At 43.9% G+C, this 288,358-nt stretch overlaps 1 protein-coding gene across 6 annotated transcripts; it reads left to right on the forward strand.

The window, feature by feature from the left end:
* The first annotated feature begins 78,602 nt into the window (after window positions 1-78,602).
* LDLRAD3 (low density lipoprotein receptor class A domain containing 3) lies at window positions 78,603-242,914 on the forward strand. 6 transcript variants are annotated; one of them, XM_048485613.1, is made up of 6 exons: window positions 78,603-78,976; window positions 132,124-132,270; window positions 166,673-166,798; window positions 181,579-181,710; window positions 235,709-236,054; window positions 238,132-242,914. In XM_048485613.1, exons 1-6 carry the CDS (start codon window positions 78,943-78,945, stop codon window positions 238,373-238,375), a joined length of 1,029 nt encoding a protein of 342 aa, XP_048341570.1. In that variant the 5' UTR covers window positions 78,603-78,942; the 3' UTR covers window positions 238,376-242,914. The 6 variants fall into 6 exon arrangements, with proteins under 6 accessions (XP_048341570.1, XP_048341569.1, XP_048341568.1 ...); XM_048485612.1 differs by having other exon boundaries at window positions 78,612-78,976; window positions 238,129-242,914; XM_048485611.1 differs by having other exon boundaries at window positions 78,613-78,976; window positions 181,576-181,710.
* Window positions 242,915-288,358: the final 45,444 nt, after the last annotated feature.

Raw genomic sequence — 288,358 nt, forward strand, 5'->3', positions numbered from 1 at the left:
TAGCGAGGCACACAATTAAACCAATGCAGGCTGTACAATAACACTCAACCATCCTCCCGGCAGCCAGCTCCAGAGGGCTGATGACCGCAATGGGCAAAACATCATACTTCAGATTAGATACAACTTCTTGCAGCTCCACGTACTCTGTATAGATCAATTGGGAATTATCAGAAGATTAAAACAACACATATTATGTACATTCTCACAACCTTGGTGATGTGTAACAATAAGTAATCAATAGCTGACACACGCGATTGTCTAGAATTAGAAGCAGTGAAGTTCCTGCTTTCGGAGCCAAGGCGTCCAGAGCAATGGAGGTAAATTGATAGGCCATGAGGCACTGTGAGCCAGCCAATGTAGTGTTACAGGAAACAAGTCCGGGGGCTCCCACAAGGGAAGTTGCGAGGGACAGGCTCCAGCCTTGGAGAGCTGAACCCAGCGTCGTTTGACAGGAGGGATCGAAGGCAAGCCCGAATGTGGCGATCCGGGCTCCTGAGGTGGAGCCTGGGGTAGCAGAGAGTCTGAAGCAGACAGACAGCGGAAATGCAGCAATAACAAATAACATAACTTCAAAAACTAGGGCATGCAATAGAATTTAAACAACAAAACATGGCTAAGCTTGATACATAGGCTGGATGATGGAAGCGGAAGGAAGGCAACCAGTGGTTGCATAATTGTCAATGCATGGCTCTTGCTGTTTGACTACCAAAGCTACGTGGCGATGACGTTAGAGTCCATGGATTTCTCAGGCGTAGGAGCTACTGATAGTCTTTAGCATTGCAGGTTCAGTGATTCTCACGAGCAAAGGTTGTGAGAAGTGTTCCAACAATTATTCCAAGCTGAAAACAGCGGAGAGTTCCAAGGGTTAATCTATTAGGAATGTTCCTGGCTGCAATTCCAAAGTTTTCAGCAGAGTATTGAAGGGAGAGAATAAGCGTGTAGATGAGGAGCAGCATTACAGCGTCAACCTTTGAGCCATAGCTGGCCGAATGGCAGCCTGGGTTGCAGATCTCCGTGGAAGAAGAATGGGTGTACTGGTTCCAGAGGTCCCTCCATCTTAGCCCAGGCTGGAGGGTGATCGGGCTCTCTCTCAACAGAGGCTTGGCCCGGGGTCGGATCCTCCAGGGAGGCCCAGCTCCATCTCGGAATGGGGCTGGCCTGGCATGTGAGCTGGACTCCTGTATAGAAGAGAAAAAAAACAAGCGGCACTTTTAAGGGTTTTGCGTGCTGGCTGAGTTAATTCGTTCTTATAGATGACAATGGAAAGCCGAGCCCTGAGTGGTGGGCTTAATTTTGATAGAGAATAGAGAAAGTACTTTGGATATGGTCTGCTTTGGATGAGACCTTGATTGGGTCAATAGGGGGGGAACTACTCCTTTTTTCGTTGTTTTGGCCAAGCTTTGGGTTAGAGCAGTTGGCCCATTCCGACAACGATCACTTGCAACATTCAAAGGCGTTAAGAGAGATACAAGGCAGGGAATTGCCGAAGGCTTAGGAGAAGAGGTCATATCCAGGTCGGATGTTTGTTTAATAAAACAATCCCAATCACCGTCTAAGGTGTGGGTTTTAAAGCAACGAAGACAATTCACAATTATAGTCATATCGTAATATAGCGTCTATAGGAAAGATATAGGAAGATGCAAAACAGTTCCTGGGCTTGAGGTTTGATCACAGGAACAAATTGAGAGGGTTTGCAAAAGACTTGCCCTATCAGATCCTAGATCTAGAGGTGGGAGTCGCGTCAGCCCATTAGAAAGAGGGAGGTGTGTGCAGAAAGGAGGCAGGGGGGGGGGAAGGGTTTGGAAGTCAGCTCTACCTTCCCCTCCAGTAAGGGGACTTTGGATGGTTTGAGCTCGCTTCCTACCTTCACAGCGGAGGCTGTGTAAGATAGGTGTGGCTGAGAGACCCCCACCCAGCACTGTGACTAGCCAGGGAGCCCTCAGCAGAGAATGTGGGAGCATGAAAATGATTTTGGCTTCATATGTAAACTTATACGCCAATGTGGCAGTGTAGGCTCAGATGAATGAAGGAAAAGGTTCTCAAGGAGAGGTTTGAAGAAAAGTTTTGAAGGTTTAAACTAAGATGGAGAGGCGGCTTGAAGCAGGTCCATCGGTATCCTAGAGAACACCTTCGAGCTGTGTCCCGTTTAAAGGCGGATGCTGTAATGAGAGGCATTGGCACACATAATCAGAAGGAGAAAAACTTTAATTGAAGCACAAGAGCATAGCTTAGAAGCAATGGAAAAATCCCTATGAGGGGAAAACTTTAGGGGTCTCTTGAAGGGGCAGAACCTGGGACATACATAGGCATACAGAGCACATATAAAGTAGCGAGGAGGATTACCCAACTCTGATTTGAGATTTTGCTCTCTCTGAGGTGCTGGCGATTTACTGCCACTGGGAGCTTTGAGCTTAGGGCTTTGCACAGGCTCAGAGGCTATGAGATCTGGTTTGAACCTTACAGCTGGAGAGAGGGGCCAAGGGGCTTCTTCTTCTGCAGAAGGACTTTTGGCTTAAGGCCATTAGTGCGAGCATCTTCCCCTTTCCATGCCTCATTGTCCTGTGGATTGGCTATGGGGCATTCTGAGGAGGGAGCTCAAAGCAGCCCAGTCCCTCTTCCGTCCAGCATTCCCTTTCTGCTGCAATTCAGTGACTGTGGACTCTGCAGAGATTTTTTGAAATCACGTGCCATTCTGGGGCACTGGCCCGAGGCATGGTGACTTTGGAAGTAGAAGGGGCTAGCAGAGCAGGAAGTATAGGCGTGGGGGGGAGCTGAGCAACTTGAGACTTAGATTAGACTCAAGTGAGAGCATAGAGGCAGGGTGTTCGGTGAACTTGGCAGTTTCTGCAGGATGTTTGTCCATACTTGGATGTGGATGGCTCCCCTGGTGCATGGGGTGGGCCGACCCCTGGGATGATGAACAACCCCTGTTCAGCCCAGTGAGAGCTTTTAGCAAGACCAGCCTAATGGTCTCCGTGGGGATGGGATCACTATACTGAGCTGGAGCAGCGAAGATCTCATGGGGGGAGCTCGGGAAGGGTTTGAGGTGCTTGGATCTTGGTTCGGGCTGGGAGATGCCGAGGCTGAGCCTCCCAGCGGGCATTAGAGGCGCCCGGCCCTAGACTTTCCTGGGGTCTTCGCCCTCTGGGGAGAGACCCTCCTCCGTCAGGGTTGTAGGCCCCCCAGCGGGCAGCCTACAATTCCTCCGGAGAAATGTCCTGGCTTGCCCATAATTGAAACACCTCGTCTCGGGGGGCTGCCTCATGGCAGCGGAGAGGGCGACTAGAAGGCTTCGCTGGCTTGATGGGCGAAAGACCGATATCCCTGGCAAGCTTTGAGCAACCAGCCAGCTGGGGGTTCCTTCCTAGGCCTGTGATAAGCTTTGTGGCACTCCAGCGGAGGCGTTCTCCTGGCAAAGCGCTTAAGGAGTTAGCCCTGGAGCCTCCTCGTTGTCAACCTGCCTCTTGATGGGCCTCCTGGAGCCTGTTCACAAACTCAGCATAGGGCTCTTGAGGCTTCTGCCGGGTGCTAGAAAAACTTTGGGTTGGCTGTCCGGCATTGGGGACTTTCAAAAGCGCCTTGTAAGAGGCATTCAGAAGGCGACCCGTAAGAGGTGGCCACCGGCAGGACGATCTGATTGTTAGGGTTACTGAAGGCATCAAAGCCGTAAAGCTGAGCCCGGCTGTGTAGAGCGCCTTGGTGGCTGCCCTGCTAAAGCATTGCCGTGGAACTACCTCTCCCAGATCACAAATTGTGCAGGGCTCAGGAGCATGCGGAAGGTGGTCTTCAGTCATCGGAACCATTAAGTGATTCCTCGCGACCGCCTCTAGCATGCCTCTCACATAGGGGCTGGTGACTCCTACGTCCCGCGCCGCTTTGCGGAGCTCAGTGAGGATGTTATAGCTTAAAGGGCGGTTTTCGACAACCCGCCCGAATGGCGCCACCCTCCCCTCAGTATCTGTGAAGTGGGCCGGGCACAATGCAAGAATCTACGGCATCGTCTTCCGTCCAAGGGTTTCTTTCTTCTGCAGATGCGTGGCTAATACGTTCGCGAGTTTTGAAACCAGCGCCATTACGTGGGCGCTGTGACGGAGGTGCAGTGGCTTCGAGGAAAATGAAGGCGGAGGTGGGGAGGCGGCTGAGCAGCAGAGAGTTTGGAGTGGGTGAAGAATGAGGGGGCAGAAGGAGGGACAGGCGTCCAATTTAGTGGATAGAAAATTCCGGGGTTGAAATTGAAGGTGAAAGATCGAAGGAGAGTGACCTACAGCAAGGGAGCCATAGGTCTGCAGGCTGATGGCGACAAAACATTGTCTCCACGTCAGTAGCAGCGACATCGGTAGCGAGGCTCTAATGCGAAGAATGCGCCCGATGTTTTCCCAGTCCTTAAGATTCCAATGTCCCCTCTGGGTACCATGGACACTGAGCTTCAATCTCCTCAACCAATTTGCGCCAGCTCCAACTTCTCTTCACGGGGACCTGCCGCATTTCGTTAGCAGCTTTCAGTGCGTCCAGCATTGCTTGTCATAAGCCCTGCTTTTGCAAGCTCCCATACTCACCGGTGTTCCGCCGGACGAGAGAGTGTCTAGGGCCCAGCGTGTCTGGATCGCCGATCCAGAGGACAGGCGATACGAAGCGGTGGTCCCTGGATGCGCCCGATCCAGCGGACTTCGATTATCAGCTGGCCCTTCCCAAGCGACGGTGAGCAGGGTGGAGGTTCGAGGATTCCCGGGTTTCGGCACCAGCTTGTAGTCAACCCACTTGGGGTATTACAGCTAAGGAATAGGCCGAGGAGCGGAGGAGGTTTCCATCTGGTGGAGAGCCGTCAGCTTAACAGGAAGCTGGGTTTTACGCGTGATCCCTGACAACTCTCCCTGTGCTGGTCTCGCGACCTTTTATTAGGGTTTCATTGTGGGCGTGTAAAGGAGGTGGGTAGGGAGATGAGCGGGAGACCGGGAGACCTGGAGATCATCATGTGATGCATGATCTCACCTGGCTACGTGCGGAGAGGAGCGTAAGCGTCTGAGCCTAATCCTCACCTGGGGGCAAGACCATTGTCCCTGCGCCCGGTGACTGAGCCAGACAGTTCATGACCCGTGACTCATAGGGGGATGAGGAGTGGGGGTGCGGTGCGACCAGCAAGGCCGTAGGTCCATTGGCGTCCCAACGTTCTACCACGGTGCTGCTGGGTCAGCAGTGCATCACTACAATGGCTATCTCCACAATGCCTCTAAACAAGTTAATAAGTGTGGGGTCAGAGGTGTTTCCTCAGCATTTTGCCAAGATTCCTTTCCCCATTAAAGGTACAGGATCATCCTTCAATACATCTGGTCACCCAACTGACATGTGCATTCTTATCCTGTATGACACCAAAAGACAATGCCCTTCAGCTATACTCATTTGTTTGGTATGATAAGTCTTCATACAGATTACTAATATTGAGCAAACTATGTTGGTATTGATACATTAAGCTGTGCCCTTGTAAGCAGACTGTGCCTCTTACAGTTCATTATACCAGTAATGATCAGTGGAGATCACTGTGCATATCAACCATATTGTTTAATCTTTTCCTGTCACAGCCAGTCAATTATTTCAGTCTGAAATCCTGATGTGAGAGTAGATGAACTGTAGAGCCTAATGCAAGGATCTTATTTTTCAAATGTTCTAAAAAATCACAGAAAATTGCAAAGTCCTACTGGGGGCATGCCACCCACTCAAATGAGTGCATTGAATGGCCATTGAGCAGATCCTCCATGGAAATGTATGACATCAGGGTAATGTGACTGTTTACCACTATATCTGCTTGTGCTATACCACTTGTGTGATTGACTTGTCAGGATTCATGCTTCTGTCTGTGCCAAGCTCTTCGCTCAAACCACATTCTCAACCAACTCATTTGGTTGTGTGATACAGCTTTTACTCATTATTAGACTGAGGGTAACTGCCCCATCAGATTGATACTTCTTTTTAGTTCCTTTTTCATAAAATCATAGAGTTGGAAGAGACCACAAGGGCCATCAAGTCCAACCTCCTGCAATGCAGGAACACATAAGCAAAGCACTCCTGACAGATGGCCATCCAGCCTCTGTTTAAAAACCTCCAAAGAAGGAGACTCCACCCCACTCCAAGGAAGTTCATTCCACTGTCGAACAGCCCTTACTGTCAGGAAGTTTTTCCTGATGTTTAGGTGGAATCTCTTTTCCTTCACCTTGAACTCATTACTCCTGATCCTAGTCTCTGGAGCCGCAGAAAACAAGCTTGCTGCCTCACCAATATGACATCCCTTCAAATATCTATCATGTCACCTCCTAACCTTCTCTTCACCAAACTAAACATACCCAGCTCCCTAAGTCTCTCCTCGTAGTGCATGGATTCCAGACCTTTCACTATTTTGGTTGCCCTCCTCTGCCTTTTTCTTACCTATTCCAGTGCTGTTTCCTGTGCACTTGCATGTAATCCTTGATTTTTCTTTGCTTGGCAAAGAGCATTGCACATGAGGATTGTGTTTGTAGACTTGCACCTGTAGATCTGTACCTGATTGGGAGGAAGAATAAACTGATTTAACTCTGATAAAATGAACTTAACTACCGAATTTCCATCAGACATTTGCCACTTAGGCTTGTTGGCCATGCTTTTGGCCTGCTTCTGTAAAATACTAGCCTATAACTTCTTGGCCCGAGTAACAGGCTGGCAGCAAAGCTTTACACTGTGTAGAGATAATTAATTCCAGTTGATTATGATGCCAAGGAGATATTTTCCATCAATGTCTTTTGGCTATTTTCTCTTGCTGCAATGTCTTACTTCTGTTGCAGGACTATTCCTTCCCTTGTGCTAGGGCTCTGGAGTTAGCTGATGCCATTGTAATTACTCAAATGTAATCTTTCTTGACATCTGAAGTGTCTGCATCATGACAAAGAGAAATGCTAACCTTCACAGTTCAGTGATGAAGTGGGAACCTAAGTTTGCATGGAGTTTGTTGTTTGGAGCCCAATAACAGAAAGGCTGCAAAGTATGGATTTTTAAAAGAAAATTAAGGCCTTGGTGTCGAGAATAGATTGCATTCTGATGATACCCATTGCAGCCTGCGCCCATTACAGCCATTCAAAACCATTCAGGTCAAGCTTTTGTTTTGCCCACCCTCTTCCAACCAAAGCAATGCCAAATTCCCTCTATGAGTAGCTTGCTTTCATATATTGCACAAGTTGCATTTCTTTGATTTCCACACATGGCTGTGATGTGTTTGTTTTCGATGGTTTCCTCTAGGTATCCCTTTTGAGAAGTTCAGAATTGGAACTGGATCCTGGTAAACTGTGGAGACAAAGCTATGTGGAAGCCTGCTGGTTTTATCTGTTTACTAGAAGGGCAGATGTTGATTCTATAAATAAATATCTTCATGGAGCACTGAGTATGTTCAGTACATGCTTACTATTAATAAAGCTACACAACAACTAATAACTAAGGCTGATAGTTATGCTGACAATTCCTTGTTATGCATTAATGCCATTCCATTCAGAAACTGCACTATAAAACAAACTGCACTATAAAACAACAAAAAAAGAGCAAACCTCAATCTTGTATCTTTCCCTAGACTCGCCATTTGCAATCTGAACTCTCTCTCTGTTGATTTATGTGCAGTGGAGTTAGGAAAGCTCCACAAGGCAAGCAAATCTTCGGAACAGAGCTGAGACCATTAGTGGTCAAGGTGCTCATTTGTGAAGTGAGAAGACCTTGGTTTGAATTATACCTTTGGCAAACTATCTCTGTTAGTCTCTTGCCTTGAAAACCTCCTGGCTTGCCATAATTCGGCTGTGACTTTACGGCACTTTACACATGCCCATTAACTTGCAGCCAGCCTTAGTTTTCCATTTTCAAACTCATCAATATGCTACCCTGGAGTCCCTGGAGAACAGGTGGTATAGAAATGTAACAAATAAATAATGTACTTTCATTTTTAACACTTAAAAGCATAATATAACACAAGTTTTGTCATGATCATTACAGCATGACAGATTCAGTAACCAAAACTATAATTGACCCAATTTTGCTCTTTTTTTATCAAGTTGAATATGGAAATGGTACATACTGAAAATAAGGCAAGTGAGACTAAGGAACGAAACTGATGATAAAATGTTTAGTGCTTTATGAAGTACTTATTCACTGCCAGTATTAGCAGAATAGTCAGCCTCATGGTGTATTTAACTCTTGCAAAGCAAAGCTTCTAATAAGAGTGTGCTACAGATCAATAAACCTTTCATTGTTTTCCCCTCCCTGATTCATGTGGTCCCATCCTTGCCATCATGATGTCTGTTCAGCTGGAAACTGTTGTGATCACCCACTCTCATTCAGCATTTTCTGTGATCCAAGCAGTAATGTGTGTTCATCTGTCCTTCCCTACTTATATCAATGTCACCTCGCTCGCTTTAATATTCCAGGGCAAAATTCTGCTTCTAAGCATTTTAGATGTCATATATTCTCCTTTGAACACCTGTATAGTATACAGGCATTTTTCTGTCAGCATGACAAACAGCTTTGCAAAGGCTTATCAGCAGTCATAGAGCAATTCCCCAACTCCTTCCAATTTCTGTGTCCTATTTGCTCAGCCCAACATATTTATTACTAGTTTCAGTCTTGCATGATCAACCTATCTAATGTGCTGTGCTGCTGTGCAGTGCAAAGCAGTAGGGAGAACTCAATAAAGGCAAGTCAAGACTGCCAAGCTATTCCTTGGGGGGGTGGGGGGTTTGAAGAGGGAAACATTGCATTCAGAGGTTTGTTCCCCAGAAATATATTAACAATATGCCTGCTGATATTTCTTACTAAGGAGCAAGTCGAAGATTTCTTGGCAGTGAATTCTGAGAGGTTTTCATTATTTACAAGGGGAGATGGTTCCCTTAACACCTACAACCAAGTGTGTCAGCTCAAAGTAATCATTTGTTTTGCTTTGTTGTGAAGAAGATGCCAATTTAAACAGGAATAAAGGGATGAGTGCCAAATCTCCCTCCCCCAAACCTTCAAAGAAGACCAAAAAAAGTAAATTTTCATATGCAGATTGGACCTTCTAGCTAAGCCCCTCATGCTGTGAGGGGTAAAAAGGTAGGTGTCATTGCTGGACTTAGAGCCAAACTCTTCAAAGGAAAGGCATACAGAACTGGTTTGACAGTGCTCATTGAAATGTGGCTCAGTGGGGCTCTCCTGCATGAAGGAAGAGGTTGTTTGAAACCTGCCCTCAGAATCAGTGGAAAAGCAACCTGGAACAAATTGTCAATGTGATGGAAAATGTTTGTGACCCTTCATGTGTAACAATTGGTTTGGTTTATGGTTTGATTCTTTTGAAGTTATTTGCTTTACAATCACCCTACATCATAACACACAAACACATGAAGCTGCCACGTCAGGCAATTGGTCTATCAAGGGCAATACTGCCTGTTCTGACTGGCAGTCTTCAGGGTCTTAGACTGAGGTTTTTCATAGTATCTACTAGCTGATCCTTTTAAACTGGAGATGCCAGAAACTGTACTTGGAACTTTTTGCATGCAAAGCAGAAGCTCTCATGTCAGGGAATTCTGACCAAGGGGAAGATGGGGCTCATCAGCAAGGAATGGACCAAACATTGACATAGAGATTGTCATTTAAGTTTATTATGCACCAACACAAGGAGAGAGCCTATCCCACTGGAAGGGCAGACAAATAAGAACATAAGAACATAAGAACAAACCAGCTGGATCAGACCAGAGTCCATCTAGTCCAGCTCTCCGCTACTCGCAGTGGCCCACCAGGTGCCTTGGGAAGCTCACATGTAGGATGTGAACGCAATGGCCTGCTGCAGCTGTTGCTCCCGATTACCTGGTCTGTTGAGGCATTTGCAATCTCAGATCAAGGAGGATCAAGATTGGTAGCCATAAATTGACTTCTCCTCCATAAATCTGTCCAAGCCCCTTTTAAAGCTATCCAGGTTAGTGGCCATCACCACCTCCTGTGGCAGCATAATCCAAACACCAATCACACGTTGCGTGAAGAAGTGTTTCCTTTTATTAGTTCTAATTCTTCCCCCCCAGCATTTTCAATGAATGCCCCCTGGTTCTAGTATTGTGAGAAAGAAAGAAAAATGTCTCTCTGGCAACATTTTCTACCCCATGCATAATTTTATAGACTTCAATCATATCCCCCCTCAGCCGCCTCCTCTCCAAACTAAAGAGTCCCAAACGCTGCAGCCTCTCCTCATAGGGAAGGTGCTCCAGTCCTTCAATCATCCTTGTTGCCCTTCTCTGCACTTTTTCTATCTCCTCAATATCCTTTTTGAGATGTGGCGACCAGAACTGGACACAGTACTCCAAGTGCGGTCGCACCACTGCTTTATATAAGGGCATGACAATCTTTGCAGTTTTATTATCAATTCCTTTTCTAATGATCCCCAGCATAGAGTTTGCCTTTTTTACAGCTGCCATGCATTGAGTTGACATTCCCATGGAACTATCAACTAAGACGCCTAAATCCCTTTCCTGGTCTGTGACTGATAGCACTGACCCCGTAGCGTGTATGTGAAGTTTGGATTCTTTGCCCCTATGTGCATCACTTTACATTTTGCTACATTGAACTGCATTTGCCATTTCTTAGCCCACTCACCTAATTTATCAAGGTCCGCTTGGAGCTCTTCGCAATCCTTATTATGAATAAACAGGAATGCCAAGGTTTTATAGTCAGACACAAAAAACTATGCAATTACACAAAAAACCTTACAAAATGTGCTGATGAGGATAGTTGGCAGATGCTGTTTTCTTTATCTGCTTAGCCTCTAGGCCTTTTTGGTTTATTTACTCATGAACTTAGAAATTAATGTGACCTGTTCATTATTAAGTTTGATCTTACAGAAATAGTAAACAGTGTTTAGCAGCATAAGCAGAATTATAACTGACTGTGTGGCTATGCATAAAGTTCACTATAGTCAGGGACCATTTAATGGCTTCAGTTGATTCACTCAAGTCTGGCCCCTTCCGCACACGCAAAATAATGTGTTTTCAAACCACTTTCCGCACAGCTTCAAAGAGCACTGAAAGCAGTTTGAAAGTGCATTATTCTACATGTGCGGAATGAGCCTCTGCTTCTCAGGCCTATTTTCTTATTTCCCTCCTATTTTCTTATTTTGCCTCCTTATTTCCCTATTTCCCATGATGCATCTTGTCTATTCCTGTTCTTGCCATCAGTTAGGTTATTTACCAATGACAAGACACTAGTATCTGCAGCATCCAATATTAGGGTAGCAGACTATACAACTTTTGGATCCTCCAAATAATAATTCCATAATTTATTTTAAAAGAGGAACATTTGCAACTATGTAGCAGATCTAGGCAATGAAATGTCATATGAGAGAGATTCTGCTGATATGGTAGATTTATGAGGTATTAATCATAAAACACTCCCACTTTCTTACATATTGGCCATGCCGATTACAAAAGATATTTTGAAGACTTAAGGCTGATCCTTGTGCTACAGACATTGTGTGATTGTTGCTTTCCCATTATTCCAGTCCATATTACTTTAATAAATATGAATGTAGAAACCATTCAGAAGAAGCAGGATCACATACCAAACTTACATCAGAGTCAGATTAGTGGACAGGCAGTAATGTAATTCTTAAGACATCAACTCAACTCTCTGCTAAGATTTCCACAATCTTATGCTACCACAGTAGTAACTTTGAATGGAGCCATAGAGAAACAACAAACTGTGCAATTTCTAGTATGAATTTCTAGTATGAATTTCTAGTAACCTGGGCTTAGTAACCAATCTGCTAGTTACATTTTTTGTGTCCACAGCAAGGCCATGGTGTCATGGCATAGTACATACCTGCAACAAAGAAAACAAGCTCATAGTTCAACTTACCTCCACATTAAGACTCAAATACAGCAAAAGATGCATACAGCAAGTCTTGTATCAGATCTAGGCAATTGGTTCCTTTCTCAGTTGGTCAAATGAAACAATGTTGATACCTACCTTGTTGAAGATATGGGGCGTTAGAACCCTACACACATGACTTGGAGATGTAGGGTAATTTATAGGTGTTGGAAGACATCAAGCAAAGACTTCAGTGTACGGTAGACATAAATTGTGAATTTTCCTTTGGTATTTGGTTATTTTCCAGTTCAGTGGTTCCCAAATAAAATACATATGCATGGCTTGGATTCAATATGCAACCTTAGTTGCTAAGAGACTACTTTTATGGGCTTGGAAATCCAACTGTCTTCCTAATATTGATGACTGGATAGTGGAACTGCTAGAATTTGCATCCCCAAAACATCTAACATTTATGCAAAGGAATGTTACACACACACACACACACACACACACACACACACACGAGTGCTTTAATGTCTGCTATGGTACCTGCAACTTCTTGCTGCTTGCCCCGTTGACACCATCCTCTTATTATTACCACTCCCCATCATCATCTGTCTTTTTTATTCTTCTTACTTAGTTGTAGTGATTTATGGAGGAGAAGTCGATCTATGGCTACCAATCTTGATCCTCCTTGATCTGAAATTGCAAATGCCTTAGCAGACCAGGTGCTCGGGAGCAGCAGCAGCAGAAGGCCATTGCTTTCACATCCTGCATGTGAGCTCCTAAAGGTATCTGGTGGACCACTGCAAGTAGCAGAGTGCTGGACTAGATGGACTCTGGTCTGATCCAGCAGGCTCTTTCTTATGTTCTTATGTAGTAAGACTGAAGACCAGTCTGGGAATTTGCAGAACAATAAGAATCTCATACCAATTTAGGATCTTCTCTTCCTGATAAAGTTTATAGTTCCCAGATCATGTGTATCATTTTCTAAATTTCACTCATTTATAATAGTGCATTATGTCTCATATTTTGGCTAATTATAAATATTGCAAATTATAAAAATGATAATGGAAAGCATGTTGTTGCCACAACTTTAAAATGCTCTCAAAGCAAATATGTTTTGAAGCCCTTATCCTTGTAGTGGTGACCTTTTGATGTTATCACCATCTATATTGATATTGATATTCCTTAATCATGAACACTAGTGCAGTAGAAAGAGAAAAATTGTAGTGGCGCCATCAAGAAAATTATGAAAAGCTAGGTTTTTTCAGTGTTCACAATATGATGAGTAGCAACCATGACTGCCATCTCAGAACTGATGGGAAGGGAGAGGATGAGAAGCCAAACACTCAGGCTGTCACCTTGCTATTTGGTACCCCCTAGAAACCTGAGAGCCAGAGATAAGAAAAACCTGACATGTCAACACATTAGCAAAGAGCTTTGCTTTTTTCCTTGGGGGAGTGTGCTCCACTCCATGAGACCACCAACCTTTCCTCTGTGAAGCAGTTGGGAGTGACCTTGACAGGGTGGAAATGGCATCCCACTTAGGCAAAGTGCTGCTGATAAATGTTATCTCCCTTCATTTCTTATAAATATTGCCAAGAGGTGCGGAATGTCAGGCTAACAGGATCAGCTTTACTCTTGAGATAGTGAAAGCTTTATGCAGGGATACTGTCTAATTCATTCTAACTCAACACTCCTGGTTGAAGTGCATTTTTCCTATGATAAACATGCCTTAACATGCCTGGAGCATGATTATCAGTTCAATTCCTTGCAGAATTACACCAGTTGAATTCAGTGAAAATCAATCGACAAGTTGGAGTAAATCTGCAAAGGACTACCCTGTAAGAATAATGCTTAGCTTTCATTAAGTCCAAGTCTATTTGAAGTAAATTGGAGTAGCTGTGCATAGGAGTGCAATGAGAGAATGTTTGTGAACGTTCAAAGCACTTCACATATACTGTGTCAGTAATCCCTACAACAAATCAGCATTATAATTTCTACTGCAAATGTGTATGAGGCTGAAAGGGGAAAAGAAGAATTTTGCCCAAGGCAACACAAGGAACCCATGGTTGAGTGGTTTTCAGGTAGGGCAGTCCTCTGGCCTCAATAGTCCAGGTGGCTAAGAAGCCAGTTGCAAGAATCTTCTGCATTCTCAACACCTAATTCAAAAGCAAAAGAATACCATTAGAAACAAAGGTTGCAGTAGTACAATCCTCAGGATTGCCTCTGCACAAGCAGGGGGGCTGCTGATGCGCCTATGGTACCACTAGTCCATTCACAAATGGAGTGCTACTGAACTGGTGCTTGCCAAGTGACCACTGCCTTGTACCTTACAGCCATGGCCTTTTTCCATTCTCCTACCTTCTCCCATACTCTCTAGTTTACCTCCTGTGCTCTCTGCTACACATTCCTTTTTTCTTTTGGACAGACCAGCTATGAAAATATACTATACCCAAGTCAATCCTGGCTAATAATACTGTTCAACTCAGCTACAGAATGCTGCAGACCACTTGAGGTGGTGTGTACATCACTGCAGTTTTACAAGGAAAAACCCCACAATTTTTTATTCAAGTACGAAGAAGCAGAATGTGCAGACACAACCTTAGGGTACAGTTTATAGGTTGGGTTTTGGCAAGACATTTTAAGGTGTGCTAAGGAAACCACACCTTCATCCTGAAGCAGCAGCTTAGACTTTGAAAGACAGGAAAGATATAATCAGTGAGTGATTTTTATGGTTTCATATGATTACGATTACTTTTCTAGACAGCAGAATCTCTGGAATTCCCCTAATTCATAGCAATAAAATAGCTTCTAGTGTTCCAGCTTCTTGGTGACTCTGATTCCATCAAAGCCCTCAAGTCTGGGTGATTTATTTTTTTATACTATGTATTTTCCTGTTGCTTCTCTAACTTCTTTTCTTAAATAAGTTTTTAGCTTTGGCAAGTGGATAATCAATCTTTTCAAAAGATCTGTGTGTCTTATTTTAAATCTCTCTATGTGAATATTGGAATAAATTACAAATGTTTCCAGTACAGAAATGTTGTAGTTTTGATACATGAGAGAGACAGAAACTTTGTATTTTTAAGGAGGATGCTCTGGTAGACAGTAGAGTCAGAATTCTATTAGATGCATCCAGTGGTGGGATTCAAATAATTTAACAACCCGTTCCAATTGAACAGGGAGAAGCGGCACCAGCCAGCGGGGCCACCCCCTCCCCACTCAACCTCCATCAGTAGTAGCCCTGGCCACCGCTGATGGAGGTTGAGGTGGGAGGTGGCAGCAGCCTTGCCGCCAGCAGCTGCAACCCCCCCCCCCCCGCTCAACCTCCATCAGTGGTGCCCCTGCTGCCTCATCTTTGGAGGCAGCAGGGCCACTGCTGATGAAGGTTGAGGAGGGAGTGGCAGTAGCCAGCGGCAAGTCGTGGGCCTGCCAACTGCTGCAGCCCTCCCTCCTTGCTCAACTTCCATCAGCGGTGGCCCTGGCCACTGCCGATGGAGGTTGAGGCAGGAGGCAACAGCAGCCAGAGGGCCTACCCATGACTTACAGGCTGCTGCAGCCCCCCCTGGCTCAACCTCCATTGGCGGCGGCTCTGCTTCAACTCGGGAGGAGAGCCAAGCTGGAGCCCTCTGCTCTGCTCTCTACCCCGCCCTGGACTCCAAGGCAGGGAAGGGGGACCAAGGGGGCTTTTAACAACCAGTTCTCTCAAACCGGGCCGAACCAGCTGAATTCCACCACTGGATGCACCTCTCCTCTCTCCAACAACAACAGCAGCAATCCATGTACAGGAGGACAGATGAATTCACCTGCTATGCTCATTCTGATAGGTTTTTTTTATGATGACAAAGTGGAATATTTCATAAATAATAGCTGCAGTAGTCAAATACATTGCTGAGACTGCCATTACAAGAGAATGAACAAATTAGCAAGTTCAGAAGCCAATTCAAGAATGCAGTGATTCATTTAAAAATGGATTCAATTCTTTGTGATATTCCAGTAACTTCTTCATGTTTATTCCTTAAATAGATATTCTTTTAAAATGTTTTATTAGGAACTGACTTTTTTCAATGCATGTATTAGTTAGTAACCTTTTCTGCATTGTAAATGAAAAGTAATTCATTAATCTTAAATATAGATATGTTTTTTCTTCAAGATAGATTTTTCTTCAAGAATGTACTTTATATTATTGTTTATTCTTGTGTATTACTAATGTATCTTCTTAAATGTTCTCAATAAAGATTTTTTAAAATTGTGGAGGAGGGCATATCTTATTTACTACTTCCTCTCCACAACTTTGATTGCTCGCAGGGTCTGACTCCGCTTCTCCCCATGTTGGCTTTGCTCTGGCTTCTCTTCCCTTTTCCTGCGTCCCTCTTCCAGTCCTGGCTCCTGTATATTTTCTTCCCCCACCCCTTCTCTCCCTCCCTCCCTACTGCTGGGTATCCTGACCTTGCTGGCTCTACTTCCCTCTACCTTGACTTCCTTATCCTTCTTTTTCTCATTTTGTATATGGTGATGTACAGGTTAGGTTCCACCTCTCCTTAAGAGCAGCCAATGTGAACTGAAAGAATGTTAGGGAGAGACAGCTGGAAAACAGCAGTTAAGAACAGCAGGCGGGAGTTGGCAGCTAGAGAGTTGAGTAGGAAAAGAAGGATGTCTGACTAAGTGAAACTGTGGAGAACAGCTGAAAATAGTCCATTTTTAACCAAAAGGCCCAAACTGCAGGAATGGGGAAAAGTTCAAAAGTATCTTCTACCTTACTTTCTTCAGTGTAATATTAATACCATAAATAAAAGTTAACTTCTTATTTTGTTTAACCTAAAGGGAAGCATGCCTAAAGGAAAGAAATGTACACACAATTTAATATCTCAGTCAGTATATTTGTGTGACTGTGTGTCTGTGTGTCTGTAAAATATAATATGAGTAAGTGGTGGCAGCATGTGAATGGAACAGCATTTGAGTCACAACCCCTGTAACTGTGATAGAGGATTGTTATTAAAAGGGTCTGGGCCACCCTGTCTGTGACTGTCTCTCTGAGTGAGAGAGAAGACCTAAGGAGTGAAATGATCATAGTTGTCTATATATTTTAAAAGAGACAAGAAGGGTGGTGAGTATGACGGCCTGACTGAACATGTAACTCAGAACCTGTGAGAGACAGAAGTTTTAGAAGGTGGTAGGCAGTAGGCACTCTGTGGAGAAGAGCAGAAGTATATATAGAGCCCATCCTTGGCTAGCTGATATAAGGATCAATTCTAGAGCCCATAATGTTGAATGGGCAGTCTGAATCATTGTCACCATCTTAAAACTGTAAAACCCCTGGAGGTTATAAATCTTTCCATAGTCCTGTCAATGAGGGAATATAATGAGCGTTCTAACCCTCTGTGAAGAGTGAGGGGAGGACTCATCTGAAAGATCCCTGGAGAGGATTTTCCTTTGTCAGCTTTTAAAAGGCTGTTAGATTAATCACTCATAAAATATCATTTAGGCTACAATCGTTTAGCTAAAGATGTGGTCTTTGGAATTTCCTATTTTGGTCTTTTGCTTTTACCACAGAAAAGGGCAAAGAAGTCCAAGATTTATATACCTGGTTTTTATTGTACATACTTTGAAGAGAAAACACAATTGATGGCTTTCCTTGCCAAGTATTCAGTTACCGAGTTTTACCGACCTTTTGAAAGGTCATAACCACTGACTGGACCTCAGACTTTCTCAAATCACGTTTACACTATAAAATGTGAACTTCATTTTAGTTTCTTTGAATTAATATGAAAACTGTTTTCCTGTCTGGAAGGATGCTTCATAAAGCAATATCAAAAGAGTTGCCTACAGTCTATGTCAGAATTAATATTGCTTTCCTAAACTCTCACATGTGTTATTCTTGTACTTAGATACACCCTGAATATTTGTTACTGATCATTTCCATAGTACTTGCTTTACAATCCTAATTCTCACTACCTTTACAACAGCAGTGGGCCAGTGTAATGCAGTGGGCCAGTGTAATGCAGAGTTTGGGGTTTGTGCTACAAACAAAGTAAAATAAAATAAAGGGCTGTCAAGATGCAGCCAACCTATGACAGTCTCATGGGGTTTGCAAGGCAAGAGGTCAACAGAAATGTTTTGCCATGGTTTGCCATTGCCCACCTCTAACTAGAGACTCTGAACTTCCTTGGTGGTCCCCCATCCAAGGCTCGTTCCGCATATGCAGAATAATGCACTTTCAAACTGCTTTTAGTGCTCTTTGAAGCTGTGCAGAATAGCAAAATCCGCTTGCAAACAGTTGTGAAAGTGGTTTGAAAACACATTATTTTGCACGTGCGGAAGGGGCCCAAGTAATAATCAGGGCTGACGCTGCTAATCTGGGATCTGACAAGATCAGGCTAACTTAAGCCATCTGATTGATTGATTGATTGATTGTTTATGTGAAATCATGTACATACATCAGAGCAGTAAACTCAAGGCACCATAGTGCCCACTGGTGTGTTTCCAAGTACTTTGCTCCTTAGGTGCAAAATATGATGAAATGAACAAAAAAGACACTTGGGGATGCTTCATTCCAGATTACTGACTTTCAAAGGACTGAACTCACCCTAGGCAGTAACCCAACAGATATGCTTCCTTGCTGACTGTTATATTTCTGGGCTTGGCTACTTTTCCTTGAAACCACACAGGGAGCAAAACCTTCCCTCATTAAACATCATCCCTTCCCCAAAAGCAAAAATACTATGTGCAGTTCTAATCGCTGTATCTCAAAAAGGACATTCCAGTGCTAGAAAAAGTACAGAAGAGGGCAACTAAGATGATCAGTGGATTGAAGCACCTTTTAATGAGGAAAGAGTCTAAGACTTTTTGTTTAGAAAAGAAGCAACTAAGAGAAGCACTGTAGAGGTTTGCAAAATTCTGCACAGAGTAGAGAGAATGATCACATATCTGAATGATCAGATATATTATGATCAGACATTTTTCTCCCTCTTCCGAAATACTACATCTTGAGGGCATCAAATGTTGATGGACAGTAGATTCAGGACAGACAAAATAAAATACTTTATTCACTGAATAGATGTGAAATTTGCTGCCAAGGTTGTAATGATGGCCATAGGCAGTGGTAGGATTCAAACACTTTAACAACCAGTTCCGAAAGGACTCAGTGGTGAGTTTACAACCATTCTCTGAACTAGACAAAAAATTAGCTACCAGTGCGAATAGGCAGAATCCCACCACTGGCCATAGGCATAGAAAACTTTAAAAGAAGATTCGACAGATTTGTGGAGGATAGGTCTATCAGTGGTTCCTAACCATGAAGATTAATGGGAACGTTCCATTCAGAGGCAGTAAATGTATGAATAGCAGTGCCAGGAGACAATATCAGGGGAAGGCCTTAGCTTCTATCCCCTGTTATTGGCCCTTTGGAGGAACTGGTTGGCGACTATGTGAAACAGAATGCTGGACCAGATTACAACCTCTCTGATTCAGCAAGCCTCTTCTTCTTATGTTATTATGGCTCTAGTACAAATATTTGAAGCACTTTTCAAAGCTGCGACCCAAGGAAAAGAATCAGATCATCAAACAATTATGCACAACTCTTTTAAAAAAAAAACACCTCTGAAGACTTTTTTATTCATGTCAAAGACACAAGGACACTTGCCAAATTTGTACACAGCTGTGATCTGTTTCCTGTTTAGAGATGATTCCAAAAGAAAAGGAATTCAGCCAGTGCTTATGTTTACAGTAGGATCTATTCTGTGTTCACTACACAGGTGTCCCAACACTTGGACTACAAAGCAAAAAGCATAACCTACTTTCTGCTTTAATTCTTTATATTAAAAGCTTTCACATATGATAAGAGCAAGGCCCACCTGTTTCCCATAGCCCTTAAACATTTCCCTTTCCCTGCATTGTTTAAAAGCAATTTAAGAATCTTATCTGTGGCACCTGCTCCTTGTTATAGAGAAGCTTTCACACATACAAAATCCTAACAAACCAAATGCAACTTCCTTGGCCCTTGGCTGCTTCCTGTTCTAAATGTGAAGCCCTTACATACAGAACTACAAGAGTTAATTACATTAAATGCAGGAATGTTACTGGGTGTGATTTTTTAGAAGGAAAGGCTCTTGCTCCTTTATTCAAAGCAGAGAATCTTTCCAGGTATATCTTGTCTCAGAGGACAAAAAGAACTGTATCTGCCTTTGTCAGAGTACATTCCCAACATTTCTTGATATTCTTTGGAGTAAGGAAGATGATCACTACAGTCATCATGAAAATATTCTAGCTGCAAGTTCTTGAGCATGAATATTCATAATGTTATATTCATTTTTCCTAATATATAACAAAAACAGACAATACAACTGTAATTGCTTTTTGCATATATTTTATTTACTGTAATATTTATATCTGTTAGGTCTCAACCCTTGAATCGATAAACGGACTCTGGATTGTTGACCAGCAGCATTTATTAGAAGGTAATTTAGAAGTCATTTCAGGCGAACCGGGCTTTTGCTATCCCCTTTATTCAGAAACAGTCTCCCCTCCCATTTTCTCAAATAATGTGAGAAAGAGTTATTTCAGAGCCTAAGCGCCCCAACGTCAGCAACAGATAGAAATAAAGCCACCTGGACTCCTACCCCCACAGAGCAACAGAAACATCCCAGTTCCCCATGGGAATAGAAAATGTTAGGGATAAGCCTAGTTATCTACCAAGTGTATGAAACCATAAAAGAAAGATCAAGGAAAGAATGTCCCATTACAGCGGTGGTAACATATAGCAGTCTAGGTACATATATCTAGCAGCAGTTACATTGACAGGAATGCATCTCAGTCACAGGAATGCATCTCAATGTAGCAACTACATTGAGTTAGGAATGCATCTCAAATCAACTAGGTGCCATCTCTGACAATATCCTACCTGTCTGTTGAAAAATAAATACTCACAGTGAAATAGAACCTTAAAACCCATACAATAGAGTTAAACAGATTTTACTAAACACTGAAAATGTTTTCAGTTGCCTCTAAAAGAAACTGTCTATGGGCAGCAAGAAATGGAGCAAGTTCCCAAGAGTTTGGTAGCTGTCAAAAAAAACACCCCTTCATGCAGATTTCTCACAGACAATTTTTCTGATGGGGGGGATCCTGTAATAATGCTTCTTTGACTGATCTCAGAGTGCAAGCTGGTATATGGGGGAACTCAGAAAGTCCACAGGTTCCTTGGACTCAAGCTGTTCAGTATGTTCATGGATGCTATGTGAAATGGGTCAATTCCGCAAAAGGAATTAAAGCATCTTGCAGACATTTGAAAAGGAACCATTTGGCTTTCTCCTCCCGTACAGCATGGAAGAAATAAAGCATTGCCAGTCAAAACAGTTCTTTTTCCTGCCTCTCCCCCATCCCATCCCCATCCCACTTCAGCTCTTATTTTCACCATTTTGTTCTGTAGAGATTCTTGATGCTTGCCTCCATTTCCTGAAGGCTTCCCCATGGAGATTTCTTCTGCTAGCAGCTCATCCACTTGTTATTTCCATTCAAAAAGTACATGAACAAAGTTAGTTTTTCCTGGTCATCCTGCGCACATGTCTTCCTTCCTTCCTTCCTTCCTTCCTTCCTTCCTTCCTTCCTTCCTTCCTTCCTTCCTTCCTTCCTTCCTTCCTTCCTTCCTTCCTTCCTTCCTTCCTTCCTTCCTTCCTTCCTTCCTTCCTTCCTTCCTTCCTTCCTTCCTTCCTTCCTTCCTTCCTTCCTTCCTTCCTTCCTTGTTTTTGTTTTGAGGGTGGTATCTTTGTAGCTTTGACATGCTATGAGAATCACAGCTGCTTGGAGGGCTGGTCTACCTCCCATTAAGAAGCAATGGGTAGACCTCTGTGGAGGAGAAGTCTAGCCATTACTTTCAATCATGGGTAGACCAGTCTTCCGAGAGCAGGTATACCCATGACTGAAAGCAATGGGTAGACCTTGCCTACTGAGATTGCCCCATTCATTTTAATGGAAGCAGTAGATCAGACTCTGAATATCTGTGCCTGGACAGATCTCCACTCTTCTAATCCCTAGCCCAAGAGCTCCACAGGCATATTAAAGTGCATGCAAGGCTCTTAACTGCATGCAAAAATGTGATTTCCCTCTTATTGCTCCAGCCTTTTAGGTTAGCTGATTTGTTCCTGGTGTAGATATCTTATCATAGTGCTCAATACCCAACTTCCCAGCCATTTCCTGGGAGCCATTCAAGAAAAATAAGTGCCTTCATTTGATGTCCCTAAAGAAGGACATAATTCCAACCCATTAAAAATGGTAAACTGTTTGATTGGCACCTGGTTTTGTTTTAATGATGGGGATAGGATTGGTTTTGATGGCTTTAAAATGTTATTTTGTCATGTGCATTTTAATTTTCCATTTGCCTTGGGGTCCTTATAAGGACTAAAAGCTTAAATATAATATTTTGCAAAATAAAACAAACAAACAAATAAATAATTGTCCGATAGGGACTTGTCTCTTATTTTTTGCGGGAAAGATTTCCTGCCTAAGACATCCACTCACTGGGTGGCCCTGGACAAGCTTTGTTCTCAGCTGCAGATCCTCTTCTTAAATCTATTACCTGATGTTGTTTTAAGAGTAGACAAAAGATGATGGTAACTTAAATAATAGTTGTCTGGGTCAAAAACATTGCTGGAATTGCTGCTTTTTCTAAAAACTATGATGCACTGGTAACTGGGAGAAGGACAATCAAAGACTCTAAAAAGACTAGCAAATCCGCTTCTCAGCAAAGATATTGGCATCTTCTGATTTACACAGCCAGCAAAAACCAAAGAACAGTACTGTGTTTTCTGGCTTAATGATCAAAATGAAAGATAAGAAAGGCTCTTTCATCTTTGCTGAAAAGATTAACATCAATGCAGGGAGATTAGGTCACTGCAGAGCAGGAGATTAAGTTTGTGAACTTTCCCATTACCAGTTTCTTCTGCCAGGCAACCCCTACAAGCCTTCAGTATCATCCTTTGCCAAGTGCTGATCTCAGATTCACCCGCTGTTTTAATACTGAGGGGTGTGAGAAAGAAAGTAGTAACTGCATAACTTCACTGAACTTCGTCTCTGGAGTTTCTGGGCTTTTCCAACACACAAGATTGTTCATCCATATGGCTTTGCTTACCTCAATCACTTATAAACAAAAATGAAAACCACAATTATTAGTTTACACTCAGTTTTTCCCTTTTTCAATGTTGTCTCAGTTTCCTAGCAACAACAATAAGACCAGGCACAGCACTATCCAGTGAACACATCCATGAAAAAACTCTTTCCTCTCCTCTAATATCACGTGAATTGGCAGAGAAGGCTTGGGGTTGACTTTTGGCAAGGCTGACACAGTATCTGAGCCCTTCATTGCATACCTCTGTGTTTGAAGGATCTGGTGGACTGGATGCCACTCCTGGATCATGCAACCTGAGATGTGTCATAATAACATAATGTTGCATGTCCAAATATGCAGCGTAAGGCTCCTTTAAACCATTCAGATCTACTTCAGTCAGTTCAGGATCTGCTTTGCCTAATTCTCTACAAGTGAAATTCTGATTTTCCATACACCTTTAAGAGGTTTTGCAAAGAAGAGTTAATCTCTCCAACCTGTTGTATTAAAACTGATTATAGCAACTATTGCTATGGATCAAAAACACATTCTTTTCCATGCTTCATAATCAGGCAAGGGTTCTCAAATATAGAAAGGCTATGGCTCTTTGCCATTTTTTCTCTTGTACTTATGGTTTCATTCAGAGGCTCTGTGTAGTGCCCTTAGTTACCTGAGAAATGTTTGTGTTACTTGGAAAGCTGGTTTTCTTGGCCACAGATGCCTTTTGGTGCTTGCTGTGGACACAAGGTTTTTCCCCCTACCATAAACCACACCGAAGGGAGCTGAGGCACAATTAGAGTTTCTTTTTCATATGGATAAAAGGAAAGCTCTGCCTTTAGTCAGCTCTAAACCTGGGAAAGACATCCCCAAAGTGGCCAGTATGTGCAGTACAAGCAACCAGCAAATGCACCAGATGGAGAGCCAGAGAGATGTGACACTGAAGAGTATGCTGACAAGCTCTGAGTTCATATAGTGTTCATTCATACCACAGTGCACTTGAGCAGCTGGTATTGAGACAGATAAGAAACAGACCAACTTTTTCATTTAGCAACAGGCTTGTGTGCATTAGTAATTTTCCACATGTCACTGATGCTATGACACACTTGCATTTGTACACCTGATGTGCATTGACATCAGTTATTAGTTACCTGTGGAAGGCCTTGTTTTTTTATGTGCACTCCCTTCCTGTAGAAATGTACATTTGTGCTATAGTCAGCAGAGATTTGTTTTCTTTTAACTCAGGGAAAGAATGCACTCCTTAGAGACAACAGTTAACACCATCACTCCCTAAGTGAAGCCCAGATGCCACAGAAAAATCTTACACATGGATACAGAATGTGTTTCTAATAGGGGAGTGTTGAAGGAAGCCAGTAACCATACAGCGAACAATGCAAGTCAGTGACACATCAGATCAAAGCAATTTAGTTTGCAGTTCAAGAACAGACTAAGTTCTTTCTCAAGCTCTAGTTCTCATGTATGTAAGTTGTGGCCTGGGTTCACCTGGATTCCTAAATGCTGGGTGTCCAGTACAGATCACAATTGTGACTTCAATGTGATAGAGAAGGAATATCCATATTGTATTTTCCTGATCTGAAATGGTTCAGCAGGGAAACTTATGTGTGCACTCACAGATTTCAGATTAGGTATATGACTGAGGTTGCCAACCTCCAGGTGGGATATGGAGTTCTCTCAGAATTACAACTGCAAGAATTACAACTTCAGACTTGCGAGCAGTTCCTTTGCATGAAATGTCAGCTTCAGAGGGCACATTCTGTGGTACAGAATCAATTCCCCACCCAGGACTTGGAAGAGTTGTTTTAAAAAGGTTCCCTTACTCAGTACTGGTGAGTACTCACAAAAAAGCACTGCATACGGAAAGATAACCTGCCACAAACAGCTGATTGCTATGCAGGACAAAGGGTGAGAGCCCTAGTTCCAACCTATATATTTCTTACTGTGTGTAACCTAGTTTCTGGTCTATACTATCTCAGACTGTAGGCTGCACTTCACATGAATTTTTGTCCATAACACCCTGTTGCAGTGGGGTATCTCCCACCACCCCTGTACCCACAGGCTGGAATGTTCTGTAATTCTTCTGAAATTCACTTATTCTGATCTTCTTGTTGATCAGTTTTACTGTGTTTAATCTTCTATACACAACTATACATAACCTTATTGTCCCACCCCATATCTCATTAATGTAAATATATCACTGAATCAGCTTAAGGAACTGAGGGGATCCCCCTTTTTGCTCTCTGTTGTGTTTGATCTCAGAGATTATTACACTAGAGGCTTTTTGATGTTCAACCACAGAATATTAGACTTTTATTAAACTCCTCATGGGGACAGGAGAAATTTGGTGAGAAGGAGAGAAGCAGACATATAAGAATATTAAGGTGTTCTTAACAGTACAACTCAAATGATATTGGGCTGTTTGATAAGATGTCAGTTTATTACTGATTTCTAAATTATTTAAAATAAGATAGACTTGCTGGTTGTTATACAGCTATGACTCAGACTTGTACACAGAGGTTCATGTGGAAAATCTTGTGCCCAAAATCTAGAAGGAATAGACCACGGGTCAGCAACTTTTAACACCCAAAGAGCCATTTGGACCCGTTTTCCATGGAAAACACTTGGAGCTGCAAATACTTTTTGACATCTAAAATGAAGATAACACTGTATATATTTTCTTGCAGGGAGAAGTTCCCTTCTTTGGGGCCCATTTTTACCCATCAAAGGAAAAAAAGGGGGGGGGGTTAAAAAGCCTGTTGTTTTATACATGATTCAAATGACCAGCAATGCGTTTCACACATTTCTCTTTTCTTGTGTTGAAAGACACGGATTATGCCGCCCCCCCAAAAGAACCCCCTCAAATTCCGCTTGGATGGTGGATCAAAATTGGTGCCTTTAATGGGGTTTTCTACTTCCGGGGTGTGTGTGTGTGAACTTCTGCCATGGAGGATGGACTCGACAGCTTTTGGAGTGTCCAGCTGCTGATTGAGTGCCCCTTTACCCTCCTGTATATTGGGCCATACCATCTATAGGCCCCATTCTTTTTCTCCCCTTCTGGGAGAGTCTAATAGGAATTGTTGCGGGCATTGTCGTTGTATTATTTGCTGCATTTTAATCTTAACTTATTTAAAATCTGTTATGTAATTATAATTTCCTGTTGTTTACCGCCCAGAGCCCTTCGGGGGTTGGGTGGTATACAAGATTAATAAATGAATAAATAAATGATATTCCTCACTGAGCATGGCCCCCACAGCTTCTGAGAATCTACCCCCAAATGTCCTGGGATTTGGCAACCCGTGACAACAATGGCTGGGGATGATCCTGGCATTCCTCCCTTCCACGATCTACTAGCTTACCCTCCACTGGCTTACTCTGAAGTAAATCTTCCAAGATCCACATGCAAGGCTTTCCCCATGTGCTCCTGCCCTCCTTGGCAATGCAGAAGCAAACAATTCCCACCCATCCCCGCCTCCCCATCAAACAGCCCCGAGTGCAACCTTGCACGGCTGCAGGTAATAACTCCTTTAAAACCTGATGTTGTCTTATTCACCTGGACTCAGCCACGCTGCCATCTGCCAGGAAAGCCCCTGGAGCTCAGTGGGGCTGCTGGGGGGTCTGCAACCCCTGACCCTCCATTCAAGGGGGGGTGGACTGAGGTTAGGATTGCGCTGAAAATCTGCGCTCCTGCAACTCCCTCCCATTTCTCACCTTTCGCTGCTCATCTGTTCAAGAGGATACACCAGCGGTGCTCTACCCCCACCCCACTCTGTCATCACCGGCATCAGCCAACCAGGCAGCTGGGACAGGGAAGCCGGAAGTGGCTTGGGATAGCCATCTCAGGCTGTGCCTCTCTAGGAATGGGGATTCTTTCCCATTAATCCTTAGAGCAACTCTCTGAAGGAGGCTGAGAGGACCCAAGCCACGTGGAGCCACAGTTCAAGGACAAAAGAGCCACATGTGGCTCCAGAGCCACAGGTTGCAGACCCCTGGAATAGACTACTCACCCAACTTCCTTTTAACCTTCAGACTTCACCAAACTGTTGACTCACTTCAGACTTTTTGAAGTAAATTGTCATCACTAGGAATGGGAATAGCAAAATTATAAGCAGGGGTTGGATGATCAAAATGGCAAAGCTCCCACTTAATTTTTTTTTAATTTAAAAAACTAAGTTCATTTATATTCCTCCTTTTTCTCCAGTGGGGACTCAGAGCAGCTTACATAGTTTTCCTCTCCTTCATTTTATTCTCACACAAACCCTGTGAGGTAGGTCAGGCAGAGTGTGTGTAACTGGCCCAAGGTCAGCCAACACCTTTTCACAACAGAGGGGTGATTTGAACCTAGGTCACCCAGATCCCAGTCCAACACTCTAATAAGTACGCCATGCTGGCTCTCCTAGAAAAAAAAGAATGTTCACATTTGTGTACATGTATGGCAATATAACAGGGTCTTTCAGCCCTTACTCAGCTTGCTGCATCCTGCCTTTCAGACATCAGAATCTGGTGTTTCTGTTTTATAATGTATTTTCAATTGTGTCGCTCTGCATTGGAGTAAAAGATAAAATTTTCCTCTTAAAATTAAAACAGGAACCAACTTGCAAATGACTGCATAACATTTAATTAACTCTCTCGTGTTCCGTTAATAGTGACCATCCCATTGTTATGCTCTGTAAACAGATGTGTGAGTTTGGGGAGTTATACATATGAGAGACCACGGAAAAACACCATCATTCTTATAGTCCTTCAGTTTATAATTGCTCCATGTCACTACCTATTCTAATTACAAGTGTTAACTTACTGGGAAAGTTCTCAGTGGGTGGCTGGCCTAGAGGTCTGGTGGCCTTTGCGAACAAGTTGAACTGAGCTTTGCCATTGGGCCTGCTGGCTTGAATGTGGCCATAGTTATTGATAATGGTCACAGGCTTGCCTGTTATCGCTACTGCTGGCTGTGTCTCAGCTGAGAAGTTCCTGAAGTATTGGCAGAGCCATTCCTTTCAACTGGCTCCTCCTGGGTCATTTCAGCCTCCCAATGAAAAATTCTGAGTCCCTATCAGAAGTGTTTAGATATCCAAAAGCAAAATATTCAAGCACAACTTTTAAAACAGCATTTCTTGTACTTAGCAAAAAAGAAACAGAAACCTCAATTTCCATAATCTGTTCTATGGCTAATAATATGATATATATGAAGATATGAATCTGGGCAAAGGTTAATCATATCAAGCAAATCTGTTTTCCCCTTAGTATTTAAGGACAAATCAATGATTCCAACTTAACCTTGTTTTAGCAAGGAATTTTCCATGTGACTTATTATTTAAATAAATGAACTAAGGAAAACTGTACTCCACATTATTAATGAAGTTATGCCAAATGACAAACTGATGACAAATGGGGATCCTCTAGTTGTTTACCCCGATTGCTTATTTTTATTAATGACTTGGATGAGAGAATAATGAAGATATTAATCAGATTTGGAAAAAGGGTGGAGAATGAAGGGGATATATACTTTGGGCAACTAGCATTATTACAAACAAGAAACATTTAAGGACTTGTAGGCAGTGGTGGGATTCTAAAACTCCAACCATCGGTTGGGACGTCGTGGGAGTGCTGACGCAAGGCCAGGCTTCATGGCTGGGCATTGCAGGGTGCCACAGTGGCTGGGTGCCAGTGGTTTTGCCCCTTCACAGTGCCCCAGGAAGGGCAAATCCACTGGTATAAGTCTGCTCAGCCTCCAGAGAGGGATCTAGCCCCCTCTGGATTGGGCTGTGAGTTGCATAGTATGTGTGTATCAAGTAATTCTCATGTTACATTGAACACGTATACAGTTGACTGTGTGGTACAAAGTACACATTTATGTAGGCACTGGTCCACAGTTTTGTTTGTAAAGTGAACACATATTGGTTCTTCTTTACAGATATATGCACATAGATGCAGAATGTATGGTCATTCACTGTAACATGAAAAGAATTACAGTTAGACCAGGGCTTATTATGAAGAGTGTTTAAGGCATTAGGCAGTAATGTTTAACTGAATATAGTTCTGATTAAAGATTGAAAGCTATTTTGGTCAATGCAATAAGTAAGCATCCTTTCTTTACAAGAGGTTCTGATGCTTAGAGAATCCTGCCTTAGGGCTGAGGGCTGACCTTGATGTCTCTGGTTTCTTTTAACCCAAGATCTTACAAGTCAATGAGTGGGAAGATATGGCTGTGATGTGCCAAATATATATATGGGGCTCTTTATTATTCCTACAGTTATCCGTGCCCGCAGTGATGTTAAGTGTATCTTTCCCTCTGTTTGTGAGGCCAGTATGAGCTCCTGATTCTTACAGCTTACTGCACAGCTCTTCCTGTCCCATACTGTTTATGTTATGGGGTTGCAAAAGACTTTCACTGCAGAGCCAGCAGTGAACTGTGAGAGCCCAGGAAAAAAAAAGCCCTTGAAACTATTAATTGGGAAAGCATTGAAATAAAGTTTCCCTTTATTATTTCAACTCATAAAATACCAGAAGGGATCCTGTTTATTTTTCTTAGCTTTAATTTAATAGATTATTTGTACTTTAATAAGATGTTGCCAAAAATGCATTTTAAAATGACTTTGCCTATCCATGTATAAAAAACATTTTAGCAAAGCTGAGAACCCTGTATATGTTGCCCCTGCTGCTTTGCCTTGTGGATGCCTCTCAGCCCCATGTAGCTTGTGGCTGTGATTGCTGCTGAGGTACTCATAACAACATAATGGGATGGCAACAATCAACATAGTTATAGCAATAGATTGAATGTTAGGGCATTGATGGAATTTAATTATATCTTGTAACTGAACTAACACTCTGGATTCTCCAGGGTTTAACTTGATTACAGGAGTTTTAGATGCCATTAAGAACAATGTTGGAATCAGTTTTAACTCTTCTCTTGACATGGCTTATATATTAACAATAGCATTACAAAATCCACTCTTGGATTTTGATATTTGCCACAAACTTGAGTTCCTGTCATTAACCCAGTGTTTTGGCTGAAGATTCTCACTGTTTACATGCAGAACAAAAGTGCACACGAGGTTTAGGTATTCCTCACTGAGTTACAACATCTGAGGAAGTTTTCCTAATTTTGCAAGATCTACACAGGCAATATACAGTTATTGAGAGAGAATCTAACTGTTATTTTTGTTCCCTGCAAGTACATTCATTGACAGGAAATCCTGTTTTCCCACAAAACCTAGTATTGTTTGATGTTTAGAGTATTGAACTTTGATCTGAGAGACCTTAGATTTAAATCCACCTGCTGCCATGAAACTGTCTGGGTAACCCTGAGCCAGTTGCTTTCCCTCAGTCTGACCTACCTCATAGGATTGTTGTGAGAAGAAAATGTGGGAGAAATTATGTATATCACCCTGAGCTCCTTGTAGGAAGGACAAGATAAAAAAAATCTAGTAAATAATCATACTTTTTGCTTGCTGTACTTCCAGCTCAAGTCACTGACCTCATCATCCCTCAGCACACACCAAATCTAAATGTGGGTAACAGTCAAACTTGACCATTAAATGTGTTGTGAGGTAATCTAGCCTCCTCTGTGTGGGGCTTCATAGTAGTACATGTATATTGCACTATGTCAGTGCATTATCTTCCTTTCAGCCTCTACAATGCATGCCCCCTATCCATCCATTACGATGATGGTTATTTGTACAGTCATTTTGGCCAAACTACATATGTTCTTTGGTGAGTCTGACCCAGGTTCCCCAAATATAACCTGCCTCCCCATAAGCCATACATCAGCTGATTTTTAAAAAAGCAACATGAGCCAGTTCAGCTTGGAACTGTGAGGGAAGGAAGGGCTCTTGTCTTCCGTCCTCATCATTTACCTGAGTTGAGCTTCAGAAGGGAGTTATTTGCATAACTCTGGATTGCATGTAGAGTATTCTGAGCATAAGAAGCTCTGAAATTATGGAAATAGCTACCTCCCGGGGCTGTTTTGGCTTGGGAGAATGGGAAAATGGGAAGGGAGAATCTCTTCCTGCCCTTGGCTGCAGTTGATCGCCAAATTGGGTTTCTGTTGGTTTAAAAAATTTCTAGCTGCTACTGTGTGGGGAAAATGAGTTGCATAAGGGAAACCTGCACCTGACTCTCCCAAAAATTGTGTAGTGTAATATAACCAAATATTTCTCTTTCAGTCTTCTGGGATTTCTGTTGTTTGCTACCCCGATCTGTTACGAGGAAGGAGATGAGATAGAGAGAAACAAAGGAGCCTTGAGGTAAAAGGCAAATAATTACATTGTACTTTGTACACCATCAAATCAAGGCAGATATCTCTGGTCCCTGCTGAAAGCACTAAAGACAGCTTAGGATAAGGAGCCAGTCATTGTGTTCCTAGAATATTCAAACAAATGCAAATTCTTCGGCCTTATATTGAAAATAGTTGATCTCTATATAGAAAGCAAGAGTTAATATGATCTTGATCGATTTCAGCCTTGTAGTTCTGTTAATTGCAGTTTGCATCAAAGACCCTACAAAGTGCAAGGCTGGCCAGAGAACTCCCACATCTGTCAGTGAAGTCAAAAGCCACAACTTTTATACATTCTACTTACTTCTGGTTTCCTTGGCAATTGATCCATAAACACTGTGATACATTTGGGCACTGTTCTTCCACATGTCTGCCCTCCCAATGCATTTTCACGGTTGTGGAGTCAGTTCATTTTCTTCTACACATACCTTAAATATGAGGATTTCAGGGGAGGGTGCTGTTGTCATTGGTGGCATCATCGGTGGCATCACAGCACTCTCCCTTTTATTTTTGATGCATGCTTATATCAATATACTTTCGCAAAGATAGGTCAAGCAGGTTTTTGAATTCGCAACTTGTTTTTAAACAGTAAATCTCAATCCCTTTCTCTTGTGGGGTGAAGATTTGTCTTTTTCATTATTTCTCTAGGAAAAAAAGTTCTAGAGTCTTACTTAAAACAAAAGAAGAAGAAGAAAGCTGGGAATCGACTTTTGGAATTGACTTTTAGAACCTGACTGATCTGTCCTTAAAGCAGCATATTGATGTTGATGTGTTGGTGTTTTAGTGCTGTTTTCATAAATTAAAAATTTAGCCATTTGTCTTCAGAGCAGGGGCAGAAGAGAAGGAATGGTTTGATGATATCAATTCAATCATTGAGAAGTAGGCTGGAGGTACCGGGAGTGGACAGGAGAAAGAAAACTGACATCAACATTATACACAAAGAAAAAGGTGATTCAAAATCAGCTTTCAGAAAAAGATTGTGGTAAAAGTGGTTTCAAAAGAAACAGGGAAAAAAATTAAGTAAAAGCTTAAGGCACAAAAAAAATACATCTGGAAATCAAGGATAAACTGATACAGTTTGAGACCAGAACTGATAACAAAAATTAATGCTTAAAGCTCACAGTCAAAGTAAAAGAGAAAAATCTTCAAACTATATAGAACTTTATATGCAGAATTAATGTTTATATATATTACATTCAGATTTGAAAACACCTTTCCAGTTGTATTGGACTGACTGTTTGTCAGACTATAAATATTTTAATCTACCAAATGCTTTATTGTGTTTGCCTTCAAAACAACAAGGTTAGAGAGTTTTTTTACTGATTCCCATGCTGATTCTGTTTTTGTCTTCCAACAAAAGTGCAAGATCAGCACTCTGCCTTGTAGGAAATCCCGGTTATCTCACTGTTGCACATCTGTAAAAAGGAAGATTCTGTTGAAGACTGACTGTGCTACAGGATTACATGTATGGACTCACTGACATATTGAATGTCTTTGGAGACTGATGGTGAAATTCTGTTCAGAAGTACTGCAGTCTCAGCCCATTGAAATCAATTGACTTAACTGGAATAAGAAGAGCTAAAAAGTTGGTGCCCTACTTTTCTTAGGCCGTTTCCGCACGGCCAAAAGCAGCGACGCGATGACGTCGCAAATTGCGACGCATCCCAAAAAAAGCGTTCACACAGACAGGCGGAGCTGCGGGCGTCCGCAGCCCCGCAGAAATGTGACGGTTCGCACGGAAGCGCTGCGGAAGCGGAGTCTCGCGACGTTGCGCCTGCGCACTTGCGAAGCCGTGCAGGCCCGACGCCATTTGTGACGACAGCTCCGTGGCGGCTGTTCGCACGAGTGCGGCGTCGATGCGTCACATGGGGAAAAAGAGTGGTTTTAAGCGTTTTCTGCATACACCGTCTTCGCGCCGGTTTAGCGTTTTCGCGACGGCGCGACTGCGCACCTCCGCCGCTGCGCGTGCGAACGCTCTCGCTCTGACGCTTCTTTTTCCGTTGCGACGACGTCATATTTTGCCCGTGCGGAAACGGCCTTAATCTTCAAGGAGTTTCAAGGCAGCTTACAACTGTCTTTTGTTTCCTGCCCTACACAGACACCTTGTGAGGTAGTTGGGGCTGAAAGAGTCCTAAGAGAACTGTGCTAGCCCAAGGTCATCCAGCAGGCTTCATGTGTAGGAGTGGGGAAACAAGCCCAGTTCACCAGATTAGAGTCCATCACTTATGTGGAGGGGTGAGAAATCAAACACAGTTCTCCAGATTAGTCTGCTGCTCTTAACTACTACACCATGGTGAATTGGACTGCCCTCAGAGTCATTAGGTGTCTGATGTGAGGGGAGGTATTTATCCAGGAGTTTCTTACATGTTTTGATATACTTTTGAATTTTGATCAGATTAGATTTAGATATAAACAAGTGGGAACTCATAAAAACTTGCAAGAGGCATCTTATTTCCCCTTTCTCACACACTATTTCCTCATCCCTTTTTCTGAAAGTATCCATAGTTTTCCCTATTCCTGCTTCCTTCTCTCCTTAAAATTGCCAGATCCAGTTTGGGAAATTCTCGGAAATTTGGAGGTGGAGCCTTGAGAGTGTAATGCCATACAATTCACTCCCCAAAGCAGTCATTTCCCCCAGGGAACTGATCTCTGTCATCTGGAGAGCAATTGTAATTTTGGGAGGACTCCAGACCCCCATGTGGAGGTTGGCAACCCTAGTTCCCATTGAGAAAATAGCTGCTTTGAAGTACGCAATCTATGGCACGTTGGATCTTTGAGGTCTCTCCTCTATCCAAACCCCACCCTCTCCTAGGATCCACCCCCAGTTGTTTCCAGTCTCCAGTTTTCCTAACTTGCTCATGTGGAGATATGTAGGGTCCAGGCTGTGAGGGCTTGGTACATCAGTACCTGACCTTGAATTGGGCCTGGTACTGAGTAGGCAGCCAATGAAGTTCCCCCAGAACAAGTATTATATGATGACTTCCTGAGATACTAACACTGTGTGAAAGGGTACCAACCTGATAGACCAAAAATTAATGTGAATCCATTAGCCAGTAACATCTAACTGAACCATCAATGTAAAGAACCTTTCATAACATCTAGGCAACAAAAGAAATGTATAAATCCTGAATTAAGAACTGTGCTTGTGTCAAACACTGAAGATTGTACATAGTTATCTCTTGCCTGATTTCCATCCATTTGAAATATCTCCTGATTCCATTTAGTTTGTTCAATAAATTTTCTTATGCTTGTTGAATTTGCCTCAGTTCTCTGGTGCCTTGAAAAAGAGGATTTGGCATAAGAGAAAAACAGACTCACTGTCTGGTGTTCTTAAGGCTGGGCTTTAAAAACCTCATTTTCTACCATCAAAACAGCTCGTTCATGGAAAAGCCAACCAAACCTGCCCAGCATAGTTAGGAGACCGCCTGAGCATGCCGTATATCGTTAGGAGAGTGGAGGGACTTGTCATAAGTGGCCTCACCACTGCCTCTTTCAGTCCCTCAGGGAAGGTCCCTTCACTTAGGGGCAGATTGATGATGTTCTGTAGGGAACCCTCACCATATCACCACTGGCTTTCACCAGCCGGCATGGGTCCAAGAATCATGTGTTGGGTTTCACAGCCCTCAGGATTCTGTCCTCTTTACCTTGAGAGAGTCAATTGAAGAGGTCCAATAAAGGACTGGAAAATGGCCAAGGGGCCTCTTGCACAGTTATTGCTTTTAAGCTGGCAGGGAGGTCCTGGTGGAATATTGGTTGGTATACATAAATTAGCAGAGTTTAGCAGATACCAATAAAGACCCAATTACTAGTGAGTTGCTTAGTATAAAGGTTTACTAGTTAAAAAGGTAGGGCAACATGGAGATTAAACAATAAATACAATACTGTATTGTTACATATTTACAGTAGTCTCAGCACATGGCAAGAACTGACATTGAATAAAACAAAGAAAGCAAGTTAACTGTATAACTTCAGGTGTACGTGCTCACAAACATGTAAGCAATGGCTATCAAACAAGCAATTAGCTATCAAAATAGCTAATCAATAGGTCAGCTCATTAGAAGAATTGAAGAAGAGTTGGATTTATATCCCCCCTTTCTCTCCTGTAAGGAGACTCATAAGAACATAAGAACATAAGAACAAGCCAGCTGGATTAGACCAGAGTCCATCTAGTCCAGCTCTCTGCTACTCGCAGTGGCCCACCAGGTGCCTTTGGGAGCTCACATGCAGGAGGTGAAAGCAATGGCCTTCTGTGGCTGTTGCTCCCGAGCACCTGGTCTGTTAAGGCATTTGCAATCTCAGATCAAACAGGATCAAGATTGGTAGTCATAAATCGACTTCTCCTCCATAAATCTGTCCAAGCCCCTTTTAAAACTATCCAGGTTAGTGGCCATCACCACCTCCTGTGGCAGCATATTCCAAACACCAATCACACGTTGCGTGAAGAAGTGTTTCCTTTTATTAGTCCTAATTCTTCCCCCCAGCATTTTCAATGGATGCCCCCTGGTTCTAGTATTGTGAGAAAGAGAGAAAAACTTCTCTCTGTCAACATTTTCTACCCCATGCATAATTTTATAGACTTCAATCATGTCCCCCCTCAACTGTCTCCTCTCCAAACTAAAGAGTCCCAAACGCTGCAGCCTCTCCTCATAGGGAAGGTGCTCCAGTCCCTCAATCATCCTTGTTGCCCTTCTCTGCACTTTTTCTATCTCCTCAATATCCTTTTTGAGATGCGGCGACCAGAACTGGACACAGTACTCCAAGTGCGGTCACACCACTGCTTTATATAAGGGCATGACAATCTTTGCAGTTTTATTATCAATTCCTTTTCTAATGATCCCCAGCATAGAGTTTGCCTTTTTCACAGCTGCCATGCATTGAGTTGACATTCCCATGGAACTATCAACTAAGACGCCCAAATCCCTTTCCTGCTCTGTGACTGATAGCACTGACCCTTGTAGCTTGTATGTGAAGTTTGGATTTTTTGCCCCTATGTGCATCACTTTGCATTTTGCTACATTGAACTGCATTTGCCATTTCTTAGCCCACTCACCTAATTTATCAAGGTCCGCTTGGAGCTCTTCGCAATCCTTTGTGGTTGTCACCACCCTACATAATTAGGTATCATCTGCAAACTTGGCCACCACACTACCCACCCCTACTTCCAGGTCATTTATGAATAGGTTAAAGAGCACTGGTCCCAAAACGGATCCTTGGGGGACACCACTCCCGACATCTCTCCATTGTGAGAACTTCCCATTTACACCCACTCTTTGCTTCCTGTTTCTCAACCAGTTTTTAATCCATAGGAGGACTTCCCCTCTTTTTCTTTGATTGCTGAGTTTTCTCAATAGTCTCTGGTGAGGAACTTTGTCAAAAGCCTTTTGGAAATCCACTGGTTCCCCCTTATCCACATGCCTGTTTACACCCTCAAAGAACTCTAGTAAGTTTGTAAGACAGGATTTGCCTCTGCAAAAACCATATTGACTCTTTCTCAGCAGGTCTTTCTTTTCTACATGTTTTATAATTTTATCTTTAATGATAGATTCTACTAATTTACCAGGAACAGATGTCAAACTGACTGGCCTGTAATTTCCCGGGTCTCCCCTAGATCCTTTCTTAAAAATTGGTGTGACATTGGCCATCTTCCAGTCTTCAGGGATAGAGCCAGATTTCAGGGATAAGTTGCATATTAAAGTGAGAAGATCAGCAATTTCATGCTTGAGATCTTTAAGAACTCTTGGATGAATGCAATCTGGGCCAGGGGATTTGGTAGCATTTAGTTTATCAATGGCTGCCAGAACTTCTTCCTTGTCTACCACTATCTTTGCCGGTTCCTCGGATTCGCCTCCCAAGAAGCATGGTTCAGGTGCAGGAATGTTCCTCACCTCCTCTTGGGTGAAGACAGATGCAAAGAATTCATTCAGCTTCTCTGCAATCTCCCTGTCATCTTTTAGCACACCCTTTGTTCCTTTGTCATCTAACGGGCCTACCGCTTCCCTAGCTGGCTCCCTACTTTTGATGTACTTGAAGAACTGTTTGTTGCTGGTCTTGATGTTCGCAGCCATGCGTTCCTCATAATCCTTTTTTTGCCTCCCTTACAGCTAACTTGCTTCTCTTTTGCCACCATTTGTGTTCCCTCTCATATTCTTCATCAGTCAAACCGGACTTCCATTTTCTAAAAGACATTTTCTTTTTTCTGATAATTCCCTCAACCTCTCTTGTTAACCATGGTGGCTTTCTTTTGGACTGGGTGCTGCCTTTCCTAACCTGCGGAACACATTCCAGCTGAGCTTTTAAGACTGTGTTTTTAAATAACCTTTAAGCATCTTGGACAGTTTTGACTCTCTTTGACTCAAAGGGTCTTTGTGATGGAATTGTACTGTAAATCCAGCAGCATCACACATACATGTTAAAAGGGTCTTTGATCGCCGGATGGAGAAACCAAAAGGCCATGGAAATTTACCCAGGACAGGAAGATGCCAAAATAAGGCACTTCAAAAGCTTTGGGTAACCGCATGGCAGTGAAAGTAGTTTTCTTGGAGACTAGAGAACAAAGACCAGGACACACTATCATGGGCTAAGCTAAGAGAAGCACTTCTTGGCGGGAGGTCCCAACAGAACCTAAGAATGTATTCAGCTGAGCAATCTCTGTAACTGCATTTATGTTTTATTTCTTTTATTTCTGTTTTTTAATAAATCTTTGAGAACTCAGCTGGTCTGGAGTCATTGGAGGGAAAGGGACCCAGGATTGGGGCAAGATAGCGTGGCTCTCCCAAGCTTGATCCTTTCCCTTCCCCCCTCACAGCAAACACCCTGTGAGGTAGGTGGGGTTGAGAGAGCTCTGAAGAACTGTGACTAGCCCAAAGTCTCCCAACTGGCACTTGTTGGAGTGCACAAGCTAATGTAGTTCACCAGATAAGCTTCCACAGCTCAAATGGCAGAGCAGAGAATCAAACCCAGTCCTCCAGATTAGCGTGCACCTCCTCTTAAGTACTACACCGAACTGGCTGTCAATTAGAATGTGACCTCAGCATCCTGTTTACTCACAAATAGATAGTGAACACTTTCTTGCCTGGTTGTGACAGACACTTGCAAATACCAACATGGAATGATAACATCTTACCTGCAAAAAAGTTCACAAAAACCTAACTGATAAGAGACAGATTACTACAACTTTGGGGTCTCTTGGACAAGGTCATTAATTACCAAATTACCCTGAATAACTGAGCTGGGTGTAAGCTTGCAGATGTGATTGTTGTGCAGTATTCTCTCTTTGTGGTCTTCACCGCCATCTGATAAGCTTTCACAAGCATCCTATAACATGTTCTTACCACTTGGTCATGAGTTCTTCACAAAATTCGCTCTAGCCATCTTAGTTCCTGTTTCTTCCTCCTCATCTCTGGGATAAACCCAGTGGTGGGATTCAGCAGCTTCGCACCACTTCGACAGAACCAGTTGTTAAAATTGTGCTTGTAAACAACCAGTTGTTCAATTATTTGAATCCAACCACCGGAGCCGGTTGTTCAATTATTTGAATCCCACCACTGGATACACCACAGAGCCAGTTTGGAATGGGAATGAAGAGAGCATTGGGGTATGATCACAACAATGGCTTCAGAGAGCCAGCTATGCCAGTCCTTTATCAGTGCATCCAATGTGTTGCTGGAAGTCATTAGATCTTGCAGAGCATTCTGGAATCCAATGAGATCCATAAGTCTCCATGAGCATAAATCAGCTCACTACCTATACGAGGAGGACTTGGAATGCTTAGATGAGCTTTCAGGGCAAGGTAGTCAAACCATGGCACTTGAATTATATTAATTGAAGCCACCTCCACCCCCACTCCAAAAAGCAAATCCAGCTTGACACATAAATTAGAACACTGGATAAATTATCTTCTTGTGTTTACAAGCTGGGGCAAATAAATCTCATCATCCCACAGGGAGGCTTCCCCAGAATTCACATGGTGATGCAACCTGAAAAGAAATATCAGTCATCAAAAAGGAATTATTTTGTCTACTGCAAGTAGCAGTCTGGCCCCCAGCTCATCCAGAAGATGCAAATGAACTGAAGGGAGAGAGAGAGTGCGCACAGAGCTCATGCTCCTCAGATCCTTCTAGGTAATCTGTCTTGACAGATACAACATCCTGTCCCCAAACCATTCTAAATGTTTATACTAGAAGTGTGGGAATTCAACAGAGAGGGAGGAGTAATGTGGCCCAGAGAGAAGAAAAGCCAATACAATGAACACCTGGTATTGTGCTAATTGATCTGTTGATTGATAGACTGGTAAATTGGTGAATTTATCATCCACAGTAGAAACAAGCATTTGGATTCCTATTATTCTTTTCATTGCATGCACATACATGTTACACATAGGGAATGCATTTGTTTGATGGTGAGGGGAACATTACAAAGCCAAAGGAATTTTTAAAAGATCTGGTATCATGCCTCATCCTCTGAAATGTTTCTCACAAACAATGCCAAAGAGATTTGGCGCAAAAGGCAATGACTTACAAAAGCAGGGAGGGAGTGTGTGCCTGTTACTCAGGTGGACCTTAGTATAGGTACTTATATCAAAAAGAAGCCAGAAAAGATGGCATAGATTCATTTTTCCTAGCCTATTTTTCACATGCACATCCTGGGTCACCTATCAGAATCAAATAACCCCTGTATGCTAATGCCTACATTGATAATATTTTCTGACTTTGGTTTGTAGCTGTGAAATGCTTGGCCAATGTGAGTATAAAAATAGACCAGCAAGCCTGGAGAAAAAAAATAATGAAAGCATCCATCAGGCCCAGCTTTAAGTCATAGGAAAATATATAAGCCACACCAGGACTGAAAAAAAGATTTCATATTGTTTTGACTGGTGTGAAATACCACTGCAAAGCCATCCTGGAAATCCAGATACTGCAAAAAAAACCAGCCCAATCCTCAAAGTATCTTGGTGGCACAAAGCCAAATGAAATGAGTGGAGTTTGCAAGGAACAGTTTGAGGATTGCAGCTGGCTTATAAGAGGCAATGCCGTTTATTTTTTTGGAGGCAGCCAAATCGTTTGAGATGGCTTTGCCAATGTTCATGTAAATCCCTCTGCTTGCTTCTTTTGTTCTTGTTTCAGGTCAAGGGCGTGTTCTGTATTAATATCTTTCCTTGTTATTTTCCAGGTGCCTTCCCTGATAGCCTTCTGCTGTTTCCCATAGGGACATTCTTAATCTCAAGCCCTGGAATCAAATCCATGTGGAGGTGACTGCCAAATGTAAATCTCAGCTGCTTTGGAAAGTTTTATCAATATAACTATCAATCAGAGAAAGTTTTCAGATCATGTGAACCATAGCAATTAAATGTGTTAATGAAGTCTGACAGTCACATTAGAGCACCCCCTTCTCTAAAAAAGATTGCCTGAATGCAACACACCCTCAGAAATAGTTTCTTCTTAGATTAGTTTGATTTGCCTTCCTCCTAACTCCTTGTTGAACACTTAACTGGAACATAGAGCCATGATCTGGCTCAGGGCAAGAAAATACCCCGAAGTTTTTTTGCTCCATTTCATTCTCAGTACATCTAGATAGAATAGACTAACAATACAATGGCATTTAGAATAACCAGAATCATTAGACATTCTGAACAAAACCAGGACATCCCTTGGGATTTAAAAACATGAGTTTACAAGGACATAGTAGCAATGTGGAGCTCAAATACAAGAACCATTTTCTAACTTTCCTTGCATGTTGCCTGCAATATAATACAAAGAATGGAGTAATAAATAATCACTGTTTCTATATGGTCACTCATGTACATTTGGCCAAATTCATGACCATTCGTTAAAATACGTCTCTGAAAACTCATCATAGACATAATTTATTCTATTCTGCTGTCTGCATACTAACTGAAAACCTTCAGAGATACACAGATATAGTAGTAAACATGGGAAGCCATTTTTAATTAGGATAAGAAAAACACAGGAAGAAATTTGTTTATTTATTTATTTACATTATTTATAGTCTGCTTTTCTCCCTGGGACTCAAGTTTGATGACATCATGTAAGTCAGTGCAATAAATAGGATGAAAAGACATCAGAAAAACAGTGTAATAGGAGTAGGACTGCGGAACTCTGAAACAAGGCATAAACATGTCATTGTAGCCAACCTGATTGGTGGTAGTGCGGCAGGGGAGAGAATGGTCTTTCTCCTGGAATGCTGCCCTGTCAGACCAGGCAGAACAGTGCCCTGAACGTAGGAGTCTGTTTGAATTCAGAAACTCCATCTTGGGACTGTGTCTAAACTTGTGGGCAAGAATGCCTAAAGGACACCCCCCCCCCCCGCGACTTCATGCCTGGCACATATGCAGGAAACAGCGTTTGAATGTGAACAACAGCACACCTGGGCGAAACCAGTTCTATTTTGTCTATATTTGTTAACATTTCCTCTGACTCATCCTCCTTGTGACCATCTATGTTGCAACACCCATTAATGGTCATTACCTGTTTATTGTCCAACAGCCAGCAAAACTCATCAAGATAATGGGTCAGCCATCAGGTCAATGGTCTGATACTCATTATATCATCTGAAACAGCAGGAAAAATCCTTTGTAAAAGGATTTCCTTGGCCTCAAGGCATGTTTTTCCCTATAAAAGCCCACCCCAGGCTTTTTTCACTGGATCAGGTGTTCAGTATTATCACACACCACACCACCATGGTGCTCGATAATATTGTTCCATCAGCGCTGATCATCCAGAGCCTAGTACTGGGCATTAGGTCTCTGTCCCCTGGACGTCCACTCCAAGAGTGGTAAATATAATCTTAGATTTCCCATCCCTTCTCTCTCTATATATCAAAAACTTGTCTTTCACCTCTAAATTACATCCTAGGAAACCTTGTATGTATGTGTTTTTACCCCCAGTAATTGAGTGATTGTGAATGAGATTTTATTTTATTCTATTCTATTATTTTCTCAATAAACCATTAAAAAGAATTTATTTTCTCTGTTGGTTTCTTATAAAGAGCTGAAACCCGTATACCCAGGCAATATATTGATCAAGTTACCCAATTCTCCTTAAGCCACACTAAGTGACCTTGTACTCTGCTAATTTCCCCAACCAAAGAGGGTCATTGCATCCCACCATTTTGGGTAACAACATGTCCAACAACGCAAGGAGTAGTAATAGTAGAACTATTATACAGTGACAGCAAGGGGAGGGGGGAATACAGAAACAGATAATATATAGTAGCAGTATAGTCTACAGTCTCATTGTCTCTACTGAAACATTTTCCTGAACCATTCTGTTATAGAGCAGCCCTATTCCGTTTATAAAAATGTCCTTCTGAACAGTTCTATTTTACATAGTTTGCAGAAAGCCAAAAGTGGAAGAGTTTTCCTGACCTGCTCTGGGGGGCCATTCAATAGGATGGGGACCATTACAAAGAATGATGTTGTTAACCTTGCCCATTTGCAGGGTGGTGGTACCTGTTCAGATGAGAAACGTTGTCATGGTAAGGCATAGGAGGAGAGGCAATCCTGCAGATATGAGAGCCTAAGGCCATATGTGATGGTGAGCATCCTTGAACTAAATTCTCTAATGGGCAGCTGGTACTCTTCTTTCATTTACTCTTCTTTCATTTATATAATTGAATTACTCTTCCTTCATTTATATAAAAGTCAAAAATATTTGGTGCCTGAGAGGCTTTTTGAAGTAAAACTTAAAATACTTTTATTTTTCTCCTTTAAAGGAAGTATATGGGTAATGTTAGTAAAGTGCCATAATATGAATGTGGCTTTTAACAGAACAACAGGAATCAGGAACTTATTTTTCAAGTTCCAGATATATCTAAGGTGGTTATGGGCAGGAGTGGCGTAGTGGTTAAGAGCAGGTGCATTCTAATCTGCAGGAACCGGGTTTGATTCCCCGCTCTGCCGCTTGAGCTATGGAAGCTTATCTGGGGGATTCAGATTAGCCTGTGCACTCCCACACATGCCAGCTGGGTGACCTTGGGCTAGTCACAGCTTTTTGGAGCTCTCTCAGCCCCACCTACCTCACAGGGTGTTTGTTGAGTGGAGTGAAGGGCAAGGAGATTGTAAGCCCCTTTGAGTCTCCTACAGGAGAAAAAGGGGGGATATAAATCCAAACTCTTCTCTTCTTCATTCTCAAAACAGTAGTTCTTTAGTTTGAGCAGTTAGGAACATCTACGTATCCTTTTCTGGAGTGTGTCTCCTGCCTGTGAATACTGAAATCCTCAGATAGGGGGCACACTCACCCCAACAAAGGTGTTGTTGTTTTTTTTGCAGAATTAGAAGACCACCTAGGTCTGCAAAAAAAAATCTGGGAAAAAACAAGGGGTTTAAATGCTCCCCAAAACTAAACAAAGCATTCTGCGTGCATGCACAGATAACACTCCTACCATTGGCAGCTGCTAGCAACCCCACTGACACAGAGGCAGTGGCTCCAGCAGAGGCATACCTAGGCAAACTGGAGCCCTGAGAAAAACCTGAGTTTGATGCCTCCCCATGGGTGGCCACCCTCCCACCATGACCAAACAATGATTTTTTCCACCAGGTCGTTTCAAAGTCACCATCACATTATAGAACATTCCCCAACTCACAAATCTGAACACAGCAAGGGGCCATGCCACACAGCAGAAATAATTTTTGGAAAACATTTTCAACATGCTTTCAAAATATTTTATTACTGCTATGAAAACATTCTATGGTGTTGTATCCATTCCACCCATGGGGGAAACAGCATCACTTTCAATGTTATTTAAACTAGGGACCCCAGATTCTCCTTTTAAGGTGGATTTAAAAGGAGAATCTGGGCTCCCTAGTTTAAACAAGTGATGCTGGAATCCACCCCCAAACAGCATCATTTTCAATTGTATTTAAACTAGGGAGCCCAGATTCTCCTTTTAAATCCACCTTAAAGGGAGAATCTGGGGTCCCCAGTTTAAACAACCTTGAAAGTGATGCTATTTTGGGGTAGATTCTCCCCCACCCTGAAACAGCATCCCTTTCAATGTTAAAACTGGGGACCTCAGATTCTCCATGCCAAAGCAACTTGAACTACAAAGACTCTGGCACAAACCAGTAAAGGTGGTCCCAGTGGTGATTGGCACACTGGGTGTAGTGCCTAAAAACCTTGAACGGCACTTAAAAACAATCGGAGCTGACAAAATCACCATATGTCAGTTGCAAAAGGCCACCCTACTCGGCTCTGCATGCATTATTATTCGATACATCACACAGTCCTAGATGCTTGGGAAGTGTCCGACGTGTGATGTAATACAAAATCCAGCATATTGATCTTGTTTGCTGTGTATAACTGTTTTTGTATCAATAAAATAATAATAATAATAATAACAACAACAACAACAACAACAATAACAACAACAACAACAACAATAATAATCAATCATCATCATCATCCCCGGAGCCCCTCGGGGATAGGGCGGTATAAAAATCTAATAAATAAATAAATAAATAAATAAAATTATCATCATCCAGCTGGCCTCCACAAGGGCCAAGGCTTTTACAGCCCTGGCCCCTACCTGGTGGAACAGGCTCCCAGGTGAGATCAGGGCCCTGCGGGACATACAGAGTTTCCGCAGGGCTTGTAAAACGGACCTGTCCGGCCAGGCATTTGGCCAGCCGGGATAACATCACACTTCTGTGACAAATATCTGGCCTCTATGGGTGCAAGAATGGGGAAGGGGAAACAATTTTAATCGCCATCTGAATTTTTATAATTTATATATGGTTTTAACTGAAATGAATGTGGAATGGATTTTAACTGTTTTTATATAATTGATGGACACCGGTATAGAAGTTTAATAATAATAATAATAATAATAATAATAATAATAATAATAATAATAATAATAATAATAATAATAATGATACGCCAGACATCACCATGATCGGGGACAAGAAAGTGACCATCATCGACATAGCAGTCCCCGGTGACAGCAGGGTCATTGAAAAAGAATACGAGAAGGTCACTAGATACCGCGATTTGAAAATCGAGCTTCAGCGTCTATGGCACAAACCAGCTGAGGTCGTCCCAGTGGTAATCGGCATGCTGGGCGCCATCCCAAAAACACTAGGGCAGCACTTGAAACATCTTCGAATTGACAAAATTAACATCTGTCAAATTCAGAAGGCAGCCCTGCTGAGAGGTGCACAAATACTACGCCGATACATTACAACTTCCTAGGCTTCTGGGTGAAGCTCGAATTGTAATGAAGGCCAACAACCAGCTAAAGATCTGGCAGCTGTGAAATCTACAATAATAATAGTAACAACAACAACAACAACAACAACAACAACAACCTTTATTAGGCATTGAGAGAATAAAAGAAAGAAAGAAAACAAGCATTGGCAGGAAGGAAGTGGATTTTAAAAGAGAATCTGGGGAAATTTAGGGGGTGCCTGTTGTCTGGGGTCCAATTATTAAGATAGCAGCACCAAAATTTCAGAGTATCTTCGTGAGACCCTACTGATGATACCACCCAGGTTTGGTGAAGTTTGGTTCAGGGGATCCAAAGTTATGGACCCTCAAAAGTGTAGCCCCCATCTCCTATTAGTTCCCATTGGAAACAATGGGGGATGGGGGCACTCCCTTTGGGAGTCCATAACTTTGGACTCCCTAAACCAAACCTCACCAAACCTTGGTCATATCATCAGGAGAGTCTCCAAAAAAATCCTGGAAATTTTGGTGCTTCTAGCCTAAAATCTGTGCCCTACAGGCCAAAACCAGAAAAAACACTGAAAATACAAAATCCCCCACAAACGAACCTGCAATTTTGTCACCCACCCTCTTTGCCCAATGGGAGGAATGCCTCTGGGCTCCAGTCCAATGGGGATGCTGATAGCCCCTAGAGATAAGGCAGGAGGGGCTGCATCAGCAGACACACCCAGTGTGGACTTGCCAGCTGAGATCAAGTTCAGCCATGGAGGGATGGGATCTCTCCCACAAGTTTCACAAACCCCCACTCGTATACACAATATCTCAGTTTTCTTCTTTGTACTGGTCTGGGATCACTCTTTTCACTAGAGCTATTTCCTGTTAAATGCCTAGGGATCACACTCTCAACACTGGAGCTATTTCCCTTTATAGCTTGCTATGGATCCTTTCTGATCCTAGTCCAAAGTGTGTTCTTCTCAGTCCAAAGGAGAAACCTCTACAGACTGCTCACTCCACTGACTTGAACACTGTCTGTATCTCCAGGATAACTTTCTGTACTCCTAGGTAGAATGAAAATCTAGAAAGAAGTAATCTTATATGGATTAATCCATGTTTTGGAGCATGGTACACCCCCCTTCAAATTCTTCTCCTGAATATGAGTGCTCTGCTTAATTTTGCTTTGATTCTTTTTAATTTGAAACTGACCTCATTAAAAACGTATCTTTCCAATGTGTATGTGTGTGTTGAGGGGAGGGGAGTAAAAACACACTTTGAGAACTTCAGATGGAACTCACCATACTGAAAATAACTAACATTGGTAGGAAGTTAGATCAGCTTCCTTTTGTCTAAATATGGTTAACAGACCTGGTAGAACTCTCCTGCACTGTAATTTTTCCCTTCTTAGTTCCTGTCAGCCATAACAAAGATGAGCTATAAAATCCATATAGCTACTACAGTCCAAGATAGTCATACTCAGCTGAAGCATCTCTCTCTTAATCACCCTCCAGTGATCTTTTGCTTGCAATTACTTTTTTATTAACAAATAGTATTTCATATGATTGATATAGAAAAGGAATGGGATGTTCTGAGGGCATCCTGAAATATTTGTTTTTATTATTGATGTACTATTAGAGCATCTGTCAGTATGGGAGCTGTATTTACTTTTCCCATAAGAGTGAGTGGCTCCCATTGATTTGTCATCATTTCATCATTACTTATACCATTTCTATTGCTATATTAGGTACCATACAGGCATTAAAAGACAGACCTACAATTCTGTGAAACACAACAGGGGAATAAGGAAAGAAGAGGGGTAATACGTACCAAGTATCAACCCAGAGTAGCAGAAATGATGAAGAATAAAGAGTAAAAAGAGGCATTTTCAATAAATAAAGGAAGAAAAGAAGCCATAGGAATAGTGCAAAATAGCAAGGAGGAAAAAGAATATATTTGTGAAATAGTGCATGAGGATTCCACTTTGGAAAGACAGTGTGCATCTGAAAAGCCCAGGGAATGTGAGAAAACAGAGATAAAAGGCAGCAAGGTCTGAGTCCCCAGAGGCACTTGAAAAGGAATAGGAGAAGCTGAAAAAATACAGAAGAATGAGAGGATAGAGGTGGCTGGGTCAGGAGTTGCTTCCATCAACTGTCTTCCCAATTGCAGCTGCTGAATGGAAGGAGAGAGGGTCAGTACAGGGAAAGAGCCAGCACTGTTCTCATTATTTGAGATGGAGTGAATTGGTATGAGAACTGACTTGGGACTCACACATCTGCAGCAGAGGGGTTATATCAAATGTCCCTACCATATTAATCACTGGCCACCTCGCTTCTATCGGACATACCTTTCATGGACGCTGTAAATAAGGCTTCGACGACAACGATTCAGACGTTTCTAAAGAAACATCAACCTCCTATTCACGGTTGAACAGCTGTGTGTGCTTTTGAACTTGGCATTTCTACTATTACATCAGTGATTAAAATGAGGCTGGAAAAGACATACAGTCAGCACCTGAGAGCATCCGAAACATGGCCTCCTGATGGAATTGTTTGTTTAAAGTGTGTCTTACAGTAAGACGTGACATGCAGAAAGGTATTTTGTTAGACTCATATTATGGGAAAGGAGAAAATCTTTCCAAGGCTGTACACCTCTCCAGTAATAAAAGCTGGTCACTTCGTCCGCAATAGAAGGCAAGACCGTTAACCAGATATTTCAATAGAATGGATAGATGTCCCAGCATACCAAACTGATACATCTACGTTCCTGGAACGTGTATATCGAACAAATGCCACTTTGCATGAGAGACACTCTTCATGTCAGACAATTTCCTTATTCACAGTTTATCAGAAGTGAGATCTTGGAGAAGGTGGTGACAAGCAGCAAAGTGCAGGCTTCACACTCTCAGCAAATTTGCAGCCTTTCAAAACGGGCTGTGTGAGGAGATTGGCAAGAGATGGAAAAGGAGATTGCTGTTCTCAGGGGTGTTTTCAGGAAAGGCAGAGAATCGCTAAAGAGTGGGAGACAGGGCAAAGGGAATGTGTAGTGGCAGTGTGCATAATTAATCCGCAACGACAATGGCTGTCTCAAAGCTCTGCATTAGGCGCGGCGAATGGTGACGTTTCGGACCAGATCCTGCCTGCTGGTGACCAACGAAGCTCAAATGCCTGCCAGTTAGGCTCACATCCTGTTTGCCTATGGTGATCAGGCAGCTAATTCATGGGTAGGCTGTTCAGATTTTTGCAACATGTTTTAATCTATTTGCAGGAACTGGCTACCTAGAGCCACTAGAAGCTGACTGCTCTGGCTGATGAGAGATTGGCTAAGAACCAGCTTCTGGTCTCCTGCTGAGGAAATTTTTCTCTGCACCCAGCAAAGTTCCTCAGGAGGATGGGAATCTGGAGCCAACCCCCAAATGATCATGGTGGTCCTATGGAAGTCAGGTTCTTCTAATCCAGGGGTAGGGAACCTGCGGAACTGTTTATGGATGTTTATTTGGAACTTATTCTAACGATGAGCATTTCAGCATGGCCAATTGGCCATGAAAGAAAGACTTCGCTTATCTTAGAATCACATGTGCCCAAGAGATGCAGATATGGAGTGTGTGTGAGGATGTATGATGATGTCCCATTGATTTTCCCCACCCCAAGAAGTCAGCTTGGGTGGTAGAGAAAAAAACAATCACTCCTGTTCTCCATAGCCCAAGCTCTCTAGTTGGGCTGATGGGGAAAAGAAGAAACAGATCGGTCTTGGGCTTCAGATGAAAGAAGATATATTATCTCTTATCTCTATTTTACAATGGGGGGGGCAGGCAGAAGCATTGCTTCTGCTTCAGCATGGAGGGGAGGCAAGAGAAACTATACATTTCCCCTCTTTTTTGCTATGGATTGGGGAAGGGGAGTTGAAGCTGATTGTTTTTGATGGTCAGTTTCACTCTATCTATTTTTCCTGGTGGGGAGAGGAGCAGAAGCCCATACCCAGCTGATCATCCACAGGCTGTGACTTGGCTTCTGATCCCTCCCACCCCCAGCTTTCCTGTATTCTAACACAAGGCTCTGGTACCGTTTCCCCGAATATAAGGCATCCCCCGAAAGTAAAACATAGCAAAGTTTTTGTTTGGAAGCATGCCCGATGAACAGAACACAGAAAAATAAGACATCCCCTGAAAATAAGATATAGCGCATCTTTGGGAGCAAAAATTAATATAAGACACTGTCTTATTTTCGGGGAAACACAATATAAAGAAATGCCTGGGATATCAGAACCAGCTTCCAGCTGTGAAGTCAATATCGCTTAACCAGCTGGCACGGACGGCTTATTCAGGACTGTATGAACTGTCTGTTGGGAGCTGGGACGGATTCTGATCAATGTATGGTCCAACTACATGTGTTGAACAGGGTAGATTCAACTGACAAACAGGATGGCTGTGAAAATCATGGTATATTGGTGTCCAGCTCCAGTCTGCTTTGCTTCTGACAGGTGTCCCATTTAAATGATCTATGCCTACGTTGGTGACTTGCCGCACAGCACACTGATTGTCATTTGGGCAACAGGAAAAAATAGGTTTCTTTTTGTCACAAATGTAATACAGATTTAGTACCAACAGCCTGTTAATATTCATACAGTCCTTGAACAAAAGAAAAATGTGAGAAATATAAATTAATCTTCATATCCCCTTAATCCATTTTAGATATTTTCTGTGCACGTAACCTCTAATGATGAATGGGAATGAGCCAGAGATACTTCCTGGTGTAACTCCTATTCGCTCCACCAAGGATAAACACAAGGGACTGAGATTTGGCCTATAGTCATGAAAGTCATGATGTGAATCTTGCCAGCTCTTGCCAGGTTATTAATCTGGCTACACCAGCACACTACTCTGCTGACAAACAAGCTTTAGGGGGAAAAACTAGGAAGAGAAAAGTTTGTCCCCCAAGACTTCATTAGTGTTTATTAATGTACTTTCAGCTGTGATGAAGAACACCAGGCTCCTTTATGCTAGAGAAGGAAGTACTGAAGCACCCAATTGTTTGCAAAATATTTTTTTGACATTAGAACTGTGTTAGAGATGTGTTCTTTAATGCAGGAAATGCTTCAGCAGTTTCAAGCATCTCAGGTAAGCTTATGGCAAAATGTCTGGACACTTTGAGGTGTAATTTAATCAGCTACCTTTCCCCTTTTCAGGAGCTCCCAAGCTTGGCCAATCAAGCTAATGCCTCAACCATTAGATTAATAACTCAATACTTAAGGTTGATATCTGCCTCTTGTCCACTCCCCCATTCCCTTTATCTATCCAAACCGATCCACTCAACACTGCTTATATTCTAAGACTGTGTGTGGGGTTTTTTGCTGCTTTGAATATTGTGAGCTTGTGAACTCCTATTATCCCTAAATAAAATTGTTAAACTTTGTTTTGCTTTCCTGTGGAATTTCTCGCAAAAACTGATCTGGGTACACATAGGCAACATAGACCCCGAGCTTGTCTAATGTTTTGCTAAACCAAGAATCTGCTCTTGCAAATTTCCCCACTCTAAAAGGGACATACTCTCACCATTTTGAGTAACAATACCCTGGTTGCCATGTCTAGAATGTTTCCAGGGACAGTGGAGGTAGAGGGATCAGAAGGAGCATGGATAGGAGAGGAATGTGGAGGTGGAACATGCATGGGGTGCTGCTGCCTGGTGGGATTGGGGGAAATTGCTGATGAACATTTGGCCAAGAGCCCTCAGATGGGACATTGACATGAAATGTCTGTTGTGTAGGAGGCCTGATTGTATGTTCCATGGTTGGTGGGACTGTGGGAGGGGGGATAATGAGGAATATAGGAGGTTGATTGTCCAGAAGGGACAGGGTTAGCAACAGGGTACTGTTGTTGTGTAGTCTGCTGTGGTAGTTTCTAGATCATAATCCCTGTTAGGGTTTTTATGGCTTCCACAGCTTCTGACATCAGATTATGGCTCCTTTCCATTGCCTTATCAAATGTATCTCTGTGGAGTCTCCCCTTTTCTTGCACTTGTTGTCTGTGCAGCCTCCCTTGCTCTCTGGTTTGCTGACGCATGGCCTCATGTCTGCATTCCTCTTCTGCCAAGGTCTCCTTGTGCCTTCTTCTGTCCTCCAGAAGGATTTGTGCTTGGAGCTGCTCAAATCTCTGCCTCTGCAGCAGATTGCCTCAACAGTTCCCTAGTGACATCAATGAGTAGAGTGATCCACCTTCTCCAATTATGACCTAAAATCAGTCTGCACTCAGGACTGTTATGCAAGACTTGGGTTAGCTGTCTGCCCTGAATTAGGAGCGCAAAAAGAATTGTGTAAGAGATCACAGTGCATGTGGACGTGGAAATTTGGATGAAGACAGAACAGTTTTTCTAAAGCTGTGGATGTGGTGAGTCTTGATTTCACCAATGACATTTGGTGCAGCAAATGGCGTAGGAGGTTAAGAGCTCGTGTATCTAATCTGGAGGAACCGGGTTTGATTCCCAGCTCTGCTGCCTGAGCTGTGGAGGCTTATCTGGGAAATTCAGATTAGCCTGTACACTCCCACACACGCCAGCTGGGTGACCTTGGGCTAGTCACAGCTTCTCGGAGCTCTCTCAGCCCCACCTACCTCACAGGGTGTTTGGTGTGAGGGGGGAAGGGCAAGGAGATTGTAAGCCCCTTTGAGTCTCCTGCAGGAGAGAAAGGGGGGGATATAAATCCAAACTCCTCTTCTTCTTCCTGCCTGAAAAAAATGTACAATGTGGCCTGGACAATGCAGCTGGCAGTTTGATTGGAGATCAGTTAGTGAAACAACCCCCCAGTATGTGCACGCAAAGTGATCACCATTATCACTGTCAGACCTTTGGTGGGTTGCACTGCTCTCTCTCCTGCCCCTGGTGATATCTCACTGTTTTGTTAACATTGGTTTTATGAAACAATGCAGGGAACGCCATTCAAGTTTGAAGATGACTCTAAGCAGGTTTGCAAAGGTCCATCATTTTAGAATGGAAGGTACATCAATGCTGTCATGTGGAGCCCAGACTGGGAAAGTCAAATCATTCTTGATGGAGAAGCAAAGGTGCACAGGGCATAGTGGCACTGTGGAGGTGCTACTTACCATGCCCTTCTTCTTGCGTGGTTCCTCTGTTTTGAATTGAATTGAAACAGGAAGGGAAGAAAGGCTTGTTTGCTTTGTTTGCTTTGTAAACTACAGATTGTGCTTGGTGAACTTCACAAAATGGTAGGCAGAGAATTCACCTAAAATGGTGGCTGTCAGGAGAATTGAAACAAGAAGGGAAGAAAGGCTTAGACGGCCTCCATGATTGGATGGGAGAAAAGACAACTAAAGTGCTGCATTGAGCAGAGAACAGTTGGAGGCATCTTGCAGACAACTTGGCCAAAAAAAGGTCCTCTTTAAGCATCTTAAAAAAAAAGACATATTGAACAAAAATAAAATATCCAGAGGACATCTTGGGGGGAAAGTTGTGTGGACTTCCTCCCCAAGACATTTTTTTTTTTGCATCTTCAGGACTCTTATTTGTGCTGTGGAGAATGTGTCTCTGTTCTTATTCATATGAAAGGGTATCACCATTGGTATAATTCCCATGATGCCTAGGGAATTACCCCTAAATGAATAATTTACTAAAGCTGAAATCCACACAAATGACTTACTTGGAAGAAATAGTCACTCTGCAATCAGATGACATTGACAGGACTGCTCTGCAGTAATTGTTTTCCTGTCCTCTCAGAAATGCATACATAAGCACACTCAACATCCCAAGACAATCATCATGGATTCATTAATTTTTCATGTTCTTGTACTAGGAAGACTATCCTAATATGAGTTGGTGAATTAAAAATAGGAGCTTCAAGTGCGAATATAATGGCTAATTGGCAGTTCAAAACATTTGCTTAACTTTCATTGACTTCAGTAAATCTGTATCTTCTTGAAATCTGAATTCAACTAAGCAGCATAAACCTCTAGGATTTCCAAGTGTCAAAACTTTTTTTAAAAAAATCAGTCAAAGGTATTGATTTGTCATATACAATTTATATGTCACAATGTCTGGCAATGGACTGTTTGATGTAATCTTCTATATTCACTGAAGGGGATAGCTATTGATCTGGCCATTCATTCTATCGATTTTTCACTCTGCTGCCAGATGATCCTTTGTGATCACTTGTCTTCATTATGTTTTGGGATTAGGAAAAGTGACCCATTGCCCATTACACTAATGGAAAGTATTGATATGGTAATTGTCTAGGAAGTAAGTTTAGGAGTTTGCAGATGATATAATCATCCTGCATTTTTTGAATTGAATATTATGATGATTCAGGAATAATTAGTAGTAAATACTGGTGTTGGGTAAAGGAGCCAAATTAATGTAGCTCATTTTAAAGGAAGTAAAGTGCCTTCACTACAAAGCTATGCATGCAAAACGCTTTGTATTTCTGATTAGTTCTTACAATAGGAATGCTGAGGCACTTTTATAAAAATAATACTCAAGGGAGGATTATGTAAACATTTGAGTTCTGAAATTTTCCAGTTAGAAGAATATAGAGCAGACACTGAGCTGTAAGACCCACTATCCAGGCAAACAATTACTTAAGGAACCAGGGTGTGTAGTGGTTAAGAGCAGGTGGATTCTAATCTGGAGAACTGGGTTTGATTCTCAACTTCACCTGAGTGGAAGAGGCTTATCTGGTGAACCAGATGTGTTTTCACACTCCTACATTCCTGCTGGGTGATCTTGGGCTAGTCACAGTTCTTTGGAACTCTCTCAGCCCCACCTACATCAAAAGGTGTCTGTTGTGGGGAAAGGAAGAGAAAGGAGCTTGTAAGTTACCTTGAGTCTCCTCACAGGAGAGAAAGGTGGGATATAAATCCAAACTCCTCCTCCTTTTCATTTTCTGGGCTACTAGGGCTGAGTGAAAGGGATGCCATTTCTACTCCCAGAACCATCATTTTGGATCAGGTCAATCTAGTTGTCCCAAAGCATAACCAGGACTTCCAGGGACACCAATTACTGCAATTCTTCATCACAGAGTGAGGCAGAGGCCATTTGAAATGGATGTAAAAAAATTGGACAACTTCATAAAGGGCACAATTGTTGGAAACAAAAGACTCTGTGCTCTTTACCTCAGACTTCAGAGGGGTCAGACATTAAACATCCTTTCTCTACTGCTCTGACACTATCCCTTTTGATGTATAGATTGCTACTCTTAAGGAAACTTCCTTCTGCCTTCTCACACCTTCACTTCAGGGGTGTACAGCCCAGGAAACTTATGGGTTCAAGTGTCCCCGGGCTGTGGCCATTCAGTCACATGGGGGCAGAAAATCACCCCCACACCCCTCCTCCTTCCCCAAAGGTCTATACACTGACCTGGTGCAAAAAAGTTGTTTGGTCATGGTGGGGGAGGGTGGCCACCCATACGGGGTGGGGGGCAGAAAACCCCCAGCCCCACCCCCCAACCCCATCCCCTTCCGGCTCCAAGCCAGCAGCCAGCAGTACCTTCTGCCCTTCCCTCTGGGGAGGACAGAAGCAACTGGAAGGCTCCTTGCTGGGGCCTTTGCTTTGATAAGCTTGGGGGTGGGGCCACACCTCCAAGGGGTGGGGCCACATCCCCCAAGCTTATAAAAGCAAAGGCCCCAGCATGGAGCCTTCCAGTTGCTTTTTTCCCAGAGGGGAGGACAGGAAGAACTGCTAGTGGAGCCGGCAGCTGGGAGGGGGCTGGGGCTTGGAGGGAGCTGGCAGCCAGGAGGGTGGATGAGGCTTGGGGGGGGTCCTATGGCTTCCTTGGCCCTGCCCATGTTGATGATGGCATGGGCGGGGCCGAGGATGCCAGAACACAAGGCTGCAGGACTTCCTGCTGCCTTGTCTTCCTGGTCACGTGGGGGCCGATTTTGCACTCCCAGTGACCAGATCAGTGGCGCCTGGATACAGAGGTACCCCCTGTCCCTAGGAAAATACATCACTGGTGTAATTTTGTTCCTAGTATTCAGAGAGACTACATGGGCTTTGCTGTAGTATTTGTTTACACTGTTAAATTACCAGATCCAGAATTTAACAGATTAAGAGATTAAGAAATTCTGAATCCAACAAGAATTACATGCTGTCATCTGCATGGCGGAAAAGTACAGGCTGATTCCATCATCGGATAAAGATTCTTGTTAACCCAGAAAATATTTTAATTCAACATGAAACATGAAGCCAGACTCTGGCAACATGAAACCAGACTCTGAAAGCTTCAGTTATCAGTAATTCTGTTTTCTTATAGGTAGGACAAAACAGTCATCAAGGTAGTTGAAGAAAATAGAAGAGGGACATTATTGCTTAACATGGAAAGATTCTATTTTAACCCATGGTTGCTTCTACTCAGTTTTTTTTTTTAATACTGCAAGTGATCGTACAGGTCACAAACAATTATTATTTATTTAGATTTCGATAGTTATGCCTCTTGTTTTTTTCCAGTAGATGAATACAGTGGAACCTCGGTTTTTGTTGGTAATCCATCCGAAAAGAATCGATGAAAACCGAAACCGATGAAAACCGAGGCAAACTTTTCCATAGGAATCAATGTCAATCCAATTAATTCATTCTAGGCACTCCAAAAAACATACCAAAACTACATTTTTTGGTGAATAAACATAGTGTTTAATGCTGAAAACAGTAACAAACTATAACCCTAGGACCAGCTTCAGAGCCAGTGGACCAATGTCGCACCAGAAAGCTGTCCAAAGAGGTCTGCTTCTGACACCTCTTTAAGATTTGTCTGAAATAGGGCAAGACATTGTCATTAAACAAGTTGCAGATACAGTCCGGGTGATTTTTCTCCACAAACCCCTACCCTTTACTTCAAATCGATGAAAACTGAGACAAATTTTTCACTGAAAAAATCGATGAAAACTGAAACCGATGAAAACCGAAGGCAATGAAAACCGAGGTTCCACTGTATAGGGTTCTGCTTAATCCCATAAAGATGGTGATTCTAACTTCTTCCACCTTCAATCTATTTACGTCCCAGGCTTAGAAAAGCTGAACTGTTTCTAGAGTTTTTAGCTAGTTAAGAGATTAAAATGAGATTTTGGTTAGAAGACCAGTCAATAAAACATTGGTTACATGCCAAGTTTAAGAATTTCATTTGAAGGGAGAGTTATACAATGAAATTCAAGCATAGAAATGAACTGGTATAAATTCAGAGAGGCGAGGTTGTGATCAGTTGTTAACTGTTAACAATGCTTTTTGCTGGAATAGAACATGACATCCTGGGGAGAACTGGAATGTCACAGAGCTATAACTGATTGAAACATTATAGCCCTCATGCAGAGCTCACTTAAATGATCCATGTGGTAGGCATAAAATTTCAAAGCCTTCTAAACCCACAGGTGGGTGGTGTCTCTCCATGATTATTCTGCAGCAGTGTAGAACAATTGATTGCAATTAGCTATGACTAATGGAGGCAATTAGGAAATTATCTTAGTGACACATTAGTTGTATGATCAGCTAAACAAATGATCTATGTCAATATATTTGATTATAAAAGAAACTGTAACAGGGACAGATGTTTGAATTTGGGATCAACATCTTCTATTTTCCCACATGGAGGCCAAATGGTCACTTTGACTATCTATATAAACAAGAGTCCTGCAACCTTGAAGACTAATAAATATATGATAACATAAGCTTCTGTGGATTAGAGTCCTCTTTTTCAAGATGAACCTTGATTATACTCAGATATAGCTTTTTCTCACTGCAAAAGAAAAATTAAAAAATCCAGAAGTAAACACCAGTAAGACTCTTAGCCGTGAACCAACAGAAAATGGAGAGAACCATGGCAATTCCCCGCAAGCAACAGGATGTTTGTAGTGATTAGATAGAGAACAAATTAAAATATTGATCATTCCTTCTGTGCAAACATCTTTGATGTACCTCCCAGCATTCTTCACTTCAGTCTTTTTCGAAAACGCTGACTGTATTTTGTCTAACTCTGCATTTCTTTACAGTTGTGCTTGGTTTTATGCTTGATCCTCGGTGTAACCTGAACCTATGACACTTCGTTTGGAGTAAGCCCAATTGAATCATTCAACCAAAGATTGGATCCAAACTTCTACTGAGTGGACTTCACAAAATGGTGACTGAGAGCTCAGTGGGTCCAACATTCTAACCACATTGGCTTTCTCGTCAAATGTTATATGAGCAAATGGGGTTGAAGGCTTTCAGTAAGGAAAATGCCTCAGTTAAGGAATGATGCCACTCACACAACTAATACACATCTTTTATTAGTGGCAGCGTTCCTTCCTATAACATATACAGGCAACTGATCCTTAACCCTGTATTATTCAGATGGTGTTGACGACATATGAACTAAAACCCTTTACACATCCAATTTGACTAAATCATAGCAGTGAAACTAGAAAACATTTCTTTTTGTTATATGTGCTGACCTCTTCCATTGAAAATCATGCAGAGATGATAAGCAGAATGTTTTCAAAGAGAAACATTATTTTAAACAACAGTTAGTAAGGGTTTATGTGAATTTTACAGTACAGCTAAGCCACGAGACTAGTTGCATGTTATCAGTCATTTAAACCATTTTTGTGTCTCTCTTGGGGAGAAATATTAAGTAAATAAATAAATAAAAATGTAATATGATTGCATCGCCATGTTTAACTGAACTTTAAAGTTCACTTAATTGAAAATACATTTTTCTTTCTGTACACGAAGTGTACACAAGTGCTTTAAGAATATAAGACAAGCAGATCTACTGACTGCACAATGCACTGGTCTAGGAAAAAAGACATTCCAGCTAATTTTTTCATAAAACACAAGAATGCAAAAATATGTATTTATCTATGGATATATTGGCTTCAACAGTAAAATTCTTGCAAATAATTCACTTTTCCAAAATGACAAGAAAATGTGGTTTATGGTGTAGAGGTTAAAAATGGGAGACTTTAATCTGGAGAACCGGCTTTGATTCCCCACTCCTTCACATGTGGCAGACTCTTATCTGGAGACCTGGGTTTGTTTTCCCTGCTCCTACACATGAAGCCTGCTGGGGAATCTCCCAAAGCTCTCATAGCCCCACCTACCTCACAAAGTGCTTGTTGTAGGGAAAGGGAAGGAAAGGCAATTTATGCTGCTTCGAGATGCCTTAAAGGTAGAAGTGTGGTATAAAAACTAACTCTTCTTTTTTTTTCTTCCATCCATCTGATTCTTAAGCAGGTGTTCAGATCCGACACATTAATGCTCCTCAAAAAAGTCTCAAAGTAATGGTGTCCCACAAAGAAATTACAAGAATTTTCCAGTTTTGTACCACCTCAAAATTACCAGCTATTGTGATAGAGAGACATGAGCTATATGCATTTCACAGGAAAGTATCCTTCAGAAAGAAAAGATACACTTTGGAATCTATAATCCGCATGTGCCAATTGCTGGCAAAGTTCCACTTGTGCAATAGGATTCACTCTTTCTTTTCTGCAGCTGCCATTTGGTAGATATAGCTAAGTTTTCTCTTATGTTCTTCAATATTTCAGTTATTGCATGAAAATTCTGTGGGTGACTTCATGCATTATTTGCCATGCTTATCATGTTTTCATTCTGCCATTCCTCCAAGGAGATGTTGGTTCTTCTCTCACCCAGTTCATCATCACCACAATCCTGCAGTTGGGTTCACTGAGAGACACTTGACAGGGCCAAAGTCACAGAAAATGCTTGGTGGTTGATTTGAGCATGGATCTCCCCAATCATTGTCCAACATTTGAACCACTATTCTATATTGCAGCAGACAGCTTCTCAGTTGATCACGTTCATGCAGTATTTTGGATAGCTACTTGAGGACATTTTTCTGAATGCAGGACTCCAATATTACCATGTGGGGCTGAATTTTACTGAAATAGTTGGATCAGCTTCTAGCTGAAGCAGAGTTAAAAGGTCAAAACACGACAAAATCATAATGAAGATGAATTTGCACAGACAAATAGATATACGCCAATGTTAATGAAATAGTTCATTTTATAGATGTTTTCAGGAACCCCATTTATCATTTGGGTATGATATAATTAAACAAAGGATTATTATTAATTTGAATCCATCAAAATCCCACAACTAATCACTGTACCGATCTCTTGCCTAATTGCAGCCAGTGATTTATAAAATGTTGCAGACTATTATGACTGGTTTTTGTCCTTAATGAGCACGACCTCAGATTTTTTGCTTAACAGTTCTGACTTGAGAGCTGACAATTAAGCGCAATTTTGCTGTCACTGTTATAGCCCTGGTACTGCAAACCACCACAGTGTGCAGCTCTTTAAGGCAAGAGTGTAGGGTGGGAAGAGTGGAATGAAAAAGCTGTGCAAACCCCAGAAAATCTCAGTGTGGTTTTATGAACTTGGTATAACTTGATAGAAGTCAGTGTGTAGAAAACTTAAAATTCAGCTGCAAAGTGCATTGAAAGTGGATTGAAAGTACATTATTCTGCATGCGTGGAAGGGGCCCGGGTTACAGGGATGTAGTCTTAGGGATCCAGCCTCCAGGTGGTACCTGGAGATCCCCTGGAGAATATAAGTAGCTCATCTCTAGATCATTCATAAAGACTGGGGTTCCCTGCTGGAGAAAAATGTGATGCTTTGGAGGTGGATTCTCTAGTAGCATTGTACTCCCACTGGAAGTCCCTTGTCCTCCCAGGATCCTTAATCCCCTAAATTTCCCCCCAGGAGTATCTCTAAGCAACCTGATTCATGGCAACCCTACTCCTCCTTCCCTTCCTCCCACCAGTGGTCGGGAGATCCAGGCAACCCTAGCTAGTCTGCCTCGGGATACACAAATGTTCACACAAACACTAAAAATGTCCAAAATCATTCTCCACTTAACTAAAATGTTCTATCTCCTTTTTTTGTTTTTAAAAGTTATATTGAATTCTTTGCTGTTTTCCACAACATTTATATCCACAGAGAGAGAAAGATAAAGTACATACAAAAAGTCCTATAGCAAAGAATATAAGGGCTGCTTCCGGGGTGCGAGGCACTGTCCTTCAGTGGATTGTCTCGTTTCTCTGGGACAGGAGTCAGCAAGTGTGGTGCAAGGATCAGGCCTCCTGGAAGTGCCCACTTTATTGCAGTGTACCTCAGGGGGCGCTATTATCCCCGCTGTTATTTAGCATCTATATGCGACCCCTTGCTCAGTTGGTACGGAGCTTTGGGCTGATCTGCCATCAGTATGTTGATGACACTCAGCTCATTCTGTTGATGGAGGGGGGAGCGGTCACCGCCCCTGTGGCTCTACCGCAGTTTTTGGAGGCAGTTGCTGGTTGGTTACAACAGAGCAGGATAAAACTGAATCCATCGAAGACGGAGATCCTTTAGCTGGGCTGTGAAGGGGAGGTTGAGGATTTTCAGCAGCTGGTGTGGGAGGGGGTCTCATTGGCACCGGCCTCCTCCATTCACAGCCTGGGGGTCTACCTGGATTTGTCTCTTTCAATGGAGACCCAGGTGGCCCATATAACCCGGGTTGTGTTTTTACATCTCGTCAGGCCCGGCGGCTGGCCCCCTTCCTCTCCCAAGTGGACCTGGCCACTGTGATCCATGCAATGGTTACCTCCCCAGAGTTAGGACTATTGTAATCCTAAGCATCGCTATCTATGTATGGCCTTGACACTCTTTAAGCTGTCTGATCCAGAGGTTAAGGCTGGTCCAACATGCAGCGGCTCGCTTGCTTACAGTGGGTGCCTATAGAGATCATATTCAGCCTGTGTTGTGCTGTCTGCATTGGCTTCCAGTCAAATTCCGAATCATTCACAAGGTATGGGTGTTAACCTTCAAGGCCTTACGCAGCCTGGGGCCTTCATACCTTCGGGACTGCCTTACCCCATATGTCCCTGCACAACCTCTGTGTTCGGCAGAGGCCAATCTGCTGGTGGTCCCTGGCCCCTCGATGATGCGGCTGGCCTCCACTCAGGCCCTGGCCCCTGCCTGGTGGAACACTCTTCCTCCATCTGCCCAGGCCCTGCAGGATTTTTGTGAGTTCTGCAGGGCCTGCAAGACTGAGTTGTTCCACCGGGCTTTTGGAGGGACCAGCCGCTGATTGGTGTGCCCCTCTTTCTGTTCTTCTTTATATCTTGGATCTCCTTAACATCAATGAGACCCACCGTTCCCCCCTCTGGGAGGGTTTTTTTAACTTAGGGTTTGAAGGACGCCAATGTTTTTGTATGGAACACTGTATTTTAAATGGGGTTTTAGTAATTTATGGTTCATGGAGCCTATATTATTTATTTATTTATCATTTGTATTTTGTTATGTGCTCCATCTGTTTGTTGCTGTATTATGTTGTTCGCCGCCCAGAGCCCTTTGAGGGAGGGACGGTATATAAAATTAATACTTTGCTATAGGACTTTTTGTATGTCACTTCATTAAAAATTGTTTAAGAAACAAAAAAACATTAAAATTGATCTGAGTTGTCTTTTCTAGTTAAGGCAATGCACCTATCAATAGCAGTTGCTGGAGTGGGGCAATAACATCTCCGTGTCATGCTTAGAGATGCATTTGGTTGGCTACCATGGGCAACAGGATACATTAACTACTTTTTTGATCAAGTAGATCTCTTCTTGTATTCTTAAAATGGATAAAATCTTTAAACTGTATGTTTCCACCGTGGTACCTTCTTTGTGGAACACTTATCTGAAGAAATGTTAACAGTCATTCTATTTGACTTTTAAAGAAGATATTTTAGTCCACTAGGCATTTGAATGTTAGAACTCTAGAGCTTATTGGCTGCGACTTCTGCTGCAAAAAATATTTTAACTGTGGTTATTATAATGCTGATAAATTTGTATCTGTTTACTGAGTTTAAATGTAAGTTGTTTTCTTATGTTGTTCAAAATTGTGAGCTGTCTACAGACTTTGGAGCCAAATTAGTACAAGTCTGAAAATAAATTTTAAAAAATGAAACTTTGTAGACTAAAGGGGAGGTCAATAAAAACAGTTTTAGCCATTATATTTTAGTAAATGAGGGTTATTGCTGACATTGTTTGTTACTGATCGCTGCGTTTTAAATTGTTTTAATGTATTTAAGGGTTATTGTATATATGTGATTTATGTTGTTCACCGCCCAGAGCCCTTTGGGGGTAGGGCGGTATACAAAACCCAATAATAAATAAATAAATAAATAAATAATATTTCCAAGTATTGCATGAATTCAATATTACAACATATTGTGAAAGGACTATATTATTAATCCAATACGTGCTGATAGAAAAAAGGCATGAACAAATTAATCCTTGGAGTATTTGCATGGGTAGAAATGAATAGGTTTATACTGGCTGAACCTGAAGGATAATATTGCATGATATTAGTTATGACTATAAGCAGGAGGGCTTTATGCATTTCACTTGCTGGGAGAAAGGTAAGTTTCCTTGCATCTGAAGAGCTGATTTTTATACTCTGCTATTCTCAAACATAAAGAGTCTCAAAGCGGCTAACTCCTTCCCTTCATCTCCCCACAACAGACACTTTGTGTGGTAGGTAAGACTGAGAGAGTTCTGAGAGAACTATGGCTAGCCCAAGGTCACTCATTAGGCTTCATCTGGAAGATTGCGGAATCAAATCTGATTATCCAGATTAGAATCCACCACTCTTAATCCATATACCATGCTGGCTCTCAATGGACTCATCTTTCCATCAAAGGTAAATTCCCATTGTGCTAGGGAAGTCAGCCTTCAGGTGGGACCTGGAGATCTGCTGGAATTAAAGTTGTTCTCCAGATTACAGAGATCATTTCCCCTGGAGAAAATGGATAGTTTGGAGGGTGGACTCTATGACACTGCACCCCATTGATGTCCCTGTCCTCCACCCACAAAACTTTCATTCAGACAAGCTTCTGTTTTAAAAACAAGCCTCTCTCTTGCACCATCAGATGGAGAGAGAGAGAGAGAGAGAGAGAGAGAGAGAGAGAGAGAGAGAGTGTAGGGGATGGGATGGGAGGGAAAGAGAATATCAGTGAGATCTGTGCCTTGAAGGCTGTTGCTGGGTGGAGTTAAGAGAAGCAGCAAAAGGAGAGGCCAGTTGAAATTTCAGCAAACAGCTGCAGGGCAGGCACTGAGCTGTCTCCTCACAGGTAAACAGGGAAATGCAAGGAGAACCTTCTGCAAGTCCACAGCGCAGAGAAGAGTCCTGAAGGAAAGCATTCCCTGCATAATCGGCTCATAACTCAACTCCAACCCAGCGCTCATTGCATATAAGCAAATCATAATGTTCAGATGCTCTAGAGGTCCTGACTTTGAGTTAGGAAGTATATTGGGATTACTACTTGCAGTTGAACTATCCATCTTAGGCTCTTTTGAAGGCTTCTTGTCTACGTGAAATGTATTTTAGTCTACTTATACTAAAGTGGCTCCTGTTTCTCCGGTTATTTCTGCAGCTATGAAACAGGCTGCATGTCATGACACTATCAATTAATCCATTCTCACATGTTAAATTAACATGATGGGCCAATCCAAACTTAAAAATTGAGTAGAAACCGTTTTTATGAAATGCTTGGACCAATAAGGGGATATTTATATTGGATCAACTGACAGACTATGACAAGGGTCTCTAAACTACAATCCGTGGCCCTCTAAAAGATTTTATTCAGCCCGCACTGTACAAACAGAGCACAGCCTTCAGTGGTGTATAAAGGTCTACAAACAAAATCAAAGTAAAAGTTATTAATTTATTTAAATATTATTAATTCATTTATAAAATAGATTTTTTTTGGCCCATGACTATGTGTAAAATATATGATGTGGCCCTCATACTGGAGACCCTTGGACTATGATGGACAAGTTTTTGTCATTTTCTCAATTGATGTCTAAGTATGACTTGTCAGCTTTTGTTGAATGCTACTATCTACACTTTCAACATTTGCTGATATCTAAGTACTGCCCTGAAGTATTCTCAGAGCCCGCTTTGACTCTGGAAACTCTAAAAAATTGAATCTAAAATGAAATCAACAATATTTGTCTATAAATATTTGATGTCAGTTAAAAATATGATATGCCAGAGAATGGGATTTGGCCTTAAAGTTTATACCTGCTCACTGTATGGATATTAAATTACAACTTAATCAGCAAAAATATGTTTAGGATATACTGGACACCTCTGCAATTCTTTGGCAAAGGACTGAATAAAGTGTACAACTGTTGGTATTCTACCTCACAGGATGCGTCCTTTAAGCATATGCTTTGAGCGTTTCTAATAAATTGTTTTTTTCTGGGAAGATATTTCTAATATCAGTTTTATGTTAGACTGTTCATTGGTTATTTTGAGGATGTTTAGGTACTTTTAAACTACCTGCTAATCTCTTGGAGGTTAACCAGTGTTCCACAGAAATGGCCCTTACTACAGCGAAAAGTTTTGTATTATAACATTGGAGATAAAAGCCCACCTCTGTAAATCAATGGACTGAGTTCATTTGATGTTTATCAATCTTTGAATGCATGGCATACAGATGACAATAGTGCATGGCGTTATTTTTAGATATTCAGAAACCATTTATAGAACTTTTATGTGTAGATCTGCCATATATGTTGTCTCTACTTTGTGTCCATGAAGTCACTTCCAATTTATGGCAACCTTATGAATTAATATCTTCCAAAATCTCCTATCATTAACATCCTTGCTCAGATCTTAATGACTGAGGGCCATGGCTTCCTTCATAGTGTCAATTCAGCTCATGCCGAGTCTTCCTCTTTTCCTGCTGCCTTCAATGTTTCCTAGCGTTGTCTTTTCCAGTGAATCTCATCTTCTCATAAGGTAACTGAAGTAGAACAGCCTCCTGGGCAGACCGATCTGAAGGGTGGGGTGGGGGGACAGCTTTAGGAGCCAGTGTGCATTTGCCCACCCGACCGGCATAAGTGGCACTTACACTTACACTGGCAGGGAGGGCAAGCAGGGAGCAGAGTGCCCAACCCAGAAATGCCTGCCTCTTGAAGAGCTGTGCTGGCCTATACCTGGCCTCTGGTGCTGCCAGGGGTGGGCTAGGGATGTTCCCAGGGATAGGGCTTGTCGACTTCTACCGGGCTTTTGAACTGGGAATGCCCCTGGCATGGGACTGTTGGGTGGCGTAAGTTCATTTCACTCTATGGAGGGCTTTCAGATAGCCAGGGAATTCCTGCAGTTTTCTGTCTTCCTGTGACTCCTGGAGGTCCTCTGAAGCAGTGCAGTGGTGTGGCTGCGGTGCCATCCTCAGCCACCAAAGGCCTCTTGATTGGGCTGTTAGTCTTTTTAGCTTCTAGGGAGGGTTCAGGCTTCATTGGATCTAGAACACCAATGTAAAAAATGTGGCCCAGAGGCACAATCTGGCCCCTTGAGAGGGCTTATCAGGCAGCAAACCAGCGGGATCACCACTTGAGGGAGCCTTTTTATTGGACAAACCCACATGGTCCTAAGCCTTTAACTAAGGCTTGATGATTCTAAGGCAGTGATGGCGAACCTTTTTCTAGACCAAGTGCCCAAATTGCAACCCAAACCCCACTTATTTATCGCAAAGTGCCAACCCGGCAATTTAACCTGAATGCTGAGGCTTTAGTTTCGAAAAAAACGGTTAGCTTCCCCTGCCCAACCTGCTCGAGCAGGGGCCAGCCTGCTCTAGCTTCCAGCAAGTCCCGTGCGCACTGCTCTGTGCCTCTCTAGCATCTCTGCCTCCTCTGTGCCCCGCCTTGGGCAACAGCCACCCAGAGCACAGGCACCAGGCCCGCCAGCTAAGTCCTCCCTGCTCACCACGGTGCGCGCACATCATGCTCAGTGGCCCAGGCCAGCCTAGATGTGGCTGTGTGGGGGGTGATTTTCCACCCCCCACATGACAAACTCTGTGTGGGCATCCACAGAGAGGGCTCCGAGTGCCACCTCTTGTAAAGGATTCAATGGTGTTGATGAGCGGGACAGCCGCCTGGCCTTGACTGCATTCCATAACCCGGGCGATGGGCCAGCATCTGCGGCGGAGACTCTGGCGGAGACCTTATCTCTGCGAGAGAGATGAGAACTCCGTTCCCATGGGAATCCGGGAGGGGGGATGGGATGGACAGAGTTATAACCTGTGCTTCTGGCGGGAGACTTTATTCCTGCCACGTCGTGTACGTGAGCTTTCTAGGATGTCTGAATAAACAGCCTTTTACACCAAAAAAGCCTTTTATTTCTGCTTCTATGGAATTCCTTACATTGTGGCAGGAATCCTAGTTCATCTATCTTCCCAGTGCAGCGGACCTCTGGTGTCTTGGCATGGAGAGGTTGAATATTCCTGAATCTGTGGAAGGTGCGGTAGCCCCCAAAGAGGGCTCCGGGCTTTCCCTTATGGATTTGGAGGAACCGGCGGGAGAACGGGTCTCGCTGGTAACTCTTTCCCGTCCTCGTATCAACACGAGTCTTCCCTTACTCCGTTGGGACGAGGGACGAGAAGACGATCATGTGGACCTGCATGAGTCGTTTGGGGCGCTGTCTATGGATCGAGCGCCTGTGGATCGGATATCTGCCCGTTTCCGTGTGGATTACAAACCTCAGATGCAACCTGTCACGGAAGAGACGGGTCTGACCACCTTTCATGCGGCAACACAGGAGTCCATTGAACGATTCCTGGACTCGTATTTTGGTGATGCTCCCAAGAATCCACCATGGCATAGCACTGGGGCCCGTCCGAAGACCACCGTTGAAACCGGGACTATATCGGGGATTGGGAGGGGTATCCGTACCACTTTCCGATCGGACCCCCTTCCGATCCGGACCACCTTCCGATCGGACCCCCCAGATCCCGGATCAGTAGCTGCACCTGAGGTGCCCCGTGGAGCCGCCGGTGGGCACGAGGTCCTACATTCTGATGAAGAGGAATCCGAAGAAAGCCTGCCTTCCCATCCGGATCTATTCCCCCTCCCATCAAAAGAGAGCTGGGATGAGGAAGTGGGCCGACTGCGAGATGCCCAAGAAGCATGGGCCCGTGAACGCCAGCTATGGGAAGAGGAACGAGAGCAGCTGCAGCAAGAGCGTGAAAACCTGCAAAGAGACCGGGAACAGCAGCGCAAAGAAATCCAACTCGAATTGGACCGTGCCAAAGACGCGCTGCAACGGCAATATGTGCAGAACCTATCAGTCCATGATAAAGTCCTGGAACACTCCAAACTGGACTTACAGCGTCAACGCGAAAGCGTTAAGGCCTTGCGTATGCAAAGTGAACTAACTGCAGCTGTTCAACGAGACGAACTGGCCAAACTGGAACGAGAGAAAGCAGCTTTGCATGCGCACCAGGATGCCTTGACTCGCAAGGAGAGAGATTTAGCCGCCTTGGAGAGGGAACTGAAGAAGCAGCAGGACAAGATGCCCCAAGTTGGAGTCTACGCTGTCACTGGTACAGCCAACGCCAGAGGGGCGACGCTGCTGGGTCCTGCTACTCGCGCATCTGCCACCTTCCAAGGACCGGCTCCCACCAGAACACCAGCGGCACCGGCGTTGGTACCCCCACCTCCACCGATTCCGTCCCTCCCTGCGCCGCTGCCTCAACCTGCGCAACCGCCGCCCCAGCGGGCGCCAAGGGCCGTGGAGAGGATATTACAGACCTCCAATACCTGCCCGTTTCGATGGAACCGCTTCCAAACTTCCCTACTTCATCCTACAACTCGATGCCCACATGGAGGACTATGACGATTTGTACCGGTCTGAACGCGAAAAAATACGGGACATCGGTTCCGTCTTAGATGGAGCGGCAGCCGACTGGTTTGTGACTCTTTTGAATCTGCAAGATGAGGATACTCGCACGGTGCCGGCGTTCCTCCAAGCCTTAAGGGCTCGCTTCCAAGATCCGGGGGCTGAAAATGAAGCCATCCGCACCATCAAATCTATTCAGCAAGGCAACCGCGCGTTTGCAGAATTTGCCCGTGAATTTCGTGCGGCGGCTGCTCGACTCCCTCCTGAGTGGCCTGAGCGCATGAAATGTGAATACTTCTCGGATGCTGTCGACGGCAAACTGCGTGAAACGGTGTTTCTAATTCGGATCCCCCGCACTATTGCTGATTGGATCGACTTGGGATCCCAAGTGGCGTCTCGTTTGGATTACGCTCGTGCCGGGGGCCGCCCACGCCCAAAACCCGCCGCTACGACCACCGCTGCGACTCCCAAGCCAAGCCCAGCAGCCTCTACCGAGACCACCTCCGAGCGCCGTCGCCGTCTGGGATTGTGTCTTTACTGCGGAGGACCGGGTCATCTAGCCGCCAACTGCCCGAAAAAACAGAAGCCAACCGCTCCGGCCGCGCGCACCCCATCTGCCAAGCCACCACGCAAATCCGGGCCGCCCCCAACGGGCTCGTCTAAGGCAGTTACCGAAGGCGACCCAGAGGAGGGGGAAGCAGCTGTTTGCCTCTCTTCAGCCCCCATGGATATGGGTTCGACTCCAGATGCGTTTGCTCAAGGAGGCTCCCGTTTCCGATGCCTGGCACGACCCGCCGGAGAGACCCCCACCGACTATAATTGATGGCCACAAGCATTACGAAATTGACGCCATCCTGGACTCTCGTTTTAATCGCAAACGCTTGCAATATTTAGTCTCTTGGGTGGGATATTCCTCTGGGTATAATCAATGGGTTTATTCCGAAAATATTGACGCCCCTACCCTCATTTCTGCTTTCCATCGCACCTTTCCGCACAAACCTGGGGGGGAGAAGTCTTTTTTAAGGGAGGCAGAGTGTAAAGGATTCAATGGTGTTGATGAGCGGGACAGCCGCCTGGCCTTGACTGCATTCCATAACCCGGGCGATGGGCCAGCATCTGCGGCGGAGACTCTGGCGGAGACCTTATCTCTGCGAGAGAGATGAGAACTCCGTTCCCATGGGAATCCGGGAGGGGGGATGGGATGGACAGAGTTATAACCTGTGCTTCTGGCGGGAGACTTTATTCCTGCCACGTCGTGTACGTGAGCTTTCTAGGATGTCTGAATAAACGGTCTTTTACACCAAAAAAGCCTTTTATTTCTGCTTCTATGGAATTCCTTACACCTCTGGCACCCGTGCCATAGGTTCGCCATCACTGTTCTAAGACAATAATTAACAACACAGAAACTTTTGGGGCAATTAATTTCAACTCCCTTGACAGTATGACATGACAATAACTCCAATTAGCTTACAGTCTAGGATTGGCACCAAATACTAGATCTCCAAAGCACAAGGGAGGAAGACACCCAAGCAATGGTTTAATTACTCACACATGGGTTCTTACCAGTTGTGGAGGCCAAAGCTCTGGTCTAAAGACAGCACATGGCACCATTAGAAATCCATTTGCTTACTTGTTTACTTCAAAGTAGTCCCAGTCTTAACTACCATTTGAAGAGAGAACAAGAAATCATAATAAAAAGCAATTTCTTGACAGCTATATTTGTCTTTGGTTAGTTTATTATGAGAGTTAGTTTGGATGTTTGGGATTGATGTTGTATTAGTTCCTTCCTCCTGGGTCAATCAACTGGTAAGTTGCAATATGTATTTAAAATAGTTGCTGGTGTGTGTGTGTATACATTTAGCCTATGCTGTAGAAAATGCACATTTAGTTTATGCTATAGAAACCTTGCCCTGACTTGGACACTCCAGCCTGATTTCAGAAGCTAAGCAGTAGCAACCCTAATTAGTTCTTGGATGGGAGACCACCAAGGAAATCGAGAGTTGCAGTGCAAAGGCAGGAAATTACAAACCACCATTTAATAACAACAAACATAGGCTCATGATGACTTCATAAAAATATGAGGGCAGAAGTTACTGTTTAAAGAGACAAATAAGTTTCCAGGTGGAAATGTTCTATCTTTCAATGTGTTGAAGGGATGGATTTGAAATCTGCGAAATGCTGACTTACCACAGATACTTTTATGTAGTTCAAGTGATTTTGTTGTTGTTGTTGAAGTTGTCCACAGCATTAAGTTTCTGTTAAAGTTTTTAAAATTGGTATAAGGATTAGCTGCAATTCTAAGAGTAAGGTTTTTACCTGTTCTACTCTAGGCTTAATAAGATGGTAGAACTAGTGTCATTCTGGCTCATGAGAGGAGGTTAGAACAGACTTTACCCCCAACAGATATCTATTACCAGATTTCCTGATGGTTAAAATACCTTCATTATTTTTGGCACTAATTCCCACAGGGAACAGCAATTTTCGGCTTCAGACACTAATGGCATACACTTGGAAATTAATGGCTGTGGGTTAAAACTTCACTTCAGTTATAACAAAAAAGCTAGATATTAAAATAATAATGAAAACATTAATCCCTCCAAATTATATGAAATCCTTATCAATAAATCTCTATAACACAAGCTTCTCAGTTGACTACATTAAAAATGAGTTATGAAAACTGTGCTTGTACCCAGCAGTATTTTTCTGAAGATTAGTTGATGACAGTTTTAAAAATCAGTTGGCAGCTTTAGGCTATTACACAAAGAATTGAATTCTTGGTTGGAATGAAGCTTCTCAGTAGTTTCAGGCTACAATTTATGTGGGCCCCACCAGGACCAAGATGATAGTTTTTCCAAAAGTCTGTGTGATAGAACCATGTGTGGGACACAGACATCTAATATTAACAACCATTTCCCCCCTGAATTACAGGGTGAGGGGAGAGACTGGCCATAGTGGCAGAAGTCTGGGAGCTGCTCTGAGACTGAAGCAGCTCCTGGGCTTTGCTGATGCTGTGACTGGGCCTGCAGTGGACTGTGCTGCAACTGGGCCCAGCAGCAGCTGTCAGGGTCTACTGAGGATAGGCTTCTGGGCTCCATCACTGCCTAGCCTGCCTCCAGCTTCCCAGGGGAAATTTACCCCCTCCCCTTTTTTTAACGTAGGGGGTCCCCCACATTTGTAGAAAACTCTGTTTTGGGTAAGTGGTCCCAATCTGCAGATTTAGATGTCCACACATGGAAGCCACACTTGGGAAATAGATGATTATGAAAAATGGGGACCTGTGATATGTGTAGGGGGATTGCTGCTCCCCATCACCACCTTCTTGGTCTGGTTCCCTCACTTGGTGGAGGGAGGGCTGCTGTTAGCTGCCAGGCCCACCAGTGTTTCCCCCCAACAATGCTGGTGAATCACATGGCACCCAGCTTCCATTGAGGCTTGCTGCACCTGACTAGAACAGGAGAGGAGGCAGGCGCCTTATCTCTGATTGCACAGACTCCACTTTTTTACTTGGGTGGAATCTAAACCACCCAACGTATTTGTTTAAGGTTTGAGATTTTCTGCAAACCTGGTGAGTCCCCCAAGTTTGCAGAAAAATCTGTTTTGTGTCGGTGTGGTCCCAATTTGCGTATTTAGATATCCGCAAATGAGGGCCACATGTCAGTATTAGGTATACAATCTTTAAATAGACTTTTAATCCTTTATTTTCTATTATAATATTTTATGTAATCCTTCAAGTCCCACTAAAACGGAAATAAATATTTCCTGGATTTCAAATAGATCAAGATTTGGACTATAATATCCGCATGCTGTGAAAATGCACTGCATGTATTTGATTTAACAATGAGGCTACTTTGGAATCCTTGTAAATTTCCTCGGAGAATTTTGATTGATTAGCTATGATGAAAAATTCCATTGTTGGTAGTAAACAGAGATTCCAGGAAGATAAATGCGAAATCAACAGATGAAAACAAAAAAATATTTTTCAAGAGATAAATCACAGAATTATAAAAACTATAGAGAATGTCTAAACTTTGGATATGGAGCGTGCTTTTATACAATTATAGAATTATACAAATTCTACCTAATCCCTGCTTCAGCCACTGAAAAGTACAAAAACTGGAGCACAGGGTTCCACATTCAGCTATATTCTATGCTCAGAAGTCCTGAATTGAGAGTGTTTTCTGCTAAGGAAATGGGCCTAGGGATGCAGCTTTGATATCTGAACAGATTGTGTTTATTTGAAGAGTTGCAAGTATCTTCTCAAATCATTATGCTAAACCAAAGTAGCAGATGACTCTACCCTGTGCCATCCCATGGTTGCATGTACAAGAATTCCAGTCACTTACAAAAAAGAGCATGGGAGTAAACTGCGTTCCTAGAATTCAGCAATGTGTATGCTTACTGTATAAATCTGAATAATTCAGCACGTTTTCCTGACACGACCAAGGGCTTTTCCACATGCTTGACTTACTTCCACTGGTCTGCCCTATCTGTGCATTTTCACACTTGTGGAGATTGTTTATTTTCTTCTGCAGGTGACTTCAGTAATGAGGATTTTCAAGGAAGGATGCTGTTGTCACTGGTGGTGGCATCAGTGGCATCACAGCTCCCACCCTAAAAACAGTACTAAAATAGTGAAACAGCACTGGAGCATTGTAACAACAGGCTTAGCGGGTTCTCTGAATCTTCAGCTTTTCATTTTCAAAAAAATCCCTTGTTAGTGCTTTTAAAAAGAAGACAAAAAGATATCACTTGTCTTTGGGGTGGAGAGTATGGTTTAACCACACCAATCTAATAATCAAACAGTGGGCTGGAGGTGGGTAGGAGTGAGTGTGACAAAGTAAACCAACAGAAACATTACATAGAAAGAGGAAAAAACCCAAAATGGATTCTAGAAAAACTTCAGGGTAAAAGTGATCTTGAAATGGAAAAAAACAGAAAATCCCAAGTGAAAACAGAGACCACAGCAATGAATGTTGAAATCAGGGAATAACCCAAAGTAGTATGGGGCCAGAACCAATGAAAAAACTCACATGGAAAAGATCCTAAATCAAATCATCTGAAAAACGTACCTACGTATAACACACACACACACACCATACAATTAACCTGTCCTGTACAGAATTGACTGTACAGCCAGCACGTGTGTGTGTGTATAAATATATTCAGAGGTGGTTTGCCATTGCTTGCCTCCATGTCACATGTCAACCTGTATATACCAAAATGTTATTTAGCCAGAAGAATTACCTTTTGTCTGGTTGCATGATAGAGGCCTATGGAATCTTTAATTTGGAGATCTTTCTAGTAAATTAGTCTATTTAGGAGTTTTTCCGAAGCCAGATTGACTTCATTTTTCTTTCCTTTTCTTGTGTCTAATTCCTTTGTTTAAAGCTTATGCTTTACAAGGGCCTCCAGATGTTAAACATTTTAAATGCAGAAATAAGTCTGCAGCCACTGTGTAATATTGCACAGGTGTCTAAATTACTTTCATGCCACATTTGTATTTTCACTGAAGAAGGCAGATTGTGGAAAAGATAAACAATGATAACTCATTGTGTTTTAAGTTCCCCTTTCACTCTGAAACTCATAAATATATTTCTCCATATTACCAGATTTTTCTAACTTCCTCACTACATAATATACAATCTCTTCTGTCTGTGCAGTTTTTATTTCTTAAACCAAAAACCTATCTGCATCCCCATGTTTGTGAATGATGTATATGTGCTCCACAGTAACCTACCACAGGTTTCCTTTTATATCTGTTTCATCACCCAAGAAATCTCTGTGTCCTAAGTGTTGCCTCTCTTTTCATTATCCATCCCACAGACCTTTATACACCCCCCTCTCTCAGTCCCTTTGTTCTTGTTTTTTCTATGCCTGTTTTGTTTATTCCCCATTCTGCATTAAGCATAACACACAAGAAATTCACACTTTCAAAAATTCACACACTTTCTCAGCAGTTCATACAATTCACACAGGATGTGTCACATGGCTAGCTAGAAAATTTTTAAGTACCAACTCCACCTATCAGAAAGAAATTTAAGAAAATAAAGAGGTGAGTAGACCTACTGATAAAGGCATTCTTCCAGTCAAAACTTTAGAGGGAACTGGATAAAGGTAGGACCTAGATTTTAAATGGTTCCTCATGAATTCATGATGTTTACAGTGAAAATCACTATCATATTATCTAGTCTGTAGGCAACATCACAAAAACCACATATCCACTGTTCTGTAGTTCTGTGATGGTGCAAAAATGTAGTTCCTAAGCATGGAGCCTCATGGATCCCTATGATTTTTTGCATTAGGGTACCCCAAATTCTCTATCAAATCCCATATATCCATAACCACAGATTACATCATAAACATCATAGCGTCTCTACTTCATGGCGCTGCCACAACACAAAAACATGGTCCTGAAGCACAGGTTCCTCAGGATGCCTGTGAGGAGCCAACCCAAATTCATCATCAAATCATGTATCATGTCCATAGCCACAATCAGCACTGCAAAAATCTCAGATTCACTGCTTTGTGGCATGGCCATGGCACAAAAATATCGTTTTTGAAGCATAGATCCTCATGACATGGTCATCCAGCCTCTGTTTAAAAATCGCCAAAGAAGGAGACTCCACCACTCTATGAGGTAGTGAATCCCACTGTCAAACAGCCCTGACAGTCAGAAAGTTCTTCCTAATGTTCAGGTGAAATCTTTTCCTGCAACTTGAATCCATTACTCCGTGTCCTAGTCTCTGAGGCAGCAGAAAACCAGCGTGCTCCCTCTTTGACATGACATTCCTTCAAATATTTAAACATAGCTATCATGTCCCCCCTTAACCTTTGCTTCTCCAGACTAAACATCCTCAGCTCCCTAAGCCTCTCTTCGTAGGGCATGGATTCCAGACCTTTTACCATTTTGGTTGCCTTCCTCTGGATATGTTCCAGCTTGTCAATATTCTTTGTAAATTGCAGTGCCCAGAACTGAACCAATGCAGAGTATTGTGGTACAATTACTTCTCTCAATCTAGATACTATACTCTTATTGATGCATCCTAGAATTGCTTTGGCTTTCTTGGCTGCTGCATCACACTGCTGACTCATGTTCAGCTTGTGGTCCATTAAGACTCCCAGATCCCTTTCACATGTAGTGTTGTCAAGTCAGGTGTCACCCATCCTATAACTGTACATTTAATTTTTTCTGCCTTAGTGTAGAATCTTACAATTTTCTCTGTTGAAATTTATTTTGTTAGTTTAGACCCAGCTCTCTAATCTGTCCAGATCATTTTGAATCCTGCCCCTGTCCTCCAGGGCATTAGCTATCCCTCTTAATTTGGTATCATCTGCAAATTGGATTAACATGCCCTCTATTTCATTATCCAAGTCACTGATAAAAATATTGAATAGCACTGGGCCCAGGACAAAACCCTGTGGCACTCCACTACTCACTTCTCTCCAGAATGAAAAAGAACCATTGATGAGCACTCTTTGTGTTCAGCCAGTCAACCAATTACAAATCTATCTAACAGTTGCATTGTCTAGTCCACATTTTTCCAGTTTACTCACAAGAATATCATGGGGCACCTTGTCAAAGGCCAAAGATCAAGGTATGCTATGTCCACAGCATTCCCTTCATCTACTAAGTTTGTCACCCTATCAAAAAAAGAGATAAGATTAGTCTGGAATGACTTGTTTTTGAGCAACCCATGTTGATTTTCAGCGATCATATTATTCCCTTCCAAGTGCTTATAGACTGTCTCCTTAATGTATTGTCGAATGCTTTCATGACTGGATTCAACTGGTTCTGGTGGTTTTTATGGGCTGTGTGGCCGTGGTCTGGTGGATCTTGTTCCTAACGTTTCACCTGCATCTGTGGCTGGCTGCATCTTCAGAAGTGTATCACAGAGGGAAGTCTGTTACACACTGTGTCCAGAGAGAAAGGAATGTTTGCGGTATATATTGTCCATGTCCCAAGGTGGGGAACCAATAAGTAACTGTTTGGGTGGAACTTGTTATGCAAAGATGTGGTTGATAGTATTGTATTGCGGGTGGTGCTGATCAATCCAGGGAGTGATTCACATTTTCATGTCCTGCAGCAGCAGCAGTATTGGTGAATGCAAATCCTGTGTTTGGGTGGAGTCCATTGTTCATGAACTTAGCATGCCCTTGGGGTTTGCTTTTGGTGTTTTTAACTACTGGTAGCCAAGCTTTGTTAATTTTCAGAGTCTCTTCTTTCCTGTTGAAGTTGTCTTGGTGTTTGTGAATTTCAATGGCCTCCCTGTGCAGTCTGACAAAGTAATCTTCTGAATTGTCCAGAATTTCAGTGTTTTCAAATAAAATGTTATGTCCAGTTTTGTTTAACATCACTTTCAATGACCAACATGGTTGGTAAATTCTGTGACAACAAGCACAGAGGCACAGGCTTCAGAACCATGTCTGCACTGGGAGGCTAGCCTTGATGCCCGTTTCTCTGGTAGAATATGTGGTTATACACTTCATATGTGAGTTCATGGTGAATTTACTAAAAGCCAGAGAATCCATGAGTAACAGTGCTTTAGATGCAACATTTTGAACTCTGCCAGTCCTGCAAAAAAGTGGATGATTGATCTTGGTGGTAAGCTCTGTCCATAAATTTCACATGCAACTTGATGCTGCCATTGGGGGATCCCTGAGGATCCTTGTTTTACAAGCAGGTTTTTGTGCCACTGGGCTGCCACGAAGCCTGTGATGCATGACTGTTGTGGTCAGAAATGTGTCTAAGGGTTTGAGGCGTGGTGTCATGGTGCCTTTGGGATGACCAAGTGGAAAAATCATGTGTATCCTTGAGGATCCCTGTTTTTCAAGCAGGTTCTTGCGCCACTGGTGCACCACGGAGCATGTGATGCATGATTGTTGTTGTCAGACATGTGTCTGAGGGCTTGAGCTTTGATGTGATGGTGGTTTTGGGGTGACTTTCTGCAGAAATCATGAGGATTCTTGAACATCCCTGTTTTTCAAACAGGTTTTTGTGCCACTGGTGCCCCATGGAGCATGTGATGCATGATTGTTTTGGTGCTGCCTGTAGCCTAGGACATACTCTGTAGTTCCATGGTTGTTTTGTTTCATTACAATTCAAAAATCATATGAATTCAAGAGGATCCGTTTAGATCAAGGGTCGGGAACACGCGGCTCACGAGCCGCAAACGGCTCTTTCCCGCTTGTGGTGTGGCTCCTGGCATGGCTGCCCCTTCCTGGGGAGTGTGTAGAATCCCCCTCCCCTGAGGGGAGGGGAGAAAAAAACAACGCCCGGCTCAGGCCGGGCAGCTGGCTGCACGCTCCCCGTTCATGCGGGAGCGTGGGTGTCCAGGGGCGCCCAGAGGCCCCCCCACCTGACGGGGCAGCGGCAGGCGCCAGCCCAGCTGTGCGCCCTGTGGCGGCGGCAGGCTCCAAACTGGCCATGCAGCCCCAAGCCCCAGCAGCGACGTGCCTGGCCCCAGCCTCTGGGGCAACAGGCTGAGCGCTGCGGGGCCAGGCCGCCGAGCGAGTCACGGCGGCAACGCCTCTCCTGGGCCCAGCCTGGTTGCATGATGAGGAGAGAAACGCCCCAGAAGGCACTGGGGCAGGATTTAAGGTGGGGTGGGGTGGCCAAACGAGGCTCCGAGGAGAAGGAAGAAGCTGGGGAAGGTGGAGGGTGCTTTCTGTTCCCTTTTCAGCTCCCCCCACCCCCGTTGTCTACTACATTCAACCTCCTTCCCTGCTTTTCCTCCCCTCTCTGGGGCTTTTCCACAGCAATCTCCCTCTCTCTCTTCCCTCTCTCTCTCTTCTCCGCTCTCCTAGGTTCCTCCGTTCTCCTTTCCACCCTCCACCTTCCCCAGCTTCTTCCTTCTCCTCGGAGCCTCGTTTGGCCACCCCACCCCACCTTAAATCCTGCCCCAGGAGAACGGAGGAACTGAGAAGAGAGAGAGAGGGAGATTGCTGTGGAAAAGCCCCAGAGAGGGGAGGAAAAGCAGGGAAGGAGGTTGAATGTAGTAGACAAGGGGGGGGGGGGAAGCTGAAAAGGGAACAGAAAGCTGTGTAGAAATATTAGAGACAGAACAAGGGGAAAGGAGGAAACAGACTGGGAAAAGGTCACAATCAGAGGGTTTGAAGCGGACCCTGACGAGAAGGGAGAAATTGAGGAAAGAGGGGCGTTGCCCTTTATACAAAGTGTAAAGGTAAACAAACAAAATACTCAGTGTTATCTTCATTTTAAATGTCAAAAAAGTATTTGCGGCTCCATGAGTTTTCTTTTCCGTGGAAAATGGGTCCAAATGGCTCTTTGAGTGTAAAAGGTTGCTGACCCATGGTTTAGATCCTCATTTTACCCAGACCCAACTTTAGTGTGACTTAAGTCTAAATGCGCATGTTGAGAAAAACAGCCGATGAGTACGATTATGTCAGTACCTACTCAGGAGTAAGCCTCACCAAGTCCAAAGGAACACCGCCACTTAGGTGCATCTACATCTATACAGGCAGCTTCCACATAATTCGAGCTCCTGCACTTTCTCAACCGGCAGCCCTGGTGAAAGTGCAGACACAATGGCCCCGGCTGGGCTAGCGCCGGAGGCAGGTCGACGCTCAGGAAACTAGGGCGCCGCAGGTCAGAGCAGAAAGTCTTCCCGGGATCAAGAACACCGCCTGGGCGGCGCACTGGCAGCTCTCCTTGCAGTGTTGGCATTTGTCTGCCTGCGCGAGCGTGCAGAGCAGAGCAGACGGCTGGCGGGGCGGGCGTGAGGGTCCGGCTGGCTGACTGCGAGGGAGCCTCCCACTGGTCCCTCCTTCTCCTCCTCTCCTGCGCGCCTGCTTCCTTCCCAGCGCAGCAACCTGGGCCTGGGCCGGGCTCAGGCCGAGAGCCGGAGGCGGTCAGGAGAGTCTGCAAACTTTGCAGGGTGGCGGAGGTCAAGCTGGAGCAATGTGGCTGCTGTGGCTGCTCTTGGGCTCTGCGGGTGAGTGGAGGCGGCGGGGAACAGGGACGAGAGGGGCTGTTCAAGTCTGGGAAAGGGGAGGCGAGCGCGAGGGACTTTTCTTTGGCTGCTGGGGGGAAGGGAAAGGACGGGGAACGGATGAAGGGACGGACCTCTCATGTAGGGAGCCTGAGGGGAGGGACTCTTGAATAGTGGCGGCACTTCACGCCTCTTGTTTTGTATCTGGCCGCAAAGAAGGGGGAGTGTTGCACATATCAGGCTCTGAAGCAGGGCTAGTGGGGGAGACACTTCTCCATTATTGTCCTACCATAAATACAGACGTGGACCCGAGGAGCTTTTTCTTCCGTTTCTTCTTCGACAGTTCCCCATATGGGTCTGAGTAGCATAAACAGGAACGATTTCTTTTTCTGCGGGAGGGTGTTCCTTTTGCCTGCGAGGCGTGCTGGTTACATTCATATCCCCTCTGACTGTAGGACTGGTTTTTTGAGATGTATCCGTTTGTTTCTTAATTATTTCCATAGGCATTTTAGTTTAGAGAGGTGGCTAACAGTTCTTGTGCCCTCCAGCACTTCAGCTTGTTTGCAAAATCTGCAGTGCTAGAAGGGAAGTGTCAGCTTTGGTTTGTAGTATGATGTTGTAATCCCCGCTTTCTTTGAGAGTTACTACATAACTTTCATTTCTGTGTTCCGGTTTCATAGGCAGAAAGGCCAGGCCAGTATCAGTCAATAGGACTTCTAAAGAGTTAGTTTTGTATTTTTCTCCCAAATCTCACTTCACTCCTAATTTTGACAGGAGAGAACCTCCAGTTAGGTGTACTTTAACATTTCTTTGATGAAAAGAAGTATATGGTATGTGCCTGTCTCTGAGAAGTGCCAAGCTTATTTTCAACACAATGTTGGAATTAACTGAAACGTGCTATCTTTGTCACAATACAAGATTCCTCTCCCCGGATTATACCCAAGCAGTGCACACCTCAGAGTGCCACAGTTTTCTTGGAAGGCATCTAACTACAGATGACTCAAGTAAACTAGTGCATAATGCTATAGGTCCTTGTTACTCGATATGGACTAGAGAAACCAGGATCAGTGTAGTTGGAATCTTGTCATAATTCAGGCCTGAGTATTGTAGTACAGTTCCTGTAGTAGGCACAAATTTAATTAGGCAAAGTTTAGTAGGCAATGTGAACAAATTGCAACAGAAATTATTCTAGTACCATTTTATTTTTAAAAAACCCTTCATTTTAGAATGTAGAAAACTCAAACAGTACAACTGTGAAGCAAAATGAATTTTCTGATGGCCTCCAACAATGATGTGTAGATGTTTTGGAAATTGTTCAATATTTATTGAACAAACCATTTCAATGCCATTTGTAAGTACTGGACAAAAAGAATGTTAGCAAAATTCTGTATTCTAAGAATCTTCTTCACCACAGATTTGTAGCTTTTCACAAAAATACAACTTTGAATATAAATGCAGATTTCACATGCACAAGTTTCACAATTTGCTTGCAGCGGCATATAACATTTGCCCAGTTTCTTGTATGGGTACATTTAATAGCACTGAGTACTGGTGTTGGTGTGGAAGTAAATCTCTTATCAATAGATACATCTTTCCTTCTTGGGTTTTCCATTTCCATTAATGCTGACTAATTTGTCTCCTGTCCATAGTTGTACTTCTGTAACAGTGATACTTTACTACAGTAGATGTTGGCAGAAGTTACTGCAGGTGTACAAAGAATTTCATTGTAGGAACATTGCATTTAAAAACTTTGTTTGCAAAGTTCATGTACATTTCTTTAATGTGTTACACCAAATAAAAAGCACCTGTTTTTCTCTTCAATATAATCTTTTGTTGCATTTTTTTCAATGAAATAATTAACCAAATTAACAATAGGAGATCAACATTTGAAACTTTCAAAGTATTGAAATACTTGGAGAATTTCACACTGGCCACGAAAGTATGCAGAAATTTTCCTCTTTCACTCTTACAAGTTAGATATTCTCTTTAACATTTCAGCAAGTTTTCCTAGTGGCAACATTTAATTTTTCCCAGTTATGTAATGTCCTTCACTAAGAGACTTACAGCCCAGCCCTAAGGGGGCAAGGGGCTTTAGGAGTCAGTGCAGGGCTATGCCAGCATGTCTGCCCACTGTACTAGTGTAAGTGGCATGTATGTCAGCAGGGAGAGCAAACTGGGAGAGAAGCTGGCTCCCAGAGCTGTGTTGGCAACCTCCTGGACGCTAGTGTTCCGGAGGCATTCCCATGGATGAAGCTGACATTAGTTGGCTTCCACTAGACTTTTGCACTGGGAATGTCCCTGGTGTTACTGTCAGACTTATGCAACCAAAAACAGTTGCATGAGTTTCTTTCTTCCATGGGACTGTTTGGGTGGCCAGAGGGATTTTGAATATCCCTCCTGCCTGTGCTGCTTGGAGCCCCTTCAGCGACAACATCTTGATGGTTTTTAGTGATATGCCTTAAGTCAGTGGGCTTTGCCTGCTCTGGTTTGTTTGGAATTCAGAACATCACAGACTCATTAAACAATGCTGCTGGATTGGTGCAAGCTCATACTAACTAGAAGATTCAGAATCTGATATACAAACTAGAATTTAAAAATTTGGATCAGAGTAAACTGATACAACTGTATATATTTGTTCTTGATATTTGTGCAGTTGTCATTTGTACAACAGTTGTGATTACAGAGCTATCCCTCACGGCTTCTTGTATTTCCCCCCAAGTTCCTTTGCTATATCAATATTAACTGCATCAGATACCATTGACAGTGTTTCTTAGTTTGGAAATATGTCCAAAAGGAGATCCATTATTTCAGAAATTTACTTTAATGTTTAATGCGTTCATACAAATGAAGTTGTTTTCCTGTATCAGTAGTTTTTTGCTGCAGGTGTAACATGTGTGTTTTATATTAACTATTCAAATTAATTAGTTTTAGAATATGCTGAACATGATGGCATCCATAATGAGTGTGTTACTTTTACCATGCCACTCCCACATTCCTGTCTCTCTGCTGTGTTCAACTTTGTCATCAGTTCTTGTTCAAAGACAGCTCAGCCCAGGGCTTTTTTGATAGGTGTATGTGTGATAATTTGTAGGTATCATAATCTGTTAGTTTATCTCAGCTTGTTCATGTATGAAGCATAATCCATATAACACTATTGCTGTTATCATCTTAGGTAGCAAAAAACTTAGGTAGCAAAGCTTAGGTAGCAAAAAGAAACATTGTTGAGACTATCAAAGTGCAAGTTCATAGTTCCAATCATTCATGTCTAACATAAAAAATATTAAAATCAGAAGTTTGCTATTCTAAATTTATGAAAAACATTTTTCTTTTTGTAGTTTTATTCACTTTGGATTGATTCATCTGGCATTAATTCTTCTATAGAATTCGTTCCAAAGCTCATTTTCTACCAACCAAAGGCACATTTTTCACTAATTTCCCCCTCTGCTGAAAACCCATATTTGCCTTCATGCTATTCCTGAAAGTTTCCTGTGCCCCAAGAGCAGTATTACATGGATTTCAATGGGCTGCTATAGAAAGGGGTTCTGGCAAAATCAATAAAAGACAATCTTCAGACTCAATTATTTTGTATTAGTTGGAAAATATGCCAATTCATTCTTCTGAAGTCTATTAGCTTATATTTGTTTTTAAATCAAGTTTTCTTTAAATCAAGCATTGATGTAGATCATTGTTGCTTTCTGTTATTAGTGTTAAAGCTGATAAAATACAATGTTTATTGAGGAAAGATCCAAATGAGGCAGAAGACAAATATATGGGCTCAACTAAATTTATTTATTTAAATGGACTATTATCCCAAGGGCATGCTGCACTGGGAGCCAACTATGGCTGCCTTTTATGGACAGGTCCACCCTGATTCCAAACTTTGCCAGCACTTTCTCTGACCTTGCTTGTCCTTGATTGCACATGCACCATGTGCTGAGAGGTGCCAAGCCTCATCTTCCTTCCCTGCTGTGCTGTAAGGCATCCACCAGGTTTGGAACAATGTATCTTAGCAAGAAGGGTACTCCTTTCCAGTGCACCCAGATGTAAAGTATGTGATAACCTGTTCCAGATACTCCCTTCACCATGTCGGATGCCTAGTGCATATCTACAGAAAATAGCACCCAGGGCAAGCTCTGAAATTGTACCCCCCCATGCATTTTAGATAACTGTGCCATAAACAGATTCAGGATCACACACCAGCAACAACAGTTATTCAGTATCTTCTCCCAGAGAGCAGTTTCAACAGAACAGCTATAAGCAGGTCTCTTCAGAAGAACAACTTCAACAGAACAGCTCTACTCAGAATTCTACTCCAGAGCTCTTGGGGTTTTGGCCCTTGGGGTTTGGCTCTAGGGGTTTTGACCAGGCAGAAGGAAACAGCATTTAGGAAGGATGGGTGGATGACTGAATGCGCCCCCCCCCTGTAACCCACATGAGTTATGCCTGAGGCTGCTGCCTCCTCCTGCCAACTGGTTCCACATCTGTGGATGCCTTAGGGTGTTTGCCAATTCTCCCCAACTCCCAAAAAGTTTTCCCCAAAGACAGTCACTCCAAATTCTTGCTTGGCCCTATAAAAATAAGCTATCAGTTAATCCTGTGCTGTTTCATGGGATGGTTAGGGCAGGTGCAGTGACAAAAATGGCCTGAGACAACACTGCTTGCAGGAGAGCCTTTTGCCGTACAGACTGGCCGAGGTACTGAGGTTATTGGGGGGGAGGGGTGTTGGCACTTCCCACTTTGAGGTGAGGGGGTGGGACTGCATGGAGGGCTTTCTCTGTAATATCCCCCACTTTATGGAATGCCCTCCCACTAGAGGTTCGACAGGCACCAACACTATATACCTTTCAGTGCCTGGATTAGACCACCATCTTCGCCCGGGTATTTGAATGCTTGATGCCATCTACCACCCAGCAGGCTTCATGTGGAGGAGTGGGGGATCTAATCTGAATCTTCAGATTAGAGGCCACTACTCATGTGGAGGAACAGAGAATAAACCCGGTTCACCAGATTAGAGTCTGCTGCTCTTCACCTCTATGCCAAATTGACTCTCCTGCTGAGAACACAATGTTCATAAAATGCAACAAATAAAAACAAACTACATTTTAAAGAATCATATGAAATTAAGAATATTCAGTTATTTTTCTCAGTCTTTAGCCTGATATTGGGAAAAAACATAAATCAGTCAAAAGATGCAAGAAAAAAATCCAAGCCTTTCCATTTTTATCCGTTAATAGCTTCCTTTCCTGTCTGTCTCACTTTACAAATCCTTACTTATCTAGCCCAGTCCTTCCTATAATAATCTTTTTCCAAAATTTTATCCTTCTACACTCTTGCTTATATTATTCTCTGTCACTTTATCTTGTTCAGTCAGAACTCCTTTCTCCTCTTTCTCATTCTGTCATTTATCTTAATCTGTTCTAGTTAATAATCTATCTATATATATAAATGGAACCATGCGTTTGTTGCTTCGAGAATAACCTGGCACCTGCTGGCTCAAACACTCTGAAAATTTCACAGACACTTACTCATTCCCCCAACTGTGTTCTTACGTACCTCCCGCTGTCAGACAACACACCTGAGCCAGGTAAAACATATTTTTCCTGGCTCACCAGGCCATGAAGCTACCTGTGTGTAACTGTCACTTTTAGAATATTCGTGCCCTTAGAATGTTTGCTCAGATGGCCAGATATGAGCAGTGAAAACAGTACATAGGCAAGCAATAACTTGAGTGGACATGAAACACATACACACGTTGCCGTGTGAGACGTCAGGTGGGGTTCCCCCCCTCACATGCAGGTACCTTTCACTCTCTGTGCTTCACCTACTACTACCACACCACACACCTACTCTCATACACATTCAGTGGAGGGAGAGGGAAGGGACAGAGGGCGAGGCATGCAAGGGAAGAGAAGTGAGGGAGGGGAGAGAGTGAGGGGTGGCATGCAATGGAGGGGAGGGAGGGGCCTAGCATCTGGATATGACCCACCCACTCTATCAAAGAAAAAGGAGAGGGAGGTAGGGGGAGGGGTGCCTTGCAAGGGAACAGAAGCGAGGGAGGGGAGAGAGTGAGGGGTGGCATGCAAGGGAAGAGAGGGTGGGAGAGAGAAGGGATGGAGGGGGAGGCATGCAAGGGAAGAGACGTTAGGGAGGGGAGAGAGTGAGGGGTGGCATGCAAGGGAGGGGAGGGAGGGGCCCCAGCATCTGGATATGACCCACCCACTCTATCAAAGGAAAAGGAGAGGGAGGTAGGGGTAGGGGTGCCATGCAAGGGAACAGAAGTGAGGGAGGGGAAAGAGTGAGGGGTGGCATGCAAGGGAGGGGAGGGAGGGCCCAGCTAGCCTACATTCCCTGAATACCGAGGTTACAGTTCAGAAAACCAGGTTACCTCCGAGGCATGCGTTACTCAGGAGTACGCTCGGTAAAGCAACCGTGACATACTTTGAATGGCTGAGTCATGCCCCTCAGAGGGTTTACTCAGAAGCAACACCCATTGCCACCACCCCTACTTACTCCCAGGTAAAGGATCATGACCAGCCAGCCTAGATGTGTGGGAGGGGTGCCTTTCCATCCCCCCCAAGGAATGTGGTCACACACATCAATGACATCGCACAGTATCAGGCTGTGTGTTTGCATGAGCACATACTGCTGGCCTCTGCAATTGATTTGCTGCTACTGTTCCTTTCCCATTTCGCCACAATAAGCCACAGCAACGCGTGGCCGGGCCTCGCTAGTTTAGAATATAAAGGGACATTTGTTTCTTCATCTTCTGGTATCCCAGTAAAAATGTTTTTGTCTTCCTTGGCCTTTGTAAAGTACTTGTACAAAATTTCTAGGGAATTCATTGTAGGTATGAAAGAATGTTTCAAATATATATGTCGTGATCTCATACAGTGTATATGTGTTTGAGCACACTAATGCTAAATTTCTCCTTTGTTTACATGTGTATTTGTTTATCATTGTTTTATATTTCTCACTTTAAAAGCTTTGCAATCCTTTTTGGTTCAACAATATTATTTAAAATTCCAGAATGCATCAATAAACCAAAACTGGCTTCTAAAAATCAACAATTCTAGCCAAGCACTCTGCTTCTTTTTGTTGCTGTTGTTATAGATTCATCTATAATACTTATAGATGAATCTTTGTCAGTACTATTTAGGATCTATATAATTTGCAGAGGCTTGGATATATTGTGGCATCGTTGATGATTAGCTACTTTGATATTGCCAGTTCCATTTTCTGTAATACATATTTTCTTATTTTACCCAGGGATTTTTCACAGTATGACACATGCTGTTGCTTGGTTCACCACTTCAGAATCATTGTCACAGCAGCAGAGGATAATTAGGAGCTATATGAAATGTTGCCCCTCCCCAAATTAAATGATTATATAGGGAGCAAATTTTTATAGGTTTTAACACTCCACGGTGTTTTTAATGCTATGTCATTCAAACAGTCTTCCAGACTAAACAAACATTCAATATGGCAAACCCTTTTTTATGTTTTTAGCTATCACCAGTCATTTCTAGTGATGATGATGTGGGACATCTTGTTTGAACTGTTAATAAAAGGGGTGTTTTTGAAGGGTCAGATAGGTAATCTTCTGGATCATGTGTAATGAAGACCATGTGGACTATACATTTATGAAATGTCCTAGTATGTTACAATATTAACATATATGAACTTTAAAAAGAAAATTGCTTTCATAGAACCTGTATTTTTCCCATGTGTCAGCATGAAAGAAAACAGTTACAAAATTTTCTCCAGCTAGTATCTCACCCCTCCCTTTATTTTAAACAACATGTGTAACAGCATTATTTGTAGATGACACAGGATCCCTTCCCCCTCCCCCCCATCTGATAAAGATGGCCCTTTATCCATTCTTTTCAGGGGCAATTATGAGTACCTTGAATCAGATGTTGGAATGGACCTGACAGGAACTGCAGAGTCTGAAGACACAGCCCTGATTAGATTCTCTGATTAGATCTAGAGCCCCCTGCTACATTGTTAAAAAAAGGGGCACTTGCGACTGACATAGGCAGCCTTCCTTATTAGATTGGGAACCTAGAATCTGTTTTTCAAAATTCCAGAGTAGCACACAGAACACTGAAAGAATTTAAAGAACTCCATGGATACTTAAAATGAAAATGACTTGGGAACCATTTTATCCCACATCTTTCTGGGAATTATGGTCACAGGGAGAAGCCGTTGTCCCATAAACTAAAGACACATTTGGTGGGTACACAAGACAGGGTCTTTTCAATGGCAGTCTCCTGATTTTGGAACAGTCTCTTAGAGGTGCACCTGGCCCCTCACTTTTGATCTTTAGAAGGTAGTTGAAGCTGGTTTTATTTAGGATTGATATAGTGGGCATCACAGAGACATGGTGGAATGAGGAGAACCAGTGGGATGCTGTTATCTCAGGTTACAGGCTCTACAGGAAGGATAGGACAGGGCGTATTGGGGGTGGGGTGGCCCTGTACATCAAAGAGAGCATAGTGTCACATAAAATAGACAATGCAGGGGGAGCTGATTCCTCTACAGAAGCACTGTGGATATCAATACCAGGGGTGAAGCATAGTTTAACATTAGGAATATATTATCGTCCCCCTGACCAAAGTGCGCAAGAGGATTCTGAGATGGAAAAAGAAATTAGAGAGGCCAACAAAAGCAAAAATGTCGTGGTAATGGGCAATTTTAACTATCCCCACATAAACTGGAAAAATGCATGTTCAGGTCATAGTAAGGAGAGAACATTCCTGGATATGCTAAATGACTGTGGCTTAGAGCAGATGGTTGTAGAACCAACCAGAGGAGATGTGATCCTAGATCTAATTCTATGTGGGACCCAGGACCTGGTGCGGGAAGTCAGTGTTGTTGAGCCAATAGGGAACAGCGACCACAATGCTGTCAGATTCAGTATCTCTGCATGTGAACAAGTGACAACTACTAATGTAGTTACATTCGCCTTCAGAAAGGGAAATTTCTCAAAGATGAGGGGGATAGTGCGCAGGAAGCTGAAAGGGAAAATCAAGAGAGTCAAAAATGTCCAAGGTGCTTGGAAGTTATTTAAAAACACAGTCTTAAAAGCTCATCTGGAATGTGTTCCGCAGGTTAGGAAAGGCAGCGCCCAGTCCAAAAGAAAGCCACCATGGTTAACAAGGGAGGTTGAGGAAATTATTAGGAAAAAAAAAGATGTCTTTTAGAAAATGGAAGTCCAACTTAACTGATGAAGAATACCAGAGAGAACACAAATGGTGGCAAAGAGAAGCAAGTTAGCTGTAAGGGAGGCAAAAAAGGATTATGAGGAACGCATGGCTGCGAACATCAAGACTAGCAACAAACAGTTCTTCAAGTACATCAAAAGCAGGAAGCCAGCTAGGGAAGCAGTAGGCCCGTTAGATGATGAAGGAACAAAAGGTGTGCTAAAAGATGACAGGGAGATTGCAGAGAAGCTGAATGAATTCTTTGCATCTGTCTTCACCCAAGAGGAGGTGAGGAAAATTCCTGCACCTGAACCAAGCTTCTTAGGAGGCGAATCCAAGGAACTAGTGAAGATAGTGGTAGACAAGGAAGAAGTTCTGGCAGCCATTGATAAACTAAATGCTACCAAATCACCTGGCCCAGATTGCATTCATCCAAGAGTTCTTAAAGAGCTCAAGCATGAAATTGCTGATGTTCTCACATTAATATGCAACTTATCCCTGAAATCAGGCTCCATCCCTGAAGACTGGAAGATGGCCAATGTCACACCAATCTTTAAGAAAGGGTCTAGGGGGGACCCAGGAAATTACAGGCCAGTCAGTTTGACATCTGTTCCTGGTAAATTAGTTGAATCTATCATTAAAGATAAAATTATTAAACATGTAGAAAAGCAAGACCTGCTGAGGAAGAGTCAGCATGGCTTTTGTAGAGGCAAGTCCTGTCTTACAAACTTACTAGAGTTCTTTGAGGGTGTAAACAGACATGTGGATAAGGGTGAGTCATAGGTGCCTCTGCCCCCATGTCCGGTATCGGGTAGTAGGTGAGGGATCGCCCCGCCGCCGGTTCCAGAGACCGTCATTGCTCCCTCTATCGCATCCGCTGCGGCCTCTGTGGGGCTGACGACGTCCTCTACACCGACCGTCCCTTGGCCGCTGGTAGATTCCTCCTCTGGAGCACCATCCATGGTGGGTACAGGACTTAGATCGAGGTTAGGGAGAAATCGTCTAAGTGTGAGACCACAGTCCCAAAATAAAGCGAGTTATAGTTTTTCTTATTAAAAAACGTAAGACTTTATTGAGAACTGAAGCATGCGAGAGATAGATGATTTCTGAGGAATATAGAAAGAACCAGATCTTAAATCCCTGCTGCCCTTGGCCTGCCCCTTGCCGGGCCCAAGAGCCATTACAGTAATATAACAAAGGGAAGAATAGCACCATTCAAAAACAAAGTTATCATTACAAAAGACAGGGACCTGACCATACCTTGGTGAGCTGTGGCTGCATTTTAACTTTTGTTTCCTGGAAGGCTGGGAGGGGGGAGATGAGCCCTGCCAAGGGGCCCATCCTGACACTTGTTAGGTGAAAGGAGGGGCTGAGCATCACAGGAGGAGACAGTTGAAGCACTTTCAGGAACTCTCTTTAATGTGCAGGAGGAGCCCTGAGAGTCTGAGTCAACTCTCTAACAATGGGAAACAGCCCTTCCTTATGACTTGGACCCCTGACCTTTCCACCCCACAATCCACTGCAGCAACTGAGGTCTCTCTCTAAGCGACTTTTCAATCCTTACAAAGCCAAGAACCGCCAAAACACCATCAGAGTATCTGCCAGCACAGTTCTTTTAAGAATGACTAAAGTGCAGGGCTTTCATGAATTAAGGACTAAATTCATTCTCAGCCTGTACTAGAACAATATTTAAGCTATTGTACTGTTGACTACAGCACCAGGAACTTGGCTGCTTGACCTCAATCTTGAGGAGAACATCTTACTATTGGAATATAAATTTAGTTCATGAACATGACAAGTTTGCACACTCACTTTGCAATCTGGGACCGAGGTGGGTGGGGGGGGGGGGGCTGAAGCCACATTAGAAGCAATAAAAGGGATGCAGTATGGCATGAATGCTGGTGCCAAGGGATATTATACAACTGCAATGTACACACCTAGAAGCTGGGCTCTATGGTGCCTGGCTGCTGCCACCGATACTATCACTGGAATGGAAACGGGCATGGAGGGGGGTTCCCGGAGTTTGAGCCGACTTTAATCAGTTCCCAGTACACTTCCAGGCTGGGAACATTTCTTCTCAGTGGCGCAGATGGTATAAGTAATTTTTCACTATGGTCTTTCCCGGGAAAGAAAGGTGTTTCTCCTTGTCCTTGGCACCTGTATTATTCATTGCCTCTTCGGAGGTAGTGCAGTGGCACTGTCCCTGGATACTGCTCTACCACCCCTCCCCCCTTTGAATTGGGCTGCCCAAGGCCTTACAAATCTTGCTTCATCTACTAGCAAATTTACAAGATGAAATTGATATCACTTAGATTTTTTCATTCTGTATCAGGTACGGATAACTTTTATCCTGAGGTAGGAAATGGACTGTTATCAGTGTATTTTATTATACGACCAGCCTGTGTCAGCCTGTATCTTCTTTCAGTATCTGTTATCTTCTGGTAGAGGCTTAAGAAAACCCAAAGACAAAACTGACATTTAAACCTATAGAATATCATTCTTACAACTTCTGATTTAAAAAAAAATGCATTTACAAAACCTACAGTAATGAGAGAAAGCATGGCTCTACACATTTTGTTTGGTTTTGGCAGATAGGAAAAAAGTGTTTTTGCCAACTTCCCATCCCTGAGATGGAGGACTGGGGTCTTAATTATGACATAACATCTTTGCCCTCTAAGGTGAACTGTAGAGGGCTTGTCATGCTCTGTTGCACTTTCCAATCATTTCCAAAAATGGAGACAGGTCTAGAAGATCTCTGTTCTTTAGGCTTGGGAAAAAAATCTTATTCTCCACAGAGTATTCTTGAAGCCACAGATAAAAGTTTTACTACACCTTTATTAAAATAAGGTAGCATCAAGTGGAGGGACGATGCAGATAGAATGTTTCTGTAGTCTGGATAACAGCTTTCAGGTACTAGCCTTCCCTGTAGTAGACTATCTCTTCTCTTGTCTCTATTTTAAGCCAAAGAGTATGATCGGGTTTCTTAACTCTGCTTATTCTTTTTTTTTTTTACACACTTGATATCCAGAGTGAATATTCATGTTTCCAGATCTCCTACCTATAAAGTGCCTGACATTTATTGTATGTTCTGATTTTTTCCACCAGGAGCTGATTTTTTCCACCAGGAGCTAATGGTGTTTACTTTTAATTTCCTTTTATTGTCAGGAAGGAAAATTCACCAAAATTCTGTTAGTCCTTGTTCCTTTGTACCCTGAGAACAACAGGAAAAGATCTTATTCCAATATAGCCTAAACTGCAAAAGTTAGCTGTCAGTCAAGTTTACAGCTTGAAAGAGCTTTGACTGGAAATTGTATTCACAACCTAAGGTAGAGACAAGAGTACTATGATACAGTTTCTGTTTCCTATAAAGGAACTAGTGAAAAATGAGTAACACCTCTACTTAGCTTTTATGATGTAAGAACAGGGAAGCATTAGCTGTAGATGAATAAGCATGTGCAGTGAGTCAGACATGTCTCTTGGAAAGTCTTCCTTTTAATGAGGTTACAATGGAAGTGTGTTCCATGGTGAACACAAGCCAGTATCAGGACATACTTGATTTATCTTCCCCTTTGAGGAGATAATTTTTTTTGATGGTGGAAATAGCATTCTTGAACGAGTGCACCTGTAGTATATATTTATTTATTTAAAGTGTTAATTTAGTCACTTTTCTACCTTGTAGAACTTAAGACAACTTACAATATTACTACAATAACAATAATAAAAAAATCATAAAATAAAAAAATCATAAAATAAAAAAAAGTTTAATAATTTCAATTAGCACTGCTAGTAGTAAAAACTAAATTAGTCTTAAATGCAGTCTTAAATAAAACTGTCTACACCAGCCGCCTAAACATTGAAAATGAGGGTGTCAGGCACACCTCTCAAGTTCCATAATTATCGGTGGGGGAAAGAGATGCACTATAATGACAAAAAGTAACTTAATATACTGTTGGTATTATGATAATCTGAGACCCCTTCCGCACATGCAGAATAATGTACTTTCAATGCACTTTGCCGCTGTGTGGAATAGCAAAATCCACTTGCAAACAATCATGAAAGTGGATTGAAAGTGTATTATTCTGCATGTGCGAAGTGGACTTAAGTGAAGAATCCTTAACAGGTCTACTCACAATTCAGTCCCATTTTATTCCATGATCCTAATTCCAAAGAAAGATAGGATCACAGCCTTTAAGGTCCCTGTAATATTCTAATACAGGTAATAGATAATTTCCATATGGCATGTTCCTTATTTTGGAACTTTCAAGATGGCAACCCTAAGTTTATAATTTTGGTGTTTTTTGAAAGATAAGGGAAGGGTTTAAAACTCTCTTTTTGCCAAGTAAAGTGCATTTTGTGGATTTTGTAGCTTATTGGTTTGTCATCACTCATTTCTTTTGTTTCAGTGGTTGCTAATAGGCACTTATAGTGATATATAGTGATATATTAAGTGATATATAGTGATATATAGTGATATATAGTGATATATTAAAGTTGAATTTGACAGCAGTTTCATCTCAGGCTGAGATACCTTTAGTTGCTGTAAATTAAAAGTTTAGAATTACTAAACAGAGAATATTTATCTGGGCAAAATAGAAGTGATCTTGAATAGAGAATGAAATACGTTTCAATATATTGAAATGCGAGACAGGATTTTAAAATAGCTTATAAATGATATAGCTTAGATGCCTGCTGACCTTTAACTTAAATAGACCATGGGAAACTTTACAGACTAGCATCACTTGTCATTTATAGAAATTGGATGGGTCATCTGTCTTTCTGCAGTCCTGCTATCCCTCCTGTCCAACTTAGCAGACTGTTCCGGTGGAAAACTATTTTTAATTGACCCTGGAGAAAACAGTATATATTGAGAGAGTTTCCCAAGTGAATATTTTTGCCCACTTGACTTATGTGAGTCACTTTGAAATAGTTTATTCATTCAGCAGAATCATGTGGGACAGCTCTTCTGAGAGTGTTCCCCTTCAAAAGACATGTGGCACTGAATATGTTGCATTTCTGAATATTTTTCTCAGATTATCCCACGTCAAAAAGAACTGTAGATTGTTCATTCCAGGTTTAGGGTTCTAATCTAGCCCTTTTTTGTGATGATGCTACATTTTGGGGGTATGGAGCACTTAAAATACAACCTTCTCTCCTCAAAATACAACCTTCTAGTGTAGAGTTTGCAGAATGTGTACATGGGTCCTTCAATATTTCATTGCCTGTTCAAGGTATTCTGTTAAATCTGGAAAATAGGGATTGGTACATTCTTTCAGATGGGTTACATAAGAACAAGTTGTTAATGCTGAACCTTTCTTGTGTAGCAACTAGAGAGAACCGTATAAATTCTTATAGTGAACATTCGATTGCAATGAGAACCTGCAAATGATGACTTGGTTTAGCTGCCTATTTTATATCCAAAGAATACCAACAGTTGGCAGTTGGCTAATGGAATCTGGGCTTGGAGTATTTTCACTCAGTGCTACTGCTTTATCCATGCAACAGAAGCAAAATCCTCATCAGGCAAGTAAGACTTCTAGACAAGAAGCCAGCATCTATAATAAAAAGTAAGAAAGGAAAGGAGACTAATATCCATCCATCCATCCATCCATCCATCCATCCATCCATCCATCCATCCATCCATCCATCCATCCATCCCCATCCCATCCATCCGACGGCCATCCATCCCCATCCCATCCATCCATCCATCCATCCATCCATCCATCCATCCATCCATCCATCCATCGATTGATTGTTTAGTTTTATATACCGCCCTATCCCCAAAGGGCTCTGGGGATTGTGATAATCTTCCCCTTCAAAAAGCACAATTAAATTAATAATTAATTAATAATTAATGTTTGATGCTACATGGTAATAAAGTATTTACCTTCACAACAAATGTTTGTATTCCTTTTAGAGCAGGGGACTCCAAACTACAGCCTGAGGGTTATGTCCAACCTACTGCAAGATTTTATCTGGCCTGCAGCAGAGCCTGATGTTCAGCTTTGCAAAGCTGTTGCTTCTGCATTTCAGGTGGAGCACAGGAACAGCAGGCACAGAGCTGAATGCCCGGCTCCCAGGTCCAGCATTCAACTGAGTGCATTGCCTTCAAACTAAATATGGAAGCTGGAGGTGGAATGTGGAGTTGAACGCTGGGCTCAATCTGGCTGGGTGCAGCATTAAACTGCTTTCTACCGCCTTCACACTCCCAGTGGCATTATTACCCATTATGTATCTTTTTTTTCTAGTTTAAGCATGGCATTGTTTGTTTGTAATTGACATATTTCTCTGAGTCATATCATGCTGATTACAAAAAAGATTCAGGTAAACGTCATTCATTCATTTTCATTTTATTCATTCATTTAAAACTAATTTGTAAAATATATGATGTGGCCCTTGTACTGAAAAGTTTGGAGATCCCTTGTTCTAGAGGAATCTCTTCACAGTGCAAAACTCTTCTTTTTTTGGTTTATCTTTTCCCTTGCACATTATTTACTTTTTGTATCCATATCTGCTTCAGCATATATATTACACTGTAATTCTTAATACAATCCTGCAAAATAGGCTAGTTTTATCTCTCTATTATGGACAGATTGCTGAGGCTGAGAAAGAGGGTATGTGAGCTATGTTACATTGTGAGTTAAAAACATTAGAATAGCTTTGATGGATCAGATCAATGGTCCAGCTAGCCCATTATTTCACAGTAGCCCACTAGCTGCTCTGAAAAGGCTCACAGGCATGGGACACAGGTTATATTGCAGGGGTCACTGCATTTGCCCCCAGCCATTGGTATTCAACGACAGCCAAAATAGTGTGCTACTTAAACTATCAAACTAGTTTTTTCCAGACCCACATCTTAATCTCAGCTTTTTCATGGAGACTTAGTCTAACCAATCTTACAGGATTGTTGTGAGAATAAAATGGAGGACAGGAAAACAATGTAAGCCATTTGGGTCACCATTGGGAAAAAAGGTGAAATCTAAATGAAGTAAATAAATTTAGAAGTATACTATTTCTGAACATAGAAGAGTAATTTAGTCACCCTGGCTAACACTTTATGGTCCTGTTGTACATTAATTTGAATTCATGGCAGAAGCAATATTTGAAATGGGAACTTCCTGATTTGTACTTTATTTGCTTAGTCATTACATTATAATTCATTTTATTTAAAAAAATTATATCCCCTTTTTGAAGTTGTCTATTGAAAGCAGCTTATAGCAGGCTATAATAGTAATAAAATAATTAGAAGTGGATTTACATTAAAATATGCAGGAACACATTCTAAAAAAATAGCCTCTGACAAAGAATGACAAAAATAAGGACAGTGTAGCTGCCATTGGAGAGCAGAACAAATTTAACTAATGCCTCTAGAAAAAAAAATAAAGTAGAATAAAACATAAAGTCTTATTCTTAATGCCCAAGTGCAGCAGGAAAGGCACAAGGTGAACCTCTGGGGTTCAGTGTCCTAGAGATGAGATGCTACCACTTCAGAGGCATTATTCCTGATCACCATCTGCTTCCCCTCAGTTAGCAGACAAGAACTTTGCAAAACTAATTTAGCCTTCCCTGCCTTAGCTAATGTATAAGACTAAGACGGGCCTTTGGTCAACTTGGTGACCCTGATTGGGTAGAAAGATGGGATATGAACGTTCTCAATAAATAAATAAACTTGATGAACTAAAAGTGTGAAGCATAACAAATTATTTGATCTGTGGCTTCTTTGACTGCTGTCATATGAATCTGTGTGTAATCCTACATTGATTGTATTTCTAAATGCCTTATTGCAATGCAAGATTATTAAGAAGGAAGAGGGAAAAACTGAAACGTGATCATTCTTTAAAACACTTGAGGCTGCTCCAGAAATTACAACTGGTTCAGTATATTTGTAAACACAAATTTTCGGAAGTATACACATCCAAATGTTAGTAATAAATTAGGTTGTTCAAAGCGATGTAACCAGAAGTACTTCTAATTGCCTAGAGGACTGAACAAAGTAGAGTTATTCCAGTTCTGGATGTGTATGTGTGAGGCAAGAACACCACATGTGACTAATTTGTGCTTGCAAAGATCCATAGATATAAGAACATAAGAACAAGAAACAGCCTGCTGGATCAGACCAGAGTCCATCTAGTCCAGCACTCTGCTACTCGCAGTTGCCCACCAGATGCCTTTGGGAGCTCACATGCAGGATTTGAAAGCAATGGCCTTCTGCTGCTGCTGCTCCCAAGCACCTGGTCTGCTAAGGTATTTGCAATCTCAGATCAAGGAGGATCAAAATTGGTAGTCATAGATCGACTTCTCCATAAATCTGTCCCAGGCCCTTTTAAAGTTATCCAGGTTAGTGGCCATCACCACCTCCTGTAGCAACATATTCCAAACACCCATCACACATTGCATGAAGAAATATTTCCTTTTATTTGTCCTAATTCTTCCCCCCAACATTTTCAATGTATGCTCCCTGCTTCTAGTATTGTTTCAAATGCACAGATATACTTGGGGGCAAAAGGAAAACACACACTTTCTGTGTTGCATTTGTCTAGTGAGCATTGGTACAGAAGTTGTGGAATTATTAACAAAATAGATTTTGGCAAAGAAAATATGTGATTTGCTTTCTCTTGGTATACAGGTCTCTTTAATTGCTAGTACAATGGACAGGTAGAGACTGGTGAAATGATGTACAGCAATATCCTACAGTCAAAGAAAGGGCAGAAGGAAGATATTTGGTTTATTCTATTCTTTTGTAAAAAACCAAAACCAAAAATCCAAACCCTCTTAGTGAACTTCATAATACTGAGTATTACAGCTGGCAGCTTTCAAACGCCTGTCTTTTAATCTGTCTCCCTTTAGACTTAGGTACTGTTTTGTTTGTGGGAAGTAAAAATGTTACTAACACCATGAATAGCTTCCAGGCACTTACAATGCATGTAGCTTATGCAATTGTTGTTTACTATGCATTTGAATCTGGTACCTTGCAATAAAATGGTGGAGTGTTTTTATTCGCTTGTAGAAATAGTCTTCCTTCTTGCTGTGCCCTACAAGACCTTCAGTGTCAGGACTTCTAAGGTTTCATTCAGACGTCACATTTAACCAACATGTATGGCCACAAACCTGACTGGTTTCTGGGCTTGTATGTGGGCTGTGCTGCTCCCTTTTCCTCTTGTTCTCAGCAAGTTGAAGAAAATGGTTAGAAACTTCCTTGACTGCTTAGACTGCTTCCAAATGAACAGATTAACAGAAGTCAGTCTCCCCACCTCCACTCCCCAAACTGGAATTCTAAAAATGCTAAAATTTAATCCATGTTTAAAATCATGGTTAATGGGAGAATTAAGACAGTTGCCTGCTGCATTTGTATGCCACACGTAACTGGAGCTAGTTTCTACCTAGGATTCTGCATGAGAAAGGAGGAGGGAAGAGTGAGATGCACACATGAGCTCTGCAGCATCTCATTCATATCAGTTCAGTGTTGGTTAAATATGATGTCTGAATGCAGCCAAAAGGTTGCACTGGAAGTCATGTGGTCTGAGACTGAAGAAAACCCTGGACTAGTGAGTTGCCCACCTCTATGTGCCCTGGGGTATCCAAGATTGCTTTAAGTATTGAAGGTATGTCACTATTTGCCATATGATTGATGGCCTCTGGGTTCTGCAGGTCTGATTGCCACACATGAATGCATGCACCCCCCCTTTCAGTCTTTGCCTGTGCAACAGAACAATGTTCCGATACCTGAGCCTGACCCATGCCTAGGTGCTGGGGCCCCATCCTGGCTCTGATAGTCATTCAAAATGATTGAGGCAGCATCACTGCTGTGATTGATGTTGCCCAATATTCATTCATTTTAATGGATTTTGCACAGTATATATCCTATATATTAAATTAGGCATGTGCCCTATATATTACATTATAATATTCATAGTGACATTTTTGAATATCTGGAATTCTTTCCCCAGGGAGACTTGTCTACTCCCATTTCTGTCATCAGCTGAAGATTTGTTTTGCTTTGTTTGGTACTCCCCCCTTTCCTGCCCTACGTTTTAATGGTTGTTTTTATGTTTTTCTGTGTGTCTTTTTGCTTTGCTTTTAATTGTTTTAATGATGTATGGTTTTTAATCTGTTAACTGTCTTAGTGGCCCTGATGAAGGCAGAAAGGTAGGACATACATTATACAGACAAATAGATAAATAATGTATATTAATAATATTAAACCAGATGTAGGGGAGAAACTTGCTTATTATATCTTAAGTTGTTAAAGAAAACAAGCAAATGATCTGCAGCTGAAATGTTCTAGGTTCACTGTATTAAAAAGTACGCGTGCAGAGATCCATGTGCAAAAGCATTCTTCTTTTACCCAGACTTTTAAATGGATTTTATACAGGGGGTTAATGTGCCTATGAAATTGGCATGATTATGGAAATCCAATTTTTGTTGTAGCTGGTTTCAGAGACTAAAAAGTCAGAAGAAGGGAATCGGTGTGAGGCATGCTAATATTGTGCCTCTTGGAATGAAGAAAAAAACCAAATATCTGGCACAGGCTGCTTTAGAAGCACTCCTTTGTGCTGCTTGTTGCTTCCTGGAACTCTTGTAGTTTGTTTTTTAGAGAATGATACATTATGAAGGAAAGAGAAAAATTATACGATAATTAGCTACCTTTTTAAAAACTCTGCTTGAATTTAAAAGCTTGCTGCTTCAAAAGGATTGTACAAATGCGTGTTTATGTACTTACTTGCTCTAGCTCTTATTAGCAAAGAATTCACACCAGCATGAAAGTGGTATAACTACAGGGACTCTGGTCTGAATAAAGTCCTCAAATAATTGTTTGCTTAATTTCTATTACATTCATTGAGATTCTAGAGCTCTTGTGTTTGCTTTATTTTTCCTCTGCAATGTTTGTTGATAGAGATTGTAGTTGCTTTGATCTACTAGAGCAGAATTGCTTTCACCAACTTACCAAAAAAAGGTGTTTGATCATGATCCATAACTGTTAGCAACATTTTTTTTCCTGGTAAGATATTGGCTTGTAATAAGGATGCATCTTTAACAGTGAAATTGCACAGTTTTCTTGATGGTGGTGGAAAATGCCATCAAGTTACAGCTGACTTATGGTAACCCCATAGGGTTTGCTTAGTTTGGACTTAATACATTTATAATTCTAGGTAACCAGGTTCTTTTGATTAGTTCACAAATGTTTAGGTATCTTCTATACCAATAACCAAACAAATATAATAATTAAAACCACAATTCTCCAGTTTTAAAATGAACTTATTTGGTTTTTGGAATAAGAAAAAGGACATCAAAGCAAGACATTCTGAGCAGGAAGTTCCCTGACTGGAACCCTACTACAGAGAAGACTCTAGATCTTGAAACTGTTACAGCTGAGAATCTCCATGTCTTCCTGGACAGTACATGGTCAGAGTAATAGCAAAATACATGAAAAGAGGTTAATTGTTAAATAAATAGGAACTTAACCATATAAGGCGTTTAAAGACTCAAACCAGTTATTTGAACTGTGTCAAGAAACATCTGGGTAACTAACACAGCTATTTTACCATAGGAGTCTCTCAGTTTGCATTGCAGCTGTTGCATTATGGAGCTGCCATGAAAGACTGTTCCAAAACTTCAGTTGGTCCAATAAAGCTTGTTTTGTAAAGATCTCCACAGTCTTAACATATCTGATGATTGACTTTAAAATCTAGAGCTTTATCAGTAGTAACTTTCCCAGACAAAGGACTGTCTGCCCATGGAAATTACATGTAACATCTTCCCTTCAGACCTTTACAAAGCTGGTAAAAACCTTATTCCAAGAAGCTATTAATTATGTTGGAGTTTCAGTTGGAGTGTTGTTTCTAATCATTGTAATATTTAATTTTGTGTTGATTTTATCTTGTTATATTAACTTCATTATTCTTACCTTCTTTGTGAACCACTGAAAAACACTGTAAATCACTTAAGAAAGGCATGAAATTCCACTCAGTCAATAGTATTGGCATGATATTGCCAGTTTCCATCCCCGCCCAATTGCAGGGGAAAATTCTTGCTGCCCCACTTATTGCTAGGGCCCATTGCATCTTCCCCAAATGGACTTTGCTGCTAGTAGATATCTCTGAGAACTTAAAGCAATACTTTCCAAGCTAAAATAGTTAAAACTCAACTCCTTAATTAAAAGCCTGGGTGAACAGAAATGTTTTGTCCTGGTGCCTAAAAGAAAGCAATTTGGGCCCCAGGTAAAAAGGGAATTCCACAAGTGAGGTGAGACTGCTGAAAATCCCTGCCTCTGGTTGCCACAAACCTCCCCTCTGAAAGCAGGATCACAGAAAGCAAAGCTTAACTGGTGAACTGGAGGCAGACATTCATGTACTCTGGCCCCAGGCCCATTTAGTGCTTTAAAGGCAAGAATTAACAATTTGAATTGTTCCTGGAAACAAATGAGCTGTCAGTGCAGGTCTGTCTGTACTGGGGTGATATGATCCCCGTATTCCTTCCCTGACAGTAGCCTGGCTGCTGCATTGTTGATGAGCTGAAGCTTCCAGATCTTTTTCAAAGATAGCTTCACATAAGTCATGTTACATTAATCAAACATGTAGGCTTCACTGAGGGCTTTCTCTGTAATGGCCCCAAGTTTATGGAATTCCTTCCCACTAGAGATCTGACAGATGCCGACACTATATACCTTTTGGTGCCTGGATAAGACTGTCATCTACCCCATCTACCCCATCCCACTGGACTTTCTTGGAATTTGTCTTTCATGTGCACTAGAATTAGAAAATACTGAGCTGATATATTGCTGGCACAAATATATTTACCCCCTATATCCTTGTTACCACAAAATAGGCTCTGTTCCATTTATCATGTTTTAGGTGACCTTTGTCAGATTCAGTTGTAACAACTCTTTCATTGTATGCACTTCCCCATTATATCAAGCACAAGCTTTTTTAGGGGGTGGGTGGGAAATATCCAGAAGATATCCCCCCCCTCCCGTTTTTCCTTTTCTGGACTTTCTCTTGCTTTGCTGTGAATCAGGCTTTAAGCAATCTTTTTGGAAAGATTTCTATCAAAGCACCTTTGCACACCGTGCGGATGGGAACCTTCCCAAATTGGTGCCATTTTTCTTACTGCAGACTGCCACTCCCCCTCTTCATTGCACAAGATGGTTTTTAAAGCTTTTTTGTGATCTACATATGCAATGTTACTATAGTGCAATGGCATAATAATTTATTGCTGCAACCTACTTTCTCCTCTGAATTATCTTGATATTTACCTAAAAAAAGAAAGCTGAGAATTCAGGGGAATTATTACTATATTATAGTAATCTTGCAGGTGCCAATTCAAAATAAAGCCCCTCCAGTGGTGCAAGGGGAAATGACAGCTGCAGGGGCTGAGGCAAGGAAAATGGAGAAAAAACAGTAATGTCATTGCTCCATTGCAAGTGTAAATGTCTCTGGATTCTCAGTGGCAATGAGAATTGAGGCAAGGGAAATGGCACCCATATGGGAAGAACCTTTCCATCCACAAGGTGTGCAAAGGAGCTTTGACACTGTTGTCAATCAAAGCAGCCCAGTGCAACCTTTCAGATGCCAGGGCTGGATCATCCAAACAGTCTTTGACCTTTATAGGAATGAGATAGAAGAATGCTGAAATGAGTGAGGCCTATGATTGCAGTGTGATTTTAAACTGCTTCTTCACCAGATGAGTCAATCCCAGTTCATACTACAGTTCTATATATTGACAGAAAGTACAGAAAGGGAGAGCTGGAGCAAGTGCACAGACACCACCCCTTGCCATAGTGTGGTTGCCTGGCCAGGTGACCAGATGAATGACCATCTGAACACTCCCTCCTTGTGATCATGACTGATTTTGGAACATCACTGATCATGGGAAAGGAGAGTTCACATGGCCATTTCCTTCATACCGTTGTCCCTGCAGACAGCCAGGCAATTGTGTGGATACAAGGGCCGAGCCAGCATGCTTGCTCCCACCAATGGTATATCTAGGGGGGGTCAGAGGGGGCATATGAATCAGGTGCCACTTTGAAGTGTCACAAAGGTAGCACATTTGGCTGGTCCCCCCTTCCCTCCTTCCCCTGGAACAAGCAGGGCCTAGCGGCTGCAGCAACCCTACCTCCTGTTCAGCCTAGCAGCTGCCCAGCCCCAATCAGGAGTCAGCTGGTTCCCTCACTCTCTACTCCAGGAGCAAGCAGGGCCCGACAGGACAGCCATGGCTCTCCCTCTGGAAGCAGCCTAGCCCCAGTCAGGATTTGTTGCTGCTTGTTGAGAGGGCTGGGGTGGCTGGAGAGAGAAGGCAGGAAAAAGCAGGAGGAAAACACTGGCTGCCTTGTTTCTGGCATCCTTTTGCTGCCGCAGCGGTTGCAAGCATCCCATCTCACTCCTGAAGAGCAGCCGCAGTGGCCGAGCGAAGCATCATGTGGGAGGAAGGCAGGAAAGGGGCAGGGAGGAGCCACCTGACCCACAGCAGAGGGAGGACATAACGAGCTCCAGGCTCATTCTGGCCAGCATAGGATGCTCTGCCTCAAAACCTGCTCTTATTGCTGAAGCCAATGTAACTGTACATGGCAGTGGTGAGGAAAGCGATGTCATCTGGAGAGGTAGGCAAAAGGTTGATGGCACCCCTTTGCCCCTCCCTGATGGTGCAGTTGGGGGGTGCAATTTCAGTACTTTCCCCGGGTGCTATTTTCTATAGATACACCACTGGCTCCCACTTTTTATCGCAATAAATCCAGTACATATGTATGGCTATCATGTGTACCAGGCTTCAGTCACAAGACTTTAGTATGGTATAATGAAGTTTTAGTGTGGTATAATGATTGTCATTATTCTGTGGAAGTTCCCTGTTGAACTGTTTTAAATGCTTTGAGGTCTGTGCTAGAGACTGTGCTGTCTGTTTAAATTTTACAATATGTATTAAAGATTGTTTCTTAACAAGTGTGTTACAGTACTTTCCTGAAATGAAATGAAATGAATGGTTCATATTTCAGTTCTGCATTACATTCAGAAATGTAAATTTCAGCACTTCTCTTCTTATATGTTTGTTCTTTTGGGCAGGTAGGTTGGAAGAATAATGGAAGGAAGGTTTTGTTTCTGGAATATGGGAGAGGAATAATAGAGAACAGGCATATAGTAAGATCCTAATCTGGGTGGTGTACTGTGTACATAAACACCATCCGTTGATTTTAAAAGCATAGCACAAACCTGGTGTTTTGAGATTTTGAGTAAAGGAGTTAGGATACTCCACTTATTTAAAATGTAAAGAAATTTGATGTGATTTAGGAGCTTTCCACATAAATTTATCAATAATTATTTCTAAATTATGGCTAAAATAGGAAGCTAGCAGAGAGGTGATTCTATGACTGATGTGTTTATATTACTTCAACTGAAAAGTGAATACTTGTGATTCTCAAGATTATAGTATATTAGGCTGTCTGCAGTAACTGTTGATGCTGTATAGATTGCTGGATTCATAATTATTGATATAATAGGAGACTGATGTTTCACACCCTAGTAATTACATTCAAGGATATAAGAATCTATGTTTATAATGAGTTTGCCCATAGCAGCATCTGTAATCAAAATAAAAAGCATGATGTAGGGGAAAAGGTGACTGTTGTAGTAATTACGCCCTGACAGTGATGATTTTCAAAAAGTTGTATTATTTTGGACAGTTAGTGAGAAGTGTTAGAAAATCTACTATATGCTCACCCTTTCAAGCATCAGGCTCATCCATTCTCTTTTAGCAAGAACACCATTCAACTGAAGATTATGGCAACAACATCTTTCATCATTTAAAACACACTCTGTAAAAGCCATTCGCAGAACTCTGATCAGATATTATTTCTCTAAAACCTTCATGTTGTGCTTACATTTTACTTAGATGTTCATACGAGGCAATAATGTTCATGGAATGATTAATTCAGAGAGAAGTTTTGTGGCATACGTTTACTTCCTGAGTCAGGAATACCGATGTAGATTCTTCAGTGTGAAAAATATGTGTCTGCCTCCAGTGTGTATTATAAAGTACATTGTATTGGTATACAGGGAAATTAATTGCTTAAGAAGCTTGGAAGATGAAGGAAAAACCTATAATCATTTATTACATTCTGTAGAGTTTGTGAGCATTATAAATCTCAGTTATACAAATTATATTTGTTAAGTTGCATACATTCATCATTCTCCTTTTAAAAAAAAATAGGTCTCTGAATAATACAAATGCTATCTAGTTTTTAAGCAGAGGTGTTTACCGTACAACATTCCTGGTAAGTGCTGGTGCTAAAAATGGAAAATGAAGGCAGATGCCGGATATTGTTCAGACTTATTGGGCAACAACTTGGTCCTTATGCAGTTACATGGCCATGAAGAGTTAAATTATTAATGCTGTGTCTTTAGTGGAGGAAGCTTTTTGATTGTTGGATATCCTTTGGCATGTTAATAGATGGAATTACAGGAGTCATACTGTAGAGGTGAGATCTCTCCTAATATGAGCTATTCTGTGATTCCTCTTTGAGTAAGTGAATCAGCATAGCCCTTGGTTTGGTAAAGCTTTTTTCTTGATACCTAGATTCATAGTTTGTGTTTTGGAAAAGAATAGGACAGATATTGAGATTGAGCTGTTCCATGTCCTGAAATGTTGATCATTTGTAGAATGTAATAAATCTTGGATTAGGTGAAGCAGGCTTCTTTTTAAAAACATCTGCCATCTCAAATAATATGACATTGTGAAGACCAATGAATGGCATTCCTCTTTTGAACGCTAAACAATGCTGCATATTTTCCCTTGCTTTAACAATTAGCGTAGCCATCTTATTTAGCTGATGTGACAATGTGTCAGAGAGCATTAGTGGTACACAGAGAATCTTCTTACCCACTGGGAAGTTACACTAAGGCTCAGGAAACAGGAAAATAAGCTGCCTTGATGGAATTTTTTTGCCAGAACCTGTTACTTTAACTTTTTGGAACAATTTGTAATTTTATTTCTTATAATCCAACTTAGTACTCTTGTATATTTTCCTGAAGGAAAAGAATGTTGGGACACTGTTGTTTTTATTCTGTGGAAAGGGAAGTAGTAGGATTTTGAATGGACATATGGTAGAGCTGAGAAGGCCGCTCCCACGTACACATACTGTATTCAGCCTTAAAGGTTTCAGGTGATGTGGGAACGCATGAAATCAAACAAACAAAAAACCCTGCCTTCCTGGAAAAAAAACTGTTCCAAAAAAGGACTTACGCCACACTTTCTGGTGGCGTACGTCTGTGACCAGGGAAGAGGGCATTCCCAGGTTGAAAGCCCTATGGAAGCCATGTAAGTCGACTCCACCTCTGGGAATACTCCTTTCTTGCCTCCCTGTCATGCTGACGTCCTCAGTTATGCTTCTACTTTTCTGGGGGAGGCAGCCTCTTCTGGGTTGGGCACTGCCAAGTCGTACAGTGCCCCCCTGCTTGTCCTCCCTGCCCATGTAGATGCCACTTATGCTGGCATGGTGGGCAAACACATATATGTGGGCATGCACAGCTTCCAGGAGGCAGCCCCCCTGCTTCCAGATTGGGCTCTTAGTTTGATCTTCCATGGTATGAGTTAATGGCTGTTCATTCTGGTGCATTCTGACTGATTTATGCAAATCTGTTATGATCTCTTCTGTAGTACTGAATCTGTGATTGAAGAAAGTCCAGGTAATTAACAGTGCAGCCCTAAAAACATTTTCCTGGGAGCAGCCCCATTAAATAGGCTTGAGCAAGGTTCTGAGAGACCTGGTCCAGATTACTTTCAAAGACACTTTGCCTCCTTGTCCTGAGAAGCACTTGATTTTTATTAGTGAGAAGCACTTGATTTTTATTAGGAAGTGGAAACCTGGCTTATTTTACCTTGTAGGTTAATTAGAATCTAAAATGTACAGGCCAAAAACGATTGGTGTATGTATGCTAATACAGTGCTTGCTAAAATATACCACTGAATTCATCTGGTCTCTAAAGCACACATATATAAAGAACTTCAGTTAACTTTATCTATACATATAAAAAGCTAACCGTGTTTTTGTTGATGATAGTATAACTCAGTAACTGCTGGGCCAATTCCTCTGAAAATTCCCAGCCACTATAGTCAGCCAGGTGAGAGTGTTTTTAGATGTTCACATACCAGAAATTTCACACCTGGCCCAGGTAAAACACGTTTTTCCTGGCACTCCATGGTGAAGGACATGCAGCTGCCTGTGTGTAACTGTCACCCATAGAATGTTCATGCTGCTTAGAATGTTCACTCAGATGGCCAGATATGGGCAGTGAAAACAGTACATAGGCAATAACTTGAGTGGAAGTGAAACACATACACACACATACACATGAGGGAGAGGGGAGGGAGGGAGAGGGAGGGAGGGGCAGCATGCAAGGGAAGAGAGGGAGGGAGAGGAAAGGGACAGAGGGGGAGGCATGCAAGGGAAGAGAAGTGAGAGAAGGGAGAGTGTGAGGGGTGGCATGCAAGGGAGGGGAGGCAGGGGGCCCAGCATCTTGATATGACCCACCCACCCTAGCGGAGGGAAAGGGAAGGAAGGGAGGGAGGGAGGGGGAGGGGTGGCATGCAAGGGAAGAGAAGGGAGGGAGGGAAGAGAGTGAGGGGCGACATGCAAGGGAAGGGAGGGAGTGGCCAGGCACCCTAGATTCCCTGAATACTGCGGTTACAGTTAAGAAAACCAGGCATGCATTACTCAGGAGTAAGCTCGGTACAGCAACCGTGACATACTTTGCATGGCCGCGTCGTGCCCCTCAGAGGGTTTCCTCAGAAGCGCCACCCATTGCCACCAACCAAACTTACTCCCAGGTAAAGGATCATGACCAGTCAGCCTAGATGTGTGGGAGGGGTGCCTTTCCATTCCCCCCCCCCCCAGGAATGCAAGCACACACATCAATGACATTGCACAGTATCAGGCTGCGTGTTTGCATGAGCACGTACTGCTGGCCTCTGCAGTTGATTTTCTGCTACTGTTTCTTTCCCATTTCACCACAATAAGCCACAGCAACGCGTGGCCGGGCCCTGCTAGTTGAAGATAGAGGTTGTGAAAAGTGCATTCCATTTGGAGGCTACAAAATCTCACATTAAGAGGCTTCTGCACAAAGACAGGAAAGTGGAGAGAAATCAATTGATTTCAAGCACCCCCATCCAGCTGATTGTCCTCCCAAGCACCCAGTACTTAAGATTCAGTTATGCAAGTCCTTCTACCTAGCAGAGAGCAATCAAAGGTCATTCCATAGCCTGACAAGAATATGACAAGTTGGAGGGGTCAGAAATTTGGGGATGACAAATGCCAGATAGTATTTCTTCCTGGGTAGAACTGGAAGTGAAGGAATAACTCACAGGTGATTGGGTAGAGAGAAGAGATCAATTCCCTGGATATGAGGGGAACAGGATCCATTCAGTGTGGTCCATTTTGGGGGCCTGATATCATCTTGAGGAAGGGACTCTATCACCTGAACTCCATCTTGATGGCCACCATTGCCACATGGCACTAATAAAGGGCTTGGCAGCTTGGACAAAGACTCCATGGTAATAGGACTTCTAATTTAAGGAACCTATCTTAGAATACTGTCAGCTAAGACATGTACTGAACCTAGGGATAGAGAAATGTGTGTTTGTACCATTTCTTTGTGTCCTTGTTTCATTCATTGGTGTGCAGAGTATGTTTGTGGACTTTTCACTTTCACTGTATCAATAATAGCCCTGAGGGGAAGGGAGGCAGTTGCTTGCTGGATTGCTGTTTCCACGAGAGTGTGCAAGTGTTGCAAACTGTCCTTGTGATACCCGGTAGCTGGATACTAGATGTAAGCAGGGAGGTTCTGTGACAGAGATGTTCAGCTGAAAGGTCCCCACATTGACCTGGGATACTTTCTGTGTGTCCCCTCTCCAGTGGCACACATTTCAGCTAAAATATTTCATGCTATCTACTCTCAAGTTTTGTAGTGAGACTCAGTAGGTGTGATAGGGCAAAATGAGAATATTTTGATGTTCTGCTTGTTCATAGGGATGGTAATGTAGCCGTTTGAGGCTATGTAATAATCTTTAAGATGAAATGAAATTGTTTTTTGAGAGGGAGCAAAAAAAGATGGCCTGATGATGAATGCCAACATTATTTATTTCAGCTGTTGTCCCTAGTTTGCATACAAGAATAAAGTCATTTTTATGACTTTAAGGAAGCCTCAGAAGTGTAACAGTATTATACTCTGGTTTCTCTTCAGATCTTATGTTTTCTACTGTATATTTGCATTTTATTCATATCTACATAACAGACAAGTTTCTGTTTTTCCACCTTCTGTAAAACAATTTAATGAAATATAATTTTGCAGTTGAAGAGAAAGTCTCAAGGAGAAAACCTACTTCCTTAATTCTGGCTCTCAGTGATACAGACCAGCCAGATCGGTCCATTGGTTACTTACTGAGAAGGGTCCTTCTATTGGTAGGCAGGGGGACATCTTGCTGGGTGGATTCCCAGCCCATCCTCAGGGAGGCAGGAACTCAGATTCTGTCACTTCCTGTGGTAGGCTTGGGTAGGCATCTTGTCCTCCAGTAAATGACTGACAAAAGCAGTACAACACTTTCGTCGTGATAGGACAATAGGAAGTAACAAGAACAATAGCCATAATGCGAACAAGAACAAGAACAAGGAGGAAAGATTGACCCATTCTTTTCTTATCCTGCGCTCAAAATATTCTGGCCAGGGGAAGCAGTCCTGAGAATGTTCCTCTTGGGGGAAGAAATCCTTCTTCCCCTTGGGACATCCCTTGATGGGCCTGAATGAAGAGGAAGAGGGGGTTGAATGGTCTTCCGCATAAATCTTGGAGCTCCAGAGAGGCAATGGTTTTTGTAATGAGGAGTTACAAATCTTCTTGCTTAAAGAATCTAGGGGAGATCTGTTGTTTCAACAGGAGATTCCTCCAGGTCTGAAAAGTGATCAGAGAGGTCGAAAGTCTCTAGAGATGCAGCTGTAGAGCATGTGCCTGCTGTGACCCCAGCTGAGGCTCTTGCGCGGCTTGAAGACTCTCCGTGGTCTTCCTGGTGTCCCGCAGTCCTTGTAGAGCCCCTTCCTCCTGTTGTTCTGGGGGGCAAAGAGCACCCGCCGTGGCCCTGTATGGGTCGCTGGTGCCCGTTGCCAGCAATTCAGCCAGACACCGCTTGTTGCTGCGCGGCGCCTGCTTCTTCTTTGCCACAGCCACAGCTTGGAGCGTGAGCCCGACAGCTCGCATGGTGTGGTTAGGTTGCTGCCCGCGGGGTTGCCCTGGACTCTCACCGCTTGCGAGGTCTTCTGAGTAGCTTCCCTGGTGCCTTCTGCTGAAGACCTAGCAAAGGTCTCTCTGGAGGGGGAAAAAGAGCGGGAGGCCATCTTGCCCTGTTCCTTTTTGGTGGGGAAAAGAGCACCAAGATTAGCAACTAGCAAAATAAGTTAAAGAATCCCCCTCCCCCCACCCCAAAAAAACCAAGGGAAGACAGGGGAGGAAAAAAAAGAATTCACAAGAAAAGACAAGAAGAATAGACAAAATGAATCCTACAAATAGTTCAAAAGGTAGGAAATCACAAAAAGCGCTGCTCTCCCTTCTGAGGTAGGAAAAATACTGGAGGACAAGAGGGCTACCCAAGCCTACCACAGGAAGTGACTGAATCTCAGTTTCTGCCTCCTTGAGGATAGGTTGGGAAACCACCCAGCAAGATGTCCCCCGCCTCCAGTAGAAACAGATGTTCTCCTGGAGGTGTAAGCCATCTTGGATTGGGTGGTTTCGCACCTCAGTCTCTGGGAGGCAGGAAGTTGTTAATTTAATTTCCTGTCTGGTCATTGCCCTCCCCTTCTGCCCCAGTATTTTCCCTGCCTCAGAACGGGAGCGCAAGGATCTTGAAGAGCTCTTCAAAGAGTTTCCGCAAGTTCTGATTTCTCCTCTTGTCTGGTCTTTTCAGTTGTCCCCCCTATTGTGTGTTCCTACCCTCTCTCCCTCACTTCCCTCCTGCCAGGGTAGAGTAGGGTATTTAGACTAACTAGGGATCTTCCCTACCACACTAGTTTTGGCGCCAAAAACAGCCCCAAGATGGTGGTCTGTTCTTTCTTGCCCCCAAGGGAAGCCTATGCCAGGTCCACAGCAGAAGGGACCAGATCCGCGGCGAGACACCTCCCTTCCCACTCGGGCAGCCGTTCGGCCGGCCGTGAGTTGGGCGACGGTGCCCGTCCCCAAAACCGGTCAGTTGCTGAGGGACGGGACGAAGGTACTCAAAAACGATCGGGCGGCAAGAAGGGCAGGCGCCAAACCGCCGCCGCACAGACCGAAGCGCCTGGAGACTCCAGTGCGGCCGGCAGCCGATCCAGCGACTCCGCAGCCCATCAGCTGGGCGGGAGTCTGAGGGGGGAGAAGAGGAGCAGAGAGGCGCGTCGCCCCTACGCGCGCCCAGCCGCCGATTCTCCGGCTCTTCCTCCGTGCAGGGGGAAGAGAGGGACGCTCATAGCCCCGCGTCTCCCACGCGCTCTCCCAGCAGGCGCCTCCTCGAGACATCCAGGGAAAGAGAGCCACGTCCATCCACTTCTCCAGGCCCCGCAGGAGAGACGGGTCCCGGGGGGTGGAGCAACATTTCCCCTCAAGACTTTGCCGTTCTCCTCTCCAAAACCCTCCAAACGGCCATGGAGGGAAAGAAAAGCAGGCTCCCAGCGCCACCTAGTGACCGCTCAAGGTCTCCTCTCAGGAGACATTTTTCACGCAGAGCCAGATCTAACTCCCCAGTAGCTTTGCCCTCCAGTGGACAGGATCAAGAAATACAACCCCTACGTTTCGCAGGGGATGAGTCATTTAGTGAGGAGGAGCCTATGGAATTTCAGGAACATTTTTCAGATTCCGAGGATCCCAAATCAGACCCCCAAGAAAAATCCTTTAGGCTCTTCCAGGCCGATGACCTGCCTCAGATATTGTCCAAGACCATCGCCGCCTTAGAACTCCAAGATACAGAAGACGCCCTGGAACCTCCTGGAATGGAACCATCCACCAGCCAACCTATCAAGGGCAGGCCCAGGGGGAACAGGGACTATTTCCGGGCTGAGCAGGAACGCTCCTACTGCTTCCCGGTACCTGAGATGTTCGAGTCCAGGATGCGTAAAGACTGGACCAGTCCTCCAGCCAGTAAGGGGTTCCCGGCCGTGGCAAAGAAACTCTATGTCTTACTCGACTACTTTAATGATCTCTTACAGGCGCCTCTAGTAGACTCCACCGTGGTCAACTTGCAGTATGGAGGAGCGGTGTCCAAGGAAGGAGAAGGAGCCCCACGGGATGCTTTAGATAAAAGGTCCGATGCAGCGCTTCGTCGTGCACATGAGTGGTTGGCCAACTCCATCAAAGCCACCATCCCCGCCTCCATCATGGCAAGGGCTTCCATCGTCTGGATCAAGCGCATCATAGACATGTTGTTACCTGAGCAGATTGGCATCAAGGAGGGCCTGGAACGGGTCATGAAAGCCAACGCATTTGTAGCCGATGCCACCTTCGACTCCATGTCCTTCTCATCCAAAGCCACAGCAGCCATGGTCGTGGCCAGACGCAACGCCTGGATTAGACCCTGGGTGGTGGACCCACACTCCCAAGATCGTTGTTTCCGGCTTCGAATTCCACGGCAAGATGCTGTTTGGACAAGACCTTGACAAAATCCTGATAGAGGGCAAGGACAAGAGAAAATGTCTGCCAAAAACCGTCAAAGCCTCATCACCACAACGTTCCTCCAGGACGTCCTTCCGCACGCAACGCACTCTTCCCAGATTCAACAGGGAAGGTAGACGACCCTCCTGGGGAGAGAAACGTCCTTGGCAGAATAACCAGTCCTTTCGGGGAAGATCTTCCTTTCGTTCCTTCAACAGAGGAGGAAAGTTCCCGTCTACAGACAAACCAGCCAGAAACTGACTATGCCACCCTTCCTGTAGGGGGCCGCCTGTACCACTTCCGTCACTCTCGTGGTCAGGCGAACATGTAGACGAATGGACAAAGGAAGTAATATCCCAGGGTTACTCTATAGAATTCGAACACTTTCCCAAGAACAGGTTCCTGGTGTCTCCTCTGTCCAAGCAACCAGTGAAGGCAAGCAAAACCATAGAGGCAATTCATCATCTTATCAACATAAAAGCAATAGAACCGGTGCCGGACAAAGAAAAGAAGCCGGGGGTCTACTCCCACTTCTTCTTAGTCCCCAAGAGGAACGGAGACTGGTGGGCCATCCTAAACCTACGTCACGTCAACCGCACATAAGGCTACGCAAGTTCAGGATGGAAACCCTGAGAACCATATCAGAAGCTCTCAGACAACACGACTTCCTGTCCTCACTAGACCTTACAGAGGCATACCTGCATATCATGATTTACCCGGCCCATCGGAAATTCCTCCGCTTCACCATCAACGGCCTTCATTTTCAATACCGTGCTCTTCCATTCGGTTTAGCCACCGCCTCGAAGTTTTTTTCGGCTAGGTTCTCCTGGCACCAATAATCCAGGTCAGGCAACAGGGAATCCATCTACACCCTTACCTGGACGATATCTTAATCAGGTCCAGGTCCAGGACACAAGCCACACAGGACCTGCAGACGGTCATCTCGACTTTACAGAACCACGGCTTCGTAATCAATATGCAGAAGAGTTCCCTTACACCGAGCAAGGAGATGGAACACCTGGGAGCCAGAATCTCCACTTCCAACAACCGCCTCTACCTGACCATAGCGACATTAAGATCCTAAGCGATCCAGGAGAGAACAGTCACCTCCGTCCGTCAGTAGCAGGACGTACCAACTCAACTTCTTCTAGCTGGCCAGCCTCATGGGACTCTTCGTCGCCACCTTCGATCTCCTCCAATGGGGAAGGATGCATGCTCGAGCGCTACAACAATTCCTGAGGCCTTACCAGACGGATATAATACAGAAGAGGGACCGCCTTCTAACCATTCCACCTCATCTGAAGGCAGAACTCCTTTGGTGGACAAACAGACAACACCTGGTACAAGGAAAGGCCTACCTGTCACCAGACAGAACACAGATCTTCACGGATGCAAGCCTGACCGGGTGGGGCGCCACCCTGCAGCACAAATTCATTCAGGGAACCTGGTCCCAGACGGAGTCACAGTTACCCATAAACATCCTAGAGATGCGGGCGGTGTTCCTGGCCCTACAACATTTCCAACAAGATGTCCTACAACAACACCTACTAATAAGGACCGACAACATTGCCACCAAGGCATACATCAACCACCAGGGGGGGCCAAATCCTCCAAACTCCACAGAGAGGCGACCAGAATCTTACTCTGGGCAGAAAAGAACCTTCAGTCGATCCAAGCGGAGCACATACAAGGCAAGTTAAACGTAGGGGCGGACTGGCTGAGCAGGCAAAAGGTGCTGGACGCGGAATGGATGCTAAACAAAGCAACCTTCAGGGCAATAACCAAGAGGTTCGGTCAACCAATGGTGGACTTGTTCGCCACAGACAAGAACAATCAAGTAGCGACCTTCATGTCTCGGTTCAATCTTCGTGACGGCTCCATTTCTACGACACACAGATGCCCCTCACATCTACACCATGGCCACAGGGACTCCTCTATGCATTTCCGCCCATCCCAGTAATCCCGAAGTTCCTTCGGAAGGTCATGGCAACCCAGGCGGAAGTAATACTAGTCGCTCCATTCTGGCCCAGACGCCCCTGGTTCTCAGTAATCCAGGAACTGGCAACACTACCGCCCTTCCACCTACCACATCGTCGGGATCTTCTCAGTCAGGGACCTATCCTTCATCCGCGTCCCGAATGGTTCCACTTGACCCCGTGGCGGTTGAGAGGGAATCCCTAAGGAGAAAGGGTTACTCGGACCAGGTCACAAACACATTAATGGCATCCAGAAAACCAGCTACGACACGCATCTACAACGCCACCTGGAAATTCTTCGTTTCCTGGGCCAGGAACAAGAAAGTAGACCCCACATCCCCGTCCATGGCTTCCATATTACAGTTCCTGCAGGACGGATTCGAGAAGGGCCTGAAGAGTGCCACTCTCAGAAGACAGGTGGCGGCTCTATCAACAATCTGGCCCACCTTCAGAGGCGTTCCAGCATCTCGACACCCTGATGTGGTGCGTTTTCTGCGGGGTGTGCGTCAAAGCCAACCCGCAACCGTGCACAGATTCCCGTCTTGGCGCCTACACACAGTTCTTTCTGCACTCTCCAAGGCCCCATTTGAGCCGGTACAACCATACAACTAAAATGGCTTCGTATGAAGACCTTATTCTTAGTGGCCATCACATCGGCAAGGAGGGTCTCCGAACTCAGAGCACTATCGGTGAACCCAAATCTATGCGTGTTCCACCCGGACCGGGTGACTCTAAGGACGGATCCCACATTCAAAGCCAAAGCCAACTCGGCTTTTCACAATACACAGGAAATCATCATCCCTAGCTTTCACCCTAAGCCGTCCTGTCCCACCGAAAAGTCATGGCACAACTTGGATGCCAGAAGAGCATTAAAAGCATTCATCATCAGGACCGAAAACATACGGAAGACAGATTTCCTCTTTATTAACATATCAGCTCCCAACATAGGAGCGCAGATGTCTGTAGGCTCCATTAGCTCGACCCTTAAGGCCTGTATCATAGAGGCACACAAGGCAGTCAACATTCCGACTCCGGCCGGAATCACAGCACATTCACTGAGAAGCGCAGCTACAAACGCAGCCTTTAGGAAAAATGTTTCCATAGAGAGTATCTGCAAAGCGGCCACTTGGTCCACGCCATCCACGTTTGTAAAACACTATAGGTTAAGCTCTTGGATGGCGGCCTCAGACAGTTTTCGACTGGCCGGATACTGGAAACACATCTTGGGAACATGGATGCCTAACCCCTCCCCTTCTTTTGAGAGGACACTGCTCTAGGAGGTCCCAATCCAAGATGGCTTACACCTCCAGGAGAACGGACCATTGGATACTTACCGGGAAGGGTCCTTCTCCTGGGGGTAGTAAGCCATCTTGGCCCTCCCTAGGCATTGATTCAAGATGTGTTCCTCTACCACAACAAGGTACACACTTCACTGAGTATAAAGTTGGACAGTGTCAGGAAAACATGATACCTTATCCTTACTGAATAAGTTTCCCTACCCGCTGAACTGGTTTAATGTTAGTTGATGGATTGTTGTTTGTTAAGTTCCATGTTTCTGAGTTCATAGTTGAAAATACTGGAGCAGAAGGGGAGGGCAATGACCAGACAGGAAATTAAATTAACAACTTCCTGCCTCCCAGAGACTGAGGTGCGAAACCACCCAATCCAAGATGGCTTACTACCCCCAGGAGAAGGACCCTTCCCGGTAAGTATCCAATGGTCCGTTTCTCGTCATAAGTCAACTTTAACTTGATGGCAGAAACATGCAGAGAGACTTTTAATCTGTGTATGTGCAGATTCCCATTAGCCTTACTACATAGTTTGGACATGAGTGGGTCTGTTCAAACATCTCTAGATATGTAATAGATTTTTTAATTGAATGTTTATTCTGTACTTCCTGAATCTCTCTCTCTCTCTCTCTCTCTCTCTCTCTCTCTCTCTCTCTCTCTCTCTCTCACTCACACACACACACACACACACACAAAAGGAGCAATAGGATAATTTGCTTTAATTGTATTATCAGAATTGGAACTGAGATGTTGAATTATACCTGCTAGTCTCTTAGGCCAGGATCAGGTGCAATTGAAGTTGGAGGGGTAGGAGGCCATGTAGCCTGAGTAAACGCAAGGGGGCCTCAATTCAGACATTGTGACTTTTGATAAGTTTTGCAAGTTGGTTTTTATGCATATTGTATTTTATCATTTTTATTGTTATTATGGCTAGGAGCCTCAAAAGTTAAACCTCAGTTCTGTGTGTCATGGAGAGTTGTAGTGAGGTGGTTTCATTTCATCATTTTCCTTGGGAGACTACTGAATTATCTTATTAGTTTTCCTAGAAGACTTTGCTGAGTTGCAGCCTTTTGCAGTTCATTCCATTACTTCTTTTGTCTTCTGGCATTTCAAAATAGAGCTATCAGTTAAAATGACACGATTCAAGGATCATTTTGTATATTGCAAACTATCACATTACTTTCCTTCTAGTAGCAAGGCTGTCTTAATATATTGCATCCTTGATTTTAGTATTTTGTTGTGGCCATTTTTTGTGAGTTGGAATTTGTCACCTGTGCCATGCAATAAAATTGCCCCTCATCCCTTGCTAACTGGGCTTCTAGAAAATGCTTCATGTGACAGTACACATTTATTTCCTATCTGCATGGCCCATTGTAATGGAGATATATATTTTCTTTCCACTGGCGTTTCTGTTGGGATAAATAAGTGGAGAAATAGATAAGGTGAAATTAAACTCCTGTGAAAAGAATGTGGCTGATTTCAATATAAATTCTTGCTGTGCATCTTCATAACAGTTTGTTTCACATGGACAAAATGCAAATGTCATTCATTGTTTGTTATTGATTTGCTTACAGAAAGCGGCTGAAATCTAATCCAAGCAGCAATAACGGAATTGCATTGTATTTTGCTTGAATTTTGAAAAAATTATTAATGAATAGAGCATGTTAAAGAAAGGGAGGGAAAAATCTACTGTTTTATAAAAGGTGATTGTGAATACTGCTATTTTCTAAATATATTGTGATTATGCTGTTTTGGAATAAAAACTGCAGTTGTTGCAAATTGCAATTTTTATACATTTGAGCTTCTCTAAGGAAGGTGTTCCCAGCCTTTTTGAGCCTGTGGAGAAATTCTGACAAAGCATGGTGAGTACAGTCATAAAAGGGTATGCCACAAAGTTTTATCTGTCACAGGAGGTGGAGCCAGCAATAAAATGTCAGCTGCTGCTAACCTTCAGCCATATAGTGATAATGCTTATGTGTTGTGGTGGCTTTTACCATAGCAACACTTTTAAAAATCTGCACAGCCAATCAAATGTCCAGTGGCCCATCAGAAGCTTTGTTGACTCCATCCACTTTCTAAAAATACTTGATGGGCACCAGGAAAGGTGTCAGTGGGTGTCAAGGTACAAACAGGCACTGTGTTGGCGACTACTACTCTATGGTGACCTCTAAAGCTTGGATTCTTATCTTGGAGGTAATTACCCAAGGCTGATAATTAGGCCTTGGGGAGATAACAACCTAGCATGGCTCTAATCGGTTATTTATTGCATGTGTCAATAAACATTATTTGTGTTTTTCTCACAGTTTTTCTCACTGTGCTGGTGCCTATTTGGGCTGCTACATTGCAGTGCTGCTACATTGGGCTGCTGCATTGCAGCGCTAGTAATACTGTGCTATTCTCTGTAACAGAGCTACTCAAAATTCTGGAGAAAACGCAGTTTAAGACCCAGTGGAAGGCATTTATGAGGCAGCTGATTCCATCTTTGCTGCAGTGTGGCAAGAAAGTTTGCAGGTTTGCTGCTAAAACACCCACATTGATTACCTGTTGATTCTTTTGCCTTTTTTCCCCCTTTTGTGAGCTGTAGACAGATCCAGGTCTACCCAAAATTAACATGTGATTTGGGTAGCTTAGGGTGTAGCCTTAACCGAAGGAAGGGAGCTGGGAATTGCAGAGGGAAACTGTTATTAACTAGTGGCATCCACTAGAGTTGCCAATAAGCGTAAAGAAAAATGTCATTTTTCCTGATGGGGCAGGAGGACATCTTGCATGACTGATTCCCACCCCTTCCTTTCAGAATGGGATTTTCTTCTGCTGTCTGTTTTTGCTAGTGGGAGTCGTCCATCTTCAGTTGTTTTCCTGCCTCAGCCAGGGAGAGCAGAATTAGAAATAGGCTCCTCAGAATTAGAAATAGGCTCCATGTCATTTCTATTCAAATCTTTGGTTTTTTTTAAATTACACTGAGCAGTTGTTGGTCCCTGAGTTCACTGCCATCCTGAGGAAGACTGGGGAGATGGACTAGGAGAAGATCCAAGCATAGGGCCAGATACTTCTCTAGTCCTTTCCCCCATAGGATCCACTACAAGGCCACAAAAGGGAAAAGGGAAAATCCACTTGGCTGACAAAAGCAGCTATGAAGGCAGTGGGGAATGGGGGACCAAGTAAATGCAGGTAGTGGGCAGGAAGACAAGGAGGGCAAACTTTCCTTGGAAGAGGAGGAGGTGCCCATTGATGCCCCCAAACTATCTTCACTCTTTTCAAAGCTGGAAGACTATCAGTTCCTCTTACCAAAGTCCATTGCAACCCTGGACCTCCCTTCCAGGAGGAAGGGAATAATCCTTCCAGTTCTGTCAAAGGTAGACCCAAGGGAAACAAGGAATACTTTCCCCAATCTGTGTCCACCCAGAAGACTTTCCATCTCCTGAGGGTTTTTTTTGAGACTGTGCTAAAGAAGGAATGGGTCAACCACTCAGCTAGTAAACATTTCCCAACCTTTATTAAAAGTTATATGCCCTTCCAGAGTTCACTAATAAGCTGTTGCAGGTTCCATTCATTGACCACCAGTGTCAGTGTTGCAGTCATCAGGTCTATTTTCTGAGGGTTGGTGAAGAGTCTATTCAGGGGTCCCTGGACAAAAGGTTTGAGTGCCTTCAAAAGAGCCCGTGAGGCCACAGTCATGGCAATCAGAACATCTGCTACAGCATCAGTTGTGACAAGAACAGCCATCATGTGCACCAAGAAGCTCCTGCAACTCATTACAAGCTCGGACAAGAGGATTCTGGATGGAACCTCCAGACTACTCAAAGCAGATACTACATTGGACTCATCTTCTCCTCGTGGGAGATATTTCTAATCTATGTACTCTTCTATATTGTTACTAGATTTCTCTTGCATAAAATACTCTGGAAAATAGCATAGGTTCTTAGTTGATAGAACTTAATATAGATTTAGCTTAATGGTTGTTGTTCGTATTTTTATATTACCTATGTTGTAGAAAGTTGTAAGCTAATTGTGACTCTATATTATATAGTATTTTTTATTTCTTCTTTGCTTCTCTCTTTTTATCCTCTGATCTTTTCTTCATGAGTCTAAGGATAAGATTAAACATATTAACTCTAGTAATTTTTATTAGTGTTATAGAAAAAATAATTAACTTTGTTTTGTATTGTAACTTTGTTTTACTACTGTAACTATAATGAAATTTCTTTATTGATGTACTCTTTTAATTGATACTTAATAAAGATACTTTAAAAAATAGAAGAGTAATGTATAGGAATTGGCAGTTAAAGCTTTTCATGACATTAAGGTAAATGTTATCATATCTAAATAGCATCACATTAAATCTCTGTAAACGGGACCGGGCATTTGTTCTCCAGTCAGTTGGCAAGTTTAGCACCCAAACATATTATATCTTTAGGAAATAAATTTTTATACAAAGAAGCATAGGCCGTTTATGCACCCAGTTCATGCGCCCGAGTTTACGCTTGGCGTGAAGCGAAGCTTCGCAGGCGTCGCGAGCAGGCGAAGAGCGACAGAAGGCAGAGGCGACTCCGCCGCGGAGCGCCTGTTCTCCTCCCTCCCACTTACCGTGTCGTCCTGCATTAAGCCTGCGGTAGCAGCCCATACGCTGCCCTCCGACCTGGAGGTGGGAGGGACGGTGTCGGCGAGATTCGGCGCCCACTGGAAGGAAGGAAGGTAAATCTTCCTGCTTGGCCCGGTTAGCACGCCGCGGGAAGGCGCCCTCAACAACAACCTTTAAAGGGTTGTTGTTTGGCAACCTGAGGCACGCCCCTACTTGAGGAAGGAAAGCGCATTCGAATGCGCGCTGCTGCGTTGCAGCAGCGGCATCTCCGAAACAGCGGCCTGAAATGGCGTTTTACCCCCAGGCCGTCGTATTTGGGCCGTGCAGAAACGGCCATAGTTGCAAGTGTTATTAACATCTGTTGAAAAGCTTATGGGCTTTGCAATAAAGTCTTCAATGTAGAGAGCATGAAACTGAGCAACTGAAGGACCACTTAAGAATAAAGTCACAGAGAGTTCACAGGAAAAGATACTGAATTCTGTAAAAAAAAAGATGTATATTCTGAAATTTTCACATCTGGATTCAGTGCTCAGACAAATGAAGCTGTTGTTGAAGCTTTCTTTCTCATTGCTGTCCATATTACTGAATGTAACAAGTCCCATATAATTGGGGATGAATTGGGGATTGGGGATGCTGCTAGTAGAAGCAGCAAGGCTTGTCCTCAGGAAAAACAAGCAAGAAAGATGAGACAGATCACAATGTCAAGTGACACTATTTGAGATGAACAAAGCCATTTTTCATCAAGTAGCTGCAGAAATGAAAGCATGCTCTTGCTTTGCTTTGCACTTTATTTAGATGAACCAGCAGACATTTTCTCTTGTGAAAGGAACGTGGAAGAGGATTATATCTTCTCTAAATTACAGACCACAACTACCTGTGAAGAAGTGTGTGGACACTGGGGAATGTTGTCACCCACACCACAGACACCCACTACATCATGCTTCATTAACATGTGTTGGCCATGACATTCCCTTTGGTCTCACCTATGTCTGCTCTGAGGTTGTTAAGATTGTTAATCATATCCAAGACATTGCCAGTGTGGAGAGCCAATGTGGTGTAGAGATTAGAGTGCTGGACTAGATTTTGGGAGACCCATTCTATCATAGAAGGTTGTTGGGTGATTTAGTGTCACTCACAGATTTTCAGCCTAACCCCTCACAGGGTTGTTGTGAGAATAACATGAAGGAGACTCAAGTAAGCCACTTTGAATGCATAACGGGGAGAAAGATAAGTAAAGTTTCATGAATAAATAATGCCTCAAATTCCAGAAATTTTCCATCAGCAGTTGACCTTGTCTTTAACACATTAAGTAGTAAATGGAATGTCAGTCATTTTTCAGTACAACGAGCCATCAAAGAATTGTTACTGTAGAGTTTGTTCATTTGCAAGAAGATAATATGCTGAACATAATCATTCAGGATTCTGACCCAGTGACCTTTTGGCAAAAGAAAGGCTGTTAAAGTCTTTAGGGGCTCCTCTGAATGAGGGTCTGAAACCTTTAGGGGCTCCTCTGAATGAGGGTCGTGTGGAGTTGGTGAAACAAATATATTGACAAATTAGTGGCCACAGTATATGGTTCTCATGGTAAACTGTGAAAGCTAAACAGAGCTTTTTGGGGAATGTATGCTATACCAAACAAACAAACAAACAAACAAATAAATGGTTGAAATGGTAGTGTGGCCTTGGTCAGAAAGAAAACATGCATAATTAGTTTTGTGGTTCTCTAGAATATAGAAAACATTTCAAAACACTTCTTTAAGATGTGCAGTAGCTCCATTGTAAAGGTACAATTTTCTCTGTTTTGCTGTTTGTCGGATATATGAACAAGCTCTCAACAGTATGTATCTTGGGGCCTAAGATGTGTATAAGAGAAAGGAAGTGCTTTACATACCGTAAATAAGAATCTCATCTCTTGAAGGTCTTTCTACAGTTGAAGGAATATTTTAGTATCTTCCAAAATTTACTTTCTTAGTTTGGATTCTTTTTGGCTTATTCTCTAGGGAATCTTATAATTTTTCTTTCATTTATTACAAATAACTTCATTAAAAATCACTTAAAATTGTTATGGAACAAATTTTCTTTCAGTGTTGTGCTTCTTGAGTACTTAACTTCATGGTCTCCATATGTTTGCTTTTAGTGCTTTTATGGCTTAAAATTACAGCCTTTCCATAATCTAAGCTCAGCAGTGTTTAACCAATTCATTGCAATTTCAAGCTGCATTTGTCAGCATATGGAGAAAATGTCTCTTGAGTATATACCTAACTCACATGTCATATTTTTCTCTTATCAACCCAGAGTGCTGATGACATGTCGAAACAATTACCATGTTGTGATGTTTGTTCATTAGAAAATGCAGGCTTTACAGATTGGTATTGTCAAAAACATTCACGGCTGGAATGAGCTAATAGTAGATGGGGCTACATTTTGAGGGTCCATAGCTTTGAACCCCTTGAACCCCCTTTGAACCCCTTGAACCAAACTTCACCAAAACTGGGTGGCATCATCAGGATAATATCTTGCTGATACTGGCCAGGTTTGGTGATGTTTGGTTCAGGGGGTCCAAAGTTATGGATCCCCAAATTGGGTGCTCCCATCCCCCATTGTTTCCAATGGAAGCTAATAGTAGATGGGGCTACCCTTTTGAGAGTCCATAACTTTGGACCCCCTGAACCAAACTTGGGTGGTATCATCAGGAGGGTCTCCTAAAGATACTCTGAAATGTTGGTACTGCTAACCTAAACATTCCTCCCCTGACAGGTTGTGTGAATGTCCCTTCTAAAATGACACCTGCCATGTGCAATTTTAAAAATATGTACACTAAAAATAATGAACTATTCTTTTAAAAAGCAGGGTAGTTTTGAGTCACAGTGAACAGGCATATTCATTCCAGTTTTTATTGTAAGATCCATTGTTTAAAACCCTTCCCTAAAAAAAGCTAAGGTTTTTGTATTTTTAAAGTTATTGTTGATACCATATTGTTCTTGTTGACCCTCTTTTCCACTTACAGAGCTAGTTTACTGTTTTTCTTTGAAAAAAATATTCAAAGACATTTAACCTACTGATGCCTCAATTAATGTAATTTTATTGGTCTCTATTTTTATTTTTGAAATTTACCAGTAGCTGCTGCATTTCCCACCCTCGACTTATACGCGAGTCAATAAGTTTTCCCAGTTTTTTGTGGTAAAATTAGGTGCCTCGACTTATATGCGGGTCGACTTATACACGAGTATAAGAAGGAACCTGAAAGAGAGGTTTTTATTTGGCACCAAAAACTAGAAAGGATAGGCATGGTGTAAACTGCTATGGACAGGGAGTTTCAAATCTGTACTACATCAAAAAGGCAATTTCTATGTTACCCTCCTACCTTATCTTTGTAGATGGGTGTTCAGAACAGGACTTCTACACAAGATTTTAGATTCCAGTAGGTTCATGGGAACAAGTAGACCTTTGAGTATCTTGTTTCCAGATCTTTTAGAACTTCAAGAATAATAGCTAGCATATTAAATTATATATAGAAATGAATAGGAAGCTGGTAAAGCTTTTTCAATACTAGGGAGAGATGTTCCCAGTAGATAAGACTAGTTTTCAATCATGATGCTGCATTTTGTATCAGTTGATGTTTCTAAAGGCATCTCCATAAACAGCACAGTGCAGTATATTCAATTTGAATGTGACTGGAATATGCTAGTGTTCTAATATGTGTTAAAATATAGAATCATAGAGTTGGAAGAGACCCCAAGAGCCATCAAGTCTAACCACCTGCAATGCAGAAACACTCCAACCTGTCTTTAAAAACCTCCAAAGGAGGAGACTCCACCACACTCTCAAGGTAGTACATTTCACTAGTGTTTAAATATGCTAGCATTCTAACCAAAGTTTGCCACGGGTACAAAGTTGCCAAGGTCACAGAAGAGACATGCATGTCCCCCTGTAAATATGAATCCACTAGTGAATTGGATCTCAGCTGAGTTTTCAATATCAGTAGAACTTTCCTGTTTTTCTACTCCTGTAGCATCTCATTGAACTCTCTGAAATTATGGTCCTGGTGAACTGGCAGAAATTATACCTCGCCTTCTATTAGGGAAAATTTAGTCTGGATCTAACCCATTAAACTGTCTCTCATCTTTAGGGAGAGTTCTTGTCTGGATTGGGTTTATTGACTGGCCCTTGTCCAGCCTACGACCACAGCCAGGCACCTGTTCGCTTCTTCTGCCTCACTTAATATAACTGAAAAAGAGAAGGAGAGAAAAAGGCCAGCAACATTCTGATAGCTCACTCAAAATGCCTGAATAATTTTTGCCAGAAGTTTCAGGCAGATCTCATACAGTAAGATAAGTAAGACTTTAAACACTTCAAATAACATGAAGTAAACATTTCAAATAACATGAAGTAAAATCTTGGCCATATTTTAATAGACTAAGCTTGTGTTGCTGATACCCCTTCACTAATATGCAGAAATTTGTGGCAATTAGTTGTGTGGTACCATTCCCATCATCTGCCATACCGTTCACTGCTGTGATGACTGTGTGGTTTTTCACCCCATATGTACACAGCCTTGCTTTTGAAAAAGTTAAGACTTATATTACTATATTTAGGAGTAATTTCTAAAGTACAAATCCAGTCTTTGCCAAAAGGGCTAAAAATGCAAAGTGAGATTAGGGAGTAGCTTTGCATTTATTTGTACAGATACTGAGAAGCTACAAGTAGCCTATATATATCCAGGTTGGGCTGGTAGGGACTTTACAGTCAGAAAACATGGTTTACATGTCATGAAACTCCACAATTTCTCATGTTAAACACTGGAAAGTATACCCTTGATTTGCAGTTTACATCCAACTTGTCATTCTCCAGCTGTTTTCACTTGGGAACAACCAGTGAAGTGGAATGCAGGGAATATTTGAATAAGGAACTGGGGACTATATACTCTGAAATAAGACTTGGGCCACCATAACTCATTTATCTTTGTTCCTGGTGTTACCCAGGATAAAGACACAGTCTTTCAATAATGTGGGGAAAATTAGCTTAGAGCAGACTGCTTATTAATATTGCAAGAGGTTTAGTAGGGAATCTTTAATACCAGTGTATACGAAGATCAGCTCTTGAAAGAAAATCCACACAGGGGAATATAATGTAAATTGACAATCTTTATTGTAGGGATGAGAGGTTCATAAGCACTTGATTCATGCAATAAACACAAACACACACACACAGTTCCTAAGATATAAATAGGTTGGAAAATAGGTTTGATATAGAAAGGGATATGGGATATATATATGGGTAATATGACCTGATTGCAACATGAAGAAGCTCTGGGGTTCAGAACCAAACGACCAGCATCTGGTTCCAGGGGACAATGGTTGGGCACAGTTACAAAGATGGAAACATGTCAATGGCACTGGGTGATTGGCTCTTTGGAGGGTAGGATATTTATAGGGTGAAGAACCACCTTCCGGGGTGTCAGGGTGACCTTTGGGAGGCACTAGGACAGCTTCTGGGAGATGTCCAGATGGATTGTTTGAGAAACAATAGAGTGGTCAGGAGAAGTTAGTTACAGAAGGGAGTATCTGGGTTAAGATAATCAGGGGAGACAATGTCGTCAGTGGTCCTCTTGTGGCTGAAATGAGTATCTATTCAGCAGGGCTACTGTATCATGTTGAGGACACATTCTTCTTTGGCTGTGGAGCTGAAAATGTGCTGGTATGGCAAGCAAGCTGAGATCATGAGAACAGAAAGAAAGAAAAAATTCCTGGAAGTTCCTTGTAGGTAGACCTGGCTATTGCCCAAGAATGGACTCCCCATCTCTGCAACACCAGCATCACACTTTAGGCTGGCACGCGGGCAGGGACTCCTCTGAATAAGTACTCCTTCTGCTATGCCAGGGTGGTGTGGTAACACTGGGGAGATTGTGCCTTATGAGATGGTCTAGCACTGTGTCCAGACCAAACCTTTGTTTTTGCAGAAAATGCTCCTAAGTGTTATATTTTTATATGAAATGCATTCTTTTTTGGAAATGCTATGAAACAAAGTGTATGGATTTGACACAATGCTGAGGCACCCTGGTGATAGAACCAGAGGTGGGATCCAACCAGTTTTCACCACTTCTTTAGAAGTGGTTACTAATTTTTTCTGAGTGCTGAGAAGGGGTTACTAAAGCAACCTCCCTGCCCAATAGGGACTGGAGGTGCGTTTGTGCGGCGGTGCCACTGTTTGAATCCCACCACCATCGGAACCTGTTATTAAAATTTTTGGATCCCACCACTGGATAGAACTCTATGAATAGTAGTGGCCTGAGGCTCATTTTGGGACTCTGAGTTATGCAAATTTCAGTTCAGGCTTTTTTTTACTTCTCTGTTTGGAATGAGGTACTGAGGATCAACATCATGTGAAAGCTGTCTTCTCTCCCTCTCTCTCTGAACAAACACACATGGTTCCCATTGCTAACCTTTGCAGACCACGTCACACCCAACAATGACTCAGTCTCTGAAGACAATACTTGAAGCAGATGGAGAAGTAAGACAATCACATGCTGATTTCCACTGTAGCAAGTTCCTTTTAGATGCCAAGGCAGAACATGCCAATGCAAATTAAGTTTAGGAGCAGATGTCTTTAGGAGGAGGCATCATAGACTTCGTAGGAAAAATATTCTGGCTGAACTGAATACTTGCTGTGGAGCACAAGTGTTTTTCTTTTCTCCTTCTGGGTGGATGGGGGGAAACATCCATATGATGTTGGTCCAGATGGTCTTTCCCTATCTTGGGCACACATTTACCATACCAGAAGTGATGCCTGTGAAGCTCATTTTGTGGGGAGGTGTTCATGTTCTCCCAGCCCCATAGTGGTTTAGGGCCTATTTTCCCTCCCCAGCCAGCTCTGTTAGCTTCCCGGCTCACCCTTCGCTACTTTGAGTTAGTGTGGTAAGACCTTCTATCCCCCCATCTCCACAGTCTTGTCACCTCACATGGCGCTGATTCAGGTGAGTGTGGCAAGGCCTTCTTCTTTTTCCAGCCCAACTCTTGCTCAGCTCTCTGTGGCGGTGACTGAAAAGCATTGTCTGTGCATGCACAAACAACACTTATTTAAAAGTGTTTAACCTCCCTGGTTTTTTAAGTTTCACATTTTTATGCGGACCTGTTGGGGATGACTCACTTTGGAATTAGACATATAAAATTCCAAAATAGTCCTCTGGTGTGGGCAGGGTAGGGGGAAATGTTGGCCGCATGAGCCTGAAGCAAGAAAGTGCAGTGAAACTACTTTGAGGATATTCCATTGCAGTGGTTAATACGTCTGCATGGAGACCAACATTAGGTTACAAAGCCAGTCTTTCAATAATTGGTCTTTTCTCTCAGAGATCAAGGACAAAGATGGTTGTCAGGGAAAGGGGTTCACCACAATACCCTTTAGTAGGTGGTGTCTCGCAAGGGGTGATCCTCTCCCCAATTCTTTTTAACATTTATATGCATCCCCTCATCCAGCTGGTTTGATATATGTTGATGGTACCCAACTGTATATGTTGATGGCTGAGCAGCCAGGCACTGTCCCAGTCTGGTTGATTACCTTGGTGAAATGGCTACAAAAGAGTTGCTTGAAATTAAACCCAGCAAAAACAGAGGTCTTGTGGCTGTGTGTGGGTGGTCTGGATTGGGGAGTTCAACTTCCCACTCTTAATGAAGGTAAGCTAACATCCTCCTCCTAGGATGGAGTTGAGCTATCACCACCCTCCTTAATCAAGAGTGGATGTGATTCCGGATGCCTCCATGTTTTTGGAGGGCCAGATAATAAACACTGAGAGAATGGCATTTTTCTGCCTTTGCCAGGCCTGGCATTTACCCCTTATCTGGCCCACTCTGACCAAACTGCAATGATGAATGCAATGATCACCTCCATTTAGACTACTGTAACTCACTCTATGCAGGATCTCCCTAGAGATTGTTCTGGAAATTACAACTGGCATTCCACCCAGAGAGAATTATACTCTCAGGGAAACAATCTGCTGGTGTTCCCTGTTTCCAGAATTATCCAGCTGTCCTTGATCAGGGCCAGACTTTTTTTTTTTTGCTCTGGCCCAGGCCTGGTGAAACTCTCTATTTAGTGTGACTCAGGCCCTGTGGGACAGGCCCTGCATGGTGGAGATATTCCACCAGGCCTGTGGTTGAGGACAGTGCTTCTCTATACATTTGTCTAGGTTTCCATCTTCTCTACTTCTTTCCCCTTCATTCTCTTCTTTCTTCTTTTCCCGTGCCCCAAAATTCTCTCATTTTAATCTCTCCTTTGACCATATCTGCATATAACTATTGGGGGTGCCAGAAGATAACAAAATGAAATGGATGTGTATATTTAATGGGTATCTCTTTTTATTCACTTCTGATGATTTTACTGTGAATGTATAATCTCTCTATAGAATTATTTGTGTGTGTTCATTTTTGGAAGTCATTCTGAGCTCAACTTGTGGGAAGTTTTGTGAAAAAAAGATGTATAAATTGCATGAAATATATTTTTTAAAAAAATAATTAGCACTCTGCAGAAACAGCATCTGAATATTTTCCATAAAGATGTGCTACTTTTTTCTTGTCAGAAATAGGCTGAATTGAGCAAACTAAGTAAAAGCTTACCTACTGGTGTCCTGTTTGGTGGTGAGAAACAGATGTATAGAGTATCTTTTTTTCCCTATAGGACTTGGTTGGGTTTATTTAATTTTTAAAAATTGGATTACATGTGACTGTTGATTCTCTCAGTGTTTGTGGCAGGTATTCTTTTTTGCTTAGCCTACTGAGTTGGTTTCTTATATAAGAAATAGACTTTTGGGCTTCCTAGTACCCTTTTCCATGTTGGATTTGTTTGGAATTGATATTGGTTTGGTGCCACCTACAGCCTTCATGCAAACTTTGTTTTGAAATTGGCATATGTTCTCTTTTTTCTCTGGACCATGAAGAGGTCCTGTGAGCTTTGGCTGTATTTATTTTTGTCTCTGTCCAAGCAGAGGCAACAGCTGTTGTGGGGACAGCTAAAACTTAAGGCTGGGGATTTTACCAAGAATCTCCAACTATGAAGGCTAACCATTTTATGTTTGGTGGGATTAAGCTAGCACAGTGCATTTTGGATTACTGATTCTTATATCTTATTCAGATTTTATAAAGAGGGCTTGTTGGTATGTGGAAGCAGACATTAGTCCATTCAGAAAGAGATTCATTTGGCGTGTAAAATGTGTGCTCAGATCCCTGGTATAAGCTGTGAAATGCAGCCATTTTAGAGATGGGGTACAACAAACATTTAACACTTTGAATGAGAGTTTAAAAATTATATGAAGCACTGTCCAGAAAAGGCTGCATAATGAAATGCTGTTGAAATAGACTGAAAGATAATTAACACTCAAATCCCTGCTCTGAAATATTGCCCTGGATGAACAATTTGACCCTGAACATAATCAGACTTGATACTAAAGAGGCACAAGACTAGCCTGCATTATTGGTTTGGAATCTCAGGGTACGATTAGAAAAGATAAAGCAACTGTTGTGAAGCTAAGTAGTTCTAGTTTTCAGTGTCTGGATAGGAGACGTCCTGAGAACCCCAAGTAAACCACCCTCAGTTCCAAAACGGGGTATAAATGGAACAGGTGCTGTGACCTGGATGACTCAGGCTAGCTGATCTCATCAGATCTCGGAAGCTTAGCAGGGTCAGCCCTGGTCAGAATTTGGATGGAGACCTCCGAAGAAGTGCAGGGCTGCTATGCCAAGACAAGCAATGGCAAATCACCTCTGAAGTCTCTTACATTGAAAACCCCACCAGGCCTCACCATAAGTCACTTGGGACAGCACTTTCTACCACCAAATGGAACAGATACATTGAAAGAATGGAAAATGGTTGCTAGTGTTTCTCATCAGAGGCTTGCTTGAGAGTTACAGAAAGCAGTTGCCAGTTTCTTCTTGTGTAAACTGTTCCTCAACCTCTGCTCAAGTGGTAGTTTGGTGGATTCTGCACGGGCTGAAATCACCGGCGTCAGCCTGGTAAGTACACGGGGGGGGGGGGGGGGGACTTCCCATGGCTGCCGGCTCCAAATCGAGGCAGTGCCGCTCTTCCCCCTCCACCTGGTGTTTACTTGACTCGCTAAATAAAACAGCGCCTTCCACCTGGTGCCGGGCGAATGGCGCGCCTCTTTTTTGGTATGCCACTTTTTAAAAACCTACCTCCTCTTCCTACATAGCATCGGGGAGATGAGGGGAAACTTCTCCTGTCCTCCAACCCCAGGGCGTTGCCAGGGTCACATGGGTGTGTCCCCCAATCCTGACAGAGGAAGAGGTAGGTTTTTTTAAAAAAGCGGCATGCCTCATGCAGAGGCGCTGCCACAGGCTGCGGCAGCTTGCACACATGTGTCATGTACACCAGTGCTGTGCCACTTCCTGGGCCCATGCAGAATCTGCCTCAGTCTTGATTTAGTTCCACTTATTTGAGTAGCATTGCAGTGTGAATTAGTGTGAAGAAATTCTTCCAAGCACAGAAAATGCCTTTTTAGTATGAAAGGAAACTTTTTAAATCCAATCAATTGCAAGCATTTCTAGATAATATTGCGCCCAGGATTAAACTGGATTAAACTAAATTTGTGTGGGTGAGGAAGTCACCCTGTGGGTTGTCTTCTCTTTTCCCCAATCCAAAATCTTTTTGATTTATCTGAATTCTGTGACAATGGATGTCACATGTGTCCTAGAGTATAAGCGGAATATGTTTTATTATTTAAACTTCTGTCATGTTCCTCAACCAAAAAATTATGAAGTTGAGTGAAAGGGAGAATCAATCATGCATTTTCTACGTACACAGATTAGTACTGGTCAGTGATTAGTACCCCAGTTCTCGGTTCTGTTTGGAGAAAAGGAGTTGCTCATTGAAGAAGGAATCCTTTCAGCATGATGATCTGTTTGATATCTGGAAAGATCACAAGAAATGTTGCTGTGTCCCAAAGATCCATATCCCCTATTTTGAGAAGGGTTCCAACATTGTTTGGAGCCCTTTCAAACAAGGATACATACTAATGAAGCACTGCTTTAATACAGGTAAAACATTTACCAGATTTGCCCCCTTCTCTGCTGAAGAGGAACTGGGCAATGCAAGCATACTCCTACAGCTCACTTAAATGGAAATATTTGTATGTAAGCATATTTAGTTCTGTTGAAGTTAATAGTATTAAATGACTATCAGGGTTATGAGGTGTTCCAAATTTTCTTCCATAGCTATCCTTTTCTTTGTTTACTGCAAATTGCCCAGTAACTGGCACAAAATATGAACCTCTCATTAAAACAATATCTCATATCTGAAACAAGCATGACTTCTAGCTGAAGTATTGCAGCAGACAGGAGAACCAGCTCTAAGCATGGTTCCAGTTCAGGAAATAAAATTTTATGTCCAGTTCATAATTTTCATAATTTTTCTAGATGACATGATTTTTTTTCTCCCTTTTCTTAACTAGTATTTCATTTTCTCTGTAAATCCTGATGAATTACATTTGGATTCTTGATAAGAGTGCCTTAGTTTGGGGCATGCATTTCTTGAGAGAGGGAAAAGACAAAATCCTAAGTATTTTTGTTTTATTCTATGCATTTATCACATCCTTATCCTGAACTTTTTCCATGAATGAGGGATTATCCCACTAGGGTATTATCCCTATTCACTAGCAGACCTGCGATATAGTTAGACAGAATGAGTATGTCTGACCTAGTGGTCGCTTCCTGAGTGGTGATCTGAACATTTGCTTGTCTAATGCAAGTTCAATAGTATTCCTTAGTGATGTTGCTGAAGTGTGCTTGAAATGCAGTCCTTAGTTACTTGTCTATTTTGTAGAAGAACAGGAGAAAATTGGGTTGTGTCTGATCAACCCTTTGTGTGAATGGAAAGTATATTTACACATGCAGCAAGAATCTGGTGATTTCCACAGATTTTTCCATAAATTGTACCTCCTTGATGTATGTCCTCAGAAGCAGGGTTTGAGGTGGCACAAGAAGGAGGAGGGATAAGTGACCAAGGAGCATCTTTGAAGAAGAAAAAGAGAAGTTTGGATTTATATCCTCTTCCTCTCCTGTAAGGAGACTCAAGGCGGCTTACAAACTCCTTTTCCCTTCCTTTCCCCACAACAGAGTCCTTGTGAGGTAGAGAGGGCTGAGAGAGTTTTGAAAAACTGTGACTAGCCCAAGGTCACCCAGCAGGCATCATGTGTAGGAGCAAGGAAACAAATCCAGTTCACCAGATAAGAATCTGCCGCTCATATGGAGGAATGGGGAATCAAATCCTGTTTTCCAGATTAGAGTCCACTGCTCTTAACCACTACACCTATACTGACTCTTTTGTGAGTGTGAATTTCCCATTAATTGTCAGCTTCTTAGTCTTGTCCTTTTTTTTGCCAGTAGTATTACTTCAGATGTAGGAGCAGTTCCAGCGTGTATAAACACAATGTTCATGATCTGTTCTTGTTGCAGAGAGCCAACTTTTGCCTTGGAATAACTTCACAAATGAATGCAATATCCCTGGAAACTTCATGTGCAGCAATGGACGCTGCATCCCAGGAGCCTGGCAGTGTGATGGGCTGCCGGATTGCTTTGATGAAAGTGATGAGAAGGAATGTCGTGAGTGTCCTCTGCTTTCTTGTGTATTTTTAATAGAAAGATTCACCAGTGTAAAATCACCTGTACTTTTAGTAAGTATTTTAGCTGTGTATCGTCTATAACTGGATTGTGTATTGAGAGCAACAACATCCGCCTTGAACCAGGTGGCATTACCATTTATTTAGTTATCATGCTGGTATCCTGGCCTTTCTCTAAGGACTTCACAGTATCATATGTGTCTTTCTCATTCATATAGCAGGTGGCAGCATTCCTACCCTACTCAGGCCTGCACAGGCCAGAGGAGGGGCCCTCTAAGATAGTAGGAGAACATAAGAACATAAGAACAAGCCAGCTGGATCAGACCAAAGTCCATCTAGTCCAGCTCTCTGCTACTCGCAGTGGCCCACCAGGTGCCTTTGGGAGCTCACATGTAGGATGTGAACGCAATGGCCTTCTGCGGCTGTTGCTCCCGATCACCTGGTCTGTTAAGGCATTTGCAATCTCAGATCAAGGAGGATCAAGATTGGTAGGAGAGGGTGAGGTACAGCGATATAAGGCTAGGGATGGTAACTTGCTATTCAGCCCCTGAAGGACCAAGTCTCCTTTCATGTGACTTTAAAGGCGCCTGAAGTTGCCCTGCCCAGAAGAAATCCTTTAAAATACAGGAAGCCAGGCAGAGCCAGACCTCGCCTGCCACACTGGAGGAGTGAGGCTAGAACGATGGGGCTCAGGGTTAGTTAAAATCCCTGCCCCACAGGTCTACATTTTCCTTTCTGTAAAGCCCAAAAGGATACGTTTAAGGAAGCATTGCTTAAAAGGACTTATGTTTTGCTTATAAATCAGCAATAGCCATTCACTGACCACACAGGATGTTTATGCTATTCTTTTATCTTTGGGATATAGCAAGATTCTGGTGATGATGAACAGAGTAACTGCCAATAAAATATAAATAGCTGCAAAACTACAGTTCATAAAACTATCGTCTTTACTTGGTTTGGGTTAAGATTGTCGATTGATGTGGCTAGAGGAACTGTTCTTTCCCTTCCTAACTGGATTAGATTATTAAAATGTTTTAGGTAGGTCATTTTTATTTCACCTAAGCAGAGATAATCATCCTGTTCTTTCCTCTTCCCGTACCTCTGTCTTCTACCTTAACTGGTCTCATGAATAAATTTAAAACTGACATACAGGGGAAAGAACCTGGGAGCAGGTGATTCATTTCCTGCATTGGCCTGTAGTTGACAAAGGAGCTCAGCGAAAGCAAAAGAAGTAGCTCTGATACGGCTTGAATTTCAACTAATTCTTGAGGGTTGTCAGTTTTGTTTTTTATTTCATTTATAGTCTGCCTTTCCACTATAAAATATCAGTGTTTTATAAAAAAGATTCAGTAAAATCAAAATGCTAGGAGACACAACAAATCTCAGATGCCTTGTAAACGTTGTATAAAATTAAAGAATGATTGGGCTCTAGGTTTCAACTGAACATTCCATAGTGAGACTGCCACCTCTGAGAAGATTCTGCTATGTATCTTTAAGGATTTAAATTATTCGTTACCGGATCATGGCCTCATACATAGCTTTTCGCTGATTCTTATTGGCAGAAGAATTTCCTTGGTTATTCTTGGCTGGGACCTAGAACACGTATGTTAAAAGTAAGTAGCGCATGTTGAATATTGGGCAACAGTCAGTGTTGTTGACTGAAACCAAAGATTATAAGCTGCCCATGTATTGCCTCAGAAATCAGATAACCTGCAGCATTTTGCAGTATTTACAGTTTCTGAAAAATCTTTAAGGATAATTCCATAAAGACTGAATTGAAACAACCAATTGTCAAGTTTACCATAGCATGTTTGATTGTGGCACATCTCTGTTTTATAAGTTAGGTAGGGATTAGCATATCAACCACAGAGGATAAAAAATGATGTGGTTGCATCTGTGTGTGTCCCTGCCCAATCTCAGTAAATGCCAGATTCAGGGGCAGTCCCAAACTGTGGACTTGTTCTTATAGGGAGACTAGCAGGGCACCCGTGCTTCGCTACGCATACTTCATCACAGGCTCTCTATGATTTTCGGGGTGACATTCAGCATACTTCTTTACAGCCTGTTTGTGAACTTTTGGGTGACGTGCAGCATATTTCCTCACAGCCTGTCTGTGGACTGATGGGCTTGTTTTCACATATTTTGCAGCAGCTTCATGTAGTTGTCTTTTTATAATGCAGTGTGTAAAGCACTTTCTGTGTTTAATTCCTCTTCTCCCTGTAGCGGTTTCAGCAGAAGGGATAGGTTCGCATGCGTTGTGGAGGGCAGTGTTAGAGTGCATTTGGCGCACCTTGGTGAAGGACATGAAGCTGGTAGTGTTTAACTGTCACCCTTAGAATGCAGCATGTCTGCATGTCTGTGGACTGAGCAGTTGGTTTGCCCTTAGAATGTTCGCGCAGATGGCCAGAGATGAGCAGTGAAAACAGTAAATGTGTAATAACTCGAGTAAAACTGAATAATTTGAAAAATCCTTTCTTAGTGAGCACCTAAACCACATAATGAACTGGTGTGCCAAATTTCAACTTTGTAGGTTCGGTGGTTTTTGAGTTCTTTTGATGTCAGTGAGTCAGTCAGTGGTATTTCGCGTTTATAGATGTAGATTATGATTCCATTCATAACAACTGTGTTGATAATTCTCTGGTTACAAAGAACACCTACAATAAAAAGTTTGGACTTGTCTGAGTTAAGTTTTACAATAACTATCATATTTCACCAATCCTACCTTTAGCCAGTAGCTCAGGCCCTGCACTACTGCACCTTCTAATGTAATGTAAAATAATTTTACTGATGTAAAAGAAAAATAGAGCTAGAAGTTGTCAGCACAATGATTAGTCTGTGCTGAGTGTCTTCTAGAAATATTAAATAGTAATAATATGTGATACCCACAGGATAACTTGTGTATGGTACAGTCACCCAATTCCAGTTCTAACTACTATGAAAATATTTAGATGCATCTTAAACATGGGATCTCACTTCTCCATCACATTACAGAGATGGTCCAGTAAGGGCTGATGATTAAAGATATGAAGGATGCAGAGAGGCCCTGAAGAATCAATATTATCATGGCTAGAACAAGACAATCATCCATGGTCTCAAACCATGCCCTAGTACAGTGGTGGCGATCCTTTGGCACTCCAGATGTTATGGACTACAATTCCCATCAGCCCCTGCCAGTTGGCCAATTGGCAGGGGCTGATGAGAATTGTAGTCCATAACATCTGGAGTGCCAAAGGTTCGCCACCACGGCCCTAGTATGTAGCTTCACTGCAAAGGTGAAGAAAATCATCATGATCTAAGAGCTTCTGAAATTGTGCTTTTAATGGCATTCAGTGCTAAAAACTGTTCAGTGCCTAGTTCCTGTCATCCTTTCATAACATTACACTTGTTTTTGTAAGAATTCTATGACTTATGTGTTGAAGGTGTTGAATCTCAGACTTGCATGTCCAAACCCATAATCTATTGCAGTGTGTGTGTGTGTGTGTGTGTGTGTGTGTGTGTGTGTATTGATTCATTCATTCATTCATTTTACAGGCTGCCCTTCCCCATTCAGGCTCAGGGTGGCTTACAATAGTCAGATTAAAATTGAACTAATAAACAATATAACTATAAATCCAATAAAACTATAAATCATTGATAGCTTTCCTCCTTCATATCTCAGTGCCTTGAATAATAATCAAGAGGGGATATATCATTGATTTAAATAATAATCCCCTATAAATCAAAACATTCATACCTTCATCAGTTGGATAGGTAGGGGACAGGAAGAAGGGAGAAAGACAAAGGGGAGAGGGAGAAGAGAGCCAGCTGGTTGTATCCCATTTCTGTCCTCAACCATAGACCTGGCTGAAAAAGTATAAAGAAATATTTTCTTAACCAAGTAGTTAACATGCTATGGTTTCATATACATGATGAATTTGCATAATATACGATATATTAGAGATGCATTATGAGACATTTCAAAGCTTTTTGTGTTTGTCCAGAGGATGTTCTGAAGATGCCTGACAAAGATCAATGCTAAGCAATTTTGGATCTGGATGAAAGATCAACTTGGAATCATTTATATACTGCTCCTTGGAGGAGGTAGTACAAGTCTAAAAATAAATACAGTGAAACCTCGTTTTCTGTTGGTTAATCCGTCCGAAAACAATTGGCGAAATCCAAAACCAACGAAAACCGAGGCAATGTTTTCCATACATAGGAAATTAGCAGCAAGGTCACGTGGCATGGCAACGAAAGCAACGAAATCTGACGAAATCCGAGGCAACCAACGAAAACCGAGACATTTTCACACAAAAAATAGATGAAAACTAAAACCGACGATAACTGACATCAACAAAAACCGAGGATTTACTGTATTCGTTTAAGCCATATTTTCTCTCTTTCTTAAGCTGTGGTGTCTATAGAGCTTTGGTGTGCACAACTGTTTCCAGAAAATGATTAACTGCGCCAAAAGGCTGTTTCCCTAAACTGCAGCTTTTTACTTTGGAAGAATTAGTCCAAAACAACTGTCACCATCTACTTCATTATTCACCATCACTAGTTTTATTGCTTTTGTGTGTGTGTGTGTGTGTGTGTGTGAGAGAGAGAGAGAGAGACAGAGAGACAGAGAGACAGAGAAGAGAGAGAGAGAGAGACAGAGGCCCTTTCCGCACGGGCCAAAAGCGGTGGCGTCGGGCCGGTAAAACACCGTTTTGGCAGGGACCATTTGCACAGCCGCCGCTGCCAAATCGCTGCAGCAGCGCTCAGTTCCCGCCCAAACGGTGTTTTTGAACCTCGCTCGGGGAGTGAGGTTTTTTGCAAACGCTGGCTTCCATTCGGTGCCATGCGAACCGCACCAGGTGGAAGCTGGTGTTTCTCCCCCGGCCCTCCCAAACACTGCTTACCTCCCGTCTCCTTCTGTCACATTATGCAGGCCAGGAGACATGCCCCCCCCGGCCTCATTCTCCAGGGTCGTCGCTCTGGCCAGAGGGGGCATGTCCCCTGGCCTCCACAACGCAACAGAAGGCAACGGGAGGTAAGCAGCGTTTGGGAGTGGCGCAACCTGTGCAAAGACTGTGCCGCCGGCGCCGCTTCCAGTGGGACCATCCCGCGGGGGTGCACCAGCATAAACTATGCCGGCGCACCACCACCCCCAGCGCCCGTGTGGAAAGGGCCAGAGAGAGATCCTAGTACTTGTGAAATTCTTTTCAACATGCAACTAGTGCATGTAACTCTGGATGGATGAGTGCCAAGAAACTGAAACTTAACCCCACCCCCATTAAAAAAACCCTTGGAGGTTATATTGGTTGGGGCACGGTATGACTCAGGTACTGGGATGTCTCCTTATCCGGATAGGGTTGTATTTCCTGAAAGTAGCAGGGTTATAAGGTTAGGGGTGCTTCTGGACTTGAACCTCCTCTTGGTTAAACAGGTGGCTTTGGTGGTCAAGAGTGCCTTTCATCAGCTTTAGGCAATAAGCCAACTGCACCTGCTCCTTGGCAGGAAATATCTGGTCCGTGTAGCTCATGCCCTGGTACAGGGGTCTGCAACCTGCAGCTCTCCAGATGTTCATGAACTACAATTCCCATCAGCCCCAATTGGCCATGCTGGCAGGGGCTGATGGGAATTGTAGTTCATAAACATCTGGAGAGCCGCAGGTTGCAGACCCCTGCCCTAGTAATATCTAGTTTAGATTATTGCAATGTATTCTATGTGGAGTGTCCTTGAAGACTGTCCAGAAGCTACAATTGGTATGGAATGTTGTAACCATAAAGGTGGTTGTAGTGGGTCGAAGGAATTATATCTCTCTAGTCTTTTTTCCCCTACAGTGGCTCCCAATTTGCTTCTGGGTTTAATTCAAAGTACTGGTGTTGACCTTTAAAGCTCTATGTTGCTTGGAGCCAGCATATTTGAAGGACTGCCTACTCTAGTATGAACCTACTTGCCATTCCAGTCACCCTCAGTGGCCTTACTTTATATATATACATATATACAACAGGCTGTAGAAAACTGTTAGTGGGTTAGTGCCCACCAAGAGGGCTAGCCCCTCCTGTCTTTCCTCCCCCCTTGGCTCCGTGTCACCAGCTTACTCCTCGTCTTCATCCTCCTTCCAGATAGCTGCATTGGCACACAAGGTACCCACTGAGGGGGTGAACCCTCCTGCCTTTCCTCCCTCCTCGGCCCTATGTCACCAACTCCCTCCTCCTTCACCTGTTCCCAAATGCCTGCTCATCTTCCTGAATGCACAACAGTTAATGGCGCATTTATGGCCGCCAATAGTTGCAGCCCTCCCACAGGGAGCAACCAACACTTGCTCCTCCATAGGCAACTGCAGGTGATACAGTGACTGTAATTATTTAGCTGTTACGGCCTTAACAGGGGTAGGGGTTTTATTAAAGGGATTCTCCACCAGCTGCTAAAAATATAACAGCACACATAGGATTTTAAAAGTAGCAAAGGGGAATGAGCTCTCACGTTGGCAGCGAGAGGGGCCAGGAGGAGATCTTTTAGACTGTATGATACGAGGAAGGAATTCTGACAATGGATATTCCACAGAGTAATGCAAGAGTCCAAATTGAATTTAAAAGTTTTATATAAATTTGTTTAAAAATACAAACACACAGTGAGACATAAGAGCGCATACATTCAAGTTCCTAAGATATAAAAAGGTTTTAAAGATAGATTGGATGATAGAAATGGAGGGGGGTTTTCAGGGAAATTTGGGGGGGGGGGGGGGTGGGTGCCGGGGGGGGTTGGGGGGGGGGGGGGGGGGGGGGGGGGGGGGAGGGGGGGGGAGGGGGTGGGGGGGGGGGGGGGGGGGGGGGGGGGGGGGGGGGGGGGGTGGGAGGGGGGGGGGAGGGGTGGAAGGGGGGGGGAGGGGGTGGAGGGGGGGGGGGGTGGGGGGGGGGGGGGATGGGGGGGGGGGGGGGTGGGGGGGGGGGGGGGTGGGGGGGGGGGAGGGTTTGGGGGGGGGGGGCTGGGGGGGGGAGGGGGTGGGGGGGGGGGGGGGGGGGGGGGGGGGGGGGTGGGGGGGGGGGGGGGTGGGGGGGGGGGGGGGTGGGGGGGGGGGGGGGTGGGGGGGGGGGGGGGTGGGGGGGGGGGGGGGTGGGGGGGGGGGGGGGTGGGGGGGGGGGGGGGTGGGGGGGGGGGGGGGTGGGGGGGGGGGGGGGTGGGGGGGGGGGGGGGTGGGGGGGGGGGGGGGTGGGGGGGGGGGGGGGTGGGGGGGGGGGGGGGTGGGGGGGGGGGGGGGTGGGGGGGGGGGGGGGTGGGGGGGGGGGGGGGTGGGGGGGGGGGGGGGTGGGGGGGGGGGGGGGTGGGGGGGGGGGGGGGTGGGGGGGGGGGGGGGTGGGGGGGGGGGGGGGTGGGGGGGGGGGGGGGTGGGGGGGGGGGGGGGTGGGGGGGGGGGGGGGTGGGGGGGGGGGGGGGTGGGGGGGGGGGGGGGTGGGGGGGGGGGGGGGTGGGGGGGGGGGGGGGTGGGGGGGGGGGGGGGTGGGGGGGGGGGGGGGTGGGGGGGGGGGGGGGTGGGGGGGGGGGGGGGTGGGGGGGGGGGGGGGTGGGGGGGGGGGGGGGTGGGGGGGGGGGGGGGTGGGGGGGGGGGGGGGTGGGGGGGGGGGGGGGTGGGGGGGGGGGGGGGTGGGGGGGGGGGGGGGTGGGGGGGGGGGGGGGTGGGGGGGGGGGGGGGTGGGGGGGGGGGGGGGTGGGGGGGGGGGGGGGTGGGGGGGGGGGGGGGTGGGGGGGGGGGGGGGTGGGGGGGGGGGGGGGTGGGGGGGGGGGGGGGTGGGGGGGGGGGGGGGTGGGGGGGGGGGGGGGTGGGGGGGGGGGGGGGTGGGGGGGGGGGGGGGTGGGGGGGGGGGGGGGTGGGGGGGGGGGGGGGTGGGGGGGGGGGGGGGTGGGGGGGGGGGGGGGTGGGGGGGGGGGGGGGTGGGGGGGGGGGGGGGTGGGGGGGGGGGGGGGTGGGGGGGGGGGGGGGTGGGGGGGGGGGGGGGTGGGGGGGGGGGGGGGTGGGGGGGGGGGGGGGTGGGGGGGGGGGGGGGTGGGGGGGGGGGGGGGTGGGGGGGGGGGGGGGTGGGGGGGGGGGGGGGTGGGGGGGGGGGGGGGTGGGGGGGGGGGGGGGTGGGGGGGGGGGGGGGTGGGGGGGGGGGGGGGTGGGGGGGGGGGGGGGTGGGGGGGGGGGGGGGTGGGGGGGGGGGGGGGTGGGGGGGGGGGGGGGTGGGGGGGGGGGGGGGTGGGGGGGGGGGGGGGTGGGGGGGGGGGGGGGTGGGGGGGGGGGGGGGTGGGGGGGGGGGGGGGTGGGGGGGGGGGGGGGTGGGGGGGGGGGGGGGTGGGGGGGGGGGGGGGTGGGGGGGGGGGGGGGTGGGGGGGGGGGGGGGTGGGGGGGGGGGGGGGTGGGGGGGGGGGGGGGTGGGGGGGGGGGGGGGTGGGGGGGGGGGGGGGTGGGGGGGGGGGGGGGTGGGGGGGGGGGGGGGTGGGGGGGGGGGGGGGTGGGGGGGGGGGGGGGTGGGGGGGGGGGGGGGTGGGGGGGGGGGGGGGTGGGGGGGGGGGGGGGTGGGGGGGGGGGGGGGTGGGGGGGGGGGGGGGTGGGGGGGGGGGGGGGTGGGGGGGGGGGGGGGTGGGGGGGGGGGGGGGTGGGGGGGGGGGGGGGTGGGGGGGGGGGGGGGTGGGGGGGGGGGGGGGTGGGGGGGGGGGGGGGTGGGGGGGGGGGGGGGTGGGGGGGGGGGGGGGTGGGGGGGGGGGGGGGTGGGGGGGGGGGGGGGTGGGGGGGGGGGGGGGTGGGGGGGGGGGGGGGTGGGGGGGGGGGGGGGTGGGGGGGGGGGGGGGTGGGGGGGGGGGGGGGTGGGGGGGGGGGGGGGTGGGGGGGGGGGGGGGTGGGGGGGGGGGGGGGTGGGGGGGGGGGGGGGTGGGGGGGGGGGGGGGTGGGGGGGGGGGGGGGTGGGGGGGGGGGGGGGTGGGGGGGGGGGGGGGTGGGGGGGGGGGGGGGTGGGGGGGGGGGGGGGTGGGGGGGGGGGGGGGTGGGGGGGGGGGGGGGTGGGGGGGGGGGGGGGTGGGGGGGGGGGGGGGTGGGGGGGGGGGGGGGTGGGGGGGGGGGGGGGTGGGGGGGGGGGGGGGTGGGGGGGGGGGGGGGTGGGGGGGGGGGGGGGTGGGGGGGGGGGGGGGTGGGGGGGGGGGGGGGTGGGGGGGGGGGGGGGTGGGGGGGGGGGGGGGTGGGGGGGGGGGGGGGTGGGGGGGGGGGGGGGTGGGGGGGGGGGGGGGTGGGGGGGGGGGGGGGTGGGGGGGGGGGGGGGTGGGGGGGGGGGGGGGTGGGGGGGGGGGGGGGTGGGGGGGGGGGGGGGTGGGGGGGGGGGGGGGTGGGGGGGGGGGGGGGTGGGGGGGGGGGGGGGTGGGGGGGGGGGGGGGTGGGGGGGGGGGGGGGTGGGGGGGGGGGGGGGTGGGGGGGGGGGGGGGTGGGGGGGGGGGGGGGTGGGGGGGGGGGGGGGTGGGGGGGGGGGGGGGTGGGGGGGGGGGGGGGTGGGGGGGGGGGGGGGTGGGGGGGGGGGGGGGTGGGGGGGGGGGGGGGTGGGGGGGGGGGGGGGTGGGGGGGGGGGGGGGTGGGGGGGGGGGGGGGTGGGGGGGGGGGGGGGTGGGGGGGGGGGGGGGTGGGGGGGGGGGGGGGTGGGGGGGGGGGGGGGTGGGGGGGGGGGGGGGTGGGGGGGGGGGGGGGTGGGGGGGGGGGGGGGTGGGGGGGGGGGGGGGTGGGGGGGGGGGGGGGTGGGGGGGGGGGGGGGTGGGGGGGGGGGGGGGTGGGGGGGGGGGGGGGTGGGGGGGGGGGGGGGTGGGGGGGGGGGGGGGTGGGGGGGGGGGGGGGTGGGGGGGGGGGGGGGTGGGGGGGGGGGGGGGTGGGGGGGGGGGGGGGTGGGGGGGGGGGGGGGTGGGGGGGGGGGGGGGTGGGGGGGGGGGGGGGTGGGGGGGGGGGGGGGTGGGGGGGGGGGGGGGTGGGGGGGGGGGGGGGTGGGGGGGGGGGGGGGTGGGGGGGGGGGGGGGTGGGGGGGGGGGGGGGTGGGGGGGGGGGGGGGTGGGGGGGGGGGGGGGTGGGGGGGGGGGGGGGTGGGGGGGGGGGGGGGTGGGGGGGGGGGGGGGTGGGGGGGGGGGGGGGTGGGGGGGGGGGGGGGTGGGGGGGGGGGGGGGTGGGGGGGGGGGGGGGTGGGGGGGGGGGGGGGTGGGGGGGGGGGGGGGTGGGGGGGGGGGGGGGTGGGGGGGGGGGGGGGTGGGGGGGGGGGGGGGTGGGGGGGGGGGGGGGTGGGGGGGGGGGGGGGTGGGGGGGGGGGGGGGTGGGGGGGGGGGGGGGTGGGGGGGGGGGGGGGTGGGGGGGGGGGGGGGTGGGGGGGGGGGGGGGTGGGGGGGGGGGGGGGTGGGGGGGGGGGGGGGTGGGGGGGGGGGGGGGTGGGGGGGGGGGGGGGTGGGGGGGGGGGGGGGTGGGGGGGGGGGGGGGTGGGGGGGGGGGGGGGTGGGGGGGGGGGGGGGTGGGGGGGGGGGGGGGTGGGGGGGGGGGGGGGTGGGGGGGGGGGGGGGTGGGGGGGGGGGGGGGTGGGGGGGGGGGGGGGTGGGGGGGGGGGGGGGTGGGGGGGGGGGGGGGTGGGGGGGGGGGGGGGTGGGGGGGGGGGGGGGTGGGGGGGGGGGGGGGTGGGGGGGGGGGGGGGTGGGGGGGGGGGGGGGTGGGGGGGGGGGGGGGTGGGGGGGGGGGGGGGTGGGGGGGGGGGGGGGTGGGGGGGGGGGGGGGTGGGGGGGGGGGGGGGTGGGGGGGGGGGGGGGTGGGGGGGGGGGGGGGTGGGGGGGGGGGGGGGTGGGGGGGGGGGGGGGTGGGGGGGGGGGGGGGTGGGGGGGGGGGGGGGTGGGGGGGGGGGGGGGTGGGGGGGGGGGGGGGTGGGGGGGGGGGGGGGTGGGGGGGGGGGGGGGTGGGGGGGGGGGGGGGTGGGGGGGGGGGGGGGTGGGGGGGGGGGGGGGTGGGGGGGGGGGGGGGTGGGGGGGGGGGGGGGTGGGGGGGGGGGGGGGTGGGGGGGGGGGGGGGTGGGGGGGGGGGGGGGTGGGGGGGGGGGGGGGTGGGGGGGGGGGGGGGTGGGGGGGGGGGGGGGTGGGGGGGGGGGGGGGTGGGGGGGGGGGGGGGTGGGGGGGGGGGGGGGTGGGGGGGGGGGGGGGTGGGGGGGGGGGGGGGTGGGGGGGGGGGGGGGTGGGGGGGGGGGGGGGTGGGGGGGGGGGGGGGTGGGGGGGGGGGGGGGTGGGGGGGGGGGGGGGTGGGGGGGGGGGGGGGTGGGGGGGGGGGGGGGTGGGGGGGGGGGGGGGTGGGGGGGGGGGGGGGTGGGGGGGGGGGGGGGTGGGGGGGGGGGGGGGTGGGGGGGGGGGGGGGTGGGGGGGGGGGGGGGTGGGGGGGGGGGGGGGTGGGGGGGGGGGGGGGTGGGGGGGGGGGGGGGTGGGGGGGGGGGGGGGTGGGGGGGGGGGGGGGTGGGGGGGGGGGGGGGTGGGGGGGGGGGGGGGTGGGGGGGGGGGGGGGTGGGGGGGGGGGGGGGTGGGGGGGGGGGGGGGTGGGGGGGGGGGGGGGTGGGGGGGGGGGGGGGTGGGGGGGGGGGGGGGTGGGGGGGGGGGGGGGTGGGGGGGGGGGGGGGTGGGGGGGGGGGGGGGTGGGGGGGGGGGGGGGTGGGGGGGGGGGGGGGTGGGGGGGGGGGGGGGTGGGGGGGGGGGGGGGTGGGGGGGGGGGGGGGTGGGGGGGGGGGGGGGTGGGGGGGGGGGGGGGTGGGGGGGGGGGGGGGTGGGGGGGGGGGGGGGTGGGGGGGGGGGGGGGTGGGGGGGGGGGGGGGTGGGGGGGGGGGGGGGTGGGGGGGGGGGGGGGTGGGGGGGGGGGGGGGTGGGGGGGGGGGGGGGTGGGGGGGGGGGGGGGTGGGGGGGGGGGGGGGTGGGGGGGGGGGGGGGTGGGGGGGGGGGGGGGTGGGGGGGGGGGGGGGTGGGGGGGGGGGGGGGTGGGGGGGGGGGGGGGTGGGGGGGGGGGGGGGTGGGGGGGGGGGGGGGTGGGGGGGGGGGGGGGTGGGGGGGGGGGGGGGTGGGGGGGGGGGGGGGTGGGGGGGGGGGGGGGTGGGGGGGGGGGGGGGTGGGGGGGGGGGGGGGTGGGGGGGGGGGGGGGTGGGGGGGGGGGGGGGTGGGGGGGGGGGGGGGTGGGGGGGGGGGGGGGTGGGGGGGGGGGGGGGTGGGGGGGGGGGGGGGTGGGGGGGGGGGGGGGTGGGGGGGGGGGGGGGTGGGGGGGGGGGGGGGTGGGGGGGGGGGGGGGTGGGGGGGGGGGGGGGTGGGGGGGGGGGGGGGTGGGGGGGGGGGGGGGTGGGGGGGGGGGGGGGTGGGGGGGGGGGGGGGTGGGGGGGGGGGGGGGTGGGGGGGGGGGGGGGTGGGGGGGGGGGGGGGTGGGGGGGGGGGGGGGTGGGGGGGGGGGGGGGTGGGGGGGGGGGGGGGTGGGGGGGGGGGGGGGTGGGGGGGGGGGGGGGTGGGGGGGGGGGGGGGTGGGGGGGGGGGGGGGTGGGGGGGGGGGGGGGTGGGGGGGGGGGGGGGTGGGGGGGGGGGGGGGTGGGGGGGGGGGGGGGTGGGGGGGGGGGGGGGTGGGGGGGGGGGGGGGTGGGGGGGGGGGGGGGTGGGGGGGGGGGGGGGTGGGGGGGGGGGGGGGTGGGGGGGGGGGGGGGTGGGGGGGGGGGGGGGTGGGGGGGGGGGGGGGTGGGGGGGGGGGGGGGTGGGGGGGGGGGGGGGTGGGGGGGGGGGGGGGTGGGGGGGGGGGGGGGTGGGGGGGGGGGGGGGTGGGGGGGGGGGGGGGTGGGGGGGGGGGGGGGTGGGGGGGGGGGGGGGTGGGGGGGGGGGGGGGTGGGGGGGGGGGGGGGTGGGGGGGGGGGGGGGTGGGGGGGGGGGGGGGTGGGGGGGGGGGGGGGTGGGGGGGGGGGGGGGTGGGGGGGGGGGGGGGTGGGGGGGGGGGGGGGTGGGGGGGGGGGGGGGTGGGGGGGGGGGGGGGTGGGGGGGGGGGGGGGTGGGGGGGGGGGGGGGTGGGGGGGGGGGGGGGTGGGGGGGGGGGGGGGTGGGGGGGGGGGGGGGTGGGGGGGGGGGGGGGTGGGGGGGGGGGGGGGTGGGGGGGGGGGGGGGTGGGGGGGGGGGGGGGTGGGGGGGGGGGGGGGTGGGGGGGGGGGGGGGTGGGGGGGGGGGGGGGTGGGGGGGGGGGGGGGTGGGGGGGGGGGGGGGTGGGGGGGGGGGGGGGTGGGGGGGGGGGGGGGTGGGGGGGGGGGGGGGTGGGGGGGGGGGGGGGTGGGGGGGGGGGGGGGTGGGGGGGGGGGGGGGTGGGGGGGGGGGGGGGTGGGGGGGGGGGGGGGTGGGGGGGGGGGGGGGTGGGGGGGGGGGGGGGTGGGGGGGGGGGGGGGTGGGGGGGGGGGGGGGTGGGGGGGGGGGGGGGTGGGGGGGGGGGGGGGTGGGGGGGGGGGGGGGTGGGGGGGGGGGGGGGTGGGGGGGGGGGGGGGTGGGGGGGGGGGGGGGTGGGGGGGGGGGGGGGTGGGGGGGGGGGGGGGTGGGGGGGGGGGGGGGTGGGGGGGGGGGGGGGTGGGGGGGGGGGGGGGTGGGGGGGGGGGGGGGTGGGGGGGGGGGGGGGTGGGGGGGGGGGGGGGTGGGGGGGGGGGGGGGTGGGGGGGGGGGGGGGTGGGGGGGGGGGGGGGTGGGGGGGGGGGGGGGTGGGGGGGGGGGGGGGTGGGGGGGGGGGGGGGTGGGGGGGGGGGGGGGTGGGGGGGGGGGGGGGTGGGGGGGGGGGGGGGTGGGGGGGGGGGGGGGTGGGGGGGGGGGGGGGTGGGGGGGGGGGGGGGTGGGGGGGGGGGGGGGTGGGGGGGGGGGGGGGTGGGGGGGGGGGGGGGTGGGGGGGGGGGGGGGTGGGGGGGGGGGGGGGTGGGGGGGGGGGGGGGTGGGGGGGGGGGGGGGTGGGGGGGGGGGGGGGTGGGGGGGGGGGGGGGTGGGGGGGGGGGGGGGTGGGGGGGGGGGGGGGTGGGGGGGGGGGGGGGTGGGGGGGGGGGGGGGTGGGGGGGGGGGGGGGTGGGGGGGGGGGGGGGTGGGGGGGGGGGGGGGTGGGGGGGGGGGGGGGTGGGGGGGGGGGGGGGTGGGGGGGGGGGGGGGTGGGGGGGGGGGGGGGTGGGGGGGGGGGGGGGTGGGGGGGGGGGGGGGTGGGGGGGGGGGGGGGTGGGGGGGGGGGGGGGTGGGGGGGGGGGGGGGTGGGGGGGGGGGGGGGTGGGGGGGGGGGGGGGTGGGGGGGGGGGGGGGTGGGGGGGGGGGGGGGTGGGGGGGGGGGGGGGTGGGGGGGGGGGGGGGTGGGGGGGGGGGGGGGTGGGGGGGGGGGGGGGTGGGGGGGGGGGGGGGTGGGGGGGGGGGGGGGTGGGGGGGGGGGGGGGTGGGGGGGGGGGGGGGTGGGGGGGGGGGGGGGTGGGGGGGGGGGGGGGTGGGGGGGGGGGGGGGTGGGGGGGGGGGGGGGTGGGGGGGGGGGGGGGTGGGGGGGGGGGGGGGTGGGGGGGGGGGGGGGTGGGGGGGGGGGGGGGTGGGGGGGGGGGGGGGTGGGGGGGGGGGGGGGTGGGGGGGGGGGGGGGTGGGGGGGGGGGGGGGTGGGGGGGGGGGGGGGTGGGGGGGGGGGGGGGTGGGGGGGGGGGGGGGTGGGGGGGGGGGGGGGTGGGGGGGGGGGGGGGTGGGGGGGGGGGGGGGTGGGGGGGGGGGGGGGTGGGGGGGGGGGGGGGTGGGGGGGGGGGGGGGTGGGGGGGGGGGGGGGTGGGGGGGGGGGGGGGTGGGGGGGGGGGGGGGTGGGGGGGGGGGGGGGTGGGGGGGGGGGGGGGTGGGGGGGGGGGGGGGTGGGGGGGGGGGGGGGTGGGGGGGGGGGGGGGTGGGGGGGGGGGGGGGTGGGGGGGGGGGGGGGTGGGGGGGGGGGGGGGTGGGGGGGGGGGGGGGTGGGGGGGGGGGGGGGTGGGGGGGGGGGGGGGTGGGGGGGGGGGGGGGTGGGGGGGGGGGGGGGTGGGGGGGGGGGGGGGTGGGGGGGGGGGGGGGTGGGGGGGGGGGGGGGTGGGGGGGGGGGGGGGTGGGGGGGGGGGGGGGTGGGGGGGGGGGGGGGTGGGGGGGGGGGGGGGTGGGGGGGGGGGGGGGTGGGGGGGGGGGGGGGTGGGGGGGGGGGGGGGTGGGGGGGGGGGGGGGTGGGGGGGGGGGGGGGTGGGGGGGGGGGGGGGTGGGGGGGGGGGGGGGTGGGGGGGGGGGGGGGTGGGGGGGGGGGGGGGTGGGGGGGGGGGGGGGTGGGGGGGGGGGGGGGTGGGGGGGGGGGGGGGTGGGGGGGGGGGGGGGTGGGGGGGGGGGGGGGTGGGGGGGGGGGGGGGTGGGGGGGGGGGGGGGTGGGGGGGGGGGGGGGTGGGGGGGGGGGGGGGTGGGGGGGGGGGGGGGTGGGGGGGGGGGGGGGTGGGGGGGGGGGGGGGTGGGGGGGGGGGGGGGTGGGGGGGGGGGGGGGTGGGGGGGGGGGGGGGTGGGGGGGGGGGGGGGTGGGGGGGGGGGGGGGTGGGGGGGGGGGGGGGTGGGGGGGGGGGGGGGTGGGGGGGGGGGGGGGTGGGGGGGGGGGGGGGTGGGGGGGGGGGGGGGTGGGGGGGGGGGGGGGTGGGGGGGGGGGGGGGTGGGGGGGGGGGGGGGTGGGGGGGGGGGGGGGTGGGGGGGGGGGGGGGTGGGGGGGGGGGGGGGTGGGGGGGGGGGGGGGTGGGGGGGGGGGGGGGTGGGGGGGGGGGGGGGTGGGGGGGGGGGGGGGTGGGGGGGGGGGGGGGTGGGGGGGGGGGGGGGTGGGGGGGGGGGGGGGTGGGGGGGGGGGGGGGTGGGGGGGGGGGGGGGTGGGGGGGGGGGGGGGTGGGGGGGGGGGGGGGTGGGGGGGGGGGGGGGTGGGGGGGGGGGGGGGTGGGGGGGGGGGGGGGTGGGGGGGGGGGGGGGTGGGGGGGGGGGGGGGTGGGGGGGGGGGGGGGTGGGGGGGGGGGGGGGTGGGGGGGGGGGGGGGTGGGGGGGGGGGGGGGTGGGGGGGGGGGGGGGTGGGGGGGGGGGGGGGTGGGGGGGGGGGGGGGTGGGGGGGGGGGGGGGTGGGGGGGGGGGGGGGTGGGGGGGGGGGGGGGTGGGGGGGGGGGGGGGTGGGGGGGGGGGGGGGTGGGGGGGGGGGGGGGTGGGGGGGGGGGGGGGTGGGGGGGGGGGGGGGTGGGGGGGGGGGGGGGTGGGGGGGGGGGGGGGTGGGGGGGGGGGGGGGTGGGGGGGGGGGGGGGTGGGGGGGGGGGGGGGTGGGGGGGGGGGGGGGTGGGGGGGGGGGGGGGTGGGGGGGGGGGGGGGTGGGGGGGGGGGGGGGTGGGGGGGGGGGGGGGTGGGGGGGGGGGGGGGTGGGGGGGGGGGGGGGTGGGGGGGGGGGGGGGTGGGGGGGGGGGGGGGTGGGGGGGGGGGGGGGTGGGGGGGGGGGGGGGTGGGGGGGGGGGGGGGTGGGGGGGGGGGGGGGTGGGGGGGGGGGGGGGTGGGGGGGGGGGGGGGTGGGGGGGGGGGGGGGTGGGGGGGGGGGGGGGTGGGGGGGGGGGGGGGTGGGGGGGGGGGGGGGTGGGGGGGGGGGGGGGTGGGGGGGGGGGGGGGTGGGGGGGGGGGGGGGTGGGGGGGGGGGGGGGTGGGGGGGGGGGGGGGTGGGGGGGGGGGGGGGTGGGGGGGGGGGGGGACGACGGCCAGCAGGCTGCACGACGAGGACATCGTGGAGTAGAACGGAGGGCTTAACGCAGGCGGTTCCTGCGCGGAGCCGCCTCTCCTGCGGCGGCAAAATCCGCTGGCCTGCCTCGCATGCTTGCGGCAAGCAGCGGTAGCGGGAATAGCGTTCCCCCACGCCGCCAGCACTCTTGGCGGCATGGGGGCGCAAGGAGGCCGTGCGGAAACGGCCTTAGTAAAGGTGTTATTTCTAAGACAATAAAGGCTCAGATTTGGGAGTCAACAGGTGTTAAAGTACTTTAAACAATGGGATGGCTGTGAGCTAGCTGAATAACATTTCTATCACTGCTGCTTCATAGGTCTTTCAGCTTGCTGTGTAGCTCAAGCTTTCAGATTCAGTATACCATCATCATTCTAGATGTATTTCAGGCTTCTTTAGATCACTGAGATCTATTGTAAACCATATGGTTGATATCGTCCCCATTCAAGGATCTTTTGCCATTTGTTTAGAAGGAACAGGCTTCTGCCTTCAGCTTCCCTCCCAGATCGTGCAAATTGCTGAGGACCAATAGGCAGCGTTTTTTTTTTAATATATAGATCTGATGTTTAATGGGTACAGCAGCAGTCTGGGTATGCATTCCTTGTTGTGTTGGATCTGCTCACACATTTTACTGCAGCAAATGTGCCTATGGATTTTCAGCATTACTGCCCCCCCCCCACCCCCCAGAACAGAAGAGATAGTAACCAGGTTAAACCCTGAAATATTCTTGAGTTTTTATACCCATGGAAATGTACTGGTAATTTTTCCTAAGATATATCCTGATTTTAATACAATTAAAGTCCTTCGGGGATCGGGCGGTAAATAAATTTAAGAAATAAATAAAAATAAATAAAAAAGATAATAGTTTTCCCTAATCGACCCAGTATGAGGAGTTCAGGAGGCAAGTTTGCTTGAAAAAGCTGAGGTTTGATTCATAGGCAGCCTTTGAAAATTGCTTTGTCACTTGCAAGTTGCAAATTTACAAATTTGAAAGAGGACCCCAGGAGATAAGCTGCTGTCTGCATATTCGGAAGGTAACCATGCTCTGTCTCTAATGTGTTTATAGGTATGAGGCCAAAAAGCCTGCCCTGATGTGCTGGAGAAGTGTGATAAGCTGACATCATGGCACAGCATATATCAGTCTTTTTCTGGCATATGGAGAATTTTCCAGGTCTTGCTTACAGCGCAGATGGTTTATTAACGTATTTATTTTTTTGAAAAATGAATAAAAGTTGATTTTAGCAAAGTGGAATAGCTTGAAACAGATGTGAAGCCCGGGGCTAAACTAGATGTGACATGCAATTGCATGCATCTTTCCCGGACTTTTTAAAAAATAAATCAGAAGCAATTCAGAAGGGTGTATACTTGAGTTTCAGAACAGCTGGATGAAGAAGAAGAAGAAAAAGAAGAGGGGGATGGGCTGCTGAATGATGTTCTCTGTTCAGAGTTGTTTCTCAAAATCACTCATCCAGTTGCTTTTTCCCCTTAGAAGAAAAGTTATAGGCACACCACTCTTTTCTTTCATCAGTAGAACAATTACAAGTAAAAGGGTTGAGTATTATTATTATTAATTAATTAGTTTTGTATACCGCCCTCCCCCTAAGGGCTCAGGGCGGTGAACAACAATTTAAAAACATACATTAAAACATAATAAAAACATAATTAAAACATAATAAAACATAATAAAAATAATAGAACCAGAACCATAAAAAGACTACTTTCCCCTCCCCCATCCTCATGCCCATGGGAGGCCAGATGGAATGGTAGATGGACTCAACCAGGCTGGCCAAACGCCTGGCGGAACAGGTCTGTCTTGCAGGCCCTGTGAAAACTCTGCAAGTCCCGCAGGGCCCTGATCTCCTGAAGGAGCCTCTTCCACCAGGTAGGGGCCAAGGCAGAGAAAGCCCTGACCCTTGTAGAGGCCAGCCTGATTACTTTTGGGCCAGGGATCACCAATAGGTCCTCCTCCGAGGAGCGGAGGGGCCTAACGGGGCAATATAGGGAGAGGCGGTCCTTCAGGTATGCAGGACCGAGACAGTGAATGGCTTTAAAGGTCAGAACCAACATTTTAAACACAATCTGGAACTCAATCGGCAGCCAGTGCAGATGGTATAGGATCGATGTAATCCAATCCCTGCTCAAATTTCCAGTAAGCAACCTGGCTGCTGCATTCTGAATGAGTTTTAGCTTCTGGATCATATATACCCGTTCCTTTGGTTTTACTGCAACATTCAGTTTCCTGAGATGGCTTTTGGTTTTTCATTGGAAGAAGGATGCCCTTGATTAACAGTTGCATGTAGCCTGGACTTTAGAGTTTGATTGCCTGTTATACTTGCTTTTAAAATACTTGTGAAATGATAACAGTTGGACACTGGAATAAGTGAGTGATGGGGATCTTGCTTACTCCTTGAGAAGATTTGGAAAAATTAAGCCACTGCATGAGATTTGGGCTAGTCACACATTCTTATCCAAGCCTACCTCCCAGTTTGTTGTGAGAATAAAATGGAGAAAAGAATGATATAAAGCAATTTGGGCCTCTACTGGTGAGAAAGGTTTGAAGCAAATAAATAAGTGAGGCCTAGTGTATAAGGGACCCTAACCTGGAGGCTGGTCTGATCTTGTCAGATCTCTGAAACGAAGTCAGGTTAGTTACTTGGATGGGAACCACGTAGACGTCCAGCATTTCTATGCAGAGACAGAGAGTGGCAAATCACATTTATTCATCTTTTGCTTGAAAACTTTAAGAGGTTACCATAAGTTGACTGTGACTCATGGCACTTTCTACAACCTGCATCTCAGGTCCAAGCAGGATGCCTGGAAAACTGAGTGCTCTCCCAAGCCTACCCCTTTATTCTTTAGTGAATTTTTAAATGTGGTTTGCTTGGAAAAGTGGGCTAAAATAACATTTCCCAGTTAAGCTATGAGAATGTTTTAAAAAATCTGCTTTTGATGTTTCTTGGATAATCTGAATGATTCTTGGATAATCTAAATGAATAGAAACAACTGCATGGGCTTTCTTTCCTAGAGCACTTGTGTTGCTGTTTTACATTATAGGATGGTTTTTAAAGCCCACTCCATCCTCCCGGGCTGTCTGAGACACCAGATTAATCATGTCAATTGGTGCTGATTTGACCTCAGAATAATGCCTCTGTACTGGAACTGCTGGAGTTGGGCCCAGGCATCCTTGGCAGATAAATGGTTAAGGATTAGTTTGTGACAGTGAAGCATTGTAGTTCTCTTTACATGATCCAGAATCTGTTCATTGTGGTTGCTACTGTGTAATAGGTACCAAGGTTGTAATCAGTCAAATTTATCATCATTATTTGTCATCCAGCTGAAAGCAATGCATTTGCTGCAGCCTCTGCTTACTCTGTGTGATTCCCACTCAAGGATATCTTGAGGCAACAGTCTTGAGTGAAAAGGTTCAGATAAATTTAATGTATATTGATTTATTTATAATAGTGATTTAATATACGATGTTTGACCTAACACCTGTTTTCAAGAAGTCCTATAGTATCACATCTCAGAAAAATATTTCAGCATTACATTCCCAGGTATCTACAACATTAAGAGCACAGTGAAGCTACACTGGAAGCAGTGGGAGCCCTACATTACATCTGTGCCTACTGCACCACTTATCTCAGCACTGGGCTGCTGTGCAAATGCACAGCAACCAAACCTGGAAGCTAGCCCCTGTGTTGGCGGGCCTCCATTGCAGCTGCCCAGGGTTGCATCATGGGGGGCGGTCCCAGATGTGGAGTTGACACTAGTTGGCTCCCAGTGTTCTTTCAGACTGGAAAAGCCCCATCTTAATGGTGCAGATGTACACCACCTAAAAGTGTGGCATAAGTAACTCTGAGCAGTGGGCTTTCCTGGGGGAGCAAAGGTTATTCCCCTCATCCCTGGCACCTACGCTGCCAATTGCCTCTTTGGAGGCAGTGGGGCAGTGCTGTTCCCAGCCACCACTCTACCACTGGCCCCCTTTAGATTGGACTGTCAGAGCCCGAATGGCTAGTATATTGTCTTAATGCACTTTATGCGTCCCATTTAGGAATCCTATTTTGAAACAGAGGCTCTTGTCCTAAAATCTAAAGGCTACCCTAAAGAGATGGCTTCAATTTATTGGTCAAATATTGGTCAAATATTATACACTAGCTTTATGTAGAACAACAAAAAGATGCTTTACAGTGTAATCCTATGGGGGTTGTAAATTTAGTTGTGGAATTGGCATGGGGTCGCATTTGCTCCCTTTGCCAGTGCAGCGGGCCAGGGAATTCCTGGGAGTGGAACCAGTGTTCGTTGACTTCCGTCCTGGCTTTGTGGGCAGATGTACTAGAGCCTGTTGGGTGGTGTAAGTCCACTTAGCTGTATGGTGGGGTTTTTAAAAAATTCCTGCCTCCCCATGCTGGTGAAAAGCCCTCTGGAGGCCAGGGGGGGGGGCAGTAGCAGTGCCTCAGGCTGTGGATTGGGCTGTTACACATTAATAAAGTGTTTTTGCCTATCATAGAAACAAATTACTTAAAACTATTCTTGTGAATAAATGGAATAACTTTTTAAAAGCTGTAATTGTTATAATTTGTGTGTGTTAGATAAGATTTCTATAAATGAAAATGGATTCACTGAGCATTTTTTTGGACTTTATCCTAAGACACTAGAGTCAACCTACGAAAATGTTAAATTAAAAGTGGAAGTATCTTAACAGGAAATATTTTTTTTAAAAAATTGGTCTTTTAGGAGATATTTGTTGTTAAAGCAAGTGATGAGTAGGAGAAATTTTGAGGTTCTTACAGGTGTATTCCAGCCTACTGGTTTAATGTTCAAGCAGCCTTCGTTCTGCCCTTGCTAACAGATGATAACATAATAAACAATTTAAACAAAAAAGCAACAATTTAAACCTATATAAACTGAATTCAGACATCTCAACAAACCATGATTCATTCAAAAGGCCGTGTATTGCACAAACTCTTGTAAATTTACAAGCCATAGATAACAGACTATCGTTTGGTTCTGGTGGGTTTTCTGGCCTGTATAGTTTGTTTGTAAACCTCTGTGAGTCTGCTGTTAATTTTCTGCCTCTGCAGAATCTCCTGATTCTATCTCAAACTCTTTTGAGTAGCCTGATTATTGGCAAAATGATTGCTATTGGTTGATCCCAATATATGGCTAGGAAGACAGCTTACAAGTAAAGGCATCATCAACTATCAATAAAAACGAGAATGCCATTAAAACAGCCTATGAAATAGGAGTTCTCTTTTGGTGGGAAGAAGATGAGTTGTGATTTGTTTTTGATGGTACTAGTTCTCTGTATAGAGCATTTTGTATCATGTATATTGGCCAATTGAATAAACACATGATTAAATTCTTCTTTCCCCTCACTTAAAATTTATCTCAGGAGGCACTGGAGCCAGACAGTCCTAGCTCTTAATAATGACAATCCTACCTTTAAGAGGTGTTTAGAAAGGAGGAAGACATAGTTGTTTCTGCTGTTCTGTGAAACTGATTCTGCCTGCAGAAAGCTAGGGTGAGGAATTACGATTTGCATACCTGGTTTTACTGTGATTAAGAATCCTGGTTTAAAATCCTCTGTGTGTTTGTGTGTGTGTGTGTGTGTGTGTGTGTGTGTTTGTGTGTGTGTTTGGCAGCCTTCATTTGGACATTACAATAAACTGGAGTTTAATCAAACTGTCATTTATTGTGATGCCTCAGTGTAATATTTACATTCTTGACCTGTGGGAATATTCAAGCATGATCAAGTAAGTGTCAAATGAAATATCTGTAATAGGATAGCCAATCTGTACTTGTGTCTGTATGCACTTCATGTCAAGTGACTGCCTTATTGTACTCTTTTTAAAAACATACCTGGAAAAACCATAAAACAGATGAAAAGGCAAGTTTTTCATATGCTCTTTCATATGTAGTAATATATTCCACTGTTACTGAGGCAACAGTGTAGTGTTTGCATTTCCTCTATTACAGCAGCCACCACTCAGTTATAACAGACTTCTTTTTATAGAGAAGTTTACCCCCTGGTGGAAGATGACTTGAACAAGACCTCATAAAATAAACCACAGATGGAACAAATCATTGCATCATTTGGTTGTATTTAAAATGACTTGGTTATTGTTGCCTTTAGGAGAAAAAGCATACTGGGGTAAAATATGCCCTTTATCTCCTGAGAGGAAGATAAAATGAGGATTCAGGCACTGAGTTTTGCTCCAGAGCCCAAGTACCTGCTGCCCCATAAATAGATTCAATTTTGTTCTGAATTCCCATGCATCTGAGGGACATAAGCCCTCTTTAGTTCTCAGTACATATAAACTAGCTATGCTTCCTTTGTGCTTCCTTTCTTTTTCTCTTCTGTCATCTCTGCTGAAACTGAATTACAAATAAATATTTCAAATCATACTTTGCTGTTGAATTTGGGCTGAGTGAGGTCAGACCATCATGCCTGAAAGGTTCTGATAATACTTTATAATTATATTGGTCTGGTGAGTTCATGATAAATCTGTAGTCCCATCCTCCTAAGCAATGTTACATCATTTGAAGCTCACTGAGCTTAGAAGGGTGGAACTGTGCTTAGCATGGCACTGCTCATTAGTACATTCCAGCGAGGAAAATCATGTAATATATTTTATTAGGACCAAAATATCACAGAACATTGTGCTGACTTTTTTCTGTAGAACTTTTCAACGGACTGCAGGGTCAATAAGAAAAGGGAGAAGGGAAGGAGAAAACTTTTCCAGGCATGTATAAAGCCCAAAGTCTGAAATTGTAGTCTTAAAATGGAAAATTGAGTGCACATTTGACTACATTGGATTAGTTTAATATTGGAGCAAAATAACTTTTTCATGTTTTGACAAGTTGCTTAGGAGATGCATTCTGTGTTTGAGAGTTTGAATAGCAATAGTTGGTCAAATGTCTCACCAGAACTACAACATAGGCACAGGTTTTTCCAACACAGAGAACTAAAGAAAAGTATTAGCAAAGTTGGAGGTGAGCTTAAAGTGTCTCAGGTCAATAGGTCAATAGAAGTCAAACTGCATAATTGGTACATACCTAGTATAAACCGTATTCGTGGTGGCAGTGACTCAGTTCCACCCCATTTCCATCCAGTCACCATGCACACACTTCTTGGGAGCAGAGCTTACACAGAGCAGGTAAAAAAACAACACAAACAAAACAGCAGAATGAAGTGGTGACTCACTTTCTCAGAGGGTGAGTCCTCCTGCCTGGCTGAGCTGTTGAGGCAGTCACCCGCCTGCTTCCACAATTGTTTGCTGGCATAGAGTGAGGCAGCTGAGGTAGTAATGCCAGTGGACATTGAAGATGCAGAGGTGGGCAGTGGCGATGACCACAGCAACAGGAAGACAACCCTCTACTGGCTGCCCTGACATCATTGACAGCCAGGGGTTGTCTATGGAGAACTCTTCCCATCTTCACAGGCACCCAGCTGGCTCCTCACCTTTGCAAAGCTGGGATCCATGGTGGGGCAATGTGTCTATGGAGATGGGGAGAACCTGCTGCCTCCCTTTGTAAAGACCCCCTGCTCCCTACTTTTATAAAGCCAGGATCCAGCTTTGCAAACTACAGTTTTCCAGAAAACATTGTATTTTCCCACTTAAGAAGCTTTATCACTAGTATTACCATAATGGATTGAAGGCCATCAGGTACTATAAGCAAAGTCACATTTTCTGGTACAAGCAACTTTTCCTTTCAGTCCACATTCTAGTTCTTTCCTTTCCAAGCTGTTCCTATAAGAAGGATCTTTTTTCCCCTTTGAGTCTGTGCTGAGATGGCTTTGTCGCTAACCCAACCTAGTCATCTGCCATAGTAATGGAATACTATTTATTACTGAAATGTAGAACATTTACAGTAGATTTTCCTGTGACTAGTATCGCTTTTGATATATGTTTATACTGAAGGCAAGGTGAAGAGTTGAAGCTTTAAAGGATATTATATGTTTGAATGCTCCTCAGTCAAAACTCGCTGCACATGGAAAGTGAACATGTTAGGGCAGGACCTGTTTTCAATGGCCCCAAAGATCTACGGAGCCGGAGAGGCGGCTCCACATGGAGCCACCTCCAGTTCGGCCCCTCCACTCACCATTCCTTCCAGCGCTGGGAGGCGGAGACGCCGGTCAGGGAAACCCCCTCTGCCTGACGGAGCAGAGGGGGGATGGTGGCTGTGGGGATGGCAGAGGGGGGATGGTGGCTACTCTGGAGGGACATTCCCACACTACCCTCCAACCTCCAGGGGTTGGGGGACAGCATGGGTGTGGAAGGGGAGGTGAGTGGAGGGGATGCAAAAAGCGGCGCCCTCACGCACGGAGCCACCTCTGGTTCAGCCCCTCCACTCACCTTTCCTTCCAGCGCTGCTCTGGAGGGCTGGAGGGACATGCCCACGCTACCCTCCGACCTCCAGGCCACGTGGAGCTGCAGTATAAGGCTGAAAGAGTTCTTTCCTTTCCAATGCAGCTCCGGAGCCTCAGGTTGACCCCTGTGTTAGGGAGACCTGCAATGCATTTGTCAGGACTCCTTACAGAATAGTTGTTTTTCTTCATAACTGACAGCCCAAGCTAATGCCCTGGAGGCAGTTGGATTCAGAGGTTCTGAAAGAGAAGTCCTTTCTCACAACACAATAGGGGTTTTTGTTTCCTACTGCAAAACTATTCAGTGATATAGTGAAGTTCAACATCACTACATATTCTTATTCACAGTTCAGTTTGATTTAAAATTTGCAACGTGGTGGAGGGTTTAAGGTATTTTTATTTTAAAAATTTCCACTGCCAAACTCTGGTTTACAGCAGTAAGTCCCAGATAATTTATTTCCTGTTTTCCGGCAAGTTATGTACTCCTGAGTTGTGCTTGATCCTGCCCAGAATAAAATGGTGGTGATGTACAAATGACATATAGTTGTTATGTCTCATTTTCTGCTGTGTGATCCCGACTGAGAAGTAATGCATTTGCAGAGAGGTTTTTTGAAAGACCCTAAATCAAGTTAAGAGTTACTGTGACTACTACCGAATAAAGTTCTTTGTACACTGTTAATACATACCAGCAGATTCTAAAAAAGGCTTCTGTTGACTTTATATCTGATAAATATCTCCATTCAAATGGATGCCAAATTATATATTTTATTTTATTTTTAATTTTATTTATTTATTTTCTGAGAGCCCCCATGGGTGCTCAGAAAATATTCCATTTTGGGATCTCCTGTATCAAACCAAATATTGTAATAAAATAACCCACTTAGCTTATTAATTCCATGAATAGAGTAGTAATTGGTCATTAGGTATGAAAAAGGATAGTAAAAAAGAATTGTTCACCTGCATGCAGCTGTCTAATCCCCTTTTAAAATTTTACCTCCTACAGTAGTTTATTCTATAAATTAATTATGCAGTATGTGATGTACTTTCTTCTGACTAACCTGACCCAACTGCCAATCAAGTTCACTATGGATGAACTGTAGCCGTGAAGCAGAACAGAGTTCTCAGCCTTCATTTTCTTTCAATCATTTGTTAGTTTAGAAGTTTCTATAGCTACATAGTTTGTCTATTTATAGAATCCTTCATAATTGTGTAAAAGAAGCAGGGACAGCTTTTCTCAAAGCCAGACTGAACCTGCCAAAAATGCCCCCCACTTCTATCTCGAAACTGCTCTGTTTCTCCCACTGTATAATCAGCTCAGTTTGCTTATCTTGTTCTTCTCAATATTTCTCTGTATAGCCATATGTTCCATTTTGTGATTGTATATTATTGTCATACCTGTTCAGTCCCAAATGGGTTACTGTACATGGGCAGGCCTGCTATGGAGAGCTTTTGAAGGTCCTTTTCCCCTGTTTCACACTGCTGTCCTGCTTTTCCAGATTAAGAGGTGAGGATGCAGCATCCTTCCCTAAGTTCTCTTTCTGCTGCTGTAGAGATGGGTTCTTCCTGTCAAAGCTCTGTTTGAGAAAAGTTGCAGGTTTTGGTTGTGCTTTCAACAGCCTGAATTCATTATAAGAGAATTCAGAGTAACTGGCTTGAACAACATGGCCCTAAAACCTCTGTTTAAAAGATGAACATCTTGCAAAGCAAAACTCTCCCACTTGGGCAACCATACCCTGTGCTTTCTATGCCTCAGCAGTGAACATGATGTCTCAAGGTGCCCGGTGTGTAAGACAGTTCACTTGTAAAGCAAGCTATCACAGAGCTTCACATTTGAACGCCACTCTGAGAAAAAGCTTTGTCCAGCACTGCTCCTGACATGATACCTAGACCAAATCTGAAAAGGTGAATCTGTTCATCACTGGTTCATGTAAATTCAAAACTGGTTTAAGAGCCTTTGGCTCCAGCCACAATGCCAAAAAGGGCAAAATCCTCTACTTCCTCAGCATCTTCAAGCAGAAGTGCTTCAGAGCCCACTTTACAAAGGCTCACAACAAGCACAAGAATGTGGAAAAAACCACTGTCAAAATCATCCAAGAGGTCTTTTTCTTCCTGTCTTCCAGTTCCTGTCTTCCAGTTCTGGCATGACCATCTGTAAAATTCAACAAGAAACTATCACCGATTCCAAGAACTCCTTTGCTATTGGGGCACATTCCCATGTAAGATCTGTCAGTGTCAGAGAGAATCAATTCTGGGTCACCCTGTTATCAACCCTCATCATCTTGTCAATCAGATCCAGCATTTCAGTTGGATCTGACAACTCATCTACCTGTCTCCCCTTGGAGATCTCTGTTAGAGCATCTGTATGAGGCATACTACACTGATTAAAGTTGGAATCTGTATGCCCCTTTAAGTTCTGATCCAACCAATGTCATGCAAGACCCCAATGTTGTCTGGAGAACATCCTGATCTTCTGTTGGTAGTGGGACCAGTCTTTGAATCGTATTGAGCATGGTAATTTTGCCATGGAACCATCCCCTGAGGACCACTTTCCAGACCACTCATTTATTCCCTTAGAAAAGACTTTAGGGTCTTCAGTGAGTGACTTATCCACATAGCAAGATCCAAAATCACTAGCTCCTGTGCCCCCCAAGAGCCACAGATCTTGTTTTCAAGGTAATGCAGTCCAATTCTATTGGTCCAGACTCCTTTCATGTTGTGGTAGGACTGTTTGAAGGAGCAAAGGGCCATGACTGAACCTGCCTCTGTTCCATTTTTAGCCCACAGATTCAAAAACCAATGTAGGACCCAGCAAGAAGGCTGTCTTTTTCTATTCCAGCATTCTGCTGCCACGGAACCTAGTGTCACGGAATAAATAAAGGCACTCAGCATTTGGCTTCAGTAGACAGACAGCTCCAAGCTTGATGAAGTAGGATGAAATAATTGTGCCACCTCCACCTTTTTAAAGATTGCCAATTATAATTCCATAATGGTCAGGTATCAGCCATCCCTGTGGGATAGCATTGGTACCTATCTGAAATTGATGTCAGAAGAAAAGTCTAAACTTGCCAGGCTCATCAAACACCAGATTTCCTCTGCCAAAGATATGGTGAATTGTGCAGAATGCAGCTTGGCCAAAGCCATTTCACTCTGGGGCCACTGCTGGCTTGGTTCCACAGTACTATCAAGTGAAACCCGAGCAACCATTGAAGACCTCCCATTTGATATGACAGTACACTTTAGCAGTAAAACTGATGAGATCCTTGCTAAAATGAGGAAAGACAAATTCACTGGCAAAACTTTATGCCTCATTCCTGCTTCCCATAATGCCCAGGCAATATTACAGGCCATATCATTGCTCTTATAAAGGGAGAGGACAAAGCCCTCTACAAGCCAATCCCTCCCGCAGACCTCCCCATCAGCCATACAGTTCTCCTACGACCCACCCTAGCAGAAGATTTTCAACTCAAAAGGGAAAGTCTAGATCCCAATCCCCAAAACCTGCTTATCTACTCAACCAGAGTTTTGGACAGTTATAGACCATGCCTGGAACCAAGGACATAGGTAAGGGGGGGTTTCCCGGGTTCAACCCTTCCATTACATGTCCAAAGCTCTGCCCCCCATTTGTGGGTTTTTAGTGTTTTTTCAGTTTTTGGCCTTCAGAGGGCGCAGTTTTTAGGCTAGCACCACCAAAATTTCAGGAATTTGTTGGGAGATCTCCTGATGATACCACCCAACTTTGATGAGGTTTGGTTCGGGGGTCCAAAGTTATGGACTCCCAAAGGAGGTGCCCCATCCCCCATTGTTTCCAATGGGAGCTAATAAAAGATGGGGGCTACAACTTTGAGGGTCCATAACTTTGGACACTTGAACCAAACTTCACCAAACCTGGGTGGTATCATCAGGAGAGTCTCCTAAAGGTACCCTGAAATTTTGGTGCTGCTGTCTTAACAATTACACCCCTGACAGCAGGCACCCCTCAAATTTCCCCATATTCTCCTTTTAAATCCACCCCCTTCGGCATGGATTTAAAGGGAGAATCTGAGGTCCCCATTTTAAGCATTGAAAGTGATGCTGTTTCAGGATGGGGGAGAATTCACTGCAAAACAGCATCACTTTCAATGTTATTTTAACTGGGGACCCCAGATTCTCTCTTTAAACGGATTTAAACGGAGAATCTGGGCTACCTAGTTTAAACACCATTGAAAGTGATACTGTTTTGGGGTGGATTCCAGCATCACAGTGGCTGCCCATGCCCCCCCCCCTCAAAGCTCAGATTTTGCACCGGGCTCCATTTTTCCTAGCCATGCCTCTGCCTGGAGGGGAGGGCAGAAGGGACTGTTGACTGGAAGCCCAGCCAGTGAGGGAGGCAGGGCAGGGCAGGGCAGGGCAGGGGAGTCTGCCATCCCTGGCCTCGGACAGCTGCTTTTATAAGCACTGAGATTGGGGGCGGGGCTTGGGGAGGCATGGCCACGCCCTCAGGGGCAGGTGGGGGCATGCCCCCCCGAACCCACCCCATTAAAAATATACCTACATCACTGCCCGGAACAAAGTCTTTCCCTCCTCACAACATGGGAGGAAGATTGTCCAAACCAATTGATCCTGACAAGTATGTGAAACCTTATGCTGAACTTCTAGCAGAAGCAGAGGTGCTATTAATCAAAAAGACAATTTAAAAGTACTTCCAAAAGAGAAACACACAAACCTTTACTTGAGGTACATTCCAGTCCAAAAAAAAGAGGAGGGGGGAATTGAGACCAATACATAACCTGAGGAACCTAAACAAATTCTTGTTAATTTAACAATTTAGAATATTATCTGCTACAAAACCCTTCCTTTACTGTGCCTGAGTGTATGGTTTGTAATGCTAGTGTATGGTTTGCGACTGCATGCCAACATTCTGGCCTCCCTTTTTACTGCACTTAGTGGCATTTACAAGAAGGCCAAGGCCAAGAGCCAGCTAAAGAACTGGCAGCTGTGAAATCAACACATAATAATAATAACTGATTTCTTAAAGAGTGTTTGATGTCTCAATTTCAGGAGACATCTCACCACTAAAAGACCTTAAGGCCTACATGTCAAACAGATGGCCCACAGCCTACATCTGACTCCTTGAGAAGGCTTATCGAGCCTGCAAACCAGCTGATGCAACCTGCTCCCCTGCTCCTGATCTGGCCTCCCCAGAGCTGATCTGGGCTGGTAAGCCTGCTGGGGGCTTACCAGCCACACTCTCCACCCAGGGTTCAGACCGACCAAGTCACATTTATCCCATATCCACTACTTATAACAAATGAGTTTGACATCCCTGCCTTCAGGCCTAGAAACTGGAAGCCCCTGTGACTCATGTTTGCTCGTCATGTGTCTGCATTCTCTTTCTCTCTCTGTTTCTCTCAAAGTCAGCAATAGGGGCTTGGAAGAGGTATGTGTTTAGGTATGTGCACTGGTATCACCCCTAGTTCTGACAATATCTGGACTCCTACTGCAGTTGCTGCTGCAGTTCTAATTTATAATTAGCTTCAAGTCTATGGAATAAAGAAAAATGAATAAGTGCCAGTGCTTTGTCTTTTTTTAAAATTAATTTTTATTGAGAATTTTTTGAGTTTTTTACAAACATCCAAGTACACTCATGTATATCACAATAACTTGTCATATCAAATATTAGCTGATAATTCAATATATTTATTTCTAATGCTGCTACTGTTAACTGTATATTAACTCTTTAATATCTATTCTGTTCTGTTTGTAAATTCTAAATTTGACAGTGTTCCATCACCTAACAATACTATATTTTATTGGTAAAACATGTGTATCTTTGTCTTTCTTAATATAGTCACCCCCCAGCTCTGATATTCCATTTTATTTTTATCATTAAAAATTACTCTTCTGAATCATTACATATTTCTTTGGAATTTTAAATTTATTTAACATATAATGTCACTCCACTGTTAATCTTTTTATGCCCAGGAGAGAATTCGGTATCAATTTATTGAGTGTTTTGAATTATTTTTGTAATATATTAAGAAGTCTTGTACCCTTTCTGTATTCTCAGTGTGGTAATATTTATTGTTTAAATGGAAGAATAAGCCTTCTGGCAATGGCCATCAAAAAACAACATTGTTGTACCATATCAATTCTGCTAGTTCCATGTAATTTTTCCTTTTTTTGTATTAGCATTTTTAGGACCTCTTTGAAGACTATCAGGTCTGTTCCTTCTATGTTTAATTTTTTAATGGAATCTCTTCGTAAAAGTTCGTCTCTGAGATTTTTTCTCATACATTTGATTATTATGTCACAAGGTAGTTTTCTCTCTTTAGCTACTGTTGAGTTCACTCGGTATAGCCTATCAGTTTCTTTTGCAGCATCTTTTCTAGGAATAGTGACCTATGGGATTATACTTATCAGGACTAGCCCTGCCAGCATACACTGGCCATGCTGGCAGGGGCTGATAGGAATTGTAGTCCATAACATCTGGAGTGCCAAAGGTTCGCCACCACAGTTCTAGGCTTTGTCTTTTAAAGAGCACATTCTGGAGAGCCGCACATCTTGTTAGTGATGTTTCATTAGTGTGCCTTTTTTAAGGAATAAAGTCATCGTGGTTGTTCTGTGATATGAGTATCTTGAGTGCTCTTGTTTTCTTTGCCTTTATCTTACTATTTTTTTCTAATCCTCATTGTGAAGTTTCTTATGAAACACCTATGATGTCTTCCAGTTTACAGGTGACAGGAAAGGTTAGTTATCAATTACTTAACACCTTGCTTTTCTTTTTGATGTAAAAGCTCAGAGCATAAGTTCTTGGGAATTGGTTGAGGTTAAAAGGTGAAGTAGAACATGATATAAAACTTGAATTGTCCAGCGTATCAACATTGTGGTTACCAGCCTTCAGCCTGGCTTTGTTTTTAAAGTGTCTGTCCATTAAGCAGGTAGAAATGGATTGTGATTGGCATTGCAATTGGTGAGAGAACTTCTGCTCACCACAAGTTGGCATGTGGGTGGTCCCTCACGAGGCAGTTGTCTTGCAAATATATTCAATATCTACATGTACTCTCTTGTTCGGTTAATCTGAGGGTTCGGAGTGGGTTGTCATCAATATGATGATGATGCTCAGTTATATCTGTTGATGGACGGTCATCCGGATTCCACCCCAGGTGTTGCTTGGGTGCTATTATGGAATGTATGAAAGAGCCAGCTGAAATTAAATCCAGCAAAGACGGAGGTCTTGTGGTTGGGTCGTAATGGGTGGGAAAGAAAATATCACCTGGTGATTCTTGACGGAGTACAACTTGTAATGGTCCTGATGTCAAGAGCCTAGAAGTGATCCTTGATGCCTCCCTATCAATGGAGGCACAGGTGAACCAGACCATTTTTGTGGCATTTTGCCATCTTCGCTGAGTGAAGCAGCTGGCTCCCTGTTTGTCCCAGACTGATTTAACCACAGTGATCCATGCCATGGTCACCTCTAGACTGGATTACTGTAACTCACTTTACACAGGGCTACCCTTGGCCTTGCTCTGGAAACTCCAGCTGCTCCAGAATGTAGCAGTAAGAATCCTTACTGGATCCTTGTGGCAGTGTTACTGAACTGTTCCATGGTAAGTTGTGGGAGCCCTGCCTCCACCCATCCTGCCAATCCCTGGGGTGCCTAGTAGTGCAGTGCCAAAGTGCCATTTTTTACATTGGTTCAGTGTACCCAAAATGACAGACAATCTTATCTGGACTTGCCCTCGTCTCCATCTCCCTTGAAAAATACCTGCCTCACTTCTTCCTAAAAGGATTAAGGCAAAAAATGCCTTCAGTTAGGAAAACCTGTTCCTACCTCCAGCCCTGGTCTCCCTGTCTCCCTGATACAAAGACCATGCTAATGTGATCCCATCGAAAATTTACTGTTAGCCACCCTCCAAGGAAGCTAATCTCATTTTCCCTAATTTTACTAACTTCCCTAATTTTACTAACTTCCATTATCTTGCATCTATTATTAAGTTAGCTTTCTCCCCACCTTCACCCATCAAACCAAGTGCTCAAGCCATTAGATTAACTACCAACAATTAAGTTTGTCTTCCCCTAGAAAGGCAAGGATTCCCTTTGTCTTGAGAGATTAATGGTCTCTTTGTATAAACTGAGGGCCTAATTTTTCCTTTAACTAGCCCTCTCTCAGAACACTTAGTGTTCAATATCTTCTTCTTCTACCAAAGCTTAGCGCTAGGCTCTGTTCAATGGACCATTCTTCTCCTCCAAGATAAGGAAGTGTAACCCTTCCCCACAATATTTCCTCTGTTTTTCCGGACTTATTCCTTCAACTCAATATACATCCTAGGACTATCTGCTGCTTTGATTGTTGTGTGCTTGTTCATTTATTATTTTTCCCTTTGGATTTCTGGTGAAAGCAACTCTTCATACACTGACAACCAAGACTGTGAGCTTGCCTCAACCTCTCGTTAAGCAAGGTCTTCCCTCTCTAATTTTCCCACACTGCAAGGGGCAGATCCCAGCATTTTGGATAATAGCGAGCACACATTTAACCTGTGGTCCACCAGCTGCACTGGCTCCAGGTGGAGTACAAGGTCAAGTTTAAGGTTTTACTACTAATATACAAATCCCTAAAAGGTATGGGAGCCATCTCTCTCTTTATGTCCCCTTAAGGACCCTTTGATCAGCATATGGAAATTTGCTTGTGGCCTCTGATCCAAGAAAGGTTTGCCTTGCCTCAACCAGGGTCACAGCATGTTCAGTCCTGGCCCTTCTTGGTGGAACACGTCTGTCATGTGAGACCAGGTCCCTGCAGGATGTGCTTCAGTTCCGCAGGGCCTGCAAGATACAGTTGTTCCCTGAGGCATGTGGTTGAGACAACGATGGTTAATATCTTTCAGTCTTCTCCTCCATTCCACTTTAGCTCATATTATTCATCTGCTGACTGATCTGATCCATTGGTTTTGTTTTAGTTAATGTAATTTTTGTCGCCATCCGAAAAGATTGTAACGTAGCTTTGGATTTTATCGGGAATTATTTTAGGCAGTATTGGGAGCGATTGTTTTAATATGACTGTAACATTTATTGTTGATATGAAATGTTTGTGTTTGATATGTTGGAAGCCTGGAAGGGGAGGGGTGGTATAAAAACCCATAAATAAATAAAAATCAGAGTACCAACTTCTTTCTTCCTAAGCTGTACTATCTGTTATATTTCTAAGCTGTTGAACTGAGCCGTGGAAGCATTTGAGAGCTTTATAATTCCTCCTGTTACACCTTTCATGCTGTAGATATCTCCCTAATTCTTGTTATTTATTTTCTCCTCTTTCCACAGCAAAAGCCAAATCTAAATGTGGCTCCACCTTCTTTCCCTGTGCAAGTGGAAATCACTGCATCATTGGTCGCTTTCGATGCAATGGGTTTGAAGATTGCCCTGATGGTAGTGATGAAGAAAACTGCAGTAAGTATCTATTCTCCTTAGAGGAATTCTTCCTTTTTAAAAAAAACCTGCCAGCATGAAGTACAGTTTTGATTACTCAAGTTCAGCTTTGAAACTAGTAATGTACATTAAAAAAAGGTTATCTGGAGAGTCTGGGGGTGTTTTTTAAGCCTGAGGCACCACCTTTGTAACAGAGCTGCTGATACATATCTACAGAAGGACCCCCAAGTTTCAAGAAGATTGGGTTGGGAATCCATCTATCTTCCATTGTTTCCAGTGCAAGGAAACAGCCTTTATTTCTCCAAGGCAAAAGCATAGAGGCATGTCTACAGCAATTATAAGTCAATGCCAGTCATTCCAAGGACCAACATATGCCCAACAGAACCAAAGCAAAGCCCAGGGATTCTAGCAGAACTACAGGCTAATGTGACAAGGTGAACAGAATACAACCAGAGAATCCCAGCAAAACAAAACTGGGGGCGGGCGGGCGGGCAGGCGGGGGGAGGGGGCAATGGAACCGATAGGCAGCAGAAAAGCCCGGCAGAACCTAGAGTCAGTGTGTGGCAATGTGAGCCCAACCGAACCAGTATCAAACCAGAGAATCCTAGCAAGGTCTTAAGCATAGGGCCACTTTTGAAGCCCAGCAAAAACAGTGTCAAACAGAATCTCAGCAGGAAATGTGTGTGTTTTTCAGAACCAAGGCCAATCCACAGAAGCCTAGTGAAACCATCAAAAGCACCGGGAGTCACTTTTGCAGCCCAACAGAACCAGTGGCAATCCACTGACAAGCATACATACCATTACTTCCCCACTGAAATCCTCTGAAACCCTGATGCTTCTCTCAGCAGTCTGCACACCATCTCTGCCTAAGAAGAGGAGCCTCGGGGCAGGGTTGCCCTTCCATCACTTGGTCTCCTTTTCCCACCTCCCACCCCTGCAGAGAAGAATGTTACACACATTCAGATTTGCTTCACTATTTATAGTGCTCCTGTGAGTTCTGTTGGTTTCTGTTAGACATACAGGTCCCTATTCTACTCTACCCCTTTCATTTACCAAAAGATGAAGAACAGTTTTGGTTCAACTGTATTATTTTCAGCATGCAATTTTGGTTTGGGATGGCTCACCTCCAACATTCCCCTGTGCTGCACAGGTACTAGAGATCAGCTGAGGTGTTTCTGCGCAATTGGATTTGGGATGGCTCCCCCTAACATTGCCAGAAATAAATGCTTCAGCCCCTCCTCCCTCCTGCTGCCCTGGAAATCAGTCCAAAGGCATAGGGCAACTGTAGAGTCCTTTAACTTCTGCCATATCATCTCGGTCTCAAATAATCCTGAACAAACAAGAATTTTTTCCAGTTTTTTTTTTCAGGATCGAGATATATGTCTAGCTTTGGAGAGTCTCATTGGAGCAGCTGAAAAAATATCTGAGAAATACAGTTAAGGTATTTTTTTTGGGTATTTTGTCAGCTCAGCTATATTGAATGCACATCCCTATTTAGGACCACAGTTCTCATTGCTTACTCCTTACTGAACTCTTCACAAGCAAGCTGACATTTTACAGCCAGAAACCTGCCTCCTCAGAGTGTACTCTCCAGGACTTCTTCAGAAGGTTGTATAGAACCTCATGACTTTTCAGTGCTGCAAGCTTTTTTAAAAATATTCTGTAATGCTCCAAGTTTCCAAGGTACTTTTGTTTGTAGCCAGTGCTAAAATTAGAACCAGGCAGCCGGAGAATAGGTGTAGTTCAGAATCAAAATTTTAACAGTTTTGACTTATTTTGATTTAAAAAATCATTTCATATAATATGTATGTATGTATGTATGTATGTATGTATGTATGTATGTATGTATGTATGTATGTATGTATTTTTAGAGTATTTCTGTGCCTCTTCAGAGGTAGCTGGGGGGTAGCTTACAATAAAAAATCCCAGTGTAAAAACAGACCATTAAAAACAAGCCATTTGACATAAGAAGCATAAAAACTCTCCTTAAAACAGAACAGATTATTAAGTCTCTGTTAAGATGAAACCCAAGGGAAGGCAGATAGTTCAGAATCTGCAGCTTTCCACTAGGAGCCCCTATCAGCTCCCCCCCCACCAGCATGGCCAATTGGCCGTGCTGACAGAGGCTGATGGGAATTGTAGTTCCTGAACATCTGGAGAGCCGCAGGTTCCCTACCCCTGGTATAGCCCAATCTCATCAGATCATGAGAGCTAAGTAGGGCTGGCACTTGAAGTGAGCCCACTGCTGTTTCCTCTGAGAGAAAAAAAAAATCAATGCAGCATCAATTCTGTTTTTTTTCACTCTTGCCTTTAAAGCCCTTACTTTAAAATCTGCTGTGATTTGACAGCATTTCACAAGCACACAAGATTCTAAAAGCCTGAGAAACAAGATGTGTTTTTGCCTGGTACCTTAAAAAAGTAAAGTTAAATATTATTTATCATGTGAATTATTTATCAATGTTCTTCAGGTTATTTGGATATAGGGCAGACCAATCTGAAGAGGGGAATCCCCCTCAGATGCCAGTACAGCCTTTCACCAGCATGGGAGCCCACCCTGCCAGGCAAGGGGCAAATGTATTTACCATGGCAACCAGCAGCCATAGGGCATCCAACCCGGAAAAAAGCTGTGCCAGTGGGCCGGGGGTGCAGCCAACAGTTGGTCTCCACTGCCCACCCTACCCCCATGCACCAGCAGAGCTGGTGTCAGACATACCATGTGTTTTTTTGTGACATATCACTATTATACCCTATGGGGGATTCCAACTGTGTTCCATCTCCATCTGGCAGCTTGCTCTGGATGGGACTGTTAGTCTTTGTTGCTGTCTTTACTTTTCCTAGCCCCCTCCATTTTCCTTTTAATCGTATCTTACTCTCCATTTTCTAACCAGCCAGGGTTTATTTTCCTTTTTGTATCATCGTAAGAGTCCCTGTGGATTCTGGCTAGCGTAATTACTGTCATGGTGATGAAGAAAAATTCTTACTGGTTGCTCAGGGCTTTGGTTGGGTTTGTCAGAAAACCATTAAAAAGGATGTAATTTCCCCAAATATCTGGTTCAGCTATAAGTATAGAAAATTCAAATTCTAATCCAAATCTATTAAAATGTTTGGTGATTTTTGAACTAAATTTAATAAAACTGTGAAATATCAAATTAACTGTCGCTCCTAGAAGTGGGAAGTAAGATCTCAATAGCTGGCATATCTATTTAAGTGAGGAGAAAGTGTTTTATAATAGTAAGCTGAAATCAACTACCTGCAATCTTTTTAAGCTGATGTTTTCCTCCTCTGTGGCATGCAGGGAGAATCCTCTTTGTCAACTTGGGCCTCGGCTACCTTCTTAAGGTGGCTGAATAGCAGAGCAATAAGAACATAAGAACAAGCCAGCTGGATCAGACCAGAGTCCATCTAGTCCAGCTCTCTGCTACTCGCAGTGGCCCACCAGGTGCCTTTGGGAGTTCACATGTAGGATGTGAAAGCAATGGCTCTTCATGGCTAAGCTGTTCCCGAAAGCACCTGGACTGTTAAGGCATTTGCAATCTCAGATCAAAGAGGATCAAGATTGGTGGTTAAATTGATTCTCCTCCATAAATCTGTCCAAGCCCCTTTTAAAGCTATCCAGGTTAGTGGCCATCACCACCTCCTGTGGCAGCATATTCCAAACACCAATCACATCGCTATGAAGAAGTGTTTCCTTTATTAGTTCTAATTCTTCCCCAGCATTTTCAATGAATGCCCTGGTTCTAGTATTGTGAAAGAGAGAAAATTTCTCTCTGTCAACATTTTCTACCCCATGCATAATTTTATAGACTTCAATCATATCCCCCCTCAGACGTCTCCTCTCCAAACTAAAGAGTCCCAAACGCTGCAGCCTTTCCTCATAAGGAAGGTGCTCCAGTCCCTCAATCATCCTCGTTGCCCTTCTCTGCACTTTTTCTATCTCTTCAATATCCTTTTGAGATGTGGTGACCAGAACTGAACACAGTAATCCAAGTGTGGTCGCATCTAATGGCTTTATATAAGGGCATGACAATCTTTGCAGTTTTATTATCAATTCCTTTCCTGATTATCCCCAGCATAGAGTTTGGCTCTTTTTCACAGCTGCCATACATTGAGAGTTGACATTCCCATGGAACTATCAATTAAGACGCCTAAATCCCTTCAGACTGATAGCACTGGACCCCTGTAGCGCAGTATGTGAAGTTTGGATTTTTTGCCCCTATGTGCATCACTTTGCATTTTGCTACATTGAACCGCATTTGCCATTTCTTAGCCCACTCACCTAATTTATCAAGGTCCGCTTGGAGCTCCTCAAGTAATCCTTTGTGGTTCTCACCACCCTACATAATTTGGTATCATCTGCAAATCCTGGCCACCACGCTACTCCACCCCTACTTCCAGGTCATTTATGAATAGGTTAAAGAGCACTGGTCCTTAACACGGATCCTTGGGGACACCACCCCCCACATCTCTCCATTGTGAGAATTTCCCATTTACACCCACTCTTTGCTTCCTGTTTCTCAACCAGTTTTTAATCCATAGGAGGACTTCCCCTCTTATTCCTTCATTGCTGAGTTTTCTCAACAGTCTCTGGTGAGGAACTTTGTCAAAAGCCTTTGGAAATCCAAGTAGACAATGTCCACTGGTTCCCCTTATCCACATGCCTGTTTACATCCCTCAAAGAACTCTAGTAAGTTTGTAAGACAGGATTTGGCCTCTGCAAAAGCCATGCTGACTCTTTTTCTCAGCAGGTCTTGCTTTTCTAATATGTTTTATAATTTTATCTTTAATGACAGATTCTACTAATTTACCAGGTACATATGTGAAACTGACTGTCCTGTAATTTCCTCGGGTCCCCCCTAGATCCTTTCTTAAAGATTGGTGTGACATTGGCCATCTTCCAGTCTTCAGGGATGGAGCCTGATTTCAAGGATAAGTTGCATATTAAAGTGAGAACATCAGCAATTTCATGCGTGAGCTCTTTAAGAACTCTTGGGTGAATGCAATCTGGGCCAGGGGATTTGGTAGCATTTAGTTTATCAATGGCTGCCAGAACTTCTTCCTTGTCTACCACTATCTTCAAGTTAGTTCCCTCGGATTCGGCCTTCCTAAGAAGCTTCTGGTTCAGGTGCAGGAATTTTCCTCACCTCCTCTTGGGTGAAGACAGATGCAAAGAATTCATTCAGCTTTTCTGCAATCTCCCTGTCATCTTTTAGCACACCCTTTGTTCCTTTGTCATCTAACGGGCCTACCGCTTCCCTTGCTGGCTTCCTGCTTTTGATGTACTTGAAGAACTGTTTGTTGCTGGTTTTGATGTTCACAGCCATGCCTCCCTTACAGCTAACTTGCTTCTCTTTTGCCACCATTTGTGTTCTCTCTGGTATTCTTTATCAGTTAAGTTGGACTTCCATTTTCTAAAAGACATCTTTTTTTCCCTAATAATTTCCTCAACGTCCCTTGTTAACCATGGTGGCTTTCTTTTGAACTGGGCGCTGCCTTTCCTAACCTGTGGAACACATTCCAGTTGAGCTTTTAAGACTGTGTTTTTAAATAACCTCCAAGCATCTTGGACATTTTTGACTCTCTTGATTTTCCCTTTCAGCTTCCTGTGCACTATCCCCCTCATCTTTGAGAAATTTCCCTTTCTGAAGGCACCAGAAGGCACCAGAACAGAGTTACACCAGTCTAAGGCCATTGAAGTCAGTGGGTTTAGACTAAATTAATTCTGTTCTGGATTGCACTTTAGAGCTGTTTTCATACATTTTTGAACAATTCACTCTGTTTATACTTTAGCAGCCATTTGTAACTGGATTTTCATGTGCTGAAACAAGAAAATCCAGTTGCAAACAACTGGTAAAGTACATTGTGAATACATTATTATTTGATGTATGTGAAAGCAGCCTAGATCTCCTAGAGCTGCAACCAAAGCACTGAGAAACATTACAAATGCAAGGAAAGGTTATAATGACAGTTATAATATGAGTAAAAACATATTCCAGTGGGTCCATAAGTCAACACTTGCCAGAATAGACTATGATGTTGTTTCTCAATGACCTTAAAGGTCAGAAAGAGGGTGAACACTCACCCTTTGTTAGATAACAAAAGAGGCAAGATTTATAGTAAGAATTTTTAGATGCTTATATGTTGACATTCTTCTTCTTCAAAAGTACCTACAACTTTGATCGTTTATTGATACACATCATCACATCTCTCTGGTTAAGAGGTCTCCCAATGAAGTTGGAAAGTGTATTTAAAAAGTTACATTTATTTACAGCTTCTAGGTTATGCTTGAATAAACAGATTTAGAAAAAAATATCTGCACAACTGTTCTTGTAATATATTCAGAATCAGAATATGTGTTTCAAAAACTGATTAGAAAATTTACTTTGATTTAGGCAAGTTGTTTAAAGAATATATTATTTATGAGATGCAGTGCAATATCTATTCAGGAAAGTTAATTTTTTCAACCATTCTTTGAAGCCTTCTCCTATACATGTATAGTCAGAAAAAAGTGCCATTGCCTAAGTGGGAATTTTTCCCATTTAAGAATGCGTAGGATTTTATCCTGTGAATGATGATATATAGTGGGAAAGTTCAGTGTTACTATAAATTAAACTTAATATCGAAGTGTACTGCTACTCTTCAATTAAACTACAGGAATGCTTTTTTTCTTTAAAAAAATACAGGTTTCTTTTATTGAAAAAATGAAAAAGAAAAGAAGGGAAGTGGTTTCTATATGGTATAAAAAAGGATCTTCTATGTATCTTTTACCCCGACTGGATAAACCAGGCTAGCCTGATCTTGTCAGATCTTGAAAACTAAGCAGGGTCCACCCTTGCAAGAACTTGAATGGGCAACCTCCAAGGAATACCAGAGTTGAGGCATAGAGGCAGGCAATGGCAAACAACCTCTGAACATCTCTTGCCTTTATAACCCCACCAGGGGTCACTATAAGTCATCCGTGACTTGATGGCAAAAAAGGTTTCTTTTTATGATTAGATCTTAAACTTTGGGAGATTCTGCATGGACCAAAAACAGTGATGTCAAAACAGTGTGAAAATGGTGTAAATGCATTTACACCGTTTTAAACCATAATACGCCATTTTCACACCGTTTCCACACTGCTGTTTTTGGCCCAGGTGGAATCTGCCTTTGTCTCTGTTGAAGCAGTCCACATTCCTATGGTGTTAAGCACTTCTGCTCATGCAAGACAAACGTGAAAGTGTCTCTACTGTAAGAGAATGCAGTCTGTAGCAGAGGTTCACAGCAACTGATTACAAGGGGCACCAGCAGAAAGAAGATTTAGGACCCAAGCAATGGATTGCTTCTATATACAGCAGCTTGCCACTCTATCACAAACTGTGCATATGTGTTAATGGAACAAACACATTTATACTTCTGAGATTCATAATTATGCCAATCAGTGCAATTGTATCTATATATATAAAAAAAGCTAACAGTGACTTTGTTAGTCATGCCCTAACGCCGAAACGGCTGGATGGATCAGGTAAAACATCTTTTTCCTGGTGCACCAGGCCATGAAGCTGACTGTGTTTAACTGTCACCCTTAGAATGTTTGTGCAGCATGTCTGTGGCCTGCGGGGTTGGTATGAGGGCTTAGAATGTTCGCTCAGATGGCCGGAGATGAGCAGTTTAAACAGAAAATAGGTAATACTGTTAGGTAATATGAGTGGAAGTGAAACACATACTCACTTTGCTGTGTGAGACGTCAGGTGGGGTTCCCCCCTCACACGCTGGCAACTTTGACTCTCTGTGCCTCACCCACTGCTACCACACAACACACATACTCTCATACACATCCAGCTCATCCTCACACACCTCACTCTGCCCTCCCTCACATCCAACCACCACTTACCCACTTCCTCACCCATATTCGCCACAGCTCTCTTTTACTAAAAGCGAGCTGGAGTTTGCCTTTTTCTTCTAAGACAATCCGCAGACTGGGGGCGAACCAACACTACTGGCTGTGCTTCTTTGGCACATGGCCCTTTAAGAACCCAGGGAGCTGGCCTTGATCTGAGCACCTTACCATCCTGCCTCTGTTGCCTGACTGGGATAGCCTCCTTGCCCCAGTTCTGCCTTACCCAAGCCAGGACTGTGCGTGTCAACCAGCCTCATGGAAAGCGGGATTCGCACTCTGGACAGTTCCGTTGTGGAATGGGAAGGGTTACCTTATACTAAAAACACAAGACACCACCATATAACAATGTGAATTGAAAAGGGAAAGAGGGATTCCATTTGACCACCCCAAAAGGCTATGCTGGGGATCATTGAACGTGCATGGACATCTGTGTGGGTTGCAGACTGTGATGAGAAGGACAATTGCCACAGCAACGCGTGGCCGGCCCCCGCTAGTACACTATAAATAACCTAGTAATGCAAGTTTAGGGTTGATATGAAATGTTGTGTATATTTCAGTTTTCCCCAAATGTTCCAATTTTTTTCCTGAACAAAATGGAAAAAAATTGTTTGAGTGTCTTTCCATACCATCGATTGCTTCAACATTGCTGACAATTTTAGTGCATTATTATTACATTCAGGAACTAGCTTCAGCTTCCATTTTTCCATTTGCTTGTGCAAAAGATTTTTATTCCCTGCTTTGGTCTATCACTTGCATTTCCATACATCCAGAAAGTGCAGAATAGGTGTTTTTATAAGAGGATTGTGTGAGTTGTAAATTTCCAGCTTCTGCACTCTGGATTATATCCATCTAGTCTTTAGCATTTTGGTTTTTTTTAATGAAAATTCCATACTTGTACTCTTTGGAGGGTCTTTCTGTTTGGTTGGCTTAAAAACACTGAAAAATCATGAAGCCTGAGAACTGTAATCCCTGTTGTAATTGCAACAAAGAAATATATTTTTAAAAGCATAATTTATTTTTCATAAAACATAACAACATAAACACAAGAAATAGAATAATAGTATACAAACACATTAAAGATTAAAGAGTTTAAAAAGCAATTCAAAATAACGAGTAACAATATTTTTGATTTAGAAAATAATAAATCTTTCCTGCAATCCTATCATTACTTAATTTAAAATTACTTATCAATTTTAATAAGTATTAACTGTTATGGAGATATGTCTACATTTATAAACTTGCATATTAAAATCATAACAACTGCTCTCAAATTTGGATAATACTTTATATTTTACAATACTTAGAATAAAACTCCTATTCTTCTTTGAATTCATGTACCAGTCTTCTTTTTACAAAGTTGGTTAGTTTCGCCGTGCAATAGTACTCTGTTGTTTTTTCCTCCCAGATCGCTTGCTTTCCATTCTCCAAGCGAATGCTTTCCGTTCTCCAAGTAGAAGCAATAATGGTTCTTGCTGCTGTTGATAAGTACAAAAACAATTCTTGATGCTTTTTTGGTAGATTTTTGGGTAAAATGCCCAACAGCATAGCTTTTGGGTCCATTTGAAATTTGGTCTTTAATAATTTTTTTTGCATTTCTCTGTGGATTACTATCTTCTTGCAAGTCCACCACATGTGAAAGAAAGAACCTGTTTTTTCATTCATTATACTTTATTGACATATTAAAAGATTGTCAGAAAAGTGTAAGCATGTGAAAAACATTAAAAGAAAAGGTAACAGGTCCAAAAACAGAGTTTAAGAGTTTAATTTTTTTCTATGCAAGGGTAATTTGTGAATTGCAATCACTTAATAAAAAGCGGGTAACCTGAAAATTTGATTGGGTGGACCCAGTGGTGGGATTCAGCAGGTTTGCACCATTTCAGCAGAACCAGTTGTTAAAATGGTGCTTGTAAACAACTAGTTGTTAAATTATTTGAATCCCACCATTGGGTGGACCTTGCTGTTAACAAAGGTTGAATCAGGAATACGCGTAGGTCATAGTAAATGTTAAATTCCAAAAGTATGTGAGATATAATATCTGTAGATTTGCATCTGCAGAGGCATAATCTTTGTTGTTTGGGGGTGTGGAGATATCTTCCAGAGGTAATAGCTGATGGAAAGCTATTAAAACGTGATAGCATAAAAGCGCAACGTTGTTTAATAGATGAAAGAGTAGAGAAATATTTGACTCTGGATCAACAATTTGTCTGTATTCCAAGAAAGCGAGAACATATAGCTTGCCTTTAATAGTTAAGGAGATGATGTTCATGATCTTTCACTCTCACAAATTTGTTTGAAGATGTATGGTTCATTGTTTATACCTATGTTGTCTAGATCGATCCCTATAGTTCTAATTTGATCCACAATAACTATGGACCAACGAAATTGGGATGGATCTTTAAAAAAAATTGAATTGAGATCACCAGCAGGAGTTCTAAAATGTAGCTTGAGCCAGTATTTTATATCAGCAATCCAAGCTTCAGTCTTGACTAATGAGCGTCCGATTTCGAGACAAAATGTTGGGTATGTGATGCTATTTGGAGTTCCTGGTATCCTTCTCATGAAGTGTGATTGAATTTGCTTGACATCTGGGTGAAATCTCCAATCCATATGGGAATCCCTTAAAGAATTTTAGGCAATAGCTTTCCCTGGAAGATTTTTAGAGCAGCTGTTGTAGACTGGTTTCCCTTTCCATAGTAAAATTGAATTATGCCGGACATTATGCATTTAGCTGATGAAATCAGTCAAGTTCTGGGAAAGGACCATTTGAGGTTGTATTGAAAGTTGACCCATAGATACTTAAAAGATTTTACCTGATCAATTGTTAATTTTCCAGGTAAGATGGCACCAATGTTTTAAAAAGACCATTATTTTTGATTTTCCATGGTTAAGTTTTAGTTTATTTTGTTCACAATAATCAAAATAAGCTTTCAGGTATCTTTTAAAACCAATGGGAGATTGAGATAAAATGGCAGCATTGTCAGCATACAATAAAAGTGGAAGAGGATGCTCCCCTAATTTGGGAGGATGTCCATCAATTTTGCTAAGATGGTCTTGAAGGTCATTTATATGGAGATTAAACAGGCGACCGTCCAGTACACCGCCCTGTTTAACCCCTCTGGTAATTGAAATTTTATTGGATAGGAAGCCAGCTGGATCCAATTTCACCTGACAAGTAGTAGCACTGTATAGACTGCATATGTGTTCATCTGTTATTCAGAAGAAGAGCTGCTGCTTCACTTAGTTTGTATTTTTCTTTTTAGTCTAGTTGGCTCTTTTTGAAGTCAGGTCTGTGGGTTTCTGTTTGGTCTAGTTATTTCTTTTTGGAGTTAGGCTAGTGGCCATAGTGATCCTCATCCATGAGTTGTATTACCAAATGACTGGCTTGTTGTAATGTTTTAATAATTGTTTTCCCAATAGGTAAGAGTACTTCCGGGGCAAATGGAATTTTCCAGCATTTGATTTTCTTTTTTCAGTAGAACTTGGCTTAAAAAATTGAATTCTTTTCTTCAAATGAGTGCCCAATAAATCTTGGGAGACTGATATCAAGTGGTTGACAGCATTGCCTTTTAAGAATGGAATTTCTGGTTTTCCTGTGTGCAAATTTCATTATTATGTCTCTTGGTACTTTATTTCTTGCTGCAAATCTCGAGTTGATTCTATACATTTGTTCATGTCGAGGAAATAATCTCCAATTGGAATATAATCTTCCAAAATCCCACAGAGTTCAGCTTCAGAGCATTTTTTGCCAATTGTCTCTTGTACCCTTCTAAATCACAGATTGTTAACTCTTCCTTGAACTTCTAAGACTTCAATTCTCTCCTCTCCTTCTACTAGTCTTTTATCTTGAATATCCAGTTGACAATCAAATTCTCATTGTGTTTGTTTTATTTTCACTATATCTTGCGTATTCCCTTTAATGTCTCCTTTAATGGTGGCTAGACTCGAAACAATCTCCTGTCTTGTTCTTTGTATTTGTCACCTCTTGCTTGATAGAAAGTTCTGATTGTTGAAACTCTTGTCTTAAATTTTTAATTTCCTATTTCATACTATTTTCTGACTGACTGATTGGAGCAGAAATTGCTTGAAGTTGTTTGATCATCTCTGCAGAATTTGCAGCCATTTCTTGAGCTACAGCTTCTTTAAAAACTGTATCTGAAGGAGCCTTTAAATTCTTTGGTTTTAGCCGGGGACATAATGTGACATCAACTAGGTTTATATTTTAAAACAATAGTCCCTTTTTTCTTGAACAGTATTCTATGATCAATATTGTAACATTAATCTTGGAATTTGAAACAATGCAATCACTATATTCTATATAAAATGCTAATACTCTAAATATTATTATCTTAACTAGATTTGTTAAGTATACAATGTTATCTATAATGTTTAGTAAACAATGAACAATTCAGTTTAATTTATTAAAAGTGTACATTAGGAATATAACGAAATATTAGTAACAAAAGGATAGAGTAAATAAGAACACTAAGGCAGATTCCTCATGGGTCAAATAGAGTGGTGTGAAAATGGTGTAAAATGGTTTTAAAAGGTGTAAAAGGGTTTACCCCGTTTTCACACCGCTGTTTTTGGCCCATGCGGAATTCACCTAAGTAAAGACAATGGGGAAAATTACTGGGAGGAGCCAATCTACCTGTTGAATTGATCGTCTGCAAGGTCCCTGGAGTGGCTTGAGCCAAACCTTGGGCTACTCCACATGGGCTAAAAACACTGGTTCAGGACCGGTTAAAAACACCGGTTGGGGGGAGAACTTTGCACAGCTGCCACCTCTGAAACAAGGCAGCACTGTGCTTTCTCCCCGCAATCAGTGGGAAAACAGTGTTTCTATGAGTCGCTAAACTAGTGAGTCTGTTCAGAAACAGCGTTTTGCACCCGGTGCTGAGCAAACTGCACCGGGTCAGAGGCGCCACTTTTAGGTGCCTCTGTTTTGTTTGTAAACTTACGTTCCTTTCCCCTGTGCAGCTCTGCAGCGACGAGGGGACACGCCTCCTGCCCTACAACCGCAGGGGAAGGGAATGTAACTTTACAGAGACGCTTCCATGCGAAGGCGTTTCTGTGGGCCACAGCAGCTCTGGGGCCACCTGCACCGCAGCATGTGAATGGTCCCATGGCTCCACCAGTATCGTTTATACCAGCAGGCTGCCACTTCACAGGCCCATATGGAACGGGCCCTTGTCTGCCCTAGTGCCAGCAATTGACCAGCAATTGCCCCTTTTGGCAATGTGGCAGAGAGCAACTGAGGCTCAATCCATTCAAAATGCCATTTCTCTGGAATTCCCACAACTGAGAAATTATTTGAAGCAGATCATGCTACTAAAGAACATTTGTTAACCCACTTTCCTTAAATTGTTATAATTTAGGCTTAGAATAGTATGGTCTATTTGATACATTTCATTATGAGCACCTAGAAAAGTTTAGATAAAAATGGCACAGGGTAAGAATTTGAGACAGATTAAAAGACAACAAAAATGCATATACTTGGTTAAGATGCAAGAACTTTTCACGAAACCATGCAAAACTGTTGGGGCCAGCAGATAATTTGTATGTGCCAAGCGATTTACTATGTGGAATCAGCAATCTTTGTACAAATCTTTGGTGACAAGCATTTTCAGTAACATGGAACACTGGAACAAAATAGCAAAACCCTACACAAGTTTTTTTTAAAAAATTGAAATTACCACACTACTACTAATTGTCTCTGTGAATGCATTTTTGTATCTGATCTTGTGTAGAATATTACTGCAACTGGTTTATGTGTAAAAAGCTCTCATGTAAGTAGACCACTTACAAAAGAAGTTAGATTTTATACCCCACTTTTCTCTATCTAATTGTTGTCTAAAGACTGTTTACAATCACCTTCTTTTCCCCTCCCACTACAGACATCTTGTGAAGTAGGTGGGGCTGAGAGAGTTCTGAAAGAACTCTTGACTAGCTCAAGGTCACCCAACAGGCTTCATGTGTAGGAGTGAGGAAACAAACCCAGTTCCCTAGAGTTTGCTGCTCATGTGAAGGAGTGGGGAGGAATCAAATCCTGTTCTGTGCCACTCTTAACCCGCAGTTTTAGACATCTAGTAAGTGATGTTATAGTACTAGAATTACAGCAGTCTGCAAAGCTGTGTAGTTTTCAACATGGCCTGTTAAAATTGCAGAAAATGGGATCATGCAATTATAAAAACAGAGCATATGATGCATACTTTACACAGTGGCATGGGTTCACAGTCCTGTTCCTTTTATTCCTGAAGCATTTTTACTACTCTGCTTTACATAATTTGTGGGTTGGCAGAAACATGATTGTATAGCTTTAGAAAAGGAAGAAATTCCATAAGCATCGTCTAACAGTCCCATCTAAAGGGCATGGTGCCTGGATGCAGGAAGACAAAAAATACAAAAAAGCCTCCTCACCACCAGAAAGCCTTCTTTGGGTTTAATGGACTTCAGTTGCCTAAGCCCAAATTCCTGGCTGCTGGTATGACAAAGGCAACAGCAGGGTGGAAGCTGACTAAAGTCAACTCCTTCCCTTGCCACGCCTCCAGACTGCTGCCACTGTGCCACATTTGACCTGAGAGCGTTCGCACAGCTGGCAGATCCACCCCTTTGCTGGTGTGGCCCCACGCCACCTGTAGCTGTGGATTCCCCCCTTCCCTCTTTGGACGGGACTGTAAGCATCCTAAAGACAAGAATGACCTGGAGGGCACGTTGGTTAGCTACTACTATGTGCCATGTAGCAGTGAATGCCTTGACAGGTGCCACTCCCCAGGCAGCAGTCCCAACTGTGTCAGGTGCTGTCCAAAGAAAACAGCACACTGGCTGTATGAAATTGGAAGAGTGAACTATACATCTGCCTTTGGATGATAATGACTAACCATGTGAAACCTCTGAACAAAATCTCCCCTTTTTGTTTTCACAGCAGCAAATCCTTTGCTGTGTTCTACTGCCCGCTTTCACTGTAGGAATGGCCTGTGCATTGATAAAAGTTTTGTGTGTGACAATCAGAATAACTGCCAAGATAACAGTGACGAAGAAAGTTGTGAAAATGTTCAAGGTAGGTGCAAAATTGTTTTAAAAATAATATTCATAGAAAAGTAAATTATCTCAGATATGCTTCTGAACATTATGTCACCTTTTCCATTGCACAGCATAGCTACATCATCTCGTACTTTTCTGAAAATAGAAGTAGCTAAATAAAAATGTCTGCACTCTTTGTGGTTGGAGAGCAACCCACTGAGAAGTTTCTTCTATAGCAGGGGTCCCCAAACTACGGCCCGGGGGCCAAATGTGGCCCCCTGAAGGCATTCATCCGGCCCGCCAGACATGGCGGCGATGGCTCCATTCATGTGCAGTGGGGCCTCGAGGGAGAGGAGGAACCGGCCCCAACAGCTGTTGATTGCAATTACATGATGGCACCCCCAAATCTCCATGAATTTTCTGACCCAGAGTTGGAAACCTTACACGTGGCAACTCCTGCTCCGCCCTTCCCTCTCGGCTACTCCATGTGGTGCTCTCAGGCTTTCTGTTCCGGCTCACTCCCATTGGCATCAGCCAGGTTGGCTAATCGCTCGCTGGCTGCTAGGGAGGAAGAACCCAGGAAGATACCTGATCCTGGGTTAGATGGAATGCTTCATTGGGAAAGTTCTGCTTTTTTTTACAGGGGAAGGTATTCCACAGCCTCCCCAACAATATTTGGAGCCCACCCTGTACTTGACATACTTTGGTCACTGTTCTAAAAATAGACCATGACAGAAAGGCTGAAAGGTGAAATCAAACATTTTACAATCATTTGTGCATAGGAATTTGTTCATAGTTTTTTTTAGTCCGCCCCTCCAACAGTCTGAGGGACAGTGAACTGGCCCCCTGTTTAAAAAGTTTGGGGACCCCTGTTCTATAGCATTTGCCTTTGAATGTTTCAAAGTCTTGTAGGTGTTTCCTGGAATCCAGGGGAAGCCTTGTTGAACTGAAGCTGTAAACTCCCTTTTGAAATGTTCTAACCATGGTCTGTATTTTAGAAATAGGTAGTTTATATTCTTTGTATTCTCTGTGGTTTATTATATATTGATTATTATTAATAAAAAACTTTGTACTGTTACCTTTTTAGGGGCTGTTTTAAGTTCAGGGTCATCCACTTTTATGTAAAACCTCCTTTTTAGAAGGGTTGTCTTACCTTCAGAGTTGTCTTCCCAGTAAATATGGAACCTGCTAAATTATAAAGCATCCTCTTGGAAATTCAGTTACAGTTTCTATGATTGGATATGCACATTTCAGGGCATCTCTCAGGGATATCAGTTTAATGAAATCAGCATTCAGTGGAGGCAAACAAGGATGAGACAGACTACCTTCTATTTCTTGTTCGTCCTGTTATTTTGAAGAGATTTTGAAACATGTTATATATGAAATAGTGAGCACTGTACCTACTCCTTTTGATACTTCAGTGCAAACCTGTTTTTTTCCACCAAAGCAGTACCCCATCAGGATCTGACATACCATGAAGATCACTTTGAGATTAGATTATTGTATTGCAGGGGACCCTAACCTTTTTTTGAGCCTGCAGGCACCTTTGTAATTGCAACAAAGGATGGTAGGCTTATCCACAAAATGGCTACTGCAAGAGGTAGAGTGAACTACAAAATGGTTGCTGTAGATGGTGGAACCAACCCCAAAGTGTCACAGTGAGGTTATGCATAACTAATTGTAACTTAACATTTCAGGAAGACGCTTTGCTTAATAGGATGCTGCTAAAATAAACATATTGTTTAAAAGTATTTTCCTTGCTTTCATGCAGCATACCTTCAGCCACTCAGTGACAATCCTTGGGTTGCGGTGGTGACTGCTGCCAAAGCAGTGTTTTTTGGATCTGTACAACCAATCATATCTTCAGTGACCAATTGGAAGCCCTCCTGGGAAAAAACCTTAATTGGCCCAGCCCACTTCCTAAAAATATCTACAGGTTCCAGGAAGGGTATTGACACAAACTATGGCTCCCATGGGCACCACATGGGAGATACTTGTTGTTTTGTATCATCGCTGAGCTGAAAGATTGCTACAGGTGCTGATCTGTTTCATGGCACAATTCAAAATATTGAATTATAAGTTTGAGGCTGTAAATGGCTTGGGGCTGGGGTCTTTGAAGGCTACCACCACCGCGATGTTCGTATTGGAAATGTTCTACTCCCCAACAGGAGGTCCTCATGTATGTTTTGAGTGGGAAACACTCGGACATTTCTTCGGGCAGGTGAGCTTTCTAACCGTCTTTGAATAGAAGGCTCTCAGGTGTTCACCAATGTCCTCTGGGTTTTCCTCTCACCAGCCTTCGTCCTCGCCCCAGGCTCCCAGCTGTGGCCGCAGTCAAATGCCATCAAACACGACCCCCATCCCAATCTGCAGGTCCAGGGGTTTCTGCCACCAACCCCCTCTCTGTCTGCAAGTCCAGGGGCTGCTGCTACTAGCCCCCTCTCCAAACCACTCAGGTCACTCAGTTCGCCATTTGGAGCTGATTGCAAACAGAGCAGGGACCGACCAACGGCATCCTCTGTGCAAGTGGGATGATTGATTGCCATTCTAATTCTGCCAGGCGGCTGCCAAGATACTTTCAATGTAATACAAGGGTAGTGGAAAGTAGCAATAAGTTCCTCCTCTACCCTTACAAGTTCTAAGTCCTAGAAGTTTTCTAATTGCTGGAGACCCAAACCGCTATGTCTGCTCTGGGTGCCATCTTTGGTGCAGCGCTCCCATTCTTCACTAGTTGCTGGCCAGCCCTATAGAGGCACCTTGGTAACAGTGCGGTACATGGGCTTTGGGCAAGTCCAGTGAAAATATTGTTTCCACTTTGGAAATTACATGCCTTCGTGGTTTAGTGATGGGGGAAGACAGTATAAATGTTGTAGAACACTTTGCTCATTGAAAGTTAGTTGTGATTAATTGAATGAATTGTTCTCTGTAATGTTCTCTGTAATATACTTGCGATTGAAGAACATAGTATGAGTGAAGAACTTATCTTTGAGAAAATACTTTTCTTCCAACAGCTTGCTATTCTTGTAAGAGAAAAAAACATGGTTCATATTTAAATAATCACGTGACTAGTTTTATTTTTTGCATCTTCTCAGTAATGGTCACCAATGCATAGAAAAGTTTATCAAGTTCTCATTTTGTCAGATACATTTTACCATGTGCATAAGAAAATTGATAACGCTTTCTTTATTTTATAGGACTACTAAGATTTAATATAATTCTATACACTTTTGCAGTGCTCCCAGACTATATACTTGAGAAAACCATAAAAGCTGTGTCACTTAGGTTTTTTATATTATTTAGGTAAATTGGTATTATAAAGTCATTTATGAGTAGTATCTATCCTACCCATTTTCTCACCTAACCATATGTGTGTTCCCTTATAAAATACAGGTTATGAATGATTTACACACATAGCTCACAGATTAACAGTCAGACATGGAAGAACATTTGGGAAGGTGGGATTTTACATGGCTTTTAAAAATATATGGACTATGTGGGAAAATGAAAATGAATACACAAACTAGAGAATATTTTCAGTTTTGCAGAGGAGTCAAAATGAAGAAGGTATGGGTAAAAACAAGCATAATCTGTTTTCAGTAACTCCTGTTGTTGAGTGTACTTGTACTTAGAGATTTTGATTTAAAGCAAACTGCAGTGATTGTATAACTACTATTTATTTTATTAATGTCTAAACTAGTGTTTTTCTGTCATATTTCTTTATAAGATAACATTATAAAGTAATTGTACAATTTTTGCAACATTGCGGAAACATTACTGGACTGGACTGGACTGAAAACTAGAGCTTGATTGCTTGAGTGGACAATGCTCCACTCAAGAAGAGGACAAATTTAATTCTTTTATAATTCAGAGCAGTGGAAAACTAGATATTGAGTGTACCATGTTCTAAATGTGCCAATATAGTTGCCACTTGGAATAACAACAGTGGTGGTTGAGAAATTTGCTGCTTGGTTCAGTGTCCAGCACAACAGCACTAAATTTGAGCTTGGCAAAAAAAGAATAATTACATTTTATTAATATACAGATGTTGTGGTGATCTGTGTTTGATATAATGAATGTCTTAGATATAACTTGGCTTATCTTGGTAGTCAAGTGATTTATGTTGTCATCTAACACTTGAGGTTCAGAAGGAGAAGGCCTCCTGGATGCCAGCACAGCTAGGGGTGTTCTGGGGGCATTCCCAGGACATCAGTCAGCTTCTACTAGACTTTTGCGCTGGGAACATCCCTGACATAAGTCAGCATAATCAGTGGATAAGTCTGTTTCTGTGATGGGTCTCTTCAGGCAACAGGAGGGATTTTGAATTTCCCTCCTGCCTGCGCTGCCCAGAGCACCTTCAGAGGTGGCATGGCGCTAGTTTGGCCACAGTGTCCCTGGCTGCTGCAGTGCTGCCCCAACTGTCTCTGTGCCGATAATCACCCATATATGGCTATCATGATCATGGCATCTGTCGCTTGATGAGGAGTTTTTAATGTTTCCAGTGTTGGCCTTTTTCAGCTTAATAAGATTAATGAATGAAAATGAAGGAACACCAGAGTAGCGTTGACATTGTGGGTTTAAATCAGAATTCTCCCCATGTTTTGGATGATTTCCTTCTTTACATACTAATGAAAAGGTGGCATGAATTGTCATGACAATCTGCTCTGGGAAGTCATACTTGTATTTGGGGCAAAAACTGGGGCAGGGGGTGTTTCATAAAGACATTACTTTATCCTTTGGCAGGAAATGTCTTGGGAGAATTTGACTACAACTTTACATTTTAGCAAACTGCATTGTTATTACTTGCTGCAAAACACCTGTTCCTTTACAGAGGAGAACAGTTGAGAGCACATAGATGAACATTATGATTTCTTGAACCTGAACATAATAATTGCTTTTTGGAAACACAGAGTTAAGAAGAACCTAAAGATAAATCTTTTCCTTCAGGCAGAAAATTTCAAGAACCAGCCTTTTTTTTTTACCACTCATTCTTAACCCCTATAGAGTATAATGCACATCTTCCAGATTACACTGTCTGGTAAGCAACAATATCAAGTCAAGACATACCTGTGCATCCTGTACCAGAGTTATCTGAGCAATTATTTTAAATACTTAAGTGGAATTATATAGATAATTCAAAAAGTTTCCCAACTTAGGGGGAGGGGCAGAAGGAAGACATCTGCACTATTTCCCCAAAGGCAAAAGCCAGTGAGGTGGGGAAATTTGTTAACTTAAATCTCAATATCACCCTGTTCATCTCACCATACATTAACTGTAGCTACAGGATAGGAGGTTGCAATATAGATTGTACTGACATACTTTTCAAAACCATTAGGGTAATGGTTTAATAAATTCTGTAGTACTGCACATGTGTTGTATCTTTGCAGAGAACTGTGTTTTTATATTATGGTTTTATTGATTGGGTTTAAGTACATACATTGTCCTAGTCATCTTTTAAATTGATGGTTAGGATACAAATATCCTAAGTGAATCTAATCAGTTAATTTAAAGAAATTGATTTAATTCTCCTGGCCTGCATAAGGAAGTGATGAAAAAACACAGTGGGTTTTTCTCACGATTATTTAAACTGGGGATTCTGCCGCTGCGAGGTGACCCCAGCCAAAACAGTTGCCATTTTGCTTGCCCACCACTTCTTGTGTTGCCTGCTGCTTTTGTTTCTTTATTTATTTTTGGCCGGGTGGACAGGGGAAGGGGGAAGACAGGTAGTGGCAAGCAAAGCTGAATCAAGCTTACTTGCTTTCACATGTTCCTTCTCTTCACTTTCTCTGTAGAGGAAAGGGGAGTCGCATTTTGCCTGCTTTTGGAAGCCACAGAGCAACTCTGATTTGAGCTACAGGGAGTTCTGAAGAGGCTAAAATTAGTGCATAATAGAGAATCTAATCCAAAGAGGATGGGCTGTCACGGGCTTGCTGTTACAGAAGCACAGCAAACAGATTGCAGCTGGCAAACATTTACTAACTTTATTTAAGCAAGCTTGAACAGTCTCTAAAGCACCAGGCAAGCACTGGTCAGAGTTCAGTGTTATGGTTCACAAGAAAGCTCACCAGTCAACTGGGTCATCAAAGTCCAAAACACAAATCCAGAGACCAGGCCCAAGGGGTAGAGTCCAGGCTTTCCGAAGCAGGCTTTCCGAAGCAATCTGCAGGTCTGGAGCAGAGCCGCGATCAAGGTGACATATTGCCTTCTGTAGAGAGCTCACAGCTGTGAACTCCCTTTTATCAGTGTGGGGGCAGGAACTAATTAGCAGTCTTGCTTCTGGGAGCTGGTCCTGCCGGCTACTCACAGACGGTGAGCAGCCAGTCTAGCTGGTCTTCTGCACTCAGCTAGGTCCAGGCATACTCTTTGGCGGTGCTGTTCTAAAGGGGAAGGTGAGCAGGGGGGACTGCTTGCTTGGGGTACTGTGGGTGGACTCTGAGAATGTCCTGGATCATCAGAGGGCCCAGCAGATGGTTCTGGCACTGGACTGTCAGTGTGGAGTGATACTTCTGGGTTGAACAGCTGTGCTTGTTCCACCTCCTCCTCTAAGGAACAGCTGCTGTCATCCTTCAACCCACGGCACTTTCCTTCCATGCTAGTGGAGAGATTGAGAGAAGGGTGCCGGAAGGTGCTTTCATCGTCACTCTCCAACAAGGACGGAGGACTGGCTATGACACTGGGTGTTCCATGAAAAGCAGACCCCAAGTGCATAACAGGCCCATGCTGCACTCCCAAGGTCATTGGAAGTTCAGCAGGACATTAATCGTCTGAAGATGCCAGCCACAGATGCAGGCGAAACGTCAGGAGAGAATGCTGCTAGAACACGGCCATACAGCCCAGAAACCACACAGCACCCCAGTGATTCCGGCTGTGAAAGCCTTCGACAATACATAGGACTTTAATCATTTTCCAAGTCTCATCTTGAACTATGTTCCATATGACTCCTTGTTTCTGGAATGCTGCTGTTTCAGCATTGGATACTGGGGGTGGGGCTGGGGGTGGGGGTGGGGGTGGAAAGAAAGAGAAAAGAGAAAGAGGGACCTCTAGAGAGAAAGCTCTGATGGTGCTGTACTACTATTGTCATGTTGTATAGAAGTTAGTCCTAGAACAAAAAGATCTGGCTTTAAAGTTAGCCCTGGGCCTGTCACTGTCTCTCAGCCTAACCTACCTCACATAGTGGTTAAGAGGATAAAATAGGAAGAGGGAGGAGGATTCAAGTACATCAACTGTCATCAGTACTAATAATGTCAGTTTGAGGGACTGGCAGGGATGCACAAGATGTAGCAGAAAGAGTTTTCTTTCTGTAGCAGTGTTTTGAAAACCAGAAAATTCTTGTGATATAACAGATGTATTAGATTTCAGGTGAGCATTATGTCCCAAAGTTCATTTCTTTCCCTCTTTCCAAATTAGTATGCACAATGAGCTAACTGACGCTTTAATAATGTGAAAGACGCATTCCACATAACAAAGTTTCAGTGTAATACAGGAACTTGGTCCATTTAAAAAACACACACCTGCATGGCATTTTTAAACTTCTGAAAATGTAAAATAAAATCTTTAAAATGATCATATTTTACCCTCCTACATTTATATATATGCAATTTTTAAAAAATCATAAATAATCTAACCTTCAGAAAATATTCTTGAAGTCAAATAAATATTTTATAGAGAAGACCTATTGTATGTTTCTGTTGCATCCTTTCATCCTTTTTCATTTAGATGCAGCTTCTGAATCCTCTTTAGTATTCTGGAAGGTTTTGTTCTTATGTATAGAATGCAATATTGTGTATTCAACTAATCCAAGGATTTCCTTTCTTCTATCTGCAGCCACCCTTTCTTCTTAAAAGTTTGTATTTTAAAAAACTAACAATAGATTTTAGTAAAAGGTCACCTCATAACCCACCTGATATGAATCAATCTCATCTTTCCCTAGTGGTCTTCATGTGCTTGTTAAAAGCCCTTCTTTCATTTACCCCTTCAGCTATTGTGAACTCATTTTCCTTTTATTACTGTGCTTATCTGTTTCTTAACTGACTCTGAATGATGCTTATAAAGTGCCAGAGCATGATAATATCCCCACAATGCTGTTATTAGTTTAATGATATCCTTGTTGCCCAATTACGGGCTGGGTGGTCTGCAAGGCTCATTAATTGTTAGTCTTGAGTATTCTGTTACCATGTCTTGAAGTCATTCTCTTTCTGATTAGCATTTTCTCCCTACTCAGTCACTTTGTAGAGGAAGAAAGAAAAACTCCCTGTTATTAACTCTGTCAGGTTCTGCTGAGACTGCAGTCTGGCCTTCAGAGCAGAACTTCTGTTTTTAGCCATTTTCCAGTTGCTTTTGGTGGAGGAGATATGTAATCCATTAAAATCCACACATTTGTATTTGCTATTGCATTAAAGTCTGCAGTTCTCTTAGGCTCATGGTAATAGAAATTATTATTGCAGAATCTTCAGTCAAAGTGCTTGCACTGTTTATTCATTCAGGCAAGTCTTTTGACATTTGATTTCAAGCCCATTTTAACAAGTATGCTGAAAGTGACTGGTGTTTGATTTTCTACTGTGTTGCATTGAAGACATTCCAATCAGGTGTCAAAATTCTTATTTCATCCTGATCATGCTCTGACCAAAAAGCTACAGGATAATTATGACCCAGGTATATTGTCGTTTAAAAGGAAGACTGATTCCTTTCAGTCTTATCCCTACCACCAAATCTATTTATAAAGTTGAATCCTAAGGAAAGGTGAGATATAAATATTTTAAAAAATACCCCCCATCATGCCCTTTGTCCAGTGCACACTTGTGACTGCTATCATTGAGGGCAGCCGTGGTTTCTGAAAACACTGCAGGGAGCTGCTTACGAGATGCTTTCATATTCCCTTTTTCTCTTCCCCTTCTTCCTTTCATTGGAGAAGTAGTTTTTGATCCTGAATTAGAATTCATAGTCAGACAGCTCTGCTTCCAGTCAAAATCAGTATATCTTCATTTGTGGACCATGCATGAGGAAGGGGATACAGATGGAAAAAAGCAAACAAGCATGATAACGTCAGGATAGTTCCCAGCACATAATGTCTGAATGCAGACTTGTGATGGAAGGAGGCAGGCTCTGATATGGGTTAAATTATTGATTGTTCAAAACTGGTATTGTTCATATTGTGCCTGAAAGATGTTGAAAACGGATGTCTTTTATGCCTCTTTTCTGTTTATTAAGAACAGGCCTACACAGAGTACTCTGAATGCTATTAGATTTCAAGTGCTTAATTGTAACAACGGACTCACCCCTTGATGGTGAAAAACTAGCTAATCCTTGGCAAGAAAATCAGGAGAGCCCCACAGTTTGCACATATGAGTTCTATGCACACATTTTTTCACAGTTGAAGTCTTCATTGGTTACTGCGGGGATAAGGCGGGATATAAATCTGAAAAAAATGTGATTTGTGTGGATTCAACATTTATACAAGTGGGGTAAAAATTAAAAACATATAAAAAACAAAATATGGATAATTCTTTGATTGCACAGCTGTGGCCTGTGCTCTTTGAGGTCTTAATGGAAGCAGGTGATAAGTTATGTCAGGTTGTAGTAACTTACTAGGATCTAGTGAACTGAACAAAGCCTACTGAAGACTGCAATTCATTTTAATTCACCTTGTGCAACACCCGTTTCCTTCTCACTTCATAAATCACCAAAGTGAATGACTCATTCCAGAAACTTGACAGGCTTGTTATAAGAAATGAACCAATCTTCAGGATTGGGATCTTGCTGTGAAGCCGTTCTAGTATTTGGCTGCTGCATAGAACAGGAATATTTACAGTAAAATACCCTAGTTTCTCATTTCTAAAATGCAAATTGCTTCCAGCATATTCTGCCTCATGTTGAGGCTATAACTAGGCCTTTATACAAGGCAGATTGAAATATCCTTAAGCTCACAAGGCTGCAATATCACTTAGACTTCCTGATTCCTTACAGCCCAGTTCTGGCTGTGCAAGTTTCTTTTTATTGAGTCTGCCTTTGGCTTGTTATTTACGTAGGCTGTAAACTGAAGCTTAACTTGCAATTACTGTGCATCACTTTAGTCCAATTCAGCCTGCATCTGGACCCTAATAGACAGACAGACTAAATAAAAAGCAAGGAAATTCTTAAGAATAGATACAAATAAAATGACACTGAATGCTTAATTAAATAAAGCCTGTGCTTGTGCATATTTTAGGAACCACAAAAAGCATGGTTATAGCATCTGGTGCTCAGAAGTAGCATCTTGAAAGTTTTATCAGCTGGAAATAATTTTTCCCAATAACTTATTTTCTTGCCTGTTCCACAGCAGAATGCATTTAAGCATTTTGTTTTGTTTTGTTTTTTTGGTAAGGGGATTCATCCTTCTCTGGGACATTTCTGCAAGATGCAAAACAGATACAGCAATTCTGGAAGGCGTTTAAAATTACTCTTATCCTGAGTTAATGAACAGTATTTCGTATTATACAACCAAAGTAGCCCATGGTTGGAAAAATGGAGTACTCAGAAACAACCAGTTCATTTTTGCAAACTAACAAGTCTTGTATTGTCATAGGCTTTCATGACCGAAATCAACCATCTGTTGTGAGTTGCAAACTCTACCAGACCATGGCCATGCAACCCAGAAAATCCACAACCGCTAACTGACATGTCTTGTTTAATTAGGATAGTGAAGATTTTGAGTGTGTAATTTTGAGTGGACTGCTTGCTTTATAGTAGGTGAATATTTGGTAGTGAAGGAGTCTCCATCATGGCCTAACATATCCTGAGTGAACCTGCATTCTCAGACCCCTCTTTCATTAAATTGCTCTGTTTCCTTATATGGACAACTTTGCTAGGTATCCAGAACTGAAAAAGCATGGATGTCCTCTCCTGAGATTTATGTTTGCTTGTTTTTTGGATGTGTATGTAGCTTTGCTTCCCTTACATTTACTCTTAACTGTCTCTAAGATGTAATTATTGTAGCTGTGTGTGGCAAATCACTGTGACCTCTGTTGTGGCTGAACTAGATGGAATGGTGTTGATGAGTCCACCCTGGGAACACATCACTGTTTTGTAGCAAATCAGCCAAAGGAGCTGACTCTGGTCAGGACTACTGTGGCATGTGTGCAGGAGGAGCTCCTGCCCCCCCCCCTTGCTTTTCTTATCTAAATGGAACTGGGGTGGCAAATGGGCAAATAACATATACCCAATACAGTTCCCGGTCTCTGGTTCATAGAGATCATATTGACTGCATTTAAAATGAAATGCTTAATGAGTAAATTGAAAGCACACACTGCATAGGTAAACACAAAGTGTGAGAGAAATTGAAATAAATGCATATCCTGTATCCCTGGCATGTACTTACCTCATAACAGAATAAGAAGTAGACTATCTAATTTGAAAAACCTCAGTCATTTATGTTTGTTCTTTACCTTGGTTCCAGTATTCAAGGATCCTCCCTTGCTTTTTCAGGACCTTGTATTCATGGCTGCTGTCTTGAGCTAAGACAGATTCCTGTCTCCTGGCTGTTTGAAAGAAAGACCCTTTTCTATCACTTCCCTCTGACTCTCCTTTCTTACTGTCTTCTAGAAGACCCACACCTGAGGTTCTATGGCTTAAGTGTGACTGACCATGGCTTAAATATGACTCACCATAATCCTCTGGGTTTCTATGGCACTAGCCAGTTCTGCTCGACAGAAGTGAATCAACTTCACTTTCTCAACTTCTCAACTACTGACCAGGAAAAGTACCTTACAGACTCTGAACTTGCACAGAGTTCCAACCCAAGGATTATCTTTTGGGGCTGCAAGCTTTGGTACTAATTCTGGAGTCAAAGGCATGTACATATTCTTTCCTTTGAACCGTAGCTTGTATTCTTTTCCACTAGTTTATTATTCTAGATTTATGTTAAATTTTTCCAATTCTAAGTTTTTTCCTTTTTTGAAGTTTATTATATGTACATTATATTAAAGATATTTTATTTTCTGATATTTAGAAAAAATAAGATTTTTTTCTTAAAATTAACTATGAGGAAAATCTGAAAACAAGACCTTTTTGTGAACTGAATAAAGGTCTAATTTGCCACCATAACTAACATGGTCTATAATAAGTCAGGAAAATTGCACAGAATACAATGATTTCCCTAAGTGAACCTTTTATAATCACAATAATCACAATTATAATCACAAATATTCCATAACATAGGGTAGTTATGATCTCAAATGGGGATTTTAAAATCCATTCTGATGGATTTTGTACCACTGAAAACCTAAGTAGATTTTAATACATACAATATATCAAACTGATTTGTGCTTATGCAGTTCTGGTCATTGTGCATTTATGGGAAAGAGTGCTTGTTGAAATTCAATGCAAAAATAGCAATAGTTATTTGTTGTAATAATTTGCCATCAGTATGGGGAATAATATGACTCCTTGAATGTTATAGTTTCTTCTTTCATGAAGCAAGTTACTTGATATTATTCAATTAAAGAGAATAGTAATCAGACAGGAATAATGACTTTTCAGTGGCAGTATCTACTGTTTAAAACACACATGCATCTAAAAACAAAGATGCATGCTTTCATCATTTTATTATTATGTATATCTATGCATATGGAATTCAATTATATATTATATGAATTTTACAGGGCAATTCTAAACAGCATCACCTAATTTGTTTGAAGTCAGAAAACTTAAAAGGGTGACATTCTACTTTGACTGTACCATTAATCAACTAAGATTTCTTTAGGAGGGAAATGACCCTAATATTTAGAAGTTGTTATGCACATCTATTTGTTCTTTGAGGGCAAGATCTTCATAAAAGTTTCCTTTTCTCATCATTGTAGCCTCTGGAACCCCAACTTCTTGTCAAGAGCTTCTTTTCACATTATTCCAAAGACTGCTCTCATTCTTTCTTTCTTTAATTTATTTAACATATTTATATTCTGCACTGTATAGAATTTACCCAAGGTATTATTCCTGAAATATCACAATATGATCATAAAATTCTGCTTCACAAGTGCATAAAGCAGAAGTCAACAGTAATACATTTTATATGGTTTACACATTTATATTTTGTTGAGATTGTTGTAACCTGAAGGTGAGAGGAACATGGACCAAGCTAACAGACCACTGGTGAACTGCTGTCAGACCACCCCACCGGCTGCTAGTTTTCTTGCAGAGAATGCCACAATGACTTGGTTTATATCAGTTCAGACACTTCTTAAAGGCATACCGGTATGTGAGAGTAGATATTCAGGATCACTTCACACATTACCAGTGTCTTAACTTGTGCATATTGTTTTCCTGTGCTCTTGTTTTGTAACTTAAACCAGAGGCATTTTTTCCTCTCTCTTTTTCAATCAACCCATCCCTGTTGCAACTACATTTCTGAAATAACTATTACATCACAGGGGAAAACAAACTCAGTCTTGTATAATGAGAATAATTTTGATTTGATGTAAAACAGAGAGAGACAACAGCATTTACTCTTTTTCTGTAACAAAATTTTGATGGGCTACAAAGCTCTCAGTTTATGAGAATTAACTTTAGAACTGAGTTCTCCTTGTATTTATTAACAAGATTTTTACCCCGTCTTTTTGTCCTCATAGGGTCACCAAGGCCGCTAACAAATTAGAAGATGCAAATTAATCTATCAACTTAAAATTCATTAAAACCAACATACAAATACGTCATAAAAACAAGTTAAAACCAAAGCTTAAAATAAATACAAAAGATTGTGTGCTATGTGTGCATGTGTGCTATGAGGTCATAACTGACTTACGGCAACCCCAAATGATTTTCAAGTCAAGAGCCTTTCATAGGTAGTTTCCTTTTGCCTGTCTCTGCATGGGCTCTGAGAGTTCTGAGAGAACTATGACTGGCCAAAGGTCACCCAGCAGGTTTCATGTGGAGGTATAAGAATGAACCCAGTTCACCAGATTAGGTTAGATTAACCAGTACACCACACTGGTGTTACAAAAGATTTAAAAACAGCAATTAAAACATTGGGGAGGAAGGAGGGATTATCAAGGGAATGTAAGGTGAAACAGGAAGTCTTCACCCCCTGGGGGAAAACAGCAACAGAAGGGGAGATGTGAGTCTCCTTGAAGTGAATCTCCTTGAGTTTTGGTGCACTACTGGAAAGGTCCTCTCATGGGTTGCACCTACCTAATCTCTGAAGGAGGCCTTCTGAAGATGATCGCAGCGGTTTGGTAGGTTCATAAGGGAGTAGCCAGTCCTTCAGGTATGTTGGTCCTAAATCATGATGGTTCTCCAGCTGACCCTTTGCCCTATATAGGCTGATTGTGAATCAAAAGTACTTTTTGTAGTAGTCGCTGAAGGTTTGCTAGGACTGTGGGCAGAACATTGGTAATCAGTAGTAGGAATAGGTAGCCAATGGCTGGGAAGTGCATTGCAAAAAAGCTAATGTTTTGTCAGGTAAAGTTATCTATAGTTCTTGGATGTATCCATGGGGCAGCATCCAAATTCTCCAGGGAATTCCAGAGCACAACTGAAACATTATGTCTGATGGCAGACTAGGATGGACTTATCAAACTCTGACTACTAGCAGAGGATTTAAAGAGCTGATTATGGTTGCTTATATGTTATTGTTACTTTGGCTCAGATCTTATTATGTGTTCTTTTTGCATGCAAGACAAAGAGGTATGAAAAACTTAAGTCCTGGTAACTTTGTGGAGTTTTCTCCAAAGGATAAAATGCTTACAATGTATCTATATTCCTGAAGAAAATCTTCAGGAGAATGGTGAGCTTACAAATATTTTTAATAAATAAATGAAAAGTTTTAAGGTTTGATAGCAGATCTCCTTGACAGCTGTAAGGCACTATTCCTTCAAAGCACTATTCCTTCAAAGCACTATTCCTTCAAAATCCGTATCTTAATTACTACTTCTATTTAAGCTGGGATCCTTTGGAAAAAGTAATGTAGTGGATTTTAATGTACTCTTCTCTCATCAGCTAGTGACTTGTCCTTGAAAACCCTTCTGAATTTCAGAGGATGTACCACACTATGGGCACTATGGGAGGAGGCGCAATAAGGAGAATGAAGTGTTTTGACAGATTGGTCCATGTTTTTATTGCATGCAGCTGTTCCCTTGTTGAGACCATTGATCATAGTATCCTTCTGGACTGCCTATTGAGACTGGGAGGCCCTGTTCTGTGGTTGTTCTGGTCCTACCTTGAGAGGAGATTTCAGAGTGTGGGGGACTGCTGCTCTGCCTTTGACCATTACAGGGTTCCACAAGGTTCCATCTTATCCCCCATAGCTTGCAATATCTACATAAAACTGCTGGGACAGGTCATCTGGAAATTTGAGTTGAGTTGCTGCCAATATGCAGGGAGCATTCAGCTATATCTTGCATTACCAGAAGATCTCACTGAGGATGTGAACTGGTATAAACTGTGAACTGGTGCCTGGAGGTAGTTTAGAATTGAATAAGGCCTAACAAGGTGAGGCTGAATACTGATTAAAGGAAGGTGCTACTTATGGAAGAAAGGTCTGACCCAGAAAATGGGTTATCCTCTGTACTGGATAAAATTGCATACTCCCTAAAAGAAGCAGGTTCATAGCTTGGGGGTGCTCCTGGAGCTGGGTCTCCTGTTGGACAAATAGGTGGCAGCAATAATTAGGGGTACTTTCACCAGCTTCAATTGGTAAACTAGCTGCAGCCCTTCCTGAACTGAAAAGATCTTGCCACTGTGGTGCAGTCCCTTGAAGAGTGTCTAAAATCTACAGTTGGCACAGAATGCTGTGACCAAAGTGTTGACTGGAGTGGATCATAAGAACCCTGTTACCCCAGTTTTGTTTCATCCACACTCACTTCCATTTTGCTTCTGGGCTCAAATCTAAACTCAATTCAAGGTGCTGGCACTGATCTTTAAGATCTGTATGGCTTTAAGGTCCACCTTCTTCCATACGATGTCATCCAGTGGCAACCCCCCAAAAAGAGTTTTCTCAGTTACTTCACTGAAAGTTTGGCACTCCCTCCACAATGTGATTGTCTCCCTCTGTTGGTGTCATCTGCCTGCAGGTGAAGACTTTTTTGTTTTGTTTAGTATTGTTTGTTCATGTGTTTTTATTGATTTGTTTTATACTTTTAAATGTTCTCCTTAGTTGTTCAGGTGTGTTAATGTTTTTATGTGGGCTGTCTTGTAGATCCTGATTGAGACCCTGAAAATGATCTAAATAAAATAATATTGCTTTTAGGTATTTGCAAGCTGTTCTTGGCTTGCTGAGATCAGTGTAATCTCTGACTAATAAACCCACATGGCACTGCAGGCATCCCATCGGAATTAAGCTGACTCTCTGCAGGACAGAATCCAGTAATAGAAGCTGTAAAGCCATTAGCTTTCTCCACTCACTCTGAGTCATTTATCAAATCAACAGTGGCACTGAAGCCATGAACATCAAAGGGTAAAGGTGGAAACTTCTTGGTTTACTGCTTGGCCTTTCCCTTTTCCATCTCCTAAGCTTTCAGAAGATGAAAGTGTAGTGCATAATGATTAATTTTCTGTCTCTTGCCTATTTGTTAACCTCAGTAAGGCATTTTCTATCAAATGCTGGTAGTGTATAGAATGCATAAATATTCTTCCAACTATATTAGTACCTATACAGAAATCAGACAGTTTTATTTATTTTTGTCCTAAGTGCCTGGTGATAAACCTTTTTTCTTCTGTAGGAGTCAATTGAACCACACAATGCATTCTAGATGTTTGCTGACCATGCTTTAGAGTGGTGACCACAGGTTTGCGGCTGGACATTAAAGACAATTCCTGTCTTCACACTGTTCAGGAGAAATAATTCCATCCTTTACCAATTGAGAATACAATGGTGAAAGTGTTTATCTGTTTCTCCTTCTGTCATAGTATCCTGTCCCTCCTGAAAAAGAGATTAAATTGTCTTTTCTGTATGGAGCTGGTGGTGGATTTATCTTTTGGGGGGATTCTCAGAGTGATCTCTTATCACAACAACTACTATAATTACATCATTGATTTCTGTTATGTTCTGAACTCTTGGAAAATAATCAATAGTTGCTTCCCAATATCAGTAATTATCCTTTAACCTGTAGAGATTGGGAGTGAAATACTAAACTATTACACTCACTCACATCATGACTTATACTTAGTTAATATCCCCACTCCCACCACATGAGTGGTGGACTCTGGCCCCTTCTGCCCATGCAGAATAATGCACTTTTAATCCACTTTCACAATTGTTTGCAAGTGGATTTTGCTGTTCCACAGAGCTGCAAAGTGCATTGAAAGTGGATTGAAAGTGCATTATTCTGCATGTGCAAAAGGGTCCTCTAATCTGGTGAATGAGGTTTGTTTCCCCACTCCTAGAAGTTTGGATTTATACCCTACTTTTCTCTGCTGTAAGGAGACTCAAGGTGGCTTCACAAATTCCTTTCTCTTCCTCTCCCCACAACAAAACCTTGTGTGATAGATGGGCTGAGAGAGTTCTGAATGAACTGTGACTAGCCTAGGATCACCCAGCAGGAATGTAGGAGTGCAGAAGCAAATGTGGTTCACCAGATAAAACTCCATTGTTCATGTGGAGGAGTGGGGAATCAAACCCAGTTATCCAGATTAGAGTCCATGGGCTCTTAACCACTACACCAGTGATGGCGAACCTTTTCAAGACCGAGTGCCCAAATTGCAACCCAAAACCCACTTATTTATCGCAGAGTGCCAACATGGCAATTTAACCTGAATCCTGAGGTTTTAGTTTAGAAAAAAATGGTTGGCTCCGAGGTGTGCATTACTGGGGAGTAAGCTTAGTGTTAGTCGGTGGCTTTGCTTTGAAGCAACCATGCAATTCTTCCAATGGGTGAGTCACGACCCTAGGAGGGTTTACTCAGAAGTAAGCCCCATTGCCAGCAACCGAGCTTACTCCCAGGTAAAGGATCCTGCTTTAGTTCTTCGCATGAAAATCAGTGGTTTAACAGCACTTACCAGGGTTACCTACACTGCTTCCCCAAAACTAGGTCTTAGGTTTAATGCTAATAATCAAGCCCAGTGGCCCAGGCCAGCCTAGATGTGTGTGTGTGTGTGGGGGGGGGGAAAACTCTGTTTGTGTGTGCCTACAGAGAGGGCTCTGAGTGCCACCTCTGGCACCCATGCCATAGGTTCGCCATCACTACACTACACCATGCTGGCTCTTCTACACTTGGAGCCTGCTGGGTGGCCTTGGGCTGGTCACAGTTCTTTTGAACTCTACCAGCCTCACCAACCTCACAAGGTATATTTTGTAGGAAGGAGGAGGGAAGGTAATTGTAAGCTGCTTTTAAACTAGAGAAAAGGTAGAGAAAAATAGGGTATAAAAATCAACTCTTTTTCTGAGAAGACCTGCTTAGGAGTGCTCGTATATCTACTGGCTTCCTGATTACCTCTAGGTCAGGGGTAGGGAACCTGCGGCTCTCCAGATGTTCAGGAACTACAATTCCCATCAGCCTCTGTCAGCATGGCCAATTGGCCATGCTGGTAGGGGCTGATGGGAATTGTAGTTCCTGAACATCTGGAGAGCCGCAGGTTCCCTACCCCTGCTCTAGGTCTCTTTGTTCCCCATGAGAGTGCTAGCCAGTAGAATTAGGAACACCTCTCAAAGGTTAAAGCTAAAGTATTTATGGTTTGCCAATATTTATAATTGGTAGAGTTGCTGAGCAAAATCTTTTACCTTGGATGTGTATCCTAGTCAGATGAGCCAAGAGGTGCTGCTACTCTAGCTGTGGCTTAGCTGTTCTATTTTCCCTGATTGTATTTCCTCATTTCTAGGCTTACCATGTGATCTTGTGTGTTACTTTGATTTACTGAAGGTGTCGTTAATAATTCTGCTTATGGTTCTCAGTATGTAGTTAACACAGAAGGAACCATTTCCTGAATCATTTTGGCATGTACATTGTTCTTGGCAATAATACTTTCCTGTACTTAAAGAGTATACTATGGAGTAGAGGGAAATGCTGGGAAAATACTTAACACATTTTGACTTCTGTTTAAACAGCTTGAGTGGTTTGCTGACTTAACAATCAATTTCTGGTATATATTGTTGAATTTGCCACCTTCGTGATGCTTTTGTTGGATTTTCCTAGTGCATGGATGAAGGCTTTTTCTTTTAAATAAGTTAAAAGTTTAGAACAATCTCCTTCCTTGTTCTTTCTTAGCTGTATGCATCAGAGTCCATACATACTATCCTAGGTTTTCCCCCAGAAAGGGCACACTAAGGCTTGTCAAATGATAACAGCTGTTTCTATTAACATCCTCCTCATTCTGTGAGGAGCCACATGGCATAGTGGTTAAGTGCTTGCACTGCCACTCACACGGTCAGGAGTTTGAGCCCCCTGTGGGTCAGATATCCTGGCAGCTGGCTCATGGTCAACTCAGCCATCCATCCATTTCTTGGTCGGTAAATGAGTACCTAGCTCATAGCTAGGGGGGGTAAAGAATAGCTGGGGAAAGCAATGGCAAACTACTCCACAAAAGCAGCTTGCCTATAAAATCACTGCTTGCAGTGGTACCCCAGGGTCAGATACGACTGAAGGGGAAACTACTTTTTTTTACATTCTGTGATTCTCTGATCTCTCATTAAACATAGCAGATGATTATGAACTGTACAATGGAAAGGTTGGAAGGATAGGGATCAAGCCACTGGACCCTATTCCTAAACTCCACATATTCATAACCCCAGCTACATAAGGGCCTGAGTGTGTCTTTTCATTAACACAATCTATACCTTTCAAAAATTGGGAGCACAGATCAGAAACAGTGTCAAGACTGCCTTCTGTGGGGGTGGGGATACTTTGCTCTGAGTGAATTCTTGTACTTGCTAGTAGCCAGGTGCGTTATCTAACTGTTCCTGGTTTTGGCCTCATGAAGGCCAAATGCTTTCAGTTCTGATAATTGTTTCTTCCCTTCCAAGGGAGGGGGAAGGGAGTGTTGCTTATATTGGGGAAAGCTCTGCTGGTCAGGCAGAGCTTTTTTTTAGCTGTTCCTTGTCTGTCTTTACGCCTGCAATAAAGAGACCTTTGTACTCCTACAAGTGTCTGCATTGTCTGATCAAGTGAGTCTCGACACACAGGTGTGCTCAGGTGAATCAGCTTAAGTGTCACTGGGGCTTTTAACATGTGGAAGTTGTAGACAGAGCCATCCCCTTTATGAATAAACTGGAGCATCTGCACACAGCTATTGTTGTCTTAGACAGTTTTGGATCCTGATGGAGTTGAATGCTTTGCAGTCTGGCAGTTTTTAAATGATGTTTTCCCCTGAGAGTTTGGCCTCCATATTTCTGACGAAGATGTAACCTGATCCCATCTGCAAGGCCAGACAGTTGTAATCCCATTAATAAATCTCCTGTTCAACCTGCTTCTCTTTATTTGAAGAACACTGAACAAGAGTGAGAACTGTAAGCCTGGAAGTCCCCGGCCAAATGTGAACTCCTTGTGTGGTCAGAGGCAAGTCATTATCTCTGCCTTATGCTTCATGTGCTATATTGAGGTAGTAGCATTGATCAGCCTTACAGGATTTTTGTAAGGATTGCTAAAAGAGTATCCTATCGGCATCATTAGTAGTTTTCTGAAATATTAAACGCATTTTAATTTAAAATATTGGATAACTATTGGAGCTTTATTGGGGAATCCTTTCTAAAGACAGGAGGTTTTAAAAAGTGTTTAATCATTTTCAAAATACTTGAAGTCTGGTTTGATTTGAAGTTCAGATGTTTATTGGGTAGTTTTAACATTCATTCATATTCTCTCTGTCTCACATTCTCTCTCAGTGTGATCAAGTCTCTTTTGTGGGAAGTTTTATCTGTTACTTTCTTAGTACCCTTGAATAGCACAAATGGGAAGTGAAAGACTATCAGTAGCATTTCCAACTAAGTACTTTTTGTCACATCAACTGATGTGGGTTTTTAAATGTCAGCTTCTAGTCATTTAAATCTGAATTGTAGCTATCTTAAAACAGATCGGCTTATTCAGTACTCTAAAGTACTCTGAAATGTGGCATTCCATCCACACACAACCCATGTTAATAGAGAGATCATTCTCAAGCATCTAGCATTCATTTTCATTGACATGCCTGGGATACAAGGTCCATCCAAAACATCATCTAAGACTGCAGCTTTGTTGATTGTTTGAGGCAAAATTTTGTACAAATTTGTCTTTTTGTGATCCACTGTAAATATGATTCCCCATATGAAGGTTCTGCCTGAAATTTTGAACGGATTTTCTTGTCACAGGATGAGAGAGAATAGGGATGGTGAATTCACGAATTATCTTCCCGCAACTAAACAGTCAGAGCTAGAAAATTTTCCATGGAGATTTGCCACACTTTTCTTCTCTCTTTCCCTCAAAACTCACTTAGAGGGTGGCTGGAGCATCGGCAGCAAAATTATTTCTTGCTGAGACTTTAAGGCTCCCCAGAGCCACTAGGTCTGTGGAAAAGTGATCTTTGCCTAACAGTGAAAGTGTATAAAATGTTTTTTTAGGCCAGTTCCCTCTGAGATCTACTGATGCTTCTTTCCTTTTCAATGCTTATTTCCCTGTACATTTTATCTTTTATGCACATTGCTGTTTTTTTTCTTTTTGGGAAGTGCAGAGTTCTATTTAAAAACTGTGATTGAAATCATGCACACAAAACAAGTTTCTATTTTATCAGTTTCTGACAACAATGTTATTCTTGTTGTGTACACACACACACACACACACACACGCACACACACGCACACACACAAGGAGATGCCATGGCTGAGTTGTAAAGTTCATGTTTTGCATACAAAAATTCCACATTTTGTCTTTGTTATCTTCAGTTAAAGGATCTCATCAGATGTTGAGAACAACATTTTGCTCCCAAGACACTATAGATCTCTGCCAGGCAGAGTAGTAAGTTGTGCTTACATATGCATGCTACACAGAAAGACTGATAGACAATTGGATCTGTGCTGCTGGTAGGCAGGGCGTGCTCAGGTCCAGCCTTGCAGGACCAAATGGGCGGTAGGCAAAGCACAGTCTTATAACAGTCCAATGGGTCAAGGCAGGCAGCAGGCAAAACGTAGTCAGATAACAGTCCAGTGGATCAAGGCAGGTGGCAGGCAAGGTGCAGTCAGATAACAGTCTGTAGGTCATGGTACAGGAGAACCAATAAACAGGCTGGGGATCAGCAATGAACCAGGCACAAGGACAGAGTGAATCTTTGCCCTGTTTTCATCAGTATTAGGTAGAATGCTAGTGATAACAATGGCACATAAGGTTCATTGGCATTCTAACAGATGTGACAAATCCAACTCTTCTAGACCAAATCCTCTTTTGTGAGGAATGAGTGGTATTGTGGGTTCCCAGTTTGGTTGAACTAACAGGCATTATGCGAAAAGGTAAGAACATAAGAAAGAGCCTGCTGGATCAGACCAGAGTCCATCTAATCCAGCACTCTGCTACTTGCGGTGGGCCACCAGATACCTTTGGGGGCTCACATGCAGCATGTGAAAGCGATGAACTGCTGCTGCTGCTGCTGCTGCTGCTGCTCCTGAGGAACCATGTAAATAAATGGCAGAGGACCTGGTCTGCTAAGGCATTTGCAATCTCAGATCAAGGAGGATCAAGATTGGTAAACACAGATCAACTTAAGTCCATTTTAAAGCTATTCAGGTGAGTGGCCATCACCACCTCCTGTGGCAGCATTTTCAATGTATGCCCCCTGGTTTCAGTATTGTGAGAAAGAGAAAAGTTTATCTCTGTCAACATTTTCTACCCCATGCATAATTGTCTTCAAAAGTTATGCTGACTCTTCCTCAGTAGTGACTCCTTAGTGCAGTTCATGCCTACACCTATGAAAATGCCCTCCCTGGGGCACTTAATCCTGGCAGAGGGGCAAATACACTGGCAAGCAGCTGCCATGGGCTCTCAGAAGATCTCGAGTCGTCCAGCACTGTGTCAACACTCCTGTACCACTGCCAGTCCCATCAGCATGGTGGAGGTGTTCCTGGGGGATGATATCAATGTTAGTCGGTTTCCACCACAGTTGCACTGTGGCCTGGACCATTAAACCCTATAGAGGGATTTTCTGGTGGTGTGTTTTTTGGGCGGAAGTTTCATCCTTTCCACACCACCAGATAGCCCTCTGGAGGCAGCAAGGCAGCACCACAGTGGTACTGTCTGCGGCCACCCAGGGCTGTGGATTGGACTGCCCGTGTAGTCAAAGGAGAAAATAGTCTCCTTTGCATGTATGTTTGTAGTATGTATGTATGACTGTCCATGTAGTCAAAAGAGAAAATAGTCTCCTTTGCATGTATGTTTGTAGTACGTATATATGTATTCATATTTAAAGTACGAAAAATACCTTCTGGGTTTTAATTGTGTGAGAAATCTTGCCAAGTACTACTGGCTATCACTGCATGAAAATCAGTCATGTAATAAGACTTATTACTTCAGTGGCCTGAAGGGAATTTTTTTGTTTGTTTTTTGTTTACTGAGCCCAATAATAGTTGCAGCAAATAAAGATAAAGAAATGCTAGTAATTACTCCAGTCCCAAACTTAAGCCATGTTTTTTTATATATAGTCTAAGCCAGGTTGAGTGGGCAGAGGATTGTATCTACTGTTTGAAATCTGAAGCAATATATGTGGAAGCCTAGATATTGTCTTGAAAGTCAGGCAATCCCAGCTGAACTGAAAGTTACATATTTTAAACTGTAGCAGCAAGATGTTAACATAGTGCTCTTCAAGAAAGATAAATGTTCTCTTCCACTTGACCATCTTTTTACTTTCCAAGTGCTTTCCATTCTTAAATTCTGGTTTCCAATGTATTGTCGAAGGCTTCTGGTTCCCACTTTGTAAAAGGAAAATGCTCTTGGGATAAATCGTCTGTATTATTCAATGGGCTTGCAAAATATGAGCAGCAAAGAGCAAGGAGTGAAAAAGCACACTTCAGTAATAAAATTAAGAGCTATTAAGAAATTTGCCATTTGAATTCAGGCAACAAATTTTATTTTGTTAATGAAGTTTGCCCTCCAGTATTGTTCAGATTTGACTTCCTGGCTTTTTGCAATGTTTCATAATATTTTGTGTGTGTGTGTGTGGGACTTCAGGTGAACAATAGAGACGGCAGCACGTATCCAGCAGAGCTGGTGAGAAACCCCCATTAATTTCTTCAACCTGTTTTGCCCCAGAGAAATGCCTTCACAAAGAAGGAGGGGCTGAATAGAGTCTTGAAAAGACTATGGCCAGGGTCTGAGCCCAATTCGTGTAGCGACTTGCAAAATGGGGAAAGGTCAGGTATTGGTGTGGCCTCCACTGATTTAATGGGAGGGGAGCTAATGCCACGCCTTGCTCACTGCTTCTGTTTCAAAGAAACCTAAATGAAATAACTAACAGACACTATAGTAAACAAGTGGCTATCTATTAATGAAGAACTGACCAATTTAGAAGAAGCTCTTACCAAAGAGAAACGTGTCGGGTGCATGGAGAGGGAGGGAGACGCTGGTGGGAGAGAGAAAAGAGACAACTGAAAGGCAATATCCAGACGTGGCACATCTCCTGAATGATCTCCGACAAATGGCCGATCTGTAAAAAGAAAAAAAGAGAGAAAATTTAAAATTGAACATAAAAAACTTCAAAAGAAAAGAAGACCTGTTTAAGAAAATCCATAGACTGACAAGCTAGAATGGCTGGAAGACAAAGGGTGATGACTGGAGTCAACAGGAAAATGGTTATATAGGGCCTAATTTGGCTGAAGTACTTTCCCATGGCCTCAGACAGAGAGGATACCACCCTAATCCACCTCTTCTCTCATATGTCTTTTCCTTTTTGATCCGGGAGCCAGAGCTGGTCTGTTTCCCTTGTCCAAGCCTTTCAAAGGCCCTAGGGAGGTCTGGGGCGTGCCCAGTGGCCTCCCTCTGGGGGTGTGGCCCAGCCTGTGACACATCAGTAGCATCTCTTGAGGAATTTCTACCTCATTAATTCCCTACCCCAGAGTGGAGCTTCCCAACAGCTGATTGTCAACTGCTGTCTCTCAAAGGGCCAACTCTTAGTGTTCCTGACTGTTAAAGGGCCAGCTCCCTTTAATCAACTTTCTGAAATGCAGTTCTTAATAAGGTTCAACAGTCACCCCACTAGCCTGGTTGATGCTGGGCTTGATCCTGTGGGGACTGAGAAGGGGGCATGGTGTTGTCTCCACCCTCACCCTCCAACAATTATCAACAATAAGTAGTATTTGCACTGGGGAAGGCACCAACCAAAGTGTACAACAAAGCAATAAAAAAATCAACGTGGCCCAAAAACTGTTGGCCAAGAATACTGAGAAAATCCACAGTTCTCAAAATGGAAGACTGGGAGCTATCATTAGAGACCATTTATCAGATATAATAGAAATTTAAGATTTCCTTATATTTGAAATCCACTGGGTACAGCAAGTTAGGTGTTATGCAGAGCGTTGTTTATCATTTCTTTGGCCAATATTATTTATTTTATTTCATTTTTAAAAAATCTTTAAAATGCACTTGCTTGCCATTCCTCCCTTATTGTTTCTTAAAATCACTATGCAACAAAACAGTAGTTAAGGTTTGTTTACTACCTGCTATTGGAAATGCTGTCATGTTCTTTGTTGACATTGACAGCACATGCATTTGGAATGAGGAAGTCATGATCTCAAAGTCAGAAAACAAACATCTTTTCCCTACACCACTGCAATATGTAAAATCTCTTTCTATAAAAAATATAAAGAAAAAACTGGAGTGAAACTGTTTGGGTAACAGGCAAGAAGCATTTCAAATCAAAAACCTTTAATGGCATTTTACAAATAATATAAAGGAAATATTAAGCAAGAAGCATTTGTTAAGATCTGATGCCTGTATTTTTGTGGCATCAAAATCTTCTATAATCCACAAGCATTTTTATGGATAGATTTAATTATTTTTTTATTTAATGAGATATCCAAGATTTCCTCTTAACTTGGGAGAAAAGGCAATTGGATCTTTTGAATTTCATAGCCCTGGCCTGAATAGCCCATGCTAGCTCAATCTTGTCAGATCTTCGAAGCTAAAAGGGTTTGCCTTGCCCCAGTATTTGAATGGGAGATGCGTGGGAAATACTAAGGTCATGAAGCAGAGGGAGGCAATGGCAAACCATCTTTGAATAGCTGTTGCCTTGAAAATCTCAACAGGGGGTTGCCCTAAGTCAGCTAAGATGTTGAAGGCAAAAAAAAGAATGCCCTGGGTAATTACTTTTCTAAAGCACTTTGTGTATTTCAGAGTATTTGAAACTTTACATTTGTAGTTAATTATTTTTTGTGGCTCCAAAATGTATCACTGACTATTGAAATGTATTTAACTTGGAGCCACTAAATTTCCTTCATGAAAATATGATAGTTGTAGAGGTATTAGTGATGTGAGGGAGGAATCCTTTTAAAAATATATATGTTATTAATTTTTAATAACTGCAACATAATGGATGTGGATACACAGTAGTGAACCAGTCAGTCTAAATTAGGTGGACAGCATGTGCCCACGACATATATAACTAAATTGACATCTCACCCATAACCTGTTGTTAAAGTTATCCATAATATTTTTCCACTAACATCAAGATCAGCAAGCTTTAAAACTATTCTGCTTTAAAATTCAATTTTCAGATGGATTACACCAAAACCTATATTATAACCTTATGTCCCTAACTTAGTTCTCAAAATTAATGACAATTGTATAAAATTTCACTGACCTTCCTTAATCTTCTATCACACAACTTATATAATTAGCAGCACCATCCAACACCCCTGGTGGTGGGCTGTGGTGCTGATGCCGCACCACCCTGCTGCCTCCAAGAGGGCTTTCCAGTAGTGCAGGGAGCAGGGGAAAGGCCTGAAAACTGCTGCCACCAAAAAACCCCATAGTGAAGAAAGAACATACGCCGCCCAAAGGGCAGTGTATGTCCAAGGGCTGGTATGCTGCGCAACCAGCCCTCAAGCCCAAGAGGGAGCCACCTAATGGCTCCATCCCCAGGAATGCCCTAGCTCCCCTCCTCACACTGGCATCTAAGCATAATGCAGCATAGCGCCGCTGTAGCCCAGGTTTCTGGGTTTTGCATCTGTGGGACTGTGGGATGCGCGGCCATTGGCACATCTGCCCCCTCCACCAGGGCAAGTGCTGGGGAGAGGGGCAGTGGTGGGATTCAGCAGGTTCACACCACTTCAGCAGGACAGGTTGTTAAAATGGTGCTTGTGTACAACCAGTTGTTAAATTATTTGAATCCCACCACCGGAACCGGTTGTTAAATTATTTGAATCCCACCACTGGGGAGGGGGAATATGCCAGCATGACCACACACCATTTCAGCAAGGATGGCATGGGATGCATGATTGTTGTGTTCAGACATGTGGCCAGGGGCTTCAGCTGTGATGTGCTGGTGATTTTGGGTGACTTAGTGCAAAAATCAGGAGGATTCATGTTTTCCAAGCAGATTTTTGCACCACTGCGGTGCCACAGAGCATGGGATGTGTGATGGTTGTGTTCAGGCACATGAGCTGTGATGTTCTGGTGATTTTGGGGTGACCAAGTGCAAAAATCAGGAGGATCCATGAGATTCCATGTGTTTTAACTACATTTTTGTGCCACTGTGGTGGCACGGAGCATGTGATGCAGGATTATTGTGTTCAGACATGTGTCTAGGGGTATGAGCAGTGATGTGCAGGTGATTTTTGGGTGACAAAGTGGAAAAATCACAAGGATCCATGAAGATTCATGTTTTTCAAGCAGGTTTTTGCACCACTGCAGCACCACAAAGCATGGGATATGTGATTGTTGTGTTCAGATCTGTGGCTAATGGCTGGAGTTACAATGTGCTGGTGATTTTGGGATGACAGTGCAAAAATCATGAGGATCCGTGTTTTTCAAACAGTTTTTTTCATTAATATTTTAAAACTCTTATAACATAATCTAGTTTTGTGTACCTCTTTTATTGTTTTTATTTAAGTATTAACTGTATGAAATAATAAACTACATAAGAACATAAGAACAAGCCAGCTGGATCAGACCATCTAGTCCATCTAGTCCAGCTCTCTGCTACTCGCAGTGGCCCACCAGGTGCCTTTGGGAGCTCACATGCAGGATGTGAAAGCAATGGCCTTCTGCGGCTGTTGCTCCCGAGCACCTGGACTGTTAAGGCATTTGCAATCTCAAATCTAAATTTGCAATCTGCAATCTAAATTGGCTTTTTTCGCCTCCGCTCCTCCCCTGGGGCTCTCTGCCTCCTCTACTGCCTCCTTCATGGTGTTTACTCTCCCGGATTTGGCGGGCTGGTGAGTCAGGACGGATCAACTGGGTGGCTGCGTGGCCAGGGGTTGGTGGCAGAAACCCCCGCCAGCGTCTTAGCCTGGACCCCATCGGACCGAGAGCCCTGCAGCCGGAGAGTGTTAGGTGTGGCTTCCGAGGCCGGAGCTGGGAGATTGCAACATCGAGGGTCGGTGGCAGAGATTCTCCCCTGTTTTCTGGCTTGGATTTTGTCGCCTCGGGAACCCTGCCAGAGGAAAGACCTGAGTGTGGTGGCTGCGCTGGGGCCTGCTGTGAGAGTCAGTGAGGCGGCTGGCCCTGCAGGTGGCACTGCGGAGGCTGCGCCTACGACGCGACCATCTCCTCAACGGAAACGGCTTGGATCTGCTCTGGTGCAGCAAAGACCGTGCCTACACACCCATGAGCAACAGAGGGGAGTATTGGGGATAGATCGGGAGATTGGATGCCCCCGACAAGACCCGTTTGGGAAGCTGATCGAGTGGGGAGGAGTTGTGGGGGAACCAGAATTGGCACTTGATGACATCACTGCCGGCCTTACGTCAGGCAAGTCAGCCGTGAGAGGGCTGAATGAATCACGCTTTGGCAGACGACCTTCAAACACGGAGTTTTCCACTCGAGAGCTGATTGGGGTGGCCAGTGGCAGAGGCACCCCGGCTGCTATTCGAGTTGTACCCCCATGTTGCTGCCCCCCAGGAACCTGTCTCTCCAATTCAGACGTCCTGCACATGAACAGTTGGGTTGGGTGGTGTGAGCCCCATACCCACTGTCTGTGCAGTAGAATCTATTCCATCGCTCCATTGACTCTACCAGCAGACTGGAATAACATCTATTGTTTCCATAGAGGGCACGGAGATCTGGTGGCAGCAGCTCCATTTTGCCATCTAGTGCCTTCTTTTGGCTTATTTTCTTCCTAACTCCTTGATTGTGTTATAATCTAGACGAGTGTAGTGAAAGGGTTGTATAGTGGCAGGGTAGTAGTTTTACTTGTTATAGGTTGTATTGATTGTATAGTATTGAGTTGTGGGAAAGTTATCCAGTTATCTAACATTATACTGGACATAGTTAGTAGCCCGGCCTGGCTGCAGCTTAGGTTTAGCTTAGGTTAGCAGAATAAATTTTAATAGAGTCGGGCCCGCTTTTAGTGGGGGATTTAGTCAGGCTCTGGGTGGGGCGAGTTGACAGAGTTATGGGGGCACCAACTCTGGGGCTGGGGATCCCTGTGCTGATGGGACGGGGTAGATATTGCGGTAGGCGGTGGCCATATGACAGAAGACGCACGAGATACAGTCATGCTCGTCCGCCTTCTGACCTCCGACCTATCCCGAAGGACGATGGTGGCTGGGACCAGGGACACTCTGCTTCGTCTTTGGTGCTGATTAACGCCAGGTCCATCAATAATAAGACCAGGGTGCTCCAGGATTTTTTTGGAGCCCAGCAGGTGGACCTGGCGTGTGTCACCGAAACCTGGGTGCGCGAAGGGGAGACCGTCGCCTTGTGCAAGGTTGCGCCGCCGGGTTTCGCGTGCCTCCACCGATCACGAACACAGGGCCAGGGGGGTGGAGTAGCTATGTTCATCCGTGAGTCTATTCCCTTCAGGGCGGTCCCCGTCCCGGAGATTGCCGGCATAGAATGCGTCGGCCTTGAGTGGTTGGCCTCGGAGAGGCTGGCTGTTCTTCTGGTGTACCGGTTGCCTAGCGCACCGGGAGACGGCCTGCCGCGGCTGCTGGAGGTGGTGTCAGACTGGGCGTTGCAGTTCCCCAGACTTATGGTCTTGGGTGACTTCAACGTCCATGTCGACGCCGCCTCATGCTCGGTGGCCGCGGAGCTAGTGTCATCCATGGCGACGCTAGGCCTCTCCTTAGTAAACTCTGGCCCCACTCATGAGGCCGGGCATACGCTGGATTTGGTCTTCGGGTCGGGGGTGAACTTGGTCGTATCCTCTGCTGACAGAGTGCCATGGTCCGACCATTATGCCCTGAAGGTCTGGGTGGACTCGCTGCAACGCCCCTGTCTAGGCGACGGGCTGATTTATGCCCGCCCGCGGAGACTTATGGATCCACTTGGTTTCCTGAATGCTCTGCGGGACCCTGAACCCGCCGGCACACTCGATGAGCAGGTGGAGGACTGGAATTCCCGGCTCTCCAATGCCATCGAGGTTGTTGCTCCCCAGCGTCCTCTACGCCCCCGCTCTCGGCGCGCTCCATGGTACACAGAGGAGTTGCGCCAGATGAAACGGGTGCTTAGACGTCTAGAGCGAGTGTGGAGGAAATCTCGTGACGAGGCTGCGCGAACATCTTATAGGACGTTTATGAAAGCCTATGAGGTGGCGACGAAGGAGGCAAAGAGGGCTTTCTTCTCCTCTTCTCTCGCATCCGCTAGCTCCCGCCCAGCACAATTATTTCGCATAATTCAGTCTTTAACCTCTCTGTCAGAGAGGTCTTCAAATTCACAATTGAGTATCAGCTGTGAGGCTTTTATGAGCTTTTTCGCGGATAAAGTTGCGTCGCTCCGCCAGGACCTTCCCTCCACACTGACGACAATTAGTGAACTGGAGGCTCCCTTGCCGTCCTCAGGCCCTTGTTTGGCCCAGTTTTCCCTGCTCTCTGAAGCCGCTGTTGACAGGACCTTGGCTGCTGTTAGACCTACTACCTGTCCTCTGGATCCGTGCCCCTCCTGGCTTGTAAAAACCTGCAGGGCGGAGCTACGACCCCATCTGTTGAGTATCATCAATGGCTCCCTTGAGCAAGGAGTCTTCCCAGATGGGTTGAAGGAGGCAGTGGTCCACCCACTCTTAAAAAGACCATCGTTAGATCCGAGAGATCTGGCCAATTACCGCCCCTCGCCTCGAATCTTTCGTTTCTGGGGAAGGTAATTGAGAGAGTGGTGCTGGAGCAGCTTCAAGGTTTTCTGGATGACGCATCGGCTTTCGACCCCTTCCAGTCCGGCTTCCGTGCTGGGCATGGGACGGAGACTGTTCTCATCGCCGTCACAGATACACTCCGTATTCAGCTTGACCGAGGCAGATCGGCGCTGCTGGTATTGTTAGATCTTACCGCAGTGTTTGATGTGGTCGATCATGACCTTTTGACCCACCGCCTGGCCGCCTCCGGGGTGCGGGGCACTGTCCTTCAGTGGATTGCCTCGTTCCTCCGGGGTCGAAGTCAGCAAGTGAGGTGCGAAGATCAGGCCTCCCGGAAGTTCCCGCTTGATTGCGGTGTGCCCCAGGGGGCCCTACTATCCCCGCTGCTATTTAATATCTATATGCGACCCCTTGCTCAACTGGTACGAAGTTTTGGGCTGACTTGTCACCAGTACGCTGATGACACTCAGCTCATTCTGGCCGCGGGGGGAGGACAGGATTTTCCAGCCGCCGGTGTGGGAGGGGGTCACATTGGCGCCGACCCCCTCCGTGCGCAACCTGGGGGTCCACCTGGATTCGTCTCTTTCAATGGAGACCCAGGTGGCCCATATAACCGGGTTGCTTTCTTTCACCTCCGCCAGGCCCGACGGTTGGCTCCTTTCCTCTCCCGGGCGGACCTAGCCACTGTGATCCATGAAACGGTCACCTCCAGGTTAGACTATTGTAACTCGTTCTACGCGGGCCTTCCCTTGCGTTTGATTCGGAGACTAAAACTGGTTCAGCTTGCAGCGGCGCGTTTGCTCACAGGCAGCGCCATTTATGATCATATTCAGCCTATTCTGCGCCAGCTGCATTGGCTCCCGGTAGAGTTCCGAATCACTTTCAAGGTGCTGGTGTTGACCTTTAAGGCCTTACGCGGCCTGGGACCCTCGTATCTTCAAGACCGCATCTCCCCATATGTCCCTGCACGGCCTCTCCGTTCTGTGGAGGCCAATTTGTTAGTGGTCCCTGGCCCCTCAATGATGCGGCTGGCCTCCACACGGGCCAGGGCTTTTACGGCTCTGGCCCCGGCCTGGTGAAACACTCTTCCTCCGGCTATTAGGGTCTCCCTCGCAAGTGGGACCTCAGTGAGTTCCGCAGGGCCTGTAAGACGGAGTTGTTTCGCCGGGCCTTTGGAGGGACCAGCCGCTGAAATGGTGCCCCCAGTTGGCTCTTTACATCCGGGCCTGTCATTTTGGGACTCGTCCTCCTCCTCCAGGGAGAATTTTAAATATGGGGTTGGCCGGACGCCTCTATTACTCTATTACTGTTATTGCTGTTACTATCGCTGTTTTAAAGGTTTTAGTTATTTATCTATATTAATTTTATATTGTACACCGCCCAGAGCCCTTGGGGATGGGGCGGTATAAAAGTCTAAATAATAAATAAATAAATAAATAAAATCAAAGAGGATCAAGATTGGTAGCCATAAATCGACTTCTCCTCCATAAATCTGTCCAAGCCCCTTTGAAAGCTATCCAGGTTAGTGGCCATCACCACCTCCTACATTCCGGTATATTTTTTTTATACTTAAAATGGTCACTAGGGTAGCAAACTGTCGTTAAATTATTTGAATCCCACCACCAGAAGTTCGGAACTGATTGTTAAATTATTTGAATGTCCCCACTGGATGCTTGCCTCTAGAATGTGAGGACTTCAGAGATTGGTCTGTGTTGGGACCCACATTCAAATAGAAAGTACAGGCTCATGTGCCTTGGTTCATCATAGGATAGAATGAGGCAAAAGTACTGCTGGGTGATCACTTTCCCCGTGCTCATATACTTTGTTTTTAGATCCCAGCCATAGAATATAAACAAAGATTATAAAGGATTTGATGGCCTTGACTTAGGTTCAGCTACAGCAATTCTGTTAGGCTTTTCATCCCTGCTTGGATACATGTGTGCATGTTCAAGCATTCAGAATGCAGCTTCTTGACAAATCAGGAACGATTGGGTTTGTTTTTATTTGCTGTATTAATAGAAATGCCTCCTGCTGGGCTAGCAGTTTGCTAAGCAGGCCAAATTCCATTAAAATTGTATTTTAAAAACCAGTAGGATCATAAAATTGTTTTAGGTTTAAAGCTTCCAAAATGTAATAGGTACAGCAGAAGTCAGAGCCAGAACAATAAGCATGGGTACAAAACTTTTGTGTGCTTCTAAAATGTAATTCTTGCATGGGGAAAGGAACAGGTTGTATCCATACCAGCAAAGAAAACTGTTGAGATCATACCAATGATTATGTGTAAATGAAATTCACTTTTTAACAGTGGATAAGAGTTTGATAGTCATTATGACAAATAATAGCTCAGTAGGATTCTTCAAAACTGTGATGCCTTTTCCTTAATAGGGAAGAAAATGAGAATCTCTTGGTTCTGAAGCCTGCATTTGTCAGTCAGAAGTAAGCATCAGCCCAAAGCCTGAGGCATCTCATGTATTTTTAAACTGCAGATTTTACATTTGGGGGCTTAATATTGGGCTTGATTGTAAAGGAATTTTGGAGCCCAACAATGACAGGTGGTTTCTTGTTGAAGAGGTTTTATCATTGTGCATTCAATTAGATCATCTAACAGAGACGTTGTTGGATGCAAAGAATGGTTTAAGAGAGCATGCTTTTCCAAGCAATGGGGGAAAAGGAGTTTGGAAACATTTTTATTCCCAGCAGACGAAGCATCTTCTGTAAAAATCACCACATTACAAACATATGACATTGTTTCACCATTCCTCATAGAAGAAGAAGAAAGAAGAGGAGGAGGAGAAGGAGGCATTTGGATTTATATCCCCCTTCTCTCCCGCAAGGAGAATCAAAGGGGCTTACAATCTCCTTTCCCTTCTCCCCCAACAAACACCCTGTGAGGTGGGTGGGGCTGAGAGAGCTCTGTGAGGTGGGTGGGGCTGAGAGAGCTCGAAAGAACTGTGACTAGCCCAAGGTCACCCGGCTGGTGTGTGTAGGAGTGCACAGGCTAATCTAGTTCCCCAGATAAGCCTCCACAGCTCAAGTGGTAGAGCGGGAAATCAAACCCAGTTCTCCAGATTAGAGTGTACCTGCTCTTAACCACTACCCCACTGCTGCTCTCACTGCTGTTAACAAAAGGCAACATTTCATGATTGTTTTTCATTAGTTTACAACTGAGATTTTATCTCAATTTCCATTTACGTACTCCCATTGAAAAGAGTCATATATATTTATCTAGAAAATTCAATACACTATTTTTCTGTTAGCATTTCCAAGTTCAAGTTGAATTGCTTTTCCATTTAATAATTACACAAGATTTAGAAGCTTCTATCTAGTTTGAACACAGCCACCAATGGAATTCTTATTTTTGCATTGGTCTTTTACAGTACTTTCCAACTCACAAATTACAGGAACAATAATACTGGTTTGCCTTGTTAAATAAAATCAGTTATAGAACATTAAGTGGCAAATGTTATGATCAATGAGATCAGAAGAATGCCAATTGACTGATGAATGGTTATGTTATAGGTTGTTTGGTCTTAATTCTTTCACAGCTTTGGCTTCCAGATGACTTTGTGGAAAATGTGCTAAAGGAAAATGACTTTCTAAGGGAGCCAGATTTATAGTCAGGAATTTTTAACACCTGTCCATCTTGGCATAGAAAAATAGGAAACAGTTTGTTTGGTAAGTGACAGTGGCTTTAAAGATATATCCCTTTGCCTGTGTTTCAGAAGTATAAGTCCGCAGTGATGCAGTGCAGTGTCTGTGTGCTCTTTAATATAAAATGATTTATAATATAACTAGCTGGTTATATAATTCATGGAAGTCTTTGTTAATTCCATTAGTGGAAGGGAGAGGGAGTATAAATTGTGAAGGAAGACAGGAAGCTATCAGATTTCAAGCAAGATTTATTTTCCAGATGAATTTCCTCAATTCATATAATGTTTTAAAACTTGTTTAGTAGAGGAAATTGTTCATTGGCCAGTGAACATCTCCTTGGTGAATCTAATGCTTTCACAGATAGCGGGTGTGAAACTAAAGAGAAGCAAAAGAGTACATTTTTATTCATAAAAGCCACATTTTGTTTCAAAAATCTGTTTTTACCAACAGGTAGAAATAATAAGAGAAATGTGTGGTTAATCTACATAGACAGATTGAGGAATAAGAGCAGCAAACCTGTTACTTAAGTAGAAAGAAACAGAGGCCCCTTCTGCACATGCTGAATAATCCACTTTGAATCCACTTCCACAATTGTTTGCGAGTGGATTTTGCTATTCCGCACAGTAAAATCCAGCTGCAAAGTGCATTGAAATTGGATTGAAAGTGGATTATTCTGCATGTGCGGAAGGGGCCTAACTTTGGTTTTCTGAACACTTGTGTCTACCATCTAATAGATAGGGCTTCACTGAATGTTTTTATCTGTTTTAGTTACAAGATGAAAGTAGAACAATTAGATTAGAGACCAACAAGTTTTTCAGGGTACAGGATTTCGATAGTCAAACATCCCTTCATCAAATATGTCAGAATAGAGATTCTGAATTTTTATATCCTAGTCACAAGGTGGGAAATATGTTGCAAGGAAGGGATTCAGGATACAAAGACCTACTTCACATTCTGAAAGTAGTGTTTTGGAGGCAGGGGTTGTTTTCTGGACCTCCCACTCACCATGATTGCTATTTTGGCACTGCTTGTGCAGTTTAGATGTGGCTGTTGCTTCACCACAATTTAAAAAAACCATTTGGTGATGTAACTTACCAGGGATCATGAAATGAATGTGATGGTATAAAGGCACTACATTGGTTATGTAACAGAATCAAGAACCCTACAAAATTTTACAGTTAGGATAATGCTTCCTGGATTAGCATTACCCCATTTCTAACTCACATAATGTTTCTATCCTTGCTTGCCACTAACCCCTTAGAGGTTACCAAGAAGAAAATAAAATTGCTGCTATCATAGTGCCCTTATGTAGGTCTATGTTTAAACCACACGTGGAATACTGTGTACAGTTCTGATTATCACACCTTTAAAGATATTGAAGAGTTTGAAAAAGTACAGAAAAGAGCAACCAAAACTATCAGGGGGCTAGGTCAATTGCCCTATGGGGACTGGTTAAAATGCTTCGGGCTGTTCAGCTTAGAAAAAATGGTAGGGTAGGGGAGACATGTTGTAGGCTGATAAAATTATGCGCAGCAGGGTAAGAGTAGGTAGGAAAAAGCTTTTCTCAATTTCTTATAATACTAGAATGAGGCTGGAAAGTGAGAGGTTCATACACAATGGATATTTAAATTGTGGAACTCTCTTCCCAAGGAGGTGGTGGTAGCTTCCAACCCGGAAGGCTTTTAGAGAGACGTTCATGGAGGATAGAGCTATCCATCGCTACTAGTCAAAATGAATTGTAGTCCGTATCAGAGGAGCATGTCTATTATATTAAGTGATGTGGAGCATTGGGCATGTTAATGCTGCTGCAGTCATCTTGCTTGCGAGCTTTCTAGAAATATCTAATTGGCCACTGTGTGAACAGACTGCTGGATTTGGTGGACTTTGGTCTAATCCAGCATGGTTTTTCTTACGTTCTTTTGAGAGAAAATTAAGTTATTTAAACACAGTAAAATGAGTTTCCTGCAAAGAGCCAATGTTATCCAGTAGATAAAATTCTGACTTTGGATGTAGAACAATTAGACTAGTTACAGACTACAAATGGCATTTACTCTCCAAGAGATCTTCTTAGGGTTGCTTCTGTAGGATCATATAAAGACTAATCTGGATTAAGATTCTGAGTTGGATCTCCAGGTATGGAACAGGATGGGAGGTTATTATCACCGACACTGCCTTCCATGCTGTTTCAGGGGTATCCCCTTTCTTTGAGGAGCAGCATTTCAGGGGTATTTGGGACTTTTGGCAGGAGGGAAGGATTTCAGGAATGGAAATCTCTTCTGTACTCAGAAATCATCAACCCACTATAAACAAACATTTGTTTATTTGTGTCTAAACAAACATTTGTGTGTAAACAAACATGTGTGTAAACAAACATTTGTTAGTAAAGTGCTGTCTCCATAATCTAAAAATATGAAAGATCACACCAGCCCATTGTCAGACTCTCAGTTCATTGAACAACTCACTTGGTGGTTTCAAGGATTTTATTCATGACAGCAGAGTAACAGCAAAAGACAGTTCTGGCTTGATGGCGCCAAAACTGTTGATAATATTTTCAGGCAATTCCCACCCCCATGTTAACCAGCAAACAGAGTATAGTACAGCCCATTTCAACCACAGGCGTCAAGGGCAAGAATCTGATAAACCCCTGGAAAGCAATGCAAAGCACAACAAATTCCCACAGCTTCCCTCCTCCCGTAGGAATGGCATCCTTACACCCATTGCATTTACATGCATTGTAAGTAGATTGCACATACATTTTAAAAGTGTCTCAGTCCTAACTTGTCAGTCTTATGAATGGATTATGGTGATGTCACAGTTTTTTGGATGGAGTCTTCTCCACCCATTTTAATGTAAACTTCGAAGTCTGACAGTGATTTGTATTTGAGATTATTTGAAATCATTTGTTTTGAGATCCATAGTACACTGCTCACATTCTCTAACAAAACATGCACATGTGGGGAGGTTACCGATTTTCCTTTCTACTGGCTAAATCTCATGCTGCTTTCAAGGAGCCCCTGAGAGACAAATCTATATCTATGAACAAGAAATACCACTGACTGACTGACTGACTGACTGACTGACTGACTGACTGACTGACTGACTGACTGACTCATCAACAGAACTAAAAAACCACCTAACCTACAAGGTTGAAATTTGGCACACCGGCTCATTATGAGGTTTAGATGCTCACTAGGAAAGGATTTTTCAAAATATTCCGTTTTACTTGAGTTATTACACATTTACTGTTGAACTCTGGCCATCCCCAATGGGGGCCCAGCTGGATTCTACCACCGACCTCCTCAATGCATATGAACCTGTTCCTTCTGTTGAAACATCTAAAGGGAGAAGAAGGAATAAAAGCAGAAAGCGATTTACAGATTCGATTTTAAAAAGACAAGTAAGGGAAGCTGCTGCAAAATAAGCAAAAAACAACCCAGAAATTCACAGACAGGCTGTGATGAGGTATGCTGAATGTCACCCCAAAGTTAATAGAGAGGCTGTGATGAAGTATACATAGCGAAACATGGGTGCCCTGCTAGTGCAGGGACAAGAGAGCAGTAGAAATGGAGAGCTTTATAGTCCAATCCTCACTGCTGGTGCATCAGGGCTGGCGTGCTGGAGGTGGTGCTGTGCTGCCTCCAGGGAGCTTCCTTGTGAGAAGGGAATAAACTTGAAATCCCTCCCCTCTTCCAAGACTCCTCTAATGGGGTCCCATGCAGGGCCAGGGCCACCAATCCCAGGGCGGAAGTCGACTAAGGTTGACTCTACCCCTGAGAACACTCTAGCACACCCTCATCATGTTTACATGGCTGGGGGAGACAGGTGCCAATGGGTTTGCCCAACGGGTAAGTGCCCAGGGAGGGCATTTCCATTGGCATAGGCTTGTGCCTCCTCCAGAGGGGGATTCAAGCCACCCGTCTGGATTGGGCTCCCTGAGGCATATCTCTGTGTGTGTGTGTGTGTGCAACACAGCCCCCCAAATAACATAGGCATAAGCCTACCAAAATCATAAGGCATTTAAATGATGTCAGTCAAGGAACAGGGTTTTGAAAACAGAAAGACAGAAACAGAAAACAAAACATGCAACACCTTGACTTACAAATAACTAGGTTTGGTATGGTGAATATTGAAAATAATCTGTATGCAGAAGTGAAGTTTATAACATGGTGCAAATCTTACTACTGCAAATAATTAGAAAACATTTTGGTTTTAACTATATCCAGGGCAACTGACCATGTGTAACTTGGAAAGGAGAAAAACAAATTTCAAATAAACACAAAAGGACAGAGGGCAAAATTAACTAACTTGCACTTAATTTCTGATGTAATTATGTTAAAAAAATTCAGGCATGGGTAGAAGACGAAGAGTGTAGCATAATTAGTTGTGGGACTTTTATACTGCCATAATTACACTGATGAATATGCATGAGGCAGTTTGAGAAGGCAAGCACACCAAGCAGTTGTATTTAATTAAACTTCTAGCTGGCTTAGCCACAGAAGCTGGTTTTTGTTTTAATCCCCTCAAAACTATTATAAATTTCATGGCAAAATAAGATGTATGACAGAATGTGAAAATGACATTTCCTGTTCCACTGTTCCTTAGCAGATACGTCTAGGGTCATGTATTGTTTTCTGAATCTGGGTGGCTACAACATTTTAATGCCCTGTTTCTCTGCAAAGTGAACTTTTTAAACCTTTAAAACCTTTAGAAATGCAAGTGTCAGAGTTAGTGTGAAGGTGAAATCCAGCTAGCATTTCTAATCTTGATAATGTATAATAATAGGGAGAAGCCATTGCAGTTGTCCAGAATTACACCTTATTTTTCAGAAGTGCAATGGGGCGGAAGGTTTCATCTGTCGACCTACATGATTTCAATTTCAATAAAATACCAGTGAGTCAAAGTGAACAAATTTATGAAATCCCCCATCCCCTTCCTCTTGTTTAAACCAGCTTATCAGATACTGTCACATGTACATTTGATACAGGATAAAATAGTCAAATTTTGGTCAGTGAGTAGGCAGGATTCTACTGAGCCAGTGGAATATAGCATCTAGTAAGGCAGACTAGGATCTGGGAAACTTGGGTCCAAATGCCCATGCTGGTGTGATGCTCACTGGGTGACTCTGGGCCAGTCAGTCTCTTTCTGCCTAACCTCTCTCACAGGACTGCTGTGAAGATAACATGGAGAAAGCAAAGCCAGGTATGTCACCCTGAGTTCCATGGAGGAAGGATGAGATAAATATGCATTTGAACTTAAGAAGAGCCCTGCTGACTAGTGTTGCATTTAGTCTAGCATCCCTTTTCACTCAGCATCTAACCAGTTGCTCTGCAGTACCGACAGAGAAAGAGGCCTTCCCTGCTGTTGCTGTTCAATAGTGATATTCAGAAGCTTACTGCCTCTGAATATGGAGCTTTTCTTTATTCAGCATGGCTAGCAGTCATAGATAGATTTGTCCTGTAGATAGACACTGCTTTTACAGCATCACTTAGAAACATTGAGCTGTCTTCTGTATTTGTTACCACACTTCTGCATCCAAGAACTGAGCACCTAGCTATGGCTGGCCGCCACCCCCAAAGAGACTTTCCAGCAGTATGGGGAGGCTCAAAAAGTAAAAAAGCCTCCCCACTACCGAGACCCTCTATGAGATTTAATAGACATCTAAATTCCACGAATGGGCTACTACGCCTGTAGCAGCAAGATATGTGAAACTAGTGAAGAAGGAATTTCCCAAAAATGCTGACTATTGCGAGAGCCGTTCTGGATTAATGGATTGGAATTCTTTGCTGTTACATATTGCTATATAACCAGGAGAAGCATGTTGTCTACACTTAAACAATTCAGGAGGTCTTCCTTGGTTGGCATGTTGCTACCGTGAGATTCTCCATTTTTTGCTTGGGATTTAAAAACCTGCATTAACCGGTGGAATCCAGAATTGTAGCACTTGCACCTTAAGACTCTTATTTATATGGTGACTATGACAAAACATTATTTCTGGAACTTTGGTTCCTCCCATTTACCCTTGGACCGGGTGATACCGGAATTGATGCATTGGCACTTTGACTTGTGTATTGCATGGCACTGATAATTGGATATATTTATAGTTTCCCTGGGTAATTGAACATAGTGTGTTTATATATTTTGCGTTAGGGGATTTGCGCGTTTCAATTTATTTTTGCAGTGATTGAGCCTGCACTTTACTTAGATTAATAAATGTAGTTTGAAGCTTATTGCTGGTTAGTAATTGACAGCCTTGGTATGGTGGTTTTGTCTATTTATCTATTGCTGTATGCTGTGTGACTTGGTCGAGGACCTGTGTGACTTGGTCGAGGACATGTAATGCCTAAATGTAAAAGTCAAGTAAGTTTTTCTAGGTGGTTTTGTGGTGTAGTACAAAAAATATCGTTATATAACTGCTCCTTTTGCTTTTATATGGTAAGGAGTAGCTTTCCCAGTCTACTCTAAAACAGCAAGGCAGCTATTATGTCAGAAATACATCAACTCTATGCATCGTTAAGGTGTATATGAACAAATATGATGCCTATTAATAATAGTGATTAAAGAGAGATGTGACCTTGTGACTACCTCTTAATACAGGATTAATCATTTTCTGCATTTAGTAAGTCAGTAATTTTTAAATTGTAGAGTGGGGCACATAGCATGGCATACTATCAAAACTGAAAATAGAGTGTTAGCTGCTTAAGTCAGCTTATCTACTGTTACCTGTCATGCTGTGCACAACTCTTTTGTAGAGGGGAATTGTAGGGATGATGTTAAGAGTCATGGCCAGATTCAAGCGACTCTGGGGACAGTGATCAATCTGTTCATTGGAACTTGCAACTTTAGCAACAACCCTTTTTCCTTAGTGCTAAATTATTCTACATTTATTTGTTTGTTATTTAGCATGCTGCTATTCATGTAAACTTTCAATGAGAGAGTGAGAGAAAAACAAGATTTCACATTGAACCATACATGCTAAAATACAATCTTTCATTGGTAAAACATTTTCAACTATTCAGAGTAGATGCTTTCTTTATAGACTCTTTGCCTCTGATCTTCCTTGCTGCCAGTGCAAAGAGAACTACTCTGTAGGACACGTAAGGATCAGCATCAGACAGCAAGTATATCAATTTATCGACAACTGAAGTAAAATCACCTGGGACTATCTGAACATTTGTTTCTGGACTCTGCATGAAGTGGACAACATAGAATGTAATGAGGGATTTTCGACAACTGAATTCACATGTACACAAAGATGTTGAGATAATGGAATTCAACAATTTTGCTCAGTAAGAACAGCCAATGGCATTGTTTGAAACCTTAAAATCGTGCTAGGCAATCCACCTTTTTATAAACCACTTATGAAATTACAAATTACTGTTCTACAGCAGTGTCTGTTTATTCATTTACTTTATTATACCCTGCCTTCCTCCCCAAATAGGACCCAAAGCAGTGAATTTGCACCTGTTTGTTCTTTCTGCCTTTGACTATCATTTTTCATGTTGGTCACATTGTCTAGAACAGGACTACACAAGTTGCAGCCTATCAGGGATTCAATAAACATTCTGTTACATGTACAACTGGTTCATTTTGCCATTAAACTAGATGTGATCCACTAAACCAGTGGGTTTAGAAAGATCTAACTCTGTTTAGGATTGCAGTGATAGTTCATAAGAGCCCTGCTTGATTGGACCAAAGATCCAGTCCAGCATTTTATTTTCAGCTGTATCTAATCAAAATTGAAGCCATTTCCCCATATTCTGTAATAGGAACAGATTTTATATATTCACTTCCCCCACACTGCTATTATCAGCAATAGCTTTTTAAAAAAAGAAAGAAAAGAAAGAGACTTCCTGCCAAGTGAAGCGATTCTTTCCATTCTATAATTAAAGCAATCTTTTGCTTAATTTATTTATGGGAAATGGTGCTGAAGTGAGACTGAATCTTCTTGCAGTGTGTATATCAAGAGGGGAATAAGAAGTCTGGATAGAGTCCCAAGTATTGTAATATCTTGATTTACTGCCAGATATGGTTCACTACCTTCAAAAGAAGTTCAAGTTATCTTTACACATAATTTCAAAAGGTAAGCATTTTTATGTGCCTGTGATTTGCGTGTGAAGTTTTTAGAATGTATGCAATTGCCTGTTGTGTATAAGTAGCCTAATGCAATTGGCACTGGGATGAAATAATATTTATTTCAGCCACCTATATAACCTTTGCTAATTAAATAGGGAGAAATCAAATGTCTCCCAACCAAGAGTGCCAGGAGGAGCTAGTAATATGTGTCACTTTTCTATGGTTTCTTTTGTGTATTTAACAAGCCAGATGAGGCTCAAGTAGTGAAGTAGTTTTTGCTAACAGTATATAATTAACTACAATTGAACACATCAGGGACACGTTAATTACATTTTTATTCTGTGACTAGCCAGACAAAGCAGACATGCTGATATAGTAACATTAGAGATGTTCTCTGTTCATTATTCAGTGGGATGCGTCAGACTTACAAGTAACTGGCAGTGCCATTCTGAGCAGAGTTACATCCTTCTAAGTCTCTTGAATTAAATGCATTTAGAAGGGAGGACGTTGTTTAGGATTGCACTGTGTGTGACTAATCGGATTGGTGGCATCCTTTGAAATATGTCATGTGCACATGTTGCAGGAAACCTTCTTTAAAAGTAGCACTATGCTCTTAGATCTCTCTTTCAAAAATCGTAGTCATAATTGGAGAATCATAATGGATCAGCTGGTGGGGGGAGCAGTTCTCATTATTGCCCTCGCATCTTGCCAGCCAAGAGGCTGGAGAGTTCCACTTGCAAAAAAAACTTTCTGGGCTTGTCTAGGCAAAATGGAGAGAACTGTACTGTGTTGGAGGAAATTTACAGTGGTTTGTATGTGGACGTGGAAGTAGGCTGCAGCATTTAAAGGTAGGTAGGTAAAAGTACTTTTCACTTCACTGTTGAATGTACACTTTTGAGTTCCCATAATATTCATACAATAGTTTTAACAACAGCAGCTGAAATAATGATACATCATCATCCTCATCATCATCATCATCATCATCATCATCATCATCATCATTATTATTATTATTATTATTATTATTATTATTATTATTATTATTTTCATGATTATCCAGAGAGGAGTTACGAATCCCACATCTTACCCTTCTCCCTCAAAGTATCTCCAAAAGTCAGCAGCTTGACCTTTCATTTTGGATTAATTGATTGATTGATTTGAGGTCATTTAGGAGTTAACAGTACTCCAAATCCTAATCCAGAATTTAACTTGAGACACAGGAGTTTAAATGCTTGTGACATTCCCCTGTGTAAAATTATTTCCCATTTAGTTTCAGTATCAAGCATCCATCTGTTCATATGTTTCTGTGCATGTGAGTATTGAATTCATACAGTGAAATCAGCGGAAGACTAGCCCTAGAGTAAAAGGTGTTCCAGATGATGAGCATCTGTGCAGCCTCCTACATTTATTCCAATTAGCCCTCCCCCCAACCTATTGCATTGAGTGGCTTTCTGGGTTGCCTGCTCCTAAATCTTGCAGTGATCCACATGCATGTAAGGGAAACATGATTGCCCTTGTGCCAACTGAGCTTGAATGACAAGTTGGTCAGAACAAATATGCCAGGCTGTCCCAAATGGCTGCAATTGATTATGCTACATGTGTATTTGCTGCATCAAAGATTATATTGTTCATTATTGAACTGTTATATTACTGAACTGTTCATCATTGAACACGAAATGGAAAACTAGGCTCAGACTTAACCACTGCAGTAACTATTTAAAATGAGCTTTGCTTACTGATGCTTTACAAATTATTCCATTGTAGTAACTACAAAATCAATGTTTCAACAGCAGATGCACATTTTATACTCAAACCATCTGTCTTACAAAAATGAGCCAAGCTGAGGCCAAAGGAAATGGGGTTGAAATGTGTACATTATACCTAGCACTTGAAATAAAAACCATTATGCTTTGATCAGGACAGCTGTTAATTATTTATACAATAGCAGAAGTTTGTTTTGAACCCAAAAGAATATCCTGCAGTGAGAACAATACATATCTGTGACCTACTAAAAGCGGAGTCACAGTCATGTTTGATTACCAGTCAAACAATTGCAAAGCTAATAAAAAGTGCATTAGTCAAAGCTGCCTTTCCTCCCACTACTGCACATTCAATTAGTTCAATTGGGCATGGCTGTTTTCATCAGCACCTAAAAGAGCAAAATATTACAATGTAAATAGAATGTTTGATAAGTCACTGTCATTCAGTTCTGATGCAGGATGCTGCATTCACTGGTGCAAGCTATTTGAAGAACATTTTTGTAGCTGGTGTGACATTTAGGAAACAAAGTTTCTTAACTGATGTACTAAACCTTAAGAAATTTGGATGCCATGGATGCCAAGGCAGACTTTTAATGTTGTGTGTAGATTAATTGTATAGTATGTTGGCAATGTATTCCAAAACTCTGTATTTTTGTGCATACAAGATAGTCCTTAGCTAACAAGGAATCCTCAGTTGCCAGGACTGTACGTTTAAATAGAGCTTTGGGTGGCTTATATTTTGACAAGTATCTACCACTTTCGCAAGAACATCCTATTGTAATGATATGTAAAATTGTTGCTGAAAATCGTAAACTTCAATTTTAAAAAAATATTAAAAATGTCTTTTTGTACTTGTTTTAGTTATGTATGCTGCGATTCTGCCACTGAAAGTCATGAAATGTGTACTTTAGGTTGCTTGAAACACTTGTTAGTGGGCCACTGGCTAGAAAATGAACACCCAAAGTTCAGTTTTCCTGACATCATTACTGTCTTCCGGTCAGGATGGCCTTTTTGTCCCAGAGGTTCTGGAAGTCAGGAAGCCACATATATACTAAGCAACCTAAATATATACTGTAGCCCCCATCTTCTATTATCTCCCATTGGAAACAATGGGGGATGGGGGAACCCCTTTCGGGAGTCCATAGCTTTGGACCCCCTGGACCAAACTTCACCAAACCTGGGTGGTATCAGTAAGAGATGCTTCTGATGATACCACGCAGGTTTGATGAAGTTTGGTTCAGGGGGTCAAAAGTTATAGACCCTCAAATGTGCAGCCACCATCTTCTATTAGCTCTCATTGGAAACCGTGAAGGATGGGGCACCCCTTTTGGGAGTCCATAACTTTGGACCCCCTGATCCAAACCTCACCAAACCTGGGTAGTGTCATCAGGAGAGTCTTCCAAACAATCCCTGAAAGTTTGGTGCTTCTAGCCCAGGGGTAGGGAACCTGCGGCTCTCCAGATGTTCAGGAACTACAATTCCCATCAGCCCCTACCAGCATGGCCAATTGGCCATGCTGACAGAGGCTGCTGGGAATTGTAGTTCCTGAATTTATCTGAGCAGTTCTGAGTTCCTACCCTCTGTTCTAGCTCTTTTTTTTAACTCAACTGCGCCCATGCAGACCAAAAACCGAAAAACACTAAAAAACCCACAAACGGAGGGTGGAGCTTCGGACGTGTAATGGTGGGGTTGAACCCGAGAAACCCCCCCTTACCTATATCCTTGACATGGTGTATGTGACCCTAAGAAGAAGAAGAGAGAAGATTTTGGATTTATATCCCCCTTTCTCTCCTATAGGAGACTCAAAGAGGCTTACAATCTCCTTTCCCTTCCCCCTTCACAACAAACACCCTGTGAGGTGGATGGGACTGAGAGAGCTCCGAGAAGCCCAAGGTCACCCAGCTGGCATGTGTGGGAGTGCAAAGGCTAATCTGAATTCCCCAGATAAGCCTCCACAGCTCAAGTGGCAGAGCAAGGAATCAAACCCAGTTCCTCCAGATTAGAATGCACCTGTTCTTAACCACTACACCACTGCTGCTCCTAAGATCCATTTATGATGTTGCTATGCAAAGACATAGGAACCCTGTATTGTAGAGTAATAATCTGCAGTACCGCAGACAAGACCAGCTCAAGGTTGACACAGCCATCCTTCCATCTTTCCAAGGCCAGTAAAATAAGTATCCAGCGTGCTGGGGTAAAGTGTGGACAACTCTACCACCCCTTTAACACAATTTACCTAGTAAATGTCAGGATGGGATTTCATCCCGTAAGTCAGTAATGACCCAGATCTTACACTGTACATTTACACTGTACATTTACACAAAGACATAAAGTTAATACATAATCTTAGTTTTATGCATATGCATAAACAGTACACTAATGATCAGGGATTGGAAATAATGTTCAAGTGTGTACTGCATGACCTAATGAATCTTTGTTTATGTCCTCTTTCTGTTCAGATTTTCTACCCTTGGTCACAGGATAATGCAAGTTCCTAAATCATTATAACACTATCTTTTGGAGAATGAAACCATATGGACTGTTTATCTAACTACTCCTCCCTAGAGTATTTCTTGAAAGGAATGGCATTCATAAAAGTAATACTCTAAAGTAGATAAATGTTGTGCTAGCAGTTTTTCAGAACAGCAGTTCCTGCAAAAATAATCTTTGAATGACTGCACTACATTTAAAAGTGGATTAAAATACACATTAGAGTGTATCTAAATCATGCTGGCCAGCACTATTTCTTGCCAACTGTAGCTGACTCTGCAGGCTCATTAAACCCTTGGATTGTAACTTTGAGCCTCATTATCATCATGTCTTTCCTCCTGTACAAGTCAATAGTCTGTAATGCTTACACAGTATCTTGCTATTAGTTATTTTTTTATTTATACATACTAAGTAAATTGTGTCTATCCATTTAGTATGCTAGATATTGAACCAAACGTGGAAGAGCCATGTCTCCTGCCCAGAGGGTTTAGAATATAAGGGTAGAATTAAGTGCTCATACTACAAATGTATATTCCCAAGCCCACATATGATAACATGGGGTAACTTGAACACAGATGTGACAAAATTTGTAAAGAGATATAATGTGGCCTATGAAAGAAGTGCTCGTTCTTTCTGTTTTACTGACTTTCTCCTGCAAATATCTGGCTCTTCCCCGCCCGCCCGCCCGCCCGCCCGCCTGCCCGCCCCCCCCCCACCACCATAGTCTAACTAGGGAAAAAGGGCTAAAAGCAGGTGAGCAGTGGTTTGTGGGGAGAATTAGTGGGTACGGGAGTGTCACTAGGCCTCTTCTTGCAAATACAGTCACCCAAACTCACATCATTACCAAGTACAAACCTACAACTGGGACACCCCATGTTTATCATCTGATTTGTAATTTGTTCCTGAGTGCATCTAGATACGTGCAGCCAACATGTTAGCAAAATGGGTCAGCACCCTTGTTAAGGAATGCTTTAATTTATGATGCATCTGAAGAGAACATTGCTTGGACTTGGAAATATTAGATATCTTTATGGCATTTTGTAGACAGCCATCCCACACAGAATCTAGACTAAATTATTCTCGTGACAGCGCATGTACATGGCCAGCTCAATATGCAGACCAGTAGAGATTGTCCTTTTCTTACCACTGGCTAAGATGATTGTGTGATTTGTCCCAGAGGTACCTTTACCCTACTCTGTCTCACATGATCTTGTGTGTTGATAAATGGAAAATGTCTCCTTGTAAGCCATGCAAGTTGCTGATGTTATGTGAAGTCTTTGTTTTAATAGTTCTGTGATTAATTTTAGAACTGCAGCTAAGCAGTGACATATTCTGTGCTTATTTTCAAACTTTGTTCATGTATTTTCTTTATTCCCAAACTCAAAATGGGCAGAAAATATGCTCAATATAATTATCTGCCATTGGAAAAAATAAAAAGGAGTGAAGATGAGAGGTAACTTCTGGGGTTTCGTTAATATGTATAATTGTCTTACAATAAAAAGCGAAAGCTGACATAGTCTGTTCCTCTCAGCTTATTCTTGTAAAGCTCTGTAAGACTGGCTTGAGAAAATTATTTAAGCCATTCAAAATGTCATACTGTGGCATAGTTGTTAGAGTATCAGGTTCTGGGGAACACAAATACACCCTTTGCTATGAAGCTTACTGGGTAACTTCAGGCTAGTAACACTCTCTCAGCTGACCTACCTCACTGGGTTGTTGTAAGGATAAAATGAGGAAGGAAGAACTATGAAAGTTGTTCTGTGCACCTTGAGACAAGGCAGTAAAATGCTGAATGTCTGGTTCTGAGGAAAAACAGGAAGGGCCATTGGCTTCATACCCTGCTTGTGATTATCCAGAGCTGTGCACTTTGTCATTGTTGGAAACAATGCTAGACTAAATGAGCCTAGGTCTTATCCAGCAAAACAACTCTGTGCATTCTGTAGGCACAAATACATTCTTGGCAGCCCCAGCCTGAAACTGGCTGTTAATACATGAATGGAGAACTCCTCCATTCCTTTGTTCTATTGCATGTATAGTTAAGCCTAGCTTTAAAAAAATAGGTTATACAATCAATATAAAGAAACTGTAGAGAAGACTCTGCCACAGAGTACTGCAATCTGAATTCCTGCGCTCTGTCCAGTGCTTGTTCTTTTATTTTCTTTGTGGTTTTTGCTTTATAAGAACATAGGAGCATAATCTAAGCAGAAGTATGAAGAAACACACTGTTAGGGAGCATCAGAAGCCAGAGTACCACTATGCTCTGATCTAAAACTTTTGAAAGGAATTCCAGCAAAAAAAATGTACAGTAAACACCAGCCTCAGTGCTTTGACTTTCATCATCTCCTGTAACCTTGAAAGCAGCACGCACTTATTGGAATTTGTAGGAAACCTTTTCTCATTAAAACTTCAGATGTCTGTTCCGTTTATGTATTTCAAAAGCTTTCATCCTGATGAAGTGTGAAAAAGTGCACCTGGTGAAGAGGCCTGAGAGGGACAAAGTGATGGCCTCTCCAATGCCATTGTCTAACAGCCTTAATGCAATTGGTCCAAGACTTTTTAAAAAATGATTTTGAGATGGTGCATTTCTTCATGGTTAATAAAACAGTTCAATGAGTACACTCTGTAATGTTTCCCATTACCAACCTTCTGTTCAGTTGTAATGGTTCACAGGATTCTTTTTCATGCTTTTAGCCTCAAAGTATCTAGTCTGCACACTTGGCATTTTTGTTGATAATGTGACTTAATATGCATAAGCAGCACTGATGAACTATCTCTGTATAGTGCCATTAGGATACACAAATCTTGCTAACAAAAACAGAGAAGAAAGGGAACTGAAAGCATCTGAGCTAATTTGGGCTTGTTTACCATTGTAATAGAACAAGGAAAGTGTTATATAAATCTCTCTTGTCATACGTGGCTCTTCACAGAAAAATACTTGATCTATTGGAAACTCCATTCAGTGGCTTTATTTGCACTGTGCAAACATTTCCAAAAAGTTATTAGATGATAACTAAGCAGCCATACATTTTTCTAAAGCTGCCATAACCTTTGTATCTGTCCTCCTGGCATAGTATGTTATATCCAATTGCCATCAACCTCTGAGGAGAAGCAGTCAGCATGCAAGAACACCTTTCCACCAGTAGCTGTTCCTCCCCAGAAATGCAGGCGGGTGGTACAAGTAGCAAACAGCTTCCTTCATCACTTGGATGTCTGTGCAAGTCATCCCATTAGTCATCCTTGCTGCCAACAAAGCATCCATCAACTGTTTATCCCGCAGGTGGGGGGGGGGGGCTGGCCTCAATTTTCAAAAATATTGTTATCACATTTGATCAGAGATTCTTTGTTACAGCCATTCTTAATTGATTTGGTGTTTGAGCCAATGTTAATTTTCTCAGCCACTATAAATATGCTCTTGGAAAGGTGGAGTATAAATTTAGTCAAGAAACTAACTTGTGCATAGAAGGCACTCAGCCTAACAACTCAGTATTACTGGGAACCAAAATAAAACTGTAAAGGTGTGCAGTGCCATCAGAATTGATAGTAATGGTCACAGTTTCAGCAGAGGACCATACTTAGTGCTGTGTTCATAGCACTGAAATTTAAATAGTTTCACAGAATCATGTTTCATGCTTGTGTTCTTAATTGAAATAGGCCTGCATTATTATATACATACATGGTCAATTCTGTGGACAATGGAGCAAAGAACAGACAAGACAATTTGAAATATTAAAAAATACACTGGGGCTCCTTCCCTTCCCCAAATAACAAATGTAGCATCTGCAGCTTTAAGAAACTAACATCCCCTCAATGGTTATTGTGGCCATCTCTGGACAACCACAATGGTATTGGCAGCTGTAAAGGTACAGCGGAGAGAGAGGACAGGCACACACACACATACAACACACACAACCTATTCAGGAGATCCTGTCAGGCTTATTCTTGCTGCCATCTCTGAGGAAATATTGTTAACACTGTGAGGAGATTTCACCTTTCCCTCCAAAACTGTTTACTCCAGACAGGCTGGCTTGGGCACACTAAATGACTTCTGAGGCTTATTAATCAACAAACAATGATAAAACATTTATTTACAGATTTATGAGAATAGATGTCACAAAGATAGTTAAGCTTCTCTTTTTCTTAGTCAGGAATACTTAGGTAGATCTCTTAGCTGTTACAGACAGTTCTTAGTTAAACACCTTAGTAGTTACAGATAGATCGTTGACTCGGATTAAATAGAACTTCCTTCACTAAACTACTTTCTTCAGGGAAAATTCTCCTTTCACAAATCCAAACAAATACTCAAATATTCTACACTTTTCACTAGAGAGAGGCACACTGGGCTTCACAGAGCAGGCTCTGGGGTTTTCCACTTGAAAACCCACTGCTGACTCTGTCAATTAAATAGCACACACCACTCTTTCAGCTTTCCCTCATTCCCTACCTCTGGCAGGAAAGGGATTGAGGAAATAGTTGGGAAGGAGGAGATGCCCCTCACAAGACTTTACAGGTTCTGATAATTTGTCAACCTGGGGAAACCTGTCAGCTCTTGAGAGATGCTGGTTTGCTGAGGAGATGCACTATTCTAACAAATGGCATCAGCCATTAATTCTCTCTTTTCATTCATTCATCCCTGTAAATTCTCTCATGTTAGGAACTATTTGTACTGTGCAGTTAGTGGCAATCATTTTCTTTTCTGGCAATGACACCAGAGGCAGAAGTAGTAGCGGTTAATGTCTGTTGAGTTGAATACACTTGCTTGTCTTGCACTATGGATTCTTATACTGTTCCTTTTCTAAAATTTATTTATTCAACTCCATATGAAGATATCACACTTGGGATGATTTGTTTTGGGTAGGATTGAAGGGTAATAGAAGAAAGGGGGCTGTTGTTCTTTAAATGTGTGCACAGAGCTTTACAGGGTTCTAGAAGATAGTTCCCTGTCCTAATAAACTGAACAATGTAAATTTGCCATTGAGGAAACAACAAAATGAGAGGGGTGAGGTAGATGCAAAATGGAAGAAGTGATGGGAAGAGTATGCATGGTGTTTATGTGTGTAAAGAAAATAAAATTGGGGTGCAAACTTCATATTTTTAAAGGAAAAGGAAGAAACATTCAGCAAAGGAACAGTGCATTTCAGCATTATTATTCCATTGGAAATGAAGGAAGAAACCAGGTTCTGCAGATTCAGGGACTGATTATCACAGCATGCAAACATAGTATCTGCTTGTCATCAGAAGTGGTTCAGTCCACAATGGACTGCAAGGTGGCATACATGAATCCTGGAGCATTAAATTCCATCAACTATAGGAAATGGAATAATTTGGAATAGCATAAGAATTTTGCTATGGCAATTTTGGGCATGACTTTTAAGATGGAAACAGACATTTCTGTATGTGCCTCACCAAGTCACAGTGGAGAAGGTGAAATGAAGCTGACTAAAACTGAAGAAAATATAATCTTGTCAAACTGATTACACACTGAACCCAGTTTCAGAGGGTGGCCATGTTGGTCTGCAGTAGAACAGCTAGATTCAAGTCCTGTAACACCTTAGAGACTGTAACACCTTTTCGGGGGTATGCGTTTTTGAAAGTCATATTTGTCTCTAAGATGCTACTGGACTAGAATCAAACTAAATTCTTAGGATGTTTTGTAACACTGTCACAGTTTGGCTTGAACTTTGAGTGAACACTGAAGATAGTTTTGGATTACCTATAAAGGGCTCTTGTCAGGAAACCAGATATTGAGAGAGAGAAATTTCTTTGGCTTGAGATAACAGAGCAGGGAATGACTGATATTCTTTTAACCTACTTTCTTTGTTAGCCGATGAACCATTATTTAAACAGATATGTTTAAATTTATATAATAAAATCCTTTAAATCCACTATCATATTTTGCAGGAGAATTCTTGAAGTGGGTGTGGAGGGTAGTTTGCTGCCAAACAAAATGTGGAAATGCAGTCCAGAAATTTTGAACAGAGAGAAATATGATTTTGGCTTCTGAATATTTGGACAGGGAACTGCTTGTTGGGTCTCAGGAAATAACTTTCAGTTGATGCACAACTACAGAAACTGTTGAATGTTTACTTTATTACCAGCTGATATTAAAACTGCTTGAATAAGAAATTGGTAGCCTGTCTTTTACTCCCTTGAAGCAGCATTGCAAAAGTTTTTTTTAATTGAATCTTTCATCATTATATCTTTTTTGTGCTGGAAATTGATGATGCCATGTGGTCAAAACCATTTATAAGCACTAGGATGTAAATATCATGTATCCTTGTTGGTCATTGCAAGAAAAGGGTCCTCCAGGCAATTAAACAGAGAACTCTTAAAGCATTTTTGTTCTCCTGCTTTTTTCAGCTATAATCTACCAGCATATTTGTGTTAATGACCGTCAGTGGCGTCACGCCCACAGGGCGGGGGGAGGGTCGCGCGACGCCCCAGACAGAGCAGCGGTGGAGGTGTGGCTAGGCCCTCGAGGGGCTGTGGCGGGGGTGGGTGACGCTGCAGTAGGAGCACAGAGCACATGCGCCCCGGGCACAGTTTCTGTTTGAACAAGGATTCAACTGAGAACCTGATAAACTGAATTCTACCTTACTATACAGAATGTGCATGTGACTTACTCCTCTAACTAAGGCCAAGAAATCATCTTTGTCTTTCATGCAGACCTTTTGCTTCCCTCTAAAGTCTTTGAGTAAATCTGTGCACGTCAGAACCATGCAATGCAGGCAGGGGGAATGTGCAATTTCCATTTTATGTGCTTATCTTATGTTCATATGTTCCTGATAAGCGAAAGTTCCATGCTTCCTGAAGAATGAATAAACTTAGTGGAAAGTCAGCCAGGCAAAAGTATATTACTAGAGAACGTATGAGGGAAATGTCAACTCTTCTGCTGAGGCTGATCCTATTTTTGTCCTTTTCTTTGCCTTGCAGAATCTGGCAGTGACCAGGATTATGTGACCACAGAGCCCCAGTTGCTCTACTATCCCAGCATTACCTATGCAATCATTGGCAGCTCTGCCATTTTTGTACTGGTAGTGGCCCTGCTTGCCTTGGTGTTGCACCACCAGCGAAAACGCAACAACCTCATGACACTCCCAGTGCACCGGCTGCAGCATCCTGTCCTTCTATCCCGGCTGGTTGTCCTTGATCATCCACATCATTGCAGTGTCACCTACAATGTCAACAATGGGGTTCAGTACATGTCTAACCAGGCCTACCATAGACCACCAGATTTAGACTCTCCACCATCTTATTCAGAAGCTGTACTAGACCAAAGGTATGTGCAAGAGGCATGCATCCTAGTACTGTGCTCATAAATATGCTACCACAGCTGTGATGCATTGTTAGTTTTGTGTACCCATGTGTTTCTACATAGCAATGTTGTTCATTTATTGCATACAACGTTTTTACTCTGTTTTCTTTAAAGGTTTGCAGCTTTTGTTCCATTTTAGTGATTGACCCTACAGTCCGTCTAACCTTTATTGATAGCCGGCAACTGGCTGACAGTACTGAGTCCTGTTAGAATAATTATTGTCATTGGAATACAATCTGTCACTTTCTTTACAGTGTTCTTCATGACACTTGACAAGTATTAGGAAAACTGCTTTGTCCCTATTGAAATATACTGTGGTACCAAATGTTTGTGATACATAGGGGGTTTGCTTATTAATATTAATTGTAATTGTTAGGGGCCTGTCCAGGTGAGTAATACTGTATTCGAAGTAGTCCACATCAGCTCACAGATTTGAAAGTGACAGTAATGTTACTGCAGTTTAATTTACTGGGCTTTTAAAAAAATCAAAGATGTGTATTCTAATACCAGATAAAAGAATTCAAAAAGAAGATCTAGAAAATAACAGGCAAAATGTGCAAAACATTGACATTCTGTTGCCAAAGAAGTGGGCAAGGAGTGCTCAGCCATTTAAGAATTAATAATTTAGTTTAATGATTAATAATTTAAAATAAAATTAAACTTGTATTCTTTGCTCCTAATATTTTGCCCGCATCTATGGTTTGCTTGTTCAGTGGTTTGTCACAGTGAGATGTGTTTCTCTCACAGAGACATACCTCTGAAGATACCAACCACAGATGCAGGCAAGAGCAAAAACTACCAGAGCAAAGAGCAAAAACTACCAGACCATGTCTACACAGCCCAGAAAATCCACAACAATCAGCTGAGCCTTCAACAATACATTGAAAAAGCTTGTACATGAGTATGGGGATAAGAACTTGTCATTTGCTATTGGTATGTACTGATGAGACTTGCATGACCACACTGTGCAGCACTCACAAGTCCCCACTTGTGGGACAGAAATGCAACAAAGTGTGCAGGTTTCTGTCCATGTTATGTTAGAGATGATGTCTGGATTCCATGCAATAGATTAATTAATAAACTCATGTATTTTGCAGTATATAAATGCACAGGGAATCTTTGCTGTGGTGGTTCTTTGCTGTGGGATTCTTTGCTGTGGTGACTAATGGTTAGTTGGTGACATTTTATGCTAGCACTAAATTCAGCTTTCTCAGCTTTTACAAGATGGCACTTGGAACTTGCTGACATGTCCACTTATTTGTCACGGGCCCAATAAAAATGCTACTTTCTGATCTCTGTGCCTTCCCAGGTGGTTGTAACAGCTATATAGCCACAACTGCAGGGTTTTTTTAAGAAAGAGGAAGCCAATTTATTCATTGTTTTCAGTGGTGATTGTAGAGATAACATGGCAGCTGGCAGGAACTTTTATAGTGCTGACACATTTCCAGCATGCCTTGGAGTCAGTCCAGCAGTCCAGTTCTTTATCACTGCTGCCTTGAAGCTAGGAAGAATTGCCTGTATCTTGCTGCCTGAACAATTCTGTAGCCCAGTATCAGCTTTTGTAAAATATGCAATTAACTTAACCTTTTCATATTTTGTGCCAAGTTCTTAAATATATCTCGCCATACAAATGCCAAGCATATTATTCATGTTAAAGCTGTTGCAAACTTATCTTTCAACAGGATTCACTCATTAGCTGTTCTTCCACAGAGTCAGTCTACCTTCCTCCTGCCTTCACAGTGTATTTAACAGATAGATTTGTTTTGTTTATCAGATTCAGTCATGCTGCAGATTGTCTACCTTTTTCAGAAAAAAAGAAGCATTGCATAGACTATTTATTAAAACATATATTCATCATTTTTATAATTAATTCTAATAATAATAATAAAAGTTATAGTTACATACAGTAATGCTGTTTATAACATTTTATGGAATCATCTTACACTCAGGATCGTTTTCATTTATGGTAAGTGCAATAGATCCAAATTCTGGATTCTCTGTGTATTGAGTAACATGTTTTCTTATTTGTATGTTGCAGCAGACCTCCATGGTTTGATCTTCCTCCACCCCCATATTCCTCAGAATCAGAATCTCAGAATCATCTAGATCTCCCTCCTTACCGATCTCGGACTGGGAGTATGGTGAGCACAGATGCTCCAGTGGCAAGAAGTCAGTGGAATTCAGAAAGCAATCAAAGCAGAAGCACCATTAACAATATGCTACAAGAAATTCCAACGGAGCAAAGTGACTCTTTAATCAGTTCCCTTTCCACAGAGGAACAGTAAGCAGCTATTTATGACGTTCTGTGCTAAGTTAAATGTCCAGAAGCACTTGGACTCATTCTTCATGACTTCTGCAATCCAAACATCATGGAAATGAACTGGAGCTGTGGAAGCTTCCATTCAGTTACTCACACTCATTTCAAAGGATTTTGGAGGAACACACCAGCATATTGTGCCTAAAACGACTCAGCCATATTACACTTTGGGCATGCTGTCTCTGGGAGCAGTTCTGGAATTTCAGTTCAGATTCAGTTTGACTCAGTCTGTAATGTGTTACTTTTCTAAGGTATTTCAGGGGTATTTAATATATGTATATGTCTGAATATACGCATGCATAGCCACACACTCATATTTGGAATATCCTGATGCTGTTTTACAAATATGTATTTATGTCTGTGTAAGTATGTGTATAGTTATAGTAGTATGTGAAGCTTGCAGTCTGCAAGCATAGATCCATTTTCCTGGTTGCTACTGGAAATGCTCCTCCCCTAAATCTAAGCTAGAGGAGGAAACAGAACTACTAAGGCTGCTATGGTTTTATTTGTGCTGGAATGCTTGCCTCTGTTACGAAGTAACCTTCACGTCACTAGTTTTGTGACAGCTAGGTGTTAATGATAGAACATTTTGGAGGTCATTAATTCATAGGGTTGCCATAAATCTGAAGCAACTGACAGCACATAAATCTGACAGCACAAACACACAGAGGTGTAAAAATGTCCTGCTTTCATATTTATCAAGGGTTGGGCATGCATCAAATTTCATCCTTCTGGATGGCATGGAAATAGTGCTCAAATTATGGGGAGAAAGGTAGGGGACACTTAATAAAATCTACAACCGATGTCTCTTTATCCTGTCCCATTACTCATCACAAGCCACATCTACACATCCAGAACAGGGTGCTATACAAATTATTTGTATCATTCTGGGATCATTAAAAGCAAACTTCAGGAGTGAACAGGAACACCAAACAGGAAAGTGCTTAGAGAAAGTAAAGAGGATTCTTATGGCAACAGACATTAATTTCTCTTCAAGCACAAGCTTTTGTAGAGTTGAGCACCTTCGTTAAATTTGATGAAGTGTGCTCTCGTTTTTCAAATCTTAAGCTAACATAAAAGCTTGTTAGTCATTAAGTTGCCAGAAGACCAACATGGCTGTACCTTTGAATGGGCTTGGAAATCTTGTGCCTTTTCCAGTTGAGGCTGCAAACCAAACCAACAACTCCCTGTTTTTATTTTATCTGCTCAAGTTGTAGGCCCTTTCCACACATCACAGAGAGAGCAGGTTGCAGGCGGGATCAAGGAACGCACTCGCCCTCTTGCCCTGTTTGCTGCCCTCCATGCAGGCAGCGACCAGAGCCTATGGAGGCAATGCAGACTGCTGTTGCGCCTTTGCAAGAAGGCACAGCTTTTTTAAAGGGATTTACCTCCATAGCCATGAGGGAGGGCAGGCATGGTCCCCACAGCCATGCTGATATCTCACACTGCCGTGAGACATCCCTGCAACCCCACGTGGCTATGCAGCAACGAGGCAGGGACGTTTAAAAAAAAAAAAAAAAAATATGCAGGCAGCATGACCAAAATTACTGGCTTCCTGGGGCAACCGTTTGCATGCAAGTGGCTGCAGAACACATTTAAACAAAAGAATCGCGAATAGCATGGTTCTCAAATAACCTGTTTCGGGGGGGAAACGCAGGATATCCTCCTGTTGGGGCAGGAAGTGTGCGATGTTCCCACCCACAACAGGTTTTATCCCGTCGTTATCCCGGGATTATTGACCCATGCAGAAAGGGCCTTAGAGAAATAAATATTAGCTTATGTCTTCCCAAACATGTGCAGCAATGATCCTCCCCCACCCCTCCCCTTTTTCCTCACTATGCTTGTGAGGATTGGTGAGCAGTAAGTGAATACCTCTCCAGTACTGGGATCACCAACAAAGACTTCACAGTAATATTCCTTCACAGAGAAGGAATATTAACTGAAAAATAGGGTGGGTAGTACAAGAAGGCAATTATTTCTCTTACTGATCAAATTCCCCACATCCAGATTAATCTCCACTCCTGTTGCCTAATGTTCATGCTGGAACAAAATAACATTCCCAGTGTCCTTCTCTGGATCTGGACTGAATTGTTGAGAAAATTGTTCATTGCTTTTAGTCTCCAGTTTGGATCTTCATAAAGCAAAAAGACCAGCTTGAGCTCAACATATCTTTTAGGGCGGTGGAAGCTCTGCCCCTATCTTCCCCAGCAGGTTCTCCTGCCCAAGTAGAATACTCCAATCCTCTTCTGTGTGGTTCTTGATGGCCATTTGAATTGGACTTCAACCAAACATTCTTTTCTTATTCAATATTATTCTAGAACTTGATATCATAAAGGGGTGTTTTAAAGCAATTATTTAGTGAGGCACTTTCTACTTAAGTGGAAAGTTCTCTCAGCCAGTGTATATTGCAGATTCTGAGCAGCTCAGATGGTAGAGGTATGGCAAGAAGCTCAAATAGACAACAGGGAGTAGCTGACCAAACTAGGTTCATGGCATCGGGGGAGGGAAACAGGAAATAGTTGGTTAAGGGATATTCTATCTGGTGTAATAACAGTGGTAGACCTGGATAAATTAAATAAAGAAATTGAGAGATGGAGACCAGACCAACTTGTTCAACCAGATATACAGAGCCAGATAAATATGGTAATGTTATCCAGAGACAAAGTGGTAGAGTCCTTGAATAGAGGCAGGAGATCAAAGCCATGCCCTTCATGCTGTGAGGTAATAAGAAGACAGGATCTTGGCCTGCTTTTTTATCCCCAGAATTTGAGTACTGCATGGAAGTATCTTAACTGGTTTTTGGAGGGATACTTCTTGAGTTACTAAAAAGCCCTCTCTCTTTTAGACCTTTATAGCAATTTCTGTGTTTTGACAGTATATGTATCATTTTTCAGCTGCTTAGGTAATGTGGGAATAGCCCACATTTCGTGGGACATTTCAGGTGTGTCTCAGGTGCCATATGTGCCAAAATTTAGCTTCCTGTGTGGCTTGGAAATAATCTAATCATTCAGGATAAGCTTTTACTCTCCCTTTTTGAGGGAGAGAAGGACAGGTGTTAATGTTATGTTTTTAAGGTGTTTTTTTAAATAATCAGAGTGCCTTAAATTGTGTATGTACCAAATTTCAGGGCACTAGTTCTTTGTGAAGTACCCTGACAATTTTTATATCCTTGCGCATGAGTAATTCAGTCAATGAAGCCATGTCTTATATACAGTTTCATAAGACTAGGTATGTTTGTAGTATTTCCAGTAATGTTTTAGAAAAAAATTCATGCAGTTTTAATGAGAATTATCCTTTTTAGCCCATTTAAGTTAATCGGCTTGGAAGAGTGTAACTCTGCTTGGTGTTACATAGAATTTCCGCCCAAGAAACATATTTCCTCTTTGTTTAGTGTTTACTCTGATTGTGGCAGATTCACACTTCATGCTCATTTATCACATGTGCATGACATTGGGATGCTAGCCTCCAGGTGGGACCTGGGGATTCCCCAGAATTACAGTGTATTTCCAAAATGTAAAGGTCAGTTTCCCTGAAGAAAATAGACGTTTTGGAGGATGGACGCTATGGTATTGAACTCCACTGAAGTTCTAGACCTCCCCAACCTCCACTTGCACATCTCTAAAGGCATTTATGTATGCAGCACCTAGCCCGTGGCTGTTTGCTTCACGGAGCAGTTTCCCCATGGTTTTCTGTCCTCACCAGATTACCAAGTGTCCCAAGCTGAGCCAATCTACCATTTTGTCGCCCCTTACTTTTTTGTTCTCTGTGTGCAATATGCATCTGGGGAGGTTGCCTGCCATTTGGAGTTTGTGTGTGTGTGTGTCATCTGGGATCTAACATTAATTCACTAGACCATTCAAGGTTAATGTCAGTTTTGGGGGCGGGGGGATAGCCTTTTCGGTCTCAGAAGTGTGGTCAAAACTATTGTTGTGTGGGTGGGGGAAGGCAGGGGAAAGTGAGAAAGCAAAACACATGCTGATTCCACAAGAATTATATGATCTGCTGCGTGGTGAGTTTGGGAGGGGGGAAACATGTCCACAATCAAGAATCTGACCTGAAGGGAATGTACACTCACTGTGGAGTAGACCACAAGTGCATAAATGGCCTAGGAGTTCCCAAACTGGAGTTGTCAACCCTAGAATAAACAGGAGTCACCATAAACAGCAAGTGTGAAAAGAATGATACATCTCAATACATCTCTATGTGCATATGCACCCCACAAATCCACTTCTGTTTTACATGTTTACCACTGAAATCTCTGATGTATACATTGGATAAATATTTGTTGTGTGATATGAATGGGGCCTCACTAAATACTGGGCATCATTCAGATAGTTTAACTGGCTGAGGACTGAAGTCCTATGTTTAAAGGCATTAACTGAAAGCAGTATTTGCTCTTTTAATAACTGTCGTATCTGCATAACACATCTCTTTAGACTGTACATGTATACATTTTTGTTGAGATGATATTTAGACTTGGACTCTTAAAATAAATACATTTAAATGGCATGTTTGCATTTTTTCCACTTCCATCTGAGGATACATTTACATTGAGTACTAAAGAAGATACTTTTTTAAAAAAAAGAAGAATATATAAACAGTGGAAGAGTAAACATGTCCTTCTACCTCACTGTATGAAATCAATTGGTAAGAGGACACAGTAGAGTAGCATGTCTCAGTTATATTTACATTTAGTAGATGTTCAAAATATTCCTCAAATATCCTTAAATGAACATTTTCATATATTTTATGCATTCTGATGTAAAAACAATTCCTTGAAGGAGCTATGAATTTTGAGAACTGAGAATCTGAGCATTTCATAATAAGATTTAATGCAAACCTCGGGATAAAGTAAGGTGTTTATTTCAAATTGTAATGTGGGAACAGTATATTTTAATTTTCCAGCAATTCATTAGTTATGATTACAGTACTTAAATATTGTAGTTATTTATAAAGGCTATGATCAGTGGTGGGATCCAAAAATTTTAATAACAGGTTCCGATGGTGGTGGGATTCAAACAGTGGCGCCGCCGCACACACGCATCTCCAGTCCCTATTGGGCAGGGAGGTTGCTTTAGTAACCTCTTCTCGGCACTCAAAAAAAATTAGTAACCACTTCTAGAAAAGTGGTGAGAACTGGTTGGATCCCACCTCTGGCTGTGATCCAAAGAGCTATTTTGGGCACACCTAATGGTTTGAGTATATCCATGGTGATTTTCAAAAACTATTGAACCGCAAATAGCCATGTCATTTCATAAATTATTTTGAAAGTCTCTCCTTTTCCAAATTAGTATTGACATAATAGCACAGGAAGCTGCTTTTCAAGAAATAAAAGTCCTGCGTGCAGAACTACAGGTCCATTTTATTATTTTTAATCATTTTAATTTTTTTCTCACATGAAAGAACAAATGCATACACAAATGCCAACAAAAGCAACAAAAAGTTAAAGCATAACAAAATACATCCCATTACACATTCCACAATGTCTTCCAGCTATCTCATATTTTATTGAAAATTAACTCTAGATTCATGCATACAATTTTTAAAAATAGTTGTTTTGTTTTACTAATATTCTAATGCATTCTGTTGTAGCTAACATGTCAATAGGTAAACATTACACATAAAAGAAAATCAGTAAACAACATCATGGCATCATCAACGGCATCATAACATCATTAACAAAACATCAAACCACACCATGAAAATAACTGAATACACAAGATGGCGACTTCCAGTACATTCCAACAATCAAACTACAGAACATAACGACCCAAGGCTAACCAACCGAGCAGTTCATAATAGTGTCAATGCATTAACTAAGCCTAGTAACTAACCTGCATAAGAAACAATCATATTACTAAGCTTAGTACTTAAGCTCCCCATGCCTAATATCTACCAATAACGCTATTAACTGCAAACAATTAAACAATTCACTACCTAAGATATAACACCTAATCTGACTAGAACAATCAATATAAATAAGATCACTAAACAGCTGTAAAAACCCAACCCACCCTCACAGTCAGCATCTTCAGTAGGTAATAGAATCCACTAAACTCCATCCTTGGTAGAGTGTAACATTCCAGCAGGAAGAGCCACCATCCCGCCACCGCTGCCATGTTCTAATTGAGGCACACGCAGCCTCTGCACGTTCCGTGTGGGCCCACTGGCCCCCACTGCTGCTCAGGAGCCTCTGACAATGAGCAGATGCACCTGGCCCCAGCACACTCACCACCGGTGGGCCACCGCCACCACTGTCACCTCCACAAACCCGAACACCGCTGCCAGCTCCACAGGCCCAAACCCCACCACTGTTGTTGTTGTTGATATGGGGGGGGGGGTCTGCTGCCACTGGCCCCCACGACAGGGCCATCCAACAATCACAGGGGTGCCATGCAGCTCTGTGGAAGTTTGTTGCTTGCCTCTCAATTTAGGGGAGCCTTGCTGCTTGCCAAAACGTTGCCAGCCGAATCAGAAAAGCAAACCAGCAGTGGACGAACTCCGACAAGAAGTACCCTGTTTTCCCAAATATAAGACATCTGCTGAAAATAAGACATAGCAGAGGTTTTGCTGAAGTGCGAAATATAAGGCATCCCCCGAAAGTAAGACATAGCAAAGTTTTTGTTTGGAAGCATGCCCGATGAACAGAACACAGAAAAATAACACATCCCCTGAAAATAAGACATAGCGCATCTTTGGGTGCAAAAATTAATATAAGACAGTGTCTTATTTTCGGGGAAACACGGTAAGTAGGGAGGCACACTGTTCTAGTCCTCTTCTCCACACCTCCATTTCTTCCGCCATTCTAACCAACTGGCTAACAGTACTAACAAAAGTGCTAGTAAAGTTCTCAGGTAACAGGAAAAGCATGTTTCTAACTTCTCAGGACCTAAAACTAACTAATTACCAGAGCTCCTAACTAGCGAATCTGTGTTCAAGGATCGGAATCCCGCCCCCCCCCCCCTTTTAAAAAGGTATTCCATAAAAGGTTTCCAGCTTTCTAAAAAGTTGTCCATAATTTTGTCCTTAATAGAGGCATCAGCTTTTCCATTTCTGAATATTCTGTAACTTTCGAAATCCAATTCTCCTTTGTTGGTATTTTACTCTCTCTCCATTTTTGTACATATAGAGTCCTTGCTTCAGTCAGTGACGTAGGTATAGATTTTTCACGGGGTGGGTTTGGGAAGGCATGCCCCCACCCACCCCTGGGGGTGTGGCCATGCCTCCCCAAGCCCTGCCCCTGACCTCAGTGCTTATAAAAGCAGCTCTCCAAGGGCAAGGACGGTAGACTCCCCTACCCCACCCACCCCCCACCGGCTGGGCTGGCAGCTGGCAGTCCCTTCTGCCCTCCCCACCGGGCAGAGGCGTAGCTAGGGGAAATGGAACCCAGTGCAAAATCTGAGTTTTGTGCCCCCCCCCCCCCATGGGTGGCTGCTTTGATGCTGGAATGTGATGTGATGTCGTCTGGAAAAATCTGGCCTATGAATGCAAGTGTGTCTTTCACTGGAATGCATTATATTAAAGACTCTGCCCACTTCATTGAAAAAATTAGCAATCTCCATCTCACACCAAAGTTCCAGTGAAAGACACCCTCGCACTCATCGGCCAGATTTTTCCAGACGACATCACAGCTTTGTTTCAACACTGCCTAACAACCAGCCACTTCCAATGGGACAATGATTACTATGAGCAGACAGATGGGGTAGCCATGGGAAGCCCCCTCAGCCCAGTGATAGCCAATGTTTACATGGAGCATTTTGAGAACCAAGCCCTTAAAACAGCACCCAGGAAACCTGCAACTTGGTTCCAATTTGTGGATGACACTTTTACAATCTGGAGCCATGGCATTATACCCTGAAGAGGTCTCTTCCCTCCCTAAACCTTGCCCTCCCCAGGCTGCATGTCAAATCTCCATGAATTTCCCAACCTGAAGTTGGCTACCCTACTGTATGTATTGTTGAAGGCTTTCACGGCCGGATTCAATTGGTTGTGATGGGTTTTCCAAGCTGTGTGGCTGTGGTCTGGTGGATCTTGTTCCTAACCTTTTGCCTGCATCTGTGGCTGGTATCTTCAGAGGTGTATCACAGAGGGAAGTCTGTGTATCACAGATACCCAAAGGCAAATAATGTTCTATATTTCTCCTAGGATGTTCTTCTGATCTTCACTGGTCAGGTTTTCTGGGGTTCTCTTCAGTTGTCCCACCCTTTACCTCTTTAAAATAAATGCATATCTGAACCAGCTTAGGGAACGAAGCTTAATGAACCATCTTAGGGAACACCCTCTTCACTGTCTTTCTGTTCTCCTCAGATAACCACACACTTTTTAAAGTTTAACAAATAAATAATAGAATTTTATTAAACACTTAAAGGGAATAGGATAAAAGGAAATATTGTCAAGAAGGAAAGAAGCAATTCTATATACAAATATGGGGTTGTTTCCAAAGGTCAGCACAGGCTTTATGAAAAGGTATCTGTTCGTCAGAGGGTTCATAATACTTTTAAAATAAGATAGACTTTTAAGATGTGTCACATTATATCCAAGCTAGCACCCAGAGGTTCATATGTTAACTCTGGCCCTTTCCCCATTTACCTTAAGCCCCGCGCTACTCTCCGCAAGTAGCGCAGGGTCCCACTGCACTGCCCATGTCAGGGGCGGCAACAGCAAAGCCGCCCTGGCAGCTGCTCGATTCTTGCTTCTAAGCTCAGCTCTTGGCATCCTAAGTGCTAGCAAAGCAGCCTTTGGACTGGCCGATGGGGCCTTGGGCTAGATGCGATGCCAGGGATGCAGCGCTCTCAGAGCTTAGCCAGCAGCAGCGGCAGCAGCAGGAGAAGTGGGGAAAGGCCCTCTGATGCCAGTAAACTATATGGAAAGGAGTATTTCTTCCAACTCACTTACCCTTCAGACTTCTCAAACTTTAGAATTACCACACAGCATTTGAAGTAAATCCTTCTAAAAGGACTAGGATTGGAAATTCTTCTCCCAAATACAGTATAAATTCCCCTAAGCAGTGGTGGTGAACCTTTGGCACTCCAGATGTTATGGACTACAATTCCCATCAGCCCCTGCCAGCATGGCCAGTTGGCCATACTGGCAGGGGCTGATGTAGTCAAATTTCTAGACAAGAATGTGCTGCTCTCTGAAACGAAGTCAGTTCCCTCCATTCTACCTAGTCTGTCCATATGATGAACTAGCTCCTCTCTTAGAACCTAGACTAGAAATTTTTCTCTCCCTAAATTCCCTTTCTGGCTAGAGTAGAATCCTTCTTTCTCCAAAACTCTCTTTCTGCCAACACTACTGGTCTTTCACAGGCACTAAGCACATCTGTTTTCCCTGGAACTCTGAACTGAACTTCTAAACCTGTCAGAAACTCTGACTCCTAAAACTCCATCTACTCACAGCCTATCACTCAGATTCTGTAAGTATTAACACTTTGCACTCAGATTTTTCTGCCTCTGCCTGCTCCTTAGGTTTGTCACAACATCATAAAAACCAGGCTGCACTTACTGTTTCGGCAAGCTGGCCAAATGGCAAGTTTTTGTATAGCCTAGCAACAGGAGAGAGTGCCCCTCCCTCCAGAGAACTGATGACAGTTCCATCCTGCTCAAACTGTCACGTGACCTGGAGGGCAGCACCCCTTCTCCTTCTAGTTTCCTACTTGCCATCGCAAGCCTAGACAGAACTGTTGGATTCACAGTGTGATTAGTGATTAAGAGCAGTGGACTCTAATCTAGAAAACTGGGTTTGATTCTCCACTCCTCCACAAGCTTCCGAGTTGTATCTGGTGAACTAGATTTCTTTCCCCACTCCTACATTCCTGCTGGGTGACCTTGGGCTAGTCACAGTTATTCGAAACTCTCTGAGTCCCACATATTTTATCTGTATGAGGGAAGAGAAAGGGAAAGGAGTTTGTAAGCCGCCTTGAATCTCCTTACAGGAGAGAAAAGCAAGATGTAAATCCAAACTCTTCTTCATCATCATCCATTAACAGAATGTTGTGTATGTTTGACTTCTCTTCTTGAACAGCAATATTAGACAGAAGGGCAGTTATTACTCTTACTTGAGTTTACTGTCACATAACAGTACTAAGGGTTTTCAATTGCTTGCTCAGTACTGAAAATAAAGCAGTTGCAAATCCTAGCCAAGATGCAATGCTGCAAAAGAAGCATTTATTGTCAAGGACACCATTATATCAAAACTACTGTAAACAAATATTAAGATTTCAAGCCAGTCTTTTGTCCTATTAAATTTTTCAGAAGTCAGCTTTGAAAGATAGCTCCTTTATGATGCACTTCCATAAATCCTTTTCACAAGTGATGGCAAAAACAAATCTAAACACAATCAATCATATTTTTTTTATCTTGCCCTTCTTTCCTGGAGCTCAGAATAGAGTACACGGTTCTGCCTTTACCAAGTCAATTAAGAGAACAATAGTGGTGTTTTTACACAGTTTAAAAGTTGAAAGAATATCTAGCTTGTTTTACTGGTGGTTGATCTCAGTGAATAATACCTGTGTAAACCAGAATGAAGACACAGTCTCTCAATATTGTGGGGAAAATTAGCTCAGAGCAGACTGCTTATTAATATTACAAGAGGCTGGGTAAGGAATCTTTAATACCAAGATATACAAAGATCAGCTCTTGGAAGAAAGAGAGGAATATAATGCAAATTTGACAGTCTTTATTATAGGGATAAGAAGTTCACAAGCACTTGATTCTATGCAATAAACACACACACAGAGTTCCTAAGATATAAATAGGTTGGAAAATAGGTTTGGGATAGAAAGGGGTATGGGATAGAACGAAATGGCCAGAGTCCGGTTCCAAGGGTCAATGTATTGGGCACAGTGACAAAGAAGGAAAGTTGTCAATGACACTGGACGGTTGGCCCTTTGGAGGGTAGGATATTTATAGGGTGAAGAACCACCTTTGGAGGATATCAGGACGACCTCTGGGAGGTGTCTGGATGGATTGTTTGAGAAACAGTAGCATGCACTGTAAGGTGGTCAGGAGAAGTTAATTGCAGAAAAGAGTATCTGAGTTATGATGGAGTTAGTTGTTTGTGGATCAGCCCGTTCTATGTGAGTGCAGTAAAGAAACTCTCCCAAAGAGATAAATGTAAAAAGGAAACTTACATTTATTCAGATAGCTTCAGTTCACAGGTTTGATCCAGGTGACAGGTACATAGAAAGAAACCCTAGTCTAAAGAATAACATACCCATGACAAGTGGGCACTCTAACGGGCCATCACATATGTGCAAGTATGATCTGCTTCTGTGAGAAAGCACCACAAGAAGCAGGCAGCCATGCCCATGTGTTCAGGACAAAGGAGAAGAAGAAGAATGAATGGCTGCAGGGTGAAGGAGGAGGAAGTTGGTGGGCGGTTTCCAAACCCAGACAAGCTGAGCAAACCCCCAAAAGGTACCAACATAGAACAGCTTAGAAATACATAGTGCCCCCTTGTCCAGGGATGCAGAAGTCACTTATTCCAACAAGATAATCAGGTAAGGTAATGTCATCAGGGGTCCTTTAGTGGCTGAAAATGAGTTCAGCAGGGCTACTGTATTAAGAACACATTCTTCTGTGGAGCTGACTGAGAGCATAACAGAAAGGGAAAAAATTCATAAGAACATAAGAAATTCCTGGAAGTTCCTTGTAGGTAGACCTGGCTATTGCCAAAGAATGGGTTCCCCATCTCTGCAATGCCAGCATCACCCTTCAGGCTGGCATGCGGGCAGGGATACCTGTGAATAAGCATTTCCCCAGCTATGCCAGGGCTGTATGGTAACGTACCTGTCCCTTAGTTATAAGGTAGTCCAAGTAAGTTTTCTATATAATAAAATTCAGAGGGGGTTATTTTTGCTATCTAGGGAAGACATTTCTACAATGGAATAGGCATATGTGTGTGTGTGTGTGTGTGTGTGTGTGTGTGTGTGTGTGTGTGTGTGTGTGTGTGTGTGTGTGTGTGTGTGTTAAATCCCCACAGGGGTGTGTGTGCGTGTGCGTGTGTGTGTGTGTGTGTGTGTGTGTGTGTTAAATCCCCACAGGTGAGCACTCCCATGATGGACCCCTTAAGCATGCCTGTGCTTTAAAAAATATGTTTTTGTTAAATTTTAAAACTAACCAAGACTAGATCCTGTTAAGAAGTATGTCCAGTTGGTGCCCATTACATTAGTAGCTATCATTTTCATGGGAAAACACAAGAAATAACTTAAACCCCTCAGACGGACTATTATATGACAGATGCATTTCACAAATGAAAGGCATCAGAAACTGATAGTCTGTCCAATGTTTCCCGTTACAAAGAATTGTAAAATACCTATGATGCTAGTTCAATTGCCATTTTCATTTTTTTTAAGTAAAGGGGATGACACAGAAGAATTTCTAGTACATCATAACTGCGTAAAGTAGTATAAATACTGAGACACTTTAATTTACCAACTGAACAGCATCCTAATATTAAGCTGTTTATGCAATTAATACAAATTAAGTATTATCTGTGCATCATTCCCAGGAGTGCCATTGGTTCTGGAAAATCCCCAGACCTAACTCAACAACTTAGTTCAACCTTGCACAACAGACATTTTCAAGCAAAGCTAGTGATTACTTTCGGAACGTTTCCTGTCATGATATCATAGAGTAGTCCGTACAGAAAAGTTATGTCAGTCTTGATCAGACGGACATAATCGCTTTCAGTTCAGGATCTGAAATTTCTGGATGGAAAAAAGATTGATGTAGACATGTCTGTTCCATATTCCCTTGTTCCCTTTTAGTTTGATCATCTGCTGAATGCCTCCAATTCTCTTAAGAATATACATATATATATTACACCAAATAATTTTTTAAAAAATCAATAGTTGATCCAGTTGTCTGATATAAATAATTTGGAAAGGTTGCCAATATTTTATAAAGAATCTTTCTTTCCAACCTTGCAGCTTACAAGCTGGTAACCTAGATGATTTTGTGAGATCCAAGAGGTTCTTTCATGTTTATCTCCCATTTTACTACTGCCATTCTGATAAATGTCAATGTTCTTTTTAAGATGTTTTCAGATTTTAAAAAGCTGAAGTTTGAGGGGGGTGTTACAAAAAATTACAAAATATTAATTCATCTTTTCTTAAGGATTATGGTTATTATATACATTCTAACTGTGTTAAGTATAGATTACCTGCTGGCAGTTTCAGAAGTTCCCAGCTCAATAATACCAATTTATGTATTTAATAAGATCCTCTCTTCAAATATCGCAAGTCCCCCAAAGAACAGTGTCAAATGTTGCTGTAGTAATGAGGGGGGAAGGGAGTCCCTCTGCCAGTGAACAGCTTTTGATAGTTTCCAGATTCTTTCACCTAACTGTGTATCCTGGTAGTTTTTACATTTTTAAAATATTGACTTTCGATTTTGCTCCACATTTTTCGTGCTGTTGGACAGTCATCTATCAGGGAAAATTCAGAATCATCCAAAGTGGTGAGAATTACTGATTGAACTCTGCTATCCTTAATTAGGAATGTTTTATTTTGACTGTCAACTTCAGGGGGCTCTTTGTCCAGGACATCTTTGATTTCAAGTGATTGTAGATGGGTTAAGACTCTTTGTCTCCACATTAGATAATTATCAGGGGTTAGCTTTGGAATTTGTGGGAGGGGGTAAGAACTCATGGTTTCCTCATTCACAGACATCACTGTGCTCAGGAACTGCTTTCTCTCTCGGGCAGTAACAGCAGGTAATCCACCAGTGTTTGAAGGAACACAACACTTTTTTTTCAGGCAACGAAGTAATCCACATAGGAAAGAAAACTTTTCTTATCTCAACTCAGTTTCAGCAACTGTGTTTTAAAGCTCTGTCTCTGCGCAGCGAAAAGTCCTGGGCTTCATTAACCTTTGTTGTGAGACTTATAAAGCAGAGTTTGCATAATAATGAGATAGAGCCAGTTGTTTACTGTAAATGATATTTACTAGCTTCAGGATAGGGTAGGGAAACTTGGAGGCAAAAAAAAAGGAAAACATCATTCTAAATGGCTATCTTCATTAGCTAGCTCTCAGCTTGGCTATTACATGGCTAACAGGCTACTAGAGAGCATGTGCAGAGAGTAACAAAGAATATAAATCTATAGCCTATGTGCAGTCCTGCATGTAGCCCATGCTGGGTCTGCTTGATCAATAGGGATCAATTACCTGATCAGTGACTTCTGACCTCACTAACTAATTAGCATACATCAATTAACTCCATCATTGCTGGATTCTGTGGCTGGCACTTGCCAAATCCCAACAAAATAGCAGTTCTCAATGACTGAGCTAACTAGTATTTCAATTTTTCCAATTCCAAAGCCTTTATTGGCATTATGTTTCAATTTTTTGTACCCAATATTTTATTTACTCGTTTTAATGGTAAGCTCATCATTCTATATCAATGGCTTTTGTAAGCCATGTCTGAAAGCTGTTTGCAATCAATATAATCTTTCAGGATATATTATTTGTCAGTCAAGAGGCCCAGAAACTCCATAAGCTTTGATGTTCCAGATTCCCTGAAAAGGGGGTTTATTGATTGCTGGTAAATCAAGAGAAAGCTTCTGTAAGGAAAATGTACAATTCTTTATTAAGTATACCCTTTGAAATGAAAGGCCAAGTTTTTCTAGATTGTACCTTAGTGATGCATCAATATTAGGAGAAGTAATATCAATTTATCTATTTTTTCATTTATTCACAGATTAATGGCTGGGGATGCTATATATAACCTTACCAAAGCACAAACCTAGATAGATCACTTTTGGGGAAGAAAGATACTTTCACCCAAGTCATTCTTCAAATTGTAATCTTTTAACCAAATGACAAAGAAGTTAAAATCTCCCTTGCGTGTTATTCAATTCTCATAGAAAGCGTTCAGATGCTCTATTATCATGAAGCAAGTAGGGACATATATACTATAACAAAAACTCCCAAGTGGCAATTTTTCCCCTGAACTATATATCTTCATAGTATAGGTTAAAGGTTACATTGTCTGGATATTGTCTGTCACTCACACACATACTTGCACCCATACACGCAGGCACAAATTGGCATGTCAGTGTGAACAGTGAATTTTTTCACCATCCCATGCCATGCTCTGTGATTTCTTTTTGTGAAGAAATGTTTAAGCAATACCCCCCAGCAACAGTCAAAGAATTGCTTTACCACTTGATTGTGCTGACTGTAGGCACACATTAATATTGTGGACTTTCAGAGAGAGGTATGTTTCCAGTACAGTAATTCATGAAACTTGTGGGTTGTGCACATATAGTAGCAGAAGATGATGGAAGCAAAGGAAAAATTCAGAGGATCCATTGTCCAGAAGAACTTGGAAGAAAGGAGTAGGTGTCAGAATGGATTGTCAGGCAGGTGCTTTGCATTTACACTGGTACTAGGGATGCTAGGGGTCTGTGACTACCTGCTGCTTGGGAAACGGCTAGGTTGGCTTTTTGAGATAGAATCAGCTTGTTACATAACAAAGTGCAATAGACTTATCTGAACTTTATATAAAGCAGTGGTGCGACCGCACTTGGAGTACTGTGTCCAGTTCTGGTCGCCACATCTCAAAAAGGATATTGAGGAGATAGAAAAAGTGCAGAGAAGGGCAACAAGGATGATTGAGGGACTAGAGCACCTTCCTTATGAGGAGAGGCTGCAGCGTTTGGGACTCTTTAGTTTGGAGAGGAGGCGGCTGAGGGGGGATATGATTGAAGTCTACAAAATTATGCATGGGGTAGAAAATGTTGACAGAGAGAAATTTTTCTCTTTCTCACAATACTAGAACCAGGGGGCATTCATTGAAAATGCTGGGGGGAAGAATTAGGACTAATAAAAGGAAACACTTCTTCACGCAACGTGTGATTGGTGTTTGGAATATGCTGCCACAGGAGGTGGTGATGGCCACTAACCTGGATAGCTTGGACAGATTTATGGAGGAGAAGTCGATTTATGGCTACCAATCTTGATCCTCTTTGATCTGAGATTGCAAATGCCTTAACAGACCAGGTGATCGGGAGCAACAGCCTCAGAGAGGCCATTATAGCGTTCACATCCTACATGTATTGAGGCTCCCAAAAAAAGAAAGAAGGCACCTGGTGGGCCACTGCGAGTAGCAGAGAGCTGGACTAGATGGACTTTGGTCTGATCCAGCTGGCTTGTTCTTATGTTCTTATGTTCTTATGTTCTTAACTTTGATGATGGATTTGTATCATTAGCTCTACAGTTCAGCAGTGTATATTAATCCTGTTCCCGGTGTGAACCCGGTGCAACACTTCTATTTCTCTTTGGCTGTCGGTGGGTATTGATTCCACTAAGTTCTTCCTGTATATTTTGGCACATGAATAAAGCTTAAAAATACACATTAGAGTGTTCCACAGAAAATATTTTTTCCTTAGGTAAATCAATTTAGAGCTGGTTCTCACATTAACTAATACCATTAGTACCAGCTCGAAGCTGCCACTTCCCCATTGCTAGATACTGTGCCTGAGAATACTTTATTGATGGAATCATATTCAATAAGGCAGTAACACAGAAATCTCCCATGTCAATGCCATTCTTTTGTGATCTCTTCACCTCAGGAAATTCTGCAATTCAGGAGTTACAAAGTGACATAAGATGCAGCAAGTATTTGCAGATGACAGAGAGTTCTCTCAGCAAATGGGACTTCCACGCTGCTCCCTCCCGCTATAGCCCAACAGAATCCTCAAACTGTTCCTCCTGTGGGAAACAGGTCTGCAAAGCAAGGATAGGATAAAATTTCCCCCCTTTCTTGGAAATTTTCCACAGGATCCAAGCCACAGATCTGATGGTACCATGTTGACAGTGTGGATTAGGCCTTAATAAATATGGAAACTGTGGCCAAATAGAGCTTGAAGGGAATTCTCTGAATGAACATTTGGGTGAAAAAATCAGTAAACTTCCTTTCCTACAAAATACGAATGTGCTAAAGTAAAAAATGCAGTTTACCATGTGTAATTGTTGTCATTTTCATTACAGGAGGCAATACCTTAGGTGGAAAATTGTATAAAAGTATGGTATTAACTACTCTGGGCTAAACAAATAACTACATTCTTAAAAACATCTGAAAAGCCCAATTTCAAAAATACTATTTTTAGGTTCGTTTTGTCATTCTTGTACTCTGCATTTTTAAAGGTATCTGAAATTGTTATATTTCTTTACAATGGACTAATTTTGCTGCAATTGGTCCCTGGAACAAAATAAAACTCTTTTACATAAATTACTTTGCTCCTTACTTTGAACATTTTCTAGTTGTAAAACACTGTGGGAATGGTTATGTCGGAGATGATATTATTAGTTCATGCAAACATTTTCATCAGTTCTAAATTTGCATGCATTACAGGTTGCATTATCATTTCCTCTCCTTACAACTAAAGTTGTTTGAATTAAATCCATTAGATGATCTATATGTGATTAATTTGTTGTATGCATCTGTTACAGGTAACAACATGAGTTTTGGAACCAATGTCCACTGCATTTTGCCCAACTTACTTCCTTTGATGTGAAGTGGGTTTGGAATTTTTCAAGGTGTTTGCCTCCACATCACTGATTGATAATGAGTTTGCTTCATACTACAGTGCATCCACAGTGGGATTGACAATGTCATTATGCCTTCTTCTCTGAAGCCTCTGGAACAATTATTGTCTTGTTCTTAGGTGACTACAGTATGAGTTATTCAGAAGGGGAATAAGCAAGATCAGCCTGACTGTCAAGGAGAGCCAAGAAATTTGGCTGGTTGATTGGAATAGAATAGTTCTGCCTTCAATAAACGTTGAAAAATAGCTTACGTTCCCTTGATCATTTGCATTGAGTTTCTTCTTGGACACTTTTTGCCTACATCTGTAAAATGTGATGTCAAACTTGCTCAAATGGGATCTACTATGAAAAACAAATTTCAGGAAAAGTGCAGGACAAATCACAGAAAATAATATTGCTGGAAAGTTTCTTTTGTGCCACCAGGCATAATAGAAAATCACTCACATTACATTAAGGAACTTCACGTATCTGTTGTGGAGGACAAAGAATATCTGCTTGTCAAAATACCTGCATGAACTTATTTCCAGCTGTTTCCAGCTCCAATGTTTCAGTGAGTCATATTGCCAACTGGCATCATTTTATGTCACATTATTTTTTTGAAATTCCACTATCTTTTCAGCTTCATGGGAAATGATTAAATGTTGGCACTATTTCCTGAACAAAAGCAATCAACTACTGCTTGTTGTTGGTTGTCCGGGCTGTGGCCATGGTCTGTAGATCTTGTTCCTAACGTTTCGCCTGCATCTGTGGCTGGCATCTTCAGAAGTGGATCACAGAGAGAAGTCTATTACACACTGTTACACATGAAACAAACTTCTCTCTGTGATACACCACTGAAGATGCCAGCCACAGATGCAGGCGAAATGTTAGGAACAAGATCTACCAAACCACAGCCACACAGCCCATAAAACCCACAACAATTAGTTGAATCCAGCCGTGAAAGTCTTCAACAATACATCAATCCACTACTGTTCAGCAGCTGACCAGAGACGATCAATCTTGTCGCTATAGACACCTGAAGGAAAGGAAGATGAATAGGAAGAGACATGGGAGCCTGCAAACCTTTCCCCATTGTTTTTACAGTGTCTGTAAAACTACGGGCAGGGAAAGCTTTTTCCTATGTCTGCCGCCTTCAACTTTTTCTAACGTTATTGTCTTTTCCCGTGATTCTTGACTTTTTATAATGATTCCAGTCCTTTTAGTTTCTAGGAAGAGTTCAGGCTTGATTTAGAATCAACTTGTCTTTTTGGTAGTCTGCAATATCTGTAAACCTCTCTTCCAATAACACATTTGAAAATAATCTATTTTCTTCCTGTCAGCTTTCTTAATTGGCCAATTTTCACAACCATGTATAGTAACGGAGAATACTATGGTTGATTCCGCACTCACTAACTCGAGCTAGGTTCCACTTAGGTACTCCCCACATCCGGCGAGTTCCACGCAGATCCGTTCCTGCTCTACTCTGTCCCGCTGTTAAATTTCCGACTCCACCAGGGAGGTACAGTTTTTTCGGCGAACCCAGGTCGAAGCTGGTAAAGTGGGGAATCTCTGTCGCCTCGATTCGCCTGTTCAGCCAATCGCAGACAAATGTCTTGGGCATGCGCGGAACAGGAGATTTGCACCGGTGAAAAGCATGCATTTTCCCCTCTCCTTGCTTCTGTATAGTAGCGACGGACATATGCATAAACGGAGGGCAGATTACACACTGCTCATAGCAACAAAATGGAAAAAGGAAAAAAAGGATGCACACTTGCATTCCTGCCGCAACGCAGAGGCCTATCAGGAACGAGGAGCGAATGACGCGCTGATGTGATCCCGCTCTCTGAGCTCGGCTCTGGCAGGATGACCTTAGCTGCTGTGGGGAGTAACGGAGGAATCAACCTAGGTCGGCACTTTCAGCCTGACAGGTCAAACCTAAGTTGAGTTAGTGAGTGTGCAATCGACCAATGGTAAGAGTTATCTTGAACTTGGTTGCCAGCAACACATCCTTATACACATTTTTTATACTCCTTCTGGCCTTTCTATCCTCAGTCTCCAAATTTCAGTCTCCCTTTTGGTTGATGATGGAGCTAAGGGATAGAAAATCTTGAACAATTTCAATTCCTGTATCATCAGCCTGAAAGTTATATAATACCTCAGTAGCTACTGAGGTTTTATATAACTTTCAGGCTGATGATACAGGAATTGAAATTGTTCAAGATTTTCTATTACTTTTGTCTTTTTGCTGTTGAGCTGTAGTCCTGCTTTGGCACTTTCTGTTATAACTTTTGTCAGGAGTCATTTCAATTCTTCACTATTTTCTGACAGTAATGTAATGTTATCTGCAGATTTCAAACTGTTAATGTTCCTTCTACTAATTTTCATTTCAGCTTTCCTTATTATATGTTCTGCATATAGACTGAAGAGATAGGGAGATAAAATATATCCTTGACGTGACACTTTTGCCAATTGAAAACCATTCTGTTGCTCTATATTCTGTCCTTACAGAAGCCTCTTGTCCAGAGTACAGGTTGCACATCAAAACAATCAGATGTTGTTTCTTTTAAAACCAACAGCAACTTTTCATGCTCTATAGTCAAAAGTTTGCCATAATCTATGAAACATAAGCTGATGCTCTTCTGCAAATCTATCATGTTTCAAGAACTAAAGTTCATTTGCAATATGATTTCTAGTGCTTCTTTTCTGAATCCAGCTCGAACATCTGGTGTTTCTCATTCCATATATGGTAACAGTCTTTGTTGTAAGATTTTGAGCACCACTTTACTTGCATGAGAAATTAATGCAATGGTCTGATAATTGCTGAAGCCTTTGATATCTCCTTGATGTCTCCTTTTTTCAGGACAGGAATACAAATTGATGTACCCAGTCAGCTGGTTTTATTGAGTTTTTATGGCTATTATGTAATCTTCTGCTCATTATGTTCTCTACTGAAATGTTGATGTTGTTGAATCAGTTTGTAGTTTTAATTTCAGTCCTAAGAACACTGATTTATATCCTATGCTACGTAAATGCAGCAGTACCAACAAAAAACCTATTTCCAACAGAGCCTTTCTTGCTACAGCCAGTTCTGTTTGTTCCTGAGGACAAATGGACCCCTTGAAACAGCATGAGGTATAAAATAGGGACCTGAAGTGGGAGTAGGGAATTGCCAATAATTGACCACTTCATCTTTGGCTGGTGGAAATGCCTTCCATCAATGGAACACAGAATCTAACACCCCCATCCATGAGCCAGGCACCCAGCCGCAGTGCTGCATCTGTGCCTGGCCACTACCCCCAAAGAGGCTTCCCAGTGGTGTGGAGAAGTCAGAAAGCCGCTTAGCTGCTGAGAAGTCCTAATGGGCCACACTGCATTTACACCAGCCAAAAGACTGGCTTAAGTGTGGGCTGCAGCCAGCCAGCTTAATGCTACCAAAGGCCAAGATGGAATTGACTAATGTTGGCTGTTGCCCCAGCCCCACCCCCACTGTGCTGGCAGGAGCAACAGAGGTGTTGGGACGCTGCACTGTGTCCCTGTGCCGGGGGGAAGAATTGGCAGCTATGTGCTGGTGAAACCACCCCTCTGCTGGGGTAAGCACTTCGTGGAGGGAAATCTGTTAGTATGGCTGTTGCACAACTTTCCGAGGTAGATTCAGACCTCCCCTCTGGATGGGGCTGTTAGACAACAGGTTGTGTTGGTTGTAATTTTTTTAGGTAGTGATATTTACCTAATAATAAGATACCCCAAGCTTGATATTTTTAGATGGGAAGAAAAATGTTAAGGTTGCTTAGTTGATACTAATATAACTTTTCAGGAGTGTTGGACTAGCTACAGACAGATGCCTATGAAGAGTGCTGAGATTTTCACCAGCTGCAGTCTAATTACATGCCTCCTGATGTTGCAGAGATGTTGATATACAGTCTAGTAAAGAATCTGATGTATGGTACAGTCTTGAGGGAATTTTCTTCATTCTGCTGTGCTGATGAACTGTACTTGTTGATGGTGTTATTTTCTTGTTTGAAATATGCATTCACATCGGGATATGGCAATCTACACAATGCAAATCAAATGAACTGGAGAGAACTGGCACAGGGAGAACTGGGTCCTTGTTTAGGCATAGATAGCTGGATAAATTATAAATGCAATTTGATTGAACACTGCTACCAAAAAAGCTAACACCAAGAATGAGCTTCATATAAATTATTTTCAGATCCACTGATGGTATTGAAATGATTTTAGAACAGTGCTTGTAAAGGAGAACTTTCTGGTGGGTTATGTTCTATGCTGATTAGCAGTGAGGTTTGAATTTCTTGTTGTAGCCCTCTGAATTTACTCTGCGAATTTTCTTGAAAACAATTGTGTTAAATGAAGCTTACTCACAGGTGAAGCATATATTTGAATTTCAGTTTTAGACACCAAAAATTGCAGTTTTAGGTCTTAGTCACATACTTCATCAAACTGGCAATTCTTGCTGTTGCTTATCATGCAGAGTATGTTTCTCACATTTTTAATTCTTCATGTATAGAAGTAGACAGACAACATGTATAGCTGCTTTGATTTGTTGTCTGTAGTCTTTATGGGCCTTGTGTGACCAGTTCATTTTAGGATACAATGTAGCTATTTATTTGTGAGAAGAATCATTCTTGGTCCAAAACCAATGGATAGCTGAACATTCTGTATGTAAGTAAAGCACTGCACAAATACCTTGCAACAAATTTATTCTTATAGTTTGGAAGCAAATATAAAATCAGTGTTTCCTCTTAAACTTCTGCTTAAAATAATTGCTCAGATCTTAAAATGTATAGACGGCAAAGGCCCAAAACTAAAGAGAAAGCAACATTTGGGGGGGGGGGCGGGGGTTGCTTTGTGTTTCACCAAGGCTATCAATTTAACTAGTGCTAAACTTTTCCAAACTATAAATATTTGATGAGTCACAAAGAATCCAAACATTAATTGCAAAGTCAAAATAGATGAAAACATACCACATTCAGTCTCATTTCACCTACTTGGTGGTTGTTGACAGGTTCCTATTTTTAGAAATTCCCAGAACAATTACGTTTACAACACCCAAAGAGAATTTCCAGCCAGTGGAAATTTGTGTTAGTAATTTGTGTATGCCAGAATTATTTCAGTTCATTACAATATTGTCACAGTAAGGGCAATAGCCCGTTAGCCTGATCTTGTCAGATCTCAAAAGCTAACAGGGTAAGCCCTTGCTAGCATTTGGATGGGAAATCTCCAAGAAATACCCGGTTGTTACACAGAGGCGGACAATGGCAGTTGCACCTTTGATTGAGTTCCCAAGCCCCTTGAAAGTCATATGGAGCTTCTTTCTATACGAATCCATGCTATGACTTGAAGGCAAGAAAGAGGAAGTAACAATGTATATTCTTGTCAATATAGGTTTCAGTCCTGCTTTTTAATGACATACTTTTGCTTCATGGAACAAAAACCAAAAGACCTAGAGTTGCCATGTAATATGTGATCATATCTATATATCTAATTCCCAAATGTGGCCCCTGCCTGTTGATACATATCCACAGATAGGGGGCACATCCCCCCAATAGTCTTTTATGCAGACTCAAGTTGGGGCCCAGGTCTGCAGAAAAATATGAAATTTTAAAAGATTAACAAAAGGTTTAAATCCCACTAAACAAAGTTTTCTTTGCACATGTACAGAGAATGAACCTACCTTTCGCTGCCCCCAACCCCTACTGGTCGAGAGGCAGTTGCTGTGAACCAAAAGGGAGATGGAAGGGTGGCGACCTCCACGAATAAGCCTACATCAACTCCAGGCTCCTCCGAACAGGCCTGTGGGGAGGGGGGGCAGACTCAGCTGATAGGGTCAGCAATAGAGGTGGGATGGCATTCCCTCCATGTGCAGAAGATTGCCAGGGAAGATGGCATTCCCTCTAGCCAAAGGGAAAGATGGTACTCCCTCAAGTTTCACAGCCTCCCCACTTATAAATACACTAAAAACACCAAATTACAGCTACTTAAAAGCTGGTAAAATTGTGAACAACATAAAGGAATGGTTAATCTAAATGTTGGTAACTGTCAAGGTAGAAAAATCCAAGGACAACATATACAAGTGAAATGAGCATGTTTTAACATCTTCAGTATTGAAAAAAGTAGAATGCCCTGTGTCCTACCTCTCTACTCAGCAAAGTCTGATGTTTTTCCCCAGCCAAAGGCAAATGTAGGGGGTTTTTACATCTAAGTTGGAAAAAGGCTCCTCAAGCTGAAGGAACACTTCAAACTTTGCTGAGCATAGTGGAAGGATACAGGTCTGTTTATTTCTGGAACAACTACTGTGGTTTTATTTCAATAGTCATGTTAATATTTATAGAATATTCTGATATATCTATTTGAATTATTTTTCTGAAGATTTAGCAACAAAAATGGCTTGCTTATGCAAATTCTTTCATTATGCCAGAAGTCCTTCTTACTTAACTGATGAAATCTCAAGTTGATGACTTGCAGGTGTAAATTAGACACCTAATTTCATGGATAAAAGTGTGCAATCACAACCTCTGGCAATTTAGCTGTGAATCAACCAGAAGTCTAAACCAGAACTAACCCATGGTTTGAAATCATAATTTTGTAGGCAAGAGAACTAACATTACTTTACATGATTCCATCGTCACAACACTGCTTTGTTGGGTACCATGAATCTTCCATATCTGAGCTGTTCATAAGGAAAGGAGGAATACAAGAATTTAAAGGTTTCCCGGGCATGTTTCAGTAATCTCAAACCATGCTTTGTCATGACATCTGAATGGAGTCAATACATTCAAAATAACCTTAGGGTGACTTTTCCACATTAGAAACACACTTGAATGTGCTGCCTAACACCAAAAGGCATTTGCAAAAGGGATTGCTGCCTCCCTTTTGTGTAGTAGTCTAAAATTGCATTGCAGAGGTGTTGCTGCAGGTGAATCTATATTAACAACCAGAGAATCATAACAATTAGTTGAGTGGATGTGAATCAAAGAGGGAAAACAGTAGCCTGGATATATTTCATGCCTTGTCTGAATATGAGTTTAGGAATGCCCTTTGATGGGAAGGAGTGAATTTCAAATGAATCATCCCAGCCGCCTCTATATTAACAGTGTATCAAAGCAAGATGAATAAAAGGAGGGAAAGAAAGTAGCTAGAAATTATTTTTGGATTTTTTTCCCTTTGAAAATTCAGGTGAAGTTAATTAGATGCAATAGTAACAGTGTCTGAGCTGCAGCAGCTTCTCTTTCATCTTACCTCTCCATTAAAAATAAATGTTTTCTCATTTCTTATTTGGAGAAAAGGAATTGGGAGAGGAGTGGGGGGAGAAAGATGTGTAATCCATGCATCCACTTCCTGCAGTTTCCAGAATTAATGAATTACTTTGTAAGAGCTGAGGGTACTTCCAATTGCAATGGTAAATTAATGAGAATTGAGGAAGTAATGTCCCATGATGAAGATGACCAAGGGAAGGCAAGTGCAGTGTGCAAGAAATTGTAAAATATTAATGAGCACAATTATTTTATTAGTGTCCCAAATATGTTCTGCTTAAAATGTTGAGGCTGTCAGGGAAGTCGAGATATGATGGGCCTTAATCTTGTCTGACAATTTCAGCCAGTCAAGAGCCCACATTAACCCCGCAGTTCATTAATCACATTTAAGGCAGAATCATTCATCGTTATTAAGAACAGCTTACTATTATCTTAATGATCTCTAAAATATTAATAAAGTGGAGAAGGGCTCTGTCCCTTCATAAGAAGGTATATCAAAGTAAGGACCAAATGGGAAAAACACAATTATATGGTCCTTTCCCATGCCAGCACAGCTTACCCTAGGGCCTGGTAGAACTGGCATGAGAAGTCACATAATTGTACCCATCCTACATGTTAGTGGCTTTCAAATGCTGGGGAAACCTTGAAGCAAATCCTAGGCCACACATATAACAAAGTAACTGGGCATATATTTCACAGATGTGTAAAGTGACCACTTTAATCTCTGTGCTTGCAACCATAGCAGTAGCAATCCTGGTTTCAGGCAGACCACCTCTCAACGGCAGTCACAGATGATGCAGAATATTAAATTATGACATTGCACACTGTGGCCACCAAGTATAGCGGATTGGCCAGAGAAAAGGGGATTCCTGGTTGTTGTTTTTCAGGAACCCTCCTTTATTTAACTTTCACTGCCACCAATTACTTAAGGAGATCTAGAAAACCCCACACTGCTTCTAGCCACCAGTCTTTCAAGGCTTCCCACCTCTCAGTCACTCTTGCTTGAGGGGAAGTTCCTGCAGGGTCCCTTAATTAATAATTTTGGAGGGAACTCGCGATGGCTGGGGTTCCTAGTCAGTCACCCACGTTTTAAATCACACACTCACAGACATGTACTGGCACAAGGGAATTTGAACAAAATAAATAAACGTTTACTTTTGAAATAAAAGATTCTTCTTTAACTGGCTCAGAAATAACCTTCAAATAAGCTTTTGATATTTGGTGGTTCCTCAGACTTAACACGCACTCAGACACACACAGGTGTCTTTCAGTAAACGAATTGGCTTTAATATGAGTTACTCTTCTCCACAGACACACTCTTGACCTTATTCTTCTACTACCCACTGTTTCACACACCCTCAGTCCTGGCCCTGTGAGTTTCAGGCATTACACAGCCTCCTCATCATTACACACACACCAAACCCTCTCTGCTTCCTAGAGGTTTGGGGTCCTCTCCAGACTTGGTGCATGGTAAAGCAGGGGCTGGACAGACTCCTAGGTCCTAAGGTCAGTGTCCACTGACAAGCCTCTTGGGTCAGGCGCTTCATTCTACACCAAAAGCCAGGGGCTTCCTTGGCCTCGCACAAGCTTGCCTCCCGCTTGAAGAGAGTTACTAGAATTCTGTCAGCTATCTGAGCTGGATCAGAATCCCTCTTCACAAGAGTCAGAACTGAGAGACCCCACTCTTCAGACTCTGCTCTCAAACTGAACACGAGCTGTTCTCAAACTGATCTGTTCAGATCTGATCTGTACTGAGCAGAACTCTGTTGTTCACTTCAGCACACACAAGACTGTTCTGCTGTCTCCTTCTCTTCTGACAGGCTCTGCTCTGTCTATCTTGTCAGCATTATATCGCCCCCTAACATTGGCCATAGGCAACTGTGCCTCCCAATGACCAATCACATTGCTTCTATGTAAATTGGGGCCTGCTGCATTACTTTAAGTGTCACCCAGGCCTCTATAAGCAGGACTGTTTCACACCAACCCTTCAAGGTGGGGCAAGTCCGTTACACACACCAATGCTGCATGAATGGCATTCATATATATATATATATATTTAACTATGCTCACAAGTTAACATGTATAAATACAATTCAACCATCAAACAAGGTGTATATACAATTATTCATATTATTACCTGTAAACCTGAATATAAGCTAATTTATCTAAACATATGAAATACTAGATAGGTTAATATATTACCAGAGTTGGAGCTACCAGGGAGCGGGGGGTGGGTGGGCATTGCACTGAGCGCATGCCTGAAGGAGCGGAAAATTGCCCCCCACGGCTTCCCCATCCCCCACTTACTTTAGTTCAGTCTGAGAGTGGAGACTGAAAAAGCAGCCTGTTCACTTGAGTCTGAAACAGCCATGTGGGAACTACACTTCCCAGTGAGCCCCAAGGTCTCCTGGGAAAGTGTAGTTCCCACCAGGCCATTTTCAGCCTCAAGTGAACAGGTCGCTTTTTCCAGCCTGTACTTTCAGGCTGAACTAAGGTAAGGTAAGTGTGCGCACAGAGTGCGCACCGGGCACATTATGGCCCAGCTACGCCTCTATATATTACAGAGTCTACAGAGATATTAACATCATCCTATGTCTTATTTTTTTGTGTTTACAGGTGTATCATATAGACTTCCAATTCATTGTTCAATGTACTGTCATTGTGGTGTGCTAAACAGTTCAACTTGTCCAGCAATTTTGTAACTTCCCACCTGGTTAATTATATGTACTGGCAAATCATGAATCTCAATCCTCCGCATACGCGGTTAATGGAAAGCTTCTGCACTATGACGTAAGCTCCACTATTGACAACACCTGTGTTACTTTCTTTCCTACAATTTTCCAGCGTTGCCAGTCACAAATGGTCAGCCAAGAAATTCACAGGAATGTATATTTCAAACTGCAACATGTGTTTAGTTTGCGCTTTCGGGTTTCCTTCTTCAGTGATACATTTCTCTGGTTAATAAATGTATTTGACCAATAGGGGTTGTAATAACTATATTGTAACAATGATGCCCCTTTGGCTTTCAATGTCAACATTGAAAGTCTATATGACACACCTGTAAGCACACAAAAAGAAGACATAAGATGATGTTAATATCTCTGTAGACTGTAATATATTAACCTACGTAGTGTTTCATATGCTTAGATAAGTTAGCTTATATTCAGGTTTATAGGTAAAGAATATGAATAATTGTATATACACCTTGTTTGATAGGTGAATTGTGTTTATGCATGTTTACTTGTGAGCACAGTTAAAATATACCGTATATATTAATGTCATTCATGCAGCATTGGTGTGCAACGTCATAATTTAATATTCTGCACTTATCCCCTGATTCTCCATTGCACACTGACATAATATATATATAGTCATAGATGATGCACCACTGACAAAAGCACAATCCATTTCATATTGTTGCCAATGGTGTCAAGCTAAAATAAGGCAAACTCATTTTGCTCCCAACAAAATATTACCACTTGAAAAGCCAGGAATGTGATTGCTCAGCACTACTAGTCAGAGCAAGGGATTTGGATCCCTCTCCATGCTAGACATTTTACAAATGGATCCAACAGGAGTGAAACTCTTTTAAATCCAATTAACTTCATTAGTTTAAAACTTTGTCTGGGAACCATAATTGCAATTGGTTCATGTGCGTTTTTACTCTAGGCATAGTGGAGAGTTGGTACTCCAAAAACAGATGCAGATAATTAAGGCTACCATTTTGGGATAAAAATACAAAACTTGGCACACTGACTCACGGTAAATATTCCTGACAGAGATCCAAACAAATAATGCCCACTCATAAACTGGAGCTGTCCCTTGCTCTGAGTTTTAGTACCGATACAGCTCTGCTTTGGTTTCCATCCTTTCATAATCCACTTCCTAAGTAATCAAAGCCTGCTGTCTCTTTTGATTCATGCAGTTTTACTGTCGCTGGGCTGATTTGGGGTTTCCTACCATATCTGTCATCAAGTGACTTCTGCATCAACAGGGAAGTGCTAGAACTTGTCTCCCTTCTGCCGCCTTTTATCTGTCCAAGGTGAACGTCTGCCTCTTCTGTGCTGAGGCGTCTCAGCAGGCACAGCTGAATGAAAGCTCGCCTTCCACCCTCCCTTTCCCCTACATCAGTGAGAAATGGCTCTCGGAGCCCTCTTTAGATCTCTGATTTGCTGTCGTGTCGTGTCCCAGGGCTAGCAGGCATCCTGTGGCAAGCACAGTCATGAGAATATATCTACCTTCCACCTTCCTCGCTGCGGGTGAAAAATGTGCACTTTTCACGCCTGCTCGCCCGCTGCCTTTGTGTGCGCCAGAGATAAGCCGCATCTGCCACCGGCGGCTCGTTAATCACAAACACAGCCCGGCTGCGCACCACAAGCAGGCCTACCGTCGACTTTGGCCTCGAGGGAGCCAAACAGGCTGAAGGGCGGCAGGAAAGGAATAAGGACGGCTAATTGTATTCCCTGAAAGTCCCTCCTCTCGGTAATTTTCAAGCAGAGAAAATACAGCAAAATTAAGCCACGTAGGTTCCCACCCAGTTACTTCGACAACAGCTCTTTGAATTGCATGCAGCGCTCTCCGCGTTTTTTGGCGGGCTTGTTACAAGCAAAGCTGTGTTTTCCCATTAAAGTAGCAGGCGAGAGGAGGGGACTTCACTAAGGAGACTCCCACGAGGGGCATCGTTTCGGGCGAGAGGCAAATAACGGCGCCTTTTCATGTTCCCATCGGGCATATTAGTCCCTGCGCAGTTGTGCGTATTTGTGTGTTCAACGCCGTTTTGAACATCGTCTCGGTGAAGGATGAGGGGGCGGGGATAGCATAGCAATGGAGGAGTGCGGGGGAATGGGAACGAAACAAAAGCAGAGAAGCGAGACCATCAGCAGTCCTTTCAGTTTCTTTTGGCCCCACATTTTACAATTCTGAAATGATTTCCAGCGGAGATGCCGGTGGCACAAAATTTGGATCTCGGGAGAGATCAAAGAGGAGCAGGAGGGGCTGCTGCTGTTTAGTATGTCAGCGTGAAGCCTTGCTGGAGAAAGAATTGTTGGTCGCCTCCTCTCCTCTTTCTTTGAAACAGCTTTCTTCCAAGCTTGCAGGAATGCTACCTTCGCTTTGCTCAATCACTCTGGAGGAATTCAAAGCATTATGCAAACATTTAGGCTCGAATTAAGAACCTAAATCCTTGTGAAATAGAGATGGTTGACTTTGCCACTTGAGATAAACTGTAGTGTTTGCATAGCCATGCTGTCTGCTAGAGAGATGGAATATTTTGTCCTAGGTAGTGCAAGCTTTGCTGTTGGGATAATTGGATACTACAGCAAGGTCAGGTGGGGATCATGAATGCGAGTTGCAGCCACGTGTTTCCCAGGTATAAGGAGAGGAGAAAGGGAGTATCAACTTGCAATATAGATATTTTGAGTGGGATGAATTTTGTTTCCTAAGAAGTCAAAGTGTAAAATAGACCAAGGCGCCCAGTGGGATAAAAGAGTAACATAAAATCCTCCCACAAAGAACTTCCTTCCTCACTCTCTTTCCTTCCTGCTTGGTTCATCTCTTGTACTATATAGAATCTGCAAAATTCACCCTGCTCCGTTAATGTACTTGGTTGCCCTGGAGGAGTGGAGAACCATGGAGGTTACCTGAACTCTATGGAGAAAGGATAAAAATGTTTCGGTGACCCTTTTGGTAGTACACAATCCCTGAAGATGCCAGCCACAGATGCAGGTGAAATACCAGGAGAAAATGCTACTGGAACATGGCCATACAACCTGGAAACCATGCAACACCCCAGTGATTCTGGTTGTGAAAGCCTTCGAAAATACAAAAATGAGTTTTAAAAATCATCCCTGTACTAGGATTGCCAAAACCTTCAGGTGGTGGCTGGAGATCTCCCACTATTAAAACTGATATCCAGATAACACCGATTAGCTCACCTGGAGAAAATGGCCACTTTGGAAGGTGGACTGTATGGCATTATATCCTATTTAAGTCCCTCCGCGCCCCAAACTCTGCCTATTAGAAACAATGGGAGATGTGGGCAATCCCTTTGGGGACCCATAGAATTGGACCCCCTGAACCAAACTTCACCAAATGTGGGTGCACATATCAGAAGAGTCTTTTGATGCCACTCTGCAAGTTTGGGGGCTCTAACTTGAAAAATGTCCCCCTTACAGATGGAACCCTCCCATCCTCCAGATTCTCCTATTGGAATTGAATGGGGTCCTTTGTAGCTTAGGGGAATTTCTTGGAGTGTCTATTTGGGGGACATATTTCTCTCCAGGTTGGTGAATCAGTTGTATTCACAATTGTTCCCATTTGATGAAACAATATAGGCCAACACTTCCTTCAAGATCTATCTCCTTCCCCTTTTTAATAAAGCCCTGAACTCTTAATCCATATCTCCTCTCACAAGGCTTTGAGATCAAAAATCAACCAAAAGTAATGCATCCCAGAAAACCATAATGAAGGAAAAGTTGCTGCACCTTGTTTATTGCTCCGATTCACAGTAGGCTTCCTCACCCCATGCCTGGAGCACTTTGTGTAAAACTGTGATCTTTAAAAGTGGCAGTTTCAGATGCCATATCTGTGTGCCCCAAATGTGATCAGCCCTGCTAATCAGTGTTGGTGCACAGAAGGGGTGTCCCAAGTCAAGCCTGGGCACCAGAGTGGGAAGGAATTGTATCCCAGGATTTCATGTGATTATTCCTTGGGAAGTAGAGAACACATAATGTACATAAATGATATTACTGAAACTTGTATTAATAAGCAGCTTTGTAGAAATCAGTACTGAAATTTGTCTTGCAATTCTTCAACCAGACCCTTTCACTGGGACAAAAGCTGACTTTGGCAAAGAAGATTTTTTTCCCTCTGACCCTGCATAATAATAGAAAACTGGATATCATCCTATTGCAAAATTAGATCTTTGCCCCCAATCCCCTTCAGGTTTGAAGCTGTCACTGTCAGCAGAACTTATTTGAAATGTTATTACTCTTTTCTCTCCACAGAATAGACTTTCCCCATCTTCACACTATGTTTCCTAAGCAACAGAAATGGCATAGATTCAGGCTAAGAAGCCAATAAGGGGAAGCAGTCAAGTTGACGACTCTTAAACTCTTGTCAGAGCTGAATTTTTTGTTAAGCCAATAAGAAAGGAAAAATCATTTGTTACCACAATTTGCAGCCCTTTGTCATTGTGAAAAGCACACAATATAGCTTATTACCCAGACTGTCCTAAATACTGGTAGTACACCATTTTTTCCACAGAGTCCACCTTCCAAAGCTGTCATTTTTTGCTCCAGAGGAACTGATCTAGGTCACCTGGAGATCAATTGTAATAGCAGGACATCTCCAGATTCTACCCTGAAATTGGCAACCTTAATCATTGAAGCTGCAGTCAAAGATTCAAATGGGATGCTATAGCTTGCTTCCTGTTCCAAACCTTGTTTGGAACCAGTGGTGTAGCTATGGGGTGTGTGAGACAGAAACCCAGTGTGCCACTTCCCCAAGGGCGCACAGCAGGGCAGCACATCCCCCTCACAACTGCACTCTGTCCTGAACTCCGGGGAGTTTGGGTGGGGTGCAGTTGCATGCCAGCAAGCAGGACTCACCCTTTCCCCCAATCTCCACATGGAGATTGGGAGAGTGGGCAAATGGGGTCCACCTATCCCTGATCCCCATGTGGAGATGGGGGTCACCCCACACCTGATCCTCACATAGAAGTGGGAGGCAGCAAGGACCCTTTTGAGCCTGGCCTCAGATTGACCAGGAAGCTCTTGAGCCTCTAGCTTTATACTTTTGGCTCCACCCCCAAGCTCCACCTGAGGTGGAGATGGGGGCGGAGTGAGCCCAACTAGCCTCACTCCCAATTCTGATGTGGAGATTGGGAAGGGGATGAGCCCCACTCACTGGTGTACAACTGTGCTCCTCTTTGGGGGGGTGGTAGTTTGGGACTGGGATATCTGGGGGGGAACGTGGTATCCTGGATAAGCCACAGGCGCAGTGGTAGGATTCAGCAGGTTCGCACCACTTTTGCAGAACCAATTGTTAAAATGGTTCTTGTATGCAACCAGTTGTTAAATTATTTGAATCCCACCACCAGAATCGGTTGTTAAATTATCTGAATCCCACCACTGCCCAGGTGCCATTTTATTTAGCTGCTCCTGTTTAGAACTCAAGACAGTCAGAATGTGGAGATGCTCCCCATCTGGACATCTAAAGGACGAAGAATGAAAGGGTGTCCCCCTACTACATGATAGTAGCTTTTGAACAGGAAAACAGCTTAAGTTAAGAAGGTTTTAGGCATCCTCTCTCTCCTATGGTTCTTTCTGCAAATTTGCAGTTTTCTGATGCTGCTTTTCATTTTAGTAAATAGTTCACAATGGGCTACCATATAAAAGCCAGTTTGGGTATGAAGAGTGCAGAAAGCAAACTATGCAGAACTGGACTATTCAAGAGGGCTTTTCTGGGCAGATAATAGGGTTGCACTTCATAATAAGGGTTCACAAATTTACATAGATAAATGTTTGAGACTGTGGTCTATACTGCTGTGTACAGCATATTGTACACTGCATAAGTAGGATTTTAATTTTGGTGCAATTTCGTGTAATTTTTGTGCTGCTTACAGTCCAATCCAGAGATGTATGTGTGGTAGAACAATAGCAGGGGATGGTGCCATGGCAGCACACCTACACCACCTCCAATGGAGTTTCAGGTGGCACGGGAATGGAGAAAAACAGAAAAACCCCATCTGCCAAAAAAATGTCCAAAGGAAACACTGACTGATGCCACCCTTTTTGGTGGTGGAAGTCAGCTGCTGGCATAGGGGGTATTCCTGGACCAAAAGTTTTTTGGGAACTAACTAAAGTTTCTCGACCCCTGGGAATGCCCCTGAACCACCCCACTCCACACCACCATGGGACTGAACTTCCGGGTTTTTGGCACCCATTACAATGGCCACCTATCCAGGTAAGTCCCTCTGTATTGGTGTCTGTGCCACTTTGCACAGTGCTGGTTACATGGGCACTGGCACAGCCCTTCCACCATTTCCAATGCAGTTTTAGCCCCACCTCCTTTGGATTGCACAGTCACTGAACCATGTTAATAATTATGCTGTGCTTCAGTTCTTTATGGTGGTTCTAGAGTTCTTAAATCCTAGTGTATTGATTATTGAATGCACCTTGTTGATTATGCTGACTCTTGATGTGTAATCCGCCTTGAGTCCCTGAGAGAAAGATGTAAATAAAATGTAAATATGTCTTAGCTGGAATACAACCTAGGATGCATCAGGGATTCACAGTGCAAATGCCAACTCCTGTTCTATTTTTGAATATGGTATTGTAAATATATTTACAATATGGTATTGTAAATATATAACTGGGAATGTATATTGGAAATATATTAAAGGCAAATTTGCAAAGGCACATGTTATACAGATTCATTGATCTGACAGCAAACATAGGTTTGGCTCTGTGCAACATTTGAGATAGCCTTAAAAAAGCTCTTATTCTGAGGCTGTTCATCCTAACAACAAGCCAGATAGAGAGTCCCATTTCACATAGATGGACTGAGACTTTCCAACTAAAATTGGTGTTTTGTGCTTTGTTCAGTTCTTCTACACTATTCAGAATTGAGAAACTGGTAGGAGAACAGGTCAATCTTCTGGGACATTCAGCGAAGATTCTTAAAGCAACTGTTTGATAGCAAAAAACCTGTTCAGAAATACAGTGGGGGGTTGCTGAGTTTCAACTTATTACAGCACTTAGGACAATTGAAACACCAGGACTCAATAGAGATATCAGATGCATACCTCACTATATATGCTGTCATTCAGTTCCTACATTTGTTTGTAAACTTTTTTATTGTGCTGTCTGCTAGTTTGTTGCAATCCTTAGGTTTCACCATCTGCATTAATCCAGTCTTTCTTAATGCTCATTTACTTAGGCATAGTGACCCAAACTAGCCTTTTTCCTAGCAATATTCTCTCCACCTAGATGTAATTGTTGGTGACTTTTCTTTCAGTGAATCTGAAGAAGTGTGCATGCACGCAAAAGCTTATACCAAGAATAAAACATGGTTGATCTTAAAGGTGCCACTAGTCTAAAACTTTTTTTGTTCTGCTTCAGGCCAACATACCTTCCCACCTAAATCTATTTAATTGCACTCTTATTCAATTCACTTGTGCAAGTATTCTTTTACACTTATTCAATTTTTGTACACTGTTCAGATGATACCCATTCAGCCAGTTATTCCTTGGCACTTTTCTTTCCCAAACCACTTCTCCCCAGTGGCTTTTCCCACCACTGGGGTAATGGAGCATGAGAGAGAGAGAGAGAGAGAGAGAGAGAGAATGGGGAGAAACTATTTGGGGCATGAAAAGGCTCATTCACTGCCCCCTCCCAGCCACCTGTCTGTGTTGCATTTTAAATCTTCTACTGTGCTTCATAAGGAATTGGCAGCAAACCAATTGTGGCACATGTGCCTCTTGTCATCAAGTCGAGCTTTGCCCATTGAACTAAAAGTATTTGAGAAAGTATGTTGCCTGAGGCAGTTTAATTGCCAAATGAGGATTTCAGGCTAGATAATCTGACATGGCATGCTCTTTGCTGCAATATTCTGCTTGAGGTTTTTGTTTTGGGTTTTTTTGTGCTGAGGATGTAATATGCAGCTGTGGAGATCATTGGAAAAATATTCAAGAGTAGATCTGTTAACTGGCAATACTCCAGATGCAAAAACTCTTTACTTGTTAATGAATAAGTACCCAGAAGAGTTAAACCTATGGCCAGGAGCTTTCTTTATTTAGATATGTATAACCTGCTTTTCTCCTCAATGGGGACTTAAAGAGTCTCAAATCATCATTCTTCCCTGCTCCATTTTATTATCGTAATGACAACAACCCTGTTACGTAGATTAGGCTGAGAGAGAGTGACTGCCCAGGAATTTTGAACTGGAATTGTTTTTGGAATTGTTATCAGTGAATGAAAGATAGAATTATATGTTATATAGCAATTATTTAAATGATACTCACTTAGTGAGTTTGAGTACACATGGTTGTAATTACTTTTGACTATACCTGCTGAGCGCCTGCCTTGATGAATATGGTGTAATCAGGAATTTTCCATGGCAACGTAAGGATTTTAAAAAAAGGATGAACAAATCCGAGTCCAGAACTCTAACCACTATACCATGCTGGTTCTGTGCACCGTCTGGCTTGGTTCTTTTCAGCTAGCAGATCCAATAATCCCACAATGTATGTTCATTCATACACTGGATTGTGTCCACACAAAATCTGTCAGAAGAACATGTAATCCAGAATGCCCACTGGAATGTGCTCCTGGGAATGAGAGACCATCAGGAATTGCATGAGTTGGAGGTCTGCCACAGGAAGGGGGAAGTGGCAAGAGCTGATGCCTCACTGCTAGATCTAGCTCATTGGATAGAATAAACTAGGAAAGTGAATGTCATGAGGAAGTCATTTTCCCATAACCAAAGCTAGAAACAAGGCTGGAACCAGGATTTTCTATGGACAGTACCAGTTTTTTTATTGGGTTTTATTCAAGGAAAACAGCTGCTACAGATATATTCAATGGAATTACTTCCTCCACAATATGTGGTGTAAATCCTGTTAGAAAATGCAATACTTGCTTTCCTTGTAGTGTGTCCTCCTGACCCTGTGGGTTCCCAGCCTGACAGCACTGGTCACCACAAGGAATTGAGTAATACACCCTTGGGTGTTCTATATGAGAACAAGGCTCTTCGTTTGAACTACAGAAACGGTAGTTGCGAAAGTCTAAATTACCCTCTTGAACACCCGGGGAGATCTTGGAGCAGAGAAAGATGCTGAAATGATTGGCTTAACTGCTATAAATAAAGGCTTTTCCACTTCTGCAAGCCAGACTAGCAGAAGCTAGAATGTACAGTGCTATGTCAAACATACAAAAAAACCCTGAAGAGATTAAAGAGGAATAGATTTGCTGATATCCATCTGTATAGCAACTGCTGTAGGTAAAAATATGTAAGCTCTTGATCTCTGCCAAGCTCTTTTGTTTCTACTTCCCATCCCTCTTAAACAAGGGCTCTTGAGCATTAGATTGGAAGCCTCTAGCCTCTCTGAAATGTATCTGGAGATGTGTTTTCACCCTCTCTGCTCTTAGAGCTTGCTCTACTCTCCAGCTAATCTCTCCCTCATATAAACTCTGCCAGCCAGTCTAATCCATTGATGATCCTGAAAGCACCTTAGCACAATATTGAGTCAAAAGAAAACAAATTCATAAATAAGGAAGGACTACTTGGTTAGACAATATATATCAGACCTAACTGAGAGACATTCCTCAACAGTCTAGTAGGGCAGGATGAGTCCCACCCTGGTCTACACATGGAAAAAAGTCTTCCTACCAATATAACCTGTGACCTACAAAGCCAATGTTAGGTGTATGACAGTTCCCTAAGCAACAACAAAAAAGTGTTTTATGGGCTTCCTGGCTTCATGAGTCAGAAACTGTCAGCGTGCACTACATGGTATAGAGCTCAACTTGCCACATGGATGCCCCAGTGAAGGGTTCTGTGGTCAAGCTTCATGCTAGAAAGAATCTTTGGAGATCAATCATCTCTGGCAACCTCATAAATGTGCAAACCCCCTCCATCAAACTTTTTAAAAAACATCTAGACATGTTCAAGGATTGGACTGGAGAGACAGAGCATGCATATTACTCCCATTCTGCAATCACTCTTCTGGCTACTCACCAGTTACCAGGTTCAGTTTAAGGTATTGGCTATTGCACACATTCCCTTCATGGCCTCAGACCATCATATTTGTGAGACTGCCCGCCTGATCCTGCACCAGCCTTCCCATTCTCCCTCTCACCCTACCCTTACCCCAAACACCAAGTTGGGCCTGGCGGGCAACCGAGGGCAAAACCTCCCTCCCACCTGGCTTGGCACCAGCCTCCCCATTCCTCCATCCCCAGCACCAAGACGGGCCTGGTGGGACAATGGAGGCAAGCTGTCCTCCTACCTGGCCCAGCACCTGCCTCCCTAGCCTTTCCTTGCCCCAAACACCAAGCTGGTCCTGGCAGGCCACTGAGGACAAAGCCACCCTCCTACCTGGCCTGGCACCAGTCTCCCAATTCTGCTACCCCAAACACCAAGCTGGTCCTGGTGGGCCAGCAGGGACAAAGTTGCCCTCCTGCATGGCCTGGCTCCAGCAAACTCATTCCCCTGCCCTCCCGCCCTGCACCCCAAACACCATGCCAGATCCAGAGGGGCAGTGGGAGCAAAGCTGACTGCTGGCTGGCCCAGCACTATTCTCCCCATTCCCCTGCTCACTGTCCCTCCATCCCAAACACCAAGCTGTGCCCGGCAGGGCAGTGGGGGCAAAGCCTGGCACTAGCCTCCCTATTCTCATGCCTGCCTCCCCCCAATTCACTGCTCACTTGCCCGCTGCTCTTACCTGCTGGACATCCACTCCCACCCACTTCTGGTAGGTTAAATTGCCCCTGGAGGGGGAGATGCAACTGGCATGGGGGCTCAAAGGGAGATGAAAGGCAGGAGGCACACCCAGTCCCATGTCCGCCCTCACCCCCACTCCTACCCTATTTAGAGCCTGCTATGTTGTGTACCACAGGGGGCTTTACTGCTAGTTTTTTATAAAGCGCTGGATGTGGGGTTGGAGGGACTACTCATTAAAATTGCAGACGACACTAAATTTGGAGGAGTAGCAAATACACCAGAAGTTAGAGAATCCAACAAGGTCTGAACACTCTAGAAATGTGGGCAGATGTGAAAACAATGCAATTCAACAAGGAGAAGTGCAGAGCTCTATATCTGGGTAACAAAAATGAGAAGTATGCATACTGGATGGGGGATACATTTCTGTGTAGCAGTTTGAAAGAACAAGATCTTGGGGTATGGGTGGACCATAAGTTAACTATGAGTGGTCAGTGTGATGCAGTGTCAAAAAAGGTCAATGTGATCTTGGGGTGTATCAACAGAGGCATAATATCCAAATTGCAAGAAGTCATAGTCCGACTGTACACTGCACTAGTCAGGCCACACCTAGAGTTCATGTATAGCTCTGGAGGCCTCACTTCTAAAAGGATAAGGAGAGAATGGAGCAGGCACAGAGGAGAACCATGATTAGTGGGTCTGGGAGCAAGCTCTACAATTAAAGGTTGAGGGACTTTGGAATGTTTAGTCTGGAAAATAGGAGGTTGAGTAGGAACATGATTTAAGTACTTGAAAAGTCACTTAAAGGAGGACAAGGACCTGTTCCTGTTAGCAGCAGAGGACAAAACTTGCAATAATGGGTATAAATTATGGGAAGAAAGGTACCAGCTGGATATTAGTATACGGTATAGTAAGAGTGGTTCAGCTGTGGAATCAGTTACCTAGGGAGATAGTGAGCTTCCCCTTAGTGGTAGTCTTCAAGCAGCAGCTGGACAAACATGTGTCAGGATGCTTTAGGCTGATCCTGCATTAGACTAATTGACTCCTCCAACTCTATGATTCTCCTCCAACTCCATGATTCTAAATATGCCTGTTTTTGGCACTGAGCATTATTAAAGTGCCTAATGTCTCAGCCTGAGTGCCTTGGAGACCTCAGAATGGATCTTCAAGTGGATAATGTTCCTTGGCATGGCCTAGATTAGAGTAAGGCTACAGAGATTAGTTAAAAGTTGTCCCAGGCTCTTAGTCCTATAAGAATCTTGAAAGGCAATAAGTTGACCAGCTTCTGTTGGTGACAGTCATCCCAGAGCACTGAGCCCAGAGGATGCTGAGAAGAGTCTGATTTACACACCAAAATACATCTCTAAATTAAATCCTTTTTGCTTATTTGTGTTTCTTTTGTATAACACAGTCAAGTTCTAAAAACTCTGTATTTCAAAATGATTTTTTTTAGTAAGGACTGGAAAAGTGGCATAAATATTAGGAACAGAAAATATAGTAGAGGCGGGACCTAGAAGCTTAGTCCCCAGTGGAAAAGCTGAGGTTGAATAAACTTCCTGAGGTTTTAGTTTTCAACATTCGGTGGGATTACTTTTAGTAGGAGCAGCACCCAAATATGCTGTACCCCATTTGCAGTCTGCAGTCCAGGAGAAGCAGTAGCACTTAATTCTTCTGAAGTATTATAAACATGCCCTCTAAAAATATAATAATATTTCCCTGGAGCTTCGTGACTAGCCTAGGATGTTCCAGTAAATTCTATGGGAACACCATACCAGAATAGCTGCTTCCTCCACTATATTCTGAAAGCACTCAGCCATTAACTGAAAGAAAAACGGCTATAATTGTAGCATGATGGTGCCACTTCCTCATCTATCTTGCTTGCCAGGTAACAAGAGAAAACCAGGCTGTCCACAGTACTGTCATGTAGACACATAAAGCTTGGATTAACATCAAAAGGTTCCAGTGCTGGGCTCAGGGTGACAGGCCTAACCTTCAAAGCATTCTTCAAATGGGCTGAAAATGTGCTAACAAGGCATGAAAAGGGGCCTACTGAGACAAAAAGAAAATAGGAAGCTGGGGAAGATGAGCCGGATTATTTTCAAAGGCAGGAGTGCTCATGCAAGCACTGAATGATAAAGCAGCAATACCACTTCAGGTTGTGAACTTGTTGGGGTTTCATGCGTGTCCAGTGAATACTGCCTTGTTTATATCCCCTCCCCTCCCCCCCGCCCCCCCCCCCCGCCAAGCAAAGCAAAGATACAAGGCCTAGATGACTCAGGAAGTAGTGGGTTGCCCCAGGAGATGACAAAAGAAATAATTTTCCACTGCAGTGGCACAGAGGTTGCCATTGGCAAGGTGATTAATTGATCACAAATGGTGTGGACAAATTAGTTTGTTCAGTTGAGGGAGGGTTGATGTTTTATTGCTGTCTCATTTGAGAAAGCTTAGCCTCTTGGTGAAAATCTAGAGCATGTTAGTAGGATTGGTTAATATCATTATCTATTTATAGAAAAGCCTAAAATGTAATAGTAATTGGTCAGTGCTTTCAACCTTGAATACATTTGTGGGATCAAGGGATTATTCTGAAACCGTAGCAACTGGAGAGCAAAAGAAGAAAATCCTTAAATCATTTGGGTGTTTCTGACTGAATTATGAGGTTGTTCTGCAAAGAATGATTGGGAATATGTTTGCAAAATGTTGGGGGGGGGCACTTAATAGAGTCACCAACTCCAGCTTGTGAAATTCTTGAAGATTTGGAGGATGGAGTCTGAGGAAGTCGGAGTTTGGGGAAGGGCCTCAGTAAGGTACAATCAGTGGCATAGCTGCCACAGGGGTATCTGGGGACAAATGCCCTGGGTGCCCCCATGGGAGTCACGTGGGGCGCAAAAATCACCACCACACTTCCAGAAAGGAGGAGAGCGTGGCTGGGCCTTGAGTTGTGCACATGTCACACTGAGGCCCAGCCACACCCCTCCTCCTTCTCAGAATTTGCTGGGCCTTCACATATAGGAGGCTCAATTCCTCCCCTTCCCCCCTCACCCCGCCCCAGCCAGGCTGCTTCTTCAGGTGGCAAAGCAGTCGGTTGAAAAACTTTTTTTCAGCTGGCTGTTTTGCTGGCAGAGAAAGGTAAGTTGGGGTGGGGGCCCACCACTGTTATTAGGTTTTCTCCCTGGTGGTGTGTTTTGTGTGTTTATATGGTTTGTTGAATTGTTTAAATATTTTATATTTACTTGATTTTAAGTGCTGTTTAAAATATCTCAGATGTTTTCACATTAAAATGTTTTCATGCTCGTTGCCTTGGGGATCCAATTTTGTGAAGAAAGAAAGAATAGAAATGTTTAAATAAATAAATAAGGTATGCTGCTTGTATTAAGGATGGCTTTGGAAAAGGCTCAGATGGTACTCTAGGAGACAAGATTATTCCGGTGCTCATTACTATGTTTCCTCTGTGGGGAAATGGTTCTTGGATTGTTCCATCACACACACATCATTTGAACGATTGCTTCAGCATACGTCCACAATAAAGTGAATGTACAGAACTGCTCACCTCATTATTGTGGAATCAGTCGCTTCTCATGTGGGATGGATGAAAGACCATGTGACACACCATAATATGCCACTGATTCCTCTGAAGTTATGATATAAGAGGGGCTATTGAAATGTGTGGATCAGCTCTTAGCAACACAAGCAGCACAGGAGAACTCTCATAAATTTTCCCCCAGAGAGTTTTCTAGCCATTTTTCTAGTTTTCTAGAATTTTCAAGCCATTTTTCTAGTTTTCTAGAATTTCTGGTCCCTCCTTGTATACTCCCAAACCACCTCCTTTCTCCTAACCATCTTTCAGCACCAATCATCAGCATCTGATTCCACTTACATTGTGGCTGTAGCAGGAAGGCCAATATATAAACTGCCATGCCCCCAGTCTTTCCCTCTCTCCCAGTGCTTTAGATGCTGTTTGGGTAGCATCTGAGATGATGAGGTACAGTGCATCATGGACAATGTAGTTCTCAGTGTGTCTGATATCAGCCGCTTCAAAAGAAATGGAACTGGGGGAGGAGAATAGATGGAGGACAGTTCTTCTCTAGCTCAAATATACCATCTGAGCTAAAAAAGCTCAGAGCTGTAATGCTCACCTTTAAATATATATATTCTGATTCTGAGGCATTCCAGATCGATCTATCTATATCTATATCCATTTGGAATGCATCAAAGGAGAAGAGTGTTTCATATTTCTGCACTGAGGAAATGCAGGGAGAGATCTAGAAATCCACTTTACCAGAAAGACTCTGAGAAACATCATGATATGTGGTAGAATAAAAATGCATTAGCATCTTCACACTTAAATATTAGTCATTACAGATCACAGTATGTGAAGCCAGGCAGGTCCTTGCATTTCTCATTTGAGAATTTCTCACATTTATTTGGAGCATAAAATGTGACATTATAGTTTTGGTTTATCTTTTTCCCCCAATCAAATTTTGTATAATTGTGGCGGGGTACACACACATATACAAAGCCAGCATTTGGTCCCAGAGAAATGGATTTCACAATTTAAAACCCTCCACAAACATTTATGGTATTTCTGCTGCTATTCTTTATCAGTTGTTTGATACCATTGAAGGTTGGACACCATACAGAACACATCAGCTCCCATATAGTATAATTTACTGTTTCCAGCCTTGTTCCAGGAACTATTCCTGACCTTGCTCTTGGTCTGAGCCCAATTTCTACTGTTCTTTCCAGTCCTGGATGTGGTTCCTGCCACCGGTGAATCTCTTGGCACTTCGCCTGGCCTTCCAGACTCTGCCTTTCATCACCCGTCTCTTGGCTCCTGCCCCATCAGTGACTCCTGCCCCCTCTGCTCTGGCTTGATTCCTCAGCATCTAATTGCCAAGCCTCTCTTTCAACTCTGGCTCACTTTAGCAGCCTCTCCCTGATGTGCCTTGACAAATGCTTTCTTCACACACAGATTTGGCTGCTAGGTATTTCTGCTTTGCTCCTAATGTCATCATCACACTGGCTTGCCAATTTTCTTCCCATAAACTGAATCAGACAACACATATGCCCAAAATTCAGCTGAAAGACAGCCGTGGAGGTCAAAGGAAACTCCTGAATGGCATTTTCAAGACATAGAAAAGCAGCCCTGTGTTTGAAGGTTAGCATGGAGTCTTGGATAAACCCTACAAAACAAACACTGCACCAAAGAAGGCAAACGGGATAACAGGGGAGCCCAGCTGTGAAAACAAAGCTCTGTGTTAGCTAATCTAGCTCTGGACTTGATTCATTTAATAATGCCAAAAATTCCTTTCTCCTCATGCAGATGCATTTTGAATACCCAAGAAATATGCAGCAAAATCTCCCTCATTACCTTTGAGTTTTACTCACTTAATAGAGCTATAAGGAAAATAATCAAGAGCACAGTTCTTGAATATCTTCTGAATGAGCATCCATGTTCTGTTGCTTTGTATGGATGATTAATTCTTGGCATCAGCAGGCACAATTCCTCCACAAATATGGCACACTTAAACTACAGGTTGGCAGAATCTGCTCTCTTCTTTCAGCTTAGGTTTCATGGTTGAAAGACAGAGAAAAAAATGTATACTCATCACATGCTGATGACACCAGAACGTACTTGCGTTGGATATATAGACAAAACTGTCACAGTACATTTCTTAGCACCCTTCTAAGTCAACTGAAGCCAATGAGCTTAAAATGGTATCACTCTGCTTAGGATTCCATTGTCAGAGGGAGAGAGAGAGAGAGAGCAAGAGCTCAATGCTCATCGTACACATATTCATTTTGTGTGTCTTGTCATTAAGAGTTGCAGAACAGTCACTGCCCTAGTTTTCTGGGCTGTGTAAGTTCTTGCAATACCCCATGATGAATTCTGGAAAATAATTCCCAGAAATATCCCCTAGCACTGTTGAAACACCATCTGCCAGAAAGCAATTCTTCCATCCATTGAATTAATAAAGCATTTCTGAAGCTTTATGCAAAGCGTTATAAATGTTGAACTGGATGAATATGAAGCCATAGTGCACTTTCAAAAAGCCAATCTGCACTTTTTCGCTAGAGCAACAGCTACTTGTGATCTGTATTGTCGAAGGCTTTCACGGCCGGAATCACTTGGGTGCTGTGTGGTTTCCGGGCTGTATGGCTGTGTTCTAGCAGCATTCTCTCCTGACGTTTCGCCTGCATCTGTGGCTGGCATCTTCAGAGGATCAGCAGATACTTGTGATCTGCTGTAGTCAGTTTCCCCACTGTCCATTGACTAAAATAAAACGAAGGAGATGTTGCAGATAGAAACATGGTTTACCTTTGCAGCAAGGTGTCTAACCTTCTCTACACTCATACAGCCATCAGGCTACCCGTGCTGAGGCCTCATGCTTTATTATTGGTACAGGAACACTTACTGTTTGCACTGAAGCTAATATGTCCCAATTTTGGAGAATAGGGACACAGGCATGGATTTGGGATAAGCACAGGGAAGTATTCTTACATGCACTGATCTCTACCGAGAACCTCCTTGCAATGTTCTCTCCTCACCTACCCAAGCAGGCTGCCAGGGTTACATGCACAGAGCCTATTAGAAAACCAGCGGTAGTACTGATGTACAAAGCATGAATCAGGTGCTGGCAAATGTAGTTCCCCAGCTTCCTTCTCTTCAATGACAGCAGATCAGTAACAGTGCTGCTTTTCTATCAAGGCTCTGTGTGAGCATAATTGGTCTGTGGCTCCAGCAGGTGTTCCCCAACCTTTTGGAGGTTGCGGGCTCATTTTGAATTCTGACAGAGCATGGTGGGCACAGCAATAACATAGCTGCCACAAAAGGGCTGCTGTAGGAGGTGAAGCCAGCCACAAAATGATTGTCCCAGCTTAATTTCAGTTACTTAGCATAGATCCTTATGCTGTGGTGGCAGCTGCAACATTTAAAAAAATCTACACAATTAAATTTCCAATAGTCAATCAGAGGCCTTGCTGGGCAACAACCCTACCTGGCCCTATCCACTTCCTATAAACACTTAGTGGGCACCAGAAAAGTCATTGGCAAGCACCTTGATGCCCATAGACATCATGGTGAGAACCCCCCAGCTAGAGAGTACCACTATAGGAAGCAGAATACCAGCAAGATCTGTTCTAAAAAGGTTGTGGAGATCTGTATTGGGAGGAAGGAATGAACAAATATTGTTCTTCCCCCTTTTGCTGGTAGAAGAAAACTATTCTAAACGAGAAAAACCAATCCAACCAGGATGAGATCCAACCCAGGGTACTTGCAGTTAGGAACTAAGAAAAGTATATTCAGTTAGTAGGCCAGCCTGAACTTCTCAGATCTCAGAAGCTAAGTGTGGTCAGCCATGGTTAGTGTTTGGATGGGCAACCTCCGTAGAACAGATCATGACACAGAGGCAATGGCAAGCCACCTCCATACATCACTTGCCTTGAAAACTCTACAAGGTTGTCATAAGTCAGTTGTTACTCGATGGCACATTTTTTTAGTCAACTATAGGAAGCAGTGGCATGTGTACTATCAGAGGCTTTTTATTTGAAGCTTCATCAACATTATTGTTAATACAAGTGTATCAGTTGAACAAATCTGGATCCTTTGTTTTTGAGGAGCCTGAGGAATACAGCAGTGTGGCAGCCTGGTGTGTTAAATAGCCCTTGGCTCATGTTACAGTGTCCTTTAATCGCTTGTGAGAGGAAGAACTCATGAGAGAAAACATTGATTCCTTTAAAATGTGCTATTGGAGGAGAGTTATACAGATACCATGGACTACCCATGACAAACAAATGGGTTAAAACAAACTCTGCCTAGAAGCTAAAGTGACCAAACTGAGGTTATCGTACTTTGGTCACATTACGAGCAAACAAGAATAACTGGAAAAGACAATAAAGCTAGGAAAGGTTAAAGGCAGCAGGAAAAGAGGAAGACCCAACATGAGATGGGTTAAAGAAGGAAGCCACAGCCCTCAGTTTGCAAGACCCAAGCAAGGCTGTTGTTAACAATAGGATGTTTGGAGGTCATTCATTCATATGGTTACAATAAGACAGAAGTGACTTGACAATACTTCACACACTTGCATGCAGAACATTTTTACATCTGACACAATTGTCTTTCCTCTTCTATAGGCAAATCATTTCTCAAGGCTCTAGGCAGCTTTAGAGGAAAAAAGATGCTTAAACAAGTACAAAGAGAAACTTGCCCTAGTTTCCCCGTGAGATATGCAAGGCTTGATGTTGTAGTCATTAGTCAATACGGAAAATGGAGAACAGCCGCTGCTGATCATGTAGCACAAAGTGATTTTAAAGAATCTAGTTGGTGTTGCAGTTCCACAGCAGGACACAGAATCTGGGATCACTAAGGTCCTTCTTTCCTTCCAATATCCCTGTTCTGGTCATCGTGTAGAAGATTTTGGTCACGCTTAGCTATTGTCAAAAGATACAGCTTGTGACAGAGATTTTTCTTCCAAGTTTCCTTGGCGTATCCAAGAACTGTGACTGATCGGATTTTGTTACCTGAAAGTCAAATTGTCTTTCAGGCACTGGTAAACTTTGTGGCTCCTCAGATGATTTTAACAGACAGAAGCATAATGAGCTTATCACATTGTTTCCTCCATTTGCCATTTGTACAGTGTTTGGGGCCTTTGTCTCCCAAGTAAAATTCATTAATTAAGGTGCCCTTTTCGATACTGAAGAAATAATAAAGCAGCAACTCATTATAGGCAAAGTGTAGCCATCCTCAACAAGTCGTGTAAATTGCCTTTCAAATGGATTTCCCCCACAATCTGTGCTTTAAAATGACAGCCCTGGCTGTAGCTGCTGGATAAATGTCTATGTCAAATAAAGCCAAATAAAAGGCTGGTTTTATCAAAGAGGATTCTGAAATGTGTAGCCAGGAAGTAGAGAGCAATCATAATTCTTTCCACCATATGTATGGCAATTAAATCTTAAAAGTGACAGTTCATCTGCTTGATGTTCTATGTACAGACATATCCAGTTGATAAAATGTCTACCAATACACCTACCATTGGGAGATATTTTTCTTAGTGGAAAATTGGGCATGGCTTTTGTTGTTTACAGTCCAAATCTGGTATCTCATCTGCTTTAGAAAAAAAAGGTCATGGGACACACATTGGTGGAAATCTGTATCTAAGAATGCTCAGAGTGCTGCTGTTTTACATGCCATGTTATTAGTGCTTGCTGTTTGCCATCTGTACCCAAGAAAGGAAATGTACTTATATTCAAAGGAACAGATGGCTATTTATATCCCTACCCTCTTTCCTCCAAATGGTACAAAAGGAGAGATATGTGTTGGTTTAAAATACATCAATCAATTTTAACATCTGCAGCTCTTTGGATTTCAATGTGAGCTACTTGGTTGATGATGTATTACTGCATCTTTGCTTGAGTGAAACATGTTTTTGTTATACACACCACAGTATAACAAGTGACTGTTCTTTCTAATGTTCCAAAACCATAGAAATATGACAAATGCAGGAAACACATATGTGCATGGTTCTAATGTGGTAATTAGCAGAATTCACAATAAGATGCTGTTACATTACTGGGCTGAACATTCAGTTGATTTTTTGAAAAAAATATTTTACACATATTATGGACTACATACTGGATTATCAAAACCAGTTCCAGGAAGTTACATAAAAGATCTACAGCTCAATCTGGGGTGGGGGGTGGGGAATCCCCCTCTGGAGCTGCAGAAATGCCCTTTCTGCCAGTTCAAGGGGCAAGTGCACCCATGGAAGGGCAACTTACCTGGGTGCCTGACCGGAAAGTTGTTCTCATTGCCCAGGCACCCCGATGCAAAACACTGCATTGGCATGGCCAGGCTGGACCTTACTTGGCCTCTACTGCCTGATCAGCCACCAACAGATATAGGCCTATCTCTTTTGTTCTCCATGGAGGATTATTGTGGGGTTTTTTTAAAAAAAACTTTCTTGGGCTTCCTGCATCACAGGGGAGTCTGTGGAGTGGGCAGGGCAGCACCTGCCCAGCAGCTCTGTTTTTGTCAAAATTACTGCTCTGTTCACCCAAGTGCTGAGCCTTCCTCTGGGAGAAGTATCCTTTCTTAGCTGAGTGATCAGACTTAAGAGCCCCTATGTCTATAGAATGGTTTTCTTGATACCCCTTCCCCATAACAGATCCAAAATTATTCTGAAGCTCCCCCACCCCCTGGGAAGCAGTGTGGCAGAAGTGGGCTGCAACAACATGTAAAGTGAGTAGGAAAACTTCCTTTTGTCTCATTGAGCTCTGGGCTAGGGTTGGATTGTATGACTTCTTTTCCCTATGGCTTCTATCAACAGAAAAAGACTTCCTTCAGCGAAGAAAAGTATTTCCTTGTGCTGGAAGAAGACTTGTTAAAAGTGTTACAGGGTCTAACACACAACATCTAGGACCCTGGTTCTCAAAATATTTTTAAAACTGGATACTTAAATGTGTGTATACAACTGCTTCTCCTTTCCTGTCTTAAAAAATACAATCCCACAATGTTTATGTTGTCAGTGGACCATGACTCATTGGTAGGACACACGTACTTGTATGCAGCAGACAAAAGGTTCATTCTGTGCCACCTTCAGCTAAAAGCTGGAGAGCTCTTGCTGGTCATAGTCAACATCACTGAGTTTGGTGAGCCAACAATCTGACTTGATAGAAGACAGCTTTATGTGCGCTTAATAATAGTAATAAAACACCATAGAAGAAACCACCATGACACCTCCAGGCATCAGGGAACAGTAAGGCATTCTGACCCCTCGGAAAGCTTAGAGGGGATCCAGGAGACTGACTGGCAGGAAGGGTGTGGCCCAGCACTCCAACACCATAGCATAAGTGGCTAGCCTGGGCAGCAGCTGAACACAGTGCAGGTTTCCCAATAGGGCTAAGACATGATTGGGGCTACCAGTTATGAATGTGGGGACCTAATCAGGATGGGCAGTTCCAGGCACTTAAGGGGGTGGTGAGACCGAAGTGGGAGTTGACCAGAGACTGAGAGCAGGATACAGGAGAATGTGAAAGAAAGACCAGAGAGTACTGTTAACTGCCCTGGGAAAATCGAAGACTGAGTGCTGTACAACTCAACATACCCAATAAAGAACTTTGCTAAACACTGGTAGATGGAGGGCGTTTGCCGTTTATTCATTTATTGCATCATGGAACCAAAATCTACACCAAGCCTACTTCAGGCTTCATCCTGCAGGTACTCTGCTTCAACACACACACCCTGGCCGTCACAAGCACTGACTATGTACGTGATATACTTTACACAATACTGTAAGGAAGAGAAAAATCCCAGTCTTGAGAAGCTTGCAAAATAACATTTCAACAGTTAGAAAATATAGGGTAGAAGATACAGAAACAAGGTGGAAAATGTAAAGAAAACATACAGAGGTTATAGAGAAGGTTAACAAGTGCTAAATGGGAGCAGGTATCTATATGAACTCAGTAAGATGGCATTCTGGCTAAAGAATTTTTTGATGACTGTGTGACTTATCAACTACACAAATTGAATGTATGTATTTACACATTAACAATAGTTCTGAGGGGAAAGAGCTTATTTTTACATTCTTGTACTTTTCAACTGGCATCAATATATTTTTTTAAAAAAACATCCTCCTTTAGGAGAGACAAGAAATACCTCTGAGAGGTTGTTAGCCTAGTTAGGCACTAGACGTTTGTCTTATGTGGCACTTCTGAA

The sequence above is a fragment of the Sphaerodactylus townsendi genome, linkage group LG02 (genome assembly GCF_021028975.2).
Source record: "Sphaerodactylus townsendi isolate TG3544 linkage group LG02, MPM_Stown_v2.3, whole genome shotgun sequence".
In the NCBI taxonomy this organism is placed as follows: Eukaryota; Metazoa; Chordata; class Lepidosauria; order Squamata; family Sphaerodactylidae; genus Sphaerodactylus; species Sphaerodactylus townsendi.

Bases quoted from the DNA above. Each gene is read 5' to 3' on its own strand.
- LDLRAD3 (XM_048485610.1), top strand. From the start codon at position 78,943: ATGTGGCTGCTGTGGCTGCTCTTGGGCTCTGCGG. The intron at 166,799-181,575 runs GTAAGTATCTAT...TTGTTTTCACAG, and splicing joins TAGTGATGAAGAAAACTGCA to CAGCAAATCCTTTGCTGTGT. The intron at 236,055-238,128 runs GTATGTGCAAGA...TGTATGTTGCAG, and splicing joins GAAGCTGTACTAGACCAAAG to CAGACCTCCATGGTTTGATC.